A 288358-nucleotide genomic window follows, 5' to 3' on the forward strand; every position below is an offset into this window, starting at 1 on the left:
CCAGCCTCTCGATCCTCGTTGCGGTCTTGTCTGGGTTGCACCTGCGTGGGCAAAGCCCCTCTCCTCCTACCTGCGGCTGAGATCCCACAATTTGTTATTCTTTCCTCGAGAATCTCTTCCATCACCACAAAAATAAAAAAAAAAAAAAACCCAAAAAAAAAAAAAAAAAAAAAAACAAAAAAACCCACCAACCCCACACATCTACCCCAGCGAATCCCATCCCTCTTCGCAAGTCCTCTTGCTATTCGGGTTTGCTTCCCTCTCTCCTCCTCCTTCTCCCCTCCCTCTTTCCCCCGTTTCGGGTTTGGAGCCTCTCTCTGCCCTACACACACACACAGACAGGCACGCACGGTGTAAATGGGTTGTCACACACGCAGAACCGCTGCTGGTTCCCAAAGTCCCCCCAGCCTGCTCAGCCCTCCTCTAGCCTGAAGCCGCAGATCATGGACTATATGCTTGGAGCCGGGATGCGTTTTATTCACAGCCGCTTCGCCTCCTGCAATTTCACCCGGTGAGTAGGTTTGATTTCCCGTTCAGGTGGCGTGCTTCCAACAGGAGGGACAAAAATACAGCAGGGAGAAATAAAAAGAAAAAATAAATTAAGAAAAGTTTTGCTTCCCCTTGTTCCCCAACGGGCGGGCTCCACTTTCTAAACTCGAAGGAATTAGGAAGCACCAGTTTTCTGCTCACGTTCATTCCCAGCCACCGCGCTCGGCGCTGATTGCAGCGCGCACCGCAGCACCGCTTCCAGAGTCACCGTTTCGCTGCTTATTCATCACATTTTATTCATGTTTCCATCAGGCACGGTACCTGCTTCATTCCCCGGTTAACCCCTGCAGACGTGGGCTCTGGGAGGGCTCAGTGTGCCGAGGGAAGGAAAGGACGGGATTGCTGCTGGCTGAGACAGCCGGGAGCATCCTTGGGAATGTCTGGGAACCTGCGGGGGGAGATCAGCTGGAAAAGTTCATTGCTGTCCCTCTTCCCCTGAAGAACTTGCACAGGATTGGGGGTGGGGAAGGATTCTCCAGAAGGGATAGGAAAGGATTTCCAGATCTCCAGCCCTGTCGCATGTGCTGGGAGGGGGCAGTGGCCAGGCAGAGGGGGCCGGGCAGCAGCGGGGTCGGCGGCCGGGGCTCCTGTCCTGCTGCTGCCAGGGCTTCTGTCCAGCCTCTGCAGCCGCTCGCTCCTCTCTCTTTCCTCATTTCTTAATCCCATTGCACCTTATTTCATTTATCACTATTTTCTGGCATACCTGCATTTTTTGCTGGCCAAAAATTGGCTCCTGAGGAGCGCAGGGAAACGTACACCCACCTATATGTACCTGAAGTATAGATGGTAGAGCTCTTGAATCAAGTAAGGGCTACATTGAAAGAAAAAGAGAGAACAAGCAAGGGAAATAAACATATTACATTAAAAAAAAAAAGGACAAGTGCCCTCAGAGTGTTATTTGTGGTTGATACTTCCAGGATTTCAGTGTCTCTAATTAGCGGCAGAGATCCTCCCACAGTCAATAGCAGAAGGCAGGGAGGAAACATGCTAGGTCTGGGCTCCGTGTAACTCTGTCATTTGGATAAGTGTGTGCGTGTGTGTCTGTGTGTGAGCGGTCATGTCTCCAAAGGAGAACCTGCAGAGATCACCAGGAAGGTGCTCGAGGCTTTCAGGCAGGTAGAGATGCCAGGGAGAAATAACAAGATCTGAATTTATTGCCTGGTGGCATGCAGAAGACGGGAAAGACCAATTCAATGCCAGAGGGTGCTCCCCCCTTGTTCTTCCCTCCACCCTCCTCTCCCCGCCCTGCTGCCTCCCGCTTCGGCCGCCAGATTGCTGGCTGCTGTCTGGAATGGAGTAGTGAAAAAGCCCTTCAAGCATGGGATCCAAAATTCACCCTTCCTCCAGCGCCTCTCTTCTTCCACCATGCCTACTTATCTCCTTCCAGCTCAGCATCCTCTCCGGGAGACTCCAGCAGGTTTTTCCCATTCCTGCTGACTTGCACCTCTATCCCCACCTCCTCTTCCTGCCCCGGACTTTTCCATAACTGAGGTGATGAACCAAATCCCAGACATTTCCCCTGAATTCCCCGCCTCTGGCGCTGCTGCTGCCGGGATCCTTCCGCACCAGGCTGCTCAGGAAAGTTTCCGTGCAGTCATATCCCCCTTCCCTCCCTAGGTAGGGAGTGTATTTCAAAAGCTCTACCTGATTTTTAATCTTCCCCCCTCCACCCCCCTAAACCTTTAATAAAGAAAGAAAACCCCAAAACAACCCAGCAAGTCCTGAGGGATTTCTGTTATAGTGGGAATAGCTCAGCCAGTGAGCATCGCCGTGCCGTGCTGCTTAAATGTTACCGCTCTGCAGAAGAGATTTATGTGCCCATCAGCGGAATATTTCCCGGGTTTAAGAGCGCTCGATTTTCCCTTTGCTGACGGGGATGGGAGACAGTAAGGCACAGCATGAGGGCAGTGGAGTTGTTTGGCTCGCAGGCACTGTGACGGGTGGCAGTAAAACGGTGTCTGGGCAGCAAAAGTGACACAGGTTGGACCGGGTGGCATTTCTGTACTCAGCGGAAGGCGATGCACATCAACCCCTTTGCATACAGCATCAAATAAATCAATGCAATTAACATGAGCTTAATGGACGATTGCAACAAGCGAGAGTCAGGCGTGGTAAACAGAGAATATTCCCACTCCCCTTGACTTCCAGCATTCAGCACCCCCAGCCCAGGGATATCTCCTTCTCACACGGGGCTGATGACTCAGAAAAAAACCAGGAATAATGGACAGCAGCCTGGAGGATTTTGCTTTGCCATAGTTGCTTTTTGTACAGTACCTTGGCGGTGTTGAAATACCTCCCGAGCCCCGCGGCCCATTCCTGACAGAACGCTCCCAAACATCTCTCTTCCCTGCATTTAGATGCCCAGACTCCCTGCTTGCCCGTGTCTGGCTTCACTGCCAATGATTACTCCATCTCCCCTGAAGCTGCGTGGATCTGGGACTCCCTTTTGGCCGGGAGTTCATGTCCCCATTTCCCACACTGGCGGTGGCAGACGGACACCCAGGGAGGTGGCCCTGGCACAGGGAACACCTTTAAGCGTCCAGCCTGCCTCCTCATCCTCCCGGGCTTCATCTGCCCCGCTCCTCCGCGTGTCCTGGGGCAGGTCCCGGGGGAAGGAAGGGCTGGGAGGGTGACACGGCGGAGGTCGGGGAGACCACGCCGGCAGCAGGAGGGGATGCTCCGGCTCCGGAGCCGGGGGTGGCAGCGCCTGTCCCGGCTGCGGGACCCCCGGCTCGCCCCTCCTCATCCGCAGCAGCTAAAGGCAGCTCGTTTTGAGGGGAAAAGAGAAAACACCCCCTTCTCCCGGGAGCGGTGCCGCCAGCCCGTGCGGCAGAGGGAGCAGAGGCTTCACCGCAAAGGGTTAACGCGGGGCTGCGGGGTGCTCCGGGCTGGAGTCCTGTGTGCGCCTCTGAGATGCACCAGCCAATCCTGGAGACAGCAGCGTGAACTAGATGTAGCATGCTGGAAGGAGGGAGGTGAAGAAAATAGGGTGTAAACTGTCAGCGCACACCGCGAGGCGGACCCGCTCCTTGGGCTGCGATGTCTCAGAGACTTAGAGAGCATCATGCATTTAAAAAGGTAAGGGCTTTGTTACCGACAGTCTGTATCGTGATTCACTGCCGGATTCAAGTGCGTTTTCCGTGTGGCTTTCATTTAGTGATAAATTGTGTAGCGCAGAGTGGGGAGAAAGTGGAATGTGGCATGATTTACTGCTCGGGAGCCGTTTGGAAAGGCTACGTCAGCTTCGAGTTGTAATGATTTCATGTAGAGATTGAGCAAGTGAATGCATGTGAAGTGAAGTGAATTCATGACTGGCAGAAAAATGTAATGCATGTGATAAGAGAAGGCTGTTCTGTTGTAGCAGCAAAATCAGTTACGGATCCATATGAAATGAAGGCTAGTGGGAGATAGATCTGATTTTGAGAAAATGTAGAGTAATTCAGATTCATGTATCTAACAAACAAGTCTGTCAGATAAAACCAAAAATAACTTAATTCTTAGGAAAAAACCCCCCATGTTTATTAAGCACAACATCACAAAAGAATGCTATAAAAAGGAGTGAAGTCAGAACCTTACAGAGTCTGTATGTGCAGAGATATGTGACTCTGACACATTAAGTGTACAGAGATAAAGCTAGAGTGGCCCTGCTAACATTTACAGGATATAAGAAATAACTTCAGAGGAGCAATCCGTTTAGATATCAGACTTCACAGACTGCTGCCATTGCTCAACCCCTTCCCTACAAGGAGTTACTCATTTTAAATAGGTGCTCTATCAGCTTTACCACAGGACCAGCTTTGGGAACAGAAACATTTGACTGGATCTCTTCCTCTCTGTATCTAAGCATAGCAACAGACCCTCAGTCTCAGATGCTGTTGCAGTGCTAATCAGCAGAGTTCCATCCAGAAACTACCCACAAATTCTTGCCTCCAAGCATTTTTCTCTTTAAGACGTGTATAATTTAAGCAGGGGAGGAATAAAAAAAAGATCTGTGATATTTTCTGTAAGCCGATCCACCTCCAGTGAGAGCAAACCTCCCCAACAGATGCTGAGTTCACAGGAGTTGTGTTTGGGGTGCTTGTTCATGAAATGCTGAAACCCTGTGAGTGAAAACGAGAACTAAAAAACATGAAAACAAGCAGCTGAATGTTTTTACAGAGCTCAGTGCAGGAGGCAGCATTTGTACAACAAGCCAACAAAACAACTTGAGAATATTCAAGTGATGCAATCCTCCTGTCTTATCCTTTCCTATTTTTTCTACTCCTCTCTGAAAGCCTTTGTGAAGAATTAATTACAGAAATCAATTCATTGTTTACACCAACGTGTCTAAAAATTTACTTTTTAGTCACATAGATTGCAGTGACTTGTCACTCCTCTCAGTCCCTGACAATGATTTATGGGACTCAAATATTTTTACTTCATTTGTATTAATTCAAAATCATATCTGATTGGGATCAGTCTAAGTAATTTCTTGCTTGAGATGCAACACCTGCTGAAAACAAAAGGAAGATCTTTCTACCAGCAAGCTTGCTTCTTCAGCAGTTTTTGAAAATCTAAATGGAAAATTGGATGATCAAACTACTTACCTAAGTTTTCCTTAGAAGAAAAAGAGCGGTGGAAAATATTAGGTGATAGTTTCTGGAAACATTATTTTCTGGCTCTCAGGCTTACCTAGTGCAGCTCATTCTTAATCCTCCCAAAGCTTCACCTCTCCTCAAAATTAGAAGCAGACATTTTTTTTACTCTCCTGAAACACTAGCAACCTCATATGGGAGCAAAATCATCAGAAATATACTTTGACAAACAGAGCCCAAGTGCTCTTTGAGAAAGGTTGCACTGAAGCCACTGTCCTGTTAGTAGACTACAGCCAGTCATTTTATGGAAAAGTAATCTGACTTCTTCCTAATCTCATCCTATATCAGTGTAAGAGAACATTTTTAAAAAATAAATTTGCAACTACATTCTCTTCATATCGTTGTTTTCCTTTTGCTCAGTATATGTGTATTCAGTGAGGGCCTGATCTTGGACAATTCAAGGAGATCAGAACATCCCTGTTAACTTCAATAAAAGCAAGATCAATTTCCAAAACACTATTTTGGAACCCAAATGAACTTCAGATTTAGAAGGGGAGCATCATGAAGTTTCGTGCTGCGTACTGAGCAGTGGGAGGCTTTACATATCTTGAGTCAAATATTATTAAAATACTAAAGAATTAAGAATTTGTGACCTGATCTTACATTGACCTAGGCCTCAGTACTTTTTCATCATTGATAAATAAACATTTTTCTGTATGAAGTTAAGGAAGCCCCACTGAGCTGCAGGTAATCAGCACCTTGTGACTGGAGTCATCACCCTGCTGAAAATTGTAGTGTGAATAAATTTGGTCTTCCAGCTTTGAAGTTACTAATTTATATGTACCAGAGTTTGTGTGCATACACAAATATGGTTTATACATAGATATAAATATGCATGATATGCACTACACATCCCTCCACACCCATGGTCTGTATAATCACTTTTTTGCCCTTGCTCATACCATGGGAATGATTTTTCAGCTCAGTCTCTTTCCTATCCCCCACTGAAAGTCTTCACCTGCTCTGTGTGCCACAAAATAATGCACTGAGGGGAGGGGAGAAGGACACTCTGCCACATCAGAACTTTTCAGCTTTAACTAATGAGCCTCTCACAAAGGCCACAGATTTTGTTCCACCTTCAGAAGAAGATTGACCAAGCAATATATATTGTTAGCTAAATTAACACCATTAACTGTAGTGGTTTCTCTTATAATGAGGTGAGATCGTAAGGCTCATGTGTCACATACCCTTACTGTAACAGTTACATTAATGGGGAAAAATTCTGCTGATTTGCAGTAACACCTTCATTGCCACATCCAGCAGCACTGATTAATGAGAAAAGTGGTTTATAAGGCACTTATTATACATTGGCAAGTAAAGGATGTAAATCTGGGGATTCAGAGCACTGCTCTATACCCTTAATCCCATATTGTTCATGACTCCTGAGAATACTGTAGGGCTACTTTAGCTCTTTCAGTACTTATAAATCTACTAGAAATAACAAAACCACCTGGTTAACTGAACATTGATGACCTCACTGGAGTCAAATGGGATTGTTAAAATCCATTATAAGTGTTACTTTTTAGCATTTTCTTTTTTTCCTTTATTTGAAATCTGTTTCTAAGGAGGCTTACCATCACTGGTGAAAAACACTGCTAAATGCTGAAAAACAGTATAATGGATGGAGGTGGCCCAAGTGTATATTTTTATTTCACCTAAAACATTATTGATCCCTATTCATTAACAATTTGTTGGACAGAGAGAGCACATATATGTTACAACAATTTTAATATTTTATAATTCTATGTGTTTTGTACTTAATGTGCTGCCCTAAAGGTTAGAACTGTTGTAGTTTAGGGCAGAGATGATACCCACCTCTTTTTCTCCAGAACATGTAGCTGCTCAGCATTCCTTGGGTGAATCCCCTGATTCCTTTAGGTCTGTACCAACGTTCTAAGGAAGATGCTTGTTTAAGGTAAAGCAGCACTGTTTATGCAGGTCAAGACTCATCCTGCTGCCAGTCCCTGGAGACTGTGGATTTATTTCACGGAGAGCCATCAGTTGGTGATGTTCTCTTTTTAAGTCACTGCTCCTGTGGGATGTGAATCTGACTCATTGGCTTAAAAAGTAAAAGCTTTAGTTACTACCTAAGTACCCTTTAAGCTCTCTGTTAGCTTGAGTTTATTAGATTGATTCACATTAGTTGAAGACATGGTAGTGGCTTTTTTTATTAAACTACTCTTATTTATAAACCAGCTTTCTTCATGCTTGCTTGTCATGGCCAGGCAAAGTCTAGAACATTTTTTCTGTCCTTCTGGAAAAAAATAGGCTATAATGAAGAAAACTGATGATCCTCATATTCAGAGAGACTGCAGTGATCTGTAATTCCTCATAAATAGACTTGTGTCTCTCATTCAGCACTGTGCAGGTACTACTGAATGTTTAAAGCTCCTCAACATGAGCTTAACAAATTTCTACTAAATAAGAATGTGTTTTTCTATGAGCTACAACAAGAAATAGTGACAATTTCATACTTAGGCAGTTTCAGATCTGGTCATATCTAAATTAAAACAGTAGAGAGATTGCAATTCCTGATGCAAACTCAGATTTTCACTCCTTGTAGCATGATGTTCATAAGAAACACATCTTTTAGCAGATGGACTTTTTTTCCCTCTCTGTAACTTTGCAATTTCTTCTAATCTTGTCAAAATTCAGTCTTTGAGCTAGATTTATTTAAGCTTTATTTATTTATTTAAGCTTTTAGTCTTGTCAAAAATCTAGCTTTGGCGCTAGATTTATGTGAGATAGCAGGCTGCCCAGTACACATAACATAATTATTACTTGTACAATCAGGCTTTATCCATCCTGAGCTGCAATTAGCCCCAGACTGGTTTGCAGGAGCTTGAATCTTTGCTCAGTCAGCCATAAAGTCCCTACTCTTGCTATAAAAAATTAATAGCTATAACATGAACATTTAAGAGGATCTGGCTACTGCCCATGCAGTGGTTACAGGCTTGGAATGCTGCAGCAAAGGGACTGTGGAAAAATCCTGCAACAGTTTTCAGTAGCACCAGCTCTAGAAAAATGGTCTCTTGAAGCTTCTATGAATCCTGCCTTGGGAGCTGGCACAACAAATGGTATAAGTTTGTTGATTTTTTTTCCTATTAGAATAAATAGGTTGAAGATGAGGAACCTGAAAGGAGTGTTAACCATCCATTTATATCAGCTGAACACCATGTATGCCATCTGTGAAATCAGCTGTAAAATATGCTGTAAGATCTGGAACACTTTTGTCTGAAAGACATAATAAAAGGGCAAAATAAAAACATTACCACTCAATTAGATATCATTGTTAAGAAATAAAATATATAAAATAATCCATTCTTCTAGCATGGCATCCAGAGAAGTGCATTGAAAGAAAAATTTCATGCCATTAGAACTTTATGGATGTTATTCTTAACTACTCATCTAAGTTGTAACTACTAATTTTCACATGGAGAATAAAATCAGGAAGAGTATAAATCCTTTAGCCTTAGCTAAAATTAGAGGGCTCTCTCCCATACCTGACTCAGAGCCTCTAAACTGAGAAAACCATTCTTTGAAATAAAAGAACCACCAACCACATTACTTGTGGATTAGGTCAGGTAATATCTGAGGGGATGGAAGTACATGAATTAGGTTGGATTTTGTGAATATGTCCCCATTGCAATCAGTACAGTACATTGCTATTTTGGCTCTCTTCTTAAGTCCAGAAAACAGCTATACACCATTATTTTTTCCCTTTGTTATTGTACATATATTATACAATATTAGCACTCCAATAACTTCAAAGAAACTTCTATTTTTGCCTGAGACTGACAAATCCTTTCCTCTCCATCCTTTTTCTGAGCATTTCTTGCAAAATGTCCAGGAACAGAAATTTTAAGCAGCAACAAAAATAGCCAGCCACTCGGTTAATGGAATAATCAACTTCTTTTTTATTTTATAACATTTTTGCCATCCAGTAATTTGTAAGCATTCTATAAGCATTGCTTGTTTAGGCTTCATGATAGAAACTGTCATTAAAGAAGGTTAAGGCACTTGGCAAGGTTTATACAGCACAATCAAAGTTGTACTTTGAGGTAGCTCAGCTCCAAGTACTCTCCTTCCTCTCTGTAACCTGAATCTTCTTCAGCTCCACAATCTGTTGGCGAGCAAAGTTTCCTCCCACTCCATCTCATTTTAGCCCTTCTGTACTACTAATCAGTTATATTTGGATTTTTCCTCAGGCTTCAAAGCCTCTGGAAGCAAAGCTTGGGTGTACAGTGTGTAAATAGCTGCTTGCTCCTGCTCTAGATGGTGGCAGCTGTAAGATCCCTGGGTATTGTATTTTCTGGGAATGTCCTGACGAAGGCAGGAATGATGCACCTGCCTCCATGTTCTCAGAAGGCTCATTTATTACTTTATAATACTATATTATATTAAAGAATACTATGTTATACTATACTAAAGAATACAGAAAAGATACTTAGTAAAATGCTAAAAAGATAATAATGAAAACTTGTGACTCTGGAAAGAGTCTTGACACAGCTTGGTGCCAATTGGCCAGAGAGTGAAAACAACTCACACCAGAATCCAATGAAACAATCATCTGTGGATAAACAATCTCCAAACACATTCCAAAACAGCAAAACACAGGAGAAGCAAATGAGATAAGAATTGTTTTCCTTTTCTCTGAGGAAAGGAAAGCTTCCCAGGAGAAAAATCCTGGGTGAAGGGATTTTTTCAGAGAATGTGAATGCCACACTTGGGTTTAAAAACTAGTACCAGGATGGATTAAAAGAGGAAAGGGCTGTTTGTTACTCCAGAATGGTTTACTGGATACACCAAATTTACATGTGTCTTAGTATCTTTGTATCCTACTGACACTTAGCTGTCAAATTGGGTCAGAAAACTTGTCTGGGGACTGAGAGTTATGAGTGAAGAGGAGATATGCTGCTGGAACTAGTAAGTCATGACTTTACAATGGTCATTTATTACTTAATGTCAGGGGGTAGCTTTCACAAAACCTGAGAAGCAGCTCAATTGCCATTAAAACACACCCAATGAGATTATCAGAGTGGAGAATGCTGGATGATCAGAAATTAAGCATTCATTAAAAAAAAAAATCCAAGATGGAATCAAGGTTTCTAAATATATGTCTCCTGTTGGGATTTTCTTCAAACTTGAAAGCTCCAGTATGCAAAATTGTATGTCACAGCAATACATGTCAGTCTGCGCTGAGTCTGGTCTGCTAGACCAGAACCTCTCCCAAAGCTGTTGTTTTTCTGTAGAGCAACTTCCAAACTTGCTCCAAGAGAGCTTGCTCTGATGCCCTTCTAACACTTTTCCTACCATCAGATGCTTTAGCCAAAAATTTTTGGACAATTTGGGAGAATGTTTAGCATAACTTGTGTAATGGAAGAGTGGCTTAAGACCGAAATGTCATGCAGAGTTTTCATGAAGAGGGATTTTGCACATAGGATAGTTTGTGTGCACTTGGGGACTTGCGAAGATTAAGGTTTCATCCCTTCAGACTTTTATGATTGCAATAGTGCAGTCATCCAGCCTGGAGCAGACTTCAAGCTGGGAGCAGTAGGTTTTCTGTGTCTTCTTGGCACCCTGGTGTTAGTCAGAAACCCAGGGCTTCCATAAATCAGCTTCATTTTAGCTCCTTGTGTGACAGGTACCTGTTGTCTATCAAGAATTAGGTGCTAGCCCCCATTTCAAGGTGAGGAACTGGGACACAATGAGGACTGGAGTGGATTTTACAAGATCATGTAGTGAAAGGAAAATGGAGAATGGCTTTAAACGGAAAGATAATAGATTTAGGATTTATATTGGACCAAATTCTTTCCTGTGAGTGTGGCACACGGTGCCCAGAGAAGCTGTGGCTGCTCCTGGAAGTGTCCAAGGCCAGGTTGGATGGGGCTTGGAGTGCCCTGGGCTAGTGCAAGGTGTCCCTGCCATGGCAAGGGTGGCACTGGGTGATCTTTAAGTGATCCAACCCAACCCAAACCATTCTGTGGCTCAATGATTTCTCCCTTTCAATTATTCACCTCCACAGTCCCACCAGCACCACACAAGTTGGGACTGGAGGTCCTGGAGGCCCTGGTCAGCCGGAGGTGGGTGGAGGACCCTGACAAGCCTGGTCAAGGCTATTGAGGCTTTTATGTGCTCTCAAAGCTTTGACAGGTAATATCTTCCCCTCAATGAGCTCCTTGTAGAAACAGATTCACTCATTAAGGCAGAAAGACTGCAATGGCATTTTGGGGATGCTGCTTGACATCATCAGCTAAAACACATAAGGATCCATTTGCACAGGAGGATGAACTTAGATTAACAGATTTAAACAGCGCCCGAGGGGATTTATACATCATGATTTGGGCAGCAAAGGAAAAAATTCAGGTCTTTTACAAATATCAGACTTTGAAGCAATTACCTCTGCACGCCTGGCAGCCAGCAGATGCTCATGGGCTGAGGAGGCTGGCACTTGCTGCACTGGGGAGTGACAAAATCACATGGGGACATCAGCTGAAGGCTCACAGACATTTGCAGGAGTGAAATTCTGCAGGGACAGGGCAAATACCAAGGCAGGCTCTGTGGCAAGGGCTGTAACACTGCATCATTCCAGACAGACCCGAGCACAGCTGCAGAGGTTGGGCTGACATAAATTCTCTCTTTCCATGGAGGCATTTGATGTTTCCTCCACTTCATTTGCCTAAAAAAAATAAAAATCAGACATCTTATTTGTTCTTTATTTTGACTGTTGAGGACATAGTTACAGGGGTCTTCTCTTTGAGAGGGGAGAAGAAAGCTAAAATCTGGCAGTGCATGAAGCTCTGTTTGAATAAAGAAAAGGTGCTGATTTAGGGTGCCTTTAATCAAAACTGATACTGGGAACTGATATGAAGACTTATTCTTAAGCCTGGAATGTAAAACTCTCCTAAGCTTGTTAGACATAGAATTAATTTCTCCTTTCAGATTTTTTCCCAGATGATTGTAGCTCAGAATTACCACCAGAGAACAAGCTGATTCAATCCCCCCCTGGAAAACCATGTTGACAATATGACTTGTCTACATGGGTGCCTTCTAATTTTTCTGTAGTGTCACACGCTGTCCCCTGCAGCTTATGAGGTCAGATCTGGTGGCAGGGAGGCTTCACCATCCTCTACCCTGGTCCTTCTGAGCAACCTGGGCCACTTGGCATTGGAAGGAGCTGAGCTTTGAGATCCCTTCCAACCCAAAGCTCTGTGACCCTGTGATTCAGTGACTTCAATGCCCAAAAAACCCTGTTTCTTTCTCTGTTCTTGGTCTCTTGCTCCTGCCCCAGACATCTGGGGGGACTTCAAGCAGAGCTCATCTCTGTCCAACAGCTGGCTGTGACCACAGGACTGAGCAGCCCACCTCAGTTCACAGGTCCTTTTGCTGTCCTTCAGGAAATTCAGCTTGGGAGATGTTTTTTTTCTGTGGATTTGAGTACCTTCCTTTGGAGAACAGAACCTGTGTGGTGGCTAAGCCCAGAGCAGAGCACAGCTGAGATGCTTTTTGCTCTCCTCTCTAGCTGATACTGATTAATCCCAAAATTAGAAAATTCCCAGAAATATTTTGATAATTTTCAACTAACAAACTAACATAAAGTCAGATGCCAAATTTGCAAAGAAGAAAGTTTAAATTCTTTAGCTATGCCTGTGCTATTCAGACAAGAAACCAGTAGTCCTAAAACACAAGTAGCTACCCAACCCATGAGACAAAAGAATTGTGAAAAGCAATAAAAGACAGTAGTATCTGCTCTCCATATTTTAAGCAACTGCTGAAAAATACCCTAAAAAGACATACACTCACACCAAATAACTGTAAAAATCTTGCTTATAGTTTCTATATTTTCAAAATCTTTTGCCAAGCAATCATATCTATGAAGCTTTCCTGTTTCATCTTCCCCAACAGATTTGAGTACCTTCCTTTGGAGAACAGAACCTGTGTGGTGGCTAAGCCTAGAGCAAAGCACACCTGAGATGCTTTTTGCTCTCCTCTCTAGCCCTTTCTGCTCTTTTCTCCCACAGCACACCATCAGCTTCACAGCTGGGCTGTGTGAGAATTCCATGGGCAGGTTCCTCCTCAGGTCTCATTCACTAAAAATTGTTAGCATGAGAAAAATGGCTCCTTGAAGGAAGAATAAGAATCCCTGATGATAACACAGGAGGTCCTGTGGTGCTTTGCAAAGGTGGGCAATGTGATCATCACAATTCAGACAGGGAAGGGAAAGCAGAGACACATGAAGTGATAAACCCAAGGACTTACAGCAGATAACAGCAATCTCTGAGACACAGACTATTACTTTATTCTTTATGTAAAATGTCTTTCCATTTTTCAGTGTCAAAATACGTTTTTAAAAAAAGATCTGGACTTGCCTTCTCTGAGTTTTACTGTTTCCCATCCACCTGCAGTAAATAAAATGTTGCATCTTGCTATTGATTCAAAGTTGTAGCATTCCTGAGAATTTTGTGTAATACCTAGAAAACAAAAGGTTTGCTCCATTCCTGTTTTCCATGATGTGCAATCTAAAAGAAATATGAAGGGTACTCTGCTACACCATGTACTGCATTTGATCAAAAGCAGTAACTTTGAAATCCCTAAGGCTTGTAAGTAATGGAGGGATGGAGTACCAAAACCCTCATAAATGGTAAAATTATGACCTTTCTGAAATCCAACTGCCTACAAACAGAATTGGATGTATTCCCCACCATCTGTTATAATATTTTTTCTTTGTATGTTTATTTTTAAAGGATATACAAGTAGTATTTAATATTTTGATTAGTTCAAGGAAAGCCAAGCCTTGTGTTTTGCATAAAAAAGCACCATCTTAGATATGTTAATTTTCTAAAATTTTTCTAAATGTTATAGGAAGTTGTTATTTTTTACTTTCCTTTGAAAGGACATATCTGATAAAAACAGTCTTAAATTTTTATTTCATCATTATGGGAAATTACAGCCAGGAGAATCCCACTTTGGCACAGAGGATTCTCAATTTTCCATGGAGAGCTGGGATAAATCAGCATTTTCTTGGAGTCCAAGTGAACATAAAAACCAAATGACTTCAGAGAGACCCTGGTCTTCTGCATTTCCACTGACAAAAGGGGATCTCAGACCAAGGTCTCAGAAAAATCTCTCAGATTCCAGGGTAGAGAGAAATATTGAAAAAACCCCAAACCTGATCTTATCAAAAATGTCTATACATTTGTACAGTTGTTTTATTTTGATCCTTGAGAACTGCAGGTAGATGTGGCCCAAAAAAGTTACTGGTGATGCATAACATCAACTTTATTGACTCTTGCATAAAGGGCTACTCCACTAGTGAACCAAAAATGACCAATTTAGTTGCTATATCTCTACTGTAAATTAACAAATCTGTATTAGCTTGACCCTCACGTTCTGGGAAACAAAAGATTACATGCACTGAGGTAACAATAGATGACTTTTTTCCCCCTCTCATAAAAATTTCAACAATTTCCATTTTAGAAAGAATTTAAACTTACTGATTTTTTTGTTTTCTTCAGCATTGCTGTGCACACATCTGGGCTGGCTCTATATTATTCTGTGCATCTTGGTATACATGGTTCATTAATTAATGTTCTGTAAGCAAGAAAGCTCAACCCACAAATCAAGCAGACACTTCAATCTGCACTATTTTAGCTCAGTGTCTTAGTGAGTCCATGAAATACCATATGTAATTATACACAACTTTAATATTTTTTTTTAAATTTACCTAAAAAGACTGAGTTTGGTGGGGTTTTCCCTACCATATGATGACAACAAATTGACCACAGACATCCTGTTCTCTTGTTCACAGCTGAAGCTTGATGAAATTTGTCCCAGTGGCCAAAATGTTTGCATTGCTCTTGCCAGCTCTACATCCACATGATGTAAATACATGGATTTTGCCAGTCTCCAGAACTTTTACATTTTCAAGAGAATTAGGACTTAGCTATGGTATTCCCCAAAGATGCTGAGTCAAATTCCTGCTGCACTAATGCCAGGGAAGAGACAATAGATTTCTAACAAAGAAGAATTTAGCCTGTGTTGCTTCTTGAACTCACCTTAACCTCAGAATTTAGAAAAAGGACCAAAAGCTTAGCAGCATTTACAAGTGGCAGCTGGGTGAAACCATGGGGATAACAGAAAATAAATGTGCAGAGCATCTATACCTGAGAATTGTCCTTTAAGCCAGCACTTCAAAGAGACCATTGTTGACATGACAGTTTTTATCAGAGAATAAATATTGCATTATTTGCTCTCTGTATAATGTCTTCTCTACTTGAAAATCTCCCAGCTGTTACTTAACAGGTGTTTTTGTTTGCCATGCCCCACCCTTTATCTACCACAAATTTAATACAGATTGTTCTTACCTGGAGTTCTATTGTGGCTTTGTAACTGCAAACTTTGTGTGTTCCATATGCCTGTAACAGACTTTAGAAAATGTTTTCAGGGCATTTGCATTAATTAGAGAATTTGAATATTCAAAATTTTTAGATATTTCTCATACTGTAAGCTTTGCAAAAATCCTTTGGCTGGAATTTTCTAAATTATCTTATAATAGGAAACGCACATTTAGATCCCTATAACAGCTTAACCCCTCCCTTAGCAGTCATCTTTTCAGGCTTCTGGTCCTTGCTTATTAAAGTCTCCTTCTCAGGGGTGTTATGAGGATTAATGCAATGCAGAATGATTTTACAATGGCTGGACAACAGACACAAGTGCATAAATACCAGTTACAGATGCACACATGATTTTTCTCTCCTTATTTCTCTCCTGTATATTTATGCTCCTTTGGAATATACCTCCATAGATATTTAAAACAAGGAGATCTTTAAACCAAGATTATTTTCTTCAGTGCCTGCAGAGGTCCTCTGCAGGTGTTTTGCCAGTGTTTAATTTATGGCACACCATGAGGTGCAGCATTAAGCCAAAAATAAACTCCTGGCTCTTCCACTATTCCTTTCCAAGTTCTGGTTTAGTCTAGTGTTAGGAAGATGCTACATATACACAGTAATTAATTTCCCAATCCTAATATTATCATTTTGAATTCAAAAGGGACTCAATTAGTCATCATTACAGTTTAACAGCCTGAAACACTTTAGTGTTAATAAGTAACTGAAAAAGCAAACTCCTATCTCTTCTCATTTAATCAAGTATGGGAATTTTTCAATGGAAAAGTTAGAAATTTTAATACAGCACTAGGTATGGAAATTGAAATGTTCATGACATACTTTCTGTAGCTTCATATAATGTCAAAAATTATGACCAGCATCTTCCCTGTCTGTGCTAATGATGATGGAAGGGAATGAATATGCTGTGCAATATATTTTTCCCTGATTAATGATCAGAAGAGACAAAAGCATTTGTGGATTTTCACTCTGTCATGATGTAAAGGCTGGTCTGGCCTGTCTGAAAGTGACAGGAATGTTTTCTTCATTTATACTGATCTATTTTTAACAGGAAACGGCAACCAAATGATCCTTATGGCTTTTATGGGCCAGTAGAGCAATCTATTGCATTTCAGTTTTGCTTCAAATCTGTGCAGACTGTCTCATACAGTGGGAGCAAGGTTATGCAGTGGAGTAATCTAAAATACATGAATTTGAAGGGGAAAAAAACCCCAAAACACCACCAGCCTAGGAATACGATACTCAAACTTCAATATGCAGACTCTTTTTACATGGAAGTGATGGCTTGGGAGCATAAATAAAAGTTTGAGAGGTCTCTGTTGTAGACTCCTGGAATTTAATTTCAAAAGGATTTATAAAATTAATGCAATCTGTGTTTTATGGCCAGAAACAACAGCATGGCTGTAACTGTTTATGGTTATAATTCAGTGTCTTGGTACATGCTCAGCGTGAAATATGAGCAGGGTCTTTCTTTATACATTTATTGTTTGCAGAATCATGTCCAAATCATGTTACAAACAATTACACCACATAAAGCCTGAGTATTTATCTGGTTGTATAGACAGGTTATTATATTCTTCAGCTGTAAATTCCTGTTGGTTCACAAGAACCTCTGTGCTCTCCTGGAGGCAGTCAGCTTCCTGCAGGCTCTTGAGAATATTAATATCTCACATATATGCACAGAGCAAATTTATTCAGTGACACAATTTTCATTATAATGGATGGGGGTGTTCAGTTGCAGGACTGTTCTGTTGGAAATATCCAACTTTTAGGGTTCACTTACAGACCAGTTTACTGATAGGAAGGAAAAATTTCCCACCAAGTTCCAAAAACCCTAGCAAAGGTGAAAATGTCATGATGAGTGCTGATTTGAGTGAATGTAAATCCAGCATTTTATTCCCTGTAAACTCATCAGCTAGAAAAATTAAAGCTCTCACATTCATGTATTTTAATTCATTCTGTGCTGTTTCAACTTAGACTGAAAACTGGAAGTGAATTCTTCTATAAATTTAGGAATCAACATGACCTTTTTCATCTCTGAAAGCCTCATGATCATGCATAGATGCTTCAATTAAATCTCTGCAGGATATTAGAAATATTAGCCCATTCCACAGGTATGGGTCTGAGGTACAGAGGGAAGCTGTGGCTTGTCTTCACTGAGCTCCTACATGATGCAATCAATACTTGATCTGTGACAGGACACAAAAAAAAATTGTTTAAGCACCATTTTTACGTGCTAAAAAAAAGTGTTTCTAGGCTGATCCACTGAGTTGAAGCAATTTGGACTGAAAGTAAAATGCTGCTGTTAGGGATACCCAAAATTTCAGCATCTGGAGTTGGTGTAAGTCACTTGAGCTCAGCACTGTGGGCAGCTCCAGAACTCTTGGTCAGGGCAGTCACTCTGTCCAGTGATGCTGCTTTGGACAGAGGAACTGTCTCTGTTAACCACATTTTGCAGTGAAGACAAACCACCATGCAATTTTCCCAAGAGAAAGCAGTGTGGGTCTTCTGAATCTCACTTATTTTCTGTCCAATGTGTGAACTGTGAGCTTATGTATTGACATTGCTGAATGGTTTTGTACTAGTGTACATCATGATTATGTACAGACATTGCTGAATGATTTTTGTACTGCTGCTAACAGTCAAGAACCTGATGTTGCATATTTTTCATTAATGACTAGCATGAATGGGAAAAACCCCCAACAATCCCTCCCCTGATGATTTGTGAAGGTTTCCCTTCAACAGTAAATATTATCACTGATGATGTTAATGAAGACATTAGTTTCACAGCATTTGAAGTACTGAAACACTCCACTGTTAACTAGCCTAGTGGGGTTTATGCTAATGTAAAATATAATAAAGTGGAGGCCACTATCTCTTTAAGCTGAAAGAAAGGAAACTTGTTTCTACTTCCAAGGGATGCCTAGTGTGTGCTTATCTAATTGACTGTGTATTTTGTCTAGGTGTTGAGGGAAAGCTAAGAGAATGAAGGCTCTAAGTCCCCAGTGGAAGCATGATATGGCGATGCAGTGCTGGTGCTGAATTGTTCTCTCTGATGGCTCTATGGGAGTGGATAGCACTGAGTCTTCATTGCTGGGTTTTAGCAGTTGCTGCTGTCTCGGATCAGCATGCCACAAGCCCCTTCGACTGGCTCCTCTCTGATAAGGGACCCTTCCATCGCTCACAGGAATACACTGATTTTGTGGACAGAAGTCGACAGGGATTTAGCACAAGATACAAGATTTACAGGTATGAAGCAAAGGGAAAGCAATTACACAGATGCCATCCTTAGAAGTTGTAAATTATCAATAAGGGTTTCCTTTAAGGGAAAGGTTCAGTTGTGGGAACAAATCTATAGACACCAAATTCATTGCTGAAATATATGCAAGGCCACTGTGTATTATGGGAATGCTGCTTGTGTTGTATCTGTTTTGTTTGAAGAACTTTTGATAATTGATTATGTTGTTCTGAAAAACTTTGTTGTTTACTGCCTACCTCTACTGTGTCCTAGTGATATGGTCAAAAATGTGCTAGGGATTCAAACACCACCTTTGGTTGCAGAGGGATCACCTTTGATCGTGCATCAATTGCTTTCTGTGTGGCTCATCAGGACTTAAGCTGAGGTTTTAAGAATGCAATTGTGGCTCTGCATATACTGCTGACAGAACAGACTTCATGGTACAAAGGAGGGCATTTCAAAAGTGACTCAAAAATGTTTAATGTTGGTTTATGCCATTTAATGTTTATCTATGCCATTGATTTGAAAAGGGGTGTTTGCTTCTCTGAGGAATCGAGTGATAAGAGCCACTGTGAATTTTAACAGAGGTTGCAGGTAGTTTGGTCCATCACAAATCTCAGCATTAGGCTGGCCCAAAGTAAAGAAAAATAAAAGGAAGACTTCAAAAGTATAGGTCTGCTTGAGGATTTGGGCTTTGCTGTGGAATTGCTTCAATGAAATGTTTGTAACCTGTAAGTCTCTATTTTGAGACAGCACTGGTGAAATATCTCCTCAATCATGTGCAATGGGTGTAACTCAATAGCATCCAATATTATCAAGCATCCAATATTATATGGGCAGGAAAAGGGGAGCTCAGTCTAATATGAGTGACCTAATGGCAAATAGACTGAAGGACAAATGAGAGACCAGGAGAGATTAAAGACTGGGAAAATAAATCTATAAGCAGAGAGACTTTTTACTTCAAATTGTGATGAATTCCTCCCAACAGCCAAAAGCAAGTGGGGCAGCAGGGCAATACAGGACAGATTTTCAGCTCCCTTAATAACTGTCCATACTACAAACACAGACCATGTTGGTATGGGAAGACACACACTGATTTCACTGAAAAGCACAGAAGAGGTTGTGTAAATGTCATACCTATTTTGGGATATTATTCCCTAGTCCTTTAGAAGAAGGTAAGAGTGCTATATGTCTATATGTATATTATATTTAATTCAGTGTCCAGTAGCCTGTGACAAAAGTGCTGGCCTCAGCATGTAAAGATTTTATTTTTAAGGAGTTGGCTTTATTTTCCTTTCCCAAATACATGCAGTAGAGGGCACTCTGTCGCAGGTCAATTTTGCAGTGGGCTCCTTTGCGATCTACAGAGAAATTAAACCCATTTTGAAAATAAAGTGTGATTTGGAAATATGCTTGATGAAGTGGCTTGTCTTAACAGAACAGCATTGCCCAATATTTACTGCATTTTAAAAGCCAGCTGTCAGGACCAATAATGTAAAGCCAATAATGCAGAGACTGAGGCAGCATATTTTATTCCCATTATTCTGTATTAGTCAAAACTGAACCAAAATTATCTTGCTAAAACATGAAAGATGGAATTGTATTTCATTTGAGCTCTTACAATCAGGTCCTTGAGAATTTTCCTCCTCTCAGCCATCATTACAGCAACATTGTTAAGTTTCACAGATCTGTAATCACACTGCTAATATTTATTTGGGTTTGTGCATAGGTTTCAATTGACTTTAATTTACACAATCCCACAGAAAATGTTTCTCAGCTTTAGTTCCATTCTCTGCCTATTCCAGGAAGCCAAAAGAGCCACAAGCTGTACTTTTTTGATTCAACCTCCAAAAACAAATCTTATTGTAAAGTTTCCCTGTAAAATATGGTCCCATTAGTGAGCAGTGCAGAACACCGTGACCTTGTTAGAAGCCATACACTGTAAATTTACTCTCTGTTGCTTCTTTAGGACTTGGAGCCTTATTGTCTGTTCATTCCCTCACCTGTCTTTTACCTAATGGAAAGGATCCCTCAGGGACAGGTCCTTATTTGAAGGGAGAGGTAAGGAGGAGGAAAGCCCCTGCCTGCAGGGACTCAGCTGAATTAACCAGGGAGAAAGGTGCTAACAGAGCCCCTCCAGTCCCTGAGCCCTTAGTTCAGCCCTTGAACCACACACCTGAGACCTGAAATTTAAAGGTTAAGGATGAAGGAAAGTCTTCTTCCTTGATTTTAAATCCATGCCAGCTCAAAATCTATGTGGTGAAGAATGAGTGAGATGTGTAGGGTGAGGGACTCCAGGGGATTGTGTCCCATCTGAACCCTTCCTGGCAGGATGTTGGTAGCACAGTGGGGTCAGACAGAAAATGACTGAGGACCCCTTTTCTTTTTTAATGGCACAAATGTGGCAAGAGGCTGCAGGTTACCTAAAGGAATGCTTGTCTTCTAAAAGGGGCTGGCTCCAGAAGAACCAACAGGGCTCTGAGCAGTAGCAGCTCACCTCCTGGGTCTCCAGGCTGACCCAAGAGATGACCAATTGTATCTCTCTGCCAAAACCCATCAAGTCCTGCTGCCCATGGGAACCAACTTAGGAAGAACAACCTCACACTGGGACTGTTTGTCTACAACTAGCAGAAATGAAACAGCCTTAATAAAAATAACATAAAGCCAGCAGTGAGTTGCCCATATTCCATGTCATAGTTCAAGGTGTGTAGCAGGAGATTTCAGCATGAGACTGCTGTCTGATTTTTGCTTTCCAACAGTGGAACAATTATTCAGTGACTAGAATGGTATTTTCATTTCCCCTCCATTTGCAGTCTCAGGAGAGGCGGTAATGATGTGGAAAAAAATTAAATCTTGATGGAATCTGTAATATCACAAGATTTTATTTCATTCCCTCATTAAAAACATTCTCTATTTTAATCAAAATCATATTAAAAAGCAGAGAATACATGTTATTCTGCTCTTGGTTATATTAAGTAATGCATTTTGCTGTAAATACCAAAGTTACAGGTGCAAAGGCCTTTGTCTTGTACCATTGTTTGACACTGGTTTAAATGGGGTCGAGGTCATGCACTGCAAGCCCATGAAAGATACAGAATGATTAAAATCAGATAATAGGACAGAGAAATTGGAAAAGCACCCAGTAGAGAGAACAACAAAGAATATTAAAATGGAATTTACTCGAAGGATACATTGTCATTATTTTTCAGCTATTGAGTAAAACAATGTTGTGCTAATTCTTTTATTTCTGTCACTTGTGTGGCAGGAGACAGACTGATTTTAAAGTTTAATTTCACATATGGCAATTGTTTTTAATGATACTCAGTAGGCTTACTTTTTTCAGTTCTTATTTTACATAACCTGTTTCCATTTAAAATTAATGCAGTCAGACTTTTAGGCTAAAATAAGAAAATTGATCACTCAATTTTCTGTTTTCGTGAAATCACTGATTGGTTGTGTTGGAAGGGACCTTAAAGATCCTTCAGATCCCATGGACAAGGACACCTTTCACAATCCCAGGGTGCTCCAAGCCTTGTTCAACCTGGCCTTGGACACTTCCAGGGATCCAGGGGCAGCCACAGCTTCTCTGAGCACCCTGTGCCAGGGCCTCACCACCCTCACAGGGAAAAATATCCAATCTAAATTTACCCTTTTTCAGCTTAAAGCTCCCTGTTTGCATGCTAATAAGGCAAAAAGCAACTGCTTTGTATCCACACCCTGTGGTCACTCTAAACAAGTGTTCATCTGACCATGAATCTGTTATAAATTATTGGGATGAAGCCTAGGATTTGCACCAAGGAACACACTGATTAACTGAGCCCAATTTCTAATAGGAGGTCTTTATCAGATTTTTTTTAAGCATAAAAGTTACATTTTTTCTGATCTCCATGAATGGCTTTTGTAGCATCAAACAATCATGTGATAAAACCAACTAGTGCATCAATTGTGGGAATGTACCAGCAGAAAAATAATCTGCCACCCATGTTTTATTCTATAAATTAAGGTTCAGTTATGTTCATGGGCAAACAAGCTGGCTCTCTCCAAGGCCAGGAGTATTCAGTGTTACAGAACAGAGTGGAAAGAGACAAATAAATATGAAATAAGTTTTAATCTGATATTGCAGAACACTAAATAATATACAACTGGTTATCAACATTGTAATAAGTTGGAAATTGTGGGCTGGTTGTTTTGATTATGTGATTATTATGGCAGTGCTCTATTCCCTGTAATGCTTCAAAGGAAATACCCTCCTGCAGGAAATTTAATAATTGGCACAGTTTTTGGTGGTATTCTTTATCACTGATCTATGAAGAAAACCACCAAGAAGGCACCTGGATGGCTGCTGAAAACCCCTAAAGCCATGGGAATGCTCTGTCAACATTTCATGGAAGGTGGCTCCAGCAGTTAGCATCAAGAAGTATTTTGGCAAGGAAAACCAAGTTTATAATTCGTTATTTAATACACAAAAGGAGTGCTGTGCCTCTTATGTAAATCAGCTACCCAGACAAAGGAATTTAAATCCAAACAGAAATGAGACAGAGAGGTTACCAGGATGGAAAGAGTGATTGTGAAATTATGCAAAGAACTTACATTGTATCAGAAGAGGTAATTTCTACAGAGATAGGGAAGTATTCAACCTATCAAATAAGGTCTTGAGGAAATCTCCTCAGGGATAGTGTGGAGTTTTGTTGAAGCAAAATGATTTAAAACCTGAAACAGATGTGAAAAATCAGGGGAAGAAAGAGCCTCACTCTTTCTTTTAAGGTGGAAATACTTAACAATATTTAGAGGGGGAAAAACAGAGATGAAAGAGGATAGAATTCCTGCCAACAGAATACATATTATAAAGTAAGATGAGCTATCTAAACCAAAAGCCATTACTGTCTCAAAACTGAATTGGTATAAACTGGCTATGAATAAATTTAGGTTGGTTCTTGAGAAAAGGTTCCTAATCATTAAAGTAATTCTGGGACATACAAAGTTACAGAACCCTAGGAGGAAAGGGTTTTATGATGTGATGCAGATACAAGTGGATGAAGTTTTAGTGACCATTGACATCCTTTGGGGCAACTACACCTAACAAGTGCCCAGTATTGCTCTGCAAAATGTTAAAGAAAGGAATCTCTTGAAGCAGTGAGTTGCCCTTGGCAGCCTGGCATTCATGTAGCTTGAGAAGATTCCCTTAGAGGTTGTTTTAAAAGTGATTGTGTTCATCAACAGCTACAAAAATAGAAGCATTTGAAGATAATGCTATCAACTTAAAGATAAGAACACAATGGGTTCCTCTCCTGTGTTCTGAATCCTCTGAACCCATAGGGCAAAGTGAGCAAGACTCAAGACTGTAACAGGGCGCTCACTAATATGTTTCAACTCCTGTGTGTGAACCTAAATAGGGCCAACATTAGTCAATCTGGAATAACATTTCCTTGTGCTCTTCCTGAGAGTGATTTGAACTGATTAATCTGGAATTTCAAAGTGTGGAGAAGAACTAACAAAGGTCTTCCAAAAGTGGGTTTCAATACAGGTGTTTTAATGGGAATAACAGGAAAACCAGAAATCTCTGCCTTTTCCAGCAATTGGCTCGATCAGTAAATAGCTTCTGGTCTGTGTTGTAATTGGTTCCTTTAGGGATTATTCCATTCAACTTGGTGGATAAAATGTACAGAAATCAGGTGAATCATCATCAGAATATTTGCAAAAGTCTAGATTTGAGAATGCACTAAATCCTCTTTAGAATTTCAGGGGCTCACAGGCTGGTAAGAGGGAAGAGCTTGAAGAGAGTTTTAGGGATTTTGAGTTGATACATTTCCACTAGAAATATAATATTTGTAGCCCAGTACATTGTTAAGAATGTCTGGATATGAAAAACATCAAAGAGTTTGATTTTGGATTGTGATACAACAGCCTCTCTTATTCTAGATAGCTGGACATAGAAAAACATGGCACCAGTTAAATAACTGGTGTGGTGAAACTGCTTGAATAAGCGCATGCCTGAGCAAAATTAAAACTTTAGATGACCATATTTCCAGGTCTAGAAATACCTGGATAACATCCTCCAAAATCATTGAATTTCCACCCCTTTGTTCCAAATGCAAACCCCTTTCATAGGAAAGAATTTTTTGTTTAATTTTAGAGCCTAAAACATACCAGGCCATGATGTTTTACAATTAGCAATTCCTGTTATCAAGATTATATAATATCAATATGGTATTAGTTTCTTTCTCTTTATCCAGGGAATTCTCTGGAGGGTACGTGCTTGTGAAAAGGTGGAAATAAGAGAAAATTTAAACTGAGAAGCCATGCATACATAACAGAAAAGTTTAGAACATGTTTTCAGATGAATTATAACCAGAACCTAGTTTAGTTTAGCCAGAATATTAACGGATTGACAAGTCCCTAGACTGGAGGTTCACAAAGGTGAAGGAGGGTTTGGCTGTCTCCAATATCACTGGGGCAAACAGGGGACTCCAAAGATGGATATCAGAGACAAGAAAGATGGAGAAGATAAAGACTGGACGCTTGTTTAGGTCTGCGCTCACAATCCCAGTTGTGTAAGGGGTCTGCCATGCATGGATAAATGACATTTCCATGGGCAACAATGAAAAAGCCTGAGATCTGGTGGGTACTTGTGTCCCAGGAAAAGGGCAGACAGAAATAAGGGCTCAGACATGGACAGGAATCTAGGAGCATAGAATATAAGAAAATAAAGGTAGTATAGAAAGTAATCTTACCCCTAATGAGTTGCAGCTGGGCTAATTATTAAAGATTAGGAGGAGACCTGACTTTAAAGACCACAGCTGTAACCAATAAGAAGAAGGGTGCTATGAAAGAGTGGGTTGGGTGGTTGAGGGGGAGCTGCAGTTTGTTGGCTACTGAGAAAAGAGCTGGAGCTTTGAGGAGCTGCCTAGGAGAACCATCAAGGAGGTATGAAACTCTTGCAATAGGGAGACAATAATATGGAACTTTTGCAATATAATCACAACAAGCCAGGCAGTTCTGATTCCCAAAATGACCCCATTTTCCAGCTCTCTGACATCTCTAAACTAGCATGGCAGAGAAGTCATGTGCTGCTGGTGAAGGAAAGCACTTTTTAGTCAGGAACAAAGAAGAAATCAAGCTCATTTTTGAGACTGCTCCACAATATCAGCCCACGTTTGGAGGTCTTGGATAAAAGGCCCTGTCCCTGGAAGTGTCCAAGGCCAGGTTTGACAGGGTTTGGAGCAGCCTGGGATTGTGGAAGGTGTCCCTGCCCATGGCAGGGGGCTGAATAAGATGGACTTTAAGTGCCCCTCCAAACCAAACCATTTTTGTGAGTCTCTGAAAGCATGACAGCCCATGGAGGCACAGTGTTTTTTTAAGTGATTCTGGCTTCCTACAGGGTCTGCAGAACATTCAGTTATTTATCAAGAGAGTTATTGAGAGTCATTCAATTATTGAAGACTTTATTGATCAGAGAGCCCAATTCTACAGATCCCAAAGGCCTGGGACCAGACTCAGACCTACCCCATATCCCCTCACTCCACACAATGTCACCCTCCTGGGTTTCAGAGGAAGGGTGGAGTTCCTCTTGATGAGCTGGGGCAGCACTGGGCAGGGTGCTGGGGAGCAGTGCTGGCTGTGCCAGGAGGATTAGGAGTGTTCTCAGGAGTCAGCTTGACAAGAACATGAGCATGTTTCAGCTTGGCAACAAAGGAGATTATTGATGCCAAGATTGCCTTCTGTATATCTTTTTTTCATAATACACTGCAGGAGTCTGTGTTTTGACAATCTCTCTTTGTATTTCTCCCTATTTGTTCTGTGTATTTAATCAAAGATCCTAAAGAAACTCAAATGGCAAGAGAAGAGCAAATCTTATTTTTTGTAAACATTATTATAATCTATTTCCAGAATATACTCTCTTTCAAAATCTAATATTTAAAGATAATTATTAGATCAAACCTCCTACTGATATGTTTCCCAAGAACAAAGAACATTTATTTAGAGAATATGGTGTGTCATCATTTCAGTTAGTGAGTTCATGAATCATTTAAGTTGCCCTAAAAAAATTAGTATAATAGAGGCTGTAACTTAATGGTTTCATGCAATCACTGAAGTAGTGTAAAAGCTGTTTAACACTAATAACAGATACATTCTTCAGTCAGCAGGGTAGTCTGACAGGATTTTGCACATGAAATCAGGTCATTTTCATTAATTCTTTGAAGACATTTTGTTAGTTTGGTCTTTGTTCTTTCATTGCCCTTCCTTTTCATCTTTGTTTCAGTATCCCTGCTGGTACTATCAGTGATGTTCAAGATGTAGAGGATATCAAACGCTGATGACTTTCATAAAGGAGAAAACAATTACTAAGATTTCTTTTAGTTACTGAAGAAAAAAAGGATTTAATTTTTTTTATTACTTGAAGCAAATCCTCTGTGCTTTTGTTTGAACCGCCATGTTGCTGTTTTCTCTTACTGCTAGGGCAGTAGCTGTCTCCAAACAGAATGGCTTTCAGGTTTTTCTTTTTGACTATATGTTAAGTCTATATGGGTGGCACTTTGTACCTTATGCAGAGAAAAATGACTGAGTGGTACGGAAACCTTCTCGGTATAAAAAGCCAGTGATATTGATTGGGGTGTGTGATTCTTTGTATAGAAGGGCATTTGTGCCTTTTCCATGCAGGAAAAAGAACAACTGACACTGAATGTGCTCACTCAAGAATTTTTGTCATTTTCTTCTACTATCATTAAGTTAAGGCTGTGGTCAATATCTCTGAATCCAAATCTTACTTGTCTTCTAGCTCGGATTGATTGATTCTACAGGTTTTCACAGTATTATGCTGGTTGTGAATTTTTTTTTTTTTTTGTAGCTACAGTTTCATTCCAGCAGAGACCCTTGTGAAGAAAAGCAATACTTCAAAATAATGTCTTGTTGCTCGATTCTGCCTAGAATCCCAATATGATTGTTATGGATAACAGTGTTCTTAAGGTCATTAATGGCTCTGTATCTCAATTCATCTTCTGATACTCTCAATTTCTACTTTATTTATGCAGCTTGAGAAGAGAAGATATTGTTACTGACCAGACAATTTGATATATACAGAGCTATGAAAAATGCACACACAGATCCCATCAGCAATTTAGAAGTTGTGTATGCAGGTCTCACATGCATCCATTCTATCCAAGAGATAGAAACTGGCTTTGAGGAGTGAATGCTAATTTCTTGAGGGAAAAGCACATATAGAGGTTTTGACTTTTATAAGTGACATAATTTAAAATCAAAACAGAACAGACACTACCAAATATTCAGAAAAAAAGCAGAATCTGAGTACTGAGGAAATGTAATTGATTAATCTAAAGTAAATATTTGTGTTTCAGCTAATTCTGAACTATTTCCTTACTGTTCTTGACTATAGTTAATATAGAATGGATTGGATGCTTTACTACGAACTGAAATACAATATCTTTGCTTCCTGATATATGTATGCTCTAATAATAGAAATTAAACAAAGATATTGGTTTGTTATCAAGTCACATCTAATTGCATTTTATTTAGCTGCATCTTTAGCCATTTACAGAAAATACTGGGTACTGATAATGATGATGATGGCTAAACCTTGCACAGCATAAGCAGTCTGATAACCTGCATTAACAAACAGAACATGGCATTTTGTATGCATTTCATGTATTTCCCATGCAAAATAAATTTTAAAAATAATTAATAAGTTCAAGTGATTAAAGCAGAATACATTGGATTCAAGCAAACAAGCAAGAGACTGATTATTTTCAGACATGCTTCAGTTTCAAGACTCTCAGGAATCTCAGGCCTCCCTTGAAGTGGAGAAGCAGGGTAGCTCACAGCCCTGCAGGGTAATTAGTCAAAAGCCTACTAGCCAAGGGTGTGTTGAAGATGAAGGCTGGAAACCAGTGCCTGCACCTAACAGGAATAAAGCTCTTCTTCCTCCTCCTCACCTCCTCAGAATCTGACAAGCAGGGGTGCACCAGGCATGAGGCTCTGGAACTAGAAGGCCAGACAACTGATGAGGTGGGCAGAAGTCCTTCTATCATTGTGAGACCACCTAAAAGTTAAAAACCTAAAACCTTCTGTGGGACTACCACCACCTGTGCCCTAAAAACACCTGGATGAACTTTTGGAGCTTTTTGGAACTGGTGCTGTGAGAGCCAGCTTGGAAAGATGCCCTCCTGGATCTCCTGTGTGTCTGCAGCTGGGATTTTGTGAGCAGAGTGAAGCTTGGGGCCATCCTGGCCGCAGCAAACATGGAGTTTTTGAGTTTAAAATCTCTGGTGGCAGGAGGAAAAATGCCAGCAAAACCTCAGCTCTGGCCATGAGGAGAGCAACCTCAGGCTGATCAGGGGACTAGTGAGCAAGGTCCCCTGGAAAAATGTTTTAAAGGTGCTGGGGCCCATCAGCACTGGTCAGTTTTGCTGGTCACCAATTCCCACATGCTGGAAATCAAACAGAAGAGGTGGAAGACCTGCTTGGCTGAACAAGGAACTTGTCTTGGAAATAAGGCTAAAAAGGAATGTGTGGAAGCAGTCAGATGATGTGGGTAGAATACAGAGATGCTTCTTTCCATTGTGGGGAGAAAATCTGTGCAGCTAAAGCTCAGCTGAAATTGAGGTTGCTGGAACTGTGGAGGAAAATTAAAAGCGTTTTTTCAAATAGATTAATGGCAAATGGCAGAGTAAAAATACCTTGGGCACATGCCAGGATGAGGATGGTCACCTCACAAAGTGGGACAGAGACAAGGTGGAGGTGTTAAATGCTTTCTCTCCCTCTGTCTTCAGCATGGGTGATGGACCCAGAGAGTTTCACTGCTGTGAGCTGGAGGACTCTGCCTATGAGAATGATCATCTCCAGTCTATTTGGAACTTGTGAGGCATCTCCTGCTCCAGTTGGATCCCTACAAATCTATGGGGCCTGGTGGGCTTCATCCAACAATACTCAAAAAGCTGCTGAAGTCATCGCAAAATTTTGCAAGACCATTTTTGAGCAGTCTTGGAAATCCAGAGAGGTCCCAGCTACCTGAAATCTGGCAAGTGTTCTGCTTTCTGCTGATATTTAAGAAGGACAAGAAGGAGGACTCTGGAAACTATAGTCCTGTCAGCCGCTCTCCAGGGCCTAGTACAATTATGGAGAAGGTTATTCTGGGAGGTATTGAAAAACGCCTGGTGGACAACACAGTCATTGGTCACAGCCAGCACAGCTTCATGAGGGGAAAGTCCTGCTTATCAAACCTGATTTCCTTTCATGATAAGGTGACCCACCTGACTGATCAAGGGAGGCCTGTTGACGTAACATTTTTGGATTTCAGTAAACTTTCCAGACTTTATTCAAGGATCCTTCTGGACAAAATGTCCATCCCACAGCTGGATAAACATATCATGAGATGGGTGAGCATCTGGCTCACAGGTCAGGCACAAAAGGTGATAGTGACTGGGATGACATCAGACTGGCAACCTGTCACCAGTGGGGTTTCACAGGACTCCATCCTCAGCCCTGAGCTCTCCAATGTTTCCATTAACCACCTGGACATAGGACTGGAAGGGATACTCAGCAGATGATACAAAACTTGGGAGGAGCTGTTTGATTGCCCCAGAAAGGTGTTGCAGAAAGTCCTCAACAAATTAGAGAGATGGGCAATCACCAAACATGGACTTTAACAAGGAAGATGCTGCCCCTTGTGACTGTGTTCACAGGGGTATTAGGATGAGGCAAGATACAAGGATCTGACTCCATGTTTCAGAAGGCCGATTTATTATTTTAGTATATATATTATATTAAAACTATACTAAAAGAATAGAAGAAAGGATTTCATCAGAGGCTAGCTAAGAATAGAAAAAGAAAGAATGATAACCAAGGCTTGTGGCTCAGTCTCTCTGCCCAAGCCAGCTGGGCTGTGATTGGCCATTAATTAGAAACAATCAACATGGACTAATCACAGATCCACCTGTTGCATTCCACAGCAGCAGATAATCAATGTTTGCATTTTGTTCCTGAGGCCTCTCAGCTTCTCAAGAGGAAAAATCCTAAGGAAAAGATTTTTCATAAAAGATGTCTGTGACAGCCCCTGGAACAGGGTAACCTTGGCTCTGTGTATGGAGTGGGGAACAGGAGGCTGGAGAGCAACTGTGGGAAATACTCTGGGGGTCCTGGTCCATGGCAGATGGATCTGAGTCAGCAGAGCCCTGGTAGCTAGGAGGGACATCCCTGTCTTGGGGACACCATGCCCAGCACAGGGGATTGTCCCCCTCTGCTCTTGGGTGGCCTCACCTCGAGGGGTGGGGGCTGTTTTGGCTGCCACAACATAAAAAAATTATACTGAACTATTAGAGAGCATCCAAAGGAGGGCTTTCCTTGAGGGGAAGCTGGTCTGTTCACTTGGAGGAGACTGAGGGAGACCTCATGCAGCTACAACTTCGTTGTGAGGGGAAGAGGAGAGATGGATGCTGATCCTTGTCTCTTATAGCCAGGGACAAGACTCATGGGAGTGGCCTGAAGCTGTATCAGAGGAGGTTTAGGTAGAATATTAGGAAATAGTTCTTCTCTCTAGAGTGTGGTGAGCACTCAACAGTCTCCTCAGGGAATAGGCAGAGCCCCAGGGCTGCCAGAGCTCCAGGAAAACTTTCTCAGGGACAGGGTGGGATTGTTGGGGTGCCCTGTGCAGGGCCCAGAGCTGGACTCAAATATCCTTGTGGATTCCTTCCAAACTGGCAGATTCTGTGTTTCTGGTAGCAAATCAACAGGCTTGATAAATTAGAATAAGTGGAAAACATATAGACTATGGTTCTTGTCAATTTACTGATGGTCTAGAGCCCAAATATTGGTGCTTAGTGTGAGAATGAATCAGTGTGAATAAGAATTCATGTGTTTTTATATATTCATGAGTATATATTTCTGTACACAAGCGACAACGGATAGAACAAGAGGACACAGTCTCAAGTTGCGTCAAGCTAGATGTAAGTTAGAAGTAAGAAGGAAATACTTCACAGAAAGAGTGGTCAGAAACTGGAATCATTTACCCAGTGAGGTGGTAGAGGCATCATCCCTTGAAGAATTTAAAAAAAGACTGGATGTGGCACTTGCTGCCATGATCTAGCTGAACAGTTAGAACATCGGCTGGACTAGATGATCTTATAGGTCTCTTCCAGTCTTGAAAATTCTGTGATTCTGTGATTCTGTGATATGCATGTGTATGAATGTAGAGATACATGCATAAATATAAAGATAGATATAGATGAGTAAATAAGTTAATGATTCACATTTTTGCAGGGAGAAGAATACTGTTGTTTAGAAAGAAAAGCTTATATCCTCTGCAGTCTGGTGTCTGAATAGGAGCCTTTGGCCAAGGCCATTAATGAAGTTCGCTATGGACATTTGCTCATGAATCAGACATCCAGAAAAGATTTGTAACCCTGACTATGCCAAAAGGTCTTTCCTGATTAGATCCTTGTATTAAAATGCCTATGGCAGAAACATTCTGTCACATCTTGCTGCCTTTTCTCATGCTTTTGGTGAACTCTAGATTATGCCTAAAACTTGTCCGTTAAATTTTGGCTGTGGCTGTAGTAGAAGACTTCTGAGAATCTGTAACTGAAACACATTACCATGAAACTTCTTTTTCCTTTTCATTACCATGAAACTTATTTTTCATACAGGAGCTACCATGACTTTGCTCCATTTTTTTTCTCAGTCTTTGCATATGATTCTGGATATAGATAATGAAATTAGCCTTGACAAGGTACAGAAAAAAATAGGTATGTGTGTGACTACAGAAGCTCTTCATTTAAATCTCAGCTTTCTAGAGATTCCTTCTGTGATAATGTAATGGGAAATTCATATGCTATAGATTTTCCACCTGTACCTTCATTTCTAGGTCTGCCATGTGCTCATGTGTTGATGGTGTTCAGAGCTGTCAATATATGTTTGATAAACATTAGAGGTGGTGCACAATTCCAAACTTTCAAAGAATCTGAAAGGAGTTCTTGAGCTCTTCGCCTAGGACTGCTTTGTTCCTTAGATACCTTTGCCTTTACACATTTTAAGAAAATATATGTTTTTCTTTTTGTTGTTATGCTTTGTTTCAGGCCTTGTGTAGTGTCTGGAAGATATTTTTATTGTATTTGCCTTTGAAATATGATGTTCCTTTAAGTAGAACTATTTCTCACATGGATGACTTCAAAGGCACGTTTGTTTATTTAAGATTCTGCCTGATGAAGTAATGGTTATATCTATTTTTACTGCTGACTCCTTGGCCTGGGTGAGCACAAATGTGTGCTTGTTTACACATTCTGAAGTAGCAGCTCTGTGTGACTTGGGTATGTGTTTCCTTGGCACCCAAACCATGAAGAAGTCTTAGAAATCAATGTAATACATCAGACTCCCTGGCACTTGTTTTTTCAGAGAGACAAAAACAATCTAAACCACTAAATAAACAACCAAACTGTTCAATTTTTTAAGTGATGGTCATTTTCCCACTCTATGAGATTAGTAAAATGTCAATCACTTAAAAAGGAATTTTAACCATAGTAATTCATTGGAATTTAGAAGTAATTAAAAAGAAGTTTTAAACTTAAAAAGTTGCAAAGTAGGACATTAAATTGAAAGGAAAGTTCAGTCTTAGCTAAATGATCTGGAAGGTGCCCTACAACTTATAACTCAGAATCAAAACTGTCCCTGTGTTTTCTGCTTGCTGAATTAAATTGTCCTGCCACAAGGTTTGATAATCCCTTTTAGTCAATGCTGAAAAGGAAGAAAGGAGTGAAATTAATGACTTCACATTACAAATGCCCCAGGCAAAGACACTTGTGTTATTTGCCCTTTGGCTGTTACCAGGTCTTGAAAATCAGGAATCATTCTATCTCTGTAATAACATTATGCAAAACTGACATGACCTGTGAATTAGTCTTGTGGGATATTAAACTCTCTGTCTCAGATGAAGTAATCCACTTCTAGTTAAAGCAGGGGGGCTGAACTGACAAATTACAGAAATTTCTGGGTCTAGACTAGCATGAAATGTTATGTTGATCTTCATTGTAAGTTGACAGGCATACAGAGGGAAATATATAAAAGTATAAATGTGTCCACTGTGGACTTGATGCTGAGACTAATCCAGCAAAAGGATTAGGATTTGGGATTTATTTAACTCCTTTCTAATATAAAGAGTGATGATGTTTTTCTCACTGATAGCAAATGATGGAGTTTGGAATAGTACTATGGAGATTTAATTCCCATGCTGTGAAATGAGAAACAGTCATGCTCCTCACAGGCAGAAGGCAGAAGCTTTCACAACCAGGGTGTTCAAGGACTGTACATTTACTTTTTATGAGCTCAGCTATTACTGAGTGCAGTAGAAAATTTTGGGTCTTGGGTTTCTGTGGTTGAAATGGCTCCCGAGGTATTAGAGAGTCTCTTTTCTTAGCTCCACAACTGAAGAAGTCAAGATTCATTGGTTCTGCTTTTCAAGGTTGTTTATTTTCTCTTATCTGTTACATTCTTTCCCTGACCTGCTGAGATCTGTCAAGCAGGTCGGGTTGTGGCACAGTGACTGCCCTTGGGGTGGTGTTAGCTTTTTATACTAAGAACTGCGTGTACTTTATTTACAATAATTTCCCAATACCTATCACCTATGTTAGACAGTCTGTCTCTATTTTAAACCAATGCATAAGTGTCGCCATCACAGCAGAGGATGGAGGACAGGACACACCCAGATTCCTCCGTCTTGCCTTTTGAACCCCCATTCTAAATCCCCAAAATTCTACTTTCTCACCCTGTGACAAATTAACTATCATTCTACTGAAACTCTTGGGGCTTATAAATCTTCACACAAAGTTGGTAATTGTTTCCATGGGCTAAAATCAAAGGCACAGGTGTCTTTGACTCTGTGCCAAGGTCTCTGAGCTGCTTGCCAGGGTCTCGAGTCCTCCAGGTCAGCCAGAGCAATGTCCTGGGTTCCGACAGTGTTGGAGAGTAGGAAGGCCCTGCAGAGGGACCCAAACAGGCTGGATTGATGGGCCAACACCCGTGGTGTGAGGCTCAACAAGGCCAAGTGCCAGATGCCTGCGCTTTGTGCACAATAACCCCCTGCAGCTCCAGGCTGAAAGTCCCTGTTGGGAAAGGCTGTGGGGGTGCTGGGGACAGAACTTAAAAATGAGCCCAGATGGAGCAGAGGCCAATGGGCCCTGGGCTGTGCCAGCCCTGGTGTGGGCACGGGCCCAGGGCAGTGTCTGTGCCCTGTGCTGGCCCTGCTGAGGGACCTCGAGTGCTGTGTCCAGTTCTGGCCCTTGTGGCCAGAGAGGCCTTGAGGGGCTGGAGCGTGTCCAGGGAAGGGAACAGAGCTGGGGAAGGGTCTGGAGCACCAGGAGGGGCTGAGGGAGCTGGGAAGGGGCTCGGCCTGGAGAAAAGGAGGCTGAGGGGGGACCTTGTGGCTCTGCACAGCTCCTGACAGGAGGGGACAGCCAGGGGGGCCAGGCTGTGCTGCCAGGAACAGGGACAGGAGGAGAGGGAATGGCCTCAGGCTGGGCCAGGGCAGGCTCAGGTTGGATATTTGGGAAAATTTCTCTCCTGAAATGGCATTCGGGCCCTGGCACAGGCTGCTCAGGGAAATAGTGGAGTGCTCATCCCTGGAGGTGTTCACAAGGTGTGTTGATGTGGCACTTGAGGACATGGTTTAGAGGTGAACATGGTGCTGAGTTGATGATTGGACTTGATAGCCTGAGAAGTCTTTTCCACCATCAGCAATTTTATGATTATTTGATTTCTCTTGGGTAATTCCAAGTTGGTTGAACACCATTTTCGTACCAAATAAAATTTTAAAGCATTTTTTTCACTGAAGTAATTTAGATAATTGTTTACTAAAGAAATACAACTTTGAGAATATGTGTGAGTATGTGTGTGCAGATTTTGGAACTAGTCTTCAGCCAGAGAGGATGTTAGACACAAACGCTGTGCTCCCTCTGAAGCAGTTTGTAGTAATTTCTGTTTTCAGCCATTTTTTTTAAAATACTGATAAGCTTAAATGAACAAAATAAATTTCTGGAAGAAAAGAATTGTCCATTATAAACACCTCCTTTATGTTGTTTTTTCGTAATGCTCATATCATGCTGGGTAAGTTTTATCAGGGTGGTGGTATTTGTGAAAGAATTATGTTTATTCTGTATCTCTTTGCACTCTGATGCCAGGTGTATTTGATGGTACAAGATGACTTTTTAAATTTCAGATCTGCCAAACACAAAGTAACATATTGCTTGCTATCTGTAAAGCAAATGGAGTTCGCCTTTGCCATTTTACTGCAGTGCTTGTTCCTACTTTTTAAATTATGTTTTATTTTCATTTTCCCCTGCGTTATGGCCATCCCGCAGTTGCAGCTTGCAATGGGAAAAGTGATTGAATATTACAGGATGGAAACTGTTCAGTTCTGCTTCTGCTGAACTGGAGAAGTTAGTGAGATGTGTCAGATGAATAGCATAAATTCTGATTTTCCAGTTATGTATTTAGCTGGTTTTGTAGGCTTGGTGCTAGTCAAGTGTGAAATATTCTTGTATATCACTGCTAAAGCACATGGCATTTTACATTTGCACATGCTTTGATTTCTTGGTAAAGTACTAATAAAGGTAGGGGAACAAAGCTGGCTCTGGTTTTTGTATTAGTCACTAATAGAAAGTGGCCCATATAATTTCTCCTATATGCTAAGCCACCTCTTGCTGTCAATATAGATACAGTTCACCAATCAGCAGCAATAAAAGCTCTTTAATTGTGTATTTTTGTTGCAAATATTTCTAAGTAAGTATGTCCGAAGTATAAAAAGCATAATTAAAATCTATAATTCAACTATCTGGGTCCATTGATAGAAATACAGCCTCATTTTAAATGAGCTTTAACAGTTTAATAGCTCTGTGCTTCAAAGAAAAGTAGATTAATACAAATAGCCTGCAAGGAAAGATAAAGGTTCAGATCTCAGCAATCTGTAAAACTTTGCATTTCTATGGAATCCAATTTCAGGCTGCACAAATACAGTTAAGAGGATGAGTAAACTTACTGCATAGCATATTTGGTTATCCTAACTATTGTTGCTCATTGAATTAAATTTGATCATTCTGCTGAAGTTCCATTTTTGCTTCATATTCCTCATGGTACAGATGTGTTCTGTGTTTGATGTTCTTTAAATGTCATTGAGGCTAATGCCATATCAATTAAATATGCTGTTTGAGTACTATTTTTTTTCCCCACTAGTCAATCACTGACATTTTCTATACAGCTTAGCATTTGCATTCTGAAACAGATTTTCAAAAGAACCTCAGATTTTCAAAAGACCAGACCTCGGTGTGACATTTGTTTATTTCGGTACCTAAGGAGAATTATTGCGGTGCTGAAGAAGATGGCTTACAAGTTTCACATTAACTGGGATGGTTCCACTGTCATTAGTGGAAAATTGTGTGAATAGTTGATTGTTTAATAAGATTTTACCTCCTGGTTAGGTTTAGTAGGTTCAAATCCTGATTGCAAAAACTTTGGGACAGAGAATGACGGAGGAATACAATAAATAACGGTGGGAGGCTGTAAAAATAAAATAAAAAAAATCTCAGTCTGACCGGAGGAATCATTGAGGATTTTGTGAATTAGAGGAGTTTAATACATGGGACTGAATTACTTACAGGAGGTGGCAAAGTACTGTGGATTTAATGATTAGGGAGCAGGAAAGGAGTTTGCGGAGCAACAGCATTGATACAGGGCAATGAAATTCTGAGGTACTTAAAAAGAAATGAGGAAAAATTTACAGGTGAGTAGTTCAGATAATAGATCTAATTGAACTCAAAAGATTTCTTGCTGTATTTTTTTGCATAATATTGGTTCAACTTCATTTTATATAGTTTGTCATCGTGCCTTAAGTAAATTTTGACACCAGTTTATGGCACTGAATGACACTATATCTTTCACCTAAACCCAAATTATTTTCTTGTATAATTTACTAAAATATTACTTTCTCTGTTGCTAATAATCAACTTTTGCTATAGAATTGGGAGATCCCATTCCCCTCCACCCTTCCTAGGGCTCTGAACCCTTGGTGCTGGCTTCTGACAGTGGCACTGACAGTCATGCTCTTGGTTTACTTGCAGAGATTTTTTCACCCCATGTCAGATGTGGAAGAAAGCAGAATTCCTATTCATTCTGGCCTCTAATGGCATACCCTACCTTTGAGCAGCTAGAATTGCAAACTAACAGTTCTTCAATGATATAAACTTTTATATCTCTGGGTTTTGTTGTTATATTACATACTACCTATTATAGGTATAACAGTTTGTACTTATTTTATTTAAAAAACCCCAATCCAACAACAAAAGCACTTCAGTTGTGTGGTGATGTGTTTATTTCCTTTCTTTTGGGAACTGTTATTTTTTTTCAAATATTCTGGACCAGTCAAGAAATATTTTGAAAAGGAGAAAAACATTTTGGCTGAAATTTTACTGTTATCTACTTACCCAACCTGTGTTTCCTTTGCTTCCATGTTATAGGTGCATCTCACAAAAATTTTCTTCACTGGAAGGATTGTTAAGCATTGGAACAGGCTGCCCCAGGGAAGTGGTGGAGTGACCATCCCTGGAAGTGCTCAAAAAACATTAGATGTGGCACTTAGAGACGTGGTTTAGTGCTGGGCCTGTCTGTGTTATCCTAATGCATGGCTTCAATCATTTTAGAAGGCTTTTCCAACCTTAATTCTTCCATGATTCTGCAATTCTATGTTTTAGAAGCTGTGCTCTGTAATGCGTCCCATACCAAGGGGGTAGGGAGCATTCTGCATTAACAGTGCAGCAGAACAGAGGCAGGACAAAGCCATGCACCTCTTTCTACTTTACTTTCTATTTTTTAGAAGAAATCCCCATGTGCAAAAGAGGGATTAAAACCCCCCAAGAAAAATGACAGCTAAAAGACAGTGTAACAATCTTTCCTATATATTAGTCAATATGTGTTCAGATGGGGATTGTTTAGGCTTTGGGTTTTGCCAGATGGGTTCTAGAGCTGAGTTCAGCGGTGTTGGTTGTAGAGGGGACTGTGGGTAGCCTGATTGGAGGTCTCACAGTAAAATTGCCTCATATGATATATTTTCTTCTTCTGCTTGGCTGTAATTGTCACTAAAAAGTCAATCTCTGTTCTTAGGCTGAGTGAAAATGAGCTGGGCTATTTCTTACTTGGATACTAATTTGTAAATTAGATTAGAGATGAATTTGCAGCACAGCTAAATAACTGGGTGCAAAAATGGCAAATTTGTGGGCTCCTAACACTGGAGCATAAGAATGTCTAAGGAAACCTGTCCTCCTCTGCACAGGATGTGTCTCATAAGGCCAGTGTGGGCCATAAGGAGAGTGCTCTGCCAACAAGCCATGCCTCATTAGCTGAGACCAATCTTAAAAGATCGATCTTGAGCTTTCTTACACTGAATTTTGCAGGTCAGAACTTTTGGGAAGAGCAGAACTGAAGTGTCCCAGACCTCTAAGGAAGTGTGAGGACAAACAATAGGTGTGTTTGATTTGTGTGAGATTGGTGCTGTGCTGGGGACTAACCAAGTCAAACAGAAATGTTGGTCAATTCAATCAAGCTTTAGAGGTGTAAATGTATTTTTTCAAGGTAAAGTTTATCTTGAAAAAGATGCTTTTTCTGTGTTTTTCTGCTGTTTATTGACAGGCTTTCATGGTTTTCTCTGTGAGAAGCATACTGACAGCTTCCTAATCACAATATTCTATAATGTACTTGTTCTGAAATTAATTTGCTAGTTTGAATGTGTACATGTATGTGTATCTGCATACACATACATACCATTTTCCATCATCCTCCCTTCACAGGGAGGGCTTTAGGTGGGCTTGGGAGCATCCTGCCTTCATATTTACTGTTACAGTGTCCTTGGGAAAATGTAAGAAAGTTCTGGACTTCTCTGAAATTAGCTGAATACTCAAAATATTCATGAATATCCTTTGTAGTAATCATGTGTGCAAGTATTAACATCATGTTTGTGTGTGCAGAGGGGTTTGAAGAGAACTAGTTTTGAGGAATGTTTTACATGATGTTAAACTAATGGCTTCATGCAATCACTATGAAAACATCAACATCTAGATGAAATGTTGGAACCCTGGTTGCTGGGACTTTTAGACTTTCTGTGCTGACAGGCACTGATCCCCCAGAGAACACTGCATTTGACCTGAGGCCATGGAGAAGGCTTCCAAAGTGGAATGATAATTTGGGATTGTAATTGACTGATAATTGGGATTATGGGTGTGTCCTTTGAATAGAAGTGTGTAATATCACATGGTAGAAAACTTAGTTTAAGGTTTTAGAATATAGCAATATATAAAAAATCAGATGGAGGTTTTAGGGCAGAGGCTTCACCTTCTTCTCCATGGATTTGGGTGGTTTTGTGTAATTGGATAAAAATTTCCCCATTGTGGGACACGGGTGGTTGGTTATTGGGTTAAAAATAAAAATAATTTAGATATTATTTCTTAATTGGACACTTTATCCTTAAAAAGCTTTGTAGAGAGAGAGGTACAGCTCCCTTTTAAGTTTGAGTGGAGTACTATAGAAGTTAGGGTTTGTGAGACTGTAGCATAGAAAAGAAGTAATAAACATCTGAGTCCAAACAATGAAATGCGAGCTTATTCACCTGTTTCATCTGTTTGCTTCAAGAAAGACATATAGAATGGAAATATATGGTGTCATATCAGGGACTGGAGCTCAGATGTTCCCCTTATCTCAAGAATGCATGATCAGCCTGTGGATATTTGCATGTTCATCTGTTCTCAACCTCCAAAACTGATTTGAAAATTGGAGTGGGTCATTAGCCAGAGTAAAGAACTCTTCAAAATAATTAATAAATACCTTCAGGTACTCCAAAGCATTTCCTCCAAAAAACTGAAGTCAAAAAATGTGCCAATGTCACAGCTTTGTTGAACTGCTTTAGGTACTGACAGGACTGACATTTTCTTTGAGAATCTGGAAAACAGAATCAGCTCCCTGACTGCCATCTCTCCCTTTATGGAACAGGCTAAAATGCTGGGGATGATCTAATTCACAATGTCAGTGTTCAGTGCTGGTAATTCCAACAGTTATAGAGCTTTCCTCCATGTCTTTCTGTCATTTAAAAAGAAAGTAACACTGACAAAATGTTGAAATAAATGTATTAATATTTCTGTTTACTTTGTAAGGTTAACTTCAAGTAAGAAGTTGAGCCTGATAACATACAGAGAGAAACAGGTGCAGAAAATCCCAGAGAAACCAAGTTTATTAAAATTTTCTTTCTTCCAAACAGTCAAGCTGATGAATGCCAAACGTTGCATTATGCAATGGTTTTAGTGCTACCTGAAAGCAAAGGGAATATCACTATATAGCCACAACTTCAGAAGTGATGCCGCTGTAACCTGTTATCCTCCCCCAAATCCCTAGATATAGATTCTTCCCTGTCACCATCTGGATGCAGCTTCCTGGAGGTTTTTCTAAAACACACTTTCACCTAACAGTTGAATTTAAATATAGTCTCTCTGTTGCAGGCTGGAGGGTTAAGTGTCATTTCAGTGTAACAGTCAGCATATGGTGCCTGGCGCAGGGAGAAAGAAAATTGAAGTCGAAGCCAAGCTGTCAGGAAGCTGCTGCATGTCTCTAAGATAAACTGCAGAGTTTCTGCAGTGCTTCGGGGCTCCTTTCTGATATTTATATCTGTATTTGACACTTTTGGAGTGGTCACAAGTTGTCCTTGGAGGGCAAAGAAAAAATTGCTCAAAATTTCTGGTGTGCTGGCATATGTAATTAAAGAGACTATTACTGCAATTAGTGAGCAGCTCTTTTCAACTGCAAACCTGATGAAGAGAGAGTGTTTTGAGCAGAGGGATTCCTCTGAGCAAGGCTCATAGGTGTGCTTGCCCATCTGGCCTCCAGATTTCACAAACCTCTAAGGAACAACAGGTGAAAGGCCAGGTTAGACCCAAGGCAGTCTTTCGGTTTTCCATCTATCTTCCCTTCTATGGCAATCTTTTTTCCCTATCTGCTTCTTATCACTTTGGTTTACTTAAGAAAACTGGCTTTTAGTGGAGAAAGTAAATCCAACAGAAGGGGATGCTTCTCTTGTAAGGGAAAGAGCATTGTTTTACTAAATCACTACAGCTTCCCTACGACTTATCTCTTGTGTAGACTGGATGGAAGAGGTTGCCCAGAAATTCTGTGCCTCATCCCTGGAAGTGTCCAAGGCTAGTTTGGATGGGGCTTGAAGAAATCTCGTCTAGTGGAAGGGACAGGGGGTGGTATGGGATGGGCTTTGAGATGCCTTCCAATTTAAACCATTTGCTTCACAAGATTTGATTCTGGAACCACATGGAAGTTTTCTCAAAGAATAGTCTGAGAAACTGATCACCTTGGTTGGGATCAATGGGAAAATCATGGAGTGAGACCTCTAGGAGCACATTTCTGGGGACATGATGGCCATGTAGAGTGGCTGACAACAACATGGATTGACCAAGGTTAAATCAAGTGTGACTCACCTAATCACCCTGAGGGCACGGACTGGCCCATACCTCCACTGCAGTGAGGCTTTGGACAGTCTCACAATGTGCTTGAGTTCAACTTTTGATGTTGCAGCCCAGATGGGAGGACAATCATAGGGACAACAAACACAGCTGGACTCCTTTCAGATGGTCTGGGGTGAGGGGCCTCATCCCGTCCTCCTATAAACTGAAACAAGAGTAGTTCATATCACATGTGGGGAGAAACTTTTTCTCCATGAGGACAATTGATACCTGAAGAGGTTGCCCAAAGAGATGGTGCAGTTTTCATCTTTGTCCGATTTCAGCAGGAGGTTGGACTAGTGACCTTCTCAAGTCCCTTAAGCCTGTGGTTCTGTGACCCTTATAACATTGCTGAGCTAGTGAGATGGCACTGGCTGCAATTACAAGTGTTCAGAGAATATTTTTCTCCCAAATATCAGCTTTTCAGTAGACCGAAAACCTCAGCTGTTCCTTGTGCCGATTGCCCTCCAGACTCTTCACCATCTCCATGTCCCTCCATGCATTTTCTAACAGCTCAGGATCTCTCTTGCAGTGTTTGATGATTGCAGTGCAGTGCTGTGATGGCAGCTGCATTGAGGAGGACACTGAGGGTGAGGTGAGCACGCTGAATCCTTCAGAAAGATCCATGACACTGTTTTCAACAGAAAACACTTTCCATTTTGGGTAAACATAGAGGAACTTTTTCCCTAACCCCTCGCAAACCACAGTGAACACCACTTCTATATTTACGAAAACACAACTTTTCATGAAAGAAGGAAAAAATGAAGCTGGAGGAAGACACACATTCTGTCTGTACTTCTAACTGATGAAAAGCATTTTCCTATTGAAAAGAGTTTAAAAGCAGAAAAATCTTTGTCCAGGTACATTGTTCATTTCTTGCAGAGAAAGGATTCTCCACTGTATTATCTTCAGGATATTCCATTGTGTTTTCTTTATGTATGGTTCAAACATATCTGCTTTATGAGATGAAAAAATAGTCAGTGGTGTATGTACTCTGGCAGATTTAGCTCTGTGGGTTTAAAAGAGTAGGCTCAGGTCTTTCTGCATTAAGTTCTAGAAAAATGCTGATTTATACAGCTCATTAAGGGTCTCAGAACTAACTTCTAACTGAGAAAATATGGGTGACTAAGCTTATACACCTTTGTTTGAAATAGATTCAGAGTCCAGGGCTTAGAGTGCTTTTTGCAACTGAGAAAACTTCTGCCCAAATCCCTTTTCCCTTATAGATTCATTGTGTGACCATGCACAAATCCTTTAGCCTGCTTTGCCACAGATAAAACCAATTTCCTGCCTCACAGGAATCTGTCAGAAGGAATAAATGTAAATGTGCCCAGGTACTGTGACAAGGGTAGGGGGTGTGGAAACTAACTGAGCTCCACTTTTGCTCAATCTGAACTTGTTTGACCTTTCTCATTTAAAATTTAACTTTATGTATAGGTTTAAGGGGATTGTTTCCTGCATGTGTGTATGTGTGTCTTCTCACCTGAATCATCTAGAAATGAAAAACATAGCAGGAGGCAATAATTGTGATTATAAATTGAGCTTAGGATGAATAAATTGCACTTTTGTTAGCACAGAGGGATGAATTTCTCTTTTTTGAAACCATAATCTTGCATGATTTAATCCTTGGTTTTTCAGCACTGTTGGGATTTTCAGTTTACTGCAGTGTCTTTTGTGTATTGCAGGTGTGATTTCTACTCAAGGTGTTCTTTGCTCTTTCTAGAAGAAAAAGCAAAGTGATGGATGAAAGATTTAAGGACAGATTGTCCAATCCTTTCACCTACCATAAGCAGGAAGTGGTTTCCATGTGATGGCTTTGTGAGATGTGAGCTGCAGATGTATTTCTAAAACAGCTCCACACAAATCTCTTGATCAAGCTCTTGGAGCAGACCATGGTGAGGTACAGGCTCAGAAGGTAAAAAAAGCCTGATTAAAGTTTTCTCTGGACTAAAAGGGAGAAGAAGGAAGGTTTGTCTCAAAAACTGGAACCTTAAAGGAACAAAGGATTACGATGGATTATCCAATAAATATTAATTTCCAATGTCACCTGGCCACAGAAGAATTTGTAGGCATTTCTTGGACTCCATCACTATATTCAATGCTTTTTAGCTGCAAATAAGATTTGTATTCATAGTGCTTAATTTATGGTTGGATGTACTTCAAGAGAGAGCCAGTTGTTCAGCCATGGCTCCTGGAATAACATAATTCCCTCACATGAGGAGGAGGAATCTTTAATGCACAAATTGTGGGGCACCACTCATTGCCCTGCACTGTACTGGGTCAGATCAGATGCATTCCACAGTCCCTCTTGACCTTAAAACACATGGATATAAGAATCTCTGAAACAGTGGTGCTCCTTGCCCACAGATCATCACCCTGTCACTACAAATGAGTAGTGATCACATCACAATGTCACTACATTGTCTGTGCAATGAGAGCAGCTGCTGCACTTTCCACATCCTACAATGGGGCATCTTAATGCTGCGTTTACCTTCCCTCCACTATTTACACTACATTCCTCACTGAAAGCACACAGGGATTATCTGATTCTCACTTTCCCCCCACGAATCATTTGAGACATGTGTTTTTATTTTGGGAGTCAACAAATATGTATAAAGCACTACAGGTAAGACAAATTTTAACAATTCACATCCAGTTCTTTCGCTGTGATCACCTTTTGAAAATCTGCTTGTTTGACCCAGAGAAGGTGATGACGACTGCAATAAAGTCACTCCAGGAAAGTTTCTCTCTTTGATCTGCTTGGACAAACAACAAGGATCAAGGTTTTGCAGCATGATCTCTTAACAATCTTGGAGACAGTCAGTGAAAGGGAAAAAATTTGAATAAGAGGTAAGACACAAATGTAGTTCTTCAGGAAGGGGGAGAAGATTGGCAAGTGGCTTTTGTAATCGCCATCAAAATTTGACTATTTCTTCAGCAAACTGAGTAAATGGGAAGAAATGGATCTGGGGAAGAAATATTCTCCCATGTTAAAAATAGGCTCCAAATACTGGAGTGAACAGATTAAATATAAAAGTGTTTATGAATGAAAAATCCATTGAGGGATTATTCAGTTCAGCTGAAGGTCTTTATTGCATTTTTAAAGTGTTGAATTTTCACCTCATTACTCGCACCATTTTCCAGATGATTTAGGAGTATGCTGAACAAGAGAGATCTATGTGGGACACAATAATCTTCTCCCTTGTGCACAACCCATCATTTTTTTCCCCTATGTTTGTTTCCGATCTTTCAACAATCCACTAGAGGATCTTTTCTCTTGTCCCATTGCACCACAGCTTCTTTAGGAGATTTTGGCTAGGAAACTTCTGTAATGCCTTTAGAAAGCTGGGTGTTCTAAGATGAAAGTGAAGCTGTTTTTGTTTGGATAGAGAAGGGAACATGCTCCCCCTGGTATTCCCCTCCAGAAGAGCTGTAATGGGACCAAGCACAGCCAGTGTCATTACTACACTGAAATCATCAAAGCCTGCCCATTTTTCCCTCCATACTGCAGTGGTATCCTGGGACAAATCCTGCCACAGGCAGAGCAACTATTTTTGCCTCGCCAGAGACATTTTTCCTAACACTCCCTTGTGCTGTTGATCAGACCCTGTTCCTACCCACACAACCCAAATTCCTGGGTTTAAATCCTGAACCGAACCTAGGAGGCAGAGCTAGGTGAGCATGTGTCCTCACCGCCCCCTCTGATCACATCTGTCTCATTTAATTTGTAGCTGTATCAAATTTAACCTGTAAATGAAAAGTGAAAATTGAATTTCTACTGTTACTCAGTAGGCAGGCCAGGTTGCCTGTGGGCTTGGTAGCAGATGTGTAGTAAAAGAGGCCTCAGTACCTTTCCAGTGCCATTTATGGTGCACAGAAATCCACATGACCTTTGGAATGCTGACAGTGATGCCAACTGTGAACAGAGAAAGAAATCAAAAATGCTTATGTGGAAGGTGGGGTGTCTTTATTCTCCAGGAAATTTCCTGCTAGTAGTCTTGGATAAAGAAACTACACTGAACAACTACAAGAAGGTATACTGTAAAACACCTAAGTATTTTCATGTGCCTCTTGATCCTGATTAAAAGCTGGTATATGGGTTTCCACAATACTGGGAAAAAAATTGCATTACGACAGTTTATACAGGCTGAGTTTTTCTCATGTTTTTATGTGATAGATTTAGAAATATCTTTTTAAAATGAGTCAGCTAAACCTCAATTTTGACACGAAATTTATCCTGGAGTGGTCATGCATTTTTTCCAAAGCAAAGCATTTGCTTGTGTTATATCAAAATGTCAGTTAGTTTTTATTTTGCATGTTATTCTCAGTCAGAATATCATTCATGTGGTACACAATGATCTCACTGGATAGAAATGTGTTCCATCTCTTGGATTTGTAAATGAAAGCTGTAGTTTGGCACAAGTTGTGCCAAAACTTGTTTTGTTGCTGTCTTGTGCCTTTTTCTGCCTCCAAGGGGGTAATTGTGGCATTAAGTTAGTCCTGTATTTAAGATATTGTAGAGGCAGGAGAGAAGATAAGGGTAAAGAAGGGTTAAGAAAGTGTGACCCAGCAATTTGTTGGGAAATTAATATTTCATCTGAAAAGCAGCAGTGCTCTCCCATGTTGAAGAATGTGATATGTCCACTGGGAGTGGCCTTTTGATATTTTCTGTGATCTGTTAGCTTGCCAAAACTTTTAAAATTATTCTTGAAGTGTTCAAGGGCATATTGAATGGGACTCCAACAAGCTGGGCTGGTGGAAGGTGTCCCTACCCATGGCAGGGGGTGGAACTCTACAGTCTTTAAGGTCTCTTCCACCCCAAACCATTGCTGCTGAGATTCTGCAACATGATTCTGTACAATAATATGTTTGCATAGCTCTGGGGCACTGAATCAATGACAAAAACCATAAGGAAGACAGGAAAATGAGCATGGAAAATGCTGCATACACTTCCCACGCACATCAAGGTGCAGCTCCACCTGTCCATCAGCCTTCTGCCCTACTTGCTTCAATGGGGAAGCTGTGCCAAATTCATGGGATCATTCCACATGCTTCTAGTGTAAGTCACAGAATCCTCTTGTAGAATCATAGAATGGTTTGGGTTGGAAGGGACCTTAAGCCTATCCTGTTCTAATCCCCTTATACCTTCCACTAGACCAACTCATCACACTTTATCTTTTATTTTTAGGGACTACTTAGGCAATCTTCACATTTTATTTCATTGCTGTCTGAGTAAGTGTTTTCCAGCTATACTTAGAATAATAAGCAATAAATTTCTTTAATAAAATCCAATTTCAAAGTTGTTACAGGTTATAAATCATTCTTTTTCTTTGATGTGCAAGAACTTGCTTAATTGCTTACTTGCTTACTTCTTGCTCTGAGCCCCATCCTTGAACACTTCCAGGATTCCAAATACTTCACTAAAAACAGAAGGCAGGATATCTAAAAGTACAAGAGGTAATGCACAACTAGATCCACGGAATATGCTGTGACAAGATAGTAGAAGGAGAAATATCTATGTGAATATTTCTATGAGAAACCATGACAGCTGTTTTCTGATATGAACTTGACAAGGCTGCGAATGTTCATATTCTGATTTTTGAGCTGGTAACCAACAGGGCAATGAAGAAATTTGCTTCCATGGTAAAGCACTGCACAATTAAACCTTCTCGGCTGAGTGCTGAATGCCTTCAGCTTCCAGGGAAGCTGAATACTTCACAGGCTTGCATTCCCTGCCAGATGCTTTGTAGATGTTAATCCATCCATCTGTGAACCATCCACTCTACCCCAGCTGGAGGTGGGATACAGAAAACACAGGGAAAATAGCCTGTTAAACCACGGCCATTTCCTATACTTGCACTGAAATGTGTGGCAGGACAGATCAAGGAAATACATTTAAGAGAGAAACATGTAATTACTTTCTTTTTTTTTTTTCCTCTTCATATTAATATTATAAATTTACTGTCTATTTATCGATTTTATTTAGCTCATTTAGAACTTTTGAAAGTGACAGACTACTTAAAAAATCATTCTAAATCATCAAAAGAGCAAACTTGGCAACACATGGAGACTCTGTCCTCTAGATCCAGTTACTGTGTTTCAAGGCCATTGCTGAGAGAGGTGCTGTGGGGAATGGGAGAAAAGAATACAAGGGAAGAGTATAAAGTCAACCTCAAATCCTAAAAGGCTTTTTGTCCTGGTAAGAATCCCAGCCAGATGTAATCCAGAGTTCTTACTGAAAAACAGAAACTAAAATGTCAGAAACAAAAAAGGATTTTATTTCTTAGCCCAGTTGTGTTGGGTTTCAAGTTGCAGCCTGGGTTTAAAGTTTAGCTCCAGCAGGAGAAAAGCAAATCAAGGGTCTGATCAGCTGCCAATGTTCAGTAGAATATTTCACAGATAAAATATTTTTATTTTGAATCATCATCAACTTCCAACCTTGCATAAGTATTGAACTTCATTCAGACTACCTTATGACACATCAGCAGGTATGTTAAAGGAGCCCTTGACCTGGGAGGAATTAATATATCACTAAAGCATATGAATTCCACTGTTCCACTGGTAACACTTATATTTTCTGCAGAAACCAGCGTTTAAGATATTTTTCATCTTTCCTTTCACTCTTTTCCTTTAAAGCTTTAGAATTTGATATCTGTCCTCCTCTAGCTAAACTTAATGTTTTACCTGGGTGTTGAGATGAAAATATACAGATTTTAAATAGAAGAAAAGCTGCTTACAGGTGTTAGATTTCCCTTTTTTTCCAATCTGTGCTGCAAAAAGCAATGAAGTTTATGCAAAGTATAAAACACCATTTGCCTTGGACATCTCACCTCCATTTAAAATAGTTTTGCACCTGTCAATGAGGTCATGATTAAAAGCATATTCAAATTGCCTTTTACAGAGGACTGTCACAGCTCACTAATAATTGTCCCTAGTCAAGCAAGGAAATTCCTTATTTTTTTCCAGTGGAAATTGAGAAATGGTGTAATAAGTTATATACTTTAATGTCTGTAAGTCTTGCACCTCATCATCACAGTAAATAAATTAATTGTTTTTCCATTACTTTTCCATTCCATTTATTGCCCCTTCTGAGAATCACACAACACACATGTGCCTCTAGGAGTTTGTTGATTTCTTTTCAGATATCTGGGGAAGTTGCTGCTCTACCCTTTCCATCTGAGAGCTCTGAGCCAGGCCCTTTGGAAGACTGTAGAAGGAAAACATTCCTAGAATGTTCACATGTGAGACACAGTACAGAGGAGCCTTAGCCCTGAGCAGAGCCATAACTAAAAAAATCTCATTCCTTTAGTTTCCTTTCAAACAATATTGGACTAAAGGAAAGATCTCTCAACTTGCAGAGCTGACCTCACAGTGGGAAGGGAAGAAAAGTGGTGTACAACCTTGTTGCATAAAAAATCAGTCTCATAAGTGAAAACAAGTTCTATGTGTTTTTGGTAGGCTGGAGAGCCTTTGGGTAATTATCAGTATCTTTCCATCAAAAATGGAAATAAACAAACTGATGAATATGGACATTTGCAGTAGAAGAATTGGAATGGGTTTAAATTTCTTATCTTCATAGCAAATTATCCCTTTCTTTACCCTAAACATGAATACTTTTTTTTTTTTTTTTTTTTTTTTTTTTTTTAATCTGACCAGCTCTTTTTCCTTTTTCTAGCCCGTGGTAAACACAATTGTGAGCCTATAAAATCCTTCTTTCTTTATCAGTTATGGGGATGCAGCAGTAGTTTGCAGCAGCTCCACACATTTTCAAGTCAGTAAAAGTGACACTAGTTCTAATGTAATAAGCTTAGAGACTGCATTTATTTAGGCAGTTAATGACTCTTGCTACAGTAAGTTTTCATTAGCTTGTTTTTTATTTTCTTTCTGTTTTCAAGTCCCCTTTATTGTGCAAGGAATGATGAAGCTTGGTACGATGGCAGAAGCTTTTGATTTGTTTGCAAGCAGCAGCAGTTCTTTGAATGGCCTCAAGCTGCACCAGGAAAGGTTTAGATTAGCTGTTAGGGGGGAAAAAATATCACAGAAAGGATTGTATGTCATTAAAGGTTTTTTCCAACTTTAGTGATTCCTTCTGGAGGGGGCTGACAGCTGGTCTGTGAGCCAAAAGTTTGGGATAGCAAGGGAAGAAATTGAAAAGGGAAGGAGGGAAGGGAAGGTCATTTGCATGGGAACCAAGAGCACAGAGATAAGCAAGGGATATTTGCAATCAGAGAAACAAAACTAGTATGTGCCTTCAGGATTTTTGTAAATGCTTTCCAAATTGGTTCATGCAGATTCCTCTGTACCAATAAATAGGATCAGCTTTTTATTGTGACCAATGATTTAAGTGCAGGATTTGTCAAGAAACATGCTTGGTTAAGGAATGTATAAAAAAGAAGAAGAAGCAGCAAAAAAAAAAAGGCCTCTGATATATTGCTTAATGTGTCATTTCTGTCCATCTCATCTACAATAATTCCTTGCCTCTATAATTTAATGAATGTACAAGTCTCTGGATCTTCTGCACTATATTGCCTTTTCCAAAATCCCAGGAGTATGTCTGAGGTTAGCCAGGCACATCCAACATAAAGAACCTCTTACATTCGTGTAAAGGCACTTGTTTTGCAATTCCTTGGGAGATGATGTCAGCCTGCAATATTCAAGGACTTTACCCACTGAAGCATAACCCTTCTCCTCATCTAAATATTATTACACTGCAAATAATTTTTTTTATTCTTTGTTACTTAAAATGCTTTAGCTGGGGTAATTACACATGCTTCGGGTGTCTTATGCAGAGGCTGTTTTTGTGACCTTCCTTTTCAGTCATTTCCTTAAACCTGACATGGCCTAACGCCTTCCCTAGTAACTGGGTAGCTCTGGTTTGAGGGCTTGCTCATCCTCAGTAATTAAAGCAGGGAAATGAAATCCAGGAAATATATAAATAGACAGATGTGTAACCACAGTAATAGTCTGTATGAGATGTACAATTCAGCTGTCTGTAACTCAGCAGCCTTAAAATCAGCCTTGGCAGATTTAATCAGCTTTTCCTATGTACGCTGCTGAAAAGTCTCAACAATTATATAATGATTTCATTTTCTAGGCAGGTAGAGCTTTAGTTGTTGCTTTTCTATATAAAATGTTGTATGTTTCAAGGCATCCTGACAGTTCAAAGCAGGGCATTATTCATTAAATGCTCTCTACTTTGGAAGTGTCCTCCAAGCCACTTGGATATTGTGTCTTTCAGAAGTATTTATGCATTTCTCTGTGCCTTTGTGGGATAAGATTGCAGGATAGAAATATGTCAGATTAGACTTTTAAGAGCATTTCTTTAGTTTTCAGGTGTCAAAGCAGATATTGTTTAGGAAATAGGTAAGGAACAGTGGACATAATAAAAAGTCAAAGCCTGTTTTCAGCGAGTATGGCCAGGAACCATATAAATACTGTTAGAAAAAGCAATGTGAGCTGCACTGCAAGGTCTCGCTTCCAGTTTTAGCCATACTGTGTTTTCTCATTAAAACAAGGAGCAAGAAGTAGGTTGTGAATCAGCGGCAGCGTTTCCTAAATTGACCTCGCCTTTGGTGCCAGTAATAGAACTGGGTCTTTATGAGTGCTCATGCCTCTTAACATGCCCAGCTGGGCCATGTCTTTATAGGCACTTATGCTATTTGCATCACAGTGGCAGGACGGATGAAAAAAGTCCTGGGGCCATGCAGCTGCCATTTCTTTAAAGTACCACCACTCCAGCACGTTTAAGGCTTTAAACAAAATGTGTTATAATGGGTTCCCTCTGTGTTCAGACTAAAAAAAAAATATATATATTAGCTGACACGCTGGACTTGAGTGCAAAAGACTCCAGTGTACCTGCAGGGATGGAAGAATCTGGAATATAAGAGATGAAGGAAACATTAGAGCACCTGGGCAGTCCCAGCTGTCCTGTGTGGACAACCCACTCCCTCCACATGCCAGCAGGGAGGATTCTCCTGGGAATGCAGAGGACAGACTTACTGCTTTTCTTGGTGAGAAAATGCTGTTCTGCAGTGGACTAGAGGCTCTGAAGAAAACTGTTATCTGAGACACCAGGAATTGAAAACAATTCAGCAAGTCACTCAATGTGGGTTTATGAATAAAGCTACTAATAAGCCAAATTGCAGAAAATGGGGTAAAAATCAGTAGCACTAATAGTAATGCTGTAGTAGTTGTCAACTCTACAGATATTTCTCATAATAGAGAGCGGAAAAAGTGTTTCTATAGCTGGAAAAGATCTATCTATAGAAATAATCACACATGACTGGAAGATATATGATCCACAATCTGTCTGAGTGTCTTGGCCAAAGGGTTCCTTTAACACTGCTTGACCCAAAAGGCACAGAAATGTTAAAGGAAAGGGATGGGAACCCAAAAGCCTGACTCCCTTTCCATTCATGAAGTTTGTTTTCCCTTTAGCTCTACACTGAGAAGCTGCTCTTTGGTTCTTTTCCCGTGCCTGGGCTGCCATGAACTGAAACATTTTCATATTTCATTTCAGCAGCAGTAGCAGTAGGATGAAGTGATTCAGCCACAGGGCCTATATACACCTCAAAGTTATTCTGAGACCTTAATGCTATTTCGTATTTTAAAAGCCACTATACAAATGAAAATTTTTTTCCATATTAATCAAAATCAAAATATTTGCTTATTTTAGTTACTTTATTCTTAGTTGAGAAAACAAAAATAGTGCAAATTTTAAATGGTATCCTTCCTGAACCAAAAACATCTTGTCTTTATCAAGATGTTCTGTTTTTCTTGTTGGCTCTTTTCCTCATATTTCAATGTACCATCCCATAATAACATCATCACTGTCTGTGTTAGTTATTAAATTAGCTTGAGCCAAGGCCAGGCAATAAGTAAAGGATGGTTCCCTCTGCCTCTAGTAACTAGATAATTAGGAAAAAAAATGCTGCTTATGTTAAGGAATAATAAAAATTATTTTACTTCATAGTATAAATTAACTGAAAAAATAATAAAAAAGAAGGTTATAAGGTTAAATTGTACCTAGTACAGAAGGGGAAAAGAAGTCCCTTGATATTTCATATTGACAGAGCAGAAGAAGATTTGGGTTTCCTTTTCCTTTAATTATCAACACAGATATTGAAGTCCATAGATCCAAGAATTACATGGATACATGGAGTATCTTGAGTGCCACTTTGGCATTTCCAGTGTGTGCAGCACATCTCACAATTCAGGTTAAAGAGGACTACAGGAAACAAGAAATACAAGCATGGCAGCCAATAATGTGTTCGGAAACCTGGGCTGTGCTTGTGACAGTATTTTGGACTAGTCACCTTCCTGAGGGGATTCTCAGAATTAATTTTTTGGGATCCTAAAATATTTCAGTTAGCATGGGATTTATCTTTAGGCAAATGAGTAACTTTGGCTTATTGGCTAAAATTATTTTTATGAGACTGAATGAATTGAAATACTGAAGAAATGTGCACAGCAATGTTCTTTATTTTAATAAAGTTGTGTATAAGTTTTGGAAGTTCACTCTTGCAAAGTTGTTTTATTTTAAGAAGATAATGCCTTTGCATGTGGATTTTATTTTAAAACTGAGTTTTATTTACTTGCATTGAAAAAAGAGGAAACATATCTTTTTTCTCTCTACAATTCCACTAAAATCACCAGATATTATATTGGACAGTGTAAATGACGTATTCTTCTGTAGGATAAGTTGTAGCTGTAACAAAACCATATGATTGCAGGGACAGCTTTATAATGGAAATGTCTTTAGCTATGAGGAGGTTACAGAAAAGCTTCAATATACAGCTATAATATACAATCCAAAATGTGTTGCAGGTAGTATTTAACAAAGAGATTACTGAAGAGTGGACAATAGGGAGGTGAAATGCAGCCCTGGAAGGGCTGTTTCTTTTTTTTTTTTTTTTATTTAGTTGTATTATGTATTTAATTTCTTCATCCGCTGTTAGATCTTTGTTATTTTTATGGTTTAGTTTCTATCCCTTTAGTAACTAATGCATGATATTTGAGAACTGGAGTATTTAACAAGAAAAAGCAAAGGTTTAATATTATCTTAAATGTGCAGATAAGAGAAAACAATTTGTTTAGTGACAATAGAAATTCAAAGGAGTCTTGTTTTGGTGTTTGTTGTTATACAGATTTTCTCACTTGGAAAGAGAATTACCATTTAGAAAAACGACATTAAAAAGTCAGCAAAAGTCAATGTTATTGAAAATTATATTTTAATTGTATTCTCTTTAGTGTAGCAATTTTCATTTTCAGAAAAAAATTATGTTCTTTGAAAAATAATCTTTGCTATCCAATATCAACAATATTGCAAGGCAAGTTTTGGATGTGTGACAATTTTTGGGGCTACATCTTTGGATACAAATGTCTGTCCACAGTTTGCATGACCTTAATAATAAACTTCTGAAATATAAGGATATTCTGAAACCATAGGAGATAACTTCCTATACAGTATATAATGAAGCCTGAAATTTATCCAGAATGAGAGACACCTCCTTGTTTTGATGCTGAAATCTTTGAAAATTATTAGGATTACACCTTTGGAAGTGAAGAGATTATGCTGGTATTTTTTGGACTAATTACAGTAATATATTTAGATTTAGATTAGATATCTCAGAAATCTTTGCCTGTGAGGGTAGTGAGGCCCTGGCACAGGGTGCCCAGAGAAGCTTTGGCTGTTCCTGGATCCCTGGAAGTGTCCAAGGCCAGGCTGGACAGGGCTTGGAGCACCCTGGGATTGTGGAAATGTCAATGGTTGACCTTAGAATAACTTTAAAATTACCTTAAGATCCCTTGCAACTCAAACCAGTCTGGGCTTCTGGAGCCACCTGGGACAGTGGAAGGTGTCCATGCCCATGGCAGGGGTGGCACTGGATGGGCTTTGAGGTCCTTCCATGCCAAACCATTTTGTGGGTCTGTGGTTCTGTATTTCTGTTCATGTCCCTTCAGGTACAGTAGAACACACCAAAAATGGAAATACGTTTGGAAAAGCAGTGTGGTTTTGGGTGAAGAAGGGTGGGAGGTGGTGACACATCAAGTCCTCCTGCCAGAAATCTGAATCCTGCTCTGTCTTTGCTGCCCCACCATAGAGCCATGCCTGGTTCTGTGGTAAAAAGATGTGAAAAGAGGTTCTCTGTGGCAGAAACTGTCCTGTCCCAAGCTGTTAGCTCATCCTGTAGCACTCTGCATCCAGGTGATGTTTGATGGACTCATTAGGGCTGGGCTCAGCTTCTGGAACCTGCATTGCAGCAGCACCTGAGTGCCTCAGAGTCTGGCATTTTGCTTGAATGAATTGTGTGTGCAGGGTTTTGCAGGGAACAGAATAAAGTCAGAAATGCTTTTACCAGTAAAACCTTCAGTGACAAATATTCTTTCCTTCTAAAATGTTTATTCTTTTCTTCTAAAATGCTGTGCCTTGGTCAGGGAGAGCCAACTGATTAATTTTGGAAGGTTTTCTTCCCTCCTGTTTCTGGATTGCTGACTGAAGCCTCCAGAGTGGTGATCAGCTCTGGCACTGAGATTTCTGCCTGTGCAGCTCATCTCTGTGCACTGAGGTGGAAACACAAACTTTACAGGGGTGCTCATTAATGCAGAAAACCTTCTTAAATGCACCTAAATTGTCCAAGAGACAAGATAGTACTTACCATCCCATATACAGTGACAAGGCTTTATTTTTTGCATTTGTGATTGGCTCTATTAAACTCCCACATTTCTTGACTAATTTTTTTGTATTTGGAAACAGAGAACTTAATTGTAAACTTCTCTGCATAGTGGTTGGTTACAAATTTGTTTAGTCTGCCTTTAGATTTCCAATGATATGTTAAGCACATTTTGGATATTTTATTTGAAGATTCTAAAGAGTCTAAATATTAATTATGAGTTAATTCTAAATTTTTTCTCTTTATTTTTGAGATAGATTAAAATGTTTGCTTTTACTGGAGTCTGCCATGTTTTATTTTGAAGGTCCAGAGTCCTTGCAGCCATATCATGATTCCAGTAAAGGAAAATGAAAACTGATGTTATTTTTTGAAAGATTATTATTATATAAGTTTCCTAACAAGAGCTAGGACTCAGTGTATTGATAACTGTTAACTGTGCTGGTAAAATTCAAGTCAGGAAGCAACAGATAGAAAACAATGCATAAATTAATTTTTAATTTCTCTCTTACCTTTTCCAGTTGCTTTGAGTTTTGTGTATTTTAAAAGTTGGAGGGCCTGATATTATTTATTAATTTCTTAAATCTTTAGCTGGTCATTAGGGGCAGGAGTTTTTTCCCTTGGTGTCTTTCAGAGGAAGAAGAGATCAACAGAGCTCAGTCTCAGGCAGGCTTGGGCTCAAGCAACTGCTCAGGCTCCTGCTGAAAGATATCATTAATTTTCAGGATGAATTGGAACATTGCAGGGATTCTGGCTTTTTTGGCAATTGCAACTAATATCCCTTTCTAAATCTGAACAATATCACAGTGTGTGCTTGCACAGGCCGGACTGACAGGGTATTCTTAATGGTGAAATAATAAACAATGAAAAGTCATCCTGTAGCAGACAGTCAGGACAAGAGGAAATGGCCTTAAGTTGTGTCAAAGGAGGTTTAGATCTGATATTAGGCAAAAATTCCTCACAGAGAGGGTGGCCAGGCTTTGTCATGGACTGCCCAGGGCAGGGGTGCCTTGAAGGGTTCAAAAATTGTGTGTTTGTGACATTTGAGGACGTGGTTTAGTGGTGAACATGGTGGTGGTGCTGGCTTGATTTTACAACCCTAACAATTCTGCAATTCTGTGAAATGCAAGCATAAGAAAGAGAAGAAGAATTTAGCTACTTTCAGGGTTTAAAGCAGCACCCAATCTACTTGTATCATGAAGTGATGAAAAGGGTGATTTTCAGCAAGCTGACATTAGTCTCATGTAATTTATATCCATTTTCTGTTTCTGCACATACTTTGCCTGTTCTCCAGAAAACAAAGGAGTTTTTCCCAGGCAGCATTGATGACAGGGTTTTACTTCAAGAGCAGGTCCTGTGCTAGCTCCTTATCACTTTTTAAGATAATCTCTATGTTGATAAATGAATAAACACTAAAGTGTTTATCCCCAGTATGTAACTTCCATCTGTTTGAGGGAAGCACTGCAGGTTCACCCTGTCTCTTTTTTCTGTACTATTTCCAGTACTTATCAAGAGCAGTTTTAATTATTTCTAGCAATATATGTTCTGCGGACATTTACTGCTGTTAAACAATTTTTAGAGGACATTCCTATTGTTTTTCTTCCAGCCTGCATGAACAGTAAATATCCTTAGCAGAGCTGAAGTTCTCACAATCCCTTTCTTCCCCTAAATATTTTTTTCTAGAGCAGTTGATCTCCCCTTACAACATCATTATTTTTATAAATTCAGCTCATAGGTGTCTAGTTCCAAACACTGCAAGGGTTTTGTTGCCCACTCTCTGTGTTGCAAATAATTATTCTGTATTATGCACTCATTTAGAAAGGATTTCTTGCTTTATATACACTATCACTTGATATAATTTAAATTATTGTGATGATGTCTCTGGGTCTTCTTGAGAGCCAGATTTGATACCTTGAAACACAGTGAGTTACTTAGGCATGGCCCACTGAATTATTTTACACACTTGCATATAATATAATATAATATAATATAATATAATATAATATAATATAATATAATATAATATAATATAATATAATATAATATAATATAATATAATATAATATTTGTATATAGCTCATGACTGGAAATCTGTCTGGAAAAATTGCTTTCCTTCATAGCCTTACAATTATTCAAGAATACAAGCAGATAAATCTGTTATTCCCCAGCTGAATGAAGTTCTGAGCAATCTGCTCTGACCTCACATTTGGGCAGGAGTTGGACGAGATATATCCTGAGATTCCTGTGATCCTACTGACACAACCAGCACCTGTTCAGAATAAAATGTTGTGGATTTGGTTTTGATTTTTGGGGTTTTTTGTTTGGTTGGTTGGTTTTTTGTTTGTTTGTTTTTGTTTTTGTTTTGTGTTTTGGTTTTTTTTTTAGGAAAAAAATGAAGCCACAAATGCTCTGCAAGAGTGCAAGAGTTTAACACTTGAGTTATTTAATTATTTTCATTCTCTTTTTTTTTTTTTTTTTTTTTCTTTGTAGGAATATATTTTCCCCCCACTTTTTGTAGATTGCATATTGCTTAATTTTCCTCAGGTCTTTTCTTCAGTCTTTCATTTATGGATTACCAACAGTGCCAGACATACCTGTATGGGAAGGTGTGATGAATTTAGGATTAAGCTTTCATTACAAATGTGGTGGCAAATGTGTAATGTCTTGATGACCTCCCTTTAGGTTTTCATATGCAAAATTGTTCCCAAGTCTTGCAAAATTCTCCCATTTAAAAAATGTTATATTGCACAGAGAAATGTAAATTGACCTTATTGTAGGGGAATAGAATATAGGTAAATAAAGGTAGTATAGAAAGTAATCTTATCCCCTAAAGAGTTGCCGCTGAACCAATTACTAAAGATTAGGAGCAGGCCTGATGTTAACAGGCCACAGCTGTAGCCAATAAGAAGAGTGTTATAAAAGAGTGGATTGGTTGGCTGAGGGAAGAATTGGAGTCTGTTGGCTGCTGTAAGGACAAGGAAGAGTCAGTGCTTAGAGGAGATGACTACAGGAAACATCAAGGAGGTATGAAACTCTAGCAATATGGAACCCTTGCAATATAATGACCGTAGAACCTTTGCAATATAATGACAATGCCTAATGGCAAAGATAAAAAAAAAAAAGATTGTGAAAATCAGTGTGAAGACAGTGTTGCCATTTGCTGGGCCTGTGTTTGCTCAGACAGGGAACCCTCTGAACAGGGAGCTTCCGGATCTCTTCTTCTGTAACATCTCCACCCACCACTGGTCATTTGGAAGTAAGATTCAGAATTAATGTGTAAACAGTTTCTGCTTTACAAGATGAATTTTGTGCTGTGGTAACCAATTTCTGCCCCCCCCCCCCCCCCCCCCCCCTTTAATAGAATTTATTTTTCAAGTTTATGTCTTTTACTTTATGCTCATTATTTTGGCCATATCCTTTTTTCATCTGAGATTCTGAGTGTCTGTTTGTTGATCTTCTCTCAGTTCCCATCTCAGGAGTGGTGTGAAGGGTCTGAGCACATGGCAGCAGTGTGGTGTCCCACTCTCAGAATCCCTGGTTTGGAATGGTGCCATTACATGATATTTACCTGCATAAAATTTAAAGGAGTCTGTCTTCAGTAAAACCCATTTGCACCTGTGACACTGCCATTTCAATGTTTTCATCCAGAGGAAACCCATCTCTGGGGGAAATTGCTGTTTCTCAAGTGTCTCCACCTCAATGCTCAAAGCAAGCCCAGTGTGGAATTTTGGGTCACAAAGCAAGCTCCACCAGGTGATGATTTGCTTCCCAGCACATAGTTTGATTAGACTCCTTCAGTTTTGTGTTTGATTGATTCTTTTCACATTTGCAATAGGGAGGGAAACTATAATTTATTTACGTCTAGCTGAAAGAAAAGTGGAACTCAGATTTAAGGTATCAAAGGTCTAAACTTGAGAAAAGTCTCTGTTCCAGTGCCTGGCCACCCTCTGGGGGAAGGACTTTTCCTAAAACCCACCTAAACCTCCCCTGACACAGCTCCAAGCCCTTGTGCAGAGTTTTAAAGTTTTCTTTTTGAGTATTTATTCCAGCATACATTCCCCGTTTCAATGGTTTCAGAGTTGTGATGTTATAAAAATTAGATTATAACAAAATCCAACCATTCAGTGTAATATGAGGCATGAATCACAGGATCATTAAGGTTGGAAAAGAGCTCTAAGATCATCTAGTCCAACCTTTGGCTGATCACCGGAGTCATGCTATGAGATAGATTAAATACAACTCAATAAGAGACAGATAAAAGATTGTAAAGATCTTGGATAGCAAAGCTGATTAGATTTTCACATAACAAAAATACACCTAATGAAGTAATGTATTTAATTTAATGAAAATGAGGCTGCAACCATTAGGAGACTGGGCTTGTAGTTGTGAGCTGATCTTTGCTTCTTTATGTACTTCTATAGTTGTCATGACAGAGGCTTTACCCACCATACCCTTCTCAGCTGCAGCAGGTAAATACTGTTTTATTATCCCTTAAATTAAAAAATTGTAAATTTGGACCTGTATTTTACCAAAGCTGATTTCATATTCAGCATATTCAGGGTTTTTTTTTTTTTTTTTTTTACAGTCAAATTTATGCACTTTCTACTTTCTGGGGGTTTAAATATAATGAGTTTTAGAATCTCTTATTATAAACACACCAAATTATTCACAGGATAATGGATGGAGAGTGATGAATTACCAGAACATAAATCTGTAGCATTCACTCATGGTGGGAACTACAGAGGAATGGCAAGGCTGATTTATTACTTGCTGGTGTATCTATTCCTGTTTGTGAGTGTTAAAATTACAGTACATAGAAAAATTTAATTAAAGTTATTAAAATGAGAAAACTATTTTCTGTTTTCTATTCCATAGCTGTAAAAGTTTTTCATTTGCTCATAAATTTAGGGATAAGTGTAACATTCATCAAAGTGTAAAGAACAACGTTAGACATAGAGCTTATTGTAAATCTCATATTTCATCAACAGAAAGGATATGTGTCAGAGAGTGCAAGAACTCTGGGCTTTAGATAGCCTAGCACAGAAAGAAATCATATTTCATAACTATATCAAATCCTCATACAGACAAAAACATTAAATCCATTTGAATGTTAAAGTAATACATACAATATTGGCATGATGCTTTTATTTCCTGTTTGAGCCATGACTCTTCAGTTCATTGGAGAAGTCTCCTTGTGATAAATTTCAGAACTTCTTTCTCTACTGTGTTGTAAATCCTCCCAAAAAGCAAGAAAAACCAGCAGTATTTACTGGGAAGGAAAAATATATCCTTTATTTGATGCTCCAGCATGATCCACATCTAGAGAAGGAAAGACACTTAGAACAAAATCTTTCCAAACCTACCAAAACCACTTTTCTATCAAAGAGATCGTGGGGTGAAAAATGAGTTAAGAAATGGCTTTCTCCTTTCTTGATGGGTTTTTATTCTCTGTCACTTTATTTATTGATTTCTAACCTTCAAGCAATTTGAATGAATTTTGCAGTGAACCGATATGGAATCTCTCTGGAAACAGCAATGAGTTTTACTAAGAGAAGAGAAATATAATAGGCAATTAGGTCAGTTTTTGAAGTCTGAAGTAAAAGCCAGTCCAAGTAAGGTTTAGCTTCTCAGACAGTGCCCAGCTCTGATTGCTTATCCAGAGTTAAACTTCAGCCCAGACTTAGGGAATGTTTTGCCACTTCAAGAATTTTCAGCTCTACTTAAGAGCTGGAGCTTTTGTTCTCAGGGAGGGAATTTTTCTGCTGAGCCAAGGACATGAAGCAGAGTTTAAATTCAGAGCATTCTTCAGGCTGCCTGTACTCCTGGAAAGATTTATTAGCTTGTAGTACCAGCAGATAGTTAGCCAGACTGCATTGGCAGAGTTCCGTGGGGAAATGCAGCCCATGGACAGCCTGCAGAGGGTGAAAGTCATGAAAAGCTTGACAAATCCAGGCAAGATCAGTGAGCTGAACTGATGAAACAAGATCCTAACCAGTGATCAAAAGGCTGTGTGAGCTCCTAGCTAAAGGAAGGCACTTGAACAATTTTGGAATGTGTGTTCCCGTGGTGTCTGCTCCTTTGAAGCTCATGAGAGATCAAGGTGGTTTCCTTAAACATGTCATTTTAGCAGAGCAGAAGAGGAGCATTTCAATCCATCTGATAATGTCCCTTGAATCAATATACTCTATTTTTTTCCTTCTTCTTTCCTTTTAGATATTTCCTGTAGTTTAACCTTCTAAAAAGTCTTTTGGTCTTCACCAAAGGCTCTCCTTGTGCTTAGGGAAGAAAAATTCTTCATATTGGGATAAGGAGGAATAGGTCCCATAGGCAGCCAAGAGGAAAAGGGGGAAAAAATCATGTGAGTCTACAATAATAGAAAACATATATGGAAAGCATTTTGATTGACCCACAGCATTTCTCATCTGATGAAGTGAGGGTTTTGCTCAGATAGCGCAGCCGTGAGAAAAAACTGCCAAAAAACTTCACATGTATTGAGAAGAAACATTGACCTGTGTAGAGAAAGCATATTGATGCTTACTTTTATATAAAAAAAACATGTATATTTAAGTAATAAAACAGGAAGTTAAAAGGAAGTTGGGACAAGACACGTTTACCATTCCTGTTTCTTAGATGGCTGCAATGAAGCACTAAGGTCACACAAAAACTCTCTGGGGATTAAAATACTAAGCTATCATAGGCCATATATTGAACTCTTGTTTTACTACCATGATCCCTTCACTTCAATATTTAGAGCCTTTAAAGCAGTGGCAGGAACACACACTGTACACGGAATTCCACGAATCTTTCCAAGTAGGATGCATATCCCTGTTTTAAATGGTGCACTGTGCCTTGCAGGCAATCACCTGATTTCAATATGTTCATTTGAAGAGTATGCAAACAGCCTATTTAAATTCACAAAATGCTCTGTAGTTTTTGCAGGCCATAAAAGCAGTTTTATTTAAGGATAGTTTTGCATCATTGCTTGCTTGGAATAATTCTAACCTGAATATTTGGGTGCTTCTACATCATTATATGCTTGAGGAAAATGGTTAGTTTAGAGCAGTAGGATAACAGAAATGGAAATAAACTTGTGTATGTAGGAATGCTGACCAAGCTTTAGATCAGTAAGAGTACCTAAATTAAATTCAGACAGTGCAAGCTGCACACAAATGGTTCATTACCAACACAGAGATTAACAATTCTTTTTTCTTCTTTCCACAAGAAGAATTTAAAAAATCTGAGCTAAAACAACAACAAAATCAGCAGTCCAAGGCCTTAGGTAAGTTAGAGTTGCATGAGTCCACACAAATCTGCAATTAAAGATGAAGGAGAGAAATAATTCTTTTTGGTGTCATTTCTGTTTCATCAGTTTTGCCATTTTCCAAGGATAATGAGGGATGGACATGCTCTCCCAATAGTTCTGAATTAAACACCTGAAAAGGCAAGCAGAAAATGAGTCACACTGCTTTGTCAGATAACTGGACCTTAAATGGTGAATTCACACAGTCATAAAATAAGCTGGGATAAAATATTCATAGACAGCCCTTTGGGACAAAAGTTACCTTAAAAACAAAATTCTTGATGCATCCAAATTTCCAAACCACTAATGATACCTTCAAGAACAACACAGAAAAGCTGTAGTTTTCACAGAAATCTTCCTACAATGAATAATTATGTTTATTTCAACATAGCTTGTATTTTAATATCAGCCTATTTTAAAAAAAGTTGCAAAATAAGCCAGTTTTAGACTAGACACTGCTTGGTTTAACTTCCTGTTAGAGGTCATGACAGGGCTGTAGTAATTCAGGAGTAAATTATGAGCTTCCAGAGGGTATGCTGACTTGGAAGTGTTCTGTGCTCTGGCATTAATATGCAAATAAAAATATTTGTGAACATGTGGCAATAGAGAACTCCAAGGGCGTTGCCAGGATGTGCAGACCAGCAGTTAGAAAAGCAAAAATCTCAGCTCAACCTGGCATTGGATGTTAAAAAAATACAAGAAAAAGTCCATCAGGTATTGAAACAATAAGCAGGAACAGAAGAAAAATACAAGCAAGCCCACAGTTCAACAGGAGAAGTGTCACCAGCAAAGCTGAAAAGATGGAGGTTCTCAGCACATCCCTTACCTTCAGTCTTCACCAGACACTCTTGGACCTCAGTTTTTGGGAACACCAATCCAGGTCCATGCAAACAGACCCACCACCAGTGAAGGAAGATTTGTGTGTGAGCTGTTGAGGAGCTTGAGCCTTACAAATCCTGAGGATGTTAAAAGAGTTGGTTAGTGTAATTTTGAGGCTACACCCCATTATCTCTGAGGAGTTGTGGCGGTCAGGGGATGTCCCAGAAGGAAGTTAATGCCACTCCTACCTACAAAAAGGGCTTAAAGGAGGATTGAGGAAATTGCACATACATCAGTCTTCCTTTATGCCCTGGGGAAGTTAAGGAAAACCCTTACAGGTCAGGACAAATCTGTTCACTCACAAAAAAGCCAAAGGTTGTGCATGCAAGCAATGAAACAACAAGATTTTATTCTCTACTTCCCATCAGCAGCACACATCCATAATTCTTCTTTTTTGTGTACCACCCCAGAAATTTCTGCTAAGAGCTCGATTATGATACCCAAGTTTATAATGAATAATTAATGTCTATTTCATAGGTGTCTCTCTCACCTACAAATACATATTCTTGAAATCAAAACTCTACTGAGACAAGTAGTGTAAGTGTTATATATTTGATGGCAGTGAAAAAAAAGCATCAGGAAGTGTCTATCAGCTTTCTTAAAAAACTTAAGCGTGTGATATCAACACTGTTTTTATCACATATCCTAACACAACCCCATAAAAGCTATAACAAAGAAAATTAACTCCATCCCAGCCAAACTCAGTACAGAGAGACATGTGTCTCTTAAAATTATCAAAGAGCTATGGAAAATTTGTATTTTCTCTTTGAAATTGGTGGTTTATGAAGACCATCTGATTCAAAATATATGTAGTATAGACCAGCATCTATTTCATTAAACAGACATATATTGAGTGTGCTCATGGTTGCATAAGGCTTCAGAAGAAGTGAGGAAGATCAATACATGGATTTGTGTGGGAAAACTGGCCCGGTTTGGATTACAAGCAAGCTGAAGGTATTGACAACATATAAAAAGTAAATATGGTATAGGCTGGACACCATTTGCTTTCCAAGAGGAAGCTTCCTGGAATCTATATGGATTCCAGACTTGCTCAAATTATATTCATTTGGAGTTGTTTTCTCTCTGGAAAGGAAACATTTGATTTTAGGTGCATTCCTCAGCATTTTAGGATTGACTTTAGAAGACTGCTGTTCTCTTGCAGGGTTGAACTCAGCCCCTGATGGGGACTGGGGTGTAGTAGTGGGTCCTTGGGGCTGCTCAGCTGTAACTGCTGGGGTCAACTAATGAAGTATGTTTAGTTTTGATTGTCATTGTCATCCCTTCGACAGGGGAAGAACCAGTGCTGGAATATTCTGCTGAATTATCTGGAGTCTGCTTATGCTCAGAACTGATTCACACCAGGGTTTTTATAATCTCTTCACAAATTTTACTTGTGGGAGAAAAGTGGCTGGGAGAAGAAGCTCTTCAGTGAGACAATGATGATCAATGTCCTCCTAGATAGTTTTGTCCTGTTCTCGAAAATTGCTTTTAGCAGTGCACCTGATTCCAGCAGAGCCAGGCTTCAAACTGAGGCTGGGACCATGAAAACTTGATTATGTTGCACTTTTTAGTACAACCAACTCTGTTCTCTTGGCCTGGGGGCTGATGGGTGCTGCTGGTGTGTCTGAAGTACCTAATCATGCTTTGGAAAATCATTGGCAATGAGTTCCTAATTAATGACTGACCCAGCTGTAACTTAGGAAACATGTAAAATTGGGCATATCTTGAAAGCTGCTGCTGATGTCACAAGGCTGGATACATCAATATGTTGGTGCCATCAGGATTTATATTGTTTGTGCCAGAAGGACATTTCCAGATTGAAAATAGTCCAAATGGTAATGAATTGGAGGCAGCAGGTTTCATTCATTCCAAGACGAAAATAAAAAGGTAACTGATGTGATGGACAAGGATTATTTTCATGAAATAATACTTTCTTGGCTTCTTTGCTAGAGAAAACTTGCCTGAAAGCTTGAGAAACAGATGAAGTTCAAGGCTCTTCCCAGGTTTTGATTGTACTTATTAGTAAATGACTTTTTAGTAGGTTTTGTGACTCTGCTGAGACACAGAGCTGGTTTGTGCTTTACTGGTGACAATCCAGTAAAGATTTGCCCTGCTGCAAGCTCAGAACCCAATTATTGTAATCATTTTTTGCTGGATTATTGGTGAGGCTGGTCCACTGAGTCAGAGTTAGTTCCAAAGATTATATGATATTATTGCATGCATTTTTACAGGCAATTCAGCCCAGTTTGTGTGCTTCAGGGCTGGCAGCCATCAGTTTAAACTGCTGGGTTTGATTGTGAGAACTATGGGAGGTTTTGTTTAGGAATTTCCACGTCTTTACCTCATGTTCCTGTATCAACAACTGAACATCCATGATACAAAGCCTGTGCTACATGAGCTCACCATTCTGGAAATAGATGCATTTTTTTGAAATAAAAAAAATATAATTCATCTTCCTCTGGTGCTAAAAAGTACCCACCATGATTTTCCAACTTACCACCTCTTTAATTTTATAGTCTCTTTAGGATTTTTATGATTTCCTTACAGTTTTGATGATTTTAGAGAGTGGTGCTTAACAAATAATTTTTTGTTTGTTTTTATTCAGCATCTCAAGTACAAGTACCTTATTAAGAGGGAGAAATATTAGTTCAGGTATGCATAGAGATATGGCTATTTTGTATTCTTGTTCAAGCTTTGAAGGTGAGACTTTAACAACAAATTCTCCTGAAAAGCAAAGGAAAATCCTGTAAAAGCAACAGGGTTTTCAAGAATAGCATATCTTTCTCCATTAAAGCATGTCAAGTCTTATCTCAAGTGTATTTCTGAGTTTGCCACTTTCCATTCTTGTTCTAGTGTCACTGAATTAACCTTCTCTACACAGTATGATCTCAGAATCAAAAAGTTGTTAAGACCTTGAAGGTAAAACTCTAAAGATGTCATATGTCTTCAGAGAATTACTTGTCTGAATGAAGCTGTCTTCCTTTCTTTCTTTCAAAGAGAGGGAAAAGTACATTTTAAAAATACTGAGCTTCATAGTTGTGAATCCTGTCATTGTTCCATGATGAAACCAACTGATCAGCTATCCTGGAAAATAGGTTGTTCTCACATTAGCAGAAGCCTCCTGTTTCAGGCTGAGTCTATATTCACTGATGCTTAGAGTTACCTGAACTGCTCGTCTTGTTCTTATATTTTTTGCCTTGTGAAGGGGTACCAAAATGAAGAATTAGTTCCCAAAATTCTCTTTGTGCCCTCTAGCATTCTCTCTGCAGCTACTGTTACTACCCCAACTTAAGTAATCTTAAGGAATGCCTGGCTAAACCTCTGAATATTTTAAATCTAAGTCTTCTGTTGATGATAGAAATTAAAAATGTGCCCATTACTGCAGCACCTCTCAGTCTCTAATGCAGACAGCCTTGTATTACTTTGGCAAATAGGGTACCACGAGGAAGGACTTACAAAGGGACTGGCACTATTATACTTGATATATATGAAATTGTTTATTGCCAAAACTAGCTAAAACCACCCAAAATAAAAAGACAAAATAACTCAATCTCATCAGGCAACAAGGAATGTAGAAGGCCTGCTTCTTGAGATGGTTGAGGAAACACAGATAAGTCACTTTTTTTTCCTTTTAAACATTGGTGGGAACTCTGACAGAATTGACAACTTAGGAATTTCATCACTTTGATTTCTATCACTTTTTCACTCCAATTTCCCTTCCACTGTGAAACAGGAACTCCAACACTAGGTGCCACTAATGTGATTGTCCTGTTGGGTCACTAAATCCCCAAAACTGGGCTGAACAAAAGTTATTCTAAAACTTTGGTTTTTCAAGTCTGGGACTAAGTATTACCATTCACTTGCTCAGAAGAGAGGGAAAACAGGAGAGGAGCTCTGGCAGAAGAGATAAGATCCCTGACAGGAACCAGCTCTATGGAAGGCTGCACAGAGGCAAATAATTTGAACATTTTCTCCCTTGTATTAATGTTTTCTTCATGGTTTTTCCTGGAAATCATAGATTTAAAAATCTGATGCAAGGCTATTGAAATAAAGAAAAATGTATAAATTCTATAAATTGCCAGCTAGAAAGAAAATTTCTGCCTACATGAAAAGGGGACACACAATTAATTAATTACTTAAGTCCCATTATTCACAAAGACTGAAGGGTACTGAAAACACAAATTTATAACACGTTTCCTTGGAAAGGACATTTCAATGCCCAAGTGATTAAATATCAGCTGTGTAGAATTAAAAGACTATCAAAAGGTGTCAGAAGTGCTATCATGTCTCCTGGGGAATGGATGTCTTACAGTTTTGGGCCTCTTCTGAGCAGATGTCTAACAAAGTGATCCCAATATTGACTGCGCCAGCTAAGGAAATATTTGCAGAGCTCTGAATCAGAAAGGAAGGATTACAGGTTTTCATGCCCTGTGATGTGCTCAGGTGATGACACATGCAGCAACAACCTCTTTTTCTCTGTATTTTGTCATCCTTGAATTCCTACAGTGAGTCAATAGCATTTATCACATCTTTTTCTTGACCTGGGCACCTCTATTCCAGTATTTGGTCTGTCTCCAAAACACACAACTCACTTCTTGCAGCTGAAGGTTACTTTTGTAAAAAATCAATTTGTATGTTGAGATCTTGTGCCCATAATAAAGGTTGGTCACAGGAATGGGAAAAAATTCAACTGAGGATTAAAGCTGGCTAAAGCACGATCCATATTCCTGAGAAATGATATTGTTGAGCATTCCCTTGCAGCCCAAAGAAAAATCTGTAATGCTGGGCATTCCTACACCTGTGGGCACAGCACAGCAGTTTGGCATGAAGGTGAAAGGTGCAGCTGAGCCTTAGGGTGGGTTCAGAGCAGGGTCAGGCCATAGTGTCTCCCACAGCTCCTTTTCCAACACACACAAGCCCAGGGCTGCACTCAGCTGAGGGGCTTTGAGCAGTGGCTCCTTGCCAGTTTATTCTGCTCAACTAAATTCTTTCATGGCTGACTTTCTTCTCCTGCCAGAAATGGTAGAAGGGATTTGAAACAGAATAGAAAAGAAGCTGATCCCGAATACTGTGGTTTATTTTATTATTGTGGTTGATTGAAAGAGACAGAAAGCTTCAGTTTGGTTCCATTCTCCCTACAGCACTCACCCACCCCACACCCCCAGTCCAAAACACTTTTTTATTATTTACAAGTGATGCACATCATAATTATCAGTTTATTTGTTAGAGACTTGACCTAGTTGAGTTGAAAAGCTGTTTTCACTTGCACAGACAAGCAGCACCACCCTGGAATGCTTATGGAAAAATCTGGTGTATAGAAATGTTCTCACTGTAAACATTTTTCTACAAGAAACAACTAGATCAAAACTGTAGGCTTCCAGAAGATAAAACAGGCCTCAACTGTTTCAGTGTAGGTGTTGTAAATATGTGTGGCTACTTTTTGATGCAGGACTACAACCACATCTACAGGAATCTTCATTATATAGTTTAATGTGCATGGTGGGGCTCAGATGAAGGCAGGACTTGAACACCTTGGAGGTCTTTTCTGTCCTTAATGAGTCTATGAAGTATGGGAATGAAGCAGTTATTTCTTGGAGTCAAAAATCAAAATATGGTGGAAGTATTTTTACTGCTATTTAATGGAATGTTTCTTCCCTCCTGCGAGGTGCAGCATTACTGAGTGTGCATTTTCAAAATACAAAAGTCATGAACACGGACTGAGCTGCTACTTTTGACAGGATAAAAGCATTTCATCTTTAAATTAATTTAAAATTGATCACCATGTGCCTAAGAGTACACAGATACAAATCCATAGCTTAGAATACAAGCAGACAGTGTTCCTCCAAAGGGAGAATTCTTTAAGTTCAAAGCTTTGTCCAGCTGGCTGAACCAAGAAGAGCTTTCTTTTCCTCATTGCTGTGTGCCATGTTTTATTCAAGTCACACTTGCACAGAACTTTCACAGTATTCCCTTGTTGTGTGAGATAATTTACTTTCAGCTTGATCTTGAGTAACTGGCCAGAGCTGGTTCTGTTCATCTGTGAAACAGAAGGTGTTACATCAGTGCTGGAAGTGCTTATGGAATGCAAACACTGTGGAAATACCACCAGAAATATGCATGCATGAGAGTATTAGCACTCTAATTTTCAGCTGGTGAAGAATTCCATGTGAGCTTTTCAGGTTTTTTGAGCAAGGGGAAGTTGTGTTTGCTTCCTAGCAAATTCTCAGGTGTGTACAAATGAGACAGGGTTAAATTATATTGCAGAATATATAAGTTGTCACTATTTTACAGTGAAGCAAAATTAAAATTGTAACTGTTCAGCATAGCCTATGTGGAATTGGCTGGTGACATAGCTTTGTGATCTCCTTGCTTAAGGCAGTAGGACTCTGCCCAGTGTGTTGTTTGTTAAATCAAGTGTTTGGTTTTGATTTTCTTTTTGCTAATCTTTAAGCACAAACATGTACTTTATTCACCTCAAGGGGTACCATGAAAATTCCCCAACAGTCCTCTTAATTTAATGTGATAAGAGAGGAATGAAAAGACAGACTTATGATGCCAAATTTCTGCTATGGATTTTGTCCTTTTTCTTTTCTTTTCCTCTTATAACTGAGAGAGAGAAGGCTTAGCTTAAATGTTAGGAAGAAATCCTTCCCTGTGAGGGTGAGACTCTGGCACGGGGTGTCCACAGAAGCTGTGGCTGCCCCTGGATCCCTGGCAGTGTCCAAGGCCAGGCTGGATGGGGGCTTGGAGCACCCTGGGATTGTGGAAGGTGTCCCTGCCCAAGGCAGGGGTGGCACTGGATGGGCTTTGAGGTCCCTCCCATCCCAAACCCTTCCGTGATTCTATGACACCACTCATTAATTAAATTCCACTGCCTTTCTTGCTCACTGTCCACATCACAGCTTATGATATTTCTCATCATAAAAATTTGCTACCTCTTCTTCTCTTGCCCTGCTTTCTCATTTTAATCTGCTTTGGGTCTTATCATCAGAGCCTTCATCTCCAGTGGCTCATCTTAGATTGAGGTTTTCTTTGAACTTCTGCCTTTGTTTCTCATAACAGAAGATTTGGGGTCATATTCATGAAAATGTTCCTGGCAGTGGGGGGCACAAGCTGATCTGCATTAGGAAGAGAATCTGGAACTTATTTTTTTAATTCGTGGAGAGAGGTTTTATACAGTTCTATGTAATCTGTGTTGGAAAAGGGGAAATGAGCCCCTGTTGATTTTATAGAGTTATATCCAAACTGAAGTTCAAAAGGGAGAAAAAACTTCCTGAAACTAAAGCAAGAGAGTTTCATGTGTAAAACAATTTTCAGTGATGCAATTTGAAATAAATTCTACCATATTAAAAATAAACCAACCAAACAATCCTTATTTGTTTTCTCAGAACTTTCAAATTCTGAACCAGATATTTCGTTGTGGAATCCTAGTGGGAGCTCTTGAATGGGAGAGGTACGGGCTAGAGATTGAGACACCCTGATGTCAGGTTTCCAATTAGTCCTGATAAAGTTTGTTTTGGAACTAGTTGCATTCACTGGATGATCCTTGTGGACTACCAGGTGGTTTTCAGTCTCTTTTTAGAGAACATTTAGCAGAGTGGAGTCTGGTCCTGCTGGTGCAGTTTGCAAATATTCTTCTGATGATGGAACTACAGACTGGAGTAACACTGTGCTGATAGCAAACCCTGACCCACACATCAGGGAGCAGAAACCTTACCTCCATCCCTGCCCAATCTCTGTATTTTTGGGGAACTAATGTTTGCAATTTGCAAAGAGAGAGCCCAACTTTACTCCTCAGACAACACAGAGCTTAAAAAAAGCCCTTCCACTTCTGCTCACTTAGATGTAAATCTCAGGCATAACCTGGCCTTGCTTGGTGTAAGAGTGGGGCTGTTTCACAGCTGATTTTCTTCTAAACCTTTCCACCAAGTTGATCCCTACAGTTACATTTTAGAAGGTGCTGCCAAAGGAAACAGCCTCAGCAATCATCCCAGATGATTTATGGGATGTTCAAATCCAACACATCTCATTCACATTAAGCCTTGATCTGTCTAAGCAGAGTTTGTGCAAGCAAATTCATTCACATGCACTGTAATAAGGCTTCATATCCCTCCAGGAGCTTTGAAAATATGAGGGATACTTATCCCATTTTTATTCATTGATCCATCCATTCTGGAAGCAAAAGATATTATATTTCATGGCTTCAGCCACAAGGACCTCCAGCCTTGCTGAGGAATTTTCTGAACCACTGACTCCAATTTCCATATTCTGGGGAGAACAGTAGAATGCATTAGATTAATATCTGAACTTAGTAAAGAATTTGATATCATAGTTCACAAGAATTAATCATGAAAATAATCTATCTTGGCTTGACTATGATCCTTTGGAGGAATTAATACTTTTAAATGCTTAAACATGATTGTCTATGAGGATGTAGCTGACCTAGGGAGCAATCATATCAACCTCAGCCCACAGAATAAAAATAAAAATAATATCATTTATGTAGTCCCTTATCCTACTCAAGGGAGGAAGTTTGGAGTCAGTAAAGTGTTTGAAAAGTGCTTTGCTATAAGTGACTGGGATATTTTGGCTGACATTCTGCTTTTCAATAGTATCCATTTTAGTCTTCCTTGCATATAAATACACCCTGGCTTATTTTCCCTAAGAGGCCTCTGGGTGCATTTCACCAATTAAAAGAATATTTTATACACCATTAACGATACTCTGCCAACAACTGGCAGCACTTACTCAAAGCCCAGCTAGATTAAAGCTGCTGTGGTGCCACAAGTGAAGAGCAAACCCCACCCACACCTTTTTACAGGACTTTGCTCCTTCATCACCATTTAGAGAAAGAGACACCAGTAGATGCCATTCTGATGGGCATTGATAAGTGCTTGGGTGAAACACAAATGCCATGGAAGTGTCAGATGGTTCATTTTTTGTAGAGCAGAAAGAAGCAAGAATAGACTCAGATACTCAATTTGCTCTGACCTTGAAGTACAAAGGTTATGACCATTGAGGATGATTTATTTTAACCTAGTTGCTGGCTTTTACGTCTTTTAGGTTTTGTCCATAGTGATGGAGAGAAAGCCATTCACAGCCACAAATTTAATCATTTTCAGGACCTTGTGTTTACCAAGAATTTCCTATTCCCAGAGTCAACTTTTCCCAAAATTCCCTATAGCCTATGTACAAGCTGGAGAATTCTGAACTTAAAATTTAGGCTGAGTGTGAATTTGCCTTTTCCTGGGGCAGTGGAGTTTGATGCTTTCTAGGCTGTTTTAGTGACTGAGATAAATTTTGTGCAGCTTGTGCCTTGAAAATGATAGGAACTATCAATTTAAAGAGTAGTTGCACTTGCTAAAGTGCTTTGCTCAATCTTTTTTGTGCGTGTGCCATGATCAAGTACAGCATCAGGGCCACTAAACTGTATCTTTATACTTTAATTGCATGCCCACATGTGTGATTGACTAAAAAATTGATAAATTGGACCTCACAGAAAACAAATAGCTTAAAAAAAACTGCTCTAGATCAGATTTTCTGTTTGTTGCCTTATTTCCCCTGCAGCAAAACTCTGTACAACCCTGACAGCAAGGATACAAGGTCAGTGGAGATGCTGACATTTAATGCCTGTAGTAAACATTTCAGCATACAGAAAGCAATTATTTACAGCTTAAGCAGTGAGAAATTACAAAGCTTCTCTTTAGACCTTGTGGCTTCTTGGCTGGTATTTGCAGAGGTGATGCATACACAAAAGGATTTCTTTACTGCTGTATTTTCTTTACTGTATTGTCTCTAGATGTTATTGTGCTGAGCTTTCTGAAGGCTAATAGCTCACAGAACACAATAAAAAGTGGTTATTTAGCAACACTTCCATGGGTATAATACTTCTCTTCTTTACCCTCTAATGCACCTTTTTAATAACTTCCAGCTGAAAATACTGCCCTTATTTCCTAAGAGCTCTTCGCCTTTACTAAATCACCAGCAGGTATTGTTGTTTTTACAAACCTCCTCACAAAAACAGCCTGTAAAATATTATTATTCCAAGTAGCAGTTCACAGGAACAGAGCAGTTCCTTGTACTGAGCAGTAGAAGTCATGTATTAGAATGCAAACTTCTTATTCTTTTAAATAGTAAGGTTTTTTTAAAAGCTTACATAGTTTTTGTGTTTGTTTTTTTTTTCTGTGAGTGGTGCGTGCTGCAGTAATATTTTATAATACCTGCTGTGTCATTTGTCTTTCACAATTAAAAATTATAATGCACTTAAGAAATACATTCTTTATAAAATCTGAGTGCAAAAATAATTTTCTATACAAAACCAAATTATTACTGTTTAATCTGAATTGTTATTATTGTGTATTTTAATTTGTGGTATCAAGGCAGGTAATAGAGATGAATAAAATATGAATTTAAAACTATAGCAGACTGTACAAGGAAAAAGACACAAATAAATGACAACAGAAACAAAACGTTGAGCACAGCAGGGATATTTTGTGGTTACATTGTCTGAGAACCAGGCAGCTTGATAGAGGCTGCTAAAATACAAGAAAACAGGAATTAGGGGAACTGAAACTTTTTCTAGGTAAGAACGTGTTATATAAATACCCAGGAAGGATTAGGAAAGCCAGGAAATTTGTGGCTCTCTTGAACACTCCATGTTAAATTCTCATTCTAAATTTGGAGATTTTTAGCATTGTGGCTGTTGGACCTTTGCTGGCCACCCTCTCCTCAATAGGATGTGAGAATGAGATGAAAAAGCTGATGGACTGACATACAGACAGGGACACCACAACCCAACTACCAGGCTAAATAAGGAAAATTAATTTTGTTTATTGCCAATGAAAATAGAGTAGGAAAGTGAAAACCAGAGACAAGAACCCTGAGACAGTTTTCTGAGAATATTTTACTTTAAAAAAAAAAAAGTGAATAATTCCAGTTTGTGGTCTGTTCCATTCCTTTTTACTTTTCTCTCTGTCAAATAACTCCACCATCAAAAAAAAAAGCCCCTCCAACAGTTCCTTTCTTTCCAGCTCTTGAAAATTCTTGAGTAACCACAGTTGCTGGCCTTTCCCTTTTGGGGGAACATAAGAGTTACCACCCCTCAGCTTAAAGCAAGACAATCTGGAAGTCCAGAAAAATCTGAACTGCCCTTGGTGGCTGTACTTGGAATCAGCTTGGCTTCCCTAGGGTGGGTGCCCCAAACGGCCAACTTGGGCCTTCAGTTAGCACGAGAGATGCACAAGACAGGCAATTAAGGTGAGGAGATAAAATATGGGAGCTCATATAACGATTTTGTGAGCAACTTTTGGTCCAGGTGCCTGGCTCAGTGATGCTCGTGTACCTTGCAATGCATTCTGCTCCTCCAGGAGTTATGAGCTTCTTCTTCATATTTATTTGTATGTGGAGTTATAAATTTCTGATCTTATTTCTTGCTTGTGGGATGCATTTTCTCCCTGTGCATTCTTATTCATGCAGGCTTTCATTTGATTCTGCTGGAAGATTCTCTCCTCCTTTTCATGCACTCGGAAATTGTAGCCGCAGCATTTTCCGTGGTTGTGGAATTATGCAGCTGCTTAACACTGCTGTCTTTCTTGTTGTGCTTGTTCTCCTTCTGTAATCCCAGGGACAGGAATTATGGCATGGGAGCCTCTTAAATCACCAGGGTTAGCACAAGCACAGTTTGCACTCCCTGCAGTCAGAATTCAAAGGCAAAGGGTGCCCTGGAGCTGGGTGTGCTCCTGCCTTATGGGGCTGCAGCTTTGCATCTGATGGACAGAAATCACCTTTCATCTTGCATTTTGAGCTTCATGGAAGTGCAATATTTTCAACTGCCACCTAAAAAACCCAACCAACAAACTGAACAAATTATTTCCACTGCATTTAATTATGCATAAGCATTCCTAGAAAGTTGTCTTAAAATGCATCCAGTGTGACCTGTGGATTGCTTTTCATTTTCTTGCTGTTGTGGACACTTCACTGTGCCATTCTCCATTCAGCTGGCTGAAAAGAATGGAAATAATGCTTTCAGAAAAATAAAGGTGCAGTTTCACCCTCCCTCCCTCCCTTTCCTCCTGCCCTTGCTTTTCTCCTTTTGGGAAGCTGATCTGTCAAGGTCATGCACTGGGAAGTACAAATGCAGGTGCTGGGAGCTGTCCAGAGTTCTGGAAACATTTATGTGTAGCTCAGACAAATTATTCATTTAGTCCTCAGACTGTTGAGCTCTCTAGCTCCTGACATTTTCAAATGACAATAGTAAAAATGAATGTGGTGAGTGGAGTCATAGCTGCTGGTTTATGTACTGCTTGAGCAGGGGTTAATGAGCCTTTTCTGCCTTGTGAGGTTACAAAGCAAAGCAAGGAAAAGGCTTGTGGGGGCGGAAAAACCCTGAATAACATCAACATCCTAAATAAATACCTGAACTAGGATTGGTTCTATCTTCTGAGCTGAATTTGATAGCATAGTACACTTCCTCCAATGTTAGGAGAAGGGTGAGGCACACCCAAAACAAGATTAAAGGACACTGAGAAAAGGCAGAAGTTGAGCAGGACTTGCTTCAACTTTCCTGTAGTAAGCCTAAAAGAAAACCTTTGACAAAAATCCATGCCCAGTCCCACCATAAGAAGTACCAGTCTTATTTAAAAATCTACAGCATTAAGAATTAAAAAATTACTGGGATGAGGAAAGGAAGAAAAGATCCTGAGAGAAAGATTCTCCACTAGCTGTCATCCTGATTTTTTCTTACCCTATGTAACCAACACTACAAGCTTCAGAGGCCCTGATGCAGCAGTGACACAGATACCTCCTGTAAACCAAAAGTGATTTCATGAGATTTAAATCAATTTGAAATTGAAAAAGTGTGTTAATGCTAAACAGTTGGCTATCTGGATACATTCAGAGTCAATATTGGCAATGCAATGGATAAGCAATGGTAATAAATAAATGAGTGATAAAAGTACACCCCTAATTTCCTGCTACTCTTCTACAACTGATCCAGGGAGCTTTAATCTGGCACAAACAGACAGAAATATGTTCCTGTCCCTCAGCAAAAAGTGAAATAGCACCTAGAGAAAGGAATGAGTTCTTAGGAGGAAAGTGCAGCCAAAGTAATAAATAGTAACATTGCTATTGCAGGATCTGGAAAATAAAAATAAGCCCCTGCAATAAAAAACATATTCAGGAGAGCAAATCAGAAACCAGATTTTAGGCGTTTATCCTGAATTTTTATATTAAAAAAAATCTTCAAAATAAATTTAAAACTTCAAGGAAAAATTGAAAGGGGAACTCTGCAGGTTTATTTGCATAAAGAGGCAGAGAAATAGCATTATTTAAATAATCTTTTAAATTATTAAATCATCCTTTAACATCAGATTTACAAGGGTGTGGGGGGCTGTTCCTCTTTAAAAAAAAACGGTAAAATAATGCATTTATAGAAAAATTTTATATTTTGGCTATGGTAAACACAGATCAATCAAAGCTTACATGTCCTATTTGTTAGACATATTGAAAAAATAGTCCCTACTACTCAAACTGCAAAAAAACCCCCCAAAATAAAAACCTTTTTTTAACCTATATCTGTTTGATCCTTGCTTTTAATATCCCTAGATTTTTTTTTCAGTTTATAAAACCTGTTGCACCTTGCACATGGGTGACTGAGCAATTACTTGTATGTCTAAGCTCCTATAAAGGACTGAAAAATAAATATTTTTACACCTAGGGAAATGGAGTGGAAATCAGAGAAAAGTGACTTTATGTGCAGTATGCATGGGTTATAAAGGGACTTCAGTGTTTTACTCTAAAAAGCAGAGATAACTGATGATCTTCTGTAAATATCATAAAACATATGTTTTTAGTTTCTTTGTGAAAAATCCCCTGAAAAATATCAGGGGCTGCCATTTTCCTACATTGTCATTAACACTGTAAATGAAAGTGGTTTCTTAGGGGAAACACTGAGACTTTTTGCCAATGAAATCCCAATCTGCTGGAATTCTGTAGGAATATTGGGCTTCATGATACAGGGGAGGTGTCCTTCCTCCCTGGTGGGCACCCTGCTGGCTCAGCACCTATTCCAGGGGTGCAGAAGCAGCTGCACAACTGAGCACAAAACCTTCAAGAATTCTTTTTAAGCCCCTTCCCACCAGTTTCCCATGTTGGTTTTACCCCAGTAAACATATTTACATATTCTCTCCACAGTAAACATTTTACATATTCTCTCCTTCTCTGTCTTCGCCTCCCCCTAAATCATTTGTCCCTGGTTTCTTTTCCCCCACAAGAAGTCATTTTTCCTATATCAGCACACAAATTTAGAATGTTTGACAGCATTTCCAGGGTAATCCTGGAATTGCTGACACAGTTCCCTGGGTGCTGCTGGCCTTTCAGACTGTCACCACAAAAAGTCCCCAGTGCTCCCTTCCAAATATTTCTAAGAAGTGCCTTTCTCTCCCCTAAATCCCATTAAACTCCTGAAAACCTGGCCATTCCTGACAGCAGTGTCTGTAATTTTATTTGCTTATCACTGTGCTCTTTGTTACATCCATCAGTTTCTCATGTCATTCCTGGTGGTTTCCCAAGGTCTGTTCACTTCTCAGGTCAGGGATTAGTCCTTTACCTGTGTGCCCAATTTTCTAGACCCTTTGAAAACCTCAAGTTAAAAGAGCCATAAAATCAGAAGAAAAATTGAAATTTAAACTTATTATTGAAATTTGGTATTCTTTTTCCTTTATTGCATAGTATTACACTTACCAAAATATTAACAAGTTTAATTTGACAATAAAATTACCTGAAGATGCTTTGGTAAGTCCAGTTTGATTTTCATCCTTGTTATTTCTTCATGCTTTACAAAACTTCAGAACAAAGTGCTACACCAGGAGGCTGGGAAAAACATCACTCCTAAGGAAATAACTCAAAAGTTACCAAAAAAAATAATTAATCTAGTAAAATATTATATGTAATTGCCATCATATGCAATCCATACATGCCAAACTGATTTAAAAATGGAAAAAACTTTCCGTGTGTGCTCTATATCCCAGCTGACACAGCAACAATACCAAAGTACATTATTAAATCCAGTTTGATTTCCATCCTTGTTACATCTTCATGCTTTGCAAAACCTCATAACAAAGTGGTACACCAGGAGGCTGGGAAAAAGCATCTTTCCAAAGGATATAACCCAAAAGTTACCAAAAAAATTAATTAATCCAATAAAATATTGACCATATTATGTATTGACCATATATGTAATTGCCATCATATGCAATCCATACATGACAAACTGATTTAAAAATGGAAAAAGCCCTCCACATGTGCTCTATATCCCAGCTGACACAGCAACAATACCAAAGTACATTATTAGACCCTGCAGCTAAATGTGATATTCCAGTGGTTCTACAAAAGCCACACACTTTGGCACAGCAGAAAAAACTAGACACATGGTTCCCCAAACTTTGTTCTGTCACATCAATACCAAAGAGGCAACGACCTCAACATGACCAAAAACCTGATCAAAAAGTCTCAAATGTACCAGCTGCAGCTTCACAGGCACTGCACAATCAATAATTTGAAACCCACATATCTAACCTTCAAGATGAACCCAGTCTTTGAGCTTCTTGACACTGAATTCCCACAAGGACAGTGCTGCATTAATGAGCACTCCATACCTCAATGCCTTGTCACCTCCCAGCAGCAGTGGCTGAGCCATTAGCTTGCAAAACGTTCCCTGTCATGGCAGCAATCTATAGATGCTGTCCTTTGACCTCACAGAAACCTGTGCGTGCTGATCATCCCATCAGGAACAGGTGCTGAGCCAGGAGTTTAATGCAGTCACCTCCATCCTGCAGAGAGGGGCATCCCCTCACCTTGGTGCACGCTGCCAGGATGCACATCAGTCTCCCTTGGGCTTCCTTGATGTGGAGTAATTATTTATTAATTTTTTATTTAGTAATTATTATTTTTTATTAATAAATAATACCTGGCATCAAGGAGTATTATAAATAATACTCCTTGATGTCAAGTATTATTTATTAATAAAAATTAATGCAGTGCAGCTATACTGCTCCTCATAACCAGGATGGTGCTTTTAAAAGGTGCCCAATACTGCAAAATGTCTGTTTGCACAGCCCCAGGAGCCAATAAAGGCTGCTCACAATCATTTACAGCATTTTTTTGTATTATCAAGTTGAAATATAGAGTCACAGAATCATATGAGCTGCATGAGCTGCACTGACAAACCTTGGCATTTGGCTGGTGTCCCTCTGGGGCCCTGCACCTTGATGCACAAACAGCAAGAAAAGTCTCACAAGAGCTGGTTTTAACACTATTTCAACAAATAAAAGCTGTTGGACTCGACACCATAGAAAGGAGGTCTGGACTTTTGAAAAGCTCCAAATCTGGGCTCTGCTCAGGTGCCTTCAGCCTGGCAGCAAGCTCAGCAGGAATGAAATGCCAAAACCCTAACGTGAGAAATGTGTGGTTACCACGTGAATGCTGTCCAGATGGTGACCATCCCTCTACCTGTGCTTTAGCCAATTTGTATCTGTGTATACAGCTTTGACAGCTATTAAGTTCTCTTAGTTTTTACACAGGTTTTGGAATGTATTTAATTTTCATACTAAGAGACCCAAATTGCTGATGTGGAATGGAGTCCAAAATGCACTGAACTGAGCAGAAAAAAAATAAAAATCACAGCCTGACTACATCTTGGAACTAGTAATTAGTGACTGAAACTTTTCTACAGCTGGCATCACACTCTTTAATAAATGTAGTAGAGTGTTGAAAGGGAAGACATGGACAGAGCTGCATTGCCATGTGTGTGATTCCTCTCCATTTATTGTCTTTGCTTGTTGGGACAAAACAAGATTGAATGTGAGGTGAAAGGGATTCTGGTAGGAAAGCCTGGTTCAGACAGCTCATCACAGCAGGCAGTTGAACATCAATATACTGTGTAAATAAACACCTTTGTAAATGGAAAACAACCACATTTCCAGTCTTTCTGTACTCCAGGGCCTCAGCTGACAGGCAGCACTTTTGCTTCCTTGATGTGGGATAATTAATGCAGTGCAGCTATACTGCTCCTCATAACCAGGATGGTGCTTTTAAAAGGTGCCCAATACTGCAAAATGTCTGTTTGCACAGCCCCAGGAGCCAATAAAGGCTGCTCACAATCATTTACAGCATTTTTTTGTATTATCAAGTTGAAATATAGAGTCACAGAATCATATAATCACAGATTGTTTGGATGGGAAGGGACTTTAAAGCCCAACCAGTGCCACCTCCTGCCATGGGCAGGGTCACCTTCCACTACCCCAGGACCCTAACAGGGAATAATTTCTTCCTTGGAATCTTCTCTTTTTCAAGAACAGCCCCAACTCAGCCTGTCTCCATAGCAGAAGTGCTCCAACCTCTCCTATAATTTTTTAAAAAATAAAATAACATAAATTATTTTATTTTTTAATGCTTGTGCACAGCATATCCTGGTTCAAAGAATTACAGTATATTGCAGGCTAACAGGCAAAGCTCCCCAGATTTCTGGGCCAAGTGGTGTAAATCAGTTCTCTGAGTCACTGGGTGAGCTGGCACTTGGAGGACTTTGGGTCTCTCAGGCCAGGCCAGGCTTGGTTTAGTTTTCTGTATAAAATCCATTTCAATTAAAAGCCTTGCTGACAGTAGCACCATTATTCAATCTGGGAAGAGTCATTCCACACTGATAAAATTGGATTTCTTTGTCGCAGTCTTTCAGACTCTATCCCCACAATGTGTAGCAATTTTTGCACAGAAAAAAAAAATTAAAAAAAAAGAAAAGTGATTTAATCCACAGCAGTTATTGCAATTACAAACAGTGTTCACAAAACTGAACAGAATTCATAATTCTCCAAAGCATCACAGAACCATTCAGCCACAGCACAGCTGGGGAAGGGAGTGCTGAAGAAGCTGAACAAAATAACTGATTGGGGTGATCACAGTGGCAGTGGTTCAATGCTGCCACCCAGCAGAAATCACCCACTTCCACCCCCTCAGGGCTGGCTGGGAACTCACAGCACAAATCACTCAGCTCTCCCTGGGGAGGCCCAGGAGCTGGAAGGGGAGAGTCTGAGAGGAGATGCTGAGATATCACTGCCCATGTGTCCTCTGGAGCCTGGAAAGCTGAAAATGGCACCAATGTCTGTGCCAGAGCTGAAGGAATGCAGATGGGAGAGTGGCAGATTTGGGCATTTGACTAAATCTTGTAGCTGTTTGTGGCCATTCCTGGAATACTGACCTCATCACTGTATGTACCCTGCAATAGCACAGAATCATGGAATGGTTTGGACTGGAAGGGGCCTCAAAGCTCATCCAGTGCCACCCCCTGCCATGGGCAGGGACATCTTCCACTGTCCCAGATTCCTCCAAGCCCTGTCCACCCTGGCCTTGGACACTTCCAGGGATCCAGGGGCAGCCACAGCTGCTCTGGGCACCCTGTGCCAGGGCCTGACCACCCTCATGGGGAAGATTTTTTTCCTAATATCCAGCCTAAAAATGCCTCTCCCAGCTCAAAGCCATTCCCTCTTGTCCTGTCACTCCAAGCCCTTGCCCAAAGCTTTCCATCTCTCCTTGGAAGGACTCAGGAGCTTTATCCCAAAATCCAAGCTGCACAGTCACAACACTCCCAGCCTTTTCTCTTGGGAGAGCTGTTCCATCCTTTCACAACCATTTCACACCCTTGCTAGCAGGTTTTGTTTTACCTCTGTGCATGAAGAACCTCCTTTGCTTAAAGGAAATCAGAATCAAAACACACTACTAAGCACAAAATAAACATTCATTGGGATTCCTCTTACCTAACTGGTGCTTAGGAGGGCAAGGTGGGAGCAAACAGGTTCTGCTGATGCAGGACAATAAAGTCTGTGAATTATCTTATAAATTCCATTTTTGATGAATTTTTCACTCCTTCCATACATGAAACAGTAAGCAGGAGCTGTGAGGAAATGTATATAACTTCTGAGAATACCAATTGTATGCTGCTTTCTAAAGCAAGTCATTGAAACACCATGAGGATTAGTATGCAATGTGCAGAAGATGTTGAAGAGGAAGATATCTGCTTATGAATTATCAGAATTATATTAATAAATATTCTAGGAAGTTGTGTGTATAAATATAAATCTGTGTTTTTATTTAATAGGATTATTTCTCTTTCTCTCATAACCTTACCTGGAAATGCAAACTGACAAAATAGAAAAGGCAAAGACCAATTAGATGGGAAAAAAATGCATTGCAAAAAAAATTGCAATGCATCCAAACAGTGATTTCCTGTAATTTCTAAACCTTCATTAACAAGCTCCTCAGCTCACCTCCTCTCCCTGCTACTCCCACAAGTTCAGTTTAAGCTTCTTCAGAGTAGCAGAAGTTATTCAAGCTCTGATTGATCAGCAACAAACATAAAAACAGGTCAGAACCTTGAGTACCTCTGAACCATGCACTTCACATAAGCACAACAGTGCTACCAAAAATAAAAGTTTTTGGGATCATAGCAGACATCTAAAAGACTTCTGTTCCTCTGAAGAGTTACAGAGACTTGAGTTCTTATTCCAGACATTTCAAACATTTGAAGGAGACTCTGAAAGCAGCCATTCTTCTATAAAATAAAAATCTGCACGGGAATGATGCTGGGGTGATTTTCCCCTTTGTTATGGCTGTGCCACAGCCCTGGCTGAACATGAGCTGTGCATAAATGTGCACACACAGCACCTGTGTCACAGAGCCCCCAGCCTGCTGTGCAAGAGCCTTCATCTCTCAACACAAATACCTGAAAGTGCTTTTCTGAACACTTTTTCTACTTTGAGTCTTTTTCAACTTACTGCAAAACTTGGTAGCATTGGTATTGAGTGTAGTGAGGCTAGAAACCTCCCTTCTCTTGGATATAGGGGGGATTAGGGTCTGATGGATTCAGCTGTCTGGTTTGATCAGGGTTTCCACACTGAAGTTGAGCTATTTGGGTTCAACGGCACAAAAGCACTGGTACTGTTTTTCCCCACAGACATTGTGGAAACCTCAGTCACAAGTACCCCTCAACAGCTCACCAAACATGCTCTCCAAACATGCAGGGCATATTTGTGTTCTCTAATCTTAGAACACACTTTTCCTGTTTCATTTTTAGTTTTCAAATCAACATTAGCAAGGGTGGAATTATCAGATGCTCTTTTCAGCCATAGTGGTGTTGAGAAGAAAGAAAGAAAGAAAGGAGAAAAAACCCTTTTTGAAAAGAGTTATTTGACTCTGTCCTCCATCACTATCCATGACTATAATATGTGCGTGTACATTCCACGTGCATAATTCTAGGAGTGAAAAATTCAACTCTGTTGATAGTGGCACTTTCACCATCCTAAAGGTGACCTAAAGGAAAATTAAGTCTCTGCTAGGAGGCATTTTCAGACAGGTACAGGACACCTGGGTCCACATTTGTGTCTGCAAGTGGTTCCCTGAATAGTCATGGTCACTTCCCTTATTAGTATCTCACCTTTAATAGAAAGTGAAGTGCTGGTTTCACAAATCCTAAATTGATTTGCCAAATAAAAATAGAAGCAGTTAAGGATGTGGGAGGAAGGTCAGGATTGATGCTCACATTCGTGCTGAGGGTTTGTCTCATTCAATACTCACTGTTTTCTTAGGAACTGGTATCTGGTATAACATTCCCAAAAAACATAGGTTAAACTTGTCAGCAGCTCAACACTGCAGAAGGAGAGTGATGTAATTATAAGAACATAATTTTTATGAAAGAATATATCCCACCTGATGTATCCCACATAATTTCAAAAGCCCCAGCTTTTCTGCTTCAGTATGTCAGCATTTCCATTGAAACCCTCATTTTAATGGGAATGCTGCTCATCTGCAAAAAGTGTATTCTAAGCAGTAAAAGGGAACTTCCAGGATCAAATACGAGCACACTACCACTTATAGGAGTGTTAATGATTTTAAAGAGAGTCACTTGCCTCTTTTTGAAAACACAACCATCCACAATTTTGACTTTAATTTTTGAAGATTTGTTAAATCTTGGCTGGAATTCCAGATGGTCCGTAAACCTCTTTTTCGAGAAATATCTGCTACCAGGGGAAGGAATGGGCTTGGGGAAAAAGACTTATTTGACCTGTTTGATGTTGTTAACACAAATCAGGAAATAGTGACAGTCTGAAAATGGAGAATTTTGGGGGGGGGGGGGGGGGCAAAAAATCCCCAAAATACAGCCTAGTAAAAAGAATGAAGATAATTGGCTCTGATCCTAAGATGCCACTGGGAATTTCCAAACAGGTCCCAGGGGATAGAGGAACACTGATCTTCAAAGGAAGCGCACACAGGACTGTTACAAATTATGTAAGGTCTGATAAGGAAGTTACATGGTCTGATAAGGCAATTATCTGGAAAAATACCATCCTTAAATCCAAAGTAATCCAGAAAGGCACTCACAGGCAGAATTGGCAGTGTGCTTTGGCCCATCTCCATGTGCTCCTAAGCAGGATGGGAGGAGGAGAGGGGGCTTGGTTCTGATTCTGGCATGCAGGACTGTATAGACAGCACAGATTAATTCATTGCACCATCACATCATGATTTCCAGTGTGTGGCTGCCCTAGAAAATGTGAATATTACAGTTGTACATGATGGCCTTAGCTCTGAACTCTCACATATTTGAGTGCTGGAGAGTCATGATGGCATGGAAGGCCAGAGGAGTTCAGAGCTGAGGCAGCATCTCCTGCTGCACCTTGGTGTCCCTGGGTCTGTGTGATCCTGACCTCTGAGGGCTCCATCTCTGGCCATGAAGCCAAGAATCACCTCCTGCACAGAATGTAAATGCTTCAGACCCATCCCAGCTTGTCTCTCAGCACGAGCTTGCTCATACCTTAGGTATGCACTTCCAAAATATATTTTCCCTTTGCTACAGCCACCCAAGAACAAGGGCTATGATTGCAAATTTAGTGGTTTCTTTAGCAGGAACTTTTCTCTAAAATGTACCCGTTAAGCATCTTTCCTGTGATTTGTAGCAGCTGTTGTGTCTCCATGCCAACTGATGGGGAAACGGGGGAAGGACACTCTCAAAGTCATCTCTGAGCTCTGCAATATCTTATGAAGAAAAGCTCATGATTATAATGAGAAAAGTAATTCCTCACCATGAAAGCTGACTGAGAGCAAATGGAGAAAAGTAGGAGTTTAAAGTAAAGAAAACCTGAGTAGAATTATCACCCTACATGAAAAAGGTGGAATTGCTTTGGAGATGAGACCTTCCTCTTGCCTCCTGAGATCAGCTCCTGGGAAGGGCTGAGAATTGGCTATTGTGAGTAATCTTTGTGCCAGTGCTTGTGGGGCGATAAAAGGCACGAGGATTTAAAGCAAATTTCCTTGCTTGATAAATCCAAGCCTTTTTCCTGAGGAGAACAGATAATTTTTGTCAGAAGTATGTGTGTAATTGCCTCAGCGCTGAGCCAGGTGGGAACCGAGGCAATAACACTCGAGCAAGAAACTCTTCAATGCCTCCATGAATGCACAAGTTATTTCAGAAATGCAATAAATAAAACTCAAGTTCTCTGCCAAACCAGAAGTATGGTGACAAGATAGACAAAGAGAGGGAAACAAACCTGGGGGAGGACGGGCTCACATTGAAGCAATGACACAGTTGCGGCACATGCAGCAATCTCAGCACATTCTCAGCTATGTCGCCGTTGTTAGCCCAGACAATGCATTTAAGTATTTGCTGCAATGCTGTTTAGCAGATGATAATGAAATAGCAGGCAAATGTACATGGAAGAAGATGGAAATATCTTGTGCCTCCTCACAGGGAATCTATCAAGCATAGAAACAGGGGAATGACACTCGGAGCACTTGGAGGAGGGCGAATGCTCTCCGCTGATTTCTGCTGTAAATTGGGCACTGGGGACAAAGGACAGAAGTTCCACTGAAGTGTGACAGAGGGTAACGTTTGCCACCATGTGTCACCACTGCACTCAGGGAATGCAGGGCGATGAACTGCAAGAGGCACCAGTTTTAGAAATTTATCTGCAGCCACTTTCTCCTGCAGAGCAAAACAACAATAAATAGGAAAAGGCTGAAGGCAAAGAATGATGTCTCTCTCATTTCAGCTTCAAACAAACCTAGTTGTGTATCTTCCTCTTCACTCCTCTCTGTAGCCTCTGCACAAGATCTGGAAGACTGAGTAAGTTTAAATATTTTTGTGAACAGATCCACTGACAAAGGACAGGGTTTGAATTTCTAATTTTAATAACAGACATGAAGATAATATTTAATAACAGACATGAAGCAATTATGTATCAGATACCCACTGATATGTAATTGCCACACCAATGGATTTTTGCTACATTAAAGTCATCCTGAATTTTTTTATTCACTCTCTAAGTTGAATTTACAGAACAATGAAATGGATGTACACACAGAACATGCAGGCAATATAATTGTGATTAGAGGTGGCCACAATCGAGTGACCATCACCATGGCCTGCAAGTTACCTCAGCTTTGCAATTTGGGGTTAATGTGACTGATGCCTTTAGACTAATGGCAGTTTGAAGGGTTTTCTTTTTCTCCTTCTCAATTTCAAAATATGTCCAGTATAATTTTACCCATTTTACATTAAATTGGATGTGCCTTTCCTTTGCCATTCAGAAGTTGTTGGACATCTTTAACTCAGAGATTATGAGTCAACAACTTTGTAAGTCCTTCCCTGAAAACAAAACCCTTGTGATGCTCTGTGTATATGTAAAAATTGGTTGTTCTATACAAAATGGAAATAGACAAAGGCAACTTTTTCTGGCTGGTAGGTTTTCTCATTGTCAGGGAGTTCCAGGGGACGTTTTGACCAAACCCTTCTCCCTTTTATCTACTTATGGTACTGCTTAAGAAGAGGTGTGAGTAGCAGTGAGAAATCCTTCCAACCACCCACAGTTCAGATTACAATACAGAAACATCCAGATTAACTGGCAATGACCTTTCTGAGTCAACATTCCTGCACTTTGAAATCTGAGCATTTCTAGTTCTACCTTTTTGCCTTTGATTCTGACCTGGTACAGCTGGAACTAAATATAGATGTGAAAGGTAAAACCCATGATCACTGCACTTCAAATGTGCCTTTCAACTTGCTTGCTAGGGGCCTTACAAATTGTGTCATACACCAGTAGTCAGTGGGCAATAATCACCTCTCCTGGGATTAATTTCTGATAAGGACACTTTCATTTGGGAATGTCTTTTATTTAACACCATAACCCTTCTTTTTGAGAGACCATTTCCTATCATTCACATATCTTGTAGATGCATATTTTATCACTTTATGGTAGTGGCACAGAGTTTGTAAAACATTATATTATAATTATTATTATATATAGAGAAAAATACTGTACTTTCACCTATCAGTACTTATTTTACTTATTAATAGCATAAATTTCAGCTACAACTCGCTGTGGTGTCTAATTTTATATAATAAACCTGGCTAATAAAAAGTACTGGGGCACTGCTAAAATATAAATAACAAAGAAGAACAAATTGTATCTGAAACCAACAAGGCTGACGTATCCAGAGGGTAATTAAAAAGTCATTAGTTAAAGTCATCTGAGGTTTTGGTTGATAAAGTAAAAATTTAACATTTGTGTACTGAAAATTGATTAACAAACGGATACACAATTTTCATCACAGAGAATCAAGCTGTTGGTTAAAATAGAATTTCTTATGTACTTCAGATTATAAAAAAGATCATCTACTATACTCTAACAGGAAAAACTGGAGGCACATCCAGTAATGAATGGGGTATGGCTTTGGCTCTTGTCCAGTTATCCATAAATTCTCGTGGATCAACAGCAATAGACAAGTGAGCCAAACCCAATGAAGCTAATTTTAGCTGGCTGAAACCAGCACCATCTGGACTTCTGGCCTTGGTAACTTTCTATTGATCCAATCCTTCCAGAATTATTGGATGCCAAATGCATAAGGAAGATTTCCAGGTTCATGGTGTGCAATGGGAAGATTCTGGTATCTCCTTTGAGGGTTTCAGATGCTGTAATTTTATTTTTTTGGGGTTTTTTTGATTGAACTTTATTTTTTGTGTATAGCGGGTAAACCTTAGTATCCATCTCTTTGCACAATTCCAGAAAATAAGTATGTGAATTCAAATTGTTTTCTCTCTGAAGCCACAGAAACAGTTTGAAGTGGGCAGATGAGCACTTTTCCCATGTGGTTCAGCTCATCTATACATCTGCTTGCTTATCCCACTTATGTTAATCCAATCAGAGGAGATTCATGCAGTGATCCCAATTAACTGGCACTCTGGGTGTAGTGTCAAGTAGATACAATGAATTATCCCCAGTACAAAATACAAGGGAAGTATTCTCTGCATTTAAACACTGAATAAACTACATAAATAATCTGCTTCTGGACATGTTGTGAACAAAAAGAATTCAAATTGATCAGACATTGATTGTGAATAATTTATTCAAATACATAGTTTTAAATCAATTTTAAGAGCAGAGAGCTAAAATAACCAGTTTAAATTATTTTTGGCTTGTGGATTTATTTTCTGTCTCTTCATTTACTTCAGTAGGCTTTGTATTGAGCTCTTGCAGAGCAGACTTACATTAGATGTCACAAAGCTTAGAGTCCACTTTACCATTTTTAATAATGGTAATTATAGTGCTAGCATTTGATATGAAAAATAATTTGCATCTACTAACTTCTTTTCTCTTTTAAAATTTCTAAATATAGTAAACATGATGCTCTAACCCCTTGAGACTTTTAGCTTTTCTGACAGGCCTTGGTTTTAATTTACTTACAGGGCAGTAGGATTGTCAGCAGAGCTCACTAATGGCATTATTTTCCTGAGTGAAGATATTTTAGTGTATCATTAAATTACATCTCTTACACATGCTACATAACCCCCAAATATACATATAGACCCTTATTTAGACCTACTACAAATTAATAAATAGGTCCTTTTAGATATTTTTTTAAGTGACCGTGTCTATTCAGGATGAGAACATTTCAGCCTCTTGTTTTTCATCAGTATCAGTGAGGCTGGAATCCTAAGGCTCAAAATCTTCTTGCACAACATCACAACATCAATGTCCTGAGTATGTTTATTAGACACTTGATAAACCCAGAAAGTTGCTTTCCTTTGATGTTGGTATAAACACCAACTTCTGCCTTATTATTGAAGACACCTCCCAGGGCGAGGCCTCCAGTGGCTCATGGCAAATTTGCATAACTCCAGCAGGTGCAGAACAAACGTTCTTCACTCCTCATTCCCCTGCCACTTCTGAACTAATCATTGTTTACCTCATTAGTCATGCTTCCAAACTTTTATTTAGAAGAATACTGCTTTATTGGAGCTGTTGAGAGGATTTTGAAGGCTCTTCCCTGTAAAGATGCCTTGGGGAGAAATTAGATGTTCAAATGTCTGGGTATAGATTAAAACAAAGGTGAGCATTTACAATTTTTTAAGCCTATTTTTGATTGTCTTTAATCAATTAAGTCAGAAGCCAGGTGGGAGATGGAAAGGTGGAAGAGAATTACTGACACTTTGCATATTTACTCCTTACTGAAGCAGATGCTGAATTTAGAAGACCAGATTCTACCTTAAATTAAAACTACTTTATCTTTAATTTTAATAGTTCTCTTTGGCACATTTTCAATGCTTAGAATTTCCAGAGGGGTGACTTTCTATAGAATGCTTCTACTCTTTGATTTATCTTGATTAAGGTAAGATATGGGCAAACGAATCCCTCTCAGGTAATAACAAGTTTATTGTTTTGTGATTCTTTGCATAGGACTGCTGTGCTTCCAATTCTTCCATTGCTTCTGTTTGTGTTATATAGAAAGAGAAATTAAAAGTCAACTCATCCGTCCATCCATCCATCCATCCATCCATCCATCCATCCATCCATCCATCCCCATCTGCACCTTCCTAAAAATGTCCAAGGCATGTCCTACTTGCCTGTTAAACTAAATATACTTGAATCTTGTCAACTTTGGTTACTGGCACATTTTTAGTAGTTATTGATACATGGCTTAGATCCTCCTCTGGTGCCATGGTTATTACTTTGCTTTACAGGCCATCTTCTTGTGTTATTTTTGGAGTGCAGCTCAGAGGCTCAAGAACATCTGCACAGAGATACAAATAATTACCGCTGGAGCATCCCAGGGAGAACAGAAAAAATGCCTTTTAGGGGCTGCAGTGATTGCTTGAAGCTAGGGAGGCTCCATTGCTGCATGGAAGTGAAATAAGGTCCATTAAAACACAAGGGAAAAGGAACCTCTACACCACACAGATCAAAGGGCATCCCCATTAAAATTATTTTTGCAGAAAGAATGTAATGCTGGAAAACCTGTGGTGGTGTTCAGAGGGGTCCCAGGAGGAGGGAAGAGACGAGAATCTTGACTCCATGTTTCAGAAGGCTAATTTATTATTTTATGGTGTATGTTATATTAAAAGAAAATTATATATTAAAACTATACTAAAGAATAGAAGAAAGGATATAATCAGAAGGCTAGAAAGGAAAGGAATGGAATGATAATAAAATCTTGTGACTGACCAGAGTCCCAACACAGCTGGACCTATGATTGGTCATGAAGTAGAAACAACTCACATGGGCCAATCAAAGATGCACCTGTTGCATTCCACAGCAGCAGATAATTATTTTTCTTCTCTTCTGAGGCCTCTCAGTTTCTCAGGAGAAAAAATCCTGGCAAAAGGATTTTTCAGAAAATATGTCTGTTACAGAAAACCCATTTAAAATCCCATCCCATCGTGCTTTCAATAATATTTTACAGATACAGGTATTACGACTCCCATAAATGTCTCAATACTCATCATTTTCCAACTGGGAAAACTGACGCTGGAAGGGGCTGTTCTCTGTGTTTAAACAAGTGCAATTGTCAATGGCCATATGAGACTCTTAAAACACATTTTGTTCTTAAAATCCCTAAAGCTGCTTCCCAAACAACATAAGGTCAGGTACATACTGATCACTCACCTAGTTTGTATCCTGGAACACCTGCTAGAAAAAAGAAAATATTTATTCTGATGCAGTGTAAATGTGTAAGAACATAATGTACCTACATAGGGTAGGTTTAGCTCCCCATAAAAATGAGAACAAAGCTCAAACAGAGATGCCAGCTCTTGTCCACTACACATTTGGACAAACCATCTGCATTCCAGTTGTTGGCTGAACAAATAGAAAAAGTTATTTTGATTAAAAAAGCCTGAAGATTATTTAAGGTGAATAGAGTCTTAAAACAGGATTTCAGCTCCCCAAGATGTTATCATCAAAGGCAGGGTGTTCCTGGAATCTTCAGCATATCTCTGGAGGTTTCACATTTCCTCTTGTACAGGTCACTTGTAATCCTTGCAAATGTTTGATGGGAGGTCAATCCCCTCTGCTTCCAGCATGGTGGGAATCCTGCTGCTGGGGATCACAGCATTCCCAAAATGAGAGCAGAACTCTGGGAAGGCTCTGCCCCTCACTGGGGGCTGCTGCTGCTTATCCATTCCCACTTGTGCTCTCTCCTGGCAGCACATTCCAGCTGTGCCAGGGTCCCCTGGAAGAGCTGCTGGTCCCCCTATCCAGCTGCCAGGGCAGTGACCATCCCTGAGCTCAGGCACAGCTGAAAATGCTACAAAATGCAGTTTACAACAGACCCATAGAAAGCCTGGAAATGCTGCTTCCTGATAAACAGCTCTCCAGTTTGAAAGAGATATTTTTCCTTCTCTTTTCCTTCCCTCTGAGGACATCAGCTTCTAAAGAGTCACCTGTTCTCAGCTCGTTCACCCGAAATAATCCTCTATAAGGATTAATCCTTATGGGTTTTACAATGAGGCTTTTTTTTCAGGAGTTGCATGGTTGCTATGAGCTGCCAGAGAGCACTTTAGTCTGCAGCAGTGATGTAAACAAAATTAGCACTTTGCATGGTCAAGCAGTGACTGAAAAATGCAGTAGAAGATGCAACAACATAATGCAAATAGGAGCTGAAGGAGAAAAACACTCCATGTTTTCATTGCAAAATTAAGTTTTGTTCTGTGAGGTTTCCCTCAAATCCCACAAAAATACCTGTTGGCTGTCATGGGCAGGACTCACTTCTCCTCCTCCTGCAACCTCAAACACAAAGAATCCCATGGTTTCAGGGATGAGTAGCAATTTGTTTACAAGCACTGCTATTTGTATGGATATATGTAATTTCTTTTCCTCCTCTTCCTGGGTGTGAGATGAAATGATAAATCAGAATCTTAATAATAACTGAAATGGTTCAAATAAACCTGGAACTTAATAGTAATAAGAAGTTATACATATCTGCACTTTTCCTTATTTTTAATCCCATGAGGATAAAATTTCACATTGTAAAATTTTCAATTGCCCAACTTCTCTGTAATTAAAATGACATCTCCTTGGTGTCTCTGAGTCAAAATGTGTCAGCTTTAGAAAAATACCAGCCTAAATAAAATTAGAATTGATTAAAAGATAATCTTGAAATAATTTTAAAATCACAGAAACAAAACATTTTATCTAAGCACGGTAAACCCACTGAAATGTTGAAACAGGCAGCTTCTACTGCATATTTGACATTTTCAGTGAAAATAACATTCTTGACTACAGCTCCACTCTGGCATTTCAGAATAATTCCCCTTGCATCCTGTGCCTTCCACGACATGACTGATCCTTTATGAAACATAGCAATTATAATCAGCACTTAATAATTTCTATTATTTCATGTTCTTGTATCAACTTGTAGCAAACCCACATTGCATAAAATATAATTAAACCCAATTCTTTTGCTGACAGTCCCTTATTTTTCTACGTTCCTCTACTTTTCAGGAGCTATTGAGTTGAGAGAGCACAATAATTTTGAATATTATTAATTTGTGGATTGGGACTTGCCAACAGACCAATACTTTCCTATGCATGTACAGGCACTGGGACACAGCTCTTGTTCAGCCTTCTTTGCCCCAAATAAAGTTTGTTTTTCCTAAGTGAGCAATTGTTCACCTCCTGTTTCTGAATAACATTCTATATGTTATTGAAAGTCTTATGTTCTCCAAGAAGATCCAACTGTGCAACCTTTCCTACTAAGGAATTTCTTATACCTTTTTTATCTGTTTGTTTTTTTGAAAATGATTTAAACAGTTATTTTATTTTTTATTTTACTTTATAATTTGTTTTATATTTTATTTTTTCCTTTATTATATTTTAATTTTATTTCTTTGGTGTATGATTGGCATCTTAGCAGCCCTCTGGAAAGTGATAGAACTAATTTTTTTATTGTCACATATAAAACCTTCTTGTTTTATATTAGAATTTTTAGAGATTGCAGATTTGGATTTCCAAAAAATAATTAGGTGGACTTTTTGGAAATGTGCAATTCGTGTATGCAGAATGCTGCAAAAATTCGACTAGAAAACCGAAATTTGCATGGTTAATATTTTATATTTTTATGTTATTTTCGCATAAGGAAAGTTGTACTTAACTATTAACCAGAATAGAGATTAAAAATTACAGTGCAAGTGGAAAATATTTGATTTATAACAACTTTTAACTTTTCTTTCGTTCAGTAAAATAATTTTAATGTGACATGGATATAAGATGTGGAGGATATTTTTCTCCTGTAATTTCCTTCAATTTCAAAAATTTCATTAGTTATCACAAGATGCAGCAATACCACATAGAACATAGAACAGCTTACAACAAAACCAACCATTTTAATAACAAAAAAGGCTCGGATTGCTGCAACTCTTTTTATTTCGTTTCAAGGAAAAATCAGTGAGGAAATGAAATCACCTGCTGTCCCAATTAGCATTTAAATAGTCCCTATTTGGCAGCGAATTTCGTGTGCTTATTTAAGTTAAAGAGGTGAAGAAAGCGTTTGTTCTTATCTGTGCAGCTGTTGCTGGGTCAAGTTTTCTCTTGAAAGGGTGCAGGGATTCATGGCTCTGTCAGAATTGTTGGATCCAAGACCACTTCCTAATTCTTCATATCAAGGGCATTTTTGGTGTTAGCCAGATTCAGAGCAGAATATCCCTGTTTTTTCCTTTTGCTTTAATTTCCTTAGAAAACAATTTAAAAAAAAAAAGAGAAAAAGGCTCAAGATTGCTCCCAGAGAGGCAGCAGTGTGTGTATATTCATACATATGTATATACACACACACACATATATATGTATATATGCGTATATATTTATACATATACATACATGCCTACATAAATATATGTATGTATAAATATATATAAAACAAGGCTCTGTGTAACATGCCTCACTTCCAAGAGTAGATCTCACTTGTGGGAGAGGAAGAATTATAGAATTATCACCACTCTGAGGTTGATGCCTAAAGAGGCTGACCTGGAACAGAGGCTAGACAGAGTTAAAGAATAAAGTAGGGATTTATTAAAAGGCATTCACAGGATGCACCTTGGGCAGCACAAGAGCCTGGCTGTGGCTACACCCTAGATGGATGACTGGTCACAAGTTTATAAGTTTGGGGATTTTTTAAAATTTTATAAGTTTATATTTTCTTAAACACTTTTATAAGTTTTGGTCCATTTCCACATTGGGGTTAATTGTCCAATTACATCTCCAGTTTATGCAGTCCCATCCTCCCAGTTTGCTCTCCTCAATTTGCTGTTGTTTATATTTTTTGGGCCTGAAGCTGCAATGGTGTCCTTGGCTCTGGGGCTGGAAAAGGATTGTTTTATCTAACTAAACTGTGAGGAGAACTTGCTAACACTTTATATGAAGTTCAGAGTTATATAATAATGCAGTACAGAATCTGGAAAATATGAAGGGTAAAACTTAAGGCATCAAGGTGACTCCGTGGCAAGGGGAGTCCAACATCAACATCAGAGGTTTATGTCCAAAAAGGAGACAGAGGAGTCCTTTTTGGCTTTATTGGAATACAGGGAGAGGCCATGGGGCATTCCCCTAGGGTCTCTCCAATTTTTGGAGGATGCAGCTTCCTTTTTATCTCAATTTCCTGGCCACAATTCCCTTCTCTCTTTCCCCATTGGGTGAGGTACTTGAAAGGTTCAGACTTCCCAGAACACCTGATACCAAAGATTCCTCTCTAATGTATAACCCTCCCTTTTAATTTTTAATTCTTATGGAATTTAGGGGTTTTTCTTATCTATCGTTTCTTACATCTTTCAATGTCTAATTTTGTTTATCAGCAAACCTAAAGTTTATTTGTAAAACAAATATCTTCTTCCATCCATCAATCAGTGGAACCCTTCCATTGTTTCTTTTATCTGCCAGTGCTGGTTTTATCTACTAGCACACCCACAGCTTGTTTGTAAAGACAAATCCACTATTCCTCTCATACAGGACAAGTCAAGGTACTAGCAGCAAAAAGTGAGCATTTCTCTCTGTAAAAGGAAATTTCCAACCATCCTGTCTCTTTTTCCCACTGCTTACATGCAGTGAGACAGGAAGAGTAGACCCCAGTTTCTGCAGTTTCTGCCTTGTTTTCTGTGAGACTGTTTATGAATGTGCTGATTAGCTTGCTCCTGCAATATTTTGATATATTTCCCCCAGAAAGTGAAGTTGGGGGTCCCTTCACTCTGGTCACTGCCAAGTATCAGATAGCAAAAATTCCTGTTTTCTTACACCTTAAACTGAATTCAAGCTGGCAGTTCAAAGGGCAAGATCTCATAACTGTTCAAATCAGCAGATTTGTCTTGTGCTCTACCATTGCCCGTAAGTATAAATGACCTCATGTATTCTCACACCTTTCATTTAATGGAACATATTCTTATTACTCATAAAATACTGGACTATATTTAACACTTGATCTCCATTCAGGGAAAGCAAGAGGTACACTGGTGTTTTTTCCTGGCAGCATTGCAGAGCTGCTGAGTGCTCCAACCAAACAAAAATCATCTTGGCCGAGACATTAAGAGCAAATGTTAAATTTATTCTGGCCAAAACTGAATCCCTGGTAATTGCTCAGCATTGTTCCTTACCCAAAAATGTTGGAGAATAAACACCATCACGTCTGTTTGGCATATGGATTGGGAAGTCAGTTAATCTTGGGTTTATTTCTAGATCTTTATGTTTCATTCTGTTTCTTCCTAAGGAAGCTTCCTAGGAACAACCTGCAATGTTCATGTAGGCCTTCATAATCCTGAGCCTGAGGCAGAACAGCAGCCAGGACAATGTGGTCCAGAGCACAGTTGCTATACTGTGACAAATAATTTGAAATTATTGACTAATCAACCTCAAACTGAAATATACCTAGAAAATAAGCAATAATCTTTATGCTAATTTTAGTTAAATTATTCTGCCTCTTCTTAATTTCAACCAGCCTGCATATCTTATGCTGCTCTCAAATATGTTAACACTCATGTTCCATGAAAAAAAATGAAGAGAAAGGCAGAGTAACCCTGCCCATAGTTGATGTTTGGGAGTGTATGTCATGTACTGCTCCTCTTGGCTGTAAAATATGTCCCTGGTCTGCAGTTCTTGTCCCAGCCTCTGCTGGGTGCCCAAAGTCTCAGTCCCTCCCACTCTGTGTCAGGACTTGTGGTTTTATAACTAAAATCTACAGTGTAAATGATAACTACATGGCATTATTAATACTATTTTATCTCCCTCTGCTGTTTATATCCCATTTGAAATTTTCCAAAATCACCTTTATTTTTCACTCTAAGACCTCTTCTACAAAGGTGCTGGGAGTGATAATGAAATGAATTCAGAGGCACAGAAATTTTATAGTAATGCATTTTCAATACAAATATTTTACAATACTAAATATGTACAGCGTCATTCTATTTACAGCTTCTTTAAAAAGCTTATATTTTCACTCTGTAGAGGGGTTAAGTAATTTTCTCAGAATTTTTAATGTAGGGTGAGCTTCAGAATAGGTCTAGTTGCATACAGAATGTTAACTCTCTAATGGATGTACTACAGGGTGATGCACCCAGTTTTGTATGATTCCCAGAGACCTGAAGGGTTTATTTCCCTGTTTGTTTCCCCACCTTGTGCAATTTCCACATCCCTACCACTCAGGAAGGACTGAAAGATGAACCAGAAGGCTTGCACAGGTTGGGGTTCTGTGACCCTCATGGATTCCACAAAGTGGAGTGCAAGGTCCTGCACCTGGGCCAGGGCAATCCCAAATTACCAACAGAGAGGGACTGAGAGCAGCCCTGGGAGAAGGACTTGGAGATGCTGGCCGAGAAAAAAATTCCCCATGAGCTGGTCCTGAGTGCTCTCAGCCCAGAAACCAGCAGAGCCCAGGGCTCATCCAGAGCACTGTGACCACCAGGTCAAGGAAAGTGATTCTCCTCCTCTGCTCTGCTCTTGTGAAACCCCACCTGGGGTTTTATGTCTAGTCTTGAAGTCCTCAATGTAAGAAGGATGTGGAAATGTTGGAGCAAGTCCAGAGGAGCCATGACGGGCTCTGGAGCACCTCCCCTATGGATCCAGGCTGGGAGAGCTGGGAATGTTCAGCCTTCAGCAGAGAAGGTTGTGTGGAGACCCCACAGAACCTTCCAGGGTCTGCAGGGGCTGCAGGGAACTGGAGAGGGACAACTCATCAGGAACTGGAGGGACAGGGCCGGGGAGAACGGCTTCAAACTGACAGAGAGCAAGTTTAGATTAGATATTAAGAAGAAATCCTTTCCTGTGAGTGTGGTAAAGCACTGGAATGGGTTGTCCAGAGAAGCTGTGGCTGCCTCTGGATCCCTGGCAGTGTCCAAGGCCAGGCTGGACAGGGCTTGGAGCAATATGGGGCAGTGGAAAGTGTCCCTGCCCATGGCAGGGGTGGCACTGGATGGGCTTTGAGGTCCCTTCCAACCCAAACCATTCCATGAATCTGTGATTCTATAAAGTAAGACAAATACAGGTTTTTTTCTTTCACAGAACACATTTAACATTTCACTGTTCCTGTTGCAGAAATTCTTAAGTGAACTCCCATTAAATGCTTTCATTCAGTTAAGAGCACTAGGAAGCTCTGTGTTTATAATCTGGAATTATATGGACAATTTTCTTGCCCTGATTCTCTGTTTAGCTCACCAGTGCAATTCCACTGCTTCTTTAGAGATAGTTGCAATTTAGTCCACTGGAAAAAAGAAGAACACCAGGACCATTTAAAATAAACTAACATTCCAGATTTAGTTTGGAATTAATACAAATAGTTTTTCCTCACAGAGACTCATCCTTTGCTGTGGTAGAAACATTTTCATATGCTGAATAAGAAATTTTGAATTAATTTTTTGTGTGCATGTAGAGATCTGAGCATTTCCTGCTACCAGTGAAACATCACTTGCATAGGAAGAGAACATTAAATGCAAAGAAGATCATCTGCACATTCCCCCAAGAGCTAAGCCAAAACAAACAAATAAAACACCAAAGTATTTTCAGGAAATATTTGGGTTTACCTCCTACTCCTTTCAATAATTTGAATTGCTACAGACAACAATAGTGCAGATGTTATATTTCACAATATCAAGGCAACATTTATGCATGTGTTTGTGAGATTTACACTTGTGTGAAGCCAGAATCATCCCAGAGGGTTGGTAGAAACAACTGCCTTTATAAATTCAAGTGCAGGTTAAGTAACTGTCATCCATCAGTGCTGAAAATAGCACTGCTGGCATCAAACTGGAGACAAAAAGCCTCCACTTTGGAAGGATAAACTTATAAATTGAATAGAAAATGAGCCAAATAATGCACACTGTAGAAGGTTAAGTTTATACAACATTCCTCCTGGAAAAGGAACAATTCTGAATTTTATATACAGCTTCATAAATAAGGCTTTGGATCAGTATTTCTTTGAGAAAATATTAGAGACTATATATTTTTGTTTGAAGCCAAAAATTTAGGTACCATTTCCTTCTTGCAGGCAGTCAGGAGTAACATCAGCTTTTGTTTTGGATAGAAGGCAATTTGGTCTCTGTGGCACCAGGCACAAACCCATCCTGAGCATCAGTAACATCTCAAAAACAAGCAAGCAAACAGCTTCCAAAGGCTTTAATGACTCATATTCCCTGCCACACTATCCAGGTCATAAAGGTTTTTTTATTTGGCTCTGGGTACGGGGTAGAAGGAGGTCACGGCTGTTCACAGCACTGCCAGAATTCTTATCCTGGCTGTGCCTCATTTTTCAAACAAGAGCTAAGGTGAGCAAGAGCACCCCCTTGGAACTTTAAATCATTTATCACGGTGTGGGCTTGTCTGTAGGCCTCTCCATTGCCCAGTTCTGCGGATCAATTTGAAGTTCTGAAACAGAAGTAGCAAAAATGGTAATAAAAGGCATTTCAAAGACTTTGAGACTATGAGTTGTATCACATAATGATGAAGAATTTTAGCAGTTTGTGTTTCCCCTGTGATTCATCTGTGAGTATCAATCAACACTGAATCTATGAATCCTCTGCTCTATTTTCTCCAGCAGATCTTTATGCTGATTCATTCTTCATAAACTGTATTTCCATGTGTTGATTTATGCACTAAAACACTTCCACAGATTCAAATTTCTTCCTTATCTCTACAAAAAACATGGTTCAATTCTTTTTGTTTTCAGTCAGGACAAAAAGAGACTGAAGAAGAACATGATTTTCATGCTGATTTGGAAGCAGTATAAGGTGTAGCCGAATACCCAAAGTCCAGTCCCAATGAGAGTTCCAGAGACTTTTGACTGTCATTTTCTTAGGATCCATAATTTTTTTTTCCTGTACAATTAGCTACAGGGACAGGACCATAATATCAATTGGCTCTAAAGGTTAGGCAAAACCAGATTTTTGCTTCTCTTTCTAATAACTCTTCTCCTTATAGTGTCAAAAAACTCTTTTCCAAGCCAGTCTTCTCCATTTCAAAGGTTAACTGCTGTTTTAGCTATAGGCAAGATACCTTCTTCTCTGGAAGTGAAACAGCCTTTTACCCATTTACAAAGTATAAATCCATGTCTTTTCCTCACACTGAATTTCAGGCAATATTGGCTTTCATAACAGTCACAAATAAAATGAAAAAAAAAAAAAGCAAGAATTTTCCAGTCAGAGGAATTTTTTGGATTTCATTTGTCTTCTGCCAGTCTAAACAAGTGCACCATTTTATCAAATCTGTTACCTGTTTAGATAATAAATGATTCCTATGAGCTGATGTGAACTGGGAAAGAAGGATGCTTTGAGCTTGCCAGTACAAGGTGTTGGAAACTCTCTTGATATTGCCAAGGGGAGAAGGAACAATGTTCCAATCCCTCCAGGACATATGACAAACCATGAAATCAATACTTTTTGCAAGGAAAAATAAATATATAAACCAGTGAGAATGGACTATTGTAATTATTTGGATGGACAACTACTTTTGTCTCCAAATATGTCACCATCTTACCTTCAGGCTGTAAACCCAAGTTGTGATTATAATTTTTACAGGATCCCAGACTGGCTGGGGTTGGAAGGGGCCAAGTCCAAGCCCTGCAGGGTCACCAGAGCAGCTGCACAGAGTCACACCCAGGGAGGTTTGGGGTGTCTGCAGAGAAGGAGAATCCACAGCTCCTCTGGACAGCCTGAAAAGAAGATTTTCCTCATATTTGGATGGAACTTTCTGTGTTTCAGTTCATGCCTGTTACCCCTTGTCCTGTTCCTATGCACCACTGAAGGGTCTGTCCCCATCCTCTTGGCATTTACCTCTGAGTAGAGGGTACTTCCATGCTTAAAAGCACCCATGTAAAATGTACTGGTATTGCTCAACAGATCTGCTCTTTGGATTAAATCCAGATTTCTAGTTATTGGGAGAGACTTTTACTTCTGGTTCAGGCCCCTTGTGTATATCCACACATTGCATGCACTTAGAAGCACTACAGGGCAGAGCACATCTGAGAAAATGAACCCCAGAAATAGAAAAGAGGTGCAAAATCTGTTTCCTGTTTACTCAGCCTGTAGGAAACACCTCCCAAGCATCCCACTCATTTTCCGTCTCAGATGTAGCAGAGGCAAGGGTTTTACTGGGAATTATCCCTTTCCGCTCTGCTCCCTGAAATGCAGAGCTCATGAATCATTTACTTGTAATTTAACCCTTGTCTTACAAGCCTGTGCAAACTGGTGACATCTTACAAGATCATTCACCAGTTCCTCGCTCAGGTGGTTCATACAAACACTTCAGAGTTCTGAAGTGTTTTCACTCCTCCTGTACTTGCCATTTATCCATTGTGTTATTTGCAACACGTTCTTGGAAAGTGCATTTCTGCTTTATTCTGTGCTGCTTATGCCTCTGAGACAGGAGGTAAATTAGATTTAGTCATTAGGAGCTACAAAATACCTTTGTATGAATATAGGTCCAGCTGAATATGTGGATGGTGAGCTCCTGAATGAATGTTCACAAAGTTGTTGGGAAGTTAATCATGGAGTCTGGGTAAAAGGCAAACAACACCACAGGACAAGATACAGAAATAATTCCCCCTTGGATTTCATCAGGGGAGGAAATTTTTCAGTACATATGTTATAGACCCTAAATATCAATGAGACATGCACAAAAGGAAAGCCACATCCCTCCCTCTTGTGCCCCTTTTGATGCTCATGACAGGCAAGAAGTTTGAAATCATTGATGTCCCAGTAGCTGACTCAGTAATCTGACTATCAGCACTCATAAAAAAGAAATATATCTGAGTACATTCTAGGTATAATGTATGTACTTTTTGTATTAAAATTCATTAATACACTTGCACGTATTTCATATGCATAGTGCAAGAAGATAGTGAAGCTGATACTGATGGATTCTAGTTCTGGAAGTAGAATTTCAAATGCTAGGAAGCTGATAAGGCAAAAAAGGCATAGAAAGGAAAAAAATTACTAGGATAAAAAGATATTAGGATTAAAAGAAATCCTACTGATAGTGCTTTTTCACTGCAAGATAAAAGCAATAATATGGAAAAAAATGCATATGTTCAGGAAACTTTCTGTTTTGACCTTGGCAAAATGTCAGACAATTACAAGCATAAAGCTGATGAAGAAATACTTTCCATTTCATCAAGGGCAAATATGTTTAAAAGGAGCTTATTATTTCTTGAGTAGGTTTTTTTCTGATAAAACATGTAGATAATTGAAAATGTTAAGGGACACAGATGAGATGTGTTCTGTGCTATCTGCTTCTTTTCCTCCAGGGAGGTTGTTCTGTTTACTTTGCTCATATTGCAGTGTTTTTCTCTATTGTCATGTCTCCATACAAGGGTAGAGATTTTCAGGAGGCTGCTCAGCCACAATGTAACTAATTCCCTTCTTTTTCACCTTGGATAGAAAAATCAACCATAACAAGTATTTAGTAAAGATTTTGGCATATTGTCCATTGTTTAACTGATTGTAATAAGCATTGAAAGTTCTATGACCTGTGCTGGTAAGGAGAATTTTTTTCACTTGCCATCTGTGAATAATACAGTCTTGGATATTACATGATTTTAGATCTGGGTGAATCCTCTCTTTAAAAGCTTTTTTTTTTTTTTTTTTTTTTTTTCATAGCAAATATTTTATCTACTTCCTGTTTTGGAACTCCTAGCAGGTAGAAGCTTAATATAAAATGAAACTGCCTTCATCTCATCTTGGCCTTATTCAAACCATGGGCTCAGGCATTAGAAATCCTGAGGCTTTTAAAGAAGGTAGGAGGAGAAAAACACCATATATTCTCTCAATGATCTGTTCTGCCAACAGCAGAATTTGCAACTGCATGGGAAAACATTGGATTCAGGCTGCCACTGTCATTCCAGCCCCTTCAAAGCTGTCATGTTCTCACCATCCAAGAGTGAAGGTGCCTCATTTAGAAGACATTAAGGGAAAGGAACGCAGAAGAATTCTTTTGTATTAGAAATTGTATGAAGTTCATTTCCCAAGAGTGTTCTCCACATTATGCCCCAATATTATTCCGTAACATTTATGCTTACCAGTAGTAATATTGAATTATATAACACAACAAATTACTTCAAATGAGGCCTAGCATTGTTAATTTTGCTTGGGCTCTGTTTTGTGAGTGGTTGACCTTAGGTAGTTAGGAAGGTTCTATCAAACTCACAGTAAATCTCTTTATAGGCTCATTTAGTCACTGCAATGGAGGAGATCATATTTCCATTTCAAATCTCCTCACACTACCATTTTAGAGTACAATGGCATTTTAAAAATTTCCTTTATCTAGTTGTTTTATAGAGAGCTTTCCATAACTCCCCATGCCATAAGATTTAAACTGTATTTAAATGAATACAGTGATAGAAGCAAGGCTATAATTAATGTACACATTTGGAAAAAAAGCTATGGCCTGAAACTCACAAGACACATTGACAGCCCTAGGATTCCTTTCAGATCGACTTGCAATTTAAGCTTCTTTGAAGAGAAAAACTTGTCCAAAACTTGTATGATGCTTTACTAACAGGTCTTTCCTGTCAGAACACTAATGGTTTCCTGAAATTAAACATCTCTCTCAATGTCATTAATAAAAGAAATAGTGTTGAAATGACAACTGCATTTTAAAGTATGCTTCTTCTTTTCCCTTGTTGACTCTGGTCATTCTTCATGGGAGCTCCCTGGAGCAGCCAGGGATCAGATTTAGGGCAGCACATGCAAATCCATGGCTCTGATATCTGGGAAGATGGAGAGAATGCTGCCCATGCCCTGGGGCACTACTTATGATAATACATGATTCCATTATAGGCTTCATCCTAGGAGCCAGCCTGATTGATTTCCTCTTTCTTGTGCATGCCTGGGAACTCTGAGCCATCTTCCCTCTCCACAACAGGCTTTGCCTGCAGCACTGGAGAACTCCATGCAGTGAATCACCCTGGAAATAGATGGGCAGCACATCCACCTGCCATTCTCTCCTTGAGAGCACCATGGAGGCTGCTGGGCTGGGCTCTTACAGAGCAGAGGAAGAGGAAGAGTAGGAAAGGACAAACTTCTCTTAGCCCCAGTGTTTGTTCTCAGTGGAAAATCAGTTTTCTTGAGCAGCAGCCTGCATTGATGCCGAGCTATTCTATGGGAGGTGTTCTCCTGATGGATGGAACTCAGTGGCTCTGGAAGGCAGCATTTTCTCTGCTCAGAGTAAGGTTATTAACTCTGAAATCCTGAGGCTTTTAAAGAAGGTAGGAGGAAAAAACCACCATCTATTCCCTCAATGAGCTGTTCTGCCGACAGCAGAATTTGCAGCTGCATGGGAAAACGTTGGATTCAGTCTGCCACTGTAATTCCAGCCCATTCACAGCTGTCATGTTCTCATCATCCAAGAATGAAGGTGCCTTGTTATTCCATGGGAAGTGTTCTCCAGATGGATGGAACTCAGTGGCTCTGGAAAGCAGCATTTTCTCTGTTCAGAGTAAGATTATGAACTCCATCAGACCGGTTGGTGTGCCTTTGGCAATGGGCAGGATCTTGATTTTTGAAGGGGAATAATGTACATTGGGCACTAAAAAAAATGTTTAGGGCTGGAGAGTTTGTGTTAGAGAGACTGCAAGACAAACAGGTAAAGAAAGGGCTGACAAGAGAGGGTTGCAAAGTGAAATTAAGATTAAAACCATGAATTATATATGGACAGGTATATAGATAGACATATTTATGTGTCATATATAAAGGAAGATAAGGGTATGATTTTACTCAGAGTGACATTGCTAAAAAGGGAAATCAGCTCTAATTTTAGGAGCTACTAGTGACCCAGAAAGCATTTGTGAAAACCTCCTCACTCAATGTGCTAGAAATAATGCACCATAACACCTCACCCTGAACTTCATCCCAGTTCTTACCCTGCTCCTGCACTTTGCTCTCATAAATACAGCTCCTTCTGAAGTCTGAAATATTTCCTCAGCTCTGGAAGCTGCTCATCACTTCTCTCTTGTCCAAATCCAGGTGTCCCTGCTCCTTAAGACAGGCAGACACTTTTAGTGCCCTGCATCCCTATTTTATCTTCTTCTTGTCTCTCCCAGAGAGTTTAAGTCTTCATCTCTCCATATTCTAAAATATTTCATTTAAGAAAGACTCTAGCAAAATAAAAAAACTGTTTTCTAAAATCTCTAAATGCTTCAGCTCTGTCTGGGGCGCAATTATAAAACTGTCATCTTTTTAAAAGGGCTCCATCTTCCATATTCTACTCCCCCAGATTCCTCAACAGTGAATTTCAAAGGATGATTACTTGCTACACTAATAAATGTTCCCATTGGTACATTCTGAACCAAAAAAAAAATAACTAAAGACAAAACTTTTACAAAAGCATTTGCCTACTCTAAGCCTACAGCAAAAAAGAAATCCTTCTGTAGCAAAAAACTGTGGAAGGAACTCAAATTTGTTTAAGCCAAGCAAGTTTCTCTCAGTGCCAGAATAACCCAGTCCCTGGATTCAGTAAATAAATGATTTGTAGTAGGTCAGGGCAACCTCAACTTGGAAATTCATCTGAATTTGTTCTGGATATGGCCATTGATTCCAGTTTAACTCTTCCAAGAAAGGATTTTCTGCTTGTGGAGAAGGGCTGTGGGACATAATTTCTGAGTCCACTGTTGACAGAGAGACACCAAGGAGGGCAGTGGGCTCAGCCCAAGGTTAAGAGGGGATTCAGACAAGAGCTGTAATTACTTGCACAGAATGTACCTAATATTTAGAAAAAATTTCAGTTGCCCAGCATGCATTAAGAGCTCTAAAAATTGGACACTGGAATTGGCAATATTCAAACTGAAAATAGAATGCACCCTCTGTAGTTAAATGCCACAACAGATTGCAGAGGATTTCTGAGAAATCCTCAGAATTTAAATCAAGATGTAGATGTTTTTCTGGGGGACAGTTTCTTCCCAGTCCCAAAGGTGTGACACAAGAGGCATTTGGTGGGATTCACCAAAAAGGGGGCAGATTGAGGGGATTAGGATGGTCTTCTCTGTCCTTAAATACTCACAATGAAAATCATATCAAGGGTGGCAGAAAACTGTCTTTTATAAGAATTGTATCTTTTCTGTTTATATTGTGTTTGAACCTCAGCTCATATAGAGAGCTTAGAACAAAAGGTTTCCTCAACGCATAAAATAAATATTTTACAACATAAAACTTGTAATATTTTCTTAGTGCCAAAGCAAGTCTGTCTTTCTGGTCTGTTCAGGAACTACAGTTAACCAATATTTTCTTATGTATTCAAATGAAAAATATGACCAGAAAGCAGAGAATTTAAACAACAAAAAAATAGATTTTTTTTTGTAATTGATTTATTTTTTGGTGGTTTGGTTTGTTTTTTCAGTTGAAAATTACATTTACAGTGCAGGGTAATTCACTGTTTTTAGAGTCTGCATGAATGTGATCAATATACACAATGAGGACTTCACTTTACAGGCAAAAAATATTTGTGTGTAATATTTTCATTTCTCCCTACTCATTTATAGTAGTTCCATAAAAGCTGCAAATAGAAGTTATAGGTTTTCTAGTTTCCTAACAGGAAAGGAAAGTTGTGAGAGAAAACTTCAAGACCTGACAACTAAGAAAATCCCCTATCAGAAACCAATTCTCAAATACCAATTTAGCACACTGGTGATGTGTAGAGTCTTTAAGAACTATGGGGTCTTGCTTAACCTCATGCCCTTGACTGGTAAATCACATTCAGTTTCAGTTAAGTTACAGAAATCTCTCCCTACCATCATTCTTCATTTGTTTTTGATTAAAAAATGGCATCTGCCAGAATGTGTCTGAGAGGAAAGGCAGTTTGGATCTGGGAGAGGAAGAGAAGGATGCTGGAAAGCAGAAGGGCTACACAAAAATGTATTTATCTGAGTTCTGCTGCTAACTGTGGACTTAAAAGTATTAAAAAATCCCACTGTTGAGTATGTGTTACAGCCCTGGTCATTCAGCTGCTGGCACCCCTTGGTTTCTGGCATCCCTCAATTTTTTTTTCTGCATCTTTGATTCCTGCTTTTGAGTTAATTTTGTACCTGAGTGTTTCTCTCTATTTACATGGGACCTTCAGCAGGACATTGCAAGGTCACTAAGCTCTTTGCTTTTCCACAATCTTGTCTAAGAGGAATCCTAATTGATGTTGCTCTACAAAAGACTCAACAAAGTGGTGGCTGAGTCCTCAGGTGCCTTGCACTTAATTCCCAGAGTCTGTACCCAAAACTGCTTTTTCTGTATCTGGGAGAAGCTGAGTTACTGCCAAGGCTGCCTGTCCTGTCTAGATTTGAGGACAATGAGTCCTTCTCACTAATAGCTCTATCTGGTATCTTAATTGGCAAGTAAATTAATAAAAGATGTGTTTATTGCTGTGCAATGAGCTTGTTTGTTTTCCCTGCTGTCATTGATTTACTTTGGAGAGGGGAAGGAGGCAAGTCTTTGAATTCACTTGTATCCCTCTTACAATTGAAACATCATCACTTTTTAGGAATCAGTCTTTCTGTCTGTGTATTTTCTCAAAATGGAGGCCAGAAGTATAGTAAACTAGAATTATCACAGTAAGGTCAAATGTGGTGTGACAGTGTTTCTTTAGGTTATCCAATTTATGTACCTAAGTGACTTAACATCAAAAGGCAAAGAAGATGGGCTCTTTCTCGTTATGATTTTAAAATTTACCTTGTTCTAACAAAAATACTTGTTGCATCAGGTCCATAATTGGGGAAATCATTGCTTTAATTTCAGTTTCTACCAAATTTGGTTGTTTTAGAGCTATATTCACATCAGAGGTCACACAAAACCAACAGGAGCAGCAGCAACCTAAGTGGCTTCGTTTTTATTTATTTCTTCCCCAACAATTATTTTATTATGGACTACTTTCCCTACTTCTAATAAATAATCCTCGTTGCTTGTCCTGTCTATAGCACATGACAGAGTATCACTGTCAAGGCCCGTTGTAATTCCCAGCGAGTCGCCCCCAGCTACCCGGCAGAGCAGAGTCGTTTGCAAATGAAGGACATTTGTCTGAATGACACATTTCTGAATGAGAACTACTTTGTTTTTGCAGAGAGTTTGGCCGCTGGAAAGTAAACAATCTTGCTGTGGAAAGAAGAAATTTCCTTGGCTCCCCACTGCCACTGGCCCCCGAGTTCTTCCGTAACATAAGGCTGCTGGGACGGCGCCCGACCCTTCAGCAGATCACAGAAAACCTGATCAAGAAATATGGGACACATTTCCTGCTCTCAGCTACCCTGGGAGGTAGGGTTAATTATTGGGAATGGTGGGGGTGAGCTTGGTGGGAGTTGACTAAAAGTGCTGGTCACAACTCTTCCTCCTCCAAGCCGCCAGAATGGGCAATGCTCGCTGTGGAAGCAGATTTTGCTCACTCTTGGCTGTCCTTCTCTTTATTGGTGCTGGGTGTAGAATTTGGTGCAGAAAAAGAGAAGAAATCCAGTTGCTAAGATGGAGGTACCTTACTTGAGCTCCATTTCTTTTGGGGGTCTCTCTCTGCACTGAAGTAATTAAGAAGAGTGACTTATTTTTTCTGTAAGTGGTCCTTGTAACAATTAACATAACAACAGCTTACAGAAATATCTGGGTCCATTGCAGTCCTGCAGAAATGGAGCCAGAAAACCAGTAGCAAGTATTTCCAACAAATCTTTTAATTTATGGGACTTTTAAACTACTTTGTCCATTGGAAAAGTATATTGTCATGCTGCCCTTTTTAGAATTAGTCTTCACTTAACCAGTGGGACTGCATTTTCAAAATGGGATGATGAGGCTTTGCCATGTCATTCCCATTAACTTAATGGAATCTGCATCTTTCAGTCCCCCCAGACTAATCTGGAAAGGGTAGCCCCATGGATAATTGGGATCCAGTCACCAGATGGATTGAAGAAATCCAGTGAAGAGGCCTAATGTTCAAGGGAGAGCCTAAATTGTTCCGAATGAAAGATAATTACTACCTGTGATTACCCATCCAGGCATTACACAATGAACTGACATTTTAGAAATGCAGCTCTATCCCATCGTGGGTGATAATATTAAAGATAATTCTGGTGATTGAGTGTCCTTCCAGCAGGACAGGCTTGTCGAAATCCTTTATTCACCTGAGGAATGGTTCTTTTTAATACATTTCATAACTGAATCCTAGCCATTTGTAAAGGAAATGAGAGCCCTCCTAGTCTCTCTTGGCTGATAGCTGAGATCTGTAACAACCCAAATGGCTCACAGAGGCTTTCTTTTGAAGGAGACCATTGGAGAAACAAGAGGAATTTCTGTCTTGCTCTAGTTATTTTTAAAAATTAAGAACTAATTTCTATCATTATTTTGGGAACTAGTACCTCTGTGGCTTTACCACAAGAATTTGAAGAACAATTTATGTGTGTTGACCAGCAATTTATAACAGAAATCCCTGAAGTTTTTACATTACTTTGAATATTTTTCTATGCAAATAGACACATTTTATAAATGACTGATTTCTTGAGTATAGAACACATGGCACATTTGAATAGGAAAACTAAATGCTGAAGAGAAAGAAAATGTTCCTTAAAATATAAAGCATAAGAACTAAAGCTTTGGCTGCAGCATGCATCCCACTTCAAGGATTATCCAATGGTAAAAATTATTTTTCAATATTGCTACCTATCGGCTAATTATTACCTAATGTAAATAGCAGTAGCTCCTCAGTCATGTGATGAAACTCATTGATAAGGTGAAACTGGATCTAGCAGCTCTCAGAAAACATTCTGACATGACCACAGCAGATCTTTACATTCAAAGCAGCAGCATCACACTGATCACCACAGAGCCACGGAGCTGACAACCTTCAGGAGGTCTGGACCTAAGAAAAATTAAAACTTAATGGCGTTTCCTTTGAGGACATCTGAAAATTCTAGCTTGGACCTTCAGTATTCTCCCCAAAGCCTTAGCATTTGCTGCCAGGTAGCTGAGGTAGGGCACCATTTTCTCACCTCAGAAAGGCTCTAAAATGCAGTAGCGGCCCCAGCCTTGCCCAGATTTTCACTCAGAGGGAGACAGAGTTGGCTTCTGGGCTCTGTCACTGCTTAATGCAGTCAAAGGGAGATTTCATATTAACGTGGGGTTTGATTTAGGTCCCCAGTCTCAATTTTTAGGCATGATTTGAGGCACACCTGCTGCCTTCCATTATCACTGGATGGGTGCTGAATACTTTGAAAAATCGGTTTAATTACAATAATTACAGGGAATTAGTAATTTCTAAGAAAGCTTTCATGAGGTAGCTAATAAGCCCATACTTTCCTGGATGTGTTAGTTCTCATTTTCAGGCTGGATTGAATGGGGATTCCCACAGATGCTGGTCCACATTTGATTAACACATAATTAGATTTTTTTATTATTTTAATAATGTATTAGTACTTTCCCTTTAATTACAAGTTGTTTTATTGTGAAAGCTTGTCACTTATGTAGCTTGTTAAAAGCAGAAGACCAAATGGAGTGTGCACAGTACTTTTATCTAATGAATCCCCAATCATCTGTATTCATGGACAGAAAGGAAAACTTGGCAAATGAACGAGGCTGTGATAAGATTTGTGTGCCTCTGTGACCATTTGGTTTCCATAAAGATCCCTTTTTGAGCATAAAGGGAACTCTTGCACATGGTTGTTTGTGAAACATTCCCTAGTCTTTATTCACAAACACAGAAATACACTCCTCAAGGGCATCCAGAAATGAGAACCAAGGGAAAAAAGTTCTATATTTCTTGCTGCCACAAGATAATGTGGAAAGTGACATTTCTCACTGCTTTTATTTCTTATGGAAATTTTATCTCCTGGTGCCATAAGCCCAAAGTCCATAACGAGCTGCATGATCGAAGGACCTTGTGTGACCCAGTGGACTGAGCACTTACTATGACTTTCTCTCCTTATGCATTTATACATTTTTTGTTTTGCTTTCATACTTTCCTCTTCTGCCTGTCCTCAACATTATGCAAGGATGGTGCAGTTTGCTGGAGCTACACTTTAAAGGATTGCAAAAAACCAGATGTGAGCTTCGAAGCTGGAGGATGTTGGGAAGCCTGGGGTACCGCTGTGGGATGGATATAGGAGGACAAAACTGAATCCGTCCAGCTTTAAAGCCATTCCCTTTAATGCTGTTCCTGCAGAAAAGGCCATTTAGCAAAGCAATAGAGTTGGTGATGAGGATAATTAGTACACCACAATGATTGGCTCTTGTTCCAGGCATTTGGGTGAAGTGAGACTAATTTGGGTGCTTTGCAAGATGAAGACAGCACGTTCTTCAAAGAAGAGCTCCTTGCACCAGGAAACTGCTCTGAATAAACCAATTTTTAGGACAATCCCACAGCTTCTTGTGAAACCAGAACCTCATTAGGCAACTGCCTAAGTGGTCATCTGAAAAGTTCCAGGTCGATTTATTTTTACTGCTATTGTCAGTCATCTTTGCTCAAGGTGTTCATTACCAAACCATCAATCCATTCAGCTCTCCGGGTCAGGAAATAGCCCTTGATGCTGCTGAAGGCTTGATGAATCGGAAGAAAAGGAGGTAATTTTGTCTTTAAAACAGACAGTCTTAACAGGAGTGGGCAGATCAGCTGGACCCCAACCTCTCTCCGCTGATTACAGCCCTGCGAGAGTGATGGTTACACCTTCAGTTTTCCAGCTTTTCTGTCCCTCATTAATATTCCCCCGGAGCTGCAAATTATTCTGCCTGCAGAGACGGGGGAAGTTGTCAAGTGGTGTAAAACAGTGAATCTCAATGGGTTCTGAAGGATTTATTAGCACTTACACTAACTGCTGATGCGACCTTTGCTTTCCATAACACTCTCTCAAGGTAAGGTACAAACTACTGGCAAATAAGGGAAGGAGGGCACAGCCTCAAATGACTGATGTGAGAAAGAAACTTGAAAATTTTGCATCTGATTTGCATATACCAGTCACACCCCTCGTCTGGGTATGTAAATTCCCCAGAATTTAAGATTATGGAAGCTAAGGGGAGGGGAAAAAAAAGCACAAAACACATTAACTTTCTTTCCTCTCCCGTTTACTTAATGAAGAAAAAATTTAAATCCTTAAACAGATGGTCTGTATAGAATTAACGTGCACTGTTATTCACTTGAACCATGGAAATGATACCACATCTGGCGTGACATTAATTTATATAGTTTTTGAGCCTGTGCATTTCCATCAGCATCTGCTTTAGTTTGGGAAAATGACCTGATAAAACCCTGATGGTACCTTTGGTGATCCAGACAGGAATAGATTTTCCACTAGCTGGTAGTAGCTGGTGTATGTATTTAGGTGTAGTTATTTAGGTAGTAGCTGAGGTGTTTCATTTAATCAGAAACCTTTGAGGAGTTCATAAACCAAAGACCTTTAGTCCTGTGTAAGATACATTTCTGTGTATGAAGAGAGGGCTCTGAGCAGGCATCTGTGGGTTATGCTAGGCTATGGCTACCTTGGAGTGTTGTCCTTTTATTCCTGTTTCCTCTCTTTCTGACATGAAGTGATGGGAACTGCTTGGATAACTTCTTTTTCCTACCACTTTCCAGTCTACAGATGAAAATATGAAACATCAAGGCTTATAATCTCTTTATTATTCCAAAGATATGGGGACAGGCAAACAGTCTCTCAACAACTGAGGCAGAAAATAGCACTAACTATTTAAATCATATGAATATGTATTGTTATGTATAACAAAATATATTTACTCCTTCAATAGATGGTTATATTTAGTTACAGTTGTTACAGCATTATTCCAATTCCATCACGTTGATGGAGATTTATATTTTTAATTTAAATAATTAATAATTAAAATAATTTAAATAATACCTGAATATGTTTTAAGACAAAGGCAAAATTAATTTCTACTTTCTGAATCCTATTTTTCTTTAGGAGCCTTACATCTAAATGGTCTGAGGAAGGTTGAATATCTGGGTAAATTCCCATATACTTCTTTTCTTTCCCTTTTCTTTTCTTTTCTTTTCTTTTCTTTTCTTTTCTTTTCTTTTCTTTTCTTTTCTTTTCTTTTCTTTTCTTTTCTTTTCTTTTCTTTTCTTTTCTTTTCTTTTCTTTTCTTTTCTTTTCTTTTCTTTTCTTTTCTTTTCTTTTCTTTTCTCATGTTGTTGGGACCTAGTAGAATTTATAAATATATGTCATGGATAATATGTTCCTATAAACTTAGCAAGAATTAAAAATTGAAGTTAAGTTATAAGCTTGCATATTCCAGGGCTGGTGGGGACAGGACTGGACACTGTGGCAAGGTCAGTGAAGAGCATGAGCATCAGTCCCCTGCACCTGCAGTGACAAAATCTGTCAGGGACAGCCCTACATGGCAATAAAACATTCCTGTAGTGACTGAGAGCTTCTTGAACCACTCAACTGGGCTATGTGGCATTGTTTTGTGAGCATAATTGTGTGTTTCCATGCTACTTCCTTTAAACCTGAGAAAGTGAAGTTTAGTGTCTCTTGAATTTTGGGAAGGAGAGCAAATGCAGCTTTCAGATCTTGTGAAAAGCACAGCTGGGAGGATTTGATGCTGAATAATCATGTTTTATAAATGTTCACTGTCATTACTCCTTTTCAATCCTTAAAATTCATAACCTTGTTTTCTAAATCACACTTGTTTTTAGCTGATGCTTGGATGTCTTAGCCTGTTTTATGGTGACAGACAGTAACCAGTGAAAAACAAGATTCCTCCATGTTTTCAATGTGACACAAGAGTCTCTTTTGGCATGGGTTTCATTTTCTCCAAATGAACTTAAAACTCAAGTTGTCATCCCTAAATCCAAGTTAGCAGTGTTACTTCCCAGACCCTGGAGCTCTAGGTGCTGAAGGGAGCCTTTTCACAGCTCTGCAGGGACACGGGTGCCTAAGCAACAATGTAGAGGGTAATCCACTTTTTCTAGAAGAGCTCAATCAGCTCTGACAGATGAAAAACTATGTGAAAAGTCTTTTGGGCAGCAAATATTTTTGAGCTGCCCCTGATGGCACCTGCTGGTAGCACAGTGCCTGGGAATGCCAGTGATGAGCCAGGATGAGTGATACAGACATCTCTTGTGTGAGATGCCATGTAAGAATTCAAAGTCATTTCAGTCTGGTTATAACGAATGAAAACCCAAATATATCTGTCAGGGTGTGGGGATGATGCCTTGAGAAGGCTGACCTAGACCAGAGGTTAGACAGAGTTAAAGAATGAAGTAGGGATTTATTAGAGGGCCTCAATGCATCCACCTTGAGCAGCACAGGAGCCCAGCCAGGGCTACACCCAAGGTGAACCAAAATGGTCACAAAATGCTCGAATGGGCATGAGGTCTCTCACTTTGATCAGTTCTGCTCCATTTGCATATTGCAGTTAATTGTCCAATTCCAGCTTTAGCCCATCCAGTCCCATCCTTCTTGTTTTCCTCTCTTCATTCCTCCATTGTTTGTGCTCTTGGGCCTGAGATTTGGATCATTTGTCCTTGGTCCCCAGCTAGAGAAGGAATTGTTTTGTCTCTCTACTCTGTGAAGAAAGCTTACCGTCCTTAATATGAAGCTCAGAACTACACACTAAAGCAGTTCCGACTCTGAAAAATATAAAAGCTAAAACCTGAGGCATCAGGGACCGAGCCTGCAGGGCTGGGGGTGCCAGGGGATCCTGCCAGAACACACCCAGCAGCCACTGCATGGAAAGCATAGAGTCAAGCAGGATGAAGCAAATAGGATGATGTGATGACTCTGACATGGTCCAAACATTCTTTTCCTGAGATGTTCCAATCAACGTAAAGCATCATAACACACAGCCCTGTCTTTTTTCAAGGTTTGATTGTTTGTTTGTTTTTGAAATGTGAGTTTTTGTTGCAGTTCTGCTGTCTGCTCATGGAGAGCAGGGAACGGAAAAACGCCTGAGATTTTTTTTTATGTGAACAAAACTCAAACTCTGTTTTAATAATAAAACTTAGCAGAATTCTGTTGAACTATAAGGACCCCCACAATCTCTATTAAAGACTAATACAGATCAATCAAAAGTGTTTACATGAGAACAAGGTGTGGTGGATGCTCTGTGGGCTGGAGAAGGTTTCCTACAGTGACAGGGTGGGAGAGCTGGGGTTGTTCAGCCTGGAGAAGGCTCCAGGGAGACCTTACTGGGACATTACAGGACTTAAGAGGTCTTATAAAAAAGAAAAAGAGTGTCCAAGGCCAGGTTGGGCAGGGCATGGAGCAACCTGGGCTAGTGGAAGGTCTGCCCATGGCATGGGGAGAACTGGACAAAATTCATAAGTTCCTTTCTACCCAAACCAGTCTATGATTCTGTCATAATGAAATACAAACAACCTAAAAATTATATTTTTTAGTCTTTTCCAGAGATTTTCTGCAGCTTTAAGTCCTTGTTTCTTTGCCCTTACAATTCATTATACTTTCAATGGAAAGATGGTTGACCTTGCAAAAGCCACTTTAATCTAAACAAACTACCTCAGCCTTCTGGAAAAGGGGAAAACATGGAGAGAAAGCTCCTAGGAAAATTTTGTAATTAATCTGTGCAGCCTGAACTGGTTGCTGGCACAATATTCACTCTCTGAATTGTGCTGTTGTCTTCTCTGATACCACAGAACCATGGAATGGTCTGGGCTGGAAGCATCCTTGGACTGGGTTGCTCCAAGCCCCATCCAACCTGGCCTTGGGCATTTCCAGGGATCCAGGGGCAGCCACAGCTTCTCTGGGCACCCTGTGCGAGGGCCTGCCTACCCTCACAGAAAGCAATTCCTTCCTAAAATCCGTTCTAAACCCTGTCTTTGCAGCTCCACAAACAGCTGCACAAAGCCCATGACCCTTGGCTGCAACCTCAGCCGACTCCATTGCTTTTGATCCCAGAAACATCTTTCCTCCTGGCTGGAGTCACATGGCAGGTTGTGACAAATCAGGTTTTATTGCATGGGTTTTATTGCATATTGAATGCCAGCAAAGCTGGAACCCAGAGCAAGTTCTGATGGCAGATTTCTCTCAGGGGACAGGTCATTAGAGTTTGCTGTGTTTTCCCAGTTCCCTCCTCACAGCAGTTGTGAACCTTTGTCCACATATTATAGCAGAAAGATTAAATAATTGGGTGGGGAAATCCTGGTTACTTAAGGAGGCTGTGCTAATTTCTAGTTCTTTGGAGCTTCAGGCAATTAATTCCTGCATTGATGACTTCATGCACAAAATAATGACCCATTAGGAAACTGTAGGAGGAGAAGCATAAATGTAGTGGTGGAAGCTGAGGTAAGCTCCATCTGGAACATCCACCTGTCCCTCCCAGGACAAAAGGAATATTCTAGACAAGCCCTGCAGGTCTAATTAGATAAAAAGCTCCTGTATAATGCAAGTTTTGCCTGTGTAAGGTCTGAAGGGCTTGTCTGTCCTCTGAATTTCTGAGAGACTGGGAAACACATAATGTACATTGGGGAGCAAGGAGCGTGCTTGTGTTAACCAAAGACAAATTTTGTGAGTCAGAATTGGCCAGCAGAGGTGATGTCCTGCACACAGGCACAAGTTCCTCACTTAGCTTTGCTCACCACCAAGATTAGCTCCCTTTGAAGATGATGTCATGTTTTCATCCTAGATTTTTATCCTACAGCTATTACTTTTTGGCACATAATCCCATTTGAAGTTGGCATCCTCTGCACGGGCATGGTGCCACTGCAGCAGATGGGTGAGCAGTGAAAGTAGCACAAGTGGCAAGTCAGACCTTAGCAGGGTAACTTCCTTTCCAGGAACTAGGAAAAGGCACTCAGTGGAGTTGTTCAGAACCTAAAATCCAGGTATAATGACATTATTAATCAATTGTTGAGCTAAATGTTGAAGGATGCACGTTACCAAACACACGCTCTGACAGTGAGGAAATTTACTACTGTCCAATTTATTTTGGACATAAATTGCACAGAAGAAAATACTGGGTCCAGAAATAACTTTTCCAATTTGTTTTGTGATGTAAAGAGTTTTGCCTAAACACTTTAATAAATGAACGAATTATTGCTTAGCCTGAAACATAGAAGAATATATCCATGAACTAGATGATAAACATGGAAAATTTGACAGTATCAGTAGGTGTGTTCTGAAAATGTTTTTAAGAACTCAGTTAAGCAAGTCAGATTTTTGGGTTTCAATAATCTTACAGAAATTAAAATTTCTGAATTCAACAGTATTTATCCACGTCTCTACAAAGAGATAGGAAGTGAGAAATCCACAACACAAGATGCTGAAGCGTCTATTTTTTTTGGAAAAACACCAACTTTCTGAAACCTCCACATTTTTCAGTTAGAAAAATTTGGTTCAAGGCAACTGTTCTATCAGATTTCAGGCACTGCTGAATTGATTAGAAAGCACATGGTTGCTCATAACAAGGTGTAACAAGGTGCCTTTCTTCTAAAATCAGCGATGAGAGAAGGAAACAAGCAAACATCCCAAGTATTACAGTGTTTACATTTTCTTTTATGCCAACACAGAACACTACAGAATGACTGTACTAAGTGACCTTGGAAATAAACATATTTTGTATGTTCTTCAAGTTGAATGTTTACAAAATCTCTCCTTACTGTTGCACGTTGCTGATGCCTGCTGGGGCTTCTCTCTCCCTGCCCAGGAGAGGAGTCGCTCACAATTTTTGTGGACAAACGGAAGCTGAGCAAGAGGTCAGAAGGGAGCGACCCCAGTGCCAACAGCTCTGTGGTGACCCTGGAGACCCTGCACCAGCTGGCAGCCTCCTACTTCATCGACAGGGACAGCACCCTGCGGCGGCTGCACCACATCCAGATTGCCTCCACCGCCATCAAGGTAGGGACTGTGGCACCGAGATGGTTTCTGAAAAATAAATCCTCTCTGCCCCTGATTTTCTCTTGGGAAGCTGAGAGGCCTCAGAAAAGAATGAAAACAATATTATCTGATTGTTTGGGAATGTGGTCTAGAGGTTGTTTACCAACAGGTGCATCTTTGATTGGTTCCATGTGAGTTGTTTTTAATTAATGACCAATCACAGCCAACCGTGTCAGACTGAGAAGTCAGTCACGTGCTTTCTTTATCATTCTTGTTTAGCTTTCTGATGTATCCTTTCTCTTTCTTTAGTACAGTTTTAGTATAGCATTTCTTTCAATATAATATCATAAAATAATAAATCAGCCTTCTGAGAATATGGAGTCAAATTCTCATCTCTCACCTCGTCCTGGGGACCCTCACAAACACCACCACAGGACAGCTCCAGGGCACACCCCCAGGGGAGATCTCAGCTTCACCAGCTCCTCAGGAAGTGTGGTTTGATTGGTTTTATTCTCTTTTTTTGCCCAAATCAAAGAATTCGATTTATAAGGGAGGTGCTAGCATGGCAGAGGGTCTAAAGATGTACTAGAGATATTAGTGATGAATAATTGGTACAGAAGTGTTTCTAGAAGTGTTTGGTGACTGGGACAACCTCATGAACATGTGTAATCAGTAACTCCATTTACAGACAGATTTATATTTCTCATACATCTTTCTTTTTCTTCCTTTTTGAAAAAATATTTATTTATTTATTTATTTTAAAATTTATTTTAGATATAGTTATTGTGCTTGTATTTTTTTTTATGACCTTTGGAACAGTTTGGAGGTCTTGGCTCCAGAGTTTTATCATTTTCTGTTAGGATCGAGTTTTAGCACAGTTTGTCAGTCGAAGCACCCTCTGTGCTGACTGCTGCAGCTCTCTCCTAGCACTGGAGGATTTTTGGCCAAGATCAGTGTCCCAGGTAGGACACAAATCAACAATGTCCTCCTGAGGAGATCTCTAGTCTTACGTTACTCATTTGAAGTATGAAGTCTCTCCCAGTTTATTTCCAGATTTGAAGAGCAAACAAAATTGTAACTTGCAGTTGAATGTGCAGTAATTATGAAGCTCTCGATGCAAGATGTGATTCAGGAGCCTTTCTGCTCATTGAATCTTTCCACTGGTAACCAAGATCTTCATTAAAGACACCTGAAACCAGATGCAATTCCCAACTGTCTTAGCTGTTACTCAAGCAAATATAAATTTACTTCCTAGGAAGTGCCTTTACTGGGAGAAGGATACAACCAGAATTTGTGGCTCCAGGGCACATGTTCAGTTTGGCTGCTGGTCCCTGGAGGATATTCCCAAAGTCCCATCCATCCTGGAAGGGTGCCATGGCAGCTCAGCCCAGCCCAGCTTAGGGCTGGTCATCTGCTGGTGCCAGAGTTGAGCTGAGAGTGCAGCAGAACAAATCCAGGGTTTGGTGGAAGCTGCCCATCTCATCACCTGGTCTTGGAGGAAGGACTGGATTGGGAGCTTGTGGCAAGATGGGTCTGGAGTCTTCTCCCAGGCAGCTACCGATGGACAAGGGGAAATGGCCTCAGGTTGTTCCAGGGTAGGTTCAGGATGGATTTTAGGAACACTGCCTTCCCTTAAAGCGTGGTGAGGCATTGGAAGGGGCTCTCCAGGGTAAAGGTGGAGTCCCCATCCTTGGACGTGTTCAAGAAGTGAGTGGATGAGATGTGGAATAATTGACAGATTAGTTTGAAGGTTGATGTTCTTGGAGGTCTTTTCAACCTTAATGGTTGAATTGTCTGATCCTTGCTGCAGACCATGGTATCTCCCATCCCTCAGATGTGACTTACCTTTATAACCTGATTTTATTATGTAGATGTACAGCAACCCTTAAAACCAGGCCCCCTCCACATGCAAAAATTCCTTCTATGTGATGATAATTGGTGACTGCAACCAGTGGTAACTCAAGTGACAGAACACAGAAATGTAGACACAAAACACAGCCTGAAAGAAACCTGCCCTTTCTGGCCACTGAAATGTTTTTATGAAAATTTGTGTCACAATGCAAAATTCAACCCTGCCCAGCTACAATTTACAGAGTAACCTTCTGCAAGATTTCTACAACCACTACAAATGAAAGATTTCTCTCCAGACTCCTGCTGAGGTCGATGCAAACCAAGTGTTAGTCCACCAGCAAATATGATTTGGTTAATTGGCAGCAGGAGCCTCCAGGAAATGGTTCTCACATCAGATGCACCAGTGCTGGTAAATGAAACCCTGGCTTCTCCCACCACTTTCATTGAGACCCTGGGAACATTTGCAAGACAAATTTCTACTGTCAGAACACTTAATTGAACAAAATCCTGTTCCTGTTGAAATGCAGGAGCACAAAAGCAGCCAAGGAAGGTTTGTTTTTTTTTTGTTCTGTATGCACAGGTTTTTGAAAGACTGCTGTTTTTAAATTGGAAAACCATCAAGTAAAGTTTTAGATCCAGGGTGTAAGTAGCACATTCTTCAATCACATATATGCTGACACCTGAGTTAGAGTACTTTCCATACAGCTGCTGGACCAGATCTCTGTCCTAGCCCAAGGGTTGGTTTGGGAGAAGTGACACCCTGAAGGACCTGGGGACCAGGGTGATGATCAGAGCCTCTTCTCCTGTGCTGCTGCAGGGAGAAGTAACCCCAGTGCTTGTTACACCACAGATTCCTGAGCAGCTTTTAAAATCCCAGTGTCACCAAAACTGTGGGAAAAACAAAAACTCTGCAACGTCACTTTTAGTGTTAGAGAATTAAGGCGTTACTTTGTTCTGGGAATGATGTTGTTCTGGCCAGGATGTGGAGCAGAAATAATTTCATCCATGTGTGGCAGAGTAAATAATTCCATCACACATGGCTCTTTACTAGACTTCTCCCATACTCATACAGACAAAACTCAGAGAAATTCATTGGTTTGCCATTTACTGGTCCCAAGTTACACAATTTTCAATATTTGTGTTCCTGTGGGTATTGATCCCTTCACCTTCAATGCTAATTAGATCCTCATGTGCTGCTCCCAGGCTGTAGATGTTAAATCATGAGGACTTGCCTAGGCAACAGTGACTTTTGAAAAGAAACTTTAATTCCTTTTTCCTGGGCAAAGACAAACAACCCCCTGGACCAAAGCTGGTTAAAAATGTTAAAATTATATAATTTCCAACACCAGCACTTCCTCTGTCTGGCGTGCTCACCACAGCTCTGCTCAAAGCCTCCTTCTTTTGGATGGATTTGCCAAAAGAGCCCAAGGAAAAGTCTCACAGCTTGGCATAACTCCCTTTTACCAGCATCAAAGAAATCCAAGATAAAGATACTGCAACAGGTTGACAAATCCCTAAAGTTCTGAAGTAATATTAGAAGTTTTCCCAGCAGTCATTTTTGATTGCTAACTAGTTAGCAACAACAACAACAAAAACAACAATCATGTTCAGGACCTAGTTAGTATTTGATACTGTAATTTTTTATTCATTTTGGGTGGCTTTTTCATATGCAGTATTCTAGACTCTACAATATTAACAAGAGTTGTTTATATTTTAGGAAGAGAGCCGAGAGTATCAAAAATGTTTCATATAACTCATGGTCTTACTAGGAAGAACATAACTACTCTGTTGGGAATGCATATCTGAATAAACCGACCAAACAAAAATATGATATGGAACAGAAAAGGCTTAAAACACAAATCAGAAGCCCTGACATTTGCAGTTAAATCAGAGCACTCTGGTGCACAAATGAAATCTGCCACTCAAGTTCCTGGAATTTGGGGCTTCTAAATGAACAGGAATAATTTGCTTTGCTATTTGACTTATTGTTTGTCACATTTCCTGATACACTAGGCAGTCTGAAACTGCAGCAGGAGTTAGGGAAAAATAGAACAACTCCTTGCACACCTACATGTTTTCTGATTGTAATGCTCAGAGACTGCTCTCTTGATGGCTGGGCCACCTCTAAAATATTATTTGAGAAGAGAGATTACAAATACAATTTCTTTTCTCTAAAACCACACAACCTCCCACAAACAAAGCCAATATGTGATCCTTCTTTTTTCCTCTGGACTGGTATAAGCATCCCCTTTCAGGTTAGGCCACATCACTCTCACACCTCTTTTTTTCCCCTATTTCTATGAAATAAAAAGCATATTTTCTCCTAAAAAAAGAGATAATTTGTATCCACATGTGATGTATCTTCTAAACAAACGACTACATTAATTCTGTGTCCTTTCTTGTAATTTTTTTTGTTTCTCCTGCTACCCGTGACATAATTATCCTTAAAAGTAGGATTGAGGCTGCTGCTGATGTAGGCTTTGCATTAATCATGCAGACAATCCACTGAATATTCCACATTAAAAGAGTTAACATCATCCCATGGCAACATTTTCTGACTGGAAATCAAAATGTCCATGGGAAGAGCCCATAGCTCGTATCAATATTTAATATATTTCAAAGTCCCTGACACATAGATTCTTTCAGTATGATTTTAGCACATGCATTTCAGTACAAGTGCTAAGGCTCATGTGCTAAATCAACAGTTTGGAGCCTCCAGGGCCTCTCTGGAAGCTCACCAGGTGCCTGAGGGCTGTGTCTCATTTGCATAACATTTACATGAACATACAGCCTGTTGTGTTTGAAATATGACACGTCCAACATCACTTCCTTGGCACGCTCATTTTGGAGGCATTTTCCTACCAAAACCTCCCTTCAGCTGCACGGATGGCTGTTGGTTCTCCTTATTAACAACCTATTAGGGTGATGGGGCTCTTGTCTAATAAAACCCTGCCCAGCTGTGGGAGCAGAATGCAAATCAAGGCAACAGAATACAGATAAAGGGGTTGTTTTACAGATGATAAAGGCAGCATTTTTCCCCATGTCCTGTCACTGCCTGCTGGCAGAATGACCCTGTTGATCTGGCCCGGGTGGTGTGGCCACGTTCCTACCAGCACATTAGAGATTTTTGTGGTTGTGGGTGGGTGGCAGAGAGCTGTGCCACCCACATCTGGATTTCTGTACATCTGGATTTCACCCTGCTTCCTGGGCCCCAGCTCTCCCCTATTCCAGTTTGCTACAAGCTGTAATTTCAGCACTGTCTCTAACAAACTTCTGCAAGGAGTCCAAACAGTTGTGCAGAACCTAAACATAAAAACATAAAAACATTAAAGCACAAAAACCACCTTGGCTGCACGGTAAATTAAATATTACTGAATAGTCTCAGTGCATTCTGCAAAACTATAAACACAGTTATGTTAGAGCATTGGCATTAATGAAGTGAGGCTGTTCCATAGGTGTCTCTTGGAGGATATTGTCTCCCATCCCAGAATACACCTCCTTCTGTGGGAACTGGGCCAGGTGAGTACAGCAGAGGTGTTATTGTAGAGTCCAAACAGTTCTGGGACAGCCACAGTGCAACAAAGGAACAGGAGGCAACAGAAGAACAGATGCATAAATTGAATTTTCCACCAGCTATTTACAGCTATTTACAGCCCATTTATTCCATCTGAGTGAGAAAGAATAAACATCCTTGAGAACGTGCCCTGTAATTCCAATTAAATTTTATTGTGCAATTTGCTTTTTACTTTCCCCAAACCACTTTTTTTTCCTTTGCTATGAGAGATTTAAGCATTTGGTTTTATCTGAGAAGTTTAGATTACAAAGAACAGGGCTCTGTTGTGGTGGTAACTATCTCTGATTATCTATAATTAACCCATGAATGACTCATGGTGGGCTGTTAGAGAGGAAACTTAAGTGTAATGAAATTAATTTCTCCGCCAAAACTCAGACTGAAATATACAGACTTTTTTTTTTTTCTGTTTTCTTTCTTTTTTTGTCTGAAAAAGCTTGCTTGGTTCAATTTTTTTTTTCCTTTATACCTTCTATTTGCATCTGTTTTTCAGCGAATTCATGTAATTGCCGTAATTGAAAGTAGAAATGCTGAAATACTATAAAGCCTTTAGCTTTTGTCAGATTTCTGGCAAATTCTAAATCTCAACAGGTTGCACAGTTTTGTATAAACAGCCAATTTTTGGGAAGCTTTTGAAATCCAGTTCTCGAACCCTTTTTGCCCGCACTTTATCCATTCAGTTTGTGGGTAGAATTTAAGACTATACAGCTGTCAAACGTTGTAAAGGACTGAACACTGGGAAAAAACATTTGCCCAGCAACAGCTCTAAAGTATAAAATCACAGTTGGAAACATTGTTTTGGAAAGTCCTGTGACAGCAGGTTTTTATTGATTTTGTTAAAGAAATGAAATATAAATTTCACCAGACACTCATTAGAGATGTGTCTTAGTGTCTTGGTTTGAAAAGACAGGTGTCTGCTAAGGAAGGCAGGAGCCTCCCCTGAAATGGAAAATGTACACCCCCTCCCTTCAAATTATTATAATTTTGAAATTAAAGGGCTCTCAGGAAAAGATATGGGAGTAGGAATAACAGTTCTGTACTAGGACAATTAGAAATACAAATGAATAGTACAAACCAACACTGCCAGAGTCAGACCATGCCCTGCCCCCCTGTGTGTCAGGGTGGTGTCCCAGCCCCACCCCATGGGGGCTCAGCCCTCCTGCAGTGCCAGCTGTGGCTCTGCTGCAGCAGGGATCCTGCACAAGGGGGGAGTTTGCCTCTGCAGCTCCAGGGCTGCTGGAGATGGGCCTGGGCTCCCTCTGGCAATGCAGGGCAGCAGAAAGCTGCTCCTCTGGGAATGCGGTGGGCAAAGGCTGCTGTGGGGTCCCAAAGCTCAGATTGTATCCAGGTAGGAATGCTTGGCTCCTCCCCTGGGTGGAGCATCTCCCCATGGGATGGTGGAATTGGATCAGCCATGCAGGGACACTCACTAGCCATGGACAGAAGATAATTAATAATTAGTGGCCCATGAACAGAAGAGATCTCCTGGAGGGAAGATTGGTTGCAGAGGAGATAAAGAAACCTGCCCAATGAACAGAGGAGAACTGCCCCACATCTAAAAGGTGGGAATTGAATACACACCCTCATTTCTAATCTAAGACCCTGAGCAGCCTCCAGTAGCAGCTGCACTCTGTTACCTTTGCAGCAGAGTTTGCAGGGGAGTCACGAGCACAAGGAATTACAGCATCTCCAGCTTGTTGGCAATGCAGCATGAGATGCTTTCAGAACAATAAAATAGCACATAATAGAGACGCTTGAATAAGCATTTTGGAAAGATTTTGGGTAACTATTCTCCACTTAGTAAAAAAACCCCAAACAACAGAATGGGATAGAATAGATTACATGATAGAACAAAACAAATTGAAAGGCTCTTCTATTAGTTATGAGTTTAGTCAGGAGAGGAGAGTAAAAAAACTGAAGGAGATGAAGACTGCCAAAGCCTGAACAAGCTATAAATATACATATGTAAAGGAGAAACCTTAACAGCACTCACACAACACTTGCCATCACAGTTGTCAAAAACCTATAAACAATTCACACTACAGTTCCTTAAATGTTCCATACTCTCTCTCTTTTTTATCCCCCTTAAAAAACTGAAACTAAAGTAAATAAACCCAGAAGATGGAGAACGGTTTTAGTATTGAGAGCTCCACAGTGAACATATTGAACAGTGCAGTTAGACAGGGCATTCCAGCAGGAGTTTGGAGGTTTGTACAGATTTCAATTTGATCTTTATTCTGTCTGGCTTGTGTATGGGTTGGGAAACTTCAGCACTCTGCCTGTCCTACACCCTCTAATTGGCAGCTACTGCTTGCCAGCAGGTCAGAGAATGTCAAGCAAGGACTATAAAATTCACAGAACATTTCCCTGCCTCTGAGCTCTCAGAAATAGGAGATAGCATGTATCAACAGCTTGTATGAGCACAGAGGTCAGATTAGGAATAATATCTCAGACCAATAGAGACTCTGCATCAGAACAAATCAGCTTAGAGAATAATAAAAGGCTGTGGAAAGTTTTCAGTTTTCACATTATTTTTCCGAGAGATTTTTTTGGCCATAATACATTTTTGCATGTTTTGTTATTATGGTTTATGATTCAATCTGCAATCATCCCCTTTGATCTATTCATTTAGTGTGAAAAATTACCCCTTGTGTGGGAATCCTTCACAGCTAACTGGCACTGAGAGTTATATCATTGCTGTCTTTTGCACTTCACTGTTATTTTTACCTTGTAAACCTTCTCACAGAGCTCCAGCAGAATTTGCATGTCTGACAGCAAAACTATAATTTAATCTCTTACAAGATAATGTACATAACGCCTCTACATGCTGAAGCAGAGAAGGGTTTAAGAAAGGTTTCATTATTCATCCAGGAGACTTTCTACACTATGGAGTGATCATTATTTTCAGATCTTTAATGCCTGAAAGGTTGGAAGCTGCTCTGCAGGCTTTGTAGCAGAATCCAGTGAGCAAAAAAAAAAAATTATTCTAGTTTTTCATGGCTAAACATCTAATTTTCCTTAGATAAACATCAGTGAGTCAAGGAAGTTGCTGCTCATTCATGTTGGTATCACTGAGATCAGGGTTTTCACAAACCAGCCTCAACTACCATCTTCCCATTTATCAAACTGTGTTCATCATCTCTCCTGGATAGCCAAATTTAACCCTTTAATTCCCAGGGAATAGCTACTGCATTTCATGGGCTTTGGGTACTCTTCCTTTGAATTTTATTGAAAGTAACATGAAAAAAAATAATAAAAAGGCCCTTTTTTGTCATGGTTATAATGGTTCATAATTTTCCAACATTTATAATAATTCCAGCAAGTGGAGGATATGGATGTCTCCCAAATAATACGTAAATTTACAAGGAAACTTAATTTTATCTTCTCCAAGTGTATCTAGAGCCTGGCAAATGAAAAATCATTCCATGTTTTCTCTTCAGCTTTTCATGAAATCCTCAATGTGTAAAATTAGGTGATGTGCAAAATTAGGTGATGATAAAACCGTGATGATAATAGAGAAAATGGTTTGAAGATTACTATTGAAATATTTTTCCTGTCATGTTTTAGTCTACTTAAGTAGAGTTTGCTCTTAGTCCAATTCCCTATTTGAAACACAACATTCACAAGAATACTGAGCTCATAATAAAATAAATAGCCCATGTTCCTTCAGGCATAAAAAATAAAATGTGTTGGTCTGCTTTTCTTACTCTGGTATTGGTTTACATTGGGGAGGATCTGTCCTTCCTTGATATCCCAAACTGACAAGTCTGTAGTGTGTGTGACCTGAGAGTTCTGCCCTGATACCACTGTGCAATGGCTTAGAAATAATTTTGCATACATACAAGATAAACATGTTGATAGCAAAAGGGCATAAAGGAACTATACAGTGGCATATATGACTTTAATCCAGATATTTACATGTGCAGGACCTTTAATTGAGAAAAGAACTCTTGTCAAAGGGTTTTTCACCTACAATATTGTGAAAGGAGCTGGATATCCAGGAATGTCCCACCTCACATGGTTATCTGCATAGAAACAAAGCAAAACCTGCAGGTGGTGGAGTTGCTTTCAATTCTGAGCAGAGCAAAGTCCTTACACTTCCCCAGGGCTCCACAATCCTGATAATAACTGCTGCTTTCTTTTCATAGGGTTCCTCTTTTCCCTTCTGAACTTCCCTCCTTCCCTAGATTCTTGTGCTCATAGGAACTCTGGATCTCTCTTTTTCTGATTTTTGATGGAAGAAATGCACCTGCCCTTATGATACATCATTCTTTGCCCTTGCCATTGGCTTATCTATGTGAGGACAAGAAAAGAATGAATAAAACCCTTTGGATATGATCCTATATTCTATATTCTAAATATTTTTTCCTACCCATAGTAGGACACATTCATGTATGTTTTAATGAACAGGTCTTGGTATTTGATAGGTCTTTCTGTTCCCATGAATCAGGATGATGTGAAGGATTTTCCAGCTGGGCTCAGCAGTCAGTCTGGGTAACATTACCCTCAGAGCCTAATTCTAAGAGCAGCTTTCTGTACATTAAAATATCTCTTCTAGGTTTGTTCATGAAATAACAATATAGAGAGTCACTGGGTTCCCTGACAGAACTTTCCATATGAATGAAGCAGCCATATGAAATGAAGTTTAAAGCTTCAGTGTTAAGTTGCTTTTCTTCTCTAACACAAATTTAGCAAAGCTGAATTCCATTTAGCTTGAACAACTGATAGGTATTTAATGATTAAATTATAGATTATGATTAAATTATAGATTGTAGCTGCCTGGTCTGTAGTAGGTCTGCAAAGATGCAGGAAAACACTCTAAAAACCAAGTTGCATAAAAGCAAGAGTTCAGCAAAACACTAAATTGAGAGTTGGCCATACCAATGAGACAGAAAGGGCAAATGTGCTACAATCATTTACCAGAGGGAATAAATGGGTGGGAAGTAATGAGGATATAACCTAAAAATAAATCCCTGCACACATCTCTGTGAGCCAGGCAGACACCCCTGTTATGGACACTAATGTGATTCCTTGTGAGAGCTTGGGATGACAACCCCAGGAGGGGGAGTTTGATGGCAAAATAAAATGGACATGAGAAATGTCCTGCTGCAGATGTGACTGCCAGGGAGGGGCAGGGTGTGCTGAGCTGGAGTGCCATGGGCAGCACAAATAACTCAGGAGTTTCTGGGCAGCAAATCTAACACCTGGAAACAGCTTAAACTAGTTAGAGATGTTACTGAAAAGAATATTGCAGGCAAGTTTTAGAATTGCACAGAAATGTATAATCAAAGGTAAAATTCTCTAGATTCTCTGTATGGAAAATTAAATTCTTAATTAACCTGCCCTTATCATTTTGCTTTTTAAGCTTCAACACTTTAAATGCCTTTCATGTTCTTTTTTGGACCTAATGTTAACCCATCACATTTTTTCTTTGGCACAAGTTTGAGGTTTCTTTAAAATTTTATTTTTCTCTTAAAAATAGGACATATAGGATTTTAAAAACTAATCACATTAAAGGTATAACGTTGCCAAATGATCCAAAGATAATTTTTATATTTACCAAGAGGATCTTTATAATTACCAAGAGGATCCTTTTCCTGACACATCAAAAAGAAAAGAAACATTTTAACTTTTAATCCTGATTTAGGAAGGACTATATTTTTTATTCATACTTTCCCAACATAAAAAAAAAATAAATTCCATTCACCTGCAGTATTATTATGACAATATCTGTGATTTTTATAAATAGGGGCTAATAATATCTGTGAGTTTTATAAAAAGGCAAATCATTCTGTCTTCTTGAAACTAATGGGGACACAGTGAAAAATCCCAGTGGCCTCAGCAGTGCCTGATGGAGCTGGCCCATGAAGATACAAACCCTGAACCCAAAACTCTTGAGAAGTCCTTGCATGGGATTTTGCAGCTGGGTTAAATGTAATAACACATTTAACCTGTACAGCATGAGCCCCAAAAATTCCTTGGAGCTTTTTGTCCCTTATATAATAATGCAATTATGTTTGGAAAAGGATGTAAAGCTGGGAAATGGGTTTTTCTTAAGGAGGCATCTTTGCTTTTGCTTTCTGCAGATACCTTGAGATTTTTATGGACTTGAAATATTATTTTAATTTGTATCTGTGCTCTTCTCTCTGTTTCTAATTTTAGCTTTTAAAGCAAATATATAGATTTCATTTGCTGTTTGTTGCTCAGCTGTCTCTTTAGGCAATAAAAGCTGAGAAAAAAAATAATATTAGTGTTAATTTAAGTAAGATATGGGCAAGCAGAAGTAGCTAAATGGAGACTGAAACAAAATCCTCTGTTTTTTATTAAATTTTTGCTAACTCTATTATTTCTCTGTAAGAGAACTTCACTGTCATCTCTTCAAGATTAATTAAAAGAGATAACCTGTTCTTTTGCAGATAAAGCCTGTCCTTATTCTCTGTATGAGGCTGATGCACCTTTGATTTCTAAAAGTGCAGGAAATAAAGGCTCTGGCAGGGCTGCCCTGCCTGGTTTTCCAGCAGCCTCATTTCCTGCAAACTTCCCTGTTGCAATCCAGAAGGCTGCATGGGAATGTGGAACCTGACAGGCAGTGGATTGAAAATGTCCTTGAAAAGGGAAAATCGTGGCTGTGATGCCAGGACTGTCAGTGCTGCCAGACTTATTCCAGTATTGTGGATTCTCCTGGAGCTCACAGATGATATATTGCTCCCTGAGATAGTGGGGAATAGACTTGAGCAGAAAGGGGATTGTTCCCTATCAGACTGACCTGAACAGCCTTAAAAAATCATAGCATTTTCAGCAGCTGCAGCAGACCAGAATTCAAATAGTGTGAGCTCATTTCCAGTTCCTGAAATATTCTGGTTTCTGAGGTATTTAATGCTTTATGTAAGGAGAATGCATTTCAATTTCCTTGTTATTTTAAGGTAACAATCTGGTTCACAGTAAATTCCTGGGAGTGTAGAAACAAAGCAGCGCAGAATTGAAGGATTAGACTGATCTCTTGGGGAGCTTTAGTGCTGCATTCAGTAAAATTCAAAGTCATCTCCTTGCCCAGAAACTTGAAAGAAGTCCCTATTTCCCTTTTAATGAAGTTAATGGAAATTTTGCAATTATCTCTTTTGCAGAAAGATCAAGTTTACTGTTCCTCTTCCATTTTTCAGATAACAGAAAAAGAGGATGGGAGTCTTTCCAGGTCTCCTGAGTTAGGGGGCTCTTCAAATTAAAGTGTCAGCCCTATGCTGCTAGAAAATCTGTTCAAAATATGTCATGCCTTTGAGGTATTGTTTTAGATTCCTAGCAATTAAAAAATCATTTTGAAAACATAAATCCAACCTCTGACATTGTGAATGCTTCTGGTTTGTCTGCACCTCCTTCAGAAATGTTCATCTAGCCCCTAGCTGAGAAGTATCAGTGCTTGGAACACTCAGAAAATTTGATTTATTTTAATTGCACACTCATTAGCAGGAGTTTTTTAATATGTTCAATGACAAAAATAGGGCAGTGGAGCAGCAACTATTGTGTGGCAAAGGGAAGTGCTGGAATAAAGGTGCTTTTGTGAAAAACTGTCAAGCCTGGGGGAAAAGAAAGAAAAGAGTTGGCAGGAGATGCACATCTAAATAGAAAGTACATTTAGTGCCTGTTTATTTGATCAACTCTTTTTTAAGGTGAAAAGAGCATTGACTGCAGGATGGGCAGGGACTACAGGGGGTGGGAGCATGGGCTGAAGGTGAGGTTGTAGAAGGGCAACGGAATCAGGACCATCATGGTTGGAAAAGACCTTGAAGATCACCAGGTACAGTCGTCATGTTATTCAGGAGAATCCCAATTTCTCCCCATTCCAGACTTCTGCCCCATCTTCTGTCAACACAGCCACTCAAAACAGACCTGTCTCCCTCATGCAGATATGAGGAGTTTGCTCTAAATCCTTATTTGAATGTTTGAAGCATTAAAGAGGTTTGTGTGAATGTGAGCACAGCTGCCTATTCTGCAGTGACCAGCATTGCCTCATCCTCCTTTGTGCTGGCTCAGTTCTCATCCTCAGAAGCCAAAGCCATTTTTAAGGAGTCCTGCTGAAGAGGACAGTCCTTTATGCAAGGCACACACCACCTCTGCATGGGCACTTCGTTAGGAATATTAGCTACATGTGCTTAAAAGGACTCACCAGGAGCAAAATCTCTGTAGAAATGTATTTCCCTTTTATTAGGAAAGTCTTCTGTTGGCTTAATTATCATGGAGAAAAAAAAGCAGGCTGTTTCCCAGGGAAATACTACCCACTGATATCACAAGAATTCAGCCCTGCTTAAGTGCTAGGAGGTATGTTCTCAGTGAACTCATAATCGGGTCATTATCACCATGGTTATGAGATTTAACTGACTGAAAACTGTAGGCATTTGTCTCATTAATGCCAAATGTTAGAGTTTATTTCTGGGAACTGAAAACTCTGCTGCCCAGGGACACCTGTTCTGTGATAATCTCTGAAAACAAGGCACTGGAGAACATCCTACCTGCTTCATGTCAGGTGATTTCACAGGTGGTTTTTACTGGTTCTTAGGGGGTTTTGGTTATTGAATAACTTTGTTCTGTGGTGCTTTGCTTTGTGAGTTAATGTTCTTTGTGGGTTGCAGAGCATGCAAAACAAACATTGGTTCTGGTGCTCTTTGCACAGTGTTAGTCACTTCTGGACAATGCTACCTCCCAGCATAATCTGAATTTCTATTTTCTTATCTGTCCCTCTCCTCTTTTTGGTCTATCTTTTTTCATACACATTCTGACAGAACAGTTTTCAGCTGTGATCTTGGGACTGAGCATAGTCACACTTCTCTGCTTGGAAGATAATTAAAGGCGTGCCATTGCCTTTCCAATTTCATTCCTATTGTTGCTGAAACAAAAATGTAAAATCATCAGTAACACTTGGCTCAAATCAGAATTAATGTATTTTTATCCTTTCAAAATTTTTTTTCTTCTTCTCTAGTCTGTCTTTTTATCACCAAAGTTACCCCAAAAGGTCCAAGGCTAGGTTGGATGGAGCTTGGATTAACTCAGTCTAGTGGAAATGTCCCTGTGGCAAGGGTTGGAACTTGATATTCTTTAAAGCCCCTTCCAACCCAAGCCAGTCTGTACATGTATAATTTAGGAAAATCAAATCCTTTCATCTGGTCTGAAAATTTGATAGAAATTTGAGGCTTTCATTAATAAATCATTCAGAATTTTTTCTCATTTGCAGTCTTTGTGGAGTAGGATTTGTGTATACAAAACCATATGTAACTGCATGGCTCTGACCTCTGACTAGAATTGTCATCCATCAAAAGGTGAAGGTTGGATGATTTTTATGTTTTTTAGCATTTCTTTTTTACATACTGAGACTATTCATTTTGAATTTCTTGTTACCATGTATTTTCTATGCAGAAGATAAGAGTACCAGAGCAAGGCAGCTGACAGAGGGTGTGAAGGTACCTGGAAAAGTAAAAGGATGAATAATATAAATGTATAGATTGGAATAAAAAATGAACATTTAGAAAAGGTCCTTATTTATTGATGTATTTATAGAGCATTGTCTATTATTATTATTATTATTATTAATTTTAATTGCTTTACTGCAATGATTGTAATTCATATCAAAACTGCTCTATATAATTTTCTTCTGAATCAATGTATTTATAAATGTTATCTCTCAAAACAGTGGCAGTCTCTACCCATGTCTGGCATAACTCAGATAAGAGTGAAGAAATATGAACAAAAAGGGGCACAATAACTACAAAGCTACTTACCACCCTTCCTTATTTTGTGATTTCAGGGGCCATAAAAGAGTAATAGGAATGGATAGGAATTGCAATATTTGCTTTATAGTTTATACATTCCATATAACTTTATGAAGCTGCATTGCCTTATAGAGAAATGCTTGAAAGCCATAATAATATTGTGCAAACGAAAACAACATTAAAATAAATGGATCTTTAAATAAAGAATTGCATAGGTGAATGATGAGCATAATATGTCAGAGTAAGGATAAAATTCATTGCAACACTTACCTGCCATTCTTTTGGTTTTCTGGCTATTTTTCTTATTTAATCTAGGTAGCACTATTTTTTATTGTATAAAGAGATTAGGATTCTATTTATGAACTGGAGGTACTTTCAAAAAAAAAAAATCTTATTTTAGAATGGAATTTTAGACTACTTGTTGGCAGAGGACTGAAGAATCAAACACCAATTTTCATTCCAGCCATGTCCAATCCAAATCTCATCCCCCTGCTGGAGTCTTTGTGCTGATTCAGGATGATTAAGCAAAAACCGTGGTAAATCTGCTGCTGTCATAAATATTAAAGATTGCCAAACGTGCAGAGAGGACACAGCCTGGCTTGAGCCCTTTTCCTCATGCATCTCGAGCTCTGCTCACAGGTTTGGTGTGGGCCAGTTCTGTGTCCTCTCCATGGGCTGTCCACCCTCAAAGTGATGGAAAGGTGCCAGGAGCTTGGAACGAAAGGAAATCTCATATATTCTTTTCAAAAGGGCAAGAAGAATGTGAAATCTCAGAAGAACATCAACTCAGAAGGTTTCAAGGACATCACAGCCCAGCTGCAGCCACCCACAGGCTGTGGGTGAGCTAGATTAACTCAGTCTAGTGGAAATGTCCCTGTGGCAAGGGTTGGAACTTGATATTCTTTAAAGCCCCTTCCAACCCAAGCCAGTCTGTACATGTTGCTGATTTTTCAGCAACATGAAAAATCAGGGTTTATATCAGAAAACCTTCATATTCCCATCAAATCAGACTGTTCAAATTTCCATCTCCCTTCTGTTTTTTACAATTCACATTGGTTGTCTGGTTGCATGGCTGGCACTTGCTCAGTTCATGTCTGCATTTTTAAAATCTACTTCCTCACCCTGTAATTTAGGCTGAGTCTCCAGGAGATACAGAGCTGAATATGATACCTGACGTAATAGAAAATAGCAGTGGTTGTATTCAAAGCTGGGGCAGGTACAAAATAAGGGTAAATCTGGCCACAATTTCTGAAACAAGCAAAAGAAGAGAAGCAGGAAATTCCAGGAGAGTGGCTGAGAACGGTTTGGGAGCTGCATGACAGAGGGATTGGTTGTACTTCTGATTTTAGAAAGAAATTGTTGACACTTCAGAATTATATATAATATTCCAGGAAGCATATAAATTACTAAGGTTTTTTTTCAATTTATTTAAATGTGTTTACTCACCAAGTTGCACCAGGGACAGACATTTAGGTTGGATATTAGGAAAAATTTTTTCACTGAAAGGATGGCCAGTCACTGGTACAGGTTGCTCCCAGGAGAGTGGTGGAAGTACCCTTCCTAGAAGTGTTCAAACACCATGATATGGGGCTTAGGAGATGGGTTAATGTTTCGACTTGACGATCTGAAAGGGCTTTTCTAACCTTAATGATTCAATGATATAAATAACTGCTCTCTCCCAAATAAAAACCTTCACTGTTAAGCCAGAGCTCTACTTGTGGAGGTCCTGGTTTGATAAATTTGCTGTATTTTGGTTCTGTGGCCATGGATTTGGTGATTACAACAGACAGAATATTCGGAATTTTGTGCCTAAACTTACCTTAGGCCCTTCCCTTATGAAAAAAAAAATCCCACCACTACCACCATTATAAATACAGCTCATAAAGGGCTTTTAATTCCAAATATTGATCTTCTTCACTGGAAAAATCAGAGCTTTTCTCATGACTTCAAGTAGAACTTTTCACGTGCACAACTTTCAAGAGGGGAAAATCAGAGTCCTCATTTTAATAAACTTAGTATTTATATTTTATTATTATTCTTCATTGTTATTATTTTTATATTTATTATATGTACTATATATAATATGTTATAGAAATAATTATATATTAGATTATATTACATGATCCATAGTATAATTATTAATATAATATATAATAATATATAATATAACACTAATTATAATTATAATTAACAATATATAATATTTATAATTAAGAATATATAAATGTATTATATTAATAAGCATATAAAGTATAAGATATTTATATAGACTATATTTTATATTTATATATATTTATAATATTTTTGTTGCTGTTATTTTATTTATTATTATTTTATTTTATAAACTGAGTATTTAGCAAACTCATTGTAATTCCCACAGTTATGGAAAAGAAATTTTCTTCAGACTGTTGGTGTAGCATTACACCACTCTAACATTGTATACTGTAGTATTTGTGTAGTATTGTGATGGTGAGGTGTTTGTAAGGATTCTCTGTGATACAAACAGCATTCCCTGCTGCTAAAACATTTGCACTCACCCTTTTGGCAATTAAATTGTTATTTATTAATTATGCATATTCACATATTCTTAATTATGTCTCCATAATTAAGTCTGACGTGCTTTTCTGGGTGAAATAGGGGGAAACTTTATGAAACAATCCTCTGAACTGCTCAGTCTGCTTTGGATATTTCAATGAGTGCTTCTCCCTTCCCACCAGGTGACAGAGACACGGACGGGTCCCCTCGGCTGCAGTAACTATGACAACCTAGATTCTGTCAGCTCTGTTCTGGTTCAGAGTCCTGAAAATAAGATTCAGTTGCAAGGTATGTAGGTGCAATTTCATTAATTTGTTTTTGGAATGGGGTGACATTTATCACGCTATTTGGGTTTTTTTCTTTCTTCCACCTCATAAAAGGTCATTTTCCTAATTTTTTTGTGTGTTTCTGTGCAATGAGTGCATTGCAGCCAAAGTGAAGGAAATGTCAGTACCTCGTGGTGCCTTTGAAATGGAAACAATTTCTACACCCATCAGAAAATAATTTGAATAGCCCTGTTAACATTTTGCATCCCTGTTTAGCATCCACTGGCACATCTCTTTAACAGCCTGAATTCCCAGAGATTCCACCAAGCTGGGGGTGACATTTGGTGTGCTCAGCCTGCTTTGCACATGCTGAGCAGTAGCTGACACCCCCTGCACTTGTTGCACCAAAATTGATGGAGTCACTAGAAAAACAGGATATACATTTTCAAATACTCTAAATCAGGAGGAGTCAAAGGGCTTCTCCTCTTGGGAATTAAAATTTAAAAAAAAAACAACTTGGAGGGTTAAAATCTCACTCATTAGGAAAATAGTAATAATTGTGTATAAATAAAAATGAAAAATACACAGAAGCAGAAAGAGGAAGCAAAAGGAAGAAGAGAGTCTTCATTTCTAAATAATATTCTTTTTTTCAAAATTCCAGCAGAAGCATTTCCTGGCCTGCATATTAAGACATAAGAATTTTTGAAAAATCCCCCTTTATGGTATTAGACCATTAATAATTTTTATTTTCAGTAACAAAAATAAAGCATGAGCAAATTATGACTATGAAAACACCCACTGAATTCTCTTTAATGTGTGTGTTTGTGCACACCTCTGACTCTATGCCATGAGAGAGCCATACAATTCTTAATTTGCAGTTGAAAGTAGATATACAACTGTTTCCAAGATTTAAAGTTTTCTATATGAATTTGTAATCACTCAAACAGTGTGAGGTGGTTGGTGATATTAAGAACAGCTCTCAGGGGTGATGATCCCTGTGGTCCCTTCAGTCTCAGGATAGTCCATGATTCTATGACTCTTCCTTAAAATATCCGTATGTGTTTTCTCCCTTTCCTTTCTTTCCAGAATCAGTTAAATCAATTAAAATATAAAATTATTTCTCAGAGAGAATTTTTTTTTTTACAAAAACTTGTCATTTCCACTGGGATGCCATGAATATTTCCAGAAAACATAATTTTTTATGGTTTCCATCATATTCATGATGTTTTTCTGTTAAAATCTGGAAAATAATCTTTGCATCTCTCAGACTGTGGAGAAATGTATCATCAGAACTGTGTAAACTCTTTAATGGAAGAATTGAGCTGGGCTTTTTATTCCTTTCACATCCTCTATGGTTGAAAAAAAGAATGGTTTTTCACAAGACAGTAGCAGAGTTTTCCAAATTTTGACAGGAGACAGAAGGAAGCACAGCCAGACCAGGTTTCAGCAATTGAAAAGGTTCTGAAATTCCTGTTATAGCTGTAGTTTTGTATATACTTAAAAAGAAGGAATAAATCTCTGTGAAATCATCCAAGTGCCTGTGGAGAAAAAACTTATATCACCAAATACCAAAATCATATGATAAGAAATTACTTGGAACACATATTGCAGGAGTTTTTTGAGGCCCCGCAGGAGCTGGACTTTGCACCCTTTCCATGCTAAAACTGAAGTAGATTTAAGAATGAATTTTCTTACTCAAGGTTTTGCAGCCCTACCCTTCACATCCAATTGACTGTCCCACAGCAGTTTGCTACCAATGCTAGAAAAGTAATCAGCCAAACTTTATTTTTCAAAGATTTCAACCAACGCAATTTTGCCCTTCCTTCTTAGTTTACCCCTCCAGAATCACAGGAGATAATGAGTTGTTTAGACAAGCTACATCTTGTGCCAAAAGAAGCATGGAAAACAAGCCCAATTTTGGATGGAAATGTTTACACCTCTTTTCCTGATTATGCTGTCTCTTCACTCTGTCTCTCAGGGCTGCTTTCCCTTCATCAGCATTTTCAGAATCTGCATTATTGCTGGCACCAGGATTATAATTCAGTTGTGTGATTTCCTGCTGCAAGGCTCTGGCTGCTATTCACTCAGCAAGGAGAAGCTGATGTTACCCAATCCCCCTAGGAAAATTAAAACAATAAACTTTCTCTCAGAGGAATACAGGTTACTCATTAGTGGATGGATATTCCATGCTGAGAGGGAAATGTGAGGAATATGTCTGAAAATAATTTTTAAGAAAGGAAATACATGACATGGTATAAGTGCTGGACAGATGTACAAATCCTCCTAAAAACTCCATATATTTTTGGTTTTCATAACTCTTTGTTTGTTTGCTGTGTGAGCTGGTGAAGCTGCTCAGCTCCAGAACTTTATATTTAACACCAAAATATTTCCTCCATTTCCTACAGGTCTTCAGGTCATCCTTCCTGAGTACCTGCAGGAGCACTTTGTGCAGGCTGCTCTGAGCTACATTGCCTGCAATTCAGAGGGGGAGTTCATCTGCAAGGACAATGACTGCTGGTGCCAGTGTGGCCCCAAATTCCCCGAGTGCAACTGTCCCTACATGGACATTCAAGCCATGGAAGAGAACCTGCTCCGCATAAGTGAGACCTGGAATGCATACAACAGTGAATTTGAAGAATCTGGTGAGGTTTTTTTTTTAAATTTATTTTCCCCCCCTCTTTGGCTGTATCCCATAGATTGGTTTATGTTCCAACTGGCCCCAGCCACGCTCTTACAACTTTTTCATGCCATGTTGTCACAGTCATATTTTCTGAAAAATCCTCTTTGCCCAGGATTCTCCTCCTGGGGAGCAGACAAGCCTCAGAGAAAAAGGAAAACAATATTATCCCGTTTCCTTCTCCCTGTTTTGCTGCTTTGGAATGTGATTTGGAGATTGTTTATCCAACAGGTGGTTAAATCAATACAATTCACATGTTGGATAAACAATCTCCAAATCACATTCCAAAGCAGCAAAACAGGGAGAAGGAAACGGGATAATATTGTTTTCCTTTTTCTCTGAGGCTTGTCTGCTCCCCAGGAGGAGAATCCTGGGCAAAGAGGATTTTTCAGAAAATATGATGGTGTGACACCACATTAGTTTTTCTTTAATCTATCAAGGTTTGTTTCATGTCAGAACCCTAATTACTAAAAATTTTAGACTTTCTATACTGACAAAAAATAACTCCCAAGAAAACACTACATTTAACTTGAGGCCACAAAGAAAACTTCCAAAGTTAAATAATAGAACTAAAATCTTAAGTATATAGTTTAAATAGAAGTATATTATATCACATAGTAAAATACCTTGAAGTTTTAGAATATAGTAATATATATAAAAATTTTTAAAATTTTTAGAATGTTTAGAATTTTTAAAGCAGTAACTAGTCCTTTTTCTTCATCTTCTTCATGAATTTACGTAGTATTGTATAATTAAATAAAAAAATCCACATTACAAACCATGAGTAATTAGTTACTGAGTTAAAAGTAAAAATAATTTAATTTCTTAAAAACAGTTTATCCTTAAAAATTTTTCTCCATTTATACAAAGAAAAATACAACTCCATTTTTAGTTTATTAAAATAAAATACTATACAACTCACAGCTTGTGAGTTCTATATAAACAGTTACAATAAATATATTATAATAATATAATAACTGTAACTATAATATAAATAAAATCTAATAAATATCTAAATCCAAACCAAAAATACCATCTCATTAATTTAATCCCAGCCTTAACAAAAAAAAACAAAACAAAAAATCCACAGTTTCATGCATCATTTCATCTGTCCTGATCATCAGAATTTCCTGTCCCACAGAGAATGGGAGCTACAGGTAAAATCAGCTTCTGAACAACTGTTTTCACAACTCACTTGTTCAGTGCTATCACAAACAGCTGTCTGGCCAGATGGTGGGAAAAGTAAGGAGAGCTCAGCAGACCTGGGAAAAATTGTTGAGAAAAAAAAAAAGAATTGAGGGAGATAGGAAAAGTCAGAAAGAATACAAAAATCACAGGTTGCAACGAGTTGTGTTGGAGGAGGAGAACAAAACAGTAGAAGAGAAAAGGAGGAAAACCATACAGTGGTTAAGGGAAGGGCAGAATAAATATCAGTAAAACAGTGTCGATGAACAGTACTTTATAGACATCCATTTTTATATTTCTTGTTTTATTGTTAAAGACTGATTCCTCAGCTCAAGAGAGCTGGTAATTTCAAGAGACCCTGTATCAGTTAAATGCCATTTGTTGCAATTTTTAACCTGATGCTGTTTTTTAGCTGAGTCTGTTTAGAAGATCTGAAGCCCTTTTTCTATCCCCATTCTCACATTTAGCAGGAGGACATCAGAATTTACAATATTTCTCCTTGGAGGGCCACAGACATCTCTGACTGTAAAAGCAGGAATAAATGTGTTGGTTTTGTGTACATTTGGGTGCATTTTCCCAATGACTATTTGGACACTTTTAATTATTTTTGGAGCCATGCTATCTTTTACTACTTTGCAAACTAGGGCAAATATGTTGACTTTTCAGAATGGCACATATTTGCAATATTTTGTCTTATCTGAATGGGCTGTGACATTGTTCAGTGCCTGAAAAATGTCCTTTGCAGGATCCTACTTAACAGCAATTTTACTCAAGCTGGAAGAACACATACATCTGTGGAGGGTTCTTACGGCGAGCTGTATAATGGACATCAAGTTAATTATGAGTTTGAATCATTGTCAGCTACATTTCTAGTCCTATGCTCAGGTCTGTGACACGAATGTCAGGGGAAAATTGGTAAGAGTTAAATTCTGGGCTTTTAAAAGACTCTTTAGCTCTGCTGGGTGAATCACTAAAATGCCAACTTGACATATATCTGTCAATTTGGTAATTGCTAGTAGGTGTGGTTACTAAGAAGTGTGAAATTTAGGTTATTAACATCATTAAGACATATGCCACACTCCCCTCTTTAGCCCTTGAAATATTTAAATCATTTAAAATCTAATAAATATACCAAGCATGACTTCCACAACTCAGAGGTAACTTCTAATATTTCTGCTTTTGTCTCATAAAGTGTTTTGCATAAAGATGGTCATAGGAAGATGAGATAGGTAACCTTGTATGGGTCTGAACTTGGAAAAAAGCTGGCATGGGAATTTTTGATTGATAACTTAGTCATTGAGCAGCCAACCTCATATAAATCACATATTAGCACTGAGCAGCTCTTCCAGTGCTGTCACACATGATCTGTAAGCATTTCCAGCCACACTGATCTATATATATGTATATATATACATGTAGATATACAGATATATAGATATTTATAACCATTAAGACATATTCTGAAACATTTGGAGCTTGAGCAATATTTCCATAATGAAAAATTATGAACAAATATCAGTGTGATCTGATCCATGTTAGCAGCACGTTCTGGCAACAAAAGTGACCTTTATTAAGGAACACTAGAAAACTGCTAAGTCTTTTTCTAAATCAGTGGAAATCAGCTTCTTAGATAACAGTATGTTGCTTTATTCTAATCTATTTATAATAAAAAATAAATTCACTAGAAAGGAGGCCAGATTATGTAGTAATTTCAGTCTGAGCAGCCAGTGACAAAATAATCCAGAGCAGTCACTGCTGGCCCATATAATCTACTATTAATGGCAGAGGAATTAATGAACTCATTAATTCCCTTCTATGACACTGTGAATTCCAGAGTCAACTAAAGGCAAATACAAGAGAATTAATTTTTTACCTTTTCTGCTTCCAAACCCTTTCTTAGTTTAGATGTTACAAATCAGTCTTCTGACTCCAGAAACAAATCTTGTCCCCTTATACTGACATGTAAAACTTACTGGGGTCATTTGAGGCCATTCACTGTGGGCAGGATTTAGTTTAAAGAGGAAGTAAATATTCTATTTAAGAGGGTTTGTTTATTCTCTGTGTTATCTCTCCTCCTGTCTGTTCAAGATAAAACAACTGAGGAAAGATTTTTTTTTGAAGAAAGGATGAGAGGGCTGGGGTTGTTCAGCCTGGAGAAGAGAAGGCTCAGGGACAATGTATTAAATACCTGAAGGGAGGGTGCCAAGAGAACAGAGCAAAGCTCTTCATTGGCACCCAGTGACAGGAGAAGGGGAAATGGGAACAAACTGGAAGACAGGAGGTTCCCTCTGGTCACCAGGAAAGAGTTTTTCACTGAGGGTGACCCAGTGCTGGCACAGGGAAGTTGTGGAGCCTCCTCTCCTGGAGTTCTCCAAAGCTTGACTGGCCATGGTCCTGGGCAGCTGGGTCTAGGTGGCCCTGCCTCAGCAGGAGTTTGGACCAGGGTTTCTTCCCCATCTCAGCCATTCTTCGATCAAAGATTTGTGGAAATCTTCCTGATTTCCACACAGGAAGACTCTGGTCTGCACTCTGGGCCTGCTGGTAGTGACAATTCTCTTGAGCCCCTCTGGCTGTTGCAGGTTACATGACCAAACACATCCCAGCTCAGAATGTGCTCTTTATCCTTATGTGCAGACTGCATTTTGCTCAGGCTCTTCTGGCACTTTTTAACTACTCAAATCCCATTTTGGAAGATGTGCAGCAATATGTTATTTATCTCTCAGTAAATTTGGCTGCCTTTTTCATTTCTCTAGCTGCCCTCCAGCAATAAATATTTGATCACTATTAGCTCAATGAGCTTTGTATAACCTCTTAGTGTCAGGTTATGTACCAAGATCTTAAAAAAATTACAAGAGCTTCCTTCAAATTGTTTACTCTGAACCATCTGCTTATCCTTTATCAGATCTTGTGGCCTCCAGACTCTACTACTACCCAAGAAAATGAGCAGCTGTTTCCTTATCAAAAATCCGTACGAAAGCTGTTCAACCTTTATTAACAAATTTCATTAACTTCTTGAGGAGTTTGGCTGAATTACTGTGTAGGCAAAGTGCTCCCTGAGACCATCATTCCAAGAAGCTGTGTTCTTACTACTAACACTGAAAATATCTAATGGAACCAAGCAGGGCTCCATTTTCCTTTCCTGATATGCATGGAAGTAGCCTTTGTAGCCTGAAAGGACAACTAAAACCAACAAACAAACTCGTGATGCAGTTTGACCTGCTGCTTTCACAGGTCACTCAGTTTCCCTGAGATTCCAGGCTGTGGAGTCCACCCATGTTAGATTAAAGCTGTGCAACCTTCTCGAGTGTCCCTGAAGCCTTCCTAACCTTTTCAGTGTTCAATTGTTCTTTAATATTGCAAATTTTCTTGTTCCCCTTCTGCCCCAATACAGGAGCACCTTCTTGTCCAGGTGTTTCTCCTACCTTGCCTCAGTGAACTCCACCTTTCTATTGCAGAAAAAAGGTTTGACCTAGAGCACTTGGATGTCTTTTGTTTCCCCCAATAAAGAGTGTCAAATATTCCTTGAAAATATTCTCACATTTTGGAAGTAGGTGGGACTTCCACAGCTTATGGTTGGAGCAGTGCTGAAGATGGTGCAGATAAATAATTTGCTGTGTTACACATTTGGGAAGATTTTGAGAGTGATAAAAAGTTAATATACAAAGAAACTAATTCTGACATAAAACACTGAATGGCAATTTAGCATGTTCCAGAGATCATGATCTGCTCTAAAATATAGTAAAGTCAAGAAGACCCCCAAAACCATCCACAAGCTCTGCTCTAAAATATAGTAAAGTCAAGAAGACCCCCAAAACCATCCACAAGCTCTGGATTCTGACAACCAGTATAAGAACATGATCACACTATGCCTGTGCCATTATTTTGGTGTGGTTGGCTGCTGAGTATTTTTGGAAACCTGAACACTCCATTTAAACAATTTAAATGACAGCAATTTTCTTTTAAGGTGATCTGGTTGTTGACATTGAAAAAAAATGTAGCAGTTCCTGCAGTGTAATTTCATCTTTCAGAATTAAAAAGGCTATCAAAATAAATAAGGACATCACTGAAAATGTTGCTCAAAAAATAGAAAATGGCAAAATTGCGTTTTCATAATTTCTCTTTTATATCACTAGCATTTATGAGACCTCCTGGAAATATGAAAGTAAAATCTTCCATCAAGCATTTCTTTTCACATATCTGACATGCAATGGCAGCTTGTTGCCTTCTCTCTGCATATTTCACAATATGCTGAGCATTGGATTTTTTCCTCCTTGAAGGCAACAAAATTCCTTTTGGAATATATCCTTGGAAAGCATGAGATCAGGAGATGTATAATAAATATTATGATACATAAACTCAAAGTAGCTTTGAAACAACAAACTCATTCTGTTAAACATTTAGTTTAAATACCAGCTAAGATGGAAGGAAAGAGCACACCCACCACAAACTGGACAGAAATTTGCCTGTCACAGCTGGGCTCAAGGGTGATTCAGTGAAGCACTGAAATATGTGCTTGTATGAATCATTTGAAGTGTTTGAGGAAGTGAAAATAACATTTTTTAAACAATTTGTAGTCCATTAAGTTCAGGGATTTGACTTGAATGTCCAGTAGAAGCTTTAGAGAAGCAGAGCCAGAGCCATGGAGGCCCCTGAAGGGTTTGACCACAGAACACAAACAGACACGATGGACACAGACAGAATTAATCAGAAGTCACCTTGCAAATATTTTGAAGTGCATCCATCCACAGCTTTAAATGACAAACAACTTCTCAAAATGTCGAGTTTGATTTTTTTTCAGTCACTTCTGTATCTGCTTTACAGAGATAATTCAAAAGGTAAATTTCAGTATCACAGAAAGTGCGAGTCATGAAAGTGCAGCCAAAGTAAATTGATATTAACTTTCACATGAATATTTGCTGAAACTATTTTTCATTGTCCATCCATCCACCATCAGTGCTTTGATTGCAAAGTACTAACAGAAATGAATTGCTGGTGCAAGCTATTCTTAAATCCCTGGCTTCATTGGATTTGGATTTCATGTCTAAGGCATTCCATAATTCCTTAATAACTCTGGGATGTCTTGATATTGAGCATTGGTTACCCTTTACATGTACAGACTTAAAATCATCTGAAAAAATGCACAGTTTAGAAAGGTTCACCTGAAAATGAGGTCTGAACCTCAGTTAATACATAGCACTGCATAGATGTTAACAAAGTTTTTTTTGTTTGCTCAGCAGAGATTGCTTTGGAGACTTTGGAGTCCTGTTTCTCAGTTCAATTATATTTTTCCCTTTCTTTACAGTGATTGAAATAATGATGTTCCCAAAATCCCTTGTATAAAAGAATTGGATTTAAAGGGTTGGAGAAAGTGGATTCTAATAGAGGAGATGATAAGCTTATTACTGAATTAAAAATCAGTAATACTGAAGGTGGGGAAGTCCAACCATTTCATTATTTTTTGGGAGGTAGCATTTGCATCCTATATAATTACTTTTATGCAAAACCTACAGAAAGTAATAGGAAAGATCATCTCCAGGATTCCATAATCTGCAGTGAGATTTAGAGAATTATCCGTTTAATAGTGCCAGGTATTTATATCTCCATTTTCAAAAGTGCAAAACGTGGAAAATCACCGTATTTTGCTGATACACTTTCCTTACTCTCACTTCTCCTTCAGCTCATATTTTCCAAAATGAAGTAAGCCTATGCTGAAAAATACCAATTTGGGAATAAGAAAGGCTCTTTCCACTCTTTCCATCAAATCTGTGGAGCTGGTTTAGGACAGCCAAGCACAACAGAAGATAGACCAACCTTTGGTGGTCACACCCTGTCTGTATAAAACAGGACCCTGCCTCACTCCTGGCTTCAAAACTCTTCCACTATTTCTTGAGGAGTGTTCTCACACTCTCCCTGTTTTCACACTGAAAGTTGCTTCCAACTGCCAGGCTGCAAACTCTTGTAAAATACAGCAAAATCAAAGCTGAAAATGAACATTGCAGGTGCTCAGGGGTGTTAGTGTTATATTTTCTGAAAAATCCTTTTTGCTAGGATTTTTTCTTTTGGGAAGCTAGGAAGCCTCAGAGAACTATCTGATTGCTTCTCTTGTGTTTTGTTGCTTTGGAATGTGGTTGGAGATTGTTTATTCAACAAGTAGGTGTTTAATTAGTTTCATGTGAATTGTTTTTACTTAATAAGCGATTACTATCTAGTTGTGCAGAGACTGGAAGCAGTCATGAGAGTTTTTAGTGAGTATCTTGTTAAACCTTCTGTAAGTATCTTTTCTCTATTCTTTAGTATAGTTTAGTATAGCATTCTTTAATATAATATAGTATCATAAAATAATAAATTAACCTTCTAAAAACATAGTCAGATTCTCAATTCTTCCTTCCTCCTTAGGACCCCAAAATATCGCACAGGGGAGAATTCCTTACACTCCCTGTCAGCTTCAGGTGTTTGTTACAGATGGACAGCACTGCCTTTGTGATTGCTGAGGCTGTAAAGAAGCCGCAAAATAGAATTCAGATGTTGTCTCAACATCAGAGACAGTCCAACAGTCAATCAATACACCCAGCTATAGCAAGTGATCATATTTGATCTCAAAATCTACACAAATCTCTCAGTACTTCTTAGAAAAGAGAATTATAGTCCTAATTCTTGCATGTAGATGCCCTAAGATGCTGAGCACATAGCAATAAAGAGTGATACATCTGTTGAGTTATTTTTTTCATCCATTTTTTTGTAGCAATCAAAAAATAACAGATATGGCTGGACTTACTTAATTTGCTAAAAATATATTGATGCTTTGAGAAAGCAAGTGCAAAGCCAGGCAGTTAAACAAAATACAAAGTTATATCTTTAACTTAGATTTGAATAGACTAAATTTCAAGCTAGAAAAAAAGTCATGTAAATAAATTTGAATAGATTGTCCAGCGCTGAAGGCAGAAACCTTCTGTGATGCACAGAATACATTATGAGGCAGCCGAAGACAAATTCAAATCTTCAAGATCAAATGTGAACCGCAACATAAAGGCACAGGGGGCAAGAAGTCTGCATCATTAGATAAGTAGTAGCTTTTTCACCATTTCATACACCATTGTTCTGCAATCATCTTAATTATGGATTATATTAATATTTCCTGGCAGTGCATTAAGGCATACAACCAGTGGAACAGTCTTTCTCCTCCTCTCCATCAGACAAGCATTTTAAACTATTGCTGTCATATTCTTCCTGATGGACAACTCCAGAAAAGCTGCAGCAAATCTGCATTCAGCCTGTGAAATTTAATCTTTAAAATCCCTCTATCTAGTCAGAAAAATCAAGTGTAATTTTGTTTGCCACCTCAATAAGGTGCAGATTTTTGCTACTCCTGTGGCACAAATCCTTTCTTAAAACTGTTTAGCAGAAGAGGACACCGTGGGATTCCTTTTTATTGCCTCTCTCTGCATCCAAATCAAAGTCACCTGGCTGACAAGTAAAAAAGGTAATTCTTCCCAGCACCAAGCTTGTGGATTGATATCATGGAGACACTGACCTGGGTCCCAACCTTCTTCTTTCTTACCAGCAGTGATAATGACAACCCTAACAGCTAAAAAATGCCCTCAATAACTCCTGTGTAAAATACAGCAATGGTGTCTTAAAAAATTTCATTTAATCTCGAGCTAAAAATTATCTTGGAATATATAGTGTTTGTTATGGTTCTTCTACTATAGGAGGAGAGAAAACAACCACACTCTGCCCCCTCTAAAAAAAGCCCAGAAAAGCTCCCCCCAAAAAAGGCCAACAAAAATCCCTCAAAGAGAAACTACATTCTAAGACAGACATTTTAAAACATGTACCAAATGTCTCATTTATACCTGCTTCAAATTACTAAAAGGAAAGTAAAAGGGCAGAAGGTAACTGCAGGCATAATTTGGAAATGTCAGTTTAAACAGAGATGTTGTGTTGTACACTCTGATCAGAAGAAACTCATTGCATTTATAATGGAAAAAAAGATGCCCAGACTGATTTTCAGGCTCAGTGTTGAGATTTCAAATCCTAAATAATGTCACAAGATGACAAGGTTTCACAGACAGACTGTAAATTCACTCCATCATTTGCAGCGAAGGCAGTTTGCACTGGAAGTCCCCTCTTAGTCCAGTGACATATTCTTGCTTTTCCAGCTGCAGTGATTCAATTAAAATTCAGGTAAAATGAGACTAAAAATGAAACCTGGAATTCAAACGGAATGCTGGAGGATTTCTTCAATTTATGGACACCACAAATGTAAGCTTGCTGTCTGAAGAGCTTTGTTTTGGTGAGTTTGGGGCAAGGCTCCTTGCACGGAGCCCATCGCAGATGTGCCTGGGTCACTGTGCACAGTCTGTCTCTCTCTGCTGACCAGGACAGAGCCATTGCCATGCAAAGTGAGTCCCATTTGAAATCTTAATTGAAAGACTCCTTGTGAACAGTCTGAACTGACTCACTGGCAGCTGAAGGTGCTTTTTAATCACTGAGAATAAAGACTTCAATCAATATGGTTCAAACTATTTGCCCCTGAGCAGTGGAGCGGTGGTTTGCTTTCAAGCACTGCTTACAGCCTCAGGCTCAGGGCCAGGAAAACTTAGCCCCCTGAGTTCTTAATACAATTATTGTTTTCTCCATTATCTTGCAGGGGTGTTAATTTGCCTCCCAGTAATTAACTTCTCTCTGTGGTTGTCAGGAAGTTTAATCAATAACATGAGCAGATACACCAAGCTGCCGTTCCTTCTGTGACCAATGCTCCCCTCCCAGCTCTTCCTGCCTGTGGAGGTGTCTCTGTTTTAATAAAATGAACAGGTGGGATGTGCATAATGTCTTTGGAGGGTCAGTCTCTAAATTGTTCCTGTTCTACTTCAGAAATGATGGTACAGCTGCCCCTGTTCCAAAACTAAAAGCATTATCCAACTTCTGCTGCACCTGGCAAATCAACTTTATAAAGTTTCACGTGGCACCGCATTCTGAGATGCTTCAAACACTGTGATGACATTGTAATAAGAGGAGGAGCAGAAGGCTTGATCTAATATAATTCTACTTATGTCCACCATGTACAGGACATAATGTAATTCCCTTCAAAGCTAGTGACAAAATCCCCTCGTTCTTGGTGGAATTCCAATCTGCCTTGGCAGCTTTGGGCTTGCTTTATTAAGAGTGATGTCACTCTGTGGCCTCTCTTTTGTTCTAGGGCAGTGTTGTCTGTTCTGATTCATAGCTTCTTAAATCTTCTCCTGGAACAGCTTAACACTGCTTATTTACTTCACTGTGTTTTCCAAGAACATTTTTCAGTGTCACTCATTCTCTTCCCTCCTTTATCCTCCTGTGAATCATTACATGTTTATTTACCCTACCCAGTTTTCAAACTCTAGGAGTTTCCAGCATAAGGAATATGTCTTATGCATTAAATGAATTTATAGCTCTGTAGAAAGATAATAAAGGGCTTTGGGACATCCATGTTGCAGGAGTACTTCTAAGTCATATTGAAGTCATAAAAATATTTACCAAAAAAAATCCAAAATAACCTGTAGATAAATTTTTGAGACATTTTCCTAGAAAGCTTACTGTGACTTCCCTTTGGAAAGGGAAGCATCCCTTTGAAGGGCAGGGATAGAAACATTTTAAGGACTAATGAACCAAAATCAAACCTGACAGGCTGAAGGGAATGCCCTTCAAATGCTGGGACTTTCAGAGACAGCTGTGGAGTCTGGCTTTTTTGGTTTCAGGAAAGGGAACTTGCTGCCAAAGTCACATTTAGATTGCAATAAGAAACGTGTTGCTTCATTGTAGGAAATGTGAGCCCTTCCAGGCAAGGTTATCTCCTGCCCAGCAGAACTTCTGAATTAATCTACAATTTGTAGCATGATATTCTGGTTCCACTATTGATTTGGACTGAAATTATTTCATCTTTATGTGACACCAGGAGACTTTCCAGGCTTGTGAGAGGAGGATTTTTTTTTTTATGTTTCTATGACAGGCTGACATTATTAGCATTAACTCCACATCATACATATATGTTGTATGTTATATGAGTCTGATGTATTCTGTGATTCTATGGTAGATGTTAGATATGTGTATAACTATACAAACACATGAGTATATACATATAGATATGTATTATCTAACATCTATCATAGAACCACAGAATCATTAAGGTTGGAAAAGACCTTTAATATGATCAAGTCCAACCAACAACCAGCACCACCACCCTATTGTCCAAATATTTTTAAAACACCTCCAGGACTGGTAAGTCCACCACTGCTCTGGACACCCTTTTCCATACTTGACAACCCTTTCCATGAAGAAATTTTCCTTAATATCCAATCTAAAGCTTCCCTGAGGCTATTTCCTCTCATCACTTCTAACATTTACATGAGATTCCTCAGTTATGTGTATAAAGGACTGACCAGAAGATCTCTGTTCCTCACCAATTCCACTTTCACACTGACACTTATCCCTGTTTATTCTTTCTTGCAGAGCACAGGGATGAGAGGAGCTGTCCTTGCAGCTTTCCTCACTTCAAAACGAAATCAACCAAACCACTCCCCCCATCCCTCCAAATCCACCCCATTGCCAGAATCATCCAAATTTGTTTTCCTGAGGTTTCTGCAGCAGCTGGATTGTTCCACTTCAAATAGTCTGTCCAAAAGGAAGTGTGATCATCTTTTCCTCCTTGAAAAACAGACACCATGTCTTGCAGAAAACACATATTTCCTCCCTTCCCTTTGTCCTTCAGAAAGTTTAAAGGAGAAATCTTTTGCTTTATAGAAGGAACTATTTTAATTATCAGGAGAGCTGGCTGATTTAGCCTAAATTGGAGGGAGAAGGGGAAGGAAAATTCAGATTTACTGTCTCTTCTCTGAAGAAATAAGGTTGTTTCCAGCTGCAGTCTTCTGCTTCTTTGAATTGGATTATTTTCAAACATATATTTCTTGGAACACAGCTGCTACTTCTTTGACAAATTGAGTAATGCATCACAAAGAACTAAAATTCATGGCAACATAAAAACAAATATATGTTCATTTTTAGCACTTTGTTTTCTCCAGGCTTCTGCATCATGGTGGGACATTTTTAAAAACATCTATCTTTTATAAATCTCTTTAATAACATCTACACAATATTGAGGCAGCGCTTTAATGAACAGCAATCACATCCAACCATTTGAAATGTGGGTCCCATGGTTTATATCCTCTCAGACTTCCAGATTTGTGCTTTCAGGTCCTGATTTACAGCTGACAACGGTATTTGACTCCCCATCATATTTAATGCCCTGATTAAAATAAAAAAAAATATTGTTATTGAATAGGATTGATAACATGGTGGTCACACTGGAGCAGCAACAGGTTTACACAAACAATGCAGTAAAATGTGAGATAAAATGGGAATTAGGAGATCTTTCCTTCCAGAACTCTCACCCCTTACACGAATTGCAGCTCTTACTGAGGACTCCAAGGAAGAGTTGTCTGGAGTTGTCTGGAGCAATAGGCCAAATTATTTTTATTATTTGTAATAAATGGCAACAATTAAATCTGGGGTCTGTTGTGCTGACTGCCCTATAAAGATATAATAAGAACCAGGCCTCTCTGAAGAGCTTGCAGTCTAAACAGAAAATGTTGAAGTGTAGCAGAGATTAATATTTGTATACAGGACTCTACAGGACAGCTACTTTAAATAAACCAGCCAGGAATAATTTTTCAGTAACTGCAAAATTATGGGGGCTTTTTGGTTTTTGGTTTTGGTTTTTTTGTTTTGCTTGGTTTTTGTTGGCGATTTTTGTTTATTTGTTTGCTTTTTGTTGGGTTTTTTGTTTGTTTTGATGTATATTTTTAAGAATGCAGTAAAGCACTTAACCTTCACTTTGAAATGTTTATTCATTTTAAAATTTTTTACTTCATAATTTTGATGTTATAATATGAAACTTGACAAAACAACAACCACTTGAAACTTGACATAACAACAACAACATGAAGTTGACATAACAACAAAAAATTTCTATTCCATCAAGGTCAAGGCGATTCAAAGGAAAGCAAAACAGGAAAACTTTGCAATATTCCTTTTACAGGATATCAGAGAAATTGGAGGCATTTGGAAAATTAAAAAAAAAATTCTAAGGATTGAAAATAACTTTGGAATGCTAAAAATCCTTTCACCTTTCCTTTTCTTTGCACATTTCTACTCAAGAGCCCTCTTGGTGGTGACATGAGTAGCTTTAGCAGCTTTCCTTGGCTGTTGTGTATGATGAACTGGCAGTCTCCTTTCCAATTCCTAACATGGAAGAAAAACCAGCCAGTATTTATATTAAATAATAGTTTTGTTTACAGCACCAGCAGACAATCAGGCTTCCGGAGCTACTAGAGATATTTCCTAAGTTTTTTTTTTTTTTTTTCCAAGGAGAGCTTCTGGTCTGAATATTCTTGTTGGTTCTGATTGTCACTGCTTTCCCTTATGCAATATTATCTGTTTATTTTGGCTTGCTGTTAGAAGGAACTGTGCCAAAGGAAGGCTGGAGTCCCATTAAAACCAGGTGTAGGCAAATGATTAGCAGAGACAAGGAGACAGGTAACTTTGAAGGAAAAAACATCACAGGAATGAACCAAAACTGCAGCTGAATTTTGTTTTTTAATTTAATGTAAAGTTTTCAGTTCCTTAAGTAGATTTTTGTCTGTTGGGAAGTAATCTGGAAAGGCACATGCTTCTGGAATATCATCTCATGGATTGGATGATGCTCAGAGAGGGAATGGTACAGCTGGGATCCATCAGGAGTCACACAGGGTTCAGCCTGTGAGGAAAAGGGAAGAATCCTATCTGAAAACTGGTGGCAAGTTCAATACAGCCAGGGTCTGTCCCAGGACTTGCGCTCTTTGCTTTCTTCAGCAATGACTTGGAGAAAGTGCCTTCTCATCAGGTTTGCAGATGTTGCCAGTTTGAAGGAGTGAGACAGAAATCTTCAAGGTCAGGGCTGGACAAGCTGGGGACCAGGACAACAGGGACCTGGTGAAGTTCAACAAGAAAAAGAAAAATCCTGTTCTGGACAGGCAGAGCATCAGCTGGGGCAGGAAGATGCTAGAAGGTTCCTGGGGTAGAGGATGAAGTGATCTGACAAAACCAAGGCCACACTGTGGGTGCTACAAAGGAGGGACCTGGAGATCAAGGAGGGGATTGGCCACAGTGCTTTTAGGACCACATTCAGGAGCTGCATCCAGTTTGGGGCTCCACAGTACAGGAAAGACATCAGGAAGCTGGAGTGTGGTCAGGGGTGTCCTCAGAGAGGTGTGGACTGGAGAGGCTGCCCTGAGAGGAGAGGCCCCAGGAGGGGTTGGTCAGCCTTGGGCATGGAGACCTCAGAGAACTCAGAGCAGCCACCCTGTCTGCAGGGAGGGAAAGAGCCAGGCTGTGTAGGGAGAGACAACAGGCAGGGAAACAAGAGAGATTCACACTGGGGATGTGGAGAAATATGTTCCCTATAAGGGCACTTGAGCTTTGAATGCAGCAGATTCCAAATCCTGACTGGACCAAGCTCTGAGCAAGTTAATCTGATGTCAGAGTTGACATGCTTGAAGCACAAGAGCATCTCTCCTTGGACTACAGACTGCCCAAGGAAATAACAAGCCTGACTTAACACCTGATCCCAGAACTCTCTCTGGTTTAAGAAGGGAGCTGGATTCCAAAAGAAGCAGCGCTTTGTGCAGAGGAGTGATCATTTGCAATTCTCATCATGAGAGTGAGAAAAGAGGAAATGCAGGGGAGAATTTGCTTGAGCTAATTTTGAAGCTGTCTGGAGCACTCTGGCTTGGAGCAGCACATCAGTCCATATCATTGCTTGTTCAGACTCATCACACCCTCACATGTTAAAAACAACTTGGTTTCTGTTAGTTTGCCTCAATCCCACTGTAACATTTTGTCAGAGCCAAAGCAGAACAGTTTTTGCATGAGGTATTACTCACTTCTAGACTGTGATGGCAGAATTTTGATACCTCTAAAGCAAGTTAAAGAACTTGACTGAAAAAGAGGATGGGTGTACAAATGACTGATATAAAGATTTTTAAGGGAGAAAAACGTTTCCTTAGAGCTTCATTTAGAGAAATGACAAAACAGCCCATTACAATTGCTCTCTAATGGTAGATTTTGACATGATAATGTTAAAAAAGGGGTTTTCTCCTATTAACATATTTTTACTGAACTTTTTTAAATAAAAAAACCCTAAAACCCAAATTCTTATTAATATTAGAAGATACCTAGAGACTATATAAAATTGTGAATAGTATGTTTTAGTCAACAAAAGATTCTTACATTTTTTTCAGTTATTGTCAGGCTGCTTTTGCCCAGAAAACATAATTGCTTTTTTACAGTCTGAATAGTGTTGAAAAAATTAAAATTGATTCTGGGTAGATGATATAATCCACAATTAGACAGGATTATATATTTACTGAAGCACCATGCTTCAGTGTTCCAATTTCCAATGCTAAAAGTTTTTTTTCCATAAGATTATATTATTTAATTTGGGGTAAAATGGCTCATCAAAAAATATGGCATTAAATGATACCACAGAATAACGCTTGATGCAATGTCATCTCTGCAGAAACTGTCATTTCTGGAGACTGAGAGAAGGTGGCTGAAATTTCTTGTGGCCATGAAACAATTTTTCCTTAGCATATCACCAAATGCACATTCTTTTCAAACTGTGCTTTTTGTTGTCCAAAATTTTAAGTAGGTTTTCACCTCAATTATTGTCACATGTGTGTTATCATTAATTTCAGCCATAATAAGAACCAGCAGGAAAAACAAACAAAAAAACAAACAAAAAAACCAAACACTATTATCTTTCCTTTGATAGAAATCCATGTCAAATTTGAATTTTCCTATTTACTCAGGAGTTCTTGTGTTCCATGAGCACATCTCTGAGACTTCCCTAGACAGAAGCCATGGCTTAAATGAGCTGTTGTTTTATCCCCTGCTCCTGCTGCCCTGACTGCAGAGGTTCAGACTCTTCCCTGCCTTTGAGCAGAGCAAGTCTGGGCTGTGAGGAGGAAATTGCTCCAAGGTCCTTAGTCCTGAGCTAATCCCTGTTACTTTGACTGGGGAAACAGTGCAGATATGATTTAAAAGGAAATTTCAGGAATGACAGGTTCAAAGCTCAGTCCTGGACTTGCTCTGTTTGCTCTAAAGGAAATAGGAGACAAAAGTGCAGTGCTAAAATTTGGTGGGTTTGTATTTCCAGCATGACATTGCTGTCAGATGTCAGCCTGCAGCACCTTTAATCACCTGGTGTTCTGAATCCACTGACTTCCAAGGGTGCCTCCACAAGGGATCTTAGGAAACAAGCCAAACCAAGACATTTTGGCACCCCGGAGAAGCTCCACAAAGCACTCAAACAAACAAAAGCATAAGTGTGCTGTGTAGGTGGGACAGTCTTGTAGCAAAATACCAGGGAACATCAAAATATTCACAGGATATCAGGGCTCCTGCTCTCTTCCAACAGTGAGCAGGGGCTGGAATCTGAAATGCAAGGAACTCTCAGAACTTCTAAAAAGAAAGTTTAGAGTTTTAGCATTCAAGATATAGAAATAAAAGTAGTTGCAGAGGTAAACAAGGAATTTAGAATGCAGTACTGTAGGTTTGTGTGTCATAATTATCTATGAAAGCTTGCACTGTAACATAAATACATAAGAGGAAATATTTCAAGATTAAGTCAAAATCATAAATATCTTTGTTAGCAGTGTTTTATTAGTCAACAAATCCTTAAAAAGTCTTGTAACTAGGAGTTTTGTGACCTTCTGAACCCTGCTATAATGATGTGAGCCAAACTTACCCTTCCTAATATTGTAGAAAATAAGAAAATAAACTGCATCATCAGAAACAACTCAGAAGCCCCATCACTAACTCATTCAAAACTCCTTCAGAAATAAAGCGGGCATAAAGCATGGCACCTTTTTCCCTTGCAGCAGAGCACCGTCAGGTCCTTGGGTGAGGTTTTCTGGATTTTTTTGGCTTTTGCCAGCTCTGTCTGCAGAGTTGTAACCACTGCACCCAGCACTGAGCCCTGCTCTGACACCAAACAACACTGAGGATCCAATTTACACCTCTGCCGCTCTAGGTATTTCTCACAGCCTAAATATGTCTGATATTCACCTGATTTCAGCAGGAATGTTTGCTCCCATTATGATATTTATCCTTTATTTTTTCCCACTGAAATATGGGATGCCATTTCTGTCTCCAGGCACTTGTGACACAAGGAAGATTTACTGGCAGAAAGGAGAAGTGAAAAGAGACACAACCAGCCAGCAAATGAACTTGCTTGACCCACCACTGCATATAATGTTTTACCTTTTTAACCTTATTTGCAATTAATGAAGGATATCTAAAATCACATTGCATGTGCTACCCACGTAAAAATAAAAAAGAAAATGCTGTAATCATATTTTATGTGTAATCAAGAATCATAGTCTGGTTTTTTGGGTTGTCCTGTGCAGGGCCAGAGGTTAGACTCAATGATCCATGTGGGTCCTTCCCAGCTCAGGATATTCCCTGCTTTTATGAATTAAAGTATCAATTTCTATGGCCCCTGGGACTGTAATACTGGCTGTTAATCCTCAGGAATGGCTGGCACTGTGTGTTGATTAGAGTGTAATAGTTTAATCATCTCTCAGTGTTAGGAGTTCATGTTGTAGTTTCACAGATCATGAAATGTGTCTGTTTAAGATATGGGCACATTATCTTCTTTTATTTTTTAATTTTTTTTTTTTTTTATGCAGCAGGCACTGTGTAACCATGCTCATTTTATCTCTGTCTCTCCTTCACCTGCATTATGGAGCTCATTAGCAGGATCAGACAGGGCACAAGGGTAGTCAAAGATGATGTTTATTACAGGGAGAAAAAAACCATTTTCTGATTGGAAATGCTGTTGCATTGCAAGTTGAGGAGTGTAAACCTTCCTTATCACTTCTAAACACTGCATGGAGCAGTTGTTAGCTGTAGAGATTAGTGCCATCGAGCAGAGGACAGCAAAGTGACAACATTCCTTAAATACATGGTTAGAGCAATGTGAGGGCTGAAAAGCATCCTCTGAGCCTGTTGTTTCCTGAGGGAGTTGCCTTTGTTTTGACTTCATGAAGCTCATTTTAAAGAGCTTTACCAGTGCCTCAGAGGAACAGAAAGGAAAAGAGACAATAGGAATTAAGCAGGTAATAAGGAATGTGGCTTTGGGATCTCATCCCCCCCAGAGGTGTCAGAGTATATATTTATATACATATAGCATATACATATATGTAAATGATATATTTATTTTTTATATTTATATACATATAGTATATATATAAGTAAAAAATATATTTACAGTTCAGTTCTCTAAATCTGGTAGAATTTATCAGATTTTTACAAGCTGCAAAAGGACTTACTTTGTATCAGCTCAATAAACTCTCTTTCCTATTACTTAATTTTTTTAAATGACCATTTTTAATATTTTTAAGTCTTCAGACTTGGAGGGCTTTACCAAGCCAATGGGCCAAGGCAGACACAACCTTCTGTCACACCTTCTGTGCAGACTTGGGAGGGGCTGAGAGCTGGGAAGGGCAGTGTGAGGATGTCACTGAGCCCAGGAAGGGACAAAACTCTCTGGCACTGTCTTTGAGCTCCAGTGAGTCAGGCATTCCTTTATTCTGGCCAGGATGTGCACTGGAAATCACTCCAACTATACATGTCCATTATGAGACTTTGGACATTCTATAAACTTGTAGCAAACAAAGAATTCTTTGGTTCTACACAATTATTTTCCTTAGTTAGTGTGTGATCTTCTATTGGATATTGATCCCTTTGCCTTTCATGCTTATTTGGTCCAGCTCTGTAGTTCCCTTATCATTCTTCTCTCAGAGGGGTTGTCTCCAACTTTGCCAGGCAGATTTTCATTAGTTTAAAGTCTGATTAATGTCTGATTACCTCCTCTGTATCTTCTAAATTCCCAACATATAAATTTTAAAATCCCACACCTCCAAAGGCCCTTTTTATTTGTTGAAACTTATCAGGCCCTGCCCAGCCTGACCCAAAACCTTGCTGGTTTAAAGATTAAACCAACAGCAGAGCCCAGCTCCCCTCCCCCTTGGCAAAGGGGAACAAATCCATTACTAAAGTAGCTTAAAAATAAAAAGAATGTTATGGCATTTCCAACAAGGAATTAGAGGTTGGCAAAGTTGGACCGGGCTCTGAGCAACCTAATCTAGAGAAGGTATCTGCTCATTGCAGTGGGGGTTGGACTATAAATGTCCTTTCTTACCCAAATTATTCTCTAATTGTAAGGTAGGAATAATTGTCATTGGGGAAGGAGAAAACAGAACTGTCTATCCCAAAACTACATTAAGATTCACAGAGATGCTCATCTGGTAATGCAGAATTTATTAAATATTCCCATTAATTCAAATTGTTAGCTGTACACCCAGGAATGGACATTCTTGCTGGACAGAGGATAAAAAGCAACTTAGACAAATTAAGGAAGGGATAAAGCAAAAGATAAAAGGCTCCAAATAGTAGATAAGATAAAGAAACAGTTCCTTTCCCTCATGCCCTAAGGACAGCACAGGGGCTGTACAAAGACAAAGGCATGAGGGCAAAATGAACAACACATTCCCAGAGGAATTATTAAAAACATTTTCTTAAACATAAAATCATCATAATTTTCCCTTGATTTTCATTTTTTACCTTCCAGAAGACTTTCAATGCTTTCTGTTTTGTTATGAGCCATCACCCATCACAGAAAATACTCTGCTGAAGTGGGACTGTTGTATTCCATCACTGCCCTGTGTCCTTCACTATATGGTCAAGGGTCACTACAGCATATTTATAAATGATCTTTTTTTCTCCATCCATAAAAAGGAAAATATTTTTGCCTGCTTTGTGTAAAAATCTTTAAAAACCTAAAGCTAAATCAAAAGACTTAAAAACAAGGATGTCAATGGAGTATTCTTTGATGTGAGTGGACGTTTTCCCTAGTCTTCCATGAGCAACCTAAAATGACACCAATGTTAAATATTATGATTATTTTTGTTTGAAGAGGGAGGGTATCTCAGGCAGCAGGATCTTTGCTTTCACATAGTCTGCTGAAATACAAACCATCCAAAAGGAGCATCTGGCAGGGTGAAAGCCAAACTGTGGGATGAGTGACTTCATTGCAGGAACAAGCTGAAAAAAAAAAAGGATTGTGAAGGGTGGGAGGATAGCAGCAGGCAGAAGGGCAGGCAGGAAAACATACTGATATACAGAAACAAGAAAGATAAAGGATAAACATGTGCATTCAAGTGTGCCACTCACTCTCACATATTTACCCAGTATTTGGAGCCCTTTTAATGAAAGTCTATTTAAGTTCAGAAGTTATACATCATTCTACTTATGGAAACAGACTCCTTAATTTATAAAACTCTGTTAATAAGATTCTGTCTACATATCTTTTGTGGACTGAGCTACCAGAACAAGTCACAAAGCATGGCATGTTCACAGTAACAATATGACCTTGTGATTGAAGAACTCCTTTCCACCACTTTAGCGACAAAAAAGAAGTTATGGGAACATTTTTGAAGTGTCATAAAATTTTGAAGTACCATAAAATGCTTTGAAAGGCTCCATTTTAATTGTAAATACTTATGAAAGTCTAATTTAATGGCTTGTGTCGGGTGAAATAACATATATATAAGAGCAATGGCCTGTGAAATCACATTTACTTGCATGTCCTAAGTATTGGAATACACTTCTTTTAAGACAGTTTCTGATGTTCTTCAAATGAGTCAATAAACATTGATCATTAAATGCACATTTGCTTTCAGATCCCAGATTTGAAGGTAAGAAACTCTGATTCTTATTTAATCTTCGTATTACCCAGGTTGAGAAACAAGGACAAAGCTTGTATTTGCTTTAATATTAATTTTTAAATTATAGAAATATTAGATTTTGCTGACTTTATTCTAATATTACCAATGAAAATGTAGTCATCTTTCTAGTTAGAAAGAGTTAAAATGCTCAATTTTAAAATTTCAAAAGATTGAGTTTATGAAAATTGTTTTGTGAAAAAAACAAATGAAAAGTTAATTTCTGCTGCAAGAATAACCATAGCCACATAATTCTTTTTTTTGCAGATGAATTCAAATTATTTATGAAGAGGCTGCCTTTGAATTATTTCCTGAACACATCTGCTGTGATGCATTTGTGGACAATGGATTCTAATTTCCAACGCCGCTACGAGCAGCTGGAGAGCAGCATGAAGCAACTCTTTCTCAAGGCCCAGAGAACGGTGCACAAACTCTTCAGCCTCAGCAAGAGGTGCCACAAGCAGCCCCTCATCCGCATGCCAAGGCAGAGGTAAGTGCCTTGTTTGAAAGGAAAGGTGTCTGCTAAGGAAGGCAGGAACTTTCCCTGAAATGGAAAATGTGAACCCACTTCCTCTGAATTATTATAATTTTGAAATTAAAAGGCTCTCAGGCAAAGATGTGGGAATAAGCATAACAGTTCCGTACTAAAATTAAAAATACAAATGCAACAGTACAAACAAAACAAAAAATACCCTGACAGAGTCAGAATAGAAGGGGACACCCTGTGGGTTAGGGTGGTGGCAGCAGTCTGTGAGAAATAGCTATTCACTTTTCATAGTTCAGGTTTATTAAATCTTATCAAAAATACAACACAAGAATGAATAAAGAAAAAAGGTTACAGCGCTGGGAACAAAAAGATTTTCCCTGTTATGTGCTCAGCCCCTACACAATGGAGGTTTTACCCTTTTTAACCCCTTAATCCCTCTCAAAGTTCTGCCCATCAACCTCTTCTTTGCTGTCCAGTGGTGGAGATCTCTTCCTCAAATCCTCATTGGAGGTCAGATGTCACCATGGTGACAAGCCAGCCCTCCCAGATGTCCCAACTCCAGCTGTCCCTGACTAGCCACATGAGGAGGTACAACATAACTATAAATCTATAAACTTTTCTAAGCCTATATACATGATATTTGTCAATTAATTGTGAGAGTCAATCATAACATTACTCATCTATCACAAGTCCCATTCCATGGTGGCTCAGCCCTCCTGCAGTGCCAGCTGTGGCTCTGCTGGAGCAGGGATCCTGCACAAGGGGGGAGTTTTCCTCTGCAGCTCCAGGGCTGCTGGAGATGGGCCTGGGCTCCCTCTGGCAATGCAGGGCAGCAGAAAGCTGCTCCTCTGGCAATGCAGGGGGCAAAGGCTGCTGAGCTGTCCCAAAGCTCAGATTGTATCCAGGCAGGAATGCTTGGCTCCTCCCCTGGGTGGAGCATCTCCCCATGAGATGATGGCATTTGATCAACCATGCAGGGACACTCACTGGCCCATGAACAGAAGATAATTAATAATTAATGGCCCTTGAACAGAAGATATTTCCTGAGGGAGGATTGGTTGTGGTAGAGATAAAGAAAACTGCCCCATTAAAGAGGATAACTGCCTCACCTCTGACAGATGGGAATTGAATACACTCCAAGCTAAACCTGAGATAGTAAGGAACACTCTATGAAATCCTGAGAAATCTAAACGTGGCACTAAAATCTCCTCAAGGCCATAGATGTGGGAATGGTACAGCCACAGGGTACAGTCCTTATGTTTCTAGGAGTTGAACAGTCCCAGCTTGCAATATCACTCTGTTCCTGTTTTCTAAATACAATGGGAAAGGTCAGAATAAATCCTGATTTGTTTGTGACTGTGTAGGATAGGAGGCAACTTAGATGTGACACGAGCACAGATTCATCATCCCATTTGGTTTGCCTGTTTTACAGAGCCATGTTTTCCATGGCACTTGGCCAGGTGTAACAGTGCCAAAGACTTGTGTACAGAATCCTGAATAACTGCTCTGGAGCAGGCACAACTGTTTTAGGAACTTTGTGGGTCATTATACAATGTATACTACACACAATTGATTTCTCGTCTTGTTTGTCAAATATGAATTAGATTGCAAAGGATGCCTGAGGAAAGAAAATAGAAGAGTTTCAGTCCTTCCTAGAAACAGAGAGAGATCCTGAAAGCCAGCTAATCAAATCTACATTAGCATAAAGTGGGTATACTTGATTCCTGGTCGAAAATTGTTTTGTTGAAATTAGTGCAATGACACTACAGTAAATCTGAAATGAATGAGCTTTAAGGACATTGTTCTTCTGAGCACAAGTATTGTGGGATAGTCCAGTGACTCCTGCATTTAGCACGTTTCTCAATTGATTTTAAAGAAATCTAGTTTAGGTTCAGTGTTCCAGAACTGCCAGGGATACTTTACACTCCCCTGCTTTCCACTCCGCTGTTGCAAGCTCAAGCACCATCAATTCCTCTTTGCCTGTCAGTGGCCCTCCCCCTTCTTTCAGGAGGCTGTGCTTGTAGCTTTCATGCTGCCTTTCTTCTACATATTGTGCTTTGTGCTGTGACTTGTTAGTTGAAACCAAAAATTCACTCGTGGGGTCATTTTGTGATTAGAAAACATTCTGCCAAGAGAGGTTATGTAATCACTGCAGAGCCTCGTATCCTGTCAGGTGTGTCTTGGCCATGACCTGAATGAGCATCCTGCAAAGAGATAATTCACCATGAACGACTTCTTCAGGAGCCCAGAGCTTCTTAAAACACAAGAAACAGTCCAGGCTCATTTTTGCCCTCACCAAAATTAAATACAATAGATTTTAAATAACTTAAAATAATCAGGCCTTCTAAAATAACCTCCACAGGGCTTTGGAGGAACATTTGGTTGCCATTGATAATGGCAGTGATAAAGATGAAGTGAGATATGTAAAATTGCAAGGATTGATCAAAACACAGCTTTCTTGTCATATAAAGGATTTTTTTATTTCAATGCAGAACTTGCAACTTCATTATTTTTTTCCCTATAAAGATGTGACACTGTGCCAAAAAGATGTGGATAGGCAGGGAAAGGTCCAGACAAGGGCCACAAAAATGATACTAGAAGAGGAAGCTGCCCCATTAGGAAAGGATGAGAGACTGTGAGAAATGAAGGCTCAGGAGAGCCCTTAATTTCCATGTTCCATATTTAAAGAGGGAAACAAAGAAAATGGAGGAGTCAAATGCAAAAGACGAGAGGAAATGGGTGCAAGGTACTGCTGGGGAGATTCTGAGTGGACACAAGAGGAAAATGTTTCACAATGACAGCAGTCACTGGAATGACCTCTCCAGGGAAGCAATGAACTCCTCAGTGCTGGACAATTTTAAGATGCAGCTGGACAGGATGCTGGGCCATCTTTTCAAGGCCATACTTTTGCCAAAAATGTTGAACCAAATGATCCTTGAGATCCCCTCCAGCCTGAAGGCATTCCATGGTTCTATGACAGCAATGAGTCTGTTCTACAGGGAGTTGCACCAAACTTTCACAGCAGTTTGATTTTGCAGTGTATCTCAAACTCAGAAATACCATCACTTACTTTTGAGTTAATTATGTCTCATTTTAGTGACTACTCTGAAATTTTTCCTTGTCACTACAGAGGGAGATAGGGCATATGATGTAGTGATGAGCAACAGATGACTCAAATATCAGTGTTAAAGCAGGCTTGGGAATACTTTGCCAGGGGGATACATTTGCTAAAAGAGACAAATTTTAAAGGTTGGATTCCATCTGACTATCTGGGAAAATTGCCTTCTGACATCCAGGCTTTTAAGGCTGATAAGTAGAGCTTTAAAATAAGAAGTAAGGGGAAAAGGTCAAAAGAAACTGGTTTAATGTCCAAGCTCATTTAAAAAATCTGATAGATCAAGATAAAGTATTGGATAAAGCAATATCAGTGGTGAAAAGACCAATAGTGAGAAAGAAAACAGGACCTTGACAGAATAGTTTTCAGATATTCCTCCTGATGAGAATATACCTAATCCAGATGAAATACTGAATTTTTGATACCTGCCAACAGGTAAGTGAATATAGAAAGAATACCTGAGTAATGCCATGGAGAAACAGGAACCATTGCTCAGCCTGTAACATCAAACATTTCAGCAGACAGTGAGGGGAATAAGAGAACCAAACCCCAGTACAATTTTTTTTTGTGTTCAAGAGAAGATAGAAATAAAAGCAGAAAAAATATCTTTGTGATCTTTAAGGTCTCTTCCAGCCTAAGACAGTCTATGACTCTGTGTACCATGCACAGTCTAGGCTTCAAAGAAACAAGAAGGAGAATTGGAACAAAATGTCATTTTTCCAGGATTTTCTAAACAACTCCTTCAGGTTAATGTTTGGCCTCTGCTACTGGGTGAATTTTATTTTGGAAAGAGAAATTAGATTGAGTTAATGAAGCTATAAATACTATTTTCAATAGTTTTGGGCAGGTGTCCTCTCAGATACAGATTAAAGAGGCAAGGCTTCAACTTTTAGTAAAGGTCATGGTGTTGGCAGTGAGTAAAACCAGCTCTGCTAATGTTTAATTTTACACAGAATTTCACTAATCAATAGAATATATTTTAAAAGGATTTTTCAAGGCATATCTTGAGAATGAGGGCTGTTTTTTCATGAAACTGGGAGGTATGTCCTCAAAGTTTAATGTAATTCATGAAAACTTTCTCTGAGACTGGAGTTTTATAGGGATTTATCTATGCAGTCTGCCAGAAATCATTTGGTCACGCCTGAAGGAGCTCCTGCATACAGTCAAGGTTATCATTATTACTGAAAAAAAAATAATCTCTTTTCTCTGGCTACAAAATTTCTTTCTTGAACATGAAACAAATTGTTGCCTGATGGTTTTAAATGGGACTTAATTAATGAGTTACACAGAATTGCTTGCAATTTCTTTCATATTTCCTGAAGACCAAGCCACTTAGTAATCATAATACTAAATTACATTAATATTTTAATTTTCTAATCCTGAAACCAAAAAACCATTGAATACTCTTCTAACATCATTGTTCACAGCAAAAAAAGACTCAATTAATTTGCAGGTTAAAGAAACTAAATTTCCATGTCTTTTTTTTGGACATAGTTTATATTCTTCAGCTAGAACAAAGTACAAATAGTTTTTTTTCAGTTTGCACTTGGGGTCAGAACAATTTACTGTAGCACTTTTGTGTACAGTGGGGGTGGCCCAGGATTGCAACTTTTATTTTATTCTGTTCACTTCAAATCTTTTCACGTTCCAGATGTTCTGCCCAGCTTTTAAGCTTGCTTTCATTAACATGAAAGAGACATTTGGTCCTTTTCCTGAAAGTCAGATCATGCCAAGATACATCAAATACCCTTAGATTTCCATTGTGACACTGCTGAGTGTAAGTTTTAAAATTCACCTCAATTAATCAATCAATCTGTAATCAGTGGAGTATTTACTGGTTGTCTGAATTCAGCAAAAAAAAAATACCACCTAACATTCAAAGCCAGAGAAATTTCTGTGCAGGTAATCTGCTCCCATGTTGTGTATAAAGGGTGGGTTAATAAAACATTCAATTTCAAGAGATAAAGAGAAAAACAAGATAAAAAAACTGCACTCTGAAAAAGAAATGTGTTCTTCAGAGTGATACTACCAGGTGAGATTCTCCCTCCATGAATTTCAGGCTCTGCTGCCTCAAGAGGCTGAAGTGATTATTTCCAGTATGTTCTCATTGCACTGACACATCAGCCTTAAAAACAGGGAGTATTCTTGTGTTCTCTTGGCAGAGTCCACTGTGTGCAGCAATTGCTGTACTACCTGATGGCCAGCTCCTGCTGCAGCCTTGGTGCAGGAAAACGTGTTTGAGACATGGCACAGAACATTTTGGTTTACAGGAAAATATGGCTGGGAGATGGCACAGAACATTTTGCTTTTCAGGGATGTAGTTGAGAGATGGCCCAGAACATTTTGGTTTGCAGGGATGTGGTTGAGAGACGGCACAGAACATTTTGCTTTGCAGGAAAACATGGTTGAGAGATGGCACAGAACATTTTGCTTTGCAGGAATCAGCAGGAGGTGTAAAATACAGATGGGAGGATGGTTGAACAGCACAAGGAGCACAGCACATTTGGTTTGCAGGAATCAAGCTGAGGTGTAAAACACGTGTGTGGCCTGAGCTCATCTGGTGCATTTCTGGGTTAGGAGCATGAGCTGTGAGGAGCAGTGGGTAATCTTTGGAGAGGATTTGTTGTGGAGTGCATCCATCCTGAGAAAAGGACTAAACTGGGCATTTAGTCCCAGCTCTGATTCCAGCAGCATCTTCCTGAGATGAGGTCAGAAAGTGATGTCCTACTGACTGAGTGAGGGCAAGTTTCCTCACAGGCTTAGGCTGAGCCTGCTGGCTCACACCCCCACTGGAGGGTGGCACCTGTGAGCCATCTCTCACTCCAACATCACCTTCATGCTGAACCTTTTCATTTGAACCTTTTAATTTCTCAAAGAAAAAAAATAAGTGGAAGGAATTAGTAAATATCAACTGTACTGCACATGGCCACTGCAGCTCACATATAAGAGGTGAAGCAGCAAGTAAAAGTGTGGTTATACAGTTGTGTTCTGGGGAGAGAAAATGGGTTTTCTTTCTGTTTTGGTGGACACAGCAGTAAGGTTTCATTTTAAATGCAACGACTGTGCTGAGAAACTGAAAATCCCAGGAACAGAAGACCTGATTCTACCTTTGAATTTCTGCCAGTGAAACCCCTGGTGTGAGCCAGAGCTAGGGGTGTCCTGGCAGTCACATCCACCCGAATTATGGAACCAAAGGGAGAGGACTGGAATCTCTGTGCTTGTGAACATTAAAAGAACTATTAACTGTCTGGGTGGAGAAGGACAATCTTCCCTTTCCCAAATATTTTAAAGAAGGACAGCAATGATTTCCTCTGATTTGCTTTAATATCCAACCACTTGTGAAAGAGATGGAAGAGAGGGGAAGCTTTAATTTCTTCCTTCAGAAGTGCCAGTTTATAACTTGGTTTCATTCCTTTTGTGTCATTCAAATGGGTTCCTTCACTAATCATCCTTTTAAGTGAGTACACTCAGTACAGGACATTATTGTAGGTATGAACCTTATCTGTATGCACTTCAAATAATTTCATCATGAAAAAGCATCACTTAAAGGTCTAATTTAATCAGCACCATCTGTGATTTAATAAAGATATAAACAAAAATATTAAAAGGAGAGAGGTAATGTAAATACAGTAATAAGTTAGTGGGAAAAAAAATTGCATCTTCCCTGCATAATAACTAAATGGAAACCTGGTGCAATAAGCTGCAAATGAGCATCTCAAGTAAATAAGAATTTCAATCTCAGAACACCAAGAAATGGCATGTGCACACAAAAGCATGGAGTTTTGAATAGAATGTTAGTATTTGAATTTTTGAAAAGACTGGATGCTTAATATTACCATGTAATTTAAAGTGAAGGTGATAATTATATCAATAGTTCAGACACTTTTTAAAAGGATCTTATTCTGGTAACAGAAACTGAAGACAAATACAGATGAAACTTCTTAATAACTTTAAAAAAATATTTTAACGTATAAAAGCCCCTATTTCTGGAAGGAAAGTAATTATTGGTAGCCTTATATTTGAAGCATGTCCTTATCTCCATGAAAGTTATTTTTTTAAAGAAGCATACTCTGAAGCTAATGCAGATTTAGAAGGAGTTCATCACTAGAGGCAGTGAATAGTTACATCAAACCCAAGAGTTTCAGAAAGAATTGTGCTTTTTAAAATCAGATTTTTTCCTGGAATTTCCCACAAAATGCACAACAGACAGCTATGAAAGAAGGAAGAGCCATGAATTTCCATTTTCTTGTTTCCATATTTTTTTTTAATTTCACTTAGCAAAATATTCACATGCCCTAGAAGCACAATGTCTGAATACTCTAAAAACACTTAAGAGAAGGGGATTTTTGTTTGGGTCCTCTCTTCAATGCATAGGCAGAAAAACAGATTTAAAATAGATGACTTTTTTACAGCATCTGTGAACACAGTCCATCAGAACACAGGCCTGGAAACCTGTTTCCTTCAGAACTCTCCAGAATGAAATACATAAGAAATAAAGGGGGTAGTGCAGGTTAATCCAATTCCCTCAGGATGTAATGCAGGATTTGCTCCTTACATCCCAAAGTTGTTTATCAGCTCCTTTAGATTGCTTTGCTATAAGTGTAATTGATTCATGGGCACAACATTACTAAGGAATAAAATATTCCACCAAGGAAGCCACAGAGTTCAAGGTATGAAAGTTTCTCCCTGCATCACACAGAGACTTTTCATCTTAAAGAGCATTTGTGGCACTGGATGTAAGGGGAAAAAAATCTAATTATCCATCACTTAACAGGTTGCTGGAGTGAAGGGGAGCAGTGAGTCTAGAGAAAAATTATGTTTTAGAAAGGCAGAGTAAGACAGCAAAACCTCCTCTGGATGGGCTGGATCTAACATAAATGATTCTTCTGAACACGAAGTGCTAAATAAACAGTATTTTGTCTGCTTTCAGAACATCTTCTTTAATAGAGGACAAGGATCACAGAGATGTTTCTAAACAAAAGTGGTTCCAAGAAAAATGCGTTGTTATTATTAGCATATTTAAACAAAAGAAAAGAAGAAAAGATTTTTATTGTCTCTGCTCCAATTAAGATATTGCATTTTAGTCAAATGGATGTCAAAAATGGATTTACAAATTTTAATGCTTAATGTTTACAAATTTCAATATTTTTTAAACAATTTACAAACTGTTATGTTTTTATTTTACAAATTCTAATGGGAGTCAAAAATGGATTTACAAATTCTAATGTAAAGGAATGCCTGTCCAGTGGAAATTTAAATTGGATGTGACACACCAAGTGCACATCTGAAAGTCACATGCCACAGACAAGGAAGGTGATGAGATGAAGTGTGAGAGACAAAAGGAAGGTCAGTTTGGTAGTGGCTGCTTTACTAACCCGAATACTAAGTCTGCATCTGTTCTCAAAGGAAATAAAATGATCTGCTTGGAGGTGATACCTTTAATTGGATTGGGGATTAGAGTTATTTAAAACTAACGTGACAGACATGAAAATATGATCTGGAGCCCTGCAAATAATAGGTGTGATAACAAGGAGAAGCAGAGATAAACTCTTGTGTACAGATGTGTTTTCACACATGGTTTAGGAGCTCTATATACACAGGGCACCTGTCCTTGGAACACCTTTCCTCTCAAGGAGATCTGGGGTTCTAATGGAGCAGCTCTTTATTGCACATGTATAGGGGCTGCTCTTGACCACCTGCTACCCATGAAAATTTTTTCCAACTGCTCCTCAGCTCCACTTTTGGTATTTTTGATGAATAGCAACATTATAATGAAGTAATTTCACCATGTCAGACAGTGAAATGAGTAGAGGGTTTATATTAATGTCACAGGGCAGGAATATTCCTGCTTTGGAAACACCATATGTGCAATATGTGCAATGAAATCACATTTCTACACCAATGTTTTGTGCTTTTCAATTACAAACAACTTAACAGTGCTACTGTCCCCTAAAAGCAGTGTTTTGGCAATCATAGTTTACATTTTGCCACAGAATGTAAAGTAAGATTCATCTGAGATGAAAGGTGTTACACCAATGCAAGAAGATACATGATTTAATGATATTGAAGATATGATACATGACATGATAGTGATTTAATATTGCAGGGTGCTGAGTTACATCTTGTTCTGAGACTTGCAATACTAAAATATGATTACTGAATCACTGACCACATGGCAAACAGCCCATACTTTAAAAGGACATAACAGATGTGGCTTGTTATCACAAGTCCACAGAATAGCTGTGACTGCTGGATTTTCAGACAACATTTCAAAGCAGTCACTATTCAGAGGTGCAACAGCAGAACATGACTGAAGGAATCATCTGTTCAAGGACAGTGACTTCCTTGCGGGCTCAATTCTGTGAGTGACAGGATGATAGGAACAGAAATCACATACTCTGTTGGAACATCAATTTCCTCTATACAATCTAGTTCTGAAAAAGTGGAAGGCTGGGCTCAGTTTCCTCTTCTCCCTCATGAAACAGTTTCTAGAGTGTTCATTTATTTCAGATCTGCTGACATTAATTTACTATCACTTCAAATTATCTCTGTCCCTTCCATCTAACAAAACATCTCTTTGTTTCTAACCCAAAGGTCCAAACTTCTTTTTTTGCCCCCCAGGCAAATTTTGTAATTCAATTGATCCAACTAACCTGAAAATTTGAAAAAAAAAATACAATGCGCTTAAAATAATATTTTATTTTTGTAGATATATGGTGTTAAAAAAATAAAGAAAAACATGGGTTAAGAAAAAGCTGCTAAAGAATTTCAGCTATAAAATATTCAGCACATTTAATACCCAGTGTAGACACACAGTACTGAAGACTTTGCTTTTGGCCTTTTGGCTTTTACTGTGACCAAACTGCTGTAAAGGACTTTTCCTGAGGCCAGATTTAAAGACATCTTAATCACCTATCCACATGAATCACTTGCAGAGACAACATCAGAGCCAGCACTGTGGTGACTCACAAGGCTTGGAAGTCTACACTTTAAAATAATTACTTGACATGTGGATGGATGCTGGCACACATTTCTGGGCTTGGCAGCTCCTGTTTGCCCCTGGCCTGGTGACCATCTGTGTTTGCAGCCATGACATGTGACACGGTGGCCATGAGCCTCTCTGGACAGCACCCCAGCACCTTCAGCATGATAATGTACTCTGAAAATGCAGCTGGAGGTCAGGGAAGGACACCAGAGGGAGATATTGGATTTTGGAGCACCCTGGGCTTCAGGCTCTCCCAAGTCCAGAAAGTTTTAGTATTGTCCAGATTTGCTGTATAATAACAGCATATTTGAACAGGGAGGTTATAAAATCTATCATAAGGGCATATCTTTTATCATCTATGAGTTATTAAGAGAGACATGTACAAACTAAGTAAAAATGAGCTTTGTCCTCAGCATCACCACAGTATGAGGAATGTCTAATGTTGTTGAAGAGCATCCAGAGGAAGGCACTAGGATGGTGAAGGGCCTCGAGGTGAAGCCGTGTGAGGAGCAGCTGAGGGCACTTGGTCTGTTCAGCCTGGGGAGGAGGAGACTGAGGGGAGACCTCAGTGCAGTTACAGCTCCCTTGTGAATAGGACAGGAGGGACAGACACTGATCTCTGCTCCCTGTGAGAGGGACAGCACCCAGGGAATGGCTGCAGCTGTGTCAGGGCAGGGTCAGGCTGGAGCTCAGGGAAAGGTTCTTCCCCAGAGGGTGCTGGCACTGCCCAGGCTCCCCAGGGAATGGGCACAGCCCCAAGGCTGCCAGAGCTCCAGGAGGGTTTGGACAATGCTCCCAGGGATGCACAGGGTGGGGTTGTTGGGGTGTCTGGGCAGGGACAGGGGTTGGACTTGACCCCATTGGATTCCTTCCAACTCAACTTTTTCTGTGATTCTGTGGTCAGGAATCCTCTGTGGAGCCACCAAAGCCCCTCACTCCATAGCCAGCACAGTTCCCCATTCTGGCCTAGACCTGATCTCCCTCATTATCTTTTTCCATTGTGTCCCTTCACAAGCACAGCCAGGGTGTTTGTCACAGAGGTGTCCCACCCAGGCTGCCATCAGCTGCTGGAACATAAACACTTCTCTGGGCTGTGCTGTTTGAAGGAAAATACCTCTGTGCCAATAGTGCCAATGCAAAGTACTGGAAAACTTTGACACAAGTGCAGAGGAAAAGGGCGGGATGAAGGCTGGACTTGTGGGGTGTGGGATATTTTCAGGCATATCCATATTTTAGGCAAAGCCTTTCATGGCTCCGATGCCTCAATTTGACCACAAGCTCCCTGCTTGTCAGGTCAGGTCTGTCAGCACTGAAAATGAGCTTTTCATTATCAAAATCAGAAAAAAAATCTTTGTTAAATAAGTGGTAGAACTGTGAGACATGCACTGACATGGAAATGGACAGAGACTAGTGAGTATCTGATATTCCTCACCTGGGTTAAGTCATACTGAATTTACTTTGAGAGATTGCTCACAAGGTGAGGTACCAGCTCCTCAAGGGGACATCAAACAACATTATTTAAACTTCAGGGCTGTGCCCCAGATCATCTTACATGATTACATGTAGTTGCTTTGAATAGATAAATTTGAAGATTGCATACTTTCAGTCCTGCAGATGATGGGAATTTCAAGCCTTTGACTTTAAAAAATACTTTGGAAAGCACTGTAAATGTGTATCTGACTTGTTCACAATGTCCAGTGTCTACTCTTTCATTCCTTATAGATATATGAATCAATCCTTGGTTTCTTACATGCAGAATGCACAAACCACATTGTTATGGACTTCCAAAAGACATATTTATGGGAACAAGCTCTCTATCAGGCCAGTATGTAAGAAGATTACATAAAAGAAATAAATTCTTCCCTGTGAGGGTGCTAAGGTGCTGGCACAGGGTGCCCAGAGAAGCTGTGGCTGCCCCTGGATCCCTGAAAATATCCAAGGCCAGGTTGGATGGGTCTTGGAGCAGCCTGGGACAGTGGGAGGTGCCCCTGCCCATGGCAGGGGTGGAACTGGATAAAGTTTAAAGTTCCTTCCAGTCCAAACCATTCCATGAATTTATGAGAAGATTTATGCTAAGTTTCATCTCACCGATTCCTGCTAGGCTGTTTTTCCATTTGCAACACAAAGAAAGAAATAACCTGTATATGTCAGCTTCATAATTATCAAAACTTAATAACTCTTTCTTATTTACAATCTATTATGTCTTCTGTAAAGTGAAATTTTGTTAATTTTTGGTGTAATATATTCTCTTTATTCTCCCATATGATCTTGATAAGAGGAAAATAGGTGGATAAAAAGTAGTTGAAGGGTAAAGTGTGAGGAAACATTTGATTTTTCTGATTGAGCTGTTAGATAAGAATTCAGTTTGTGCATAATTACTCTGGATACTTTCAAGTGTAATTTATGAACAAAAACATTAGAAAAAATATATACAAGAGTGTTTATTGTTTTTAGACACATAAAAAAGCCTCTGAAAAATTAAAATTAAGAAGTCATTACTGGTGTCTTATGAAGTAGCTATATCCCTATTGGTAAAGACTTCTGTTTTGGAAGGAATTTTTCCCCCCAGAGAGGAGCCAGGCAGACAGCCCAGGAGCATCCAGCCCTCTGTGCTCCTGGAGGGACAGGAATCAGCAGCAGGTCCGGGCTTGTACTGCTTTGCCAAGAAATGTCACCTTCTCTGGGAAGGATCCCAGCTGGAAGGGTGAGAGCAACTCCATGATAAACAATAAACCCAGAGTTGTTTTATTCTCTGCTGGCTGTGGTGTGACATGTCCTGTGAGCACAGGTGTCACCCAGGGAAAAGCTTTGCTCTTGAGGGATTCACCTCATGTTCTGTGCCGCCAGAACATTTATGTCCATGACAGGTTTTTTATAAACTCAGTGTAGCCCCTCAGTACACCTAGAGATCTTGGCTAACAGAAATCCTTCAGTCCTGGGTTGTTTGGGTGGGAAAGGACCTAAAGCTCATCCAGTCCCATGTTCTGCCATGGGAAGAGGATGCCTTCCACCAGTCCAGGTTGCTCCAAGCACCTTCCAGCTCCATCCTCTCTGTCCTTTGTTATTGTACAAAAGGCACAGACCTACACTAATGCAAATTTCCCATGTTTTTATCCTTCTGGAGAAGTGCCATGAATATACTTCAGAAAATGAATATAAAGCACTGTGTTATCAGTAATATTCTTTAAAAAAACCTCAAATTTTAGAGTAATTTTTAGGCAGGAAACAAAAAAGCTTCCGGCTGAGAGGATGCAAATGAATTTTATTTCACCAGCAAGTGAAGGAGATCAGCGCCTTAAAGCAACCTTTGAAATGAAAATGAAATTGCCTTGGCTATCAAGTTCCTGCCTCACCACTACATCCTGACCAGTGTTTTGGTATTAAAAAGTTGTCTCCTCATCCTAAACCTGCATAATCACCAATGGCAAAGAGAAAATCAAATGTCCAAGACATCTGAGTCCCATGGCTTCAGCCCACACCCCTGCAGGAAACGGCAGGAAGGGGTTTTTTTCCACAGGGCATCAGAATTCATATGAGCAACTCATGGAAATCTCATCCTGAGATCCCATGGGATCTATCCCAGGCAGGCAATGCTGACTCAGAACATAAAGTCTGTTTACCCCCAGTTTTGGACTCTGAAATACAATCAGTGCAATAGTTTAAAATGGATAAGCATAGACCAATACAAAATTCTCATCAAGCAGCAGATGACACAGCACAGCTGCAGAAGGCATTAATTCCAATTAATTTGTAAGGAATTTATCCCAGTCAGGATTATATCAGATTTCTAGAAACTGATCTTTGAAATGATGGGTGATGGTGAGTATAAAATAAAGGACTTACCTATTGCAAGGAGCAGAACTAATGGCACTCCGGACAAAAGGAGACACTTGCTAATTTTCTAACATAGTTATATTGTATTATCTTTAATAACTGAATTATCTCAACTGTTGAGGTATTAAAGTAAGAAGATGACACAAACCATACTAAAGCCTTCTCTGACTTCCACCCAGAATTACCTTCTCTTTGCAATGAATCGATTTGCTTAAAACTCAAGAAGTTATAAATGTAATCACAACCTTAACAGAAAGGCAAGTTGTTTTTTCCCCCACTGTGAAGCTGCCACCATATTAACCATAGAATTTACTTCCTCCAGGTTTTTGTTATAAAAATCGTGGAGTTTTAATTTTTTTATTATTTTCCTATGTGGCTTTTTATTCATTCATGCCTTCAAACCTCTCCTCTTACATAAAAGTACAGCAAACATCAGCATTTGTTGCATTAATTGAAAACAATGTATGTCTTTGTGTTAAAACTAAAGAAGTTTGGAATGAATTTAACTTTTTGAAAGGCATTTCCTTTTAAAAAGCAATTAGAAATCTTTATCAAAATGGGTTAGACTTTGTTAAATTTCTTTGTTATATTTAATTATATTTCCATTCCTTATTTCAAACAGTGATATTTCCAACAGGATCTGATATTAGGATAATTTCCTTAAACTTTTATTAATTTGTTTTGTGTTTTTTTTTTAATCTTCCAAATTTCAGACACTGGTTGATGGTAGTGAAGATGAAATGCTAAACAATTCTTTAATTGGCCTCAGAAGAGCCCAAAGGCATCTTGTCCTTGAAACTGTGGATATATTTTTCCACAGATTTTTGAAAAAAGCTGCCTTAATTTTGGAAAAAATTAGGAACAATAACTGATGATTTTTTTAATGTAAGTTGATAGCTTACCATCTGTGTAGATTGCTTCATCAGTGCATTATCTACAGCAAGCACTACTGGGTTGGATCATTCCTGGAGTGATGGCTGAGATGGAGTATAAATATAAACCAGACATTTGGCAAATGTGGCCAAGATGGGAGCAAGGCACTGGGAAATGGAAAGCTGAGCTGCTGACAGGGCTGGCCCAGCCTTCCTTGACAAAACTTCAGTCAAATAAGCTCTGAGCAGAGACCAGTGTAGCAAATCCCAGGCCAGCATGCAAACTTTCTGTTTCATCAGTTTAGCCCTCGATACCTCACAAAACCCTTGAGCAGCAGTTTCTGTCTTGCTGAGTCCAGCCCATGGTTTAATGAGTCTTGCCACTTGGTTGTTGGGCATTAAGTGATTTTTTATTTCTTCTGCTGACCATCTGCTGCATATTCCAACTTACTCCTCTATGTACATCCACATTTGGATACAACATCAACTGTGGGGAAGAGAAAACATTTTACTTGTGGATTAAGAGATGAGCAAAAGTCCGTAAAAGCCAGAATCCTCAGCTTGAAATGACAGAAGTAGAGAAACAGGTTTCCAGCCATGAATATTTAAAAGGAAGTCTATACAGAATTTCTGCATCTGGGTTTCCAAGTGTTGCTGCAACTTAGGGTTGGATTAACTTCAAAGACAAAAATAGACCCTCTGTCTGTGAAAAGCAGAATTTCTCTGCACTGAATAGAGATTAGTGTCCTGACACAGAGCAGTGAAGCTTTATAAAGAGGGTTTCTACATGACGCACCTGTGAATCTTGGCTAATAATGACTCCAGAGCCTGTTTCTTCTTTTTTAGCTGAATAGCAGACAGACATCTGGTTATAGAGCTCTATAGAGAAATTCAGATGAATGGTGCCATGCATTTGTGAAATCCATGACATTGCAAGGCTCACAATCTAGGGGATCACACATCTCACCCGAACTTTTAAATTTGTTTCACAAAAACTGATTTAATCTATTTCAACTTTGAAGTTTTCGAGGGCATTCACTATGTTCTTGTTACCCTGTGTATGACAGTGAAAATGAAATGGAACTGACATCCTGTGTCTATGAAATTCACAAAATTTGTATGCAATTCCTGGTTCAAATACCTAACCCTAATAGTAAACACAACCAGAAATTCCTTTGCAGATCATAATTCTTAAAAACTGATATAAAATATACAACACTGCACACATAAAATCAAATTCATGTTTACCTGTGATAAAAGAACATTTGAAGAACTCTTTCATTAACTAAAGTATAAAATTTTCCTTCAAAATTGTCAAGTAAAAACTTCTTGAGCATACAAGTTAAGTTACACAGAAATTTGCCTCTTTAAAAAAAAGGTTTCTCAAATCCATCCTCAGGAGTTTGATAAAAATGTTCTGACATGTGATTTCTGCTTCTACTCTCTGAGAATCTACATTTTAGTGGGGTACATCACAGATTGATCCCTCTGAGTCACAGAACTTGCCACATTTTGGAAGAAAAGGCTGGTTCCCATCTTTTCCAAGGGTCTGATCTGAGGTGTTGCCTTGATGATTTAGTAGAAAATTGGATTTGTAACTATCAGATAAAAAAGTAGTAACCAGATAAAAAAATAGTTGTTTCCTCTCTTCCTGACCTTGTCATATAGAATCATGGAATAGTTTGGGTTGGAAGGGACCATAAAGCCCACCCAGTGCCACTCCCTGCCATGGGCAGGGACACCTTCCACTGTCCCAGGTTGCTCCAAGCCCCATCCAGCCTGGCCTTGGGCACTTTCAGGGATCCAGGGGCAGCCACAGCTTCTCTGGGCACCCTGTGCCAGGGCCTGCCCACCCTCACAGGGAAGAATTTATTTCTTTTACCTAATCTAATTCATGTTCTTTTTCTTAAGATCTAAACTCAGTTTCTTGCTCACCATTCAAATCCAACCATCCCATCAATGCTTTCAGCTCCAGGAAAGAAGTGAGCAGTTCTAAGTATCACCTGTTTTCATCCTTAGGTCTGCAAGTTCCCACAGGCCCTAAGAAGAATTTAATGTCTTTACTGGTAGTATCAATCCAGCATGAATTCATGCTTGTGAACCCTAAATGTTCTAGTCTCTTTGTACCCATAATGATGTGGGTTTGCCATTTGTGCTCAGTAGCCTCATGAAAAGTGCAGATCTTAAATCAGTTAAGATAACCCATAAAGAAACAGAATTATTGAACTACTTTGGGTTTTTCTTAAGTGTTTAACGTGTTATATTCAGGTCTGGAGGCTGTCACAGCGCTGAGGTTTCATTTGCTCACCTAGAGCTTTTGGCTGCTCTGCATATGTTGTTGACATCAGAAGGTGCTGAATTACCATTTCCACTGGAGGAAGGGAAAAGATTGAGTGCTTAATTTCTTGAGAAGATAGCTTTTAAAATGCAGTTAGGGTGTGCAACTGCCAGTACTAAGGCACCTGAATGGCAGCAACACTTTGCATACCTTTAAGCTGTAAAGTAAAACTGAGTGTGATTAATGGGATGGCTTTGCACATAACAGCACAGCTGGGGATTATGTTATTTTATATTCATCTTCCAAACTCCCATAAAAGTGGATTATTGTAGCATAGCACTTGTGAATAGCTACATGATGACTGGAGCCTTAACAGCTCCCATGTTCTTACAAAAGGAAATGTACTCCTAGAAGCTCAGTCCTCCTCTGTGGAATTCACCCTTCAAGGAGGATGAGAAACATAAAAAAACCTGGAAAGCTGTTTGGGGGACATTGGGGTCATCATAAAAATATTGGAAGATGTGTAAATACCTGGCTGAGCATGAAGAGATCTTTGCTGAGCTCCTGTGGCCCAGGTGGGCTGTGCAGGTGTGATGGGCATGGCTGGGGCTGGGCACAGGTGACCTGAGCACCAGAGTTTCAGCTTTCACTGTTCCCTGAGCCCCAAAGCCATGATAAGAGAGGGAAAATGGGTTCAAAGAGAACATCTGAGCCTAAAGATTTGCCCCAGGGTGTCCTGGTATTGCATCCATGTTGGGAGCTGTACACCAGCACCTAGATGACCTGAGCAGCAAGAGAGAGGTGAGAGGTACAGAAGTTATGTAGATACAGAGGAGAAATATATATATATATATAAAATATATAAAATAAATATACTGTATAATATATAAAATATATAAAATAAATAATATATAAAATATATATTATATATATTATATGTATGCTATCTAAAATATATATATTATATATAGAGGAGAAACATATTATTGTATATGGATAATAGAGCTGCAAACAGCTCTGCATAAAAGAGTATTAGGTTTTTGAGCCTAAAGATTTGCCCCAGAGTGTCCTGGTAGTGCATCCATGTTGGGAGCTGCACACCAGCACCTAGATGACCTGAGCAGCAAGAGAGAGGTGAGAGGTACAGAAGTTATCTAGATATAGAGGAGAAATATATTAATAGAGCTGTGAACAGGTCTGCATAAAAGGGTATTTGACTTATAGTTCTCATTGCCCACTAATTACAAGATAAAAATTTGCAGTCATCTAAACTCTGCTGAAGCCCAGCTGGAACTGGAATTGCTGCCATGTGTCATGTGAAAACCCTATCATAAAAGAAGATTTTTTAATGGGCTGTTGGCATCAGCTGGAAGATGCCCACTGATCTCATGGCAAAAGAATCATGGTTCTCCCTTATGGCAACTCTCTAAGTTAAAATGCTTTTTAATAAAAAATCAATTTTTCCTTGATTCATAGTCTTTGATTCCATTATTTATGGCAGTTGAGTCACAAAAATAGAAATTTCTTATTGCTTAAGTTTTTCCCCATTTGTTTTTGCTGTTATTTGTGAGACAATATAAATGTATCAGTAATTAAATGTTGATACTTTAGTTTCATTAATTTTAACTGTATCCATATCTAAAAGGATTCAGGTTGATTCTGCAGCAGGAATGGTATTGATCTGCAGAAAATCTTGCTCTCAGTCTGGCAGGTAGCAAAGAGATACAGTACAAAGAATATTAACCATAAATAATTAAAATTTTTCTAAAGTTTCTTTTCACAAATAAAATTTAATGAGTAGGATTTCAGCTATTAAAAATTACTTTCAGTAGAACAATAATAGTCATTATTTCCACTTTTCTGTACTCTGTGTTCTTCAGAGTGTATGTTAAGGATCAGATCAGCTGCTGACATGGCCTCAGTACAAGGTTTCCTCTAATAATTTTTATTTTTTCACAGATATGTTACACTTTTGGTGAATGAATAAGAGAAAATATTAACTGTATTTTAACCACCCCCCCTAATTTTCTGTGGAAAATCTCAATTTTTTCATCTGTTTATTTGTAAGCACAAATTTATGAGGCAATGATGGTGTCCTTAACTAAAGCTAAACACTGAATTATTTTCCATGCATTACTGCAGTACCACTTCTGTGCTCCTTAAGTTCTTAGAAGGATAGATCCCACTAGGAGAAGCATAAATTTAATAAGGAATACTTAGCAGGTCAGCAAAAAATGAATAATAACAAGTGATATTGCTTTGCCTCAAAACAAGCAGGAATAATGCAAATATATTAACCTTAGCAAAACCCTTTGAGTGATAAATAATGTAAATGCATATCAACATATTGCGGTCTATGGTTAAAACATATTCTGTTTCTTTATGCTTTTAAAAATATGTCAAAATAATAGTTGGGGCTTTTTTCAGGAATCTTTTTTTTTTAATTAAACAATGGAGAAAAAATGATTTAAGGAGAAAATTGTTCTGCAAATGCTGAAATTATCAAGTCCTGTATCCCTATAAATTAACCTCTCATTGCTGAATTCTCATCTGAATCTATGGATTATTTGGGCTCACATTGCAAATTAACAGTTTCTCCATTCTATGAACTGTCTTACTATTTTCATAAAACATGGAGAAACTCAATGCTCTTAATAATTCTGACCATTTCCAAATTTTTTAGATATTATCTGAACACTTCTAGATCTTGTTGGCAGAAATAGCAGAGGAATGGTAGGCAGCACTGACAGAAAATACTACTAAATAAACCTTTTCCCCCTCAGAACCCAAGTGGGAACACATGCAACATTAAACCAAAACAAGCCAAACAAGGTTCCTTTGGGGTCCCAAATGAGAACACTTAAATGGCAGTGAGATTATTGGAAATATCAGAACCAGAAGCCAAATTATGAGGGTTTATCCTCAGTATCTCCTTTGTACCTACACATTTAACAACTCTGTGCTCATATATGATGACATTTTTTCCTAAAATTCCCTCACTTTCAAATAATTTATGAACATCTATTTGCTGTTTTTTTCCATTTGCTTTAAGATATCTCTAATTATCAGCACCATCCTCATGGATGGATCCTCTTTTCCAGCTTTTGAAGAACACCAGGGAGATGTGAGTTTGACAAGCAATTATGTGTAGATTTAAGATTAAACAGAAAGAGCAAATTTATCTCCACATGAGTCCAGAGTAACTGGAACAGTGCTACAGCAAAACTACTCATCTCTACAAATTCCTGGGTATTGAAAGGAGGGATCCATCAAAATCAGAAGGATAACATAAGCAGTTAATAGGAAATGCAAAAGGCCACTTGAATAAACCTAAAAACCAAGCTTAAAAAATCATCACATCCAAGAAAATAAACTGTAAGTTTGAAGAAACAGATGAAACTGACAAAGTGCCTCACAAAATAGAGGATGTAGGAGCAGAATCTTAAACACCTTTTTCTTTAATGTGAGAATAATTTTGCCTGTCCATAGTAAGTTCTCCCAAGTAACAAAAAGAAGTTCCCCCCACTATATACCTAGTGATCATGTGGAAAATAGCAAATTTAGCAACAGATGGCAGGAAATGGAATTTGCTGTCTTATCAGGACAATAAAGCTGAAAACAGTTGGGTTAAACTTGATACAAAGGGAAAAAAATCTAGCAAAAGAAAATAGGACAGACACTCTAGTTCACATTTATAGATTCTATTAAGGACAATCTGTTTTTAATTGGAAAGGGGTCCCTGAGCCTGAAAATGTAGTGCCTAAGAAAGTATTTGCAAGTTATTGTCATGCAGAACATGAGTGCTGCTCATGCACAAAATTAAATTCACTGCTCAGTGACTCCACTCCTGTAGCTGCAAACCAGGAGAATCAGGAGTGGTGTCTGGAACAGCATCTCCACCAATCCTTTACCTTGTAGTGGAGCCTGATGAGAGAAGCTGATTTTTTTTTTTTTTACAGCTCAGCTCAGTCCCTGCTGCTCCAAGGCTCTGAAAATGTCACACACAGGTGACTGGTGCCTTCAACACACTGGAGTGGGCTGAAGGTCTCTGGCAACTGAACTGAAACATGAGAAATTCATGAGCCATTTTCAGTGTAAGAGAATGAAGAGACAAATAAATATTTAAAGAGACTGGGGGTATCTGTATAGAATACAGGGATAGCCTGGTTTTAGAGATCAGCCCAAATATTTGCACTTCTGAACTTTGCAGGATTTCTCTTGTCTTTGGTTTTGTTACTGTTTTAAGGTTGGTATTTGATGAGGAAAAGGAAAAAAATGGAGAAGGGGGAGGGGAAGTGGAAGGGGAAGGGGAGGAAAGGAAAGGGAAAGGGAAAGGGAAAGGGAAAGGGAAAGGGAAGGAAAGGAAAGGAATGGAAAGGAAAGGAAAGGAAAGGAAAGGAAAGGAAAGGAAAGGAAAGGAAAGGAAAGGAAAGGAAAGGAAAGGAAAGGAAAGGAAAGGAAAGGAAAGGAAAGGAAAGGAAAGGAAAGGAAAGGAAAGGAAAGGAAAGGAAAGGAAAGGAAAGGAAAGGAAAGGAAAAGGAAAGGAAAAGGAAAGGAAAAGTTGTAATGGAGTGCTAGTTCTGAGTTCACTATGATGTGATCTCATATGACCCTTTTGTGTCTCTTTGTCCTTGGCATGTTGTCCTTTGTGGGCAGAAAATCTCATCCATCAATCACTTCTGAGAAAGAGCCCTGCTCAAGGAGGAAAAGCATTGCAGCCATGTCCACTATGAGTCAGCCACTGGCAAAAGGAGGAAAAGTCATGTATTATCCATTGCCGTTTATCTGATGTGGGGACAACAGACTGATTCCACCCTCCTCCCAAAAAGAGAGCTGCTCTCTAACTGCTCTGGGTCTGGAACCAGAGTAAGGCAATTCCCAGCACAATGGTTATTATGTATTTTCCTCAATATTTGCTGAGTTTGCCTAGAAAACATTAGTAGACCATCTTTCATGTATTAGTAATGAATCTCCCTGTGATATTTAGGGGAAAAGCTGGTCAGTGTTATGTACTAGGTGTTCATAATTAGCAGTTTGTTTATGGAAGATATTGCCACTCTGTGCTCCAAAGAGATTTTATATAAAGAAAAATGAATCAGTGAAAATTTTTAAAAAACAAAACAAACAACTACCTGCAAAACAAAAATAAATATTAGTCAAGAAGAAAATGAAAAAAAAAATGCTTTCCAACATTAAAATAAATGTAATTTTACTGCAGAATAGTATGAGAGTTGAGAAAGATTATTTTTTTTTTTGGCTGTCACAATGCTAAAGCCAGGTTTCTACAGCAGGCTTTTGCACTTTTGGTCATCTCCTCTTCACCTTGTGTCCATTTTGTCTGAAGTTCAGTGGTTCTGTCTCTAATCTGAAGTCCCTGAGTCCAAGCCATAATTTATACTTTAGGAAAGGCCACAGGAATTATCTCTGTAGGGCCTCCTGGCAGAATTCAGCCAATCTTACTGCTCCCCTCCTTCTGTTCCTGTACATTGTGGTTATTAATTGTTGTGGTGTTGTGAGGGTCCCCAGGACAAGGTGAGAGATGAGAATTGACTCCAAGTTCTCAGAAGGCTGATTTATTATATTATTATATATATTATATAAAAAGAAAATTATATACTAAAACTAAACTAAAGAAAAGAGAAAGGAGACATCAGAAGGCTAAACAAGAATAATAATAAAAAATCTGTGACTGACCAGAGTCCTGACACAGCTGGACTGGGATTGGCCCTTAATTAAAAACAATTCACATGAAACCAATCCAAGATGCACCTGTAAGGAACCTCCAAACCACGTTCCAAGCAATCAGGTAATTATTGTTTACATTTCTTTTCTGAGGATATCACAGTGGCAGTACCTGAGGACTGGGCTAGACTTCAGGATTACGTGGAGCATCAACACCAAGATTTGGGGGTGGGGGATTATGACTTGGCACAACAGATGTTGTTCTGCACTCCATCTAATGGGTTCATGTTTATGGGTTTGTGTTTTACATGCTAAACAGCATTCCCTGCAAACCATAAAAGAGGAAAATATAAACTGTATTAAAGAGGTCAAAGTTTAAAAGGTTTGTGAAACAACCTCAGCAACCATGCTCAACTTCAGCAGAATATTTTAAGTAGAAGAATCAATCATATTGCAGATCAACAGGAAAGCAATGACTCCCTTAGCAAGACAATGAAGCTTTCTCCCACAGCAACCCTATCTTCCTCTTTATAATGGTTATTTTTACCTTAATATCATCCTCAACTAGAAGATGGGAAATCATTGAGATCCTCAAACTGCAGGATTTAGTAGGATGCATTAAAGATTATGCCAGGACAATTCAAATATTCTCCTCCATCACAATCATTTCATGCTGGGAAGCTAAATGGTCTTTGAGTACCCAACAAACCTTTATTTCTGGAGCTGAGGGTAGAGATATTCAAGAGTTCAAGTACCCATTTGTGGTGGGGAGTCTATGCAGCAATTCAGTCCTGTGTGACAAAATAATAATTGAATGTGTTTCCATAGAAACTAAAGACAGCCAGTGAAAACTGCTGTAGAGTTTTAAAGGAATTCAGTCAAGTTTTATTTGAGTAAATAAGGATCACTGGCAATATACTGCTGGTTACAAGGACAGGTGGTACTCTTAAAATTACTTTTAAAATTACATCACTGAGCAGGAGCTCCTGTGGTTTCTCACAGAGCTACAGGCTGGTGTTAAAAATATTAGGACTATGTAAGTGATTGATCAGGAATGCTCTCAAGTTAAAGGGGTCCTCTTTACTACTGCCATAATTTTTTTTAGAGCAAGCCCATAGTGAGGTGAATTAGATAGATTGAGGGAGTAATAGGCATTCGGATAATAGAAATGCTTGACTAGTAATTGCTTTATTGCAATAAACAGCTCTGATTGTAAAACTCCTGCCAGATGTAAAGCCAATGTTCATTTGCTTTCCTTGTACCATGGACAGTTTGGGGTTTGGAGAAGGAGTGTTTGGCTCTTAAGATTAAACTTCAAAATCCAAGAAAGGATTTGAGCAGAGCCAATTTTTCTCTGACTTTCTGGGGATGTTGATGCTGGCTGTAAACAGCCTTGTGAGAAACACTGGGCTGTGTGTGGATTTGAGCTCCTCAGTCCTTTTGCCCCTGGAGATGGATGGTGTGGCAGAGGCAGTGTAATTACTCACCAAGGTGAGAGTGGTTGTGCTGCAGCCCTGTTTACCTGCCTGTGACAAACCCTCTTACCTTTGCTGTCATCAGGAGCACCACAGCTTGGAAAGAGGGAAAAGTCATCAGTGATTGAAGAAAGTGAAAGAAATCCCACCAAAATCTGCAAACTCCCCACATAAATGCTTAACCGCCTTATCGACTAGAATCCATGTCAAAGATATTTCCAAACCCCATGTGTGGGACAAACAGGAGAAACCATGACTGATATGTTTGTCTGAGGACATCAGTGCTATTTTTGTGGCTGTTCCTTGGTATTCAGTGGTACTCCCTGTGCACAGCAGGAAATCTGCATGACAGAGGGGCTGTTAAAGATCCAGACTTGGACTTCAGCTCATAGCTCTGCAGTTATCCCCCTCCAGTCCTCCCCATCCCTCACTGCAGCTCTAAAACTCCCCTGAGCACATCCTACACCCCATTTTTATTTATTTGGTCTGGTTTGCACATAGATTGGGACCTCCTCAAGGCAAAGGCTCTTGAGGCAGGTTGTTTTTTCAATATGGATCATGGCTTCAGGCTTTTCTTTTCACTTTTACTATAAATACAATAGAAGGTGCAATATCATTTACAATATCAAGAATTTATTGAATCTTTTTGGGGACAATTTGGAAGTGCTTTTATCCCAGTAATTAAGCATTAAAAGCTAACACTATGATATCCTTCATGCTTCATGACTTCATTCACAAACTTAAATTTAACCAGCCTTCATGAGCTTAAAGTGCAAAGGTACTGAACTACAGGTGGTGCAGAATTCTGTACAAGATGGTAAAGAAAATGAGCTCTTTGCCATTTCTCTGTCCTCAGTAAAAAATTCAATTTTATATCTTCATCATTCATTTCCATTAATTAGTATCATCACCATTCCCCTCATGCCATCATGACCCTTGTTCCTTTGGTTCATTTAGAGCCCCTGAGTGTGTGTTTCAGAGGACTTTTTTTTCAGGGGATTTTTGTAGCTTTGTTATTTGATTTTCCCCTGATTTTCATCTGGTTTTCCTGGAAGAGACAGATAAACCTTTCTGAGAGTTCCTGGGGTATTAAGGAGGAAAGTTTTGTATATATATGGATATATAATGTGTATGTGTACATCTATATATATATAGATGTATTTTTGTATATTACATATATATATTACATTTATATATAATATAATATAATATAATATAATATAATATAATATAATATAATATAATATAATATAATATAATATAATATAATATAATATAATATTATATTATATAATATTATATAATATTATATAATATTATATAATATTATATAATATTATATAATATTATATAATATATATAATATATATACACATATTTATATGAAGCACACTAGAGACCTTGTTAATGATAGAATTCCTCCAGAGCCTTTAGTGTCCCACTGCGATTACAATCCAAGATTCTTGGAATGACTGTTAAGAATGCTAAATATCCCTTAAAACCCATGCCTTTGGAGGCTCTGAAATGTTATACATCACATGTCAGAGAAACTGATTCTCTAACAGATCTTTTTTTCTTCTCCTGGAAGGAAATCTTGTCTGCTCCAATCCACTTTTGGTTATTGATGTGAACACTTAGGAATACTTTGTGAAAGACAAGGTCCTTAAATTAATTCCTTCTGTTGCAGCCTGTTAATTTTAAAAAGGAGGAATTTAAAGAGGACCAGAATGTTGGGTATTTTGTCAGCTTATTGTTATTTTGGATGGACTTGTGTGTGTGTTTTTAATTATATTCCCTCAAATAAAAATGTCAAAGTGCCAAGGAAGCAGTTCTGCATGAGGAGGTTTTCTTACCACCTTGAATATGATGGCATTTAAAGGCATACAATGCCAATAGGGGATGAACTCATCAGAAGATTTACCTATGTAGAAAAATAGCATTTCAGGAGTAACATGATCTTTCTTTGCAATAAGAGTTGTCACTGCTTCAGGGTGTGATGCAGAGTTCCTCTAATGGTGCACATCACAATTCCATATCTTCCAAGGTGGGGCTTTGGCCCCTCACTCAGTTATCTACACTAATTTTTCTATTAACATGTAGAAAATTACTCTTTTTTTCACCCTTTCTATCACCTTCTATATTGCATTTCAGGCTGTAGGTTTGATTGCTTAAGGAAGGCAAAAATATTCTAGGAGATACAATCACTTGTTATATGTCATAAGCATTATTGCAAGTCTGTCTCCTAATTGATATTATAGACATGCAATGTTTGGCCATTTATTTTAATACTTTCTCTGTTTATGACTGTTACACAATTGACATATTATTACAAGTGTTATACAATTTAAAGTGAAGTGAAATACATGTTGTTTTTAAAACAGCAGGATCCAACTTTCCTGGACAGCCTTTAATTTTCCTTCAGAAATTCAAGGGTTTCCTTGAAATTTATTCAAACATACCATGGCAGAAAACCAAACTCTCTTCTGCAATGTGTTTTGTGCCTATATTAAAATTTTAAGGGTTTGCTCAAAATTATAGTTATTTTCAGTTATTACAAAATTAGAGAATAAAAGCACAGTGATCTCACAATCTTATTTTGGTTTATTTTGTTTAATAACATGACAAGCAAGGCATGAACACAGAGCTGAGTTTTGTATTCTTTAATTAAGACCATTACTCTTGTCGGGGAGATTCTTGCTTTGCTGTAATCCTTCTGGTTCTGCACAATGGAAGAAAATGACAGATTGTTGCTGTTTATATTCCAGTAGCTTTTAGGGATAACTACATTTATAATCCAAATAGGAAACAGCAGGGAAAAAATAAGGATCATTATAAAAGGAAGGAGCAAGTGACTGGTCCACAGCCACCATCACACAGAAATAAAAGCAGATTTTCCCCAGCTCCACATTTATAGCTGCCACAAAGTTTGCAGAAACAGATTTTCATTTATTTGTTTGCTCGTTTTATTTTGTTTCAGTTATTTGTATCTGGGAATAAGGATGCCTAAAACAGGACTAAAGGTCCTGTCTCAAAATCAATAGGAAAATGAGAAGATGGAATGGTCTTGTATCAGCTTCACAGATGTAATCATGGACTTGCCTCTCTGCTACTGACTGTTAATGAGGCTCTGCTTTTACCCAGAATAATTCCATAAAATCTGGAATTGATGGCTTCTTTTTCTGGTGTGAAATCTCTTTTCATATCCAGATTTTTAGTCTTTAAAACTTTGGATGCTTTTGTCAGCAGTGGGGTTTTTGTGGGTCTGTTATGGTACAGTAACCCTATAATTGCCCTTTTGCTTGATTTTTGATTATCTGACAATATATTGAAAGGCTTTAGCTCAGAATTTATCTTCAGTCTCTGAACTTTCTCTTTTACTCCTATTTTCAATAAAATACTCCAAAAACATGGATGCTGCTTCCTCCTATCTGAAGTTAAAACACACAGCACTCTGTTCTCATCTTCACTAGATTTTTGTGATCTGCTGCATTGTATTCAAAGAGCTTTCAGTCAAAGCTACTTTTTTATTAATTCCAGAATTTCTACTGCCTGTACCTCTTGTTATAGTTTCCAGCACAGCTCACACAAACAGATTATTATTGTGCTTTTGGCCTCAAGATCTTGACGAGGGAATCCAGTTGGTCTTGGTAGCTGCTACTGGCTCCCTTTATCCTACAGATTAAATACTGAAATTAGGTTTATTTATACATATTAAAAATCAAAGAAACCCCTGAATTAGCTGCATTTACACTTCCATCCTAAATTATTCAGTGAAAGGACTTTTCATTTCAAAATCGTATTTAATTTTTCTCCTTTTTCCAAGTCGGGGTGTCCCTTCATTACTTTCTTTTTTACCTCTACCTTATGGTCTACTGAAAACAGAGCAAAGAACTGCCCTTGCTCTACATTAACATGAGCATCTTTTGGGGCTAAATAATCCAGCTGAGAGGGAAAGTTTGGCAGAAAAGCAGGGAAAATACACTGGGCAACATCAATACAGAGTGAGATTTATATTGAGTGAGATTTTATGGATTTACATGAAATATGCAGAGACGCTTTCAAAGACGGGCTATAGTGAGGGGATAAAGGACAATGGTTCTTAAATAAAAGAAGGTAGATTTAGGCTGGGCATAAAGAAAAAATTCCTTTTAGGATGAGGGTGGTGAGGCCCTGGCACAGGGTGCCCAGAGAAGCTGTGGCTGCCCCTGGATCCCTGGAAGTGTCCAAGGCCAGGCTGGATGGGCTTGGAGCAATCTGAGCTGGTGGAAGGTGTCCCTGCCCATAAGGGAGGATTGGATTGGATTGGATTATCTGAAAGGTCCCTTCCAATGAAAACGGTTCCAGGATTGTGTACAGAAATGCACACAGCATTATCACACCCTCATCTCACTTCTCCATCTGAAAGTAAAGGCATTTCAGTGTTCGCTTTCAGTTTGTTCAATATTGTGATGTTTCCCCAGTTTTCCTTCACACACACAAAAATATGATTACATTGCAGTAAATTTGGCTGTTACTTTTCTAGTGCCCTAAAGGGGTTTATTAACCTGAGTGTCACAGAGATATCCAGTTAAATCTTGTAATAACTCCATAATTCTTTATTACATTAATACTTTAAGACACATCTGGAAAATTCCACCTAAAATTCCACAAAATGAGTGGTTAATCTGTGAGCCAATGTCAGTTTTTCACAGATCTAGCACTACAAACACAAGCACACACTCACCCAACAGGTGAGTGGCTCCAAGTAGCACACAATGGTTGGAGTATTTTGGTGGGGTTTTGTGCATGCGTGTGGCATGTTCCCTTCTCCTTTACATGGAAACTCTTAATTTTCCTAACACTTCTGATTATTTTTGTTCTATAATTGACTCCATTAATTAATTTTCTATGTATTTCCTTTGTCCCTGCTGCACTTTGGATCATTATTTAGTAAAAGCTTTCAAAGCTTTTCTCTGATTTGTCTCCCTTTACATAAATATTTGGTGCTACAAAGCAGTTTGATTCCCAATTAAAAATACCGCAATGGTCATTATGATTAGGGCTATGTCAAAATAATTGTGGATATACTATCTTAATTTTTTTCTTCTTAATAATTATTCTTTTGGGGTGTGTGTGGCAGAAATGTTTCATATTAGAAAAATTTTACTATGAGAATTATAAGAGTGTAACATAAATGTAGTTAAAACTGCAAAGCTTTGTAAATCAATTCATAACAGACCAAATAGAAACATCCTCTGAAATATGACATGCTTTAGTGCCAAAATATTGTTTAGCTTGAAATATTGTTAAACCCATGGCAGTTTTCTCTGTGAGATGCAAAAGGTTTCAACCACTTAATGTAGGGATTTAATTCCTCTACTTCTCATGATATAAAGACTATGTGGAATTTAAAAGGAAGAACATTTATTATTGATTTTGTACCAGCCCTGAGGGGCCCAGGCAACAGCTGCAGAATGGTGGCACGAGGGCTAGGGGATCTGGAAAGACTCTCCTTAAATGAGATTAACAGGGAAAACAAGGTATTTTGGCTCCATAATTCAAAGTAGATTCAGTTTAGATTGTGTAGAGCCCCAGCAACATAATCCAGCAGCATGCTCCAGGTTCATCTAGTCACCCCAGAGCATCCTCACACTGAGACAGAGTTCTTTAGTTACTGCATCTACTTCAATACTGGAAGCAATTTCAGCACATGGAGACATTTCCATTAAAATTCCATAGCTAATTTTAATATCCTTTCTGTGTATGTTAGCAGGCATCTCTTAGGTAGAGGTTTCTCTTTCCTTTACACACATTTAGAAAAGCATCATAGTCCTTCCCTGCTTTACACCACTCTTTGTGTTCACCATGGCCCACACAACCCAGACTTTTGAGTCAGCCTGAAAGTTCCTGGCTCAGGTAGAGAGAGCAGCAGTGAAATTGTGAGATGTGAATTCAGAGCAGCTGCACTGCTCCTCTTTGCCATCCTTGTGAGTGGGATTTGCAGTGTCACCAAGAGTCTCACTGCCACACCTGTAACATGAGGAAAATTATTTCACGCACATTTATTTCAGTGGTGGGTAATTTTGTGAGGCTGAATAAACTAAAAACATTCAATCTTCTAATGCCAGAGGGATCAAGGCCACCCTCAGCAGGTTTGCAAGCAGAGGGTGCAATGACAGCCCTGAAGGACAGGGTGACATCCAGAGTGTGACGGTGTTCACAGGGGTCTGAGGATGAGGGAAGAGATGAGGCTCTGACTCCATGTTTCAGAAGGCTTGATTTATTATTTTATGATAATATATTATATTAAAACTTTACTAAAAGAATAGAAGAAAGGATTTCATCAGAAAGCTAGCTAAGAATAGAAAAAGAAAGAATGATAACAAAAGCTTGTGTCTCAGACAGAGAGTCTGAGCTAACTGACTGTGATTGGCCATTAATTAGAAACAACCAACATGAGCTAATCAAAGATCTACTTGTTGCATTCCACAGCAGCAGATAAGCATTGTTTACATTTTGTTCCTGAGGCCTGTCAGCTTCTCAGGAGGAAAAATCCTAAGAAAAAGATTTTTCATAAAATGTGTCTGTGACACCAGAGGGCCCTGGACAAGCTCCAGGAGCGGCCCATGGGAACCCCAGGAGGTTCAACCAGGGCTGCTCAGGGCAGCCCCTGGGGTCAGTCCAGGCTGGGAGGAGCAGCTGGAGCAGCCCTGAGAGAAGGGTTTGGGGGTGCTGGGGGTGAGAGCTGGAGCTGCCCCAGCCCTGGACCCCCTGCCCTGGGCTGAGCCCCAGCCTGGGCAGCAGGGGAGGGATTGGGATCGTGCCCCTGTGCCCCTGAGCATGGTGAGACCCCACCTGCAGAGCTGCCCCAGCACAGGGAGGAGCTGGAGCTGCTGCAGAGAGCCCAGGGCAGGCACCAGGATGGGCAGAGGGATGGAGCAGCTCTGCTGGCAGGGAAGGCTGGGAGAGCTGGAATTGTGCAGCCTGGAGAAGAGAAGCTTTAGGGTTACCGTACTGTGCCTGAAGGGAGCCCACAGGAAAGAAAGAGGGAGACTTACAAGGGATGGAGTGACAGGAAAAAGGAGAATGGCTCCCCACTGCCAGATGAGAGGCTTGATTAAATGTTAGAAAGGAATTCTCTGTAAGGTTGGTGAGGCCCTGGCACAGGGTGCCCAGAGAAGCTGTGGCTGCCCCTGGATCCTGGCAGTGCCCAAGGCCAGGTTGGATGGGGCTTGGAGCAGCCTGGGACAATGGAAGATGTCCCTGCCCATGGGGGAGGATTGGCTTTAAGGTCCCTCCCAACCCAAACCATTCTGTGGTTCTGTGATTCTGCAATCACTCACTGCTCTCCTGGCTTCTGTGCAGTTGGCAATTTTACCCTGATTCCTAGAAGGAAAACAACACTCGCATCAAGACCATTATCAAATTAAGCAGCCATTACTGTTGTTGTTTTGAATCACAGCACAGAACCAAAGCACTTGGAGTCTGCTTTGTCCTTCCCAAGATGTAAATCCACCTGATCCAGAGCAGGATGTTGTAGAGATGGCTGTAAGTGCACTTGGTGCTGATGTTGCTGTCTCACAGATTTATACTGGACTTGGCCTCCAAAGAAGGGGAAAGTAGGTAATGGGTATTTTACTGCCTCTCCTCTTCTTGTTAAATTGTCTTCATTTTTTTACTTAGCATCTGCCTCACTGAGTACTCATCATCTGCTACTGAGCCATCTGATGTACAACAGATGTTAAGCACTTAGTGAGGCAGAGAAGGAAGTAAAAGTGTCATATCATGATTAAATACTTGCTCCAGCTATTCTATAGGGTGACCATAGTGCTTTGTTCTTACATTTAATGTTACAGTGTGCTGAACAGGATTAGACATGTGGTTTGGATTAAGCTTGCAACTGCTCTAGTAAAAATAATCCTGTCTTTAAGTAAAGTTTTTTTTTCAGAGTAAGAAAAAGAATTGCAAAATATTTTAAATGCACTTCAGAATTATGATTTATGTCTGCCATTAAGATTCTCATCAGAAGCTTGGCTGGTGTTAATTGCTGCATTAACTTGCCTAGGATTATCATATTTTTTACCATGCTTGTGTAAAAGTGAGATTATCTGGCAGACTTTCTTTCTCCTGCAAGCATTCCAGCTGAAAGCTTGTGCAGTTTATGGGGCAGCAGATTTAACCACAGGAGTCTTTTCATCCTGCAGCAGTAGCCTGAACTTGCAGCAGAGTAGGAAATGAGTATAAGTTGGAGCTGAAGTTGTCATTGAAGCAGAATTAGTTAACAATCTGCTTCCAAGTAAATTTTAAGAACTGAGAAAATTTGTGGAATATTGTTGTGCACCTCCAGGTATTTTCACATTGACATATTTGATCAGACAAGGAGGAATAAGGAGGGAGGAATTCTTCTTCTTATTATTATTAATAAGGAGCAGGAATTGTTCTTCCCTGAGAGGTGTGATTTGTGTGAGCAGGAGTTCTTTGCAGACAGTGGTGAGATTCAAACCCCAGAATAATGGAGACCCAGTTTTGGGGTCTTAACTAAAAGGCAGGAATTTGGGATTTGGAAGGGTTTCTCGTTTCCATGTTCATAAGTCGGAGCAGTGATTCTCTTCTTTTAGAGATAACAGGTTTTCTACTAACAGGACGATCAATATTCATGTTCTCACAGAAATTCTGCCCAGATTTAGCACTTATTTTGTACTTTTGTGCTGGTTTTAAAATGTTGATTTCAATTATTTGCTATTAATAAACAAAAGAAGTTTAAAAAATTCCAAACAATTTCCAGGAAGGTGTAATTCATTACATAATTTGACAAGTATCCTGTACTCACAAAGTATCATATTTAATTCAACTAAAAATGTACTTCTACAGTAAAGTTGTGATTTCAAGTGTGTGAATGACCAGAAACAGCTTTTGATTATAAATTATTACATAACTTTGCAGGATGAGGATGACACAGGCATTTCAAGCATTCCATTTTTATTTGAAGCTCAGTGGAGTGACCAGGACTATTCTTGCTGGTTTCACTAGCTTTAGAAGCTGGTTCTGCACCCCAGTGTTTGGAAAACTAACTCATCAGGCCAGCATGTGCGATTTTCCAAATCAAATAATAATTTTTGTTTTGTTAAAAGAATAATTGAAGAGCTCTTTCAAGTCTTGCTCAGGGCACCTTTGGTCATATTGCTTTCTCTGGTTCTGAGTGATAAAATACTGGAATGACCTGCCTGAGGAAATGGTGGAGTCACCATCCTTGGATGTGTTTAAGAAAAGCCTGGATGTGGCAAGTGGAGCCAGGGTTTAGTTGAGGTGCTGGGGCTGGGATGGACTCAATGATCTTGAAGGTCTCTTCCAGCCTGGTCATCCTGTGAATTCTGTGAATTCAGGGAGGCTTCACCTATTTAATTTTATCTTATAGTGTGTAAACGTTCTGACAGTGCCCCTCTCACTGTCCTCTGCTCTCACCCCTGCCCTGGAGATCCCAACCAGTCCATTGCTTGTTCAATACTGAACATTTTGTTCTGTAGTCTTCTTTTTTTGGGGAGTGCAATTGTTCCTCTTCTACCTGATTTCTTGATTTCTCCAAGGAGTCTCTGTCCATCCACCACACCTCTGTGATGTTGGGGAAGTCACAGTACTGGAAGTGTGTCCAAATCTGCCTGTTCCCCACACACATCCATGTCCAGGCACAGAGAAGATCCCCTAGGTGCACACTTTCTGCACAGAATGAATCACACAGTCACAGAATGTTTTTGGTTGGAAAGGACTTTGAAGATCATCCAGTTCCAGCTGGATGATGCGGTTCCAAACCACACTGGAAAGCCTCTCTCCCTGGATGCTTTATTTTCCAGCCCCAAGCTAACAATGCTTGAAGCCCTTGTCACAGGGTTAGTAGGTCTGGCACCTGAGCTGTCACTTCTCACCTTCTCTGAAACCCCTCTGTCCCCAGATGCCACCATCCCCAGAGGGGCTGTGGCAGCCTCAGCTGCACCAGCTGTTGAGCCAGATGTGACCTGCAGGACACATCTGCTTCCAATCAAACCTGATCCTTGGCTGCAGGCTACAGAATTTATCTAATCTTGAATTTCTAGGAGAAAAAGAAGGATTTTGTAATGATGTGCCAGTGTGAGTTTACCTAGTTAAGGATGAGTGGCTTAAATAAAGTAGGTATTATCCACATTTTATGTACTTTTGCATAATTTACTTAATTTGCTCCACTGAAAGCAATAAATTTACAAAGAGTAACAGTACTCCTTAATGGCTAATTTTAAAACAAGCAGTTAAGTAAGGAAGTAGATTTTATTTTTTAAAATAGACTGTATTTGTTAAATAATCAAAGACAGGTATAAGCAGATTCTTCTTGAAATCTCTCTGTTTAAAATCAAGTAAAGAGAAATCAAAGGAAGGCAATAATATCAGAATGTTATTGTTTTGAACTTCATTGGAATAAGGAGATAACCTCCTTCCCTCTAAAGTTGTTGACCTCCTTGTAACTGCTAATCATCAAAGACATAGCAGTTTAAATAAGCTACATAATACTAAATTACAAACAGCATTACTAACTTATAGAAAGAAACTTACTTTATTTTGCAGATTGTAATTTCATGCAGATTTTTAAACTGCTGCTTGTATTCCCTAACAAAATAGAAGGAGAAAGGTAAGGTCATTAAAAATAAAGAGAACAGAAAAAAAGTGACTTTATAGAAATTTTGCTTCTCATAATCATTGAAATAGTAGATTGCATCATTAATAAAGAAAAAAACCCAGTGTTTTATACACCATGTGGTTGGAATACCCAGAATGTGGTTGGCTCACCCAGAATATTTTTGCTTAATGCTGACTTTCAAATATGAACCAAGAAGAATAATGATAAGGTATATTCAAGTTGTGCATATTATAATATTTACTTATGCTTCTAGAAAATACCTAGATCAGTAGGCATATAAACCCCCACCCCTGAACAGCCAAGATTCCTGCCCTAAAAACAGGAAAAATTATAAAGATTTAAGAAGTCGCCATATTACTGGTGACTTAGATCATGAGAATATTTTTTTACTGAACTTTATTTTCATGTTTCTTAATTACCATAATTTGAGATGCCATGGATTTCTCTTTGAGGCAAATTCAGATTACTTAAAAGTCAGTAAGGAACAAATGAGGGTCTTGTATTTTATCTCCAAAACAATGTAATGAAAGGGGAAGAAACTGTACAACCATCATCATTCATGTGGCAACAACAGATCTGATTGCAGCAGACAAAACAAGTTATTTAAACTGTGCATTGCTAGGAATAATAGGACTTGAAAAATGCAAAGAAAATAATTTTTCTGACTATTTCCATGTAGTTCTGCTCTTCCCATTGTCATTCTTCTAGTGGCTGTGCCTCATCAGCCTAAACTGTTGCTTTCAGAATTTTTCCCAGTGTGATGTAGGACATTAACTGTTCCTCCTAGTGAAACCAAAATGAGATGACAAGAAGAACATTAAAGTGATCTTTTAATTTTGTCTCCAAAGATGAAAAGTAAACACAACATGCTCATGCTTGGCTTCCTGTAGAGATTCTGTAGTGCTGGAAGTGTTCTAAAGAATCTCTTTAGGTGGGGAGTGGGGATCTGTGCTATTCTAGGAAAGAATTTTGGCTTGCTGTCTGTTAATCAAAGCAGCTCTAGCTAGTAAAAAAAAATAAAATCTTCATAATAGAATAGAGGGACAGTAGAGTTGTAGACACTTAGATATACACTAAACTCTTCCTTGGTCAAATAGAACACACAAAAATAATCTGAATTGTGTAGGATTTCAAGATGTTAATCTGAAGACAGTTACAGAAAATGGCTCTTTGTCAGGCTGCCTTGACAGAGCCACAGAGAAAGCAAATACCTGAAATAAATGTTCCTGTCATGCCTGTGGTTTATAAGGAAACTTTTCTTTTGTGATTCTGCATTGTTAAGAGACAATTTATACCTGTATCTATCTGACAGCAGATGATATCGTGCCTTAACCTGACACTAAAACCAGCTTTATTTTCCTCTTTCTATAAATTGATAAATTAGAAATAATTAAAATATATTTTTAGATTATATTATTTATATGTGTATTATATATTATATTATCTACTATATAATATATATTATATATAAAATTCATAAAATATAGCAAAGTCTATAAAAAGTCTATAAAATAAAAGTTTCTATTATATTATTTATATATATGTTGTGGTGTGATTTCAAGGTTTACCTCAGAAGCCCAGGTCCCTCCCCGTATTGTATTATATAATATATATATAATATAATGTAATGTAATATAATATAACATAATATTATATTATATTATATTATATTATATTATATTATATTATATTATATTATATTATATATTTTATTATGTATAAAATTAAAAAATATAACAAAGCCTATAAAAAGTCTATAAAACAGAACATTTATGTAATATATGTATATATATTACATTTTATATGTATTATATATTATATTATATACATTATATTATATATAAAAAGTCTATAAAAAGTCTTTAAAATATATCAAATTCTATAAAAGTCTATAAAATATAGCAAAGTTTATATAATACATATATATATTATTATATATTATATAATACGAAATATATATTATATATTATATATTATATATATTAAAAGTCTACAAAAGTCTATAAAATATAACAAAGTTTATATTATATTTACATATATTTTATTATATTACTATATATATATCTTATAAATATACTATATTTAAAATTGATAAAATAAAATATAACAAAGTCATATTGGCTAAAACACATATTTGCTAAAACGCGTATTTGCTCAAATCCTCACTAAAACCCACTTTTTTTCTACACTTCAGGTCTTCCAACTACTGGCTGACCCGCATCCAGTCGCTGCTGTACTGCAACGAGAATGGGCTGCTGGGCAGCTTCTCGGAGGAGACGCACACGTGCGCGTGCCCCAATGACCAGGTGGCGTGCCAGGCGCCGCTGCCCTGCACGCTGGGCGAGGGCCCCGCCTGCCTCAGCTGTGCGCCCGACAACCGCACGCGCTGCGGCGCCTGCAACGCCGGCTACATGCTCAGCCAGGGCCTCTGCAAGCCCGAGGTGGCCGACTCCACCGAGCACTACATCGGCTTCGAGACGGACCTGCAGGACCTGGAGATGAGGTACTTGCTGCAGAAGACGGACAGGAGGATCGAGGTGCACGCCATCTTCATCAGCAATGACATGCGCCTCAACAGCTGGTTCGACCCCTCCTGGAGGAAGCGCATGCTCCTCACCCTCAAGAGCAACAAGTACAAGTCCAGCCTGGTGCATATGATACTGGGCCTGTCTCTGCAGATTTGCCTGACTAAGAACAGCACCTTGGAGCCCGTCCTTGCTGTTTATATCAACCCTTTTGGGGGCAGCCACTCTGAGAGCTGGTTTATGCCTGTGAATGAAAATAATTTCCCAGACTGGGAGCGGACTAAGCTGGACTTACCCCTTCAGTGCTATAACTGGACGCTGACTCTGGGCAACAAGTGGAAGACATTTTTTGAAACTGTGCACATCTATTTGAGGAGTCGAATAAAGTCGAACGGCCCAAACGGCAACGAGAGCATCTACTACGAACCCCTGGAATTTATCGATCCCTCCAGAAATCTGGGCTACATGAAAATCAACAACATCCAAGTGTTTGGCTACAGCATGCACTTCGACCCAGAAGCAATTCGAGACTTGATTTTGCAGCTGGACTACCCCTACACTCAGGGCTCACAGGACTCAGCACTTTTGCAGCTGTTGGAGATTCGGGATCGTGTAAATAAACTCTCTCCACCCGGCCAACGTCGCCTGGACCTCTTCTCTTGCTTGCTCCGTCATAGACTCAAACTGTCTACCAGTGAAGTGGTGAGGATCCAATCTGCTTTGCAGGCCTTTAATGCCAAATTGCCAAACACAGTGGATTATGACACAACCAAATTATGTAGTTAACCATAAATGTGAAGCACAACACAAAACTTTGAAGGAGTTTTTACAGTGCTTTTGTGGAACAGTTTATGTTTGGAAGAGTAAATTTAAATTGTCTTTTCAATATCTGTCTTATATCAGTCAATACTGTTGGATGGCAATTTACACATATGAACTTGCTGACAATGAATATATTATACCTGCAGTTTTGGTTTATGAATGAAATAAATACTGACACCAGTCTAGAAGACATTCTACTTTTTACAATAAATTTCATTTGTAATTTTATATGTTCCGTGGCAATGCTTTTGTGCATTACATCCTCTAGAGGGAACATAGAAGGAGACCAATAAAATTTTGTAGCTGAACAGTTATTACAAAGAAATGCTGTGGGATTCTTTTTTCTTACACAAAAGTAGTAACTTTGATACACTTTTGTGTGTGTTGAACTCAGGAGGGGTAGGCAAAAAGAAGAGATTGACTCCAGATTTTAAGAGAAACTGCCACAAAGTCACAGCCATAGGATATTTTAATTTTAGGATGTGGATCTAGGAGTTCATGCCAGTGTAGTGATGCTCCACCTGAGGCTGGTCCTTTCCAAGGTGCTCAATGTGACACCAGGGTGATCCCAGGGAGTATTTTAGGATGGGCAGGAGGTTGGAGGTGTGGGATGCACAGCCGTGCAAGGCTGCATTTTCTCTAGAGGAGACAGGGGAGAGGCTGTCTGCAAATGACCAAAATGCTTTTCAATGCCCCTGATCCTTTGCTTTGCATATTTACCAAAAGAATCAAGCATAGGTACACATTGCCTCCTCCCAAATGCACACACTATAACATTCAGAATTCTCTGTTTTGGACTGCTTACCCAAATACAGCCATGTTGCTTAGATTCAAGTTAATTAAAAAATTAATTCAAGTTAAAATTTGTTATTAGATAAAATTAGTTAAAGCTAAAAAATTAACTAAAGTTAAAAAATTCCCTGCCAATGCAACTGTTTAGTAGATGGGTATTTTTTCCGTTCTATTCAGTGAAAGAATTTTCAGTTTTTTAAAACATATCCCCTTTTACAGATACAAGAAATCCAGTCTATAAAGCTGTGTGCAAGTCATTAATTAAACATTGTCAATTACTGAAATTAATTAAATGTGAATGTCTGTGGATCAGAATTAGGTTTTTTGTTTGACATATCTCAGCAGAAAAAAAAGCACATCTGAGACAGCAGAACCTGGGACTGAAGCTTTTGCTGCCTCTTGCAAGAGAACAGAACAAATGGCTGGATTGTCAGAAGTGCCCATTAGCAGATACAGGGTAAAATGAAGGAAATTGATACAAAATGGTTTAGTAGTACCTCCTTGCATTCATTCTGAATCTGTGTCACAGATTTAAAAGTCAATTTGTATTTTTTAAATGGAAAATAATTACATAAAGAACCGGCAAGCACAGAAAGCAAAAGCCCCCATTTCATTCATACACAATTTTAATTCAGCTGGACTCTAACAAAATTCACTTTATTCCTTTCAATTTGTTGTATTACAGTGTCATTTAAATTTAGCTTAATCTAAGACACACTCCTCACTTCCAGCAAGACCCCAGCAGCACAGGGGAGAAAAGACCTTGTAAGTGAATGTAGAGAAGCTAAAATACAAGGGCAGAAACTCTTCAGAAAGACCACAGCCAAGAGAAATCTTTTCCTTAGTGATTCCTGTCTCTCCTGACTTTCATGAAGATTTATCTGCTTTAATGTTTCACTGCCACACATTTGGATAATTCCTCAGACCTTCTGTGCTTAGAAGTCAGTTAGAACTAAAAATAGCAGCTATTTTCCCCCCGGTTTATTTATTTTGTGTGTCTGTGTTTTGTTTTATTTTGTTTTTTGTTGTTGCTGGAGGAATTAATCTCTGGATGAATTCTTGTTTTTCTTCAACTTACAGCTTTCTTTTGCTGATAAATAATGTATCTCAGCCCCTCTTCTACGTGTCCAGATTTTGGCTTGCTCTTGCATTAGTAAGATCTCCCCAGTTAAAATTCTCAGTATCCCTGTTTCCATCCTCAAGTCTTTCTTTTGCTCTTTTGTTATGTCTCTGGCAACTATTATAACTTGCAAAATTAGATAGTTCAATTTTACTACTCAGTACCTTGTGTAGTCTTTTCAAACAAGTGAATCCTCCTTAAGATTTCCCCCATGACTATTTTTTCTTTCTTGGCTCAATTGGGTTTTTTTGTTTTTACATATCTTTCTCTGCCAAGATTTAAAGTTCTTCACTGTGCAGAACATAAACATATCTGTAATAGAAGATACAGATCAGAAGAAGCCCCAAAAGTGGGACATAATTTAATTATTACACAGCACATTGATTATGTTGGACTGGAGAAGTGGAAAGCTCCTGTCACTACTCACCAGCTTTGTGCCAGATTTCCTAGCCCACGGTTCATGGGCTAGTTTTGGATTTTGGAAAGTGTAAGCTCATAGAATAGGGAAAGGTTTTATTTTACCAGAACTGGACTCTATAAAGATAAATGTAATAGGGGGAAAACCCCTGCAAATATGTAGCGAGAAAAAAATAGGCACCGGTTTATGTGGTTCTCAAACAGGAGACAATAATATTTCCCTTTTGACATTTTTTCCAATTGGAAACTTTCTATATTTTCAAAAAAGAACATCAAGATGTTTTTTAGAAAAAGATGACTCTGGATGAGTCAAATCAGCAAACAACTTGATCCATAAGAAAGTTTTGTAATAAGATATGAACCCAAGGTTGGAGAAGAAAGAGCTGTGGCTACATCCATGTGCACTCATTTCCATCTGCAGATATTTGGAGTGATCAGATCCTGGTGCTTTCTGCTGGCATTCACCAATGCTGTTATTTCCTGCCATCATAAAATGGGGGGAAAAAACCAAAAAACCCAAAACAACAAAGCAAGGAAAAGATTATAATAGAGAATAACAGAACAATAGAAATCCAGACTTGTTTGGGAATATATAGGCTAAATTCAATCGTATTCAAACATAGTGAACATGAATGAACTCTCATTTCTCTCATTGCTTGCTGAAAAAAAAATTAAGCTGGAAGAAAATGAGTTCATATTCTAGTGGCTGAAGGCAGAGAGAGGTGTAGACACATTTCTTCCCAAAATGTGAGGGAGAGCCTCTGTTTCCAAAGGTATGCATATGTTGACTGCATTTCTTGTGAAAGTGCTTATTTGGCAGACACCTCAAGTCAGCAAAGAGACAAAAGCCAAAAAAAGTCAGTTTTCCCAGGCTGAGCAAGCAGTTTGTGCAGGAAGGAGGATGGAGAATGGAGGAGGGGGCTACAACTGCCTGAAGGTCTTTTCTCTGAAAATGCAGCACGTTTTCCAAGGACAAAAAAATGTCATGAGGAATAAAAGTGATCCACATCTTCCTCTCTGCTGGAAAAGGAAAAGGAGATATGGGGAAGGATCAGCGTTTTACAATGCATCAGCCATGGTTTTTTTGGCAGGTAGGGGACAGAATCTGAGTTGCTGTTCCACCCTTGGGAATGGGATCATCCTCTGGATGCTGCAGCCAGGGATCCTGCCAAGGTGGTTGGAGTGAAAGGAGGAATCCAGGGAAAAGTAGAGAGGAAAGGAACCAAGATCTCATTTGAGTAGGGTTTTAAACAAGCAAGAGAGCCTGTTTGCCTCATTGCAGCTAAAAGCAGAGGGCAAGATCTCCCTGGGTGTGGAAGATGTTTGGAAACAAGGAATGTTGTGGCTATTTTTTAATGAGAGTCACATTGGGAGATCTCAACACCAGAGCAAGGGCAGTGTTAATGCTGTTGTGCAGGACTCATGGGGGCCCAGCAGAGCAGTTTGTAGGACTGCAGGGCTGACTTTGGGGTCTCTTCACTCAGCTTCATTCTCTAAGCACCCAATCTACTCCAGAAGCAGCACATACCCAACATTTTCTGCATACACAGATCACCAATGAAGCAACCCACAGTGTTCACAGGGGATAAAATGTCAGCTTACCCACAGGACAGTGTATGGATTTCTGACATTAATTTTCACAAACTTGGCAGTGTGGTCACACCAGAGGTACCACTGCTCTGGGAATGAGTGCACGTGGGAGTGCAGGGACATAAATTCATTTTTTCCCTCCCAAGCCAACAACAGTAAGGTGTGAATTATGACTAAAGAAACAGTTTTACCTCCCAGAAATAGTGAAATTTTCCTTCCCTGCAGATTTCTCCTTGGATGGTAATGTGCATCTAAAAATACCAGCATACTTGTCAACACACTCACACATTCCCCTGGTTTAGGGAACATTCAGTGGCACGAGCAGGTATGAAAGGGAAACACAAGCAATGCCAATATTAGCAGCAATAGGTGCTGCAGGACTGCCCAGCCTCTGGTCACACCTGCACCAGGCATTGTTTGCCTGCCTGTGATCTGCTCTCAGCACACAGCAGACAGAAAAGAGCTTAAAACCACCTGGGAGGCAGAGATAGCTTTGCTCTGAAAACAATGCTCCCCTAAGAGGGACTAATCCAGAGCGTGACCACCTTTCAACACATTCCAAGAGCTTTCTCTTTTCAGAAAAAAAAGGCTTTTTGCCAATTCTCAGCTGACAGGGAAGAGAGAAGAGGAGGAGTAAAACAAAGTGAGGTGTGTACATATCAAACTACAATTCTTCGGTGGGGAGAGAGGGGAGAACAAAGAGCCTTTGAAGAGCTTTGGGATCCCATCACAGCTGTGTAACTCACTCCAAAAACATTGAGGTACCACAGGGATAACAGAAAACCAAAAATGCAAGGACCATGTACAATCACTGAGCATGAGCCTGACAGAAGAAAATCAACCATCACTGGTTTTGAACACACACATTTTCATCTTACATCTTTCCCTCACTCAGAAGTGAGCGAGGGAAAGATGAAGAAGAAACTTTAAGCATTAAACAGGAATAGGGGAATGACAAAAGATAATTCATGGTATAAATGTGCAGAGCTTCTTTCATGTGCCCTTTTCATTGGGGCCTCTCATGTTCCCCTCAGTTATTCAGTTTACCAGGTGTGTATTAAGGCACAACTGCTCTGCGTATAAAATTAATACATCACAACATGAGAGAACTTTATGGTTGTCTAAGATGTCCAAATAATTTAAAATAACCCTATGTCTTACATATCATTATAAATTTTCCAGCTAAGTCCTTCCTCAGCATCAAATAAACAAAACCAAACCCCACCTCCCCAAAATAATATAGATAATTTCTACAAGATTAGACAGTAATTCTACCATGAATTATGATTTTAATATATATATTTCTATAATTTTACTTTTTTTAAACTGGTTTTGTACCATTGTCTTTCTATGAATTTAATTCCTCTCTTGATGTCCAGTGTTTAAGATTTCCCTCCCAGAATCTGAATTTCTGAAGGCACTAGTTTGACAACCTGAGATGTGAAAGTTCTTGTTTAACAGCAGGACATCAGAGAGCATCACAGCTGCCTTTTTAATATTTAGATGCATAAAGTTAAGATGAGGACTGTGCTGCTAAGCATTTTAAAAATGCCGACTTGTCATCACAAAATAGAAAATGGAAATTCTTAGCTATGAATTTTATCTGGACTCCAAACATTAAAGCCTCGAGTCAATCAGAATTTAGTCATGTAAAAGTACCAAGCATTTATTTTCATACATTATTTCCCAGCTTTAGCAGACTCAGAGAGCAAAATGAACATATGAAGTGACTGAGATTGAAAACATTGGTGCTATTTCTAATATGCCTTTGGTAGAATGGAATACATTGATGACAATTTTTTTCCCCTTCATTGGAAAGGCAATATTCTGTCATATTCTCTTAAAATAAATTGGAGCGCCTATATTCCTCCACTTCAACCCAGACATATATGAATTTTTTGCTGTGAATATTTACTAAAGCAGCTGGATTCTGTGCACACACAGCCATTGAACTGCCTGGTTACTTATTTCCTTAGGAGACAACTTTTAATGTCATTGCTAGAGCTGGGAAAAGCTATTCTCTAAAGAACTGGGACACTCTGGGCAGTAATCCCCCTGCAAGTGCAGATATTTGACCTTCAGGTTAATAGATGTCATTCCCACCTGAGCACTGGGGGAGCAGGCAATTCTTGAGCAGGTGAAGTTGCTCTGTAAGCAAGGCCTTTGTCACACTTGCTGAAGGTGACAGACATTTCTGGTGGCTCAATCCATCCCTGCCCACGTGGAGGCATCCAGCTGGTCAAACTTGCAACATCTCTGATGAAGGCTTTCAGACAGGAGCCTCTTCTATTTGCAATAAAGCTCTGATGGGCAATTTAGACATCTCATTAGTCCATTAGTTCCTCAGCAATCCAGAGGTCCAAGGTTCCTAGCCTAGATTAAATGTGTAATGATGGGCAATGTGGATAATCAGCCCAGAGCTACTAAGGCCTTTATGGAGAATTCTATTGAGCCTAGGCCCATTTTCTCTAGAAGAAACTGCAATTTATGTTAGAGACAAAGAGCAAGAAAGAACAAAAAATGAAAAAAGAAGAAAGAGAAATGCCACCAGTCATAGATATAAAAAAACAGTTATTAAAAAAATAATGATAAAAAAACTAAGAAGTGATTAAGGCCTACATTTAGCCACTGCATAGAATCATGGAATCCCAAAATGATTTGGAATCCCACAATGGTTTGTGTTGGAAGGACCTTCCAGATCATCCAGTGCCACCCCTGCCATGGGCAGGGACAGTTTCCACTATCCCAGGTTGTTCCAAGCCCCATCCAGCCTGGCCTTGGACACTGCCAGGGATCCAGAGGCAGCCACAGCTTCTCTGGGCACCCCGTGCCAGGGCCTGCCCACCCTCACAGAGAACAATTCCTTCCCAATATCTAATCTAAACTTGCTCTCTGACAGTTTGAAGCCATTCCCCTTGTCCTGTCCCTCCAGTTCCTGATGAGTTGTCCCTCTCCAGTTCCCTACAGCCCCTGCAGACCCTGGAAGGTTCTGTGGGGTCTCCACACAACCTTCTCTGCTCCAGACTGAACATTCCTGGCTCTCCCAGCCTGGCTCCACAGGGGAGGTGCTCCAGAGCCCTTCATGGCCTCCTCTGGACTTGCTCCAACAATTCCATGTCCTTTTGTTAGAGACACCAGGGCGGGACATGGAGCTCCAGGGGCTCCCAGAGCATAGGGAATGTGCTGAGGGTGCCTTGGTCCCACTGCCTATGGGACAGAACTGTGCAGAATCATTCCTGAATGCACTGAAATTCCGCAGCTGCAGTACAGTCACACCTCAAGGAAATATTTTTTAACACATTAGGAGAAAAATGTAAAATCTCCTTATGAAATATGATGTTTGGATTTATAACTGAGTTTCCCCTGGTAAGTTCTGGGAAATTTCCCTAAATCAAATTAAACTCAGGGAGCTCAGCTGGCCTTATAAATCACCTGTCTAAACTAGGAATGCTTCAAGTGATGCACGTCCAAGTCAGGAAGCATGACAATAAATTTGATGACATAAAATGAGCCTGTTAGGCCTGGATAAAACTGTGAATAGGCAGTTTTTATGCCTTTCTTAGACAACTACAAATGAGACTTGTTTTTATATAATGCTGGATGAAGTGTCCACATGTATAGCTCCAGCCATTGGGTCTTATTCACAGCAATGAAAAGCTTTCTGCTCAGAGAATTTTGGAGAATTTGAATCTGAAAACGTTCAAATGAATATCAAGTCCTGGATATCTCCTTCTCCAGTGTCTGTGCTATGAGGTAGGAGTAGGGAACTATACAGGAATGCAGGGGATTATCACAAAGGTGAGAAGGGGTTTGAAGCATCTCTCTGATGAGGAGACGCTGTGGGAGAGGGTCAGATTAGTTTGGAGAAGGTTTAGAGGAGATTTAATCAATCTATAAAAATATCCCAAGGGCAGGTGCCAAGGGGATGGTGCCAAACTCTGTCCAGAGATGCCCAATGACAGGACAAGAGGTGATGGCCATGAACTAGCCAAGCCCAACAAGTTCTACCTCAGCATGAGGAACCTCTTTCCATGGAGGGTGGCAGAGCACTGGAACAGCTGCCGGGGAAGGGTTGGAGTCTTCCACTCTGGAAACATCCCACAACCCTGCCTTGGCAAAGGGTGGGACAGAAGATCTCCAGAGGTCCCTCTTTTTTGGAACCCGGGACATTCCTCTGGCTGCCCTGGAGGACTCGAGACCCTGGCAGGGGGGCAAAAACACCTGTGCCTTCAATTTTAGCCCATGGAAAAAATTACCAACTTCATGTGAAAATTTACAAGCCACAAGGGTTTGAATAGAATGATAGTGAATTTATCACAGGGTGAAAAAGTAGAATTTTGGGGATTTAGAATGAGGGTTCAAGAGGCAAGATGGAGGAATATGGGTGTGTCCTGTCCTTCTTCTAGTCCTCCATCTTCTCCTGTGATGGTGACACTTTTGGATTGGTTTAGAGTAGAGACAGACTGTCTAACATAGGTGATAGGTATTGGGAAATTATTGTAAATAAAGTACATGTAGCTTTTAGTATAAAAAGCTAACACCACCCCAAGGGCAGGGACTGTGCCACAACCCAACCTGCTGGACAGATCCCAACAAGTCAGAGAAAGAACGTAACAGATAAGAGAAAATAAACAACCTTGAAAAGCAGAACTGAGGAATCTCAACTTCTTCTTTGGTTGTGGGGCTGAGAAAAAAGACTCTTTAATACCTTGGGAGCCATTCCAGCAACACAAAAACTGAGACCTCCCGCCCCTAAGGACTCTGTGCTTCTGTGGATGAAGCCCCTTCAGCTTTGGAAATTTATTGCTGGGATAAGGAGAAGACTGTCTTGCTCCTTACAAATTGTCACTAATTCACAATTCTAAGACTGTGCAAGAGTTAAAGGATGAGAGACAGGCTGGGGGAGCTGGGGCTGTGAGAGGGACCCCAGAACCCCACCCAGAGCCCAAAGGGAAGCTCCTCCAAAGGACTTCATTGCTCACACCTCTCCTCAGGAAAGGGTCAGGGAAAAATAGCCCATTATAATTCAAAAATCTTGTAATAGAAAACGATAAAACACACATCAAAGCAAAGAATTAGTTATCTCCCTGTTCAAAATCTTACCAGAATAATCAGAGAATTAATATTGGTTCAGATCAAATTATTAGAATAAAAATAAAGAGTAGGCTGCTGTTACACCAAAGATAATAACAGCAACTGCTGGAACCCTAGTTGCTGAAAATTTTAGACTTTCTATGCTGACAAGCACTGACCCCCAAGAAAACACTGATTTAACCTGAAACCATAGAGAAAACTTCCAAAATTAGATAATAAAATGAAGATTATGAGCATATAGTTTAAACAAAAATGTGTAATATCACATAGTAGAAAACTTAAAGTTTTAAAGTATAATAATATATATAAAAAACCCCTAAAAATTTTAGAACAAAAAATCATCCTTCTTTCTCACCTTCTTCTTCATAAGTTTAAATAGCATTATGTAATTAAATAAAAAATCCACATTACAAACTACAAGTAGTTAATTATTAAGTTAAAAATAAAAATAATTTAAGTATAATTTATTAATTAAACAGTTTTTTCCTTAAAAACCTTCAACATCCCATTTCCTTTCCTGGAGAAACAGGATGTGATTTTCCACACATTCCCCACCAGCCCCCAGGGACATGCTTGGTATTTTCACATGTTTTCTAACAATTTTATCCACTTTTATCTTCCTTCATTGGTGTGAAAGTCTCCACCATAAATGAATTCACTGCATGTGGTGTGTTTTGCATAAATTAAATATTTGGGATTTTTTCTCTTTCTTAACTCTAAATTGATTTTGTCCCGCTCCAGTTGGGATACACAGCGCAACATAAAGGACCTATATCTCTCTGACATGCTAATAAAAAGAAATAAATATTATACTGTAACAGGACTTTCAATGCCACCCTGATCTACTCTGTTAACCCCACATTAAAAGCTCAGCACACAGTTTCAGGCTGTTTTGGATTTTTTTTTCCTGATGGCCAAGTTTCCATTTAAAAGGATGTTGGCTTGCCTTTGTTTTCATTTCCAGAGTGCTTCATTAGGCTTACAAATGTTTAATTAAGTTTTATTAAATGCATTAAGCTGAGAGTAAGGAGCTGCACTTTGCACACTGGGTGAAATGGACTCGGTGGAAAAAACCCATTATCAAGAGTGATCAAGATTGATCTGTGCATGCTTTGGCCAATTTGTAGCTAGAGGGAGGCTGATTTTTACTTGCTGTTTATTTAAGGGAATGAATCATACCAGTACAAATAAATCATTGTTTTGATTAGCCATTTTTTCTCTTCCCCCCCCCCCCCTTTTTTTTTTTTTTTAATTTTCTTGTAGCAAATGTTTTCTCTATTTTCCCTGTTAGAGACAGCCTGCACTGGCTTCTTTAGAAAGTTCTGTTGTTTTGCCAGCTCAGGGATTTTACAGTAAGGCTGATGATGCCAGATTTGTTTTAAAGTCCAGGTCCTGGAAAGCTGTCATGGTGTGAGTCTTCATTATGTGCACACAAAAAACTTGATATCCTCAAGGCTAGAAATAATTGGTGATATAATGGGAATGTTGTGGGGAATAGCTTTCCAGGTGGCATGTCCCATACCAGGCTTGAGCTGAAAGAAAAATCTAAAGATTTTTAAGCTGCCAAAGCCATCTGATATATAAAAGTTTCTGATAAATAAAACCTACAGTTTCTGATAAATAAAACCTCTAGTTTTTGTCTTCTCCAAAAGACAAAAATCTTCTCATTTTGCTTGTCCTGGCTGAAACTGACATCTGTGGGTGAAAGTCCTTGCCCAGGAAAATTAAAAACAATACACTAACTTTAACAAACACTAAATTACAATGCAATCTCATGGTTTTTAAGATTCCAAGATTGCTGTTTTTCTTATCATTCTTATTATGTGTAATTTATGCTAATATATATTCCTGATTACTGGTGTTTTTTTTTTTTTTTTTACTTGGAAGCTCACAACTAATTAAAGAACTATTGCTATCCTTGGCTGAACTTTAATTTTTGAACTCAAAAAATTAAAGGCTGTGTCCTCCAAAAATTTGAGAGATCCCAGGACAATGCCCCATGGCCTCTCCCTTGATTCCAATGGAGTAAAAGGACTCCTCTGTCTCATTTCTAGACATAAAACTCTGGTGTTTGTGGATTAATTTTCCTGACATGTTCACAGAACCTCAGGGCAGAACTCTCATGAGCACTTGGTATTCTGTTGAACCCTGTGCTGAAGCAGTTGCTTACATTGCTTTTAACCATCACTGCTAAGAAGTTGTACTCAGAGACAGAAGCTAAATAAGAACCTGGGCAGAGCTCAGCTCTTACCTCCTCCCCTGACATCACTGGGATTAAATTTAACCCCTTATGTAATACATGCGTTTGTATATCAAGACTGCAAAGCCCATTTGCCATGTAAAATGTATTTATTTGTGTTTTCTAGATGTAACAAGTCACAGTTGATCAACACTAAAATCAGTAATACAGACTTTGGGGATCTTTTGCATTGTACTTCCGGCCTTATAAGCATTTCTGCAGCATGACATTGTTTGGAAACACAAAAACCAGTTTACACAGTGCATCTCCGCCTGAAAATTCAAGAATGACATAATTTGAATGTTACATAAGGCAGGAGATACATGGGTTTTATACATAAAATATGTATATGTCTACTATCCTGTACATCCTACAATTATGAAGACATTTCCAGGTAGCTGACACTAGAGCTAAACAGCAAGTATTAAATTATTACTTCTTCATCCTTGTTGGCTTTTTCTCAGACATTCTTAGATGAACATTTTTAGTTCCCAAAACAGTTGGGATCTTTACCTTAGGACTATGAACACCCAGGAATGAATTGGAAGTTTCCATCAGGTTCCAAATTGTGCTGAAGGTGTGTGAGAGGTTCAGAATGGATGGGAGACAGCTCTGCTTGTGAATGTTGCTGTTTTTAAGGCTGCTGCAATTGGAACAAACACACAGAACTCCTCTGCTGCAGCTGAAGGCTGGGGGACCTGTGCACCAACACTTCCAGGCTTTCACAGGCACTGAATTCAAATTCCAAGGAAGACCCTCTCACTTTCCTCTTCCTCTGTGAATCACTGAGCTCCATTTGAGCCTGCAAGCCTTGCTTGAAAGAATCTGCATTAATTACTACTCATCAGCCTTAAATATGGTGACAGCTCCTGTTGGCAGCCCTGTTTATTTTGTGACCACCTTTTCAGCTCTGCTGTCAAATGTATTTTTTTTTTCTCCTTCCCAAGAAAACAACCTTTCTCTGTGACCAGCTGCTGAGAACAAACCTCCTCTCCCTCCCCTCCCCAGTCCTGAACATGCCATCCTTATTTCCTTGCCAAGGAAATTCTGCCCTTATAAATAGGGGCCAGGCTGGAGTTAGAGATATCAAATTTTAAGCTGCTCAAAGGAGAGAAGGTCTATACTGCTTCTCTGGTTTTCCTCTTCATAGATATTGTGGTCCACCTGTCAAAATGTACTTAATTTCCTGTGACTGTCTGTGGTTTCCCTCTCTACAGAAATATTGCAAAGGTTTGTTTGGAACTACCAACCTACTTCCTGTGAAAATCCTTTCTGATGGAGATGTTATTCATTTATTTATTTTTTTTTTATTATTTCTTCAGTAATCTAGGTCTGTGAAAAGAGAGCTTGGAAAGCTATAAAACAAATTGTCTTTTACCATCCCTTTCTCATTGAAAAAAAAAATTAAACTCTCCCAATTTTCAAATAATAACACCTAAAACTCTATCAATATAGATGAAGAAGAGTAATTATTGCCTGAGGGGGAGGAAAAAAACCCCAATCCCTGAATAAACACCTCTGAAAAAGAAGAAACAAAGATTGTTAGAGACTTAAAAGGTTTCAGAGTCTAAACAGTAGAACCCACAACCATAAACACAATTTAGTGTAAATTGCTTCACTGACACAATAAAACCTGAGTCATTAAGTGAGAGAAAATGTAGGGGATAATTATGAGGAAGGAAGGAAGTGGCAGAAGGAAGTGGCGGAAGGAAGGAAGTGGCGGAAGGAAGGAAGTGGCGGAAGGAAGGAAGTGGCGGAAGGAAGGAAGTGGCGGAAGGAAGTGGCGGAAGGAAGTGGCGGAAGGAAGTGGCGGAAGGAAGTGGCGGAAGGAAGTGGCGGAAGGAAGTGGCAGAAGGAAGTGGCGGAAGGAAGTGGCGGAAGGAAGGAAGTGGCGGAAGGAAGTGGCGGAAGGAAGGAAGGAAGGAAGTGGCGGAAGGAAGTGGCGGAAGGAAGTGGCGGAAGGAAGTGGCGGAAGGAAGTGGCGGAAGGAAGTGGCGGAAGGAAGTGGCGGAAGGAAGGAAGGAAGGAAGGAAGGAAGGAAGGAAGGAAGGAAGGAAGGAAGGAAGTGGCGGAAGGAAGTGGCGGAAGGAAGTGGCGGAAGGAAGTGGCGGAAGGAAGTGGCGGAAGGAAGTGGCGGAAGGAAGTGGCGGAAGGAAGTGGCGGAAGGAAGTGGCGGAAGGAAGGAAGGAAGGAAGGAAGGAAGGAAGGAAGGAAGGAAGTGGCGGAAGGAAGGAAGTGGCGGAAGGAAGGAAGTGGCGGAAGGAAGTGGCGGAAGGAAGTGGCGGAAGGAAGGAAGGAAGGAAGGAAGGAAGGAAGGAAGGAAGGAAGTGGCGGAAGGAAGGAAGTGGCGGAAGGAAGGAAGTGGCGGAAGGAAGGAAGGAAGTGGCGGAAGGAAGAAAGTGGCAGAAGGAAGGAAGTGGCGGAAGGAAGTGGCGGAAGGAAGTGGCGGAAGGAAGTGGCGGAAGGAAGTGGCGGAAGGAAGGAAGTGGCGGAAGGAAGTGGCGGAAGGAAGTGGCGGAAGGAAGTGGCGGAAGGAAGTGGCGGAAGGAAGGAAGGAAGGAAGGAAGGAAGGAAGGAAGGAAGGAAGGAAGGAAGGAAGGAAGGAAGGAAGGAAGGAAGGAAGGAAGTGGCGGAAGGAAGGAAGGAAGTGGCGGAAGTGGCGGAAGTGGCGGAAGTGGCGGAAGGAAGGAAGGAAGTGGCGGAAGTGGCGGAAGTGGCGGAAGTGGCGGAAGGAAGGAAGGAAGTGGCGGAAGGAAGGAAGTGGCGGAAGGAAGGAAGTGGCGGAAGGAAGGAAGTGGCGGAAGGAAGTGGCGGAAGGAAGTGGCGGAAGGAAGGAAGGAAGTGGCGGAAGGAAGTGGCGGAAGGAAGTGGCGGAAGGAAGGAAGGAAGGAAGGAAGGAAGGAAGGAAGGAAGGAAGGAAGGAAGGAAGGAAGTGGCGGAAGGAAGTGGCGGAAGGAAGTGGCGGAAGGAAGTGGCGGAAGGAAGTGGCGGAAGGAAGTGGCGGAAGGAAGTGGCGGAAGGAAGGAAGGAAGGAAGGAAGGAAGGAAGGAAGGAAGGAAGGAAGGAAGGAAGGAAGGAAGGAAGGAAGGAAGGAAGGAAGGAAGGAAGGAAGGAAGGAAGGAAGGAAGGAAGGAAGGAAGGAAGGAAGTGGCGGAAGGAAGGAAGTGGCGGAAGGAAGGAAGGAAGTGGCGGAAGGAAGGAAGGAAGGAAGGAAGGAAGGAAGGAAGGAAGGAAGGAAGGAAGGAAGGAAGGAAGTGGCGGAAGGAAGGAAGTGGCGGAAGGAAGGAAGGAAGTGGCGGAAGGAAGAAAGTGGCAGAAGGAAGGAAGTGGCGGAAGGAAGTGGCGGAAGGAAGTGGCGGAAGGAAGTGGCGGAAGGAAGTGGCGGAAGGAAGGAAGTGGCGGAAGGAAGTGGCGGAAGGAAGTGGCGGAAGGAAGTGGCGGAAGGAAGTGGCGGAAGGAAGGAAGTGGCGGAAGGAAGGAAGGAAGGAAGGAAGGAAGGAAGGAAGGAAGGAAGTGGCGGAAGGAAGGAAGGAAGTGGCGGAAGTGGCGGAAGTGGCGGAAGTGGCGGAAGGAAGTGGCGGAAGTGGCGGAAGTGGCGGAAGTGGCGGAAGTGGCGGAAGGAAGGAAGGAAGTGGCGGAAGGAAGGAAGTGGCGGAAGGAAGGAAGTGGCGGAAGGAAGGAAGTGGCGGAAGGAAGTGGCGGAAGGAAGTGGCGGAAGGAAGGAAGGAAGTGGCGGAAGGAAGTGGCGGAAGGAAGGAAGTGGCGGAAGGAAGTGGCGGAAGGAAGGAAGGAAGGAAGTGGCGGAAGGAAGGAAGGAAGGAAGGAAGGAAGGAAGGAAGTGGCGGAAGGAAGGAAGGAAGTGGCGGAAGTGGCGGAAGTGGTGGAAGTGGCGGAAGGAAGGAAGGAAGTGGCGGAAGGAAGTGGCGGAAGGAAGGAAGTGGCGGAAGGAAGTGGCGGAAGGAAGTGGCGGAAGGAAGTGGCGGAAGGAAGGAAGTGGCGGAAGGAAGGAAGTGGCGGAAGGAAGGAAGTGGCGGAAGGAAGGAAGTGGCGGAAGGAAGTGGCGGAAGGAAGTGGCGGAAGGAAGTGGCGGAAGGAAGGAAGGAAGTGGCGGAAGGAAGTGGCGGAAGGAAGTGGCGGAAGGAAGTGGCGGAAGTGGCGGAAGTGGCGGAAGTGGCGGAAGTGGCGGAAGGAAGGAAGGAAGTGGCGGAAGGAAGTGGCGGAAGGAAGGAAGTGGCGGAAGGAAGGAAGTGGCGGAAGGAAGTGGCGGAAGGAAGTGGCGGAAGGAAGTGGCGGAAGGAAGGAAGGAAGGAAGGAAGTGGCGGAAGGAAGTGGCGGAAGGAAGGAAGTGGCGGAAGGAAGGAAGTGGCGGAAGTGGCGGAAGTGGCGGAAGTGGCGGAAGTGGCGGAAGGAAGGAAGGAAGGAAGGAAGGAAGGAAGGAAGGAAATCAAAGAAAGCTCTTTTAAAGCAAACAGGATATATTAATTTTCTCCTCCTCTACTCATCTGTTGTGTACAGGCACACATGTGGCAAAACAACAGGATCATTTTTTACATTTTGAAACCTTAATCCTCTTTGCTAAACAACCTGCACAAGTAAGGATAACCCAGTAGAACTTCCAGAGACTGAAACTGCTTTGATGGCTACATTTAATTTCCTAAATAAAGATGCAGATATCAGAGTTACAGACCAATCCCACTGTCAAGAGCAACTGGGACAAGGAAGGATACTTACATGAGACCAATTACCCTTCTTTTTCCTTTTGCTGGCAGTAATGTCCAGCAGTCAGAGTACATAATTTAACACATTTAAGTTTCTATCAGTTTCTGTTCTTGCTTCATATTTTCAGTTACTCTATCCCTTGGGTTTTTTCCTAAAAATGCTTCACATAGAAGTATGAGCATGAAACCCTCCCATATGTCATTGCTTGGCAGCAAAACCAGAAAAGAAAACCCATTCACAGGGAGCAACAACAAAGCAACATAAGACACCTTTATTCTGAAGTACTTTTGTTTTAATGTGCTTCTATTGAGAAAAGTGAGAATTTAATTTGGACTTTACTATGATGCTGCATCATTAACTTCCAAACACCTCTAGAGCTTTTCCATTTCCCTGATTCTATTCTTAAACCTGGAATTAGACTGCCTTAGCCTTGAGTTCAGGTGCAGTGAGTACTCCAGTCTTACACAAGTATTCTGCTTTTCTTCCTTTAGATAAATGTTCTATTTTTCATTCTCTCTTCTTCTTTTTTTTTTTTTTTTATTTCTCAACTATCTGAGATTAAATCATCTGTACTAATTCTTGTTTTCATACCTGAACAATTAGCAGAGGACTGAAGGAAGATGCCATTTGACAGCTATGTGAATAACAGACATGGTTTACCAAGAACAGAAAAAAATTTTAGGAATGTCTTCAATTCTTTTTCATTCTAATTTGGAGAAGATTTTAAACCTTAAAAGTCTTTTCCCCCTACATAATTTTGTGAAACGTAGCTTTTGCTGGGAAAGGTTTGGCTTTCATTTCATCTTCTCCATTACCAGTTGCTTTTACCAGTAACTATTACAAGGACCTCATAAAACTTCCAGTGAGAAAGGCTGTCAAAACAGACAGAACTCCATGAGATATTTAGCTTTCAATGAAATGGATTTTTCTACTGCAAACCATTTGTTTTACTAGCCTTGGTGAATGATAACAACTGTGATGGGTCTCTTATGTGGGAAGATTTAGGAGAGTGTATCTGTCACATGTATATTCACCTCAGTAACTCCTTGTTCTTGTAGTAACAAGAATTTCTTATTCTCTCACCAGCCTCTACATCATCACCTGAAATGGAAGCTGGGTGTCAATGCCAAACTTGAATCAATAAAGAGCTGAAGTACCTGCAGTGGTGCCAGAGGTAATGTTTCAATTAATCTTTCAGAATTAATGCCTGCTTCATTTCCAGGAAGTCCAGAGGGGTACGTAATGGACCCGTTTTGTGCTATTTCAATAGGGTGAGAAAAACTGTGCTTCGCTAATTTGAATTACACAACTGCAGGAGGATTTGGGTAGGACAAGCACCGCCCTAAACCAGTTTGATGATGGGAAAGAGTAGTGAAAAGAGCAGTCTTTCTTTATGCTCTTTTACAACCAGGCAGAAAAACAAAGGAAAATATTGTGCCTTCACTGTGGTACCACCAGCAGCACCAAAATTTGCTGCAAATTCAGCCTAAAAATAATCACTGCCCCTGGTGAATGATGGATTTGTTGGAACTATCCAGCTGATCTGCTCTCAAAGTTGGGAATAGTTGGAGCGGCATCTAGTATCTAGATCAGTTGGAGAGAGGGAGAATTGTTGAAACCTTTTGGATATGTCCAAGTCCATGATGGTGTCTGGAAAAGCCTGGGCCCTGTGAGCTCTAGAATAGAAGCTGGAATCAAATCATGGAATTCTGGAATGGTTTGGGTTGGAAGGGACCTTAAAGCTCATCCAGTGCCACCCCCTGTCCCTGGAAGGGCAGGGACACCTTCCACCAGCCCAGGGTGTTGCAAGCCCCATCCAGCTGTTGCCTCCCTGTCCTGCAGCTGGTTTTGCAGGAGTCAGGAGATTATAAAAGGGCTGGAGAGGATGGAGAGGGAGCTTTTGTTCCAGCATTGTTGGAAGCACTGCTATTACTTATTGCTATTACATTGTGAACACAGGAATGCAATGATTGTTTGCCTGATGCCTGATTGTGGTTTTGTCAATATAGAGCTCTCACTTGCTAACAACTAACTATCTCATTAACTCTTTTTTTTCCCCTGTGCTATTAAGCATATTTGATTCTCTCTGCTGTCCTGTTATGCCAAATAGCAGGAGGGCTCCTCATTACCTCATTCATTGTTTAGTAACAAAGCCTTGCAGGAGTCCAAATGAATCGCTGAGTGTCACAAGTGTCCCTTGTCACAGCAAAAACACTCCACGTGCCGCCTGCAAGCAGCACACCGGGCCTGCCACTGTACAATTCAGTCCTGGCAGCTGCTGGGGCTCAGAAATTCAATACAGCCCATTGTAAAGCCACCACAAAGGAGGAAAATGGATCTGGAGTGGGAGAACGTCTCTGCAATTTCATATTGATTCATAATGAAGGCTGTTCATTAACATCAGAACATTGTGCATTTCTTTAAGTATTTAAAGTTCATTTTTTGAGACCTTATGTATTTCTGAAGAAGTCACAAGTGACTTCAATGCTATAGCCTCCCTCAGAGTTTCTAAGCCTCTCATTGCTCTGGGCCTAAAACCATTGTTTTCTCAGATATATATATTAAAAAAACCCCAAAAACAAAATAAAAAAAGAAAAACAACAACAAAAAAAAACCCAAATACCCCAAAAATCTCAAAAGAAAACACCAAAAAACAACTCCACCAAAAAACAACAACAACAAAAACCCCCAGGGAAATTATTTTATATAAGACGAAAAAAAAAAAAGAAAAACTTTTAGAAGGTCCCAGAATCCACCACTGTAAGATAGCACATAGGCAGAATAGCAGAATATTCTTGTTGACATTAATTCCCCTTCTAAAGCTTTTTGGAATAGATACCAAAGCCTTGCATGCCAATGGTTGATGGGGGATCATGCAGAAGACACATAGACATTTGTTAAGAGAATTATTTTGCATGAAGCATCTCCCTGGGCACAGGAAGTTTTATTAAGGACCAAATCTAAACCAAGGTTTCCTTTCAGGACCACGGACTTCTAGAGCAGCTCTGGGCCATCACATTTTCCAACTGACAACCTCAGGGTCTCTGTCAGAAGAAAGTAAATAATCAACTGTATTTTTGAAGTGGTGACATAGAGATATATTTATACAAACAACAGTTCATGAAAAATGGTTTGGGATGAGGGAGTGATTTTGCTTTTTTTTTTTTTTTTAAGATCTGTTGAACTACTGTGGATGCTTTTCTAAAGCTCTGTGCAGTTACTGCCAACTTCTGTTCAAGGCACTGATGTTTATGAACATTCTGAATTAATTTATGAATTCTGTACATGAAGTGCCTGAGTTCAGACTCATCCTAACAGGAATCTGAGTAGTGTTAGGAGCAAGCTCAGATATTTAACTAACAATCAGGAATAGTATTTGAAATATAGAAAAAATGTCTATCATTGCTTATGGCCCAGATTGAGCATTTTGTGAATTTCTGAGGTAATCTTATATATTTTTCAAACTTAACTTTAACAAAATTTGGCAAATCATTAAGAAAAAAATTTTGGACTGGCAAATTTGCTATGTCTAGAAGACATTTTACTTTTGTTGCTTCCATCAATCAGGGTGAGACAAAACCCTAAACCTACCCTAATGATCAGTAGAAAACCCTGAAACAATTAAAGGAAGCCATCAGTTTTATTACAGAGTATTAAAAATACATCTGGAACTTCCAAGGGTGTTAAATAGTCACTCAACACCTGCTCCTCTCTGTCTTCACAGGACACAGAGTTTTTATCTCTCTTTTTGTACCCAACTGATGTTGGTATCATGAAAGTATCTCATGAATAATTAACAGAAAGCACTTGCTGGACATGGAAGATTTGAGATGAAATCAATCAATTGGTGCCTGCAATCCATGTTATTAACTTTCAGAATCCAGTGAGGGGAGGAGGAATGATCTGCATCTTCCTCACCCAATGCTGATGTTTGTACAGCCTAGGCTGGAATTCAGCTCAGCCCCACAGCAATTTCACACTCAGAATCCACATCAGGCCAGCAGAATTTCTTCACTTTTCTGCTGCTGCCATTGATGCCAGAATGTGGCCACAAGCACTTGTAGAAAAGTCAGTTATGAGGTAGCTCTGCTGTAGTTTGCAGCCTACAAGGCAATAAATGTTTCCTCCAGAACACCTTATAAATTCTATCTCTCCCAAATAACAACATTATCACTGCTCGATGAGGGGAGGCTAATAAATTTTAACAATAACCAAAGCAAAAATGATGCCCTAAAACACAAGGAAATGAACTGTTCCAACAGAGCTGGATGAAAAACAAGGAAGCATTAAGAAGGATAAAACCAGGACAGTGCAGTACTTAAAAATTTGGGTTACTTCAATCAACCAAGAATAAAAGCTTCAAGAACCAATAAGATTTCAAATTGTTTCTATTTTATGATAATAGAAACCCATCAGATTCCATCATACACATGCAAATGCAGTATTGAATAAAAATATTAACAGTTAAATACCAAGCATACTTAATCACATCACATGTAAAAGGGAAAGATTTGGTGATTTGAAAGCTTAAGAATAATTTGGTGATTCAAAATCTCTAAATATACACAGTACCTCATGCTACATTAAACCAAACCCACTGCAATGTACCCCCACTGCAAAAAGAATTGAATTATTGAGACCTCCTGGGAGAGATAAGGTTTATCCAAAATCTGCCAACAAACATGCATTAACTGTCCCACAGAGCCTGCTATTGCCAGCAGGGCATGGCACTATTCTAATGAAATGCATGGAGGGATAAACAATATTTTTTGGCTTGTTCTATGTTGTCTCTGAAGATTTATCTCTTTGCTTGTCCATTTTTGTGCATTGTGGAAGGTCACAAAGCCCAGCACATCCAGAGTGACAGAAAATGGGGCTGCTGGAACACCAATTATCCCATTTTCTTCCAGCAAGGCAGCACTAGCTATCCAAATGCAGTTGCTGGCAGAGGTTGGTCAGTCTGTTTTGTTCTCATACAACTTCAGTGGCTGAAGCCTGCTCTATAATTTATTCCAGTGCTTCCCAACTCTTACATTAAGTAACCAAACATGGTTTTAATATCAAGTTGTATCACAAAAAGATTATGGTTTCAGCCACAGGTTTCTAATTTCTTCACAATGGACAGGAAAGTGGATAATTTCCTTTCCCTTTGAAGTTTGTTACAGAGACCATGGTTTTCCTTCCAGAGTAAATATGCAGGAGAAATTACAGAGAATTAATGATCTTGTAGTCCCTCTAAGGACTTTGAAATAATCCAGGTAGCTCTCGCTAAATTAATTATTGGATTTTCTCTAATTAAAAATTGTTCATAAGAAATGGCTCCCAACAACAGAAGGGAACCTTGATGTGCCTGGAGAAAAACTGTGCCTGCACCTTCAGTGTTTGATCACCAAAGTTTAGTTAGAGAAACATTTAAAAGGCCTCACAAAAGCCAAAACATAGGTGCTCTGCAGGTGTAATAAATTCATTGATCGCAGTTAGTCGAGGCAGATTTCCTTAACTTGTGGCTAATAATGTGCTTTTTTCTCACACTGCAAGATCTGAAATTATTTGCACCCAGTGCAGGCTACCACTCCTTTTCTGTCTTAGTCTCATTGCCTGTTTCAGTGTTCTGAGCATGATTTCTTTAGGAATTCTTGATTTTGTGTGTGGTCAGCTTTAGCTGATTCCTTTAGCAAGGAAAAGTGGGGGCAGAGTGGGAAGGAGGGGGATGAAGAGACCCCAAGGGTGCCAGAGCTCCTGGAGGGTTTGGAAAACACTCCCAGGGATATCCAGGGTGGGGTCTTTGGGGCATCTGGGCAGGGGTTGGTTTCATCATCCTGGTGGGTCCCTTCCAGCTTGGAGTATTCTAAATTTATGATTCTAAAGCTTTTCTTTAGCTCAGGTTGTGGAAGGAGTGCTGTGGTGCAGCACTCTGGAGTTGTAACCACTCAAATTATGAGCAGAGTGAGTGCTCTGCTCCCACCAACAAATAGGAACCTAAAATAAGGCTAGAGCAGCATGACACTGGGAGTGGAATGATTCTGCATTTGCCTTTTCTAACTTGGAGAAAAGATTAAATATACAGGTAAAGATGGTACCAATGCAGGCTGCTAGTTTCCTTGTAGTAGCCAGAATAGATATATTTATTTTATATTATTTGAATTGAGAGGGTGCATTGCCTTTTTATGTAAATGTACATACTTCTGACCTGGAAAAAATATTTAGGAGAACTTTAACCTGTAAACAGTTTTAATTATTCTGTGTCACTGTTAATTGAAGTACTTGATGTAAGTGCTGTATAATTGACAAAAGCTCATTTTTTTTGCTTTAGCTATGCAACCTTTCCTATAATACATGAAAAAAAGAATAAAAAGAGGCCAAAAAAAGTCATGAATTCAAAGAATTACATTTCTTCTTCAGTTTCAGGAGAGTTAAATTTTCTGCTGGTGTTTAAAATGGACAACTTTCAGGCTAAGAGTAGTGATTGAATTTCTATCATTGGGTGTGAAAAGGAAGAAAAGGAGCCAAAAATACAAAAAAAAAAAAAAGAGTTTACCAAGCCTTCTGAAGATGGGAGGCACAGCTACAATTTAGATTAGTCAAGAGCATTGTTCTGGCTGAATAAATCCCAATTTAAGTTTATTACCCAGCTCAACTAGAGCAGACCTTTGTGAATCAGCACAAGTTTGCAGAAATATTACCAGCACAAAAGTAAACCCTCACTGATAGACCATTCCTCTCTGTAAGGAAAATGGTGGTTATTTTTCTTCATACAAGTCATTTGATCTTCTAAAAAAATAACAGTAGTAATCATAAGGTATTTTTTTTCTGCCAATTCTCTGAATAAATGTGCATATTAAATGTGTTTATTAACAGTTCAGATGAAAAAATAAAGTTCTCAGTCTCCAGTACTACCCTCCTAAAAACCTTTCCGTTTGCTTGATAGTTCAAATTCTTCCTGAATTATTTCTGTCTAAAAAACACTGTAAGACTTTGTCAAAGTAAACATCAAATCAACACAAGTCGTGACTTCCCTAAAAGCTGGTGGCTACCAGTTCTAATCAGGAGCTTCCACAGCTCCATGTGAACAGAAGTTCTCTGTTTACTAAAGAAATAACAAATTCATGTTAAAAATCCCCATTGAAATCCTCTTTGAAAGCAAACGCATATTTGCTGGAAATCTCTCTCCTCTTCTAAAAAGAGTCTGATGAAAAAATATCTGAGTGCTGTGAGAAGATATTCCTGCAGAACTGAAAGATGTAATTTTTCGTGCGCCATCAAATTGCCAAAAGCTGTCATTGAAGGAAAATATTATTTTAACAAGTAGCATTTCATTTTCAACTGATTTAAACAGTGGCTTTAGAAAAATGTTTAAAAAAGTATTGTGAACTTGCATATAGATTTTATATTCCATTATGATTGTTCAGGAAGTAGCAAGATAGTAAAAATGATATATCAGAATAATGTAGTAACAGTGTTGGAATGAATGGCTCAGACTGTGATATATTGAATACATTGTGTATTTCAGATGAGCATAGATACAAAAAGATGCTCTTGTCTGTGCAGGAGCAATTTTTTGCTATTTAAAATATATATATATTGACTCTCTATATCATACTTTGCCATTAAGTCTCAGTATGCACAGATACTATATTATCACACACTATAAAAAAAAAATTAAAAATAGTTAAATTACAGAATATTACAAAAAATATCCTATTTTCAACCAGAACTTATTCAGAGCTGCCTAGCATGGGAGTTTCATTTTGCAAAAGACTATTTTAACAAGATCGTTCATCCTATCTGAAGTAATTTATTTTCCAGTGAGAATTTGGAGGAAATTACATTCAGAGCAGTCTCTGTAATTCCTATGCACAAGTGATCTACAGGAGCTGCTGAGTTTTGTGTGCTGGAATTCAGTCTGCCTCAGGGCATTGTTTTGCAGAGCTGCTGCTCTATGTGTTGGGTTAGACACATCCCCAAATATATGAAAATGCATTCAGAACTTTTAGGTTTCTTGGTTAAAAGAGAACCTTTCAACTTTATTAAATGGTGCACATCTAGATTAACAAGTGGTACAGGTATTATGCTTTAGGCCTGATTGAAAACACTTCCAAGTCAATAGGAGTAATTTCATTGACTGTAAGTGGGGTTGTAACACCCACCAGGCAAAAGTAATGGACCTTGAATTGAATATGCTCATTGTTTCTTTTTTTTCCCTCTTCTCACTAGATAACTTTCACTCACTGTATTTTTCTGTTCATTTCCCTGTTTCCCATCATTGCATCCTGACTCTTCTGTTTGTCTTCCATTCCTCAAGGTTTCACTGGGATTTTTGCTGATGCATGACTGATATATATATATTTTCATTATTTTTATTTTTCTTCCCTTTATAAATAATGTCCTATGATTTATGAGTAACTCAGAGAAAGAAAACTTCACACTCTTGCTTTCCTGGTTTAGAAGCCTGATAAGGGTAAAGAAAGAATAATGGAGGCTGCATAAAAGTTAACAGAAACTTGTTGTGAACTGAAAAATATTTAAAATTAATATCACAGAAACACAGAATATCCTGAATTTTAAGGAACCCACAAGGATCATCAAGTCTAACTCCTGCCCCTGCACAGACATGTCAACAATCCCACCCTGTGCCTGAGAGTGTTGTCCTTTCCAACCTGGGAATGCCATTAATTCCCTATTTATAATATTGAATATTTTTATAATATCTATTAATTATCTATTATCTACTATCTATTACCTATTACCTATTAATATATGCAATATATTACTATGATATGAAATTATTTATTAACTGTGCAAAGTTAAAAAAGGAAACCAATGGCAGAATAATTAACTGCAGAATAAAATATGAAATTATTCTAGCAAGGAATATGAGGATTTTTAAAAATTTTACATTATTTTTCTTTTCTTTGGGCCTTTATATTGAAGGGGACATTCAACCAGCAGCAGCAGCAGTAATTTGTGACCAAGGAATTGATCTGGGATGGGCTGGGATGCCTCACACCCCCAGCATTGGCACATGGTGCTTCTTTGCAGCCTCTTTGTTGTGGGAATGAGTGATTGGCTGTCATGTTTAGCTGCCTGCCAGGTAAACCACAACACCCAATATAGGGCATGAAGTGTTGAGATAATGATAAATCTGACCACAAACCCACATTTTTATAATAATTCATTATATTATTTTAATAGTGGCTGGTCACAATCTTTATTTATTTGATCTCAGCCTTGCTGTGCTCATTCCCAGAGTCATGGTATGTAGCACCTCACCTCCTGTGAATGTTCCCTGTTGTGCTGTTTGGCATCTCTGGGGGCTGGATTAAGGTTATTATTTTTCTGTGCTGTGTAACACTGGCTGATGATATGATAAAATTACTGGTTGTGACACTAATCTCGTATTTGTACTCAGCATTACCACCAGGAAATATCTCTGGGAAACTATTAATAGTTTCTCACTTTACCTTTTCTCCTCAGTGCCAATCCATGGGGGAGTCAAGGGAGGGCACTTCTACCCTTTCACCTTTCCCTTCTCCTCCAAGCCAGCTACAATGGCTCTTGAAAATTTTGGATGTAGTTGGGATGTTGAACCAGCACATTCCTATTGTTGTGATTCCTGATTCTGTACACTTGATCCTCATCCTTCAGTGGACAGGAAAAAAGATTTCACCTATAATCCATGTGGGACAACAGCCTGCAGTTACAGGGTAGGGAACCAAGCAGCTGGGATCACCTTCTAGGGAATGGGGCAATGACCAAGTGACTGGGAAAGGAGCACAAGGCACCGCCTCTGGACGTGACTTGTCAGCTGTGAAGGAAGTCCTTTTCCTTTTTTCCTTCTCCTTCTCCTCTTTCCCTTTCGCTTTCCCTTCCTCTTCCTCTAAACCTTCTTTATCTCAGCCCAGGAGTTTTACTTATTTTCTGATTCTCTCCCTGACCCCACTGGGGGAATGAATAAACAGATGAATGAACATCTCTGTGGGGTTTAGCTGCCTGCAGGTTAAACCACCACATGAAATATTGCTCCTTTTTGTAGGAGCAATGCCTTTGGCTTTTTACAATATTTAATATTTATATAACAAGAGTGTACAGCCCTTATTCAAAATGATCAACAAATAAATGCCAGGAAATTTTTGAGGTTAAGTATTTGAGTTCCATTTCTGATTTAATACTTTTTCTGCTGAAAGGAACTAGAACCTCTCTGTTTTACAAAACTTTATTTTCTCTGTTTCTCTCATTGTAGTTGCAGTCTGCTTTTTTTAACCCTTCACAATCAGGATCTTCATGAAAACTATACCAAGCAAACTCTGAATCAAATTTTCTTATAGGAGAAAAAATAATAACAAAAAAATTTCTTGCCTGGATCACTGTTTAACAGTGATAGCACTCTCCTTGATATATATGTACAATTGCATTTTCTAGTGCAGGACCAGGGAAATATTGATCTCTTACCCTAAATAAAATTCAATGATATTTTCATCAAATGGAACACCTATAAACCAAGAAGCTGCATTAAATTGGTTAACCATTAACAATTCACCCTTTCCCAGCTACATTCTTTATTCCTACAGTTATTTTCTTGCAAAGATGCACTTGACAAGGAAATTATTTTTCACTCTTGTTTGACATACTTATGCTGGGAAAACCTTCAAACATAGCTCAAGCCAGAAAGGCGCTGGGGAATATTCCCTGAGCAAAGCACACCTGGATAGAAAATTAATAACGTTTCTTTAGATGAATACAAGAGAGGATAGGAATTAAATATTTTTCAGTGGAAGAGCTATAAAGGAGTGATACAATGCTTTTCTACTATTCAATAGTAGCTACTATTAAATAGCCAACTTAATAGTAGCTACTATTGAATAGTAGAAAATATATCTACTTTAAATAGCCAATTTATTTACTGTTCAGCAAAAGCTGATGCCAGTAGCTCACTGCCTTGAAAACAAAACTTCACATGCACTGGCTCAAACTGAAATTCCCTCACAACCTCAGCCTATGCTTCCAGTTGAGACAAAGTGCCAATTGACTTAAAAAGAAAATAAAAAATGCTCTTACCCCTATGTTCAGTATAAGAAGGAGCAATATTTTACAAGGTCTGTTAAAGTAGCTCCTGGTTCCTGGTGCAATATTTCTGACATCTGTTATTTCAACGTGATGTTTCCATTGGCACTCTAGCCCTTCAGCCAGCCATGAAAAACTGAAAAATGACTTTGTGCAATCGAAATGACAAATACAGATCTACAGGATAAGCCTTCAGCAAGAGTCAATGATCATAAATCCCATTTTTCCATTGTTTTCTTGAAAAATTTATGATGTAGTTTGGCTTGCTTTTCAAATGAATGCTGAACACATTGTCAGCAGAAGGATTCCAGAGCTCTGTAAGCAATAACCCCTGGGATTTTTTAGATCCTGAAGATTTGTCCCAGTGAGAAGGTTTGGAGCTTTACATAAGCATGTTGGACAATTTATTACTTTATTTAGGCTCTCTATTATGTTTTTAGTGGGGTTTAGTAATTTATGATTTATTCTATACATCTAGAAATAAACATATAGAAGAGGCTGCTGAACCAGAGTCGTGTCATTCAACCCAATGTGGAGGTTTTAAATCACCAATATTCTATGATTTTTACACAACAAGAAGCAGAAAGGAAATAGGAATATGAAAGTAAGATAGGATTTTCTTTTGACAGGAAAAGGGGACAAAACACACCACAAATAAAACCAGGAATACTTCTAGATTAATTTCTTGTCTCTTCCATAATCATATTCATAATCCATGTAAACCAAATTTTAATTTCCTGATGGATGAAATAGAAACAATGAAATTTCCTCTGTCCCTACTGTGCAAGGAAGGAAGGAAGGAAGGATGGATTGATTTTAGGTGTCTTCACTAACCCTCCGGGTCATGACCTTCTCTTTTTGTGTTTTTAGATTAAAAGCACCATGACTTTGAAGACAATTTAAAAAAAAATAAAGAAACACATTTAAACAAGACATTTCATGGAGCTATTTTCTGTGGTAATTATTTACACAGAACCCATCATTCAGGATGGAGCTAATGACACAAAGGAATACATTCAGGTCCACGTTAAGAAAACTTCAACAATCCTGACCATGACAGGTGAGGACATTTTTTTAGCCTTATCAGTGCCAGTCTTTTGCTGTGAAAGGCCTGTCCTACTAAACTTGACATCTTGTATTGTCTGATGAACCATTTGCCAAACTTCTGATGATCTATTCCTTCTTACATAGCTTCTGAGATTGGAAAAGGAATAGGAATATTATTTCCATTTCTTAATGAGGAAATTATAACTGTAAACACAATTAATCAGCTTAGAATAAAATCGTGGAATAAACCCCATACCTTTTTCCTACGGGTTAGAGAAGCACTAATTCTGCTTTTCCCACTTCCTTAAATACTGGAATTTATAAAAATGGTAGACACTATAATGAGTAATGTGTACATAGAGGGTGGTTTTCTTCTATACATAGAAAACACCCAAAATAATAAGATGAAAAATGTTATAGAAATGACAACAGTATAAACCAACTTATTTCCCACTGTGAACTGGTAGGGCCCTTTAAAAACTTTTTAAAATCTTGGCAGATTCAATTCTATCCCTCTCTCAAAAGCAGTGAAAAAAAATACACTGCTTAAAACTTTCTGGTGATTTGTATGAGCAAGGAAAATGCAGAATATTGTTGTTCAGAAATGTGTAGGCAGAAAAGTCATCATCCTGGTAGCTGGAGAGTTGGATTTGCTGAGGGCTCTGAAATCCTGCTAAGCTTATTTCTTCTCAAGAAAGAATATTAAAACCAAAAGAAGGATCAGTAACTGTGCTGGAGAAAATATTGGTCCTCAGCAGCTGCAGAAAGCCAAGAACACACCAGTGAAGCACTGAAATAAAATTTACAAGTAGGGAAAAAACTTATCTAAGGAAGTCACACAAAAATGGAACAGAAACTAGAGTAATTAGAAAACACTTTCAAACCATGCTTGCTCTGCAAATGTATTTTGTCAAGATATATCCTGGAAATGAGTTGTTTGATCAAGGTTAGAACCCCCAAATTCCTAGGAATTCTCTATTTGAAGAGGGAAGATGAAGCCGTAGGCACAGATCTCATAAAAACAGGAATTAATTTTTGAGTGACTTGGCACCACTTTTAAGCATATTATAAATTAAATCCACTTATGTCTATATAAGTCACTTGTTTTAATGAATGTGATGTGTAATGGGGCATTTGGGTTTGGTGCCACTTGTTTTATATTAATGAAGTGACAACATGCTTGTTTTTTATTTAAAAAGTGCCAACAACCAACAAACAGACTAAATTTGGAAGGAATGGGTTTTCTTCTAGGGCAACAAATACTGTGTGATGCTTGAACATGGAAATGTAAAGAAATAACACATTCAGATTATTGAAACTTTCATGCTCGCACATGTCTCTGTGGCTTGTGAATTCTAAATCCAGAATGCAATTTTTCAGCTGATTATCTCTTTAGGCACCTAAAATGAAGTTTAATCCTTTTTATTTCATTTTGCATTGCATGAGTTTCTTGGGAATGAATGTGGAAGAATGAAACCTAGAAGAGGTTCTACAGGGAGTCCTTCAGAAGCTTTTCTATTATGGGACAGGAGGGTTAAATACAGTTTTTCTTTTAGGTTTTATTTTTTTTTTCATTTTCTAACATTTAATAATATGTAATAAGTATGGAATGCATTAAATTACATAGGTATATTAATTTTTTACCTGTCTATTCTTGTAGATGTAATTCAGAAATACCTTTACAAGTCCTCTTCATTTAATTCAATGTAAATTAGAAATGCAAACGATTATGCTAAGGCTTACAGTTAACATAAATATTTAATTTAACCCTTACTTTTTAACTAGCTGGTGCATACCACCAGATAGGATTTTACATATCAGCTGATGTGACCTTTCATTCCCCCACTGATCTGTAAACCTAAAATAATCCATTTTCATGCCATAAGCAGATGTTCCCTGAGTCCGTGTGTGCAGACCACTTGTCCCAGTGACCAATTAGAGGTGGGCACATTTGAGGGGGCCTTCACTGCCTCATGGCAGGAGATATGCTGATATCTTCCTGAATTAAACATGACTGAGCTGCATATCTGGGCTGGTGGGCAATAACCAGAGAAAGCTGATTCTGGTGGTGTCATTAGAACTCACACAAGAGCTTGCAAGGTCATAGCTCTATTAAAAAAATTAAAAAGCTAACAACTAAAGCAATTGGAAGGAAGGTGATCAGAGCAGCACAGAGGAAAAGCTGCCTACATCAAATAGTGCTGGTCTTTGATATCAAACTCTCTGAACAGACTTTAATTAGGTGCTGAGATTGAAATCTGTGCCCTTTGAAGGGTTGGTGGTGACACGTTCCCAGCTGTTTGTGTGGAGCACACATGGCCACACAGGCTGGTGGCCAGAGAGGCCATGGGAATAGCTGCCAATTAAACCTTGGGTTACCAGTTCCAAGTATGGAATATGGCTGTCAGCTTTCTAAATTAATGGGACTTTATGTCCCAGTCCCACTGGTGCTTCTGGGATGATTCAAATTAAGTGGGATGGCCAGCAGGTGAAGGAGCAGATAAGTAAGAAGGAGAGAGACTTTACAAGAGCTTAGAGTAGTAGTGAAAAGACAAGGGGAATGACTTTAAGCTGAAGGAGAGCAGGATTAGAGGGGATATATTCCCTGTGAGGGTGGGCAGGCCCTGGCACAGGGTGCTCAGAGAAGCTGTGGCTGCCCCCAGATCCCTGGCAGTGTCCAAGGCCAGGCTGGATGGGGCTTGGAGCAGCCTGGGACAGTGGAAGGTGTCCCTGCCCAATGCAGGGGTGGCACTGATTGAGATTTAAGGTCCCTTCCAACCTAAAGCAGTCTGGGATTCTGTGATTTATGTCCAGATCGCACTGGTGCTCCTGAGAGGGGCTGAGCTGAAGGCAGGCCTGTGGATCCAACTCTGTAATCCAGCTCAGCAGAGCTGTGGAGTCTCAGCTCCCTGAAAGTGGCCTTTGGCTACAGTAGCTTATTTCTTCCAGTAATCTGGGGGGAAAAAATAAAAATCCCTGTGATTGTTCACAAGAAAACTTCCTACCCTGACAGGGGCAGCCTTTTGTTCTTGGTGTCAGGGCCTGTTTGGTCAGCAGGGCACTGTCGTTCTCAAGGCCTTAAAAGTGAAATTGAACTTTCCTTTCTGGTAATTTTACTATGTCTGAGTAGCTCATGAAATTAACTTTCTCTTTTCCCTGATGATGCTAACCAGAAGACTATTCTCCTGTTGGATGGGTCCTATCAGAGGTAGTAATATATTGCCTACAACAATTGCTGCAAGATTTATTATAAGTAAACATTTCAACCCTGGTAAGATCCAAAAGCCTCACCCTAAGGTGGGAATCATTTGTAGTGGATGCTGTGAAAATATAAAATAGGATTTCACAGAATCATTAAGGCTGGCAAGGCCTTTCCAGGTCATCAAGTCCAAGCTGTAACCAATTCCACCTTGTCACCCAGCCCAGAGCCCTGAGTGCCACATCCAGGCCTTCCTTAGACATCTTAAGGGGTGGGGATGTCCCCAGATATACTGACTTTAAGGATTTTCCTTTAAATTTTCCTCTGTGCTGCATTTCTACACTATTTATCCAGTCAAAAATAATATTTCTATTTGAAAATTAAAGTAATTTTGATTACTTATATTCTACCTAATATTCTACCTGATACACCTCCAGAGGGATCCTCTGACAATCGATGTGCTTTCTTGTAACTGATTCCAGGCACAATTTTCAAATTCACTTCTCTAAAATCACAACTCTTAGGAGCACTTGAACACCATGACATCTTCCTTAAGATGACGATATAGCCAAAGAAGGGAAAATGTGCCCTGCAGACTGCAGCCTACATGGTTTCCATAAAAGATATTTGACGGATTTTTATTTGTTTCTGGATGGTATTATAACCAAATCAGCTATATATGATTATTATTATTTTAAACAATACTGAGAGTAAAGATTAAGTTAAATTTGCAGGTGATTTCTGCAGTCTGACAAAGGGATTGCCAGTACTCTGTGCAGCAGAGAGCTGTCTGATCTGACAGATTAGATTTAACCTGGCAGATTTATTTGTCAAGAGAAGGCACCATGCTTGGCTCATTTAGAATCTCACAAGTTCTTACCCTCTGCCACAGCCCCCAAAAGCACTTCACAATTACTCTGGGTTAAAATAATCAGTTTTCTGTTCCCCATGCTGTAAAATGGGCCAGTCCTTGAATAAATGCTGTGCTGGAATTAACTTATAAGAACCTTTGTAGTCTTGCCCTCATGGCAAACAGAAGCTACCATTTCACACAAAAGGCAAAGTCTTAGGTTCCAAAGATTTAAAACTATTAATGGGAGAAACAGAAAATTATTCCCAATTTTAAATATCCAGGAATTGCATTCTTGTTGTAGGAACAGGAGAAAGACAGGTTTCCCCACAGAGTAAACCAGAGCAAGTTTAACTTGTGTATTTTAACATGTTGGCTTTCCTAACTGAGCTTTCTAAAGCAGTCTAAAAATTGGCAACATGAAATTCTACTCCAAACCATCCTGGTATAGAGCACTAGACAAATGGTGTAAAGAGCACACAAAAAAATCTTCTCCCTGAGGCTGAGGATGTACATCAGTAACTCTCAGCTTTAGCCTTCTATTCTCAAGCCAAGGCTGGTGCTAGAGAATTAAAATACTGCAGTATTGCAAATAACACTCCTAGGACTACATATCATTTTTATTTGCATTTCTTGCAGCCTTCTGGCATCTTATTATCCCCCTGGACACAAGGCCAGTAACCTCAATGAAATACCAGGAGATATACACAATTCTAGCATTCCTAGTTTAATAAAAAATGCTTTAAACATCTTAGTACAGAACATATTATTGGCTGTTTGTAACAAATTCCACTTGGGAGAGCAGCTGGTGCATCAGTGAACCCAGTGCCCTTGACTTCATGTGCTGCCTATTATTTTGGGAAGCAAATCTGAGATACAAATAAATAGCAGACACTTTTTTGGAAACACTACCATGATGAATAATCATTTACTGAGTCTCGACAGTTATACAAACATCTCACATGTATTGCTCAAAGTATTCCTCCCACCTTCTGTAAACACAGACGTGAAATCACAAATCTTATTTGCTGGGTCACAACAACTTTGGTGTGTGCATCTTGCTTGGGGGAGCAGAGACTGTTCCAGATACTCTGCCTGGGATTGTGAGATTCCAAAAGGAGTGGGATGGGCTTGGAGTGAAGCGAGATAGTGCAGGGAGAAGATGGGGAGAGCAACTTCAGATGTAGGAATGCTGATTCTCTCAGTCTCTCAACATGTCTTCAGTCCAGTTCTGGGCTCTTCCTCATGCCGTCAAAGTGCTCAGAATGGTTAGAATTCATTCCAGCAGCAGCCACAAACTCACCAGCATCAGTGTGGGGAGAGTGAGAGGCTCAGACCCTAAATAAATTGGAAGGTAACAGACAGAGGAATGACAAGGGAAAAATATGAGACCATGGAAATATTTCCCCGTTAATTATGACCCAGTCCATTGGAGCTGCTGTGCGTGTTGCACAGAGAGGTGTCATTGATGCTGCTCTTCATTTCTTTGTTTAGCAGTTTGTCTTGGAGGCTGTCAGAACCCAGGAAATTCCTCTGGCTGCCCTGGAGGACTCAAGACTGCCAGGGGGCTCAGAGACCTTGACAAAGAGCCCAAGACCCCTGTGCCTTTGATCTTGACCCATGGAAAAACAATTACCACCTTTATTGAGAATTACAAGTCAAGAGAGTTTAACCAGAATGATAGTGAACTTGTCATGGGGTGAAAAAATAGATTTTTAGGGTTTTAGAATGGGGGCTTGGGGTCCCAAGAGGGAAGAATTTGGGTGTGCCCTGTCTTTCTTCTTTCTTATTCCTAACCTCCATCTTCTGGATGATGGTGGCACTTTTGGATTGGTTTAGAGTAGAAACTCACTGTCTAACATAGGTGATGGATATTAGGAAGTTATTGTAAATAGTGTACATGTAGTTTTCAGTATAAAAGATAACACTGCCCCAAGGATGGGCAGTGTGCCTCAACCCAACCTGCCAGACAGACCTCAGTGGGTTGGAGAAAGAGTTTTATGGATAAGAAAAAATAAACAACCTTGAGAACGAGAACAGAAGAGTTCTGACTCCTTCTCTGGCTGCCAGGCTGGGAAAAGAGACTTGTACATATCTCAGAGTCAGACTTGTACATATCTCTGACCAGCAGAGATTCTGAGAGGAGGCTGTGAGCAGCCGCAGCAGCCCCATGGCCTTAGCAAACACATCACAAATCCTCTGCCTTGCACACCACAAACTTTTAGTGGCTGATGGAGCAGGAAAAGTTCTGTTGAGCTGCTTGTGAGTTATTACAATTATGTAGCTGAACGTTTCCAATAAGTGATTCTCTAACTTCATGGAAAAAAGATCTCATCTTTCTTAAATGAGCTCTTCCTTCATCATGAACCATTTCCCAAGCTCTGTTCCTCATCCCCTGCAAGTCACAGCCAGCATTCCAGTGACACAGCCTCATTCTTTTGATGAAGTCTTTCAATAATCACCTTTGCCAGTAGGCACTTTTTCCCCCCCCAACAGATACTCCATTCTTTCATTATTTTCTGGATTAGGACCAGATTCTTTGTCAGCCAGGGTTTTCCAGGATCTCATCAATAAAACTCTGAATTGGCAGACATGATTCCAAAGGAGGTGTTTGATATTATCATTCTTCCAAGAGCATTCCCATAGCCTTCCCTAACATATTTCAAGAGTCATTTTATGATGCACAATCCTTTGTTAACACAACAAAGTGAAACCCTACAGATTTTAACCCACACAGAAAAATTGAAATTCTGTTTTTCATTTTATAGCCTTTTGCATGGAAATTATTTTCTTTTACAAGGGTAATACACATTTGAAGCACTTGGCACTGAATTTAGCAAGACCTTGAAAAAGAAAAGCATGCTTTTATAAAACTTAAAACAACCTTTAGAAAAAAAATGAAAATAAAAAATGAATTTTTTGAATAATAAATTTTTTCTAGGGAAGGCTAAGAAGCTGATTTGTTATTCAGAATGAGTGACCTACTGTACATGGAAAAAAATATAATTGGGCCTCCTAACAATGGCATTTAGCATCAATGTACAGTTAGAGGCTTCATTACTGAAACTCTGCATAGAAGTGACTTGGTAGCAGTCTATCAGCATAGTCCCCTTCTGCACAGCATTTTGAAGTTAACTGCTAAAGAACAGAACAATTCAGTGCATAAAAAAACCCTGTTAAGGCTGTACAATACTTGAATGAAGATGTGTTTACAGAGACACTCCTCAGAACAAGGAATATTTCCCTTTGTTCACAGTTCAGAACACAGAGTGGGTGCATTCCTGCCCCATCTCCCAGCCCTTAATGTTATAGCAGTCAAATGAGATTTTCCTCTCATGTCCTTGACTCTGCAGTCTGCTTAGAACTCAGCCTTCAAAGTGCACCTGTAAATCTCAGTGTTTAGAGGAATATGTAACTGCTGGCTTTAGCACTTAGCCTCCTTCATAAAATACACAGTCTATAACCTATCCTGCAATTTAAATGCAAATAATATTTAAACAAGGCTAATCTGGTGAGCTTTTGTGTGTAGAGTGATATATGGGAAGGAGATGTTTGAGGTGCAATAGTTTACTGCTCTGAATTCCTTTTCACATCAATCATCTCTCCACATGCATCAACGATTAAAATGGTTCATGGCTGCAGGGACTATGACAAACTAACATCATCATTTAAATGCCCATGATAGCACCTTTGAGCATAAGAAGGTGATAGGAAATGATAAAATGTTAATTATAAGTTGTAAGCAAAACCAAGTACCTCTATTCATCAGTGGCCTGCTGATTATATATAGGGCTTGTTTGTACAGCCACCAAACATACAGAGAAATGTGCTGGGGTGGGGGCTGCTCTCATTTAATCTTTTCTGTATAAATCAGCCCTGGCCAGCTCTGCCTGTTGCCAGGGGAAACACATTTTTACTTCACTTTCCCATCTTATCACAGGGATATAATGGAGTACTGTCCCTCCACCCAGAGAAGATGTCAAGAATTTAATCATCAAAGTTGAATTTTTCATCCTTCCCTAAAAGGGGCTTGCAATGGGTGTGTCATGATCAGCCATTCCTCTCCAGGCACTTCCTGCTCCTGTCCAGGCAAAAGGGACTGCTGACACTCATTTTTCCATCTTCCAGATGGCTCCTCAGCTTTGCAGTGTCAATTTAAATTGATGCTGACACAACCCAAAGAGGGTAATTTTTTTTTTCCCTGTCCTGCAATCAGGGTGGTGATTCTGAATTGTGTTTAAAATGATTCTCCACTTTCCTCTTCCTTGGCTGTAAACCAGTTCTCACTGAGACCATGCTCTAAAAAATATCATGAGTCACTTAGATGGTCTGTTTTATTTGCGCTGTAGAAATGAGCTGCAAAACTGTAGCAGGAATTCGAGAGCTAGAAACATATTTTTCTTAGAATGTAGACCTAGAATGGATTTTTTTTCAAAGTAAAAAAGTAGACTTGACTGTAAACATGTTTATACCTTTTTTCTATAAATATAAACTCATTTGCCACAGGACTATTTTTCTAGTGCATAATTCCCTGTGCATTTATATGAACTGATACTAAATCTATATTACAAGGTGACCTTTTTTTTTAATCCCAAGAAACACCTGAATATAGTAATATTCTATAACTTCGCATTATTAATTCCTATTTTTAAACATTTCTATCTACCATTTTTAAAAAAATTAAACTGGCCCTTGCCTCACCATAGTTCCTTGTTAAAAAGGCACATTTTTGCCTATAATCACTTCCATTTTCCTTTTTTCTGCCTTTTTTTTTTTGTTCTACAACCACTTTCCGAGAAGCTAATCAATACCTGGAATATTTGCACTTCCAGACTGCCAAATCCAAGAACTGTGAAACTTGGAGTAAAACCATGACCCAATACAGAGCAGCAGGAGTTTTCAGGCTTACATCCTTATGTTTGTAACCAAGACAAAGGCAGTGGGAATTTGGAGAAGAGCAGTGAATAAGCAAGAAAAGTCACTCTACAACAAAGAACTGTGTCAGGCCAATATGAAAAGGAAAACGGAGCTCAAAATGAAATGGAGACAAAGCATTCCTTTGCTTCAGTCTCAAATATGTTTAAAAAATGCAAAAAACATAGCAAGTTTGAAAATTAAATGTATCTGATGATTATAGAGGTTTAAAAAAATGCAAAAAACATAGCAAATTTGAAAATGAAACGTATCTGATGATTATAGAGGTTTTTAAAAATAATCTCTCCAAAGTTTAGTACTTATATTCAGGAATATATTAAAAATAAATGTGCATGTTTATTCTGCCAAGATTTTCAGCTGAAGTGTTTTGAGGTCACTGTTTCAAGGCCTCTGAGTTGTTTGGCTATTGAATTCTTTAGAGAAGAAAGCCAAATTGAGATGGTGGATTCTTGTTCCTTCATTGCTGCTTCTTCTTTGTTAGCCTGATTTACAAACCTGATAACAGCAACTTGTTCAAAATATCTGCATAATCTATCATCATCTTAGCTAGGCACAGACCTTTTATAGAATATAAAAAGAAATAAAATAAAATATAAAGGGAAAAGTAACTTCCAGAAGTCCTAACTCCTAATTTTTGTAGCAACTGAGAGAACCTGAGTTTCCTGATGTGGATTGAAATGCAGGAAGGTTGTATAAAAATATAAAAGCTTTGCAAACAGAATAAATCTGATCACGGAAAGATGTTGGGATACATCCAGTGCCGTGTAATTGTTCAGTGTCCAGCCAATGCTGTCGGATAACAATGCACTGGTCTTGGACATGGGATTTGTTGTTGTTTGGGCTGGTGAGACAAATCAGCCATTGAATGAAAACTGCTCAGAGTAAATCCAAAACAAGAACTCACTGGTCCTCTTGGAGTAGAAGGAAAAGCAGAAAAGGTGATAGAACCTGGATCTCTTTGGAATCATGAATTTGATCCTGTGTCATTGGCCATTTTCCTGGAAGATTCAGTTTGGAGAATATTTCTGAGCACATTACATGAACCACTCTCTCTTTTATTAATACAAAATTAGATTTGTTGATGTTACAGGTGAGCTGAAAATGTAGAAATGGATAGCTTAAAATGCAATTAAAGCACGGCAGGTGTTTGGCTTGTTTGTTTGTTGTGATGTTTTTAAGCATTCTGAAGTCAAAGAGGATCATGTGGATTCTGTTTGGATGAGATTACCATGCAGAGCAGCAGCTTTTTCTTTCTTTGTTTTGCGTTTTTATTTTTGTTTGTTTGTTTGTATTTTTGTATTTGTGTGCATGGTTGTTTTGTTTGTTTCGTTTTGTTTTGTTGTTGATGGTTGGGGTTTTTGTTTGTTTTTTGTTGTTTGTATTTTCATTTGTTTTGCCCTTTTTTTTAAAACTTAAAGAATAAAAGATGTGCTTATGTTCCCATACAACTTCTGCAACAGAATGTAATGAGACTTCTGAAAAGACTTGAAAGAATTGTATTTTCCCCTGAGTAACCTTTCATGACAGTCAAAATATGTTGTTCCCACTGTTACATTAAGTTAATGATAAAGAAAACAAATTCAGAAAAAAAACATTAAACAAAATCAATAGACATATCAATTATTTACATTCTAATGGGGGAAAATTCTCTTTGGACTGAGCAGGATCTATGGCATAAATATAAAAATCAATAGACTGAAGTCATAAGGGAGAGTTGCTGTTTGCAGCCTGCTGAATACTTAGAAGCTCTCCAGAAGATGAATGAATTCTACAAACTGAAATCCAGAGGTGGTGGCTGTGATCCGTTAGCAATCCTGGGATTTGTTCTTGTGATCACAAGGTTTGAACATGACAGGATGTGTCTGTTGTAACTCAATACCTCCTGCTCTGGTGGAAGCTGTCCCTGCTCATGGCAGGAGATTGGAGCTGGGTGATCTTTAGGATACCTTCCAACCCATTCAATGATTCTATGAATTCTGGCAAAAAAAGCAGCAATTGAGTAAATTCTTTCCCCCCAGCAATGTGTTCTTTTTTATTTACCCTGTCCCAAACAGCCCCATTATTAATTGTAAGCCAGCTTGAAGTTTTCTTCAAAAGGATAACAAAGGTTTTTTCACTTGGGGTAATGTCTCTTGATTTGGGCACCTGCAGATACTGTTATTCCATGATTTCATCTTCCTTCAAAGCTGCTAAATAAACTTACTTGGGATTTTGCCACTTACTGGCTTCCTCCATCATTTTTCTTCCCAAGCCATCGATGTCTTAAGAACATCTGCCTTGGCACATTTCAGTGATCTGGAGCTGCAGAGGTGTTGATAATGAGAGAGATGTCCCCTGACATTATTCCAGCAAGCCAGGGATGCCAAACTGATGGAAGGGCTTTGGATTAGCACAATATCAGAAAGGTGGAATTGCTGAAACATAAAATTGTACCCCACTGTCACAAGGGCTGATTTGGAAGGGCAGATGTAGCCTCACCTCTCTCCCTGAGTGCCAAGTGATGTTTTTGACCTAAGGAATTCTTGTGCCATGACAGCAGGTCGCCAGAAGGAAGGAGAGATGCACAAAAGCTTTAAGTAAGTCTTATGTGTCTCTCTGCTTTTTAGAGCCTAATTTTACAACAGGGCATCACTGATTCATAACCTTGGGTTTCCTGCACCAGAGGAAATATTTCTATAAATGCTCTTTAAAAAAATTTCTTTTTGTTTTTTCATCCATGCCATCTTTCACATTGCCTCTATGGTTGGGAGGGGTGAAAAAAGACTTCCTTTTCCACCTGTCCCTCCCAGGAATTTTCAGTAACACTGAGAATTTATCCACAATTTACTGAGCAGTGAACATAACAAATGTTTTTCATATTCATGTACATCTACCTGTTAAAATTAGCAAGAAAGAAGCAAAACAAATCAACAGTTTCATTTTTAGCACTGTAATTTTTCAAAATAACCCTTTAAAAAGGTAGAGTTCTAATTAAAGCTATCTGCTTAGCTGTAATCCTGGATCCTTCTTTGTGTTCTATTGCAATTCTCTTGTGCCACCATTTAATTTATATGACACAATGCTCCATCAGTGACATCCCACAAGACTTTCAATGAAAGACTGAGTGTAAAAATGGGAAGGCTGCGTGTTTTGGAAACAAAATTTAAATGTCAGGGCTTGGGATTGAGGGCTAATCACCAAAACCATAAATCCAGGAGGGATCAGAGGCGCTCTGGCAGGCAGGGGAACCCTAAAAACTTCATCAGTGCAAATAGATACCTGCTTTTCTCCACTCCTCAGGGGCTACCTGAGGACAGGCACTGCTCTTGGCACTGCTGGGAAGCACAGCAGGATAAGCCAGGCAAAGAAACCCCCAGGATGTGCAGCAGGCACAAAGGGGTTATTAGCAGCAGGGTTCAATATGGGAAGGAGCCCTTCCCAGAGGGGAGTCTGGATCCAATACCAGTTCCAGGCTTGGGCAGGGGCTGTACAGGTGTGATTGAGCCTTTATGTGACTTTGTCCCCCAGGATTAAGGATGGCAAATCAAATATGTTTATATAAATAGAATAAATGGTTTATTTAGATTAATGATGATAATTATAATGATTAGACTACAGATCTTAATCAGAATTATTTACTGCACAGTATAGGTAGCTCTGACTACTTCTATAGTGCACTATTTGTTGAAACAGTGATATTTAACCTGGCAGAATAATTTCTCAGTAGAGATTGATGTCACTCACCCATCCCAATGACTATGGGCAAATCTCTTCAGCTCAGCCTTGAGGAGTGACCTTGAGGGGTGTCCCTACTCCAGGGAATAATCTCCACACACATGCCAAGAAAGAGCTGAAGATCCCTCCTCTAAACATTGGGACTTTTTGTAGTGTGAAGTGTTGGACTGTCAGTCAGATGCCCCCAGGCTGTGCCAGCTCAGCAGCTTTGGATCAGATATCAGCACTATAATTTGTTGGTTCCTCTGTCAGGAACTCAGGAAACATTGTTCTTCCCTGGTGTTTAACTTCAGGATGGATGAGCCAGGCTGCTCTCAGCATCCTTCAACCCCAAAAGTGATCCCCATCTCCAAACAGGGATTTATCTGAGCTGTGTTGGCCCCACTTGGGCAGAGCATCCTTCTCCGTCCTGCACCTCCATCCTACAGGTGGAAGTGAGGTACAGGTGAATTTCAGGACCAAGCCACCCATGCTGTTTCCAACAGGATGTGTTTACAGCTCCAATGTGTTGTTCCATCTTTGCCAGGACATGAAAAGCAAAACATAATAGGGATCTGCTGGTGTCTGGTTCAACATCAAACTGTCCCATTGGCACTCAGAATTTCCTTCTCGCAACTGGGAATCCTGATTTTAACTTAACCAAAAGAACACCCACAGAAGTGTGAAAAAGCCTCAGAAAGCTGCCATCCTGTCCACTCCCCAAACCAGACTCTCCAAATCCCTACAACTCCTGCCTCATCAAGGATTGCCCCAGGTCCCAGAGACTGCTATGGAAATTCTTCTACATTACATCTTCTACATGTTGTAGCCCTGCTGGATGTCCTCCCCTGCCACAGAAGAGCTGAACATTAAAAAAGTAATCAGGCATCTTCCAGGCATATTTGCCAGACCAGTTTACAACTTCCACTGCACTCAGTTTTATGAAGGGAGTCTTTGAAATGACTCTCAGATACTTTTACAGTGGTAATCACAAGACTATTAGGTGATTAATGTGATCATTTGGACAGAAAGTCAAAGTTTGCCAGGCAAAGCGACATAGAATGCTTGTTGTAAGAGAGATTGCAATTTTACAAAGGTGAACATTTATGTGCTGGCAGTGTTTAGAAACATACAGTTTTAAACTTGGACAAAAATAAGGTCAAAATGTCTTTTGTAAAATGGTTAATTCCAGCCTGGATGAGTAAAGAATTTTCAGTTAATAGATGTAAAGATAATCTTATCTAGTGCAATGATTTCTTTCTGAAAAGATTAGAACTATTTCACTAACAGCATTGTTAGGCAGTGGATAAAGTTAAAAAATGAGCTTCCTTCAAGTTGAAGCATGCTTCCACCCAGTTTTCCGTACCATGGTTTATTTTGACAAAACTTTGTAGGCTGGATTTACCAAGGAAGAAAACCAGGGAAAATCATGATACAAAAAGATCAATGATTTATCAGAACTGTCTCGTTGGGTTCTTGAGGATTTTTGGGGGTTTTCTTTCCAGTTCTCTGCATCAACCCCTAAGTATGGCAGTTCGGTGCAATTTAAAAATCAGACATATTTTCACCTTTTCTGTCAAACCCTCAGATCCTGGTCTTGCAAAACACAGCCTTTGAGCTGCAATGCTGGAGAATAAAGACAAACTATCTTCTCAAATGATTTTGGGTATGAAACCTCTAGTACTTCATTAATGCTTCTGCCTGAGGGTTCTAAAACCCCATCTCTCAAGGTTCCTTCTGTAAAGCCTCTGAAGTTTTGAGCATAAAATGGACAATTTGAAAGAATCCCTAGGAAGATCTTGACAGTCAACTTCTCATGCATATGTGACATGTATTTTGAAAAATAAATTAACCTTTTGTCACTCTTGAAGAGGACAGTTTTTAAAAGCAAAGGTTAACTTTGGTAGTCAGTAGGCATAAAACTGTCCTTTTATGAATAAATTTAATTGTTGACAAATTCAAATAGAGAGAAAAACACATTCTCCCTTTGGCAAACACTTAATAAACATGTAGACTGGGAGAGAAATCTACAGTGCTAGAATATGTTTACCAGTAAAACCAACTATTTTGCCACTAGACACCTTTTGTTCTGTCTACTCAGAAAACATTTTAACCAGTAAACCAAACTCTTATTTTTTACCTCAAGGTTTTTATTTTTTCCTTCCTACACTGAAATTCTTCAGATAGCTTGAAAATGTTTCTCAGTCAAATATTCACCTGAGCTTTTTTCCCGTGTGTTTATTGAGAAATGCCTGGAGCTGAGCTGCACAACTCTACTTTTTAGGAGAAAAAGATCTGTTGGCAAATTAAACTTACTCTGACAAAGATTTCAAATATCAGTTCGTGGCAACTATCAAGTACAGCTGAGAAGGGTGGTTTGTTTGTTTGGCTTTTTTTACAAACTATAGTACTTTTGTATGTTTTTTGTAGTGTCTGCAATACATTTCTCTGTAAATCTTCTAAGTTTCAGATATGCACAATCCTCCTTGGGCCAATATCACATTACTTGGATATACAACAGAAATAGAGAGGTTGGACATGCACTTAGGCGGGCAGAGAAAGGGAATTATAAGTAAATCTATTATCTGGTTCCTTTTTCTTCTCTATTTCAGTCCTGCCATTTTTTTTCCCTGCTAAAGGCCTGCTCCAAAGCCTGTCCCAGTCAATAATAGTCTTTCCCCTGGTTTTAGTGGACAACACTTCAGCAGTTCAGAGTGTTGCTGATGCATTTACATTTTCTGAACTAAATTAGTTGCTCACAGCTAATTTATTGCAGCCATGAAAACCCAGCCACTTTCCAATTCTTGGCTTTTATAGATCAGCTAGCATTTGGGATTGAGAAGATTAAAGCTGCTAAAGAATCAATTGGCTGAACAAGTAGAATGTATAGAAAAAAAACATTAGGAAAGCTCAATGATGTACTACATTATCATTAAACATCAATAAGAACAAGGAAGCACAGCACAGGCAATTTTTTTTTATACACAAAGAAGAGGGTATATAGAACACAAAGGCGTGAGAGATCTGGGTTAGGTCCCTTAGCTCTGAAGATGAATAAAGGAACTCCAACACAATTTGGTTAACCTTTCTTTTTTTCCCCTGCTTGCATAAGAAAACAAAATCCATAAATTAAAAAGCTTCAGGGTCTCTTTTATATACTCCACACATTTTGACTGTATTCTATATCACTACATGAATCATTACATGATACATATCCACCATCTTACTCATGCTCATTACTTTCAATTTGTGGCAAGACAAGCTCTCCTCCATCCCTTAATTAGCAGTAATGAGGTAATGACAATGGCCATCTGCTCTGATTAGGGGAATCAGTGACAAGAGCTGCTTGCACTCACCTCGTGTTTGCTCAGTGGTCTGAGCTGTTGCATTGTAAGAGCCCTTCTCAAGCAGAGAGCTCCATCTCTCCTGCTTGGAAGCATCCAGTACTAAAGTTTTCCCAGGATTTGCTACGTGCTCTCGCATTTCCAGGCTGGGATTAGAGGAACAGAGGAGCTGCTCAGCATCAAAACCATTGTGCTTTAGCTTGCTTTTCCATAGCTACTAAGAAGCAAAACTCCAAACAAAGATTTCTTCAAAATCTTTGAAAATCTGGACATAAATCTCTCTGAATATAGATCTCAGCTTAAGAATGTTTCTTTTTGATACCAGTGAGAAAAGATAAGACAAGGGAGTTTACAAAATCTTTCTCCAATTTTTCACCTTCCTTTTCACTGAAGCAGGTGTTAACAGCCCAAATCTGTTCAAATTTTCTTACTTTGCTTTTGAGTGGTTAAATAAAGTTCAGCAAGGCCAAGTGCTTGTGCTATACCTGCGTGGGGCAATCCCAGACGCAAATCCATGCTGGGCAGAGAATGGATAGAGTTAAATATAGAATGTGCCAACGTATACTGTTAATGTTATTAGCAAACCAAAGTTCCCAGGAGTTGCTAGACTTAATACCATCTTCTTGTCTGAGAAATATTTGTTATAGAAAAACTTCCAATGTAAATCAGTGGAACACCAGGTAAAGCAGATGCCAGGCTGAACTTTTAACAATCTGTAGAGAAACCTTGATATATGGCAAACTCGATAATGAAACAAATGTTAGATGTTAATTCAGGTCACAAATAAAAGCTACTTGAAGAAATCTAATGCCAAAGTTGAATTTTAAGGTGCTCTTAGGATGATTAATTGCTGGAAGAATGTATGAAGCTGTTCAGTGTTTTAGATGGCCCTTAAAAATAACATCAGTATATGAAAACTACTTCAATTTATCCATCTCCTTGAAACCAACCAGTTCATCTTTCTGCTTCTAACCTGAAGCTTTATCTCAGTTGAGATCTCCGACATGTTCATTGCTGAAGACTTTGCACTTGTCCTAGATGAGATTTTTCTCTAGGAAGGCAGCTATAAAAAGCAGAGTGTCATGTTATAAATAAATCAAAACAGAAGGGTGCACTGAAATCTTCTCTGTTTTCATAACTGTGTTAGCCAGCTTTTGTCCTATTGCTCTAAAAACATGTACAAGGACAGAGAGTTTCCATTTGCCTAATTAAACTGGATGTGTTTTGGGCAGAATTCATAATTAGGAACCCATTTGAAAATTATTATCCTTCTCATTACTAAAAATGGACGTCAAGCCACTGACACTTTGTCTTGTTTATAAATATTTATTTTTTAACTAGTGGACATTGAACCCATTAAATGTACCAGAAGATGAAGATTGAATTATAGTTCTCTGGCAGCAATTAAGCTGGTGACTATTTTTGTGTCCCTGTTGGACATTGGGCCAGGAGGTATGTTTGTGAGCAAGATTTGTGCAGGTGGGGTCAGGGTTTGACCCTGGAATATTTACTGTGCTAGGACAGGGAGGAATATGTTTATCAGGTGATATTTCATTAGACCCAGCAGCAACTCTGTCTCTACAGAACATTTACATTGCAAAAAATCAGGTGTTCCAGAGGTTACGTACTTCACACAACAAAACAATTTATTTCAGACTGACATAAGTGCTTCAGCAAGTTACACAATTGCAGAATCTTTTAGAAAGAATAATTATTGAAAATACTAAACAGAAAGATTTCTTAAGGAACATAGTAATGGAAACTGGCCAGTATTCCAAGGTAGCCTCCATTTAAGTAAACCTCAGTCCTCCAATATGACACAGAACCATAGATTCATTAAAATTGGAATAGACCTCCAAGATTATCGAGTCCAACCTTATCAACATCAAGAACCCCAATCTTCAACTTGCAGAAGCTAGCAAAGCAAGAAAGTGGTAACAGATTTACTTTTCCCCAGCATATTATGTCTTCAAAGAAGAAAAAGTGATTAAGTAATTTAAGCAATTCTTAAAATGCCCTCTGAAATTCAGGCAGAAATAACACTCCCTTGTTGAAATGGTGAAAGCCAATCTGAAATCAAATAAACCCCAGTGAGTAAGTAAGAGAAATAAGTTTCTGATTCTGCATGGCTACAAGGCAAATGGTGACCTCACAAAAGACTTTGGATAAATTAATTAAAATAAACATCTTTAATATCCACCAGATCGTTATCTGCTGACTTTGCTTTAGTATTCTCTTGGCAAAAACTTGAGTAATTGAGACCAAACATAAATACTGCTTTCTCCTTTATTTGATGTGTCAGTTTGGGCACTATGTTGTTCACACAAGATGGAAATTGGAAACTAGATATTCAGTGAAAAATAGAAGCAGGAAACAGATGATGGGGTGGAATTTCTGCAAATTTAGGATGGGCTTAGAGAGAATGTCAGAACCAGTGTCTAAAACTGTGATGCAAGTCTTCCCCCTCCAACTGCAATTAAATGTGATGCACACCTAAGTATCACCTGTATTTCGTACCACAGATTTCTCTGGGGGCTTATACTCAGGTTTCTTTGTATATCAGCCCTGATCTAAATTCCTCTGCAAACTGGGTACTGGGAAGAGTTGAGCCAATCATCTACAGAACCACAGAACACTTTGGGCTGGAACGAACCTTAAAGATAATTTCATTGCTCCCCTGCCATGGGCAGGCACACCTTCCATTATCCCAGGCTGCTCCAAGCCCCATCCAACAGTGCCTTGGACACTTCCAGGGATTCTATGATTTCAATATGTGCAGAAAAGGAGCATTTCAGGGCTACAGGAATGGCAAAAGTGATCCACATTTTTGGAGAGTTTAAATTTCCCAAATGTTTACAAGAAAACTCATGCTGCTGATGTCACATTGTTATTTTCTGTAGCGTGGTGTCCCACCATAGAAATAATTCTGTGACTACAAACAACAAGATGCTGCAAGACCTTGAAACAAAAATCTTGATTCTTTAGAGTAAAATGTAAATTTAAGCAGTAGATGATGACTTTTTTTAAAGAATTTGACAGAAACTATTTTCTTCTGTACATATGAGATCTGTTTAAATTGGTAGGAGAAGGAGTTAATAAGAACATAGAGACTGAGTTTTCCTTTAGATTTTTTTTTTTACAGAAAGGAATTTATTATTCTAAGAAAGGCACTTGCTCTACAGTATTCCTGAATTTACTGCACCATTAAAACACAGTAATCAGCTGCAGTAAAATGCTATCAGGATACCAAACACAGTGAGTGTAATGAAGCAGCTGCTACAGTGATCATCAGGAATTAGATTTTTGTCCCTACACAAAATGAGAAATAAGATAAACATAGAGAAATTAGGAAAAACTGATATAGATCAAACTGGCATGATTTGGAAAGTGACATTTAGAGTAGAAAATCAGCATATTTGTGATGTTACCTAACATCACAAGAAAATTAAAATACTGCATAATGGATTAGCAATATCTGACTTCACCAGTGGTCTGATGGTGCAATTCACATGATGTTTTAGACATGGGGTGTTCTCTGTGACATTTTTATACTCAGATAAATTGTTTATTTGACAACTCACTTTCTTCAGGATTCTGTAAAGAAACAAATGCTTGTTTGTTTTCATAACAAATGGCAGTTATTATGAGTATATTTTCAGACTGTCAATGTTCCTTCAAGATAGTCATATGTGGCTTTTAAAACTAGAAAAAAGCTTCAAAAATTTGTTGATCCAAGATTAAAGCATTATTTGGAGTTCAGGAGAACAAAGCATTACAGGAGCTGATTCTCCCAGAGTTTTTCTCAGAGAGATTTTTGATTTGTACAGCAAGGATCCTCATTAGGAGACTAGACTGTCTTACCTCTCTGACAGACACAGTGCCAGAGAATCAGGGAATACTCAGAGAGTTTTTCTGTCAGAATCATAAATATATAAATACCTTTATGGGTTTGCTGGTTAAGATGCAGAAACTAAAGATACAGAATATTATTAATATATATATTCTGAAAGGTGAAGCAATCCTGGTACCAAAGTCTTCTGGAACTTCACTTACAGGCCAACAAAAATTTTTGTTTTTGCAGATTAGTTATCTTAATGTGCAAAATTGAACTCTTGATGTAGGGAAGGGCAGATCTAAACTAAATGCACCTAGCAAGAACTGCTTGCAAAGATCTGCACAATTGTATAGTCCACACTGTGGGTAGATATTAACATAATAAGAGAAATTTCCTCTATTTACCATGGAGCTGAGCAGTATTTGCTCAGGGTTAAAGTATTTCAAATTGATGTTTCGGAGCACAAATCTGATTAAGAGTTGTTGAGGGAGCTGGGGAGGCTCAGCCTGGAGAAAAGGAGGCTCAGGGGGGACCTTGTGGCTCTGCACAGCTCCTGACAAGAGGGGACAGGCTCTGATCCCAGGGAACAGGGACAGGAGGAGAGGGAATGGCCTCAGGCTGGGCCAGGGGAGGCTCAGTTTTGATACTGGGAAAATTTCTTCACAGAAAACATGTTCAGGGATTGGAACACTCTGCCCTGGGGAGTGCTGGAGTACCTGTCCTTGGAAATATTAAAAAAATGTGTGGCTGTAGCACTGGTTTAGCTGTGAACGTAAAGATGAATGGTGGCACTGGATTGATGATTGGGCTTGATGACTTTAGGGGATTTTTCCACCTGTGAATCTCTGATTCTTTGCCTGAACTCTGTTCTCATGGCAGATGAACATCCTGACTTTCACAAAAACCCAAAATCATAAAATTCAAACAATGTCTGCACAGTCTTTCTGGGTTTTCATCAAAACTTTGAGGGATGAACACCAGGAAATGTGTTGTCTCATGATTTAGATGTGGCATGCATGACAGCCCGGGTATGGAATATATCTGGACTTTTGGTTCTGAATGGAGAATTCATCAGTGAAATGACAGGTAGAACACTATGAGTACTTGTCCTGTCCCCCTGTAAAATGAGGAGTTGGGGGGCATTATTTTTGATAACTTTTGAGATGAAAATAAAGGGTGAAGATGGCAAATATTGATCTGAGAACCATTTATTGATCAAGAAGAGTAAGTGTTCCTACCTAAGGGAGATAGAAAAGAGAGCAGAAAGGGAAAAAGAGAGACAGAGACAGAGAGAGAAAAAGGGTAGGGCATCTAAAGACTTGTATTTCTTAACATTTCTTAACATATTTTGTGTTGGTGAAACAGCAGGCCAAAGACCTACAAACTGAATCCTGATCCGAGCTGACAGAAGCCATGAGAAAACTGACAGCTCTTTATGAGAACAGAGTCTGCAGCAGTGAAAAACAACTTGTTTTCACTGAGAAAGAGCTCTAAGACTATGGAAAACAACCTGCTTTTCCTGAGAAAGAACTCCAGGACAGTGATAAACATTAGCCACCTGTATAAACTGTTTTTACACTGTTAGATAAAGAAATGAAAACTATCTCTCACAAAAAACTCTGTGCACGTACACACAGGGGGATTGAGTGACTGATCAATACAGGGTGACAACTTGTTACTGATCAATTGGGGACAGACAGGGAATGTTCTTTAAAAACTCAATGAAAAGAGACTCATGAAATAAACTGGGGTGGATCCTTTTCATTTTGTACCATAAAATGTGTCCTACATCCTTCTTTATCAAACACCACAGTGACATCTTGAACATTGTGTAGCAACAGAACTGTACAATTTGTGCATAAATTCAATATTCTGCATGGTCATTTTGGAAGGCTGTTGACTTGTGTGCCATGTCTAAATGCATGTTGTGTTTATTTAACTTTAAATCCACTTGAAAGGAAGGGATTCTGACCTCACACTTTAGTCCAGCAAGATGTTCTTCCTCCAGAACATAATAACAACTACAATAATAATCTGATTAACACTGCATCCAGTCACCCTGTAACACAAATAAACAGGTTCTAGGTCCTTCCAGAACCAGGATCATAACTATAGCATCAGAATGAGGGAATAATCCAGGTGTTTACACCAAATATCTGTAAAATTTTTCATAGAATTACAAAGTCATGATTCACATCTTCACAATCCTTTCTCTCAAAAGCAGGTACTTGGTTGAATTTCATCTTAAAAATGCAGCAACTCATGTCAATGTTGAAGCCTGAGAAAACATATTTCTTGCTGTTTTCTAGAAATTAATCTTCACTATCAAGCCCAATGTTAGTAACCTTGTATGTATTTATATAAATATTTGTTGAGTCAGGCTCACTTAAGCTATTTCCTCATGTATTTCTCTCATAAATCCTCATTTGCCCTTGTGTACTGTAGGAGAATAAAGATGAAGTGAAAATGTACTTTGTCCTCAGAGCGTTCAGACAGTTTTCTGTAAGGGTTATGAATAATTCTCTGATATTCACATTACATTGAATTTAACTAAATTTATTCCAGGCATGGAAAGTTTATGTTGCTGTTTCTCAAACTTCACATGAAAATACTTTATAATTATTAGAAATGTGGTAGCACTTTAACAGCAATCTGCTTATTTTATTTGATGTAGGGAAATGTTTATTCTCTAAACAGAGATTTGTGTTCTCTTCTGAAGGAAGTATTTAGTAAAGTCAGTTTGTGTAAAAAATGATGCCCAAACTGGACTTTGTCAGCAGTTATGGGTACTGTTGACATATTCATTTTTACTTTTATTTCCCTGTATAAAGGGGACAGAATCTGCATTCTTGACACTGGATTTTAAAGGTTGAGAATTAAAATACTTCCATAGACTAAGATTAATAAACTCAGTTATTAATTCTCCTCAGAATAAAATCTCAGATTCTCAGAAGGATTTTTTTTTTGAGACAAAAGGAAAAAATAGAATTTGCAAAATCTATTTGTAATTCTGTTTGGGTGCTGTGAGTCCACAAAACCACAGTGAGGACTGGGTCTCTTGCTGTGTCATATCAAAGGGTTTGAATTTATTTAATTTTCCTCCTCAGATATTCCAAGGCAGTGATTCTGGTGGGGTTTCCAATTGCAATAGGCTCAAGGGAAGAAAAAGAAACTCAAGGGAAAGGAAAAAGAGAAAGAGAAAAGAAAAGAGAAAAAAGATTTCTCTTACTATTACCTGGAAAAAAGAAGAGGTTCCAGAACATCAAATAATGATATTCCTATAGTTTTAGGACAGTTGATGGTGCCATCCTGCTTCTACCTCACTTCTTAAAAAATTTTGACCCAGCACAATTACATTCTCTCTTTTGTTTTACTTCCTCTTTTTTCTTTCTTCCTGAGCTATTTTGTGTGTATATATAACACAATTTTAAAGAACTGTCAGGTTTCTCAAATAAACAGGCACAGCAGCAGTGAAAAATAATAAAAAACCTGTGAAAAATCTGATGAATTTTGTATTCTGTGCAAAACAAGCTCCTATTTTATCCTGTTTTTTATCAGATTCATATCTAGGCATCACTAAGAAAGAAAGAGTATTCAGGAAGAGCATTTCTGCTCAGCTGCAGAGAAAATTTAAAAATACATTTCTTTATTTATATAAACTAAAAAAGCTGTCAGACTAAATACATTTTTATTCATGTGAATATATGAAGGTTAAAGTGAGTGATGAATACATTAAATACACATTATATTGCTCACAGAAAAGGAAACAGAACTCAGAAGTTTAATGCTGTATTTCAAGTAGAGTCTTTTGCTTTACTTGCTTGTTTATGAGCTTTTCCCCAAATCCCCTCTCCTCTGCACAGCTCCCAGTGCAATTAATTAAAAGAATGCAAATTCCAGCAAACCAAAAACCCACCAGTAACCTAAAAAGGGGGTAGAATAAATTAATCTATTCCTCTGAATTTCTTTTAAACTTTTTTCTTCACATTTTAAGGCTTGGAAACATGTGGACAAGCGCTAAATAGTTCATGCCTGTGACATAGAAAGCAATCATTTGTAGGAAAGCCTGAAACAAATTTCAACAATGAAAGTTAAATTCAAAGTTCTAAACAGACTTTTTTACTCCTGAGAGCAGAAGTATCTCTTTAATCTCCCCTTTTATATAGTGGATAACTAATTAGGTGGTAGTATTTAAGTAGAGCTGCAAAACAAGCAGTTTAGAAATCCTAATACTGTGTGTTCATTTTCTAAATTTCCCCCCACTCCATGCAGTTATTAGTAGTTTTGATTAATTCAACATGAATAGGGAGCAGGATTTCAGTATTTCTTGTGCACCTAAGTATTTGGCAGATTGTAAAATAAATGCAAAAAAGAATCACCAAAAAAAATTCAACACCTAACATCATAAACCACAGATTTTCTTAGACCCACGGTAAGGTTGAATAACAATAATTTGTTCTACATTAATTATTTTTATAAGATACAAAAAAATTAATTTATGGTTAATTTCATACAGTTATTTTTTCTTTATTTCTTAAAAATCTGGGTTATAAGTGTTAGGGTAGTGACAAAGCCTGGAAATGCCAGTCCAGTGCTGTTTAACATGCACAGCGTGAGCTCCAGGCAGGGTCGTTGGTTCTATAAGCACAATCTTAATTACTGTCTTTATGCTGATGACATCCAAATATAATAGGTGTATCAAACAGCTCCTGATGACTTAGATAAATCTGTCTCCACTCTGGAAAGATACTTACTAGACATTAAGTGTGGAGTGTCTGCTAACATTTGGTGCTTAAACCAGAATTGATTTTATTTGGCCCGCTGCCTGCTAAGTAGCAGCACCTCATTTATGGTACCATTGGTTGGAAATAGAAAATTGCCTCCTTGCTGAATAATTTTGGTGTTATATTTGACCCTGAAATTTGTTCTGAGGCCACATTGTTAAGTCTTCATATTTACACATCAGGAATTTAGCAAGGTTAAGGACATTGCTGGTTCAGCAGGATGCACAGCTCTTGATTTATGGCACACCACAGCGAGGTTGGAATGCCATAATTCATTGTTTGCAGGTTTCCCTGAGCTGTTTGTTGTACACACTTGAGCTGTACAGAGTCCAACACTTCCAGCACTTGCTAGAAATCAGCTACAGGATAATATCTGAGGAGGATGTGGCTGGCTGTCAAAAGGATTCTGTCCATGTTTAGGAATTCTTCCACTCAGAAATCAGCTGGTTCAGAGGTAGCTGGTGACATCTAAATACCTAAAGCAGATTCTTTACAGATCCTTGAGGAATTTTTCTGGTATGAAATGAATTCTAAATGAATTTTTATAAATTTCCCATTTTCCCTGCAAATTCTCCAGAAATCTCAGTTCTTTTTAAGAATATGATTTTACTTAGTTTGAAGAGCTGCTTACTTAATAGCGGTTTATTTAATTCCTTCCAAGATCTTTCACTTGTGCTGATAGGAACTGTTAAACCACTTGAACTATTACTTGGAAAAGCATTTATTTTATCTGATTTGGCCTCAGTTTTTGAACTGAGTCTCCTTTACTTTTGTGAGGCCCCATGATTTTATGCATTTGAAGAATGACCAACTGATATTTGGCCTTGAAATTCAGGAGAGGTGAAGATGGGTGGTGGTCCTAAGTGTCTTTATTGATCCCATAATGACAGTGGAGATAAAATTATGTGGTGTTAACCTTACCAACAGGCAAACTTTAGGAGGCAAGAAGTCAGTGTTACTTCAGTAACAGTGTAATTAAATACAAACAGATGCTCAGTACAAGACCAAAACCACACACAACCTTTTTTTAAAGTTTGTGTAATGCTGTTTTAGCAGTGCTCTGTGTTCTGTTGCCTTTCTCAGTGTCACGTGCTTCTCTCAAAACAGAACCTTTTAGGATCAGGTCTGTCAGACTTGGTTTTTGCTCCACATGGAGAATTATCCATGCCTTCTTTGGCTCTTTCCTTTCCAATTGTCATTCTGGAGTGCCTCAGATTGCCTCAATCAGTTTTCCATAGGAAAAAAAGCTTTCCTGAGGACAGTCTTCTCTATACTGCAGACATTTTGGTCCCAAGATGAGTGTTTCTGATATATACATAAATATAGATATATAAAGAAATAGGTTTGTCTGTATATATATATACACAGACATATATAAAAAAACATTGAACACCTAACATCATATGCCACAGGTTTTCTTAGACCCAGGATTGAATAATAATAATAATTTGTTCCACATTACTTATTTCTATAGGATACAAAAAAATTTAATTGATGGTTATTTTCATAACGTTATTTTTTCTCTATTTCTTAAAATTCTGGGTAGATAGATACATATATATATCTAAAATAAATAAATAAATAAATAAATAAATAAATACATAAATAAAATTTTTTGAGTCTCAATTTCCCCACCCAAAGCAGCTTTAAAAAATGAACCCTATTGATCTCTAGATTTTTTTGCTGTTTAGGATGATTTCCAGACTGGTAAATTGCCCCAACCTCTGACTCTAATGTGCTCTCACCCCTTTAAGGACCCTTGTCTCCTGTTACATTGTTGGTGCCATGTGTGGAAAGGCCTCCAACAGATTCCTGAGTTTGCAAAGTGGGTCATGCAGTCAAGTGGAAGAACATAGCCTTTGGATACTCTGGAGATGTTGTATTGGGATGATTGCTCTGGAAGTGCTTCCAATTATAAAGATTGCTTCCCCCAAAGGAAAAGAGACTTTGATGTTAGTGAGTTATCTCAAAACAGTTGGAGATACAATAAAATCCTATCAGAAACCAGCATCAACGCGTGCCATTGACACATCAGGTCTCAAGACAACATTTACCAAGAACCAGATAAGCCCGAGGCTTCCTCTTCCTTAATTAAACTTAATTAGGTTGTCTTTCTGAAGTTTTTTCACTCAGGAATGATTGAAGCCATTGGATAAGTGAGTGGAATTTTCACTGAATGGTTTTTGGAAGAACTGCTATTACAGCAGGTGGGTAAACCTCTTTCCAAACCCACATGTTCCCACAAGGACTTTATGTAGACAGAGGGAGCTTTGGGGATGTCTTGCACTTCCACATTTCTTTGTGAACATGGACGAAGCAAAACAAATTGTCTCACTAAAAAATCAGCTCTCATAGAATTTTTTACCATCCCAGCGTGTCTGTGGTTTACAGAATGGCTGTTCTGATAATTAAACTTTTACAGTGGAAGTGATAATTTCTGATACTCGAGCCACATTCACGCATATTCAAAAGGGGTTTGTTTTTGCACACCTCCTGATTGCCATCTCTCAACAAACATCAGATTGTTTCCATTATCAGTTCACAATACCTTTCCTTGATGGTAAATGTCTTTCATTTGCCTAAATGGAAATGAGAATGCAATTATGGATATTTATAACTATGCATAATACAATTTTTTTCAGACAATCATGGGACTAAAGTGATGAATTTTGTGTTCTGTCAGTTCATATTATGGCTTGCAAAAACTTGCCTTCTACCTATGTATTTTTGTCAAGTAAAATGACAATTCCATCACTGGACATTTTAGGAATCAATTGCTGTGATTATTGAAAAACAAATTATTTGCACAATAGCATTTATATGATTAAACAATTTTTAAGTAACTTATTTATTTACTTTTTCTCTTTCTAATTTTACTCATTTAAACAAAGTGCAACACTAGAAAAGAACTTTCTGTAGGTTTTATCTGATTATCTGAATGATTCCATTTTGTAACAAAATGTGGATGCCAGGTTTGGTTGTTTGTAGCTTTTAGGACAGGGGTCTAAATGCCCAGAACCAAGATAATACACACCAAGATAATAAGTGGAAACAGGAGATATGTATACATTTGAGAAAATACTTTACTCAGTGTTTCACAATTAACTGCAGGGTTATTCATGACAAAACCCTTATGTTTAAAAAATAAACTGCATGATATAATGATTAGTAATTTTTTTTTTTTGGCAATATATTTAAGAAAAGAAACAGGAAAAAAAAAAAGAATTGGTCATTTTCCAGCATAAAAATGATGAGTTTATTTTCTGTCCTCCAGAATACATTTGGAATGGCTCTAATGTTTTTTAACCAAAGCTTTTGGCACAGATCTGGACTAAATAAAGCATTAAAAGAAGGAGTTGATCACAGATAACCTCTAGGATTTTGTTATCAATTTTTCCTTTTGACTCAGTGATATCTTTCCACTGCTTTTTTTTCCCTTTCACTTTAATTCTGAAGGATTTGACAACTTCCCCTTTGATGACTGAGTACAAACTCTATGAAGTTTTTTATTTACTACTATATGGAAAGATACTTTCCCCCTTCTTTTTCTCTCTATTTTGAGCACCTTGCTTAGTCAGAAGTACAAATAAAATGATGTGTCAAAGAAGATCTGGGTGAGAAAATGATCTCACAAATTTTATGCAACAATGTAAAACAGAAAGAAAAATCTGCTCAAGGTACCAACTGTTTCTAGAAGGTACTTTTGTCCATGAAATGTTATAGGTAAAATAATTAAAGGGAGACTGCTCAGTGTTTTACTATCTTTTAGCAAAAATCAGTATCTGGGAACTAACATATGAATAATTATTTTGATTGTAGGGAGAGAAAACAACTTTGCTTTCTCATTTCCCTCAGTGGGAGGTGCTCATTGTCAGCACCTCTGTAGGCAATGTCATAACCTCACTGAATTTGTCTATATTACAATTAATTATCTATGACTATATAGTAATTAATAACCTAAGACTATATAGCAATTAGTAAATAAAGCTTTGCTCTATTTTCAATCTCTTGGGTCACATTTTATTCACACTCAGATGTTTTCTTAATACACTTAAGACAGTTGTCAGTGTCCACAGCTGCCACCTATTCCCAAATTCAGATTAATGTCTGTCATGGTTCTGTAATACATGGTCTCCTCAAGTAGGGCAAGCCTAACTGCAGCTTCATTACTGAAAAATAAAAACAAAATATCTACAACTGCAGTTGTTGCTTATTCCCACAATTCTTGTCTCCTCCCTTAGCATTCAACTCTCCCTCCTGCTTGGAGTCTCATCATTTCAGTTTATACATTTGAATGATGAAATACCAGAAGCAATTTCACACGCTGTTTCCTTGCATTTGTTCTCATTATTGTTTTTTACTAGAAAACACTCATGTAGTTTCCAAGGAGGGAAGGCAGTGGCACAGAAGTAGCCAAACTCTTTCTTCTAGGTGGTTCCTAGATTCATGAGAAGAGACAAATCAGCACAAGCTGAAACACAGAAAATTCCACTTAAACATAAGAAAAATTTCAGGCTGGGTTGTTTTTTTTTTTTTTTTTTCCTTTTGCTTTGTGAGTGTTTGAGTATGGAAACAGGTTATCCAGAAAGGTTGTGGAATTAGTGGGATGGTTGGTCCAGATGGTGTCCAGAGCTTCATTCAAACTCAGATCTTCTAAGATTCTGGAACATAGATGATGTTTCTCAGCATTAAACAAACTCACAGTTTAAAGCATTTCAAAATGCCTATGAATTTTTCTCTCCAAATCAGTGTATGAAATGTATGAAAGTATGCTAAAACATTAAAATAAACCCCAAACAAGCAGACCAAAGGCTCTGAGACTCTTTTAGCTCACACTTTGCCAGGAAGTCCTTTACACTCTTCCCTTCTGATATAAAGCCAATCCAAGTATTGCAACTCCCCACCACAACTTGCACCCTTAAAAAGTACTTTTGGAGTTAGTATTTCAATTTGGCATCTACAAAATGTCATGGGGTTTTAATTTAAATATAGGGAATCATAGAAACTGCAGCATGCTGTAGGTGAGTGTAATTTTTCACAGTTATATGTCCTCATGGAAATTTTCTTGCCCATGGCAGGGAGGTGGAAAAAGCTGATAATTGAGGTTTCTTTCAACCCAAACCACTCTATGATTCTCTGATTCTTACAGAATTAAGCATAATCTGTGCTTTCAAGGAGCCCATTGTTTATTCTTTTTCAGAAGCAGTGTTTCACTTCTTGCATTGTCATTCAACTTCCATCTCCTAATATAACCCAACCTTTCAGAGGTCTCTGACTCAACTCATCCTGTTGAAGTTCAAAGCATTTTATTGTCATGGGTTGCTGCGTCGCATTGATTTGCATCAGGAAATGTTTACAAGAACTATAACAGCCCTTCAAGGTCTTACTATGTCAAGAGTGATTAAAATTAAGTGTTGTTCAGTGGCAGATGAGAAATACAAATATATATGCTGTACTTTTATTAATATATATATGTTAACATTATTTATTCATGATGGATACACTCTTAGCTCAAGCCTTTAATTTCAATTCCACATAGATTTTGGCAGGATACCAGAGTTATTTGAATTCAACAGCAAACTTACATTGACTATGATAGATAATCATTGAAAATGCAAGATTCATCCCAAACAGCCCAATAATCCATAATCCTGAGTTCTTTAATGACATTTAACAGTATTATTTTTTTGTTTTATTTTAATGTCCTACAGATTGCAAGAGTTAGGTAGAAAACTGAAGATATTGTACACATTTTCCTCAAGTTCACTGGTAGGCAATGTAAGAATTGATTCAGAGCTTGAACTGGCACTACAAGTTCTCTTCTTCAAATCTGGTCTGTAAGCTGGAATTGGTTTCCAACACATCTGGGAAATGATGATGATGATGATGATCTTCAAAATGACAAAACCACACAGATTGGTTCCCTTTAGACCAGTACAATAGAACAGGAAGTGCCAGATACGCATCTGGTTGAGCTCCAGACTTCCATTATTTGAGTAATATTTCTTCCCCTTTTCCTTGGATTCGTGATTTTTCCCCTTTCCACCTGATTTCTGTTTATCTTTCTGTTCACAAGGTAGATAACACAGGAATACTCATTGTATATCTACCTTAGAAATACACAAAAATGAATTTTCTCTGTATTTTCTTTAATCTTATTTTTTACACCAGATTTTATCAGTGCACTTAATGCATCTGTTCAGTTCTAGAGAAATAAGGGATAAGGAAAGGTGAACATAGGGGATAAGGAATAGAGATCTGGACTTTGTTTGTGTTGGAACCAAGGGAATGATAAGTGGTTTTTGTGACATCTCCTAAGGAGAACAACTTGCTGTATATTACTCTGTAATTTGCTTGCAACAGAATCTGTAGATTTGCCTTTCTGGATACAGAAATATACCAATTATGTGGAAAACAAAATGGGAAAATGATATATCTACTGATAAACAGATGCTGTGTTGGGTGGCTTTTACCCTGTCTTTTAAAATCAGCTTGCAGTTAGACTTAGTAAAGAGCATATGCTTGTTGATATAATAGTAGTCCAGATTTCTAAGATTTCTCTGTGGCATAGTTATTGATTAACTTGCAGAAAGCTGAAAGCTCTTTGGCTCTAAAGATTTGATGCAATGCTATTTGTGTATATAAATATATATATATATATATATATATATATATATATAATATATATATATATGTATGTATAATAAGAAAGCTGGAGATAAAAAAAATTGTACTAACTTATGGAAAGAAAAAAAGAAAAAGAAAAAGAAAAAGAAAAAGAAAAAGAAAAAGAAAAAGAAAAAGAAAAAGAAAAAGAAAAAGAAAAAAAGAAAAAGAAAAAGAAAAAGAAAAAGAAAAAGAAAAAGAAAAAGAAAAAGAAAAAGAAAAAGAAAAAGAAAAAGAAAAAGAAAAAGAAAAAGAAAAAGAAAAAGAAAAAGTGGATGCTGGTCCTTAATATCTTAAATGTGTCAAGATCCTGCTTTTATTAAAAGTTCAACCGAGGGGAAATTTCTACCAGACATGTATATTACTATCATGCCTTAGAGGAATCTGGAGGGATAGGAAGCAAATGTCACACTTCTGCAAAAGTGAAAGAAAAGGGAAAGAAACAATTTATCTGTCAATCTTAAATCAATGACTTCAATGCTGATCACAGGAAAAAGTAATGAAATAATGGAATGCACTGTATAAAAAAAATTAGTAGTTTCTTCATGAACGTCAGTCTTGTGGTTTTGTGTAACACAGGTCTCACCCAGAGTAACACATAATCTTACTTAAGGTGCGTTAGTGGGAGTAAACTTCAGCTTTATGCTTCAGATTGCAAATTGGTTTGTTTAATTTGCTTAAATGACAAAATTGTCCTGCTGCCTAAAAGAATGTGTAAAGTTAGGAGGTACAGCCTCAAAATCTGTTCAAGGTGTTGCTGGGGTTTCAGTGGAGAGGGTGGGACCCTTTCCTGCTGTCACTTCATCAAAGGTCACCTGCATCAGTGCTGAGCATAAGCTGAGGGACTGGATGGACACACAGCTCATCAGGAAGCTGTTTGGGAAGTGTCAGTGCTGAGCTCAAAGCCATAAAGTAACTTTGTGAAATTGCCACATGAGGGGAAAAAACCCAGAGCTCTGAGCTGTGGGATGACATATCCCAAAATCATGGAATCATTAATGTTGGAAAAAGCCTTCCAGATCATCAAGCCCAGCCTTTGACCACATACACCCATGCCCACTAAACCATAACACAAAGTGCCATGTCTACATATTTTTGGACACCTCCAGGCATGAGGACTCCAGTACTGCCCTGGGCACTCCCTGACAAGGCCTGACCACCCTTTCCGTGCAGAAATTCCTCCTGGTGTCCACCCTGAGCCTGCCCTGGCCCAGCCTGAGGCCGTTCCCTCTCCTCCTGTCCCTGTTCCTGGGAGCACAGCCCGACGCCCCTGGCTGTCCCCTTCTGTCAGGAGTTGTGCAGAGCCACAAGGTCCCCCCTGAGCCTCCTTTTCTCCAGGCTGAGCCCCTTCCCAGCCCCTCCTGGTGCTCCAGACCCTTCCCCAGCTCTGTTCCCTTCCCTGGACATGCCCCTCAGTGCAGAATTCCTGAAGTTTGGGCCATAATTGTTCAGGAACCAAAGCTTTGTCATTTGGTTTACAGGTGGCTATACAGGGATTACTTCATGTTCTATAAATAGGAACCATAAAATCACAGTACAAAAACTATTTCTGAACTTCAGATTATTTGAAACGGAGAAGAAAATGACAGAAAAAATTCATTGGAGAAATATTGAAACAAGCTCTGTCAAGTGTCTGCCAAAGATTAATTGCTACAAGAAGGGAATAAGGAACCAATCCATGGAAGTGAAAGTTTTCTATCTCTCCAGGCTAACAAACCACTTTCCTTAATCAAGTGCATTTTCTGCAGGCTTTACTTAGTCTCACTCTGGAGTGAGTGTCACAAATGACATTAACTCTGATGACTATAATGTTAAAAGCTCAACAAAATGTGAAATATCATTTCCATGGGAAATGTCAGGTACAGATGTGATTCTCATCCACTACCAGAAAAAACCCTTCAATATGAGATCTTTGAGGCTCTTACTTTATTGAGCGATCAAAATTATATTTTTATACCTAAGTGAAAACCCCACAACAATTAAAACAGGTCTATAAATTCCAAGAATAAACTTTATTTTTGAATTAATGAAGTGGTTGAGGTTTTTTCTCTTTTATAAAACCAATCTGTCAAAACAGCTATTTTTTTTTTCCCAGATATATGTGATGCTTTAACGATGTAGATTTTCAGCTGTTTTTTAGCCTTTTCCAGATACCAGTATTAACATTTATGCTTTAGGCTTGACTATGTGCTTAAATATAATTTAATTATACATAAAGTAAGCTTTGTCAATATATTAAATATTCAGAGTATAGGAATTTTGGATGGAAATTTTCATTGTATAGAATTCAAATTTTCCATAATTTTCATAGAAATGGAAACATGTTTGTAGAAATTAAATGCAGAGTCACTGTAAATAAGTGGGGCAGGAGATGTTCTGGGCAGGTCTGAGTCCTCTTCCTCTGTCTCCAGTGAGCCGGGCTCCTGCATGAGGGCTGGGTAGCGGGGGTTGACCCAGATGGTGCAGATGGTGACGTCCTTGCTCTTCTGCTGCCACAACTCCTGGGCCTTCCTGTTTTTCCCATGGGACACCAACTGATCCGTGTCTTGGAGGAAGAGCTTTTGGAATTGTCCTGGGCCGATGTCAGACTCCGATTTGTTGGGGTCATTAGAACTGGACTGTGCCAGGCTCTCTTCCCCACTACTGCTGTCCTGGCAAGCGTGGACCAGTTCTGCGTCTCGTTGCCCAGCTCTTCAAGGAGTGCCGTCACTCCTGACCTTGCTCCACACAGCTCCAGCTCTTCCAGCTGGTTGAGCAAGGGGCTGGGAGAGCGGCAGCGCTCTAAGGGGTACGGGCCTGCAGGCTCCGAGGGCTCTTCCCATGTTCTGTGTGTGAGGGGCGTGGGGGGCCTCTCTTCCTCACTGCTCTGACTCTGCTGGCTGCTGTTTTCCTCTGGCTGTGTCTGCAGTAGGCAGCGCCTGTCCAGCTTGGGGAAGGGCTGCTCCCCAATGTGTGCTGCTGGCAGGAGATCCCCCAGCTGAGCCCCTGTCCCCTGGGCAAGGCCAGCTCCCAGATGGGTGGGCGAGGGCCCAGGGGCGTAGCAGGGGCTGTGTGGGGCAGCTGCCCGGCTCTGTGCCCCCGCTGCGGGGGCTGCTGCTGCTGTGGCTGAGCCCCTGCCTGGATATCCTAAGAGCCAGATATATTTGGTTGGATTATCTTTATTAAAGCCAGTATTTCCTGTCAGGATAATATTAGTTGACAAACATTTTTACGCATCTCAGAGTTCACTAGGCTGTAGTCTAGACAGGTGTGCTGCTTATTTTTAGTTCCTTTTTACAGTGATTCATCCTCTTACAGTATTGAAAATTATTTATTACAAGAATTATGTTTAAAGTATTTTATTGACCTGATTATTTGATAGTTTTACATTGACTGATGTATGATAAGATTGCAAAGCAGAAGTGCCTCACAAGGTGGTTAAGGAAATGAAATTCTCGTGATTAACACATGAGCGCAAAACCAGCTTGGCTTTGAGAATGCAGGATGAATTTGAAATAAATGCAAATATCTTGGTATTTGTGAATGACCACTGTAAATAAGAGGAGGCCATGTCTAACCCAGCTTTTGGAGTGAGACTGCATTAAACCATACTCATTGTTGGTGTGTGGGGTATCAAACATCCCAGGGCAGTTACCGCTGAGCCAGACTGAGCATTGTGTCACCTGTGCTCACCCAGCCCTGAAAGGGAAAGGGCACAGGGAACACAGAAACAAACAAACAACCAACCAAAGTCAAAGGCTTTTTAAGAGGACAAAGCAAAATAATAATAATAAAAAAGATTGACACTAGACACTGCAGGATGAGGGCAAAGGGGTTGTGAAGCCTTTGCGTGTCTGTACATGCTAAGATGATTTTCAGCCCTCTCAGGCTGGTAGACTTAATTCTTTTTCTATTTGTTATTCTATTGGCAACCAAGCTCCTACACCATGCATTTGTCAGCATTGAATTGCATTTGCTTCATGTCAAAAAACCATCTATAAAGGCTTGCTGCTGCTTTTTTGATGTCATTTTGTTTGCCACAGCTCTGAACATTGGAGCATTGACTATGCAGAGAGTATGGGAACAAGTTTGGAGATATTTTAAAGCCTCACCAAAGCGAGGAATGCTGTTTTTGAACTTATTAAAGAAGGATTTATGTGGGGAATTTCTGGGAAGTTGGCTTGTTGAATCTCTTTTGCCCTCCTGGAAAATTTTGCCCTTTCCATTATTTCTACAGAAAAGGAAGGACTACTTACAAAGTGGGTATCCTTAACTTTCTAAAATCTCCTCAGGGGATTCTGAGTCTGTAGAGTATCACTTCCTATTATTACCATGTTTCATGAGGTTTAGTAGAACATGCTTTTAGCTCTGGATTTAAAAAAGAACAGGAATTTGTATGACTCCAAATACTGTCAGGACACCAGACATCATCTTCTGTGAATGTTTGGAAACATCTCTAAGAATGAGCTGATGCATTATAGAGAAGAATCAAGACAGTGGATAAAATCCTGCCCTCACTGCTACTAAGAAGAGTTTGGTTTCTGTCTTCAGGCTCCAATTTTATTCCACATATTTCTAAAACCTGCATTTTTTCATTGCTGAATGACAAGAGTTTTGTTTATTGTGTATGGACCTAACTCCTCTTCCAGTCCAGGCTTAGCAATAACCAAATCTCTCAAAAAAAAAAAAAAAAAAATAGCAATAAAAAGCCATTACTCAGAGCCACTAAAATTACCCAAAATCCGGGAATCAACAGTGAACTAACTTCCATAAAACTACTCCCATCAACCTACTGCCCATAACAAAGCTGATTCCAGGATCTCCATGGGCCAGTGTAGAGTCAATGTCAAATCTCAAAATCTTGAGAATGCTTTTAATACCAAGTAACTTGTTCCTGGATATTCCGTCTATCTTCAGGTGAAACTTGATGTTCAGGACGTGCAGAGAACCAAGCAAACTCATGTTTTCTCTTTTAGAACTATGAGAAACATGTCAGTGTCTGTCTTATACATTATGCACTGCAAATTCCATCTGCCAATTTAGCAAGCTCATAGTGATTAGTTCAGAAGTTGATTCTCCTTGAGCAAAACCAGGTAAAAATCAATTACGTAATTGGGATGCTGGAGTTGCTGCAGCCATCAAATGGAAATACCACACTCCTCAAAGGATTGCATCACAGTAGAGGAAAAAAATGTTTTAGAATTAAATGGAGTCTTTTAATCTTCACAAAACAGCCCCAGCTTCTCAGGTGCTCTGAGAATATCTGAGCAGACAGTTTAATAAATTAGACTTAACAAATCTTTTTTATGAAAATGAGTTGGAGACATTCTATCAGAAGGTTTCCAGATAGCTTTTTTTCCTCTGTATTTCCTATACTTTGGTGTTGTCCTTAAGAATTCAGGTTCTTTTTGCCTATCAGAATGTATGAAGAAAAGAAATATTGATTTTAATAACTATATTACTTGAAAGCATGCCCACATTCAATTTACTAAAATCAGATTCCCTTCCTATTCTGAGCAGCATGATTCTGTCCCAAGGAGCAACAGAAATACCTAACAAAACTTAGATTTAGGGTTTTTTTTAATTATTGCAAATATTTGGTCGTGTATTCAGTAGATGAATTTATATAAGTACATAGATCCACAGAATGTATGTAGGAATCATAGCATCTAAGAGTGTTTTGGATTGGAAAGGAACTTGCAAGACCATCTCATTCCAAATCCAGTAGCTGCCTACGGGCAGGGACATCTTCCACTATCCCAGGCCTGCTCCAAGCTCCATCCAGCCTGGCCTTGGAAACTTCCAAGGATCCAGGGGCAGCCACAGCTTCTCTGGGCACCCTGTGCCAGGGCCTCCCCATTGTTATAATAAAAAATGTGGTCTCTACACAAATCCAAATTTACCTTCTTTTGGGTCAAAAGAGTTGCCCCAGTCTTGTCGCTACAGGCCCAAAGGTGGACATGAATATGCAGAATACATAAATTTACACGGAAGCAAATAGATGCCAGAGAAAGAATTGGGGTCTAAATAAATATCTATATATTTTATATGTAATAAAAATAGACAAAACATGTTTTCTTTGTGATTTTGGCAGTTAAGGAAAACCTTCTGTGCTCTCGTCTGGGAGAAAATATGCTAAGTAAAATATGAAGTTTTAAAAGGCTGCAACTAAAATGTAGGAAATAAACACCTGTCTCCCCTGTAAAAAAATTACCAAAATTTCTAATGTTCCTTAGGTTGAAAGAGGTTTTAAAGTGTCTTTTTTCTCACTAAGTTATTAATTCATGAGATGTAAGCCTTTCTCAGACTGCCTAAGTAGTGTTTTCTTCATTCCTGCATATCACACATCTGAGAGAATCTATGCAATACTTGCATGAACAATATTTGCATTGGTAACTGTGTTTGTACAGTGTGGAGTCCTGAAATCCACACCTTCAAAGGTGATTATGTACCATATCCACAAAAATTCCAGTGAAATCATTCATGGTCTCTCACAGTAGATATTTCAAATGTATGGGACTGTAAAGAAAGGTCTACTGCACTCATGAATTAATCTCCAGAAAACAATTATTTAGATTTAAACTGTATGAAACAGAGGGTTTCTTTATTTTCCCCTAAAATAAAGCAAATATATGTAAGAAGGTGGTGATTCACGCAGCAAGTGGCATTTCTAGAAGCTCCCATTATTAGTACTAAAAATGCTTTACCATCTGTCTCCTTCTCTCTTCACTCATTTATTTTGCTGCCTGCAGTCACGTTATTTTCTTTTTGAAGAAAGAGCAAAGTTGGCATAAGGAATTCAGAGATCCTGGTTCTGCAAGCAGTCTCCACCTTCTGCCTCCTGTCCCCTGAGTGAGCTGCTTTTGCATGGGATCTCATGCTCTGATGATGCAGACCATCAGTACTGACACAGGCTAAATATAACTCAAACACCAGATTGCATCTCCTGTCAAACAGTTCAATAACTTATAAGTGAAAACTCTTCATTTTCATTTTGCCCAATTCCAGGTTAATATTAAAAGAAAAAAAAAAAAAAGAGAGAAAAAAATCCATGCAACCCCACCCCCCACCCCCAAAATAAATCCTACAGAATAAAACCCAAAAATAAGCAACAAAAAAATCACTGATGGTTTTTATGCTTTTTCCATGTCTTTGTCCTGCTCTCATGGACACATTTCTTCAGAACTCCTTGGGGCATCTTTCTCTGAGCAGGTCCTTTAATAACACCCACATAAATACTGCTGCAGAGTAAAAAACACGATGCAAACACATACAAACGACCTAAAGTTACTACTGCCTAAGACGTAGTTTAATTAAATAGAAGATATGTCATGATGGCACAAGCAGCTTCAGAAATTGAGTGAATCAAAACAGAAATGTAAGGATTTGTGGGTAAAAACCAAAAATAAATATTCCACTGTTAGCAAGATAGCTTGCCTAATGTGAATATCAGAATTGGTTGCAAGTTTTGGCTTCATCAGAGTCTGTAAAGTCAGGTATGCACAGCAACAAGAACCCTGTGAGTTTAATAAATACTCTTTATTTGGCTTCTTAAATGGCAATGGGCAAAAAAGACCCCTTATGGGTGTTACAATACTGAAAATGAAAGCCGTATGCATGTGTAACACACAGAGAAACACGCACAAGAATGGTAAATTGGCAGGAAATAGGGTCATTTTTCACTATGTAAAAGATTACTTTTGGCACATATATTCATTAACTAGAATATTCACAAATGTCTTTAATTGCCTGTTTGGTATCTTGTTAAAACTGTAAGCCATAAAACCCTGTTCAAACAGGATTCAGCCTTCCTGACTCATCAGCCTACGGCACAGCAAGGTTCCTTCCCATTCTCCAGCTATCAGGCTGTTGTCACATTCAGATTTTTGTTTTTTCATCTGTCCACAGTGAGTCAACAATGATCTTGGTATTTTAAACGCAGTTGCATCCATGTTGAGGTGGAATTCAGCAGCCATCTGATCCTTGGAAAAGGAAGATGTTAGCAGTGCAGAGATAAATCAAGAAAAAAAAAATAAAATAGACTTTTTTTCTGTTGTTTAAACTTCTTAGAATGGTGAATCAGAATGCTTGGTTTTAGAATAAATAGTTGTAAACAAACTGCAACTTGTCTTAATGTTCAAATGGGAAGACTTTATCAAGATGAAGACAAAACTTGATATCATTTTCAAACCAGCAAGCAATTTGCCAGACACAAAAATAAAACAAACAAAACCCTCCCTCTCTAAGCCCCTGGTCTGACAGGAAACCTCCTGATCAGCCTTTAAGCACAGAAATATGACCATGGCATAAAGGATGAGGTTTTCCTCTGGTACAGCAATCCATTTGGCAATCAGCAGAGCAGCCGTGGTGAATATGCAGTGATTGATGAGGATTTGTGCTTGGAGTGTGCTAATGAACAGCAATCCACTAGTGCAAACATGCAATTTCTCACTCATTACCTGTACATTAACGTTTGATTTCATATCTTGTCAACATCGAGTGCAAACTAACTCAGAGCTGGAGAAAATCTCCTTTGGAGATTCCTCAGTAGGAAAAATAGCCTAAATCTTTGACTTAGGTTAGCTGGGGGTGTGTATTGTGTGTATCTTTTAGAGGTGGGACAGTTCGCCTCTGTTCATTGGGCAGGTTTCTTTATCTCTCCCACAACCAATCCTCCCTCCAGGAGATCTCTTCTGTTCATGGGCCACTACTTACTAATTATCTTCTGTCCATGGCCAGTGAGTGTCCCTGCATGGCTGATCCAATTCCACCATCCCATGGGGAGATGCTCCGCCCAGGGGAGGAGCCAAGCATTCCTACCTGGATCCAATCTGAGGTTTGGGACCCCACAGCAGTCTTTGCCCACCGCATTCCCAGAGGAGCAGCTTTCTGCTGCCCTGCATTGCCAGAGGGAGCCCAGGCCCATCTCCAGCAGCCCTGGAGCTGCAGAGGGAAACTCTCCCCTTGTGCAGGATCCCTGCTCCAGCAGAAGCACAGCTGGCACTGCAGGAGGGCTGAGCCCCCATGGGGTGGGGCTGGGAGACCACCCTGACCCACAGGGGGCAGCTCCTGCTCTGACTGGCAGTGTTGGTTTGTACTACTCCATTTTAAATTTTATTTTAATTTTTTCCCTAATAAAGAACTGTTATTCCTATTCCCATATTTTTGCCTGAGATCCCCTTAATTTCAAAATTATAATAATTCAGAGGGAGGGGGTTTATATTTTCCATTTCAGGGGAGGCTCCTGCCTTCCTTAGCAGACACCTGTCTTTTCAAACCAATAGAATCTTAAAAGCATGTAAAAAGCACGTGAATTTACTGCCCAAGAGCTGTTCTGCTGAAGGCTCTGGCAGTGAACTCCTTTCTTGGCAGGACAGCCTGACCTGTGCCTGCCTTCTGCATGATGCCTGAACTGTGTTTCTGTGCCTGTACCTCTTTTAAACTCTGCAAATGCCAATTTCTTTAGTCTCTGTAAAGCAAAAGTGACAGAGATAAAAAATGTTGTCTAAAGCCAGCAGATATTGAGACTCTGAAGACAGATATTTACTCTAAGACTCCTTATTCCTGGGAAATAATCCTAGCAGCAAGGGAAATGAGTAACAGATGGGATTACAAACATAAAAATTCATCTGACAATAGATGTTCACAATAAATTCTGTAAAGATTTTATGAACAGTGAAGATCGTAGGGTCTATAGCACAGGATAAAAATAGCATCAATATCCCCAAGAACCCTGAATTCTTTCTTTCTGGTGCCATCAGACAACTACAGAATCCAAGAATGGTTTGAGTAAGGAGGGACCTCACTGAGAAAAGTATTTCCTCCCAGTTGCCCATCTAAACCAACCCTTCTAAACTGGAATATTCACCATTCTTTCATCTTATAATTTCCCAGTTTAAATTGTAACTATGTGAAAGTTGCAGCCACTTATAAAATTGTATTCCAACAGCTCATCTCTGGAGTTTTTTCGTTGGTGTCAGGGTTGTGATCTTTACTAATTCAATAACCGTAATTTACTAATACAGGTGATTTTTATTGCAAGACATTATCACAAATATGAACAAGGTTAGGTAGCCTGGGGATGAGTGACTGAAACACTTTATGTCTTCAAATAATGAAATTTCAGGCGTCAAAACACAAGTTTTGAGGAGATGAGTGCTGAGAGAAACAGCATTATTATTATATATACCACAAAGAAAGAAACTATAAAAGGAAATAACTATTTATTTTGTTTTGTCTGGTTTTGTCTGGTTTTAAGATCCCAGTGCATCCAAGAACAAGTAAAATTGGGACTGTTATGGAATGATTAGCATTCTGAAAAATAATTTCTTTATAAAGTACAAATTTGTGAACAACACTACCATAGGGATATTTTAATTTTCAGAGAAATTTACTGCTTTGGGTCTTTGCTTCACTTATTTCCTGATGTCCACCTGGATTGTCAATGAACACTTTTCAAAATCAACCCTCATTTGCTGGTGTCTGTCAGTAATAATTAAACCCCTAGAGAAGTGACATCTAGAATTATTTATATTTCCCCAAAAAATCAAGAAGAAAGGCTGTTGTGTTTTTCAGCTTTCTTTTGTGATCCTTTTTATACTATCTTCCATTCTTTAGACTAATTTTTTTGTAATGCAAAACCTGCCTTTTAGGCTGTAATTGTCATTAGTGAATGTCTGTAGTCTTCTGGATTTGCAAACTCAAAATGCAAATTTAAACAGCATGATTAAGCATATTCTTTCCAAACACACCATCATTAATTGCTGATCAGAGGTTTTATAAATGGAATTAAATGTGCTATTCAGCTGTCTATATTTGGAGAAAACATCTCAGCTTTGAATTATATTGGGGCAGTTATTAAATACATTACTGCAACAATATTATGTGAAGAATCTGTAATAGAGAGTTAAAATCATAATTATTGCTGTCGTGTGACAACAGTTTTTCAAATGGGTCATTGCAGCCATGGAACAAAGTTCTTAATTTAAAATAAAAGATGTGGGAAAAAGAGGGGGTCATCTCCTCAAAAGTTGTACTTAAAATTCAATTATTTAAAGACACGAAGTGTTTCAGTCACTCATCCCTAAGCTATCTAACCTTGTTAATATTTGTGATAATGACCTGCAATAAAAATCACTTCTATTAGTAAATTACTGTTATTGAATTAGCAAAGATCAGAACCCTGACACTGAAGAAACTGAGGATATTACAAGTGATAAGGAAATACACATTTATGAGAGATTGGGGGAATGTCTTCAAACAGAGAGTGAGTATAGATGGGCTATTGGGAAGGAATTGTTCCCTGTGAGTGTGGGCAGGCCCTGGCACAGGGTGCCCAGAGAAACTGTTGCTGCCCCTTGGCAGTGTCCAAAGCTTGGCTGGATGGGGCTTGGAGGACACTGGATAGTGGAAGTTGTCCCTGCTCATGGCAGGGGTGGCACTGGATGGGCTGCGAGGTTCTTTCCACCCCAAACAACTCTGGGATTCTGGGATTCCATGACTCAGCTCCTTAGCACCAGATTGGTGCTGGAGGAGCTCAGCACCAGCTTCAGTGAGCTGCAGGTCCCTGTGGTTGAGCTCAGGAAGATTTTCCCTTTTCCCTTTGCACACCCTGGCAAACAGGGAGCCTTTCAGCCCACAGCACTGCCCTCTGTGCCAGCACCAAGCCATTCGCAGCCTGGCAGGGCTGGGCTGCCACCCCATGTGCTGCAGCTGCTGCCAGGCCTGCTCAGGGAGCCCGGGCAGCTCTGCACACGTCTCCTGGCCATTGCTCATTTGGGAGGGGAGCAAGCAGGAGCCTGGGAGTGCAAAGACAAAGCCAGCAGCTGCTTTGCTGGGGGCCCCAAGGACAGGCAGTGTCCAGGCTGTGGGAACCTGCAGTTTCAGCTGCTCTTGCCAAGCACGTGTTCTCTTTCAGGACCTCGAAAGATAATGACAATTCTCTAGACTTTTGGGCTACATTAAAATGTCATTTAACTTTCTGCTTCAGAAAAAGGATTATGAAACTTGAATTAGAGAAGACATTTAAATATCACTTCAGGCTTGAACAGAAATACCCATGTGGAAAATGGTACAGCAAGTCTTTCCAACAGACTTTAGTCCCACCTCATAGCCTACAGCAAAGTGAAATACATCAGGAATGACAAAAACATAATGCAAAGTAGAGATCTGCAAGTTAAAGGATACTGTGTAAAGAAAAGATAATACATCATACTCATGGGAGAAAAAACACCACTTGAAATTACAAAGTAAAAGTCAAGTCAGAAATCAAAATTACAATGAAATATTGAAAACAAAAGGAAAATATTTAATTTTCTGGTTGCAAAGAGACAGCTGAGAACTTTGCTTGCAAATAGTTCCCTATCCAGACTCAAAATTTCCTGCAGGTTTTTAGTGGCACTTTGTCACAAGGAGTAGGAGCTGCGTGAGATTCCTAATGTCTGTCTGGAACAAGAAAGGAAACAACCCAGACAAAGATAGAAAGGATGCTAAATTAAAAGATACATATTATATAGTATTTATAAATACATAGCAATGGATGATCAGAAAAAGACCTACTTAACAAATTTTATAAATTCCTTTAGAAATCTGACTTTAAAAACCTGAGAAACTTTGCATTTTATAGATTGGTTGGTTTGTATCTTCATTCAAAGGCAGCTATTTCAAAAAGATAAAGTACAAATTATATAACATCTGGAATTAGCATCTGGCAATTAATAGTTTGAGAGGGTCAACAATTTTTTAAATTACTTTCAGTCCTCAGAATAATTCTGTTGTGCTTTGAACAAAATCCATGGCTGGTGTGATGTCTGAACAAAAAAATCTATCAGATATTCTTCCATGCCAGAGATGAGGGATTTTTACTTCTTTGAAGTAAAGAGTTTTCAGGAAAAAATTTCCTATTGGTGCTTCTTTTAAAGGAACTGTTTTCCCATCATGTGAAATGGTGCACAAGACCGCAGGCATGACATTCCCTCTGTTTCACTAATTTTCCAATTTCATTATGTTTGAAGACTAAAAGAGTTCCACATAACAAACAGTTCAGATATCAATTATTACTATTATTTTCATGGGATCACACAATATCTTGAAATGAAAGGGACCCACAGAGTCCAACTTTTGGCCCTGCATAGAACACTACCAATACCACCCTCTACCATTTTAATCTATTTCTTGGAAATAAAATAAGATCCTATGTGAGTGTTAATCTGAAATTAATACATGTTTGTAGCAAAATATTAAAAAGAGCTAATGTCCACAAGGGAAAACATTCTTTGGCTTAAAATGTTTAATGAATTATTGTTGCTCTTTTTAGCAAGATACACAGAAGGAAAAAGATGTGTTTGTTTTTAAATGGATGATTTATAGAAAATATTTCTTTTGTTCACTTCTTACTACTGCTTAGAGATATTTATCGTATTTGGAACAGTAAATTTGTCATGCATGTAGGTACAAGCTGTGACAAATTGCACAAGTTTTACATCCAGATCCTGCACTTAGTGAACAAGCCTTAGGACCTTCTTGTTAAAGAAAAAACATTAGTGAAAAATCACTTTTTTCTAGATTTCTGGTGGTGTTTGTAAAAGTTATAAGAATTCACAGTAGAAGCATGGCAGGTGTCGTCTTAACATTTCCTGAATTAACACAAAGTTTTCCAGTATCTTGTTAATAGTTAATACAGAAGAGGACTTTTTATGCTGCAAAAAAACTACTAATAAATTTTAAAAACAATTATATCCTGGAATATATTCAGTTGCATAAATCAATCTATTGCTTTTCCTTATTTTGAACAATAATGTCACTTTAGAGCCTGGGGTTGTCAAATCCTGTAAAACCTCAATTAAAAATAAAAATACAAAATAAGAAATCCAAGAGAAAAAAATCAAGACCAAAAATACTCCACCGGGTGAGAACTGAAGAGTCAAAAAGAGCCCACTTGTAGTATGTTAAGGAGGGCCAGGAGTTGGACTTTGATGATACTTGTGAGTTTCTTCCAAGTCAGAATATTCTGTAATTCTATGATTCTGTGTAGCAATGATCTCTACGCACTAGAACATGAAACAGAGACTGAAACATCTCTTTAGGCACATATGCATTATACCCATGTAGGATAATTTTCCACCACTTTTCCTAAAGCCCAGCTCTTTTAGGCCTAAGAGCATCAAGCTGTAAAACCAAAGGATGGTGACTAACAAGTTGCCCATCCCCTTCCCTATTTAAACCTGGTTCCTTCACTTTGTGGGTCTGGAGGAAATTAGTGGGGATGTATTACCTTGTGACATCTGAGACTTTGTCTTTCATTTCATTACCTCTATTCTTGGGACTTTTTATGTATTTCTTTCAGCTCATTTATACCTGGTTCTCTTCACCCTAAAAAGCTGAACCTACCCCTTCCCTGGAGCTGTTTATCCAGCCCTAAGGACAATGCCTGACTCTGCAGGGAGCTGAGCATATCTGGGGCTTACATGGGATCTCAGAAGAGCTCATTGCAAATGTACAAACTATTATTGCACACTACTGGGCAAATATTAATAACAGGAGCTTTGTGACATTCAAATGTCGCACAGACAGTTGGTGGTAAAGAAATGTTCAAGCAAATGAGTAATCTGAGATTGTGATCCTTCATAGTTCTAATTATAAAACAGCCTTATTATTTTCTGTAACATTGTATGATATAATAGTATTTGAAAAGTGACTGTATTAAGAGCATGACATTTACTGAAGTGAATAAGATTTTCACATGTGAAGTAATTTTGCGGCCACTTATTGTGCAAAGCAGAAACTTCAGAAGTAGAGATCAGTTAATTCTTTAATGCAATGCCAATTTAGAGTTATTTCCTTAATTTATGGTCTTTTCACAGGATTCCCCTGTCTTGGGACAAGGATTAAACACTGGACATTGCTTCTTTCAGCAGTTAATACTTGGAGAAGTCAGGCAAGTTGATTTTAGTGTTTTTAACTAAAATGTTTTTTTTTTTTTTAGTCTTTCTTTAGTGGTTACAAAAGGTTACCTCAGCAGAAACTCCCTTTTTCTCACTTCAGATAGTACTCTCAACCCAACTTCTTCCATTTTTTTTTTCCATTTCAACCCATTTTTCTTCCATTTGTTTGATCCTTTCTCTGTGATGTTTTAATCTGGGCTCCAACTGCTGGCCATTGGTAGTTCTCTCATCCATCTTATCCATGGCTGCTTTGTGCCACAGAATGACCCTTCCCACACCCTTCTACTTTGAAAAACAAAATAAAACTCAAACTATTTAACAAACCACACACACACACAAGCCTGACTGAAAATTAAAATTCTAACAACATGTTCCTAAGTGGAACGAGGTTGCTCCTAGTCCATTAATTAAATCATAACAGAGGGTTGATAGCACTGCCTTGTTTGCTCCAGAAATATCCACAGTAGGAGACACTGGAATGGAAAAATAGACAAAGGAATTGTGCAACTGTAAGCGAGATAAAATTCCATGGTAGTCCTGGTTTGTTCTTACAGAGTGATTCCATCAAAACTTGGCTCACATCAAACAAATCCAATTAATGAAATTTTACCAGTAATAAATCTGAAAGAATTATACAACATTTTCATTTGAATCAGTTGATTAGGAAATAACAAATTATCATAAGTGAAATATTTGTGCTTTCCAATGATATCAAATCAATCATTCCTCAGATAATTCTAGACATTTTGCAAAGCATAGATACACTTGAGAGGAGAAATATCCTTGTTTTTCTGTGGGTTAAAACAGTTGTAAGAGGAAATGATTCCTGAGTGTTCTCATGGATGCAAAATATATTTTTTTCGTATTTTAATTTTTTATCCCCAGGTGCCAGGTCTGTTCTGACTCCCTACACATATTTCCTAGGACTTCAGAGACTTTGAAATTATATTTACTAAAAATGCATTATATTTACTAGTTTTCTGCTAAAATTATATTTAACTTCTGTGAAGCTCTTAAGAAGTTATCAGGTGAAATGTTTAGTCATGGTGCTAAGATCCATTTTAGGCTGGATTTAGAAGGAAAATGCCAGAGAGTCATGCAGTAAACTACCCAGCTAATTAATCACTGAATTCCTTTAAAAATTAACCTTTTTTCACATGAAATCCTATAGAAAAATGCATTGGGCTGTGTTCATTGGAGACTTAATTGGCTTTTTCTTCCACTGCATACAGAGCAATGTTCTTACCTCTAGAGAATAGTTGCAGACTGCATCATAGTTGGAACAGGATATTTAAAAATATTTCTAATGGAGTAAAACAAGGAGAACATGGTTCAAATGGTAGACTAGGAAGTATTAGATTAACAGTTGGATTAATGGATTTTGCAAGTCTTTTCCAACATAAATGATTCTATGATACTTTGATATGATACTTTCAAAAAGTCTTAAATATTTCATATTTAAGAAGTTGTAGAAAATATTATAGAAAATTACACATGATATGTGGCAATAGCTGGAGTGAGAACATGCTGGAATTATAAAAGGGAGCAGTCAATTTTCCTGTCAAAGAATGATTAACCAATTTACCGGAATCATTAAAATTGATCCAAGATTTATGATTGCAGAAAGGTGAGTTTGGATGTAAGCTAAAAATCAGCACTAGTCCACGTCTTGAAAAACAGCCCATGTGGTCCTCAGTGTCACTGTAGTAGCTCCATAGGAGACCTTGTCCAGCCAAAACTGGCGATCACGAGCTATTTGTGCACAAAAAACCAACAAACCAAAAAAACCACCAAAACCACAAACCAAAACCAAACCAAACAAAGGATAAAAAAAAAAAACAAACCAAAACAAACAAAACAAAACAAAGCAAAACAAAAAAAAAAAAAAAAAAAAAAAACAAAAAAAAAAAAACCCAAAAAAACCCAAAAAACAAAAAGACACCCCAGAACCCCCCCCATATTGTTGTTCTTTTCCTTGAGACAATGTCTCCAGATCTGGAGCCTGTGTTTTCTCCCCAGCTTAATGAACACTATGAGGCATGGAAACCTGCCTGAGGTGGGAGAAGAATCATACCTGAAGGGCTCCAAGAGACCTGGAAAAGGACTTTGGAAATAGGAATTGATGGAATGGAATGACAGGACAAGCGGGGAATGGCCTCAAGCTGAAGGAGGTCCAGGGATAAATGGGATTTTGGGAAGGAATTATTCCTGGGAGGGTGGGGAGGCCCTGGCACAGGGTGCCCAGAGAAGCTGTGGCTGCCCCTGGATCCCTGGCAGTGTCCAAGGCCAGGTTGATGAGGTTTGGAGCAACCTGGGACAGTTGGAGGTGACCCTGCTCATGGCAAAGAGTGACACTGGATGGACTTTTAGGTCCCTTCCAACCCAATTGTGGCACTCTATGACAATAACTGAAGTATTTCTAAGACTAGCACAAATATTCAAATATCAAAGCAGATTTTCCCGTACTATCACACAGGAATGTGTTGTAGGGCTGAAAATGAACTGTACCAAAAGCTTGCCTTTCACAACAATGCCGTCGGTTTTATGACACTTTATAGCAAAGCCACTACCCAGTTTTCTCAGGATCAGCTTAAGTTTCCTCCCACAAGATCACTCCCAGCAGGGACCCCTTGTTAACCTGTATGTAGCTGTTAGTGGCCAAGGTGGAATTGGGAGAAATAAGAACTGAATACAAAGTAATTTTGCCATGCCCTGCTGGGTAACATGTTTATCCAAAGGCCTAGCACCTTTTATGTTGTGCCTATTTCTTCTGTGAAACACAAAATGCAAGAGGCAGAGTGTCACACACGGCAGTGCCAAATGTGCAGGCACTGATGCTCATCTTTGGAGTTCCTCCCAACCTCAATAATTACATGATTCTGTGATTTCCCAGCAGCCCTAAGCAGCACAATTCAGAGTGAAGGTGTCACAGACATGTTTTCTGAAAAATCCTTTCCTTAGGATTTTTTCTCCTGAGAAGCTGAGAGGCCACAGGAACAAAATGTAAACAATGGTTATCTGCTGCTGTGGAATGCAACAGGTGGATCTGTGATTGGTCTCATGTGGTTGTTTCTAATTAATGGCCAACCACAGAGATGTTGCTTGATAGATAAATGACACAAAACTCGGATAAGTTTCAAGTTTTGTGCCGTGCTTTATTAAGGGCACGGGGAGGTGGTAGACTAGCGTCCCAAGCCCGAGCCCCCCAATTTCATGTATGGGTGCTTCCCATCTGCCTCTTGCCCCTCAGCTGATGAGCCATGATCAGATCCGTGCTCCTGGTGAGGAGATGGAGTAAGAACAGCTACACAGAGGTTTGGTGCTGCACTGTCAGGCTGCAGCTCGTGCTGTCAACCCTCAGTGTTAGTGCTCAGAGAAACATCTCAGCTTTGACAGCACTTCTGACAGCAACTGCAGCACAAGTGACCTTTCCACTCTGCCTCTGCAATGAGCTCCTGCTCTGTCCTGTTGGGAAAACAGAAACAAGGAAAGAACCATTTGTTTTCCACATCCATTAGGTCTGTCAGGCGTTGGCCAAGTAGCCACCACTCGTGGCAACAGCTCTGGAAAATTGAAGCCATCCTTCAGCCACTGCACTGCCAATGTCTTTCCCTGACCTTCATTCTGTCATGGATGGAAAGTCATTTGTGTGTAACTCCAAAAAGTGAAGTCCTTGAGTTTCTGCAGAAAATTACCACTGATGACAGTGGCATTAATGAATATAAAGCAGGAAATCTTCCCACTCAGAGCTCCCTCCTGTGTTACACACAAGATAAATGGAACAGAAAATAAGTGTGAGGCAGAAAGACTAACTACAGGAATTATTTTTTGTCTCCTACTGAAATTTAGTAGAGATATTGAGAATAAAATGGGAAATAAGATTAAAAAATGGCAAGGAATGGACAGGTTAAGCATCAGGACCAACTGCCAGTAAAACATTTCCAACTTGTACCTCTAGGAAAAAAAACTGCATAAATTTTAGAGTAGCAGACAAATAATGCAAAGCAGGAAAAAGAGCAGATGCTCCAATACTGGCTGCAAGCAAAACGGAATTGGAATAACTTGTGCAAAGGAGGAATAAGTAAGAAAAACACAGTAGTGGAGTTATTACAGCTGATTACTCCCTCCTTATCTTCCTCCCAAGTAATCCTTCTGTGCATTAAAGGTTCTCTGTATAGTTATAAACCTTTAACAAAGACACATTTCCCTGTCACATTCCAAAAAGAGCTATAGAAATTTTCCTTCGAAGAAATAGAAATAGAATTTAAGGTGGTTTTTGGGTTAGTCTCTGGCAATGAAAATGGTGCAACTTCTGATGGATAATCTCTGTTTTGGAGGTGAAAAAACTGGTCATCCAGAGCCACTTATCATTAATTTGGCAGGCCAGAACCAAGCTCCAGAATTTTATTTTATTTTATTTTATTTTATTTTATTTTATTTTATTTATGATATTTAAGGTAATAGAAATTATTTATTTATTACTGTAAATGCAAGCTAAACACTTGTTTATGTTATCTTAGAAGAAGCAAGTTAAATGTTTATCAGTTTTGTCAGTATAGGGGCATTATGATAAATTCACTCAAAATCCAAATGGTGTGTGGGCAAAATAATGACATTTCTTCCCTGCTACACAATGTATCAGGAAGATGCTTTCAGAAATTAAATCTTATGTCAGTTCTGAGGTAGAAGATGTTTTTATTGAAACTTTTCTTACACATAGAAATTGTATCTGTGTGTGGATGTAGAGGTGTAAGTAAATAAATATATATGCACACAAATGTTACAAAAACACATAGACTGTACAAAAAGCATATCTCCCATTCTGTTTTTTCCTTCTTTCTGCTTCAGCTGCTTCAAACTGGCAAGGGCAAGGAATGTGGGCCAGTGCTTTTATGGAGCTGGTAATTGCAAGCAGCAGCTTTTCACTTGGCACCTTCTGTGTAGCTGTGTTGCCTTAATGACTTTCCTTCTACAACAATGGCAACATAAAATATATTTCTGCAGTCATAAATAGCTTCATGAGGCAAAAATATTGTATTTTTCTGTGTTTGACATGCTGTTATCCTCTTGAGGTCATTAAAGGCAGTGTCTGATGATTCCCTTTCCAGCCACTTCCTCAATATAACATTTTCCCCTTACAAAATTTTAAAATATTTTTCTGTGTTATATCCAGATAAAGGCAAATTCCACAGCCATTTCTCCATGTCCCAAATGGGTACTTCTGTGTGTTCCATACCTCTATTTCTTTTATAATTATATAATTTATAATTAGTAGTTGTATGTATTAATGTTATTATTAGCATTAGTATTAGCATTATGCTGAAGCAAATTATCAAGCATTGTTCCCAATATGACAATTTTTCACTCAAACCCTAAAGGGATCCCTATTTTTTCTGGGGTTAGATTATAATTTGACACATGGTGACCTTTTCTGCAACCAAATATTCCATCTATTTTTTCAACAAGGTACTACTGGAGTGCAGGTGGACTACAGAAATTCCATTTATTCAGACAGATTTTGTTCCTTTGACAGTATCTAACATGATCATGGTTGTATTGAATTTCATTGTCTGTATAAAACCTGCACAAAACTCCAGATAAAATGCTCAAAATATAATAAGCTTGCTTCAATCTTCCAACTTGTTCAATGTTCACTGTTTTAAACTTTGTTAGAAATAGGGGAAAAGAAAATAACAAAATCTGTATGGTTGGCACAGCTGACAGTTCCCTTTAAACACATCAAACTCTTTGAATAAAGACTGATGAAGGTAGTAGGCTTCTAAATGAACGAATATCTTTTATATATATTATTATCTAGAGTTGCAAAGAATTCAGGGATCCTAATGAGATCGTGAGAAAGCTGAGATGAACTGGTGCTGATGGTTGTAAATAATCAGCTATAATTGTGCTTTCCATTTAATGAGCACTTTAAAAGGATAAAGAAAACCTGTCGTTCTAGGAGCTGGACTTATTTAAGAAAAGCTAACAGAATATAGCACATTTTAAAGCAAGTCTTTGCAGGTTTCCCTTCTACAACCTGTTTGCTGGAGGGTTTTGGGTGTATAAAGGGACATAGCTAAAAGATCAAAATAACAAAATTCATAGCTTTAAAGAGGCAGACCCAATGTGTTCATGTTGTAACAATCAATAAAGAAACTGAACCTGTGATTGTTTAGTTGACCTCAGAAATTTCAAAGGTAGAAAGCTCCCCAGTCCTCATATATGATGCATTCAAGAGATCCCACACTTTCAGACACCAAAATCACTAAAGATGGAGAAAATGTCTTCATGAATGCAAGACCAGTTGTTTCCTTGCAATTTTATGACACCCTAAAAATTAATCCTTGTGTGACTGGCTGTATTAGCCACAGTTTGGGCTCCCTGTCTGAGAAGAGATATTTCTATTACTGGTGCCTATTAGGGATGTAAATGATTTTAACATTATAAAACTAGGAAAAAAAACCCCAGTCCAATATTCCCAATAACAAATACATACTGTCTCATAACAAAGGAATCATCCTAAATGTTCTGCATTACTTGTTTCAGAGTGTGACATTTCTAAAGGTTGGCAGGGCAGGTGTGCTCAGGAAGGTAGAGAAGATAATTGCAAGTGTGATCACACCTTTTAGCAGAGACATTTAAATGTAAAATGCACAGTGCAAATACTGCAGACATTTTACAGAACACCCTGACAAGTGCAAAATCTTCCCAAACAGGTAAAAAGTCTCTTGTGGCCTCAGCCAGCTGCTTACTTATGGAGCCCAGGAAGGAGAGGAGAATTTAGGCTGCATGGAAAGCAATGCTTTTGTTATAATATGACACTCACACCTACACTTACAATTTAAAGAGAAAGCACATTTGAACATGGTATATTATTTATTCAGGAGACATTCATCTAGAAGAATAGCAACTTAATTAGACATAATCTGCTGGAAAATTTTAAGTCTAAAGTTCTTAGAATGGGGAGACATCCTTTAATAGGAACTATACATGGGAATTTTAGTCTGAAATCTGGAAATTGGTGTAAATTTCAATCCTACTTAAATCTTATAGTATAGATCATAGATATGCGCATCCACTTCCATCTGGGATGGAAAAGATCTCTGTTTAGATGGTTAGTAGAGAGCACATGCCATTAAATAATCAATAAACTTAGTATTTGCTGAGCCAAATTACATAACTAAACAAAAAATATTAAACCTTCACGTCCTTCAAATACCCACTTTGGGTTTCAGAAACCAAGGGTTTAAAAAGAAGCAACATTTACTGTTTTCAAATGATATATCAAAGAAAACTTGACTCACAGGAGTCCCATATCTCCTCACTTAACCAATTTACATTTTGCTCCACTGCCCATAAAATTAGTTCAGCATTGGTCAGATATGTTTGTTGCAGTTTTGACTAACTGGGATTTTCTATAAAAAAAGGGGTGACTACATGAAATAATTAAATTAACTTGTCTGAGCAGACATTACTTGTAAAAATATGAATTTTAATGTCCCATGAAAAAAAAATTCATGAGCAGAAGACCCAAACAGCCTAGTTAATATATGTGACTTAGGCTTTCCATGGACAGCATTCCTGAAGTATTTGTGTAGGCAAGGATTTGAATTTTCAATGACTGGAGCAGCTAATGATTAAGGAGACTAAAAATAACCATAACATTTTCATTTTCCTTTTTTCCTCCAGTTTTCCACTACCTTTCCTGTTAATAAGGATTTTAAAAAGAAGGTGTAATTTGGAAAAGTGGTTGACTACATTTTTTACACCTTCATCCATCCCAAATTCAGCCTGTCCATCCCTACTCATCATTAGTTGCTGCTGTATGACTGTGTGCCCTACAGCTCTTCCCTCCTGAGCTGTTAGTCCAGCAGAAGCTGCTTTGAAAATACATTTGTGAACAGTTGGAGGATTATCATATGCCACGACCACTTCAGTGTTTCATCCCAATTTCTACTGCCAAAAAGTGTTCTGGTACTTAGACAGGGAACACATTGAAAGCTTTTGGCAAAGCAAAATGTGTTATGAAGCTGAAGATGAGATGTCATGTCCTATGAACTCCTAGTAAATAACAGATTTGAGGGAATTCTTGTTTTATAGACAGATATATATATATATATATATATATATATATATATATATATGTATGTAGCTATATAAATGTATATATGCACACACACACACACATATATACATATTTATATATGTATCCACCTACATGGGAATATACAATTAAAAAACCATACAAAATAAAGCCCATAAGAAGTTTTTTAATTATTCACTCCATACTTTCAAAAAAGTGAGATGCAAATGGTCACAAGCCAGAGTATCAGTGAATGCCAAGTGTAGCCAACCGTGTACATTTACATTTCAGTCAAACCAATGATCTGATAAAAGAACAAACATGAACTTTGCTCATAAATTAATCTTCTGTTTATATTTTTATTTTTTCCCCAATATATTAATTCAGTTCTCATAGTTAGAAAAGAAATATCTGGACTGCAAAGCAAAGACTTTTACTGCTTTATGTGTTAGAGACTGAAGAGCTGAATATTTTCTCTTCCCTCTTCATGCCATTCATTATATTTTTAATTAGACAACTGCTTTTAACAGATGAAGAGAAGTAAACTTTCACTTTATTTTAAGCTTTATTTTATCAACTGGAAATTCCATCACACCTGGAAATAAGCTGATCCATTTTTTGTGATCAAATGGATGAAGATGGGCAATAGGTTCAATATAGATCACCAAGAAATAGCAATCTGGGAACCAAATAAACTATTCTAATTGAATGGAGAGATAAATCCTCCACCTTTCTTTCAAAAATTAAAAAGAAATATAAGAACATAATTCTCAATGGTAAAGAATCTTTAATTAATGAAACTCACTGCTTAGTTGCACACTTTTGCAGAGTGCAAATCATGTCTGCTCTATATGGGTGTATGAACAGCTAATCAATACTCACTATAATGAAGGTTTATAGGTGACTTCAAAGGCAGGTATATTAAACCTCTAGAGCACATGAGCATATTTGTGTTCAGTCATTGACAAAACCATGAAAATTTTGAAATTTAAGATATTCCTCAGGAAACGCTTAAGGGTGAAGAGATAAATAACAAACTAATATTGATGTCACAGTTGTGATTTCTTTGTCACTCGGTTCTTAATTTGTGTTGCCACCATGTTCAATATTGAATTGATCTCCCCTGTCAAGATGACAATCCTCAGAGCTTCCACACAGAAGTCCAGAAAAACTTCTGCAGGCGGAGCTTTGGGTCACAGGGCACAGGTGTCTCAGGTTGAAAGGTAAAGCTGGGTGTGTATTCAATACCCATCTGTCACAGGTGGGGCAGTTCTCTTCTGTTCATTGGGAAGTTTTCTTTTATCTCTTCCACAGCCAATCCTCCCTCCAGGAGATCTCTGTTATTACAGGTCCATTAATTATTAATTATCTTCTGTCCATGGCCAGTGAGTGTCCCTGCATGGCTGATCCAATTCCACCATCCCATGGGGAGATGCTCCACCCAGGGGAGGAGCCAAGCATTCCTGCCTGGATCCAATCTGAGCTTTGGGACCCCACAGCAGCCTTTGCCCCCTGCATTGCCAGAGGAGCAGCTTTCTGCTGCCCTGCATTGCCAGAGGGAGCCCAGGCCCATCTCCAGCAGCCCTGGAGCTGCAGAGGAAAACTCCCCCCTTGTGCAGGATCCCTGCTCCAGTAGAAGCACAGCTGGCACTGCAGGAGGGCTGAGCCCCCATGGGATGGGGCTGGGACACCTCCCTGACACACAGTGGTCAGCTCCTGCTCTGACTCTGACAGTATTTGTTTGTACTATTCATTTGTATTTTTAATTTTTCTAGTACAGAACTGTTATTCCTATTCCCATATTTTTTTTTCTAGTACAGAACTGTTATTCCTATTCCCATAAAAATGGGCTGAGATCCCCTTAATTTCAAAATTATAATAATTCAGAGGGGAGGCTTTACATTTTCCATTTCAGGGGAGGCTCCTACCTTTCTTAGCAGACACTTGTCTTTTCAAAAAACAGGGTACAGAAAATGATCCTAGAAAATGACCTTTCTAGTCAGGGAGAAGAAAGTCAGGCACAGCCCATCAGTTCCTTGGTAGCAATATGGAAAGAGATCAGAGAGCCCAGACGTTTGTCTTCTCTCTCTCATTCAGGCAGGGACTCTGAGCATTTTTAATTCTCAGTCTCACTTCTCCAGAGCCAAACCTAATGATCTTTCTTCAGTGCAGAAGGAACTGAGGAGCTCTGAATGACCTCAACCAGCAAGACCTGCTGTCTCTCATTTCCCTTGCCAGCCTCAGTCCATCAAAGTTAAAAATTAAACAACTCACAGACCTTCACTTGAAAAACTGGGCACCATTTTCTGGTTTGTTCTATGGATTTCTTGCCCTCCTCTGTATAAATGCTATGGCATCACATCAAATAGGAAACTTTATCTTTTGGGCTGTGAGGAAATTTATTTCCTAGCATAAGTCTATTTTCTGGGAGTCAATAAAATATATTAGCAAACTTGGAATGAGATTTGCAGTTATTTGGTACATTTTTGCAGTTCAAGTCACAGGGCAATATCAGTTTATGTTCCCTGTGAATATCACACTATGTGAAATTCTGAAACTGTATTAAAAAACTACCAGCCAAAAAGACAATACAACAAAGAATTGGGAAATGAGGAAAGCCTTTGGTTTATTATTGTGGAAGTTTAAGAAAGATGTGCATATTGAACTCAGCAACATTATTCTCAGAGAGGGAATGACTATACTAACTCAGAATGTTTTCTTTTCCTGTGAAATTCAATAATGCAGAGACTAATATGCTTTATAAATCAGCAAATGTGTGAATCCAAAGTCAGTTTACTCTCTATCTAATATAATTTCTAAATATGAAATTCTCATTCTTTTTTTTCTACCCCATAAAAACTGCAGATTAAGGTTTTGCCTCAATTAGAGAAAGATTTAGAAGTCTAGATTGACAGAGGTATAAAATAGACAACTGCCCCTGGAAGGATATGAATTTCACTTTTATTAATTTTGCCCCAAAGGCTCAAATGTAATTTGTCCCTGTGTTCCCCCTCACTTCATACTGAAGCTCCAATGAAGGGTCAGGATTTAATTTCATCAAATTAAGGTTAGGATAGTTATCGCAGATTCTGGACTATATTAACCAGCCATTGGAAATTCAACTCTGAACTGTTCAGCATTGGAAGCTAAAGCTGCAGCCACAGAATTAACCCTGTAAACCCCAGTCCCTGTAAAGGCAGACTGGTGCCCTATCCTTTAGTTCAGTTTGGCAGCCTGGTCCCCTTGTAAACACATGGGATGGGCCTTCCTCTTCCCTGAAGTCTCCATGGCAGAAGTGATTTTGTGTGGAGACTTTCAAAGCTTGTGACTTCTTCTAACACATTTTGTATTTAATTCAATAGAGTATCAACAAGACAGGCTGACCTCATTGCACTGTTTAACATTCAATGGTGTGTCATTAACCATCTTCAGCAAGAATAAACAACATAATTTAGATGTCTTTTTTTTTGTTAAGGAAGGATTTTTTTATATCAGAATCATAGGATCATTATGGTTGGAAAAGGCCTCCAAGATAATCTAATCCAAACTGTGGTCCATCATCAGTGCCTCAACTAAACCACAGCTTTAATGCCACATCCAGTCATTTCTTGAACACCCCCAGGGAGTGTTCAAGTACTCTGTTGAAAAGGAAATTCTGGGTTTAGTCTGATCAATTAAATTAATTCGGTCAATTTGTTATCAAAATGTGCTGGCAGTGTGTTGTAAGAATGATGCTACAAAAATAACATACCTATCAGGAGACTATGATGTCATATTATTTGTAAAATTTTATATAATTTGGATATAAAGAGAATAATAATTTGTGTGTTATTAAAATATTTTAATTAATATCTTTCTGATAGTTCTCATTCTCATTTTATCATCATGGTAATGGTCAGGTTTTAATCTTTTTTATGCCACTACAAAACTCAGAAATTCTTTATCTCCAGTTCTTTTAATGCTGGAGGTACTAAAATCCAAGTGAAAGACAGAAAGTGGGTTATCAGTTTGCCAGAGGCCACATTTCATGGTAAGTTTTAAAGATATTTGTTGTTTCTTTTAGGTGTCAAATGTGATGTTCCACTTAAAACACAAAGTTACTTTCCGTCCATTACTGTTGAAAATGGAAATGAAAAAGTGGTTTTCTATTCCTGTCGTGAGCCAGGACAAACCAAACAGGTCAAGACATAACGAGGTAGAATTAAAATATGGAAAAGCTCAAACTGATGATTTAGTGAGCCAGTGCAATGGGCTGCCTGGGAAAATTCCAGGGCTCTGCTGGGATATGGGCATGACCAGGATTGAGCATCTGCTGTTTCCTAAAGGGAACTTTCCTTCATGCACAAGGCTTTATCAGCAATGACCCAGATGATGGCACACCTTAACGCTCACAATGAAAGTTTCTTCTTTGGGAAGGGCAAAAAAAAGGGAATTTTAAATAAGTTAATGGATAAGGGAAGCAAGAGAAAATATGGAATGATTTTCAGGCAATTCATTCTTCTCATGGAAACGCACCATAACAGCAGTATCAGGACTGGCAGATGCTGCATCATGAGCTGCACAAAAACAACAGCATGAGAACAAAAAAGAGAAAAATCTTTCCGTAGAGACTTTCAAATAACTTTGCCATAAAAATAATTGACAGAAGTTACCAGAGATGGAAGCCAAAGGCAGATTGCAGAACAGCAAATGACAGGCCCTCAGCATAAGGAAGGCTGAACTTTGTGGTGAAGCAGATGAAGCCTCAGGGTCTCTTCTATGTTCATATTCCAGGATAGAAAAACTCACATTGTTTTAATTTTCTTAATTAAAACACAGTTGTGGGTTTTAAAGGGTGTTTAACATTTTACACATTGAATTCCAGTTAATTTAAAGAACTGTTGCAACCCAGATTGGGCTCAGTATGTCTCAGGACCACAATAATTTTAGCAGCTTAGATGTTTCCCCAGGGCTGTGGAGCTGCTGTCAACTGGAACACAGGGTCCTGGGACAAGAGAAAAATAGGAAGAACTGGGATGTGAAAGCTCCCGGTTGAGATCAAGACATGAAGATCACTTACCAATTACTACCATAGGAAAAACAGGTCCAACCTGGGCAAATAATAAATTAATTTTTCTAAATAATAATAATAATAATAATAATAATAATAATAATAATAATAATAATAATAATAATAATAATAATAATAATAATAATAATAATAATAATAATAATAATTTTGTATATTAATTAATAATGTTATTTAATTTATATAATGCATTTAATTATTAATTATCTAATTATGAATTAAAATAGATTTGTGTAGTAATGAGGACAAAATTAAAAGAGTACCTTCCCCATACTCCTTCAGCAAAGGTCAACTTCAGTTGAGCCCCTCCTTCTTTCCTTCTTTTCTTACCTTGGTACCCACAGAGCTGTTTCCCACACTTCCCCCTCCTTCCCACTTTTTCCTCTTCCTGGATGGGATTTTTGTGGGAATGTGTACCTGTTAAGCAAAAAATTACAAACAGTAGGTGTAAGCTGGCAATGTAAGAGCAAGTTGTGAGAGAATATATCTCATTTTCCATTTAACTTTTAAATATTCAGGTCAGACATGCAGCTAATTTATAGTTGATGGCAGTATACAACTGATATATACAAGAAGACATATGCAATTGCTCATTTATTACTGAGAACCTTTGGTGGAAGAAGTAATGAATAAATTAAACTCAAGCTTTGCTGATGATGTAATTTGGATTTCCTGCTCACATATGCACTGTGTTGGTGAAAAATGGGCACATACTTTGATGACCTTAAAATTAATGATTTGTTTAATCTGCCCTCCAGTGCCAGCTGGTCATTTTTTCTTTTTAATTTGACTGAAGGGGTATTCCTCACCTAGAGTACTGCATGTAGTAAGCAGAAATCTTGGGATTAAACAAAGACCTGGGAGTCTGGAATAGCACAGTTCTCCTTGGTATGTGGTGCTTAAATCTCCACGATTGCTTTCAAAAAAGAAAAAAATTATATAATGCCGCATATTTTCTTGGATTAGGGCTTGGTCTTTGTTTATGAAAGCTGTGATTGATGATTGGAAATACTTTGTGTGAGGACAATCAACAGAAGTATGGTGGAAAACAATTTTAAGCCAGTTGTACTGAGGGTAGAAAATTATAATGGCAAGCTGTCCAGTTTCCAAAGTTGTACATTTCACAAAGACATCATTCTGCTATCAGATGAATAAACAATTGAGGCGCACTTTCTGTGTCAAGTACTGAGCTTAAATTTTATATTTCAGAAAATTTCTACAGCAATAAGGAGAAATCATTCCTCCCTGTAGGCAGAATTGACTAAGGGGGACTGCAGGATTATCAATGTGAATTTTGTCCTCTCTTGGTTTAAAATGAAAGAGGGTAGATTTCAATTGGACAGAAGGAAGACATTGGTGAGTGTGTGAGACACTGGAAGTGGTTGCCAAGGGAAAATTTGGATACCCCATCCTTAGGAATATTCAGGGTCAATCTGGATGTGACTTGGAGAAACTTGGTCTAGTGGAAGGCACCCCTACCAGAAGGGATTTGGGTAGCTCTGTTCAGTCCCTGTCTCATCCCACATCTGTCATTCTTAAAAATACAGGGCTTGTTTTTAGGGCTGGGTGGGTTCTCTCCTTGCTGCAGGTTTGGGGGTCTGTGATTATTGCAGATCTGTTGGGATCTCTGCAGTGCCGGGATCTCTGCAGTGCCAAGATCTCTGACTAACACCCTTCTTAACTGTGACTTGAAAATGTT

The 288358-nt window shown here is 39.0% G+C and overlaps 1 protein-coding gene and 1 long non-coding RNA gene across 3 annotated transcripts; both read left to right on the forward strand.

Annotated features, from left to right (window-relative positions):
• Positions 1–405: 405 nt before the first annotated feature.
• BRINP3 (BMP/retinoic acid inducible neural specific 3) lies at positions 406–199471 on the forward strand. Its single transcript, XM_059478341.1, has 8 exons — positions 406–511; positions 18550–18835; positions 109090–109280; positions 118617–118807; positions 136684–136789; positions 139173–139409; positions 160753–160975; positions 198050–199471. Exons 2-8 carry the CDS (start codon positions 18600–18602, stop codon positions 199164–199166), a joined length of 2301 nt encoding a protein of 766 aa, XP_059334324.1. The 5' UTR covers positions 406–511; positions 18550–18599; the 3' UTR covers positions 199167–199471.
• On the forward strand, positions 59213–65625 carry LOC132076563 (uncharacterized). Of its 2 annotated transcripts, none has more exons than XR_009418942.1 (4): positions 59213–59290; positions 59499–59787; positions 60456–60503; positions 65503–65625. It is a non-coding gene; the product is annotated as an uncharacterized LOC132076563 (long non-coding RNA). The 2 variants fall into 2 exon arrangements; XR_009418943.1 differs by lacking the exon at positions 65503–65625 and adding an exon at positions 60620–60702.
• Positions 199472–288358: the final 88887 nt, after the last annotated feature.

The sequence above is a fragment of the Ammospiza nelsoni genome, chromosome 9 (genome assembly GCF_027579445.1).
Source record: "Ammospiza nelsoni isolate bAmmNel1 chromosome 9, bAmmNel1.pri, whole genome shotgun sequence".
Lineage (NCBI taxonomy): Eukaryota > Metazoa > Chordata > Aves > Passeriformes > Passerellidae > Ammospiza > Ammospiza nelsoni.

Bases quoted from the DNA above. Each gene is read 5' to 3' on its own strand.
- BRINP3 (XM_059478341.1), top strand. From the start codon at position 18,600: ATGATATGGCGATGCAGTGCTGGTGCTGAATTGTTCTCTCTGATGGCT. The intron at 109,281-118,616 runs GTAGGGTTAATT...CTCCCTGCCCAG, and splicing joins GCTCTCAGCTACCCTGGGAG to GAGAGGAGTCGCTCACAATT. The intron at 118,808-136,683 runs GTAGGGACTGTG...CCTTCCCACCAG, and splicing joins TTGCCTCCACCGCCATCAAG to GTGACAGAGACACGGACGGG.